This window comes from Loxodonta africana, unplaced genomic scaffold (genome assembly GCF_030014295.1).
Source record: "Loxodonta africana isolate mLoxAfr1 unplaced genomic scaffold, mLoxAfr1.hap2 scaffold_106, whole genome shotgun sequence".
NCBI classification, from domain to species: Eukaryota; Metazoa; Chordata; class Mammalia; order Proboscidea; family Elephantidae; genus Loxodonta; species Loxodonta africana.
The window spans coordinates 168,216-456,573 of NW_026974871.1; the positions used below are offsets into that span (position 1 = coordinate 168,216).

The 288,358-nt window shown below is 39.1% G+C and overlaps 1 long non-coding RNA gene across 2 annotated transcripts; it reads left to right on the forward strand.

The window, feature by feature from the left end:
• Positions 1-31,426: 31,426 nt before the first annotated feature.
• On the forward strand, positions 31,427-180,180 carry LOC135229168 (uncharacterized). Of its 2 annotated transcripts, none has more exons than XR_010319933.1 (3): positions 31,427-31,481; positions 64,253-64,400; positions 178,921-180,180. It is a non-coding gene; the product is annotated as an uncharacterized LOC135229168 (long non-coding RNA). The 2 variants fall into 2 exon arrangements; XR_010319932.1 differs by lacking the exon at positions 31,427-31,481 and adding an exon at positions 46,958-47,240.
• Positions 180,181-288,358: the final 108,178 nt, after the last annotated feature.

Sequence of the window (288,358 nt, forward strand, 5' to 3'; positions counted from 1 at the left end):
TCTTTTCAATTTCTTCTTTTGTTATAGGTTTATTTAGTTGTTCTACATCTGTTTGTGTTAGATTAGGTAGGTAGTGTGTTTCTAGAAATTTATCCAATTCTTCTAGGTTTTCAAATTTGTTGGAGTACAATTTTTCGTAATACTCTGTTAGGATTCTTTTAATTTCAGTTGGGTCTGTTGTAATATTGTCGATCTCATTTCTTATTTGAGTTATTTGCTTTCTCTCCTATTTTTCTTTTGTCCATTTGGCCAATGGTTTATTGATTTTGTCTATCTTTTCATAGAACCAGCTGTTGGTCTTGTTAACTCTTTCAATTGTTTTTCTTTTCTCTATTTCATTTAATTCTGCTCTAATTTTTATTATTTTGTTTCTATTGGTACCCTAGGACTTCTTTTGCTGCTCTCTTTCTATTTCTTTGAGTTGTAAGGATAATTCTTTGATTTTGGCCTTTTCTTCTTTTGGATGTGTGCATTTACTGGTATAAGTTGACCTCCAAGCACTGCTTGTGCTGTGTCCCACAGGTCCTGGTAGGAAGTGTTTTCATTCTCATTTGATTCTATGAATTTCTTTACTCCATCCTTAATTTCTTCTATAACCCAGTAGTATTTCAGCAAGGTGTTGTTCAGTTTCTGTGTATTTGATTTTTTTTTTCACTTGCTTTATGTTATTGGCTTCTACTTTTATGGCTTTATGGTCAGAAAAGATGCTTTGAAATATTCCGATGTTTTGGATTCTGTTAAGACTTGCTTTATGACCTAATATGTGGTCTATTCTGGAGAACGTTCCATGTGGGTTGGAAAAGAAAATATGCTTGTCTGCCGTTGGGTGGGGTGTTCTGTATGTGCCTATGAGATCAAGTTGGTTGATTGCAGCATTTAGACTTTCACTGTCTTTATTTAGCTTCTTTCTGGATGTTCTGTCCTTCACCAAAAGTGGTGTGTTGGAGCCTCCTACTATTATTGTAGAGCTGCCCATCTCTGTTTTCAGTGCTTTTAGAGTTCATTTTATGTATTTTGGAGCCCTGTCATTGGGTGCACAAAAGGGTCCTTCCTTACCCTTTGTGGTAGATTTTACTTTAAAGTCTATTTTCTTAGAAATTAATATTGCCACTCTTCTTTTTTTGGTTGTTGTTTGTTTGGTATCTCTTTTCCATCCTTTGAGTTTTAGTTTGTTTGTATCTTTATGTCTAAGGTGTGTCTCTTGTAGGCAACATATAGGCAGATCTTGTTTTTTTAATCCATTCTGCCACTCTCTGTCTCTTTATTGGCGCATTTAGTATATTTACATTCAGCGGAATTATGTCTAGGTATGAGTTTAGTGCTGTCATTTTGATGCCTTTTTTTTGGTTGTTGACAGTTTCTTTTTTCCACTGAATTTTCTGTGCTGAGTAATTTTTCTTTATGTATTATCTTTTCCTCTTTTCCATTGTTGTTGCTTTTGTTTTTGCTCTCTTCATGTTTTTCTTTTTTTATTATTATTTTGATGTGCAGGATTGTTATTTTCCTTTGTGATTACCTTGATAAATTTACCCCTATTTTCATACTCCATATGAAAGATCTATGACTATATCTTTTAGTCCTTCTTTTTTGAGTTAATGTTGTCATCTTTTACTTCATGTTGTCTGTTTCCCTGTTCTGAGCATTTTAGCTTTGATTTAGTTTTGTGATTTCTCTGTCTTGGATGATACCTGGTTTCCCTGTCCTCTGTTCTTGTCTTGGATTGTTATCTGATGTTATTGAGTTTCTAACTGGAGGATTTCCTTTAGAATTTCTTGTAATTTTGGTTTGGTTTTGGCAATTTCCCTCAACTTCTGTTAATCTGGAAATGCCATAATTCACCTTCATATTTGAGACAGTTTTGCTGGATATATAATTCTCGGCTGGCAATTATTTTCCCTTTAAGTCTTTATATATGTCCTCCCATTGCCTTCTTGCCTGTACTGACTGTCCTTCGCAGGTGACTTTTTGTTTATCCCTAGCTGCTCTTAAAATTCTCTTTATCTTTGGTTTTGGCAAGATTGACTATAATATGTCTTGATATCTTTCTTTTGAGATCTACCTTCTGTGGGGTTAGATGAGCATCTTGGAAAGATATCTCATCTGTCATGATATCAGGGAGGTTTTCTGCCAACAATTTTTCAACAATTTTCTCTGTATTTTCTGTTTTTCCTCCCTGTTCTGGTACTCTGATTACTCGTAGGCTATTTCTCTTGATAGAGTCCCACATGATTCTTAGGGTTTCTTCATTTCTTAAAATTCTTTTATCTGATTTTTCTTTGAATATATTGGTGCCAAGTATTTTGTTTTCAGTCTCACTAATTCTGACTTCACTTTCCTGAATTCTGCTCCTTTGACTTTCTACTGAGTTGTCTAATTCTGAAATTTTATTGTTGATCTTCTGAGTTTCTGACTTCTGTCTCTCTAAGGATTCTTGAAGCCTATTAAATTTTTCGTTATTCTCTTGAATAACCTTCTTAATTCCCTGAACTGCTTTATCTGTGTGTTCCTTGGCTTGTTCTGCATTTTACCTGATCTCTTTTTTTATGTTTTTTTTTCTTTCCTGATATCTTGAAGAGTTCTGTATATTAATATTTTGTATTCTATCTCTGGTAATTCTAGGAATATATCTTCGTCTGGAAGATTCCTCAATTCTTTGCTTTGGAAGCTTGCTGACGTGATCATTTTCTGCTTCTTTATGTGATTTGATATTGACTGTTTTCTCTGTATGTTTGCATACTGTGTCCTAGCTTCTTGCTTTGTTTTGTTTTGAAATACTTAATAGGCAATAGGCTTCTCAAATTAGTTGGCTTGATTAATGGAGCCTTTGAAGCTCTAATGTCCTGTCACCAGATGGCTAGAGCTGTTATCAGATATATGAGCCTAGAAGTCCATTCAGTTTTCTTGTAAGGATTCAGCTCAGATTTCCAGGTAGTTGGTCACCAAGTGTGTCGTGTAGGCTCTCACCTACCGTCTTTGAGGAGCAGTGGTGATTGGTGTATGCACAGGTCTCTTGTTGCATCAGGTGGTCACACTCTGAGCAAGGCAGGGGGCTGACAACCTTTCCCTGAGTGTTTGTGAGGAAGACATGTCCCTGTTCTCTAGAGTGCACAAGTGGGTGGGCTCTGCAGCCATACCATTGACACCCGATACTTTTAACTGTAAGGACTGGGAGACACCACTTATCCTTGTACCCCTGACATGGGTGGCTAGGTGGTGCAGGTGGAGCCACCAGTCCTCAGGCCCCTGATTTGGGTAGGTGAGGACCCTGCTTATTAGAGCAGTGCCAAGCATCAAGAATCCACCTCGCCACTGCACAGCTGAAACCGTTAAAGTCAGACCTTAGGCCACACGCCCATGCACTGTAAGAAGAACCCAGCTCCTGAAATGGGCCACAGAGTTCTATGCAGGGGTGAAAGCCATTCAAAGTCTATGGACCACTTGTGCCTGGACAGGAGCTGCTTCTGCCCTGAGTTTCCAGCTTAGAGGAGCCATCAGATTATTTTTTCCCTGTTTGTTAATTTGTTCCTTCTCCAATGGCTCTGGTTTCATACCAGGACCTATCTCAGGCCCAGGGAAATTGAATGTCACTGAAGCCAGCTCGGGGGCCTGGGACAGAGGAGTGAGGGATCAGATAAATGGGGGAGAGTTCTTTTGAAAGGGGAGGTATTTGATCTGTGCAGTGAATTAAATGCTAGCACTTATGCCGAGAGCGCTGTTCTTCTCTGATTCTGGAGGCGTGAGTAGACTCTGTGCCACTGGCTCTCTGTGGCTAGGGAAACCGTGTACAGAAAGCTACTGCCAGCCCTTCTGCAGCCACACCAGCAGATCAGGGATGAGGGGCGCTGGTTCCCACTGAGTTAGGTCCGGCAACTTCTTGCTGCTTCTGAACCGTATCTCCCTCCCTCTGTTGCTAAGTCCAATTTCTTAACTTTGCCTTTGATGTTCAGGGCTCCTAGCTTGTCATATATATAATCAATTTACTTGTTTTTTCAGGTCTTTGTTGTAAGAGGGACTATCAGAAGCATCTGACTACTCCGCTATCTTGGCCCTGCCTGCATCTGATGCATTCTTGTCTAGCTATATTTGATAGATACTTTTCTAGGTTAGAACATAAGTTTTCCTCATGCTTTCAAAGTAGACATTATGTTCTCATGCCTGACTGATGGAAATTCACAGTCATGGGAATTCTTTCCTTTTTTTTTTTGATTCAAAAAATCCTCTTATAAAATGCAATGAAGAAAAGTATGTAAAATTGTTTATTTGCATTTTATGAATTCCTAACTTGGATTATTTCTAGCATAAATATAAATATTGAAAACAACTGCAAATATATCATCACAAAGTTTCACAATCCATATTTGCAATAATGGTTGAGGGCACCTTCTTTCCCTTGGACCATTTCTGTTACTATTTTTAAATCTTCCAATATCTGCTAAACCATTTGGAAAAATGATGAATTCCAACTGCCATTTTAATTTAAATTTATTTTTTAGTGAAATTAGATAACTTTCCATGAATATATTAGTGCCTTCTTATCTTCTACTGGACTCTCTTGACATATATTTTGCTCATTTTTATACTTTTATGTTGATTTGAGGAGTGCTATATAGGAAAACCTGGTGGCATAGTGGTTAAGAGCTATGACTGCCAGTCAAAAGGTCGGCAGTTTGAATCCACCAGGTGCTCCTTGGAAACCCTATGGGGCAGCTCTACTCTGTCAAAATTGACTCAATGACAATAGGTTTTGGTTATATGTATCATAAAGACAGGAAAGAAAGAAGAGACCAAAATGGATGTGAAAAGAGACTTTGAAACTTGCTCTAAAATATCCGGTAGCTAAAGGGAATAGAAGAAATTAAGAAGTAAAAGAGCTGAACAGAAGATTCAAAGGGCAGCTTGAGAAGACAAAATAAAATATTATAATGAGCTGTGCAAAGATCTGGAGTTAGAAAATCAAAAGGGAAGAAAACTCTCAGTATTTCTCAAGCCAAAAGAACTGAAGAAAAATCAAGCTGCAAGTTGCAATATTGAAGGATTCTATGGGCAAAATATTGAACAACTCAGGAAACATCAAGAGAAGGTGGAAGGAATACACAGAGTCATTATACCAAAACTAATTGGTCAATGTTCAACATTTCCGGATGTAGCATATGATCAAGATCCAATGGTACTGCAGGAAGAAGTCCATGCTATGCTGAAAGGAATGGCAAAAAACAAGGGTCCAGGAACTGACAGAGTACGAATTGAGATGTTTCAACAAACAAATGCAGCACTGGAAGTGCTCACTTGTCTATGCCAGGAAATTTGGAAGACAGCTACCTGGCAAACAAACTGGAAGAGAGCCAATATATATGCCTATTCCCAAGAAAGGAGGTCCAATCAAATGCAGAAATTCTTGAACAATATCATTAATATCACATACAAGCAAAATTTTGCTGAAGATCATTCAAAAGTGGCTGTAGCAGTGTATTGACAGGGAACTGCCAGAAGTTCAAGATGAATTCAGAAGAGGATATGGAATGAGGGATATCATTGCTGATGTCAGATGGATCCTGGCTGAAAGCAGAGAATACCAGAAAGATGTTTATCTGTGTTTTATAGACTATGCAGAGACATTCGACTGTGTGGATCATAACCAATTATGGATAACATAGCAAAAAATGAGAATTTAGAGCACTTAATTTTGCTCATGAGAAACTTGGACATAGATCAAGAGGCAATCGTTCCAACAGAACAAGGGGATACTTCATGGTTTAAAGCTAAGAAAGATGTGCATTGGTTTGTATCTTCTCACCATACTTACTCAATCTGTACGCTGACCAAGTAACCTGAGAAGCCAGACTGTATAGAAGAATTTGGCATCAGGATTAGAGGAAGACTCATTAACAACCTGTGATATGCAGATGACAAGACGATGCTTACTGAAAGTGAAGAGGACTTGAAACACTTAGTGATAAAGATCAAGAACCACAGCCTTCATTATAGATTACACCTCAACATAAAAAAAAAAAAACAGACCAGGAAGAAACGTCATGATAAAAGGAGAAAATATTGAACTTGTCAAGGATTTCATTTTACTTGGAGTGACAATCGAAGCAGCATTCAAGAAATCAAATGACATGTTACTTTAGGCAAATCTGCTGCAAAAGACTTCCTTAAAGTGTTAAAAAGCAAAGATGTCACTTTAAGGACTACGGAGTGCCTGATCCAAGCCACGGTGTTTTCAACTGCCTTATATGTGTGTGAAAGCTGGACAATGAGTAAGGAAGACCAAAGAAGAGTTGGTGCCTTTGAATAATGGTTTTAGTGAAGACATTTGTACCGTGGACTGCCAAAAGGAGAAAAAAAAACCTGTCTTGGAAGAAGTACAGCAAGAATGTCCTACTGAGCAGTTACATCTCTCTCATAGGGTTGCTGTAAGTTGGAATCAACTCAATAACAATGGGTTTCATTTGGTTTAAGCGGAGTTCAAGGAAAAAATGTTTTATATAAATATCACAAAATACATTTCTTAAATATAAATTGGTAATTTATATTTAGGAAATGTATACATTTTGTTGCATTTTTGATTTTATAAGAAAATAAAATTTATAACTCTTCAGGGTTATACTTTATCTATATTAATGGGGTGCCAATTATACTTTCTGAGCATTCTTTTTAGTTCATATGATTTTTCAGTTGATTCTAATAGTGTTTCAGGTTGATTATATCATATGTAAATACCATTCGTTTTTCTTGCTTTTCAAAGGTAAGATATTTTTGGTTCCAGTGTTGTTTGCCATGATATCCAGGTCTACGATTTCCAAGAAAAATGTTGAGTATTTGATCCTTTTGTCTGATTGTAACATTGATGGAAAACATTAACAGTGTTTTATTTTTCCATTTAAACTATGCATGCATTTTATCATATTACAGATTTTTTTCTGCCTCTTCTAGACTATTTAAAAAAATTAGTATGTTTGTATTTAGTGTTCTATGGGAATTTGTATTTTTTTTACCAAAAATGTTTATCCTCCACTGATGTGATGTCAGGGTTTTTCTCTAATTTGGAGTCATCATTGACTTCTCTCTTTCTCTAACGTCTTATATACAACACTTTCTGTTGGTTGTATCTTCAGAATAGATTCCGTATCTGCCCACTTCTAAATTACTCCCTTGCCAGCACCCTGGACATGGCTGCCATTACAGCTTGCTCAGACACTGTAAGGGCCTCCTAACTGCTCTCCCAACTTTCAGTTTTTCCCTCTAGAGTCTAATCAGACAACAACCAGGGGGAAGTTCTTAAAACATTACTCAGGTGACATGTCTCTCTGATCAAATCTTTTCAAAGATTTTATATAAATCCAAGTCCTTTAGGCTGCCATGATAATCTTTTGGACATATCTCTCGCCTTACTACAGAGCACCCTTCTCTCCCTTGATTTCTGCTGTGCATCCTCCTTGTTTTGTTTCATTGCCTCCAGGCCTTTGGACTGGGGTTGGTTCTCTCTCCTAGTATATATATATATATATATATTTTGCATATTTTTCTGTTGGTTGGCTCTCCCCTTTCATTCAGATCTCTGCTCAGATATCAGTCTTAAGAAAGAACTTTGCTGACTAACTAATTTAACCTATGAATTAACATTCTACTTCAATGCCTTGCTCATTTTGTAAGCATTAGCATTACTTTGATTTTTACTGTATCTCTATTGGTATATGCATTTTTTGTGTATTTCTACATTGGAATGTAAGTTTCTGATGAGCAGAGAATTTGTCTGATGGTTTACTTTTGTTTCTATGGGACCTGAAACAGCAGTTGACAAACAATATGCACTTACTTAATATTTTTTAATGAATGGATTATTGTACTGGTCCTATTTTAGGGCCATCTTAGGAATTTTGTAATTACAAATATATGTTTAAAATACAGTATTTTTTTATCTACTGATAGCATTCATTTTCTGGGATTTTATTTATGATATTAAATAATATGCATAAGTGAGACTTGTCCAACTTTATACTTTTGTTCTCTTTGTTATCAAATGTTTCAGTGATAATGCCATAAATATTCATGATATATTGATAACAACTTCTGATAACAATTAAGTAGCAACTACAATATACCAAGCAGTGTTCTACACATTTTGTTTACAATAAGTCACTTAACTTTCACAGGGAGTCCCTAGTTGCACAAATTATTCAGCTCTTTGCTGTTAAATATTTGTGGTTTCAATCTGCCCAGAGGCACCTCAGAAGAAAGACCTAGTGATCTACCTCCAAAAGGTCAGAGCAATTGAAAGCCCTACAGAGTATGGGTTTGCCATGAGATGAAATCAGTTGGATGGCAACTAGTTAATCCTCACAACATCAAAACTTATTTCTTCTATTGAATCTGTTACTGTTATTACTGCCATTGTACAGATGACAAAGTTGAGGCTCAGAGAGGTTAAGTAACTTGTTCTTGGTCATGCAACTAGAATTTGTATGATTATTATTAATCACATGGTTTTGTTCTATTTTATATTCTCCACTGTCTAAACAGAAGCATAGCAAAAGGGGGCAGAGGAGGGCACATGCCCCAGGGTCCAAGTCCAAGGGTGCAGCAGACAAGGTACAGAATGCTTTTAAAAAAGCCAGACAAGAGGGGGAGACATTTCTGCTGACTCATCAACATCTATTCATCTTGAAATTTGGGATAGGGAAAGGCTGAACTTAGAGATTGCCCCTGGAAACTCCTTACCCTCACTATGCCCTGTGTCTGAAATATATTACAAAGTATAAGAATTGCAAGTTTCTTGATATTTTGATGAAAGTAACATAAAAATTATATAACAGCGATTTGCTTTGGATTTTAATGGTTCAGTAGCTTTCTAGTTTAGGTATTTTCTATTCAGTGTTTTTTTGGTATTTTATTGATTATATTTTGTTAATGTATCTCTGTGAACAGACTTACACGCACGTAGATGAACGCACACATGCATGCACACACTCCTACACTCGTGAACACACATATCCACTCAAGGATTTCACGGATAAAATTATAATATTGACATGAAGGTAGATCTCAATAATTCTTGAGATATAGAAATTTAATGGTTAAGAAGACTAAATTCCACCAATACTGTTTATATATTCTATGCAAATCTAATAAAAATCACAACAAAATTTGTAAAGAAAATGACAAACTAATTCTAAAACTTATGTAGGTATGTAAAGGCCCAATAGTAGCTAGAGTAGTACTAAAAAATAAGTAACAGCCCCTACCAGATACCTGACATTTTGTAATAAATGAACAGTGCTGTGTCCTTACTTAAATAAACAGACTTCTCATTTGACTAAATCTAATTTATGTCATTGTTTAATTTCTATCTCTATGTTTACAACTACCAAATTTGTATCTCCAAATAGAATCTCTTCCCTGAAATCCATGGTTGAATATCAACTTCCAAATTAATATCTCCATGAGGATATATGCTAAGTATTCAAAGTTGACATATTTGAAGTTTAAAGGTTGATTACGCTCTCCAAGGTATTTTCCTGCTCAGTCTTCATCCTATTAATAAATGATGCCTTTATTCAACCAAAGCTTTAGCAGCATCCCTGACTCCACTGTTCTCTCAAAGAATGCATTATTCAGCATTTCCTCATTGTCTTCAGGACTTTGCTGCTTTTGCTATTTTCCATACTTGATGGTTCAAGTCATCATACTTACTCACCTGTACTTTTGTAATATCTATCTAAATGGTCTTACTGTGTCCATCTTTGTACCATAAAGCACATGGAATAATCCATTTAAAATATGGTAGATTTTATTAAGGTTCTATTCAATTTTACAAAAAACCTGAGTTGAATGGAAAGCTTTTAAAATTAAACTCAAGGCCCAACTCCACCTGGCCTCCATTATTGTGTGCTCCTCAATTCCTATTACATCACTGGGCTCTTTCATTGTATTACAGCTACATTTTGCTGAGGTTTCTTCTTTGGATACTAACTCATCTCTTATTTTAGGGCTTTAGCCGGTTCATTTGCTTTGAGCAGTCTGCTTCTAGAAATGATAGAGAGACTTCATCCCTGAACCAGTTACTATCTTGTCCTTTTACCCCACTCTTTAAATTTTTCTTCAGATAGCAAGGCACCATCTAACTGTATATGTAATTATGTGTATCTATTTCTGTCTACTACTAGAAAAAGAATTGATGCATGCAGACTCCAGTGTTGATGAAGAATATTGAATATACCATAGACTCCCAATAGAATGAATGTTTACTCATTCAGTCTTAGAAGAAATACAACCAAAATGTACCTTAGAAATTAGGATGCTGTCTTAGTCATTTAATGCTGCTATATCAGAAATACCACAGGAGAATGGCTTTAACAAAGAAAAATTTATTCTCTCACTGTCTAGTAGACTACAAGTCCAAATTCAGGTCGTCAGCTCCAGGGGAAAGCTTTCTCTCTCTGTCTGCTCTGGAGGAATGCCCTTGTCATCAATCTTCCCTTGGTCTGGGAGCATCTCAGTGCAGGAATCTCAGACCCAAAGGACATGCTCTGCTCCAGCACTCCTTTCTTGGTGGCATGAGGCTCCCATGTCTCTCTTCTCACTTTGCTTTTTTGTATCTCAAAAGAGATTCACTTAAGACACTACCTGATCTTATAGATTTCATCAACATAACTTCTGCTAATCCATCTTATTACATCATAGTGATAGGGTGTACAACACTTAGGGAAACCACATCAGATCATAAAATGATAGGCAATCATAGAATCATACAAGGTAATCATGACCTAGGCAAGTTGACAGATATTTTGGGGGGGGGACACAATTCAATCCATGACAGATGGTGAGACTTCAAATTGCTTACTTTGAACATGTCATCGGGAAAAACCAACTGCTAGAAAAAGGTACCATGTTTGGTAAAGTAGAGAGCCAACCAAAATGGGGGAAACCCTCAGTGAGACAGATTAACCCAATAGCTGCAACAATGGACTCAAAATACCAAAGATCATGAAGACGTTACAGGACATGGCAATCTTTCATTTTATTATGCATAAAGTCACCGTAACTCGGAACCAACTTGATGGCAGCTAACAACAACTAGAATGCATATACTTTGACATCCTGCTTTGGTATCTGAAAAAAATATTTGTATCCAGAAAGTATTTCTTGGATGAGTGAATGCAACTTGTGTAGATTAGATTATTAGTCACCAAATATTGACATTATTCCCCTGCTTGCCCCCCACACACATAGACCTACAGTGTCTCCATGGGAGGAGTATATTTCCTGACCCACTGACACTAGTCTTGGCCATGTTACTTGGTTAATGGAATGTGGATATGAGTGTGAGTGTGGTGTTTCCCAGCCTAGTGTGTAAGAGACTTCTCCTCTGAAAGCTTGAAGTTCTACCATGAGATGAACATGCCTCAAGTGTCTGCTGCCCCTTCAACTTGTCCAAGGAAATTAAGAGATGCATGGAAACAACCTGAACTCAAAACCTAGCTGATCTGTAGAGTTGCATGAAATACTTTTTATTACGTGTCACTAAGATTTTGTGGTTGTCTTTTATGCATCATTATTGTAGTAAAATTCTGTCTAATATCCCAACCCAGGGCCTTTGAGTCGATTCCATGACTAATATAGGAACATGATATGGAAGCCAAATACAGACCTAATGGTATATGAAATATATGATTAATTCACTATACCTAGAAACAAGGGAAAGGGTTATCCTTGGTGCATCCTGAGTAGCGGGGTATTTCTCATCTCTTTCACGTCAGGATTTGCCATATGACTTGCTGGGCAAATGGAATATGAGTGAAGTGAAAGATTCCACATTCAAACAGAAGAATTAAGTGCCATTTACCTGGTTCCATCCATATTCCTATGCATTTGCCATGATAGTGGCTAACATAAGAGCTGTTAACCAGAAATGAAATTAGAAAAGATGATAATACAGAGCAGATTTGCACTTGACTCACACCCAAGAGGTATTATAAATGAGAAATATCCCCACATTTTAAGTCAATGAAACTTGTGGATTGTCAATCAACTAGGATAGAGTTCAAGCCCAGTTCTAAGGGTATAACCTAACCATTTCACCAATAACAGTAATCCCATTTGTCATGATTATTTCTGGAGCATGAATTAAACCAGATGTTGTCTAATTAGGTCAATTGTTTATTTATTCTAGAAGGGGTTCATGCACCTGTAATTATTATATAAGTTTGAATTCAGGTTTTTTTTTTTTAACCCAGTTAACACAAATTTTAACTGATTTAGTGATAATGCAAAAAAAGTGCTGTTGCTGATGATAATGGTGATGATATACACTCATCCCAACCCATATATATTTTATATAATTAATACTGACAGAAGCTTGGGTGAAACTTTGACTTGCTCTACAAGCATGACTAGAAACCAGTGAGATATCACAGGTGTCACCTATGAAGAATAGGCATATTGGTTTTGACAGACCCTAAACCAAAGATGTCTCTATAATAGCTGACTTGAATACCATATTTCTAATACCATTAGGTGACCATTTGTATATTTTTATAACTGGTCCTTATTAATGGTAAGATAAATGGGACATTAATAGATTTGAATATCAGTATAACAACAGGGAACTGTAAGAAATTCAAGCAAAATTCAGAAGAGGGAGTGGAACCAGGGGTATCATTGCTGATGTCAGATGGATCCTGGCTGAAAGCAGAGAATACCAGAAGGATGTTTACTTGTGTTTTACTGGCTATGCAAAGGCATTTGACTGTGTGGATCATAACAAATTATGGATAACATTGTGAAGAATGGGAATTCCAGAACACATAATTGTGTTATCAGGAACCTGTACATGGATCAAGAGGCAATTGTTCAGACAGAACATGGGGAGACTGAGTGGTTTACAATCAAGAAAGGTGAATGCCAGGGTTGTGTCCTTTCACCATACCTATTCAATCTCTATGCTAAGCAAATAATCTGAGGAACTGGACTATATGAAGAAGAATGAGGTATCAGAATTGGTGGAAGACTCATTACAGCCTGCATTATGTAGATGACACAACCTTGCTTGCTGAAAGTGAAGAGGATTTGAAGCATTTACTGAGGAAAATCAAAGACTACAGCCTTCGTTATGGATTACACTTCAACATAAAAAAAAAAAAATCCTCACCACTGGACCAATAAGACAAACCATGATAAACAGAGAAAAGATTGAAGTTGTCAAGGATTTAATTTTATTTGGATACACAATCAATACCCGTAGCAGCAGCAATCGAGAAATCAAAAGATGCTATTTCCAGAGGCAGAGCCAAGTTGGCAGAATAGACAGGTGCTTCCAGCGAGCCCTCTTTACAACAAACACCCAAAAAAAACAAGTGAAACAAGTATATTTATGACAAGCTAGGAGCCCTGAGTATCAAAGGCAAGCTTAGAAAAAGAACTGAGGGGCAGGGGGAGGAAGAGATGGTTCAGAAGTGGAGAGGAGTTACCAGACCTGAATCATGGGGAGCCCTCAGGCACCATTCCCAGGAGCCACAGTGGCAGGTTGGTACTAGTGTTCGGCCACAGTTTCCTCAGGGAGAAGCAGCCAGCCGTACAGCCTACTCAGACCTCCAAAACCAGAGAAGAATGGCACTCTCAGCAAAAGCTAATTACCTGCATATATTTCACTGCACCCCCCACTCTGCCCCCCCACCCCCCTACTCCCAAGATGGCTTCAGTGGCTGACTTCCCTGGGCCTGAGATAGGTCCTGTTGAGAGCCTAGACCCATCCTCACGGGCTTTGAGAAGGAATAAATTTGCAGTTGGACAAGAACATAATTTACCAGCTCCATTAACCAGGGAAGCTCAGGACAGAAGTAGCTCCTGATCAGACATAAACGGTCCATGGACTTTGACAACCTTTTGCCTCTGCATGGACCTGTCTAGGCCTATTCCAGGAGAATAGGCCCCTGTTGGCAAACACCAACTATTTCAGCTGTGTGGTGGAGAGGTGGGTGTTTGATATTTGACATTGCTTTCCCTATTAAACAGGGTCCTCACCTACCCATATCAGGGGCCTAAGGACTGATGGCTCCACTCAGGTCACCCAGCCACCTGCAAAAGGGGTCCGAGGATAACTGGTACTTCTCAGTCCTTACAACTAAAAATACTGGGTGCCCATGGTCCATCTTAAGAACCCACCCACCTGTACACTCTAGGGAATAGGGGCACACTTTCCTCAGAGACACTTGGGGGATGATTCTCAGCCCCCTGCCTTGTTCAGAGTATGGCCACCTGCTACAACCAGATACAGGTACCTGCACTAATCTCCCCTGCCCCTCTAAGGGTGTAGGACACAGCCTGCACCACACACTTGATGATCAGCTACCTAGACACCTGAGCTGAATTCATACAAGAAAACTGAATGCACTCCTAGACTGATCTACCTGATAACAGCTCTAACCATCTGGTGAGAGGACATCAGAGCTCCAAAAGTGAAAATAATTAAGTTAGGTCACTCAAGCAACCCATCTGGGCATATCAAAACAAAACAAAGCAAGAAGCTATGACACAGTAAGCAAACATAAAATAAACTAATACAATCACTTATAGATGGCTCAGAGAAAACAGTCAATTTCAGGTCACATAAAGAAACAGACCATAATCACCTCAACAAACTCTCAAAACAAAGAATCAAGGGATCTTCTAGATGAAAGTGCATTCCTGGAATTACCAGAGGCAGAAAACAAAACATTAATATGCAGAACCTTTCAAGACATCAAGAAGGAAATAAGGCAATGTGCAGAACAAGCCAAGGAACATACAGATAAAGCAATTGAAGAAATTAAAAAGATTATTCAGGAGCATAATGAAAAATTTCATAAGCTGGAAAAATCCATAGACAGCAATCAGAAATTCTGAAAATTAACAATAAAATTAAAGAAATAGACAACTCCAGTAGAAAGCCAGAGAAGCAGATTTGAGCAAATGGAAGGCAGAATTTCTGAACTTGAAGATAAAGCACTTGGCACTCATATGTTTGAAGAAAAATCAGATAAAAGAATTTTTAAAAAATGAAGAAAGCTTAAGAATCATGGCAGACTGTATGAAGGGAAATAACCTACAAGTGATTGGAGTACCAGAACAGGGAGGGATAACCCAAAATACAGAGAAAATTGTTGAAGATTTTTTTAGCAGAAAACTTCCCTGATATGAAAGATGAGAAGATATCTATCCAAGATACTCATCTAACTGAACATGAGGCAGATGTCAAAAGAAAGTCTCCAAGACAGATTATACTTGAACTTGCCAAAACCAAAGATAAAGAAAGAATTTTAGGAGCAGGTAGGGATAAAGGAAAAGTCACCTAGAAAGGAGAGCCAATAAGAATAAGCTTGGACTACTAGGCAGAAACCACACAGGCAAGAAAGCAATGGGATGACATATAAAAAGTTGAAGGAAAAAATTGCCAGCCAAGAATCATATATCCAGCAAAAATGTCTCTCAAATATAAAGGTGAAATTAAGACATTTCCAGATAAACAGAAGTCTAGAGAATTCATAAAAACCAAAGCAAAACTACAAGAAATACTAAAGGGGTTCTTTGGCTAGAAAATCGATAATATCAGGTATCAACCAAAGACTAGAACACTGGGCAGAGCAACCAGAAGTCAACCCAGACGGGGAAATCCAAAAAAACAAAGCAAGATTATTAAACAAACAAACAAAAAAAAAACTCAAAACGTTAACAGCAATGTTATCACATAAAAGAAGACAACATTAGAATAATAAAGAGGGAGTAAGAAATGTTATCATACACCTTCCATACGGAGAGGAAAATATGGCGATACAAAGAAGTAAAAGTTACGTTTAAATTTAGAAAAATAGGGGTAAATAATAAGGTAACCACAAAGGAGATAAACTATCCTACTCATTAAAAAAAAAAAAATAGAGACTCAGCAGAAACAAAATCAACAACAAATATGAGGAAAGGACGATATATAAAGAAAATCTACTCAGCACATAAAATCAAGTGGGAAAAAGAAACTGTCAACACAAAAAAAAGACATCAAAATGATAGCACTAAATTCACACCTATCCATAATTACTCTGAATCTAAATGGACTAAATGCACCAATAAAGAGACAGAGAGTGGCAGAATGGATTAAAAAACAAGATCCGTCTTTATGCTGCCTATAAGAAACATACATTAGAATTAGAAACACAAACTAAAACTCAAAGGATGGAAAAAAATATATCAAGCAAACAACAATCAAAAAAGAGCTGGAGTAGCAAATTAATTTCTGACAAAATAGACTTTAAAGTTAAATCCATCATAAAGGATAAGGAAGGACACTATATAATGATTAAAGGGACAATATACCAAGAAGATATAACCATATTAAATATTTACACGCCCAATGACAGGGCTGCAAGATACATAAAACAAACTCTATCAGCATTGAAAAGTGAGATAGATAGCTCCACAATAATACTAGGAGACTTTAACACACCACTTTCGCTGAAGGATAGGATATCCAGAAAGAAGCTCAATAAAGACACGGAAGATCTAAATGCCACAATCAACTAACATGACCTCATAGACATATACAGAACACAACATGCAACAGCAACCAACTATACTTTCTTTTCTAGTGCACATGGAACATTCTCTAGAATAGACCACATTAAAAAAAAAAAAATTATTAGGTCATAAAGCAAGCCTCAGCAGAATCCAAAACATTGAAATATTACAAAGCATTTTCTCTGACCAGAAGGCCATAAAAGTGGAAATCAATAACAGGAAAAAGAAATCAAACACTTGGAAACTGAACAATACCCTGCTCAAAAAAGATTGGATCATAGAAGTCATTAAGGACAGAATAAAGAAATTCATAGAATCCAATAAGAATGAAAACACTTCCTATCAGAACCTTTGGGACACAGCAAAAGCGGTGCTCAGAGGCCAATTTATATCAATAAATACACACATACAAAAAGAAAAAATGGCCAAAATGAAAGAATTATCTCTACAACTTGAAGAAATAGAAAGAGAGCAACAAAAGAAACTCGCAGGTACTAGAAGAAAGCAAATAATAAAAATTAGAGCAGAACTAAATGAAATAGAAAACAGAAAAACAATTGAAAGAATTAACAAGACTAAAGGCTAGTTTTTTGAAAAAAATCAACAAAATTGATAAACCACTAGACAAAATGACAAAAGAAAAACAGGAGAGGAACCAAATTACCCAAATAAGAAATGAGATGGGCGATATTAAAACACACCCAACTGAAATTAAAAGAATCATATCAGATTACTCTGAAAAATTGTACTCTAACAATTTGAAAACCTGGAAGAAATGGATGAATTCCTAGAAACACATTACCTACTTAAACTAACACAAACAGAAGTAGAACAACTAAACAGACCTATAACAAAAGACGAGGTGAAAAAGGTAATCAAAAAACTCCCCCCCGCCAAAAAAAAAAGAGCTCTGGCCCGGACAGTTTCACTGAAGAGTTCTACCAAACTTTCAGAGAAGGGTTAACACCACTACTACTAAAGGTATTTCAGAGAACAGAAAAGGGCAGAATACTCCCAAACTCATTCTATGAAGCTACCTGATACCAAAACCACGTAAAGACATCAAACACACACAAAAAATTACAGACCTATATCCCTCATGAACTTAAATGCCAAAATCCTCAAAAAACTCTAGCCGATAGAGTTCAACAACATATCAAAAAAATAATTCACCATGACCAAGTGGGATTCATACCAGGTATATGGGAATGATTCAACATCAGAAAAACCATTAATGTAATCCATCATATAAATAAAACAAAAGACAAGAATCACATGATTTCATCAATTGATGCAGAAAAGGCATTTGACAAAGTTCGACACCATTCATGATAAAAACTCTCAGCAAAATAGGAATAGAAGGAAAATTTCTCAACATAATAAAGGGCATTGATACAAAACCGATAGCCAACATCATCCTAAATGGAGAGAGCCTGAAAGTATTCCCCTTGAGATAGGGAACCAGACAAGGATGCCCTTTATCACCACTCTTATTGAACACTGTGCTGGAGGTCCTACCCATAGCAATTAGGCTAGATAAAGACATAAAGGCATCCAGGTTGGCAAGGAAAAAGTAAAAGTATCTCTATTTGCAGATGACATGATCTTATACACAGCAAACCCTAAGGAATCCTCCAGGAAACTAGTGAAACTAATAGAAGAGTTCAGCAGAGTATCGGGATACAAGATAAACATACAAAAATCAGTTGGATTCCTCTACACCAACAAAAAGAACATCGAAGAGGAAATCACCAAATCAATACCATTTACAATAGCCCTGAAGAAGATAAAATACTTAGGAATACATCTTACCAGAGACGTAAAATACCTAAACATAGAAAACTAGAAGACGCTACTGCAAGAAACCAAAAGAGACCTACCTATGTGGAAAAACACACCTTGCTCATGGATTGGAAGACTTAATATTATAAAAATGTCTATTCTACTAAAAGCGATCTATAGATTTAATGCAATTCTGAGCCAAATTCCAACTTTTTAAAAATAATTTGTATTGTGCTTTAAGTGAAAGTTTACAAATCAAGTCAGTCTGTCAAATATAAACTTATATACACCTTACTACAAAATGAGACAGCCCGCTCCCTCCTTCCAGTCTCTCTTTTCGTGACTGTTTTGTAATCTTCTAACCCTCTCTATCCTCCCGTCTTCCTTCCAAACAGGAGATGCCAACATAGTCTCAAGTGTCCACCTGATACAAGTAGCTCACTCCTCATCATCTCTCTCTCCAATCCATTGTCCAGTCCAATCCATGTCTAATGAGTCCAATGATATTTTTTAATGAGATGGAGAAAAAATCATCATCTTCATATGGAAGGGAAAGAGGCCCCAGATAAGTAAAGCATTACTGGAAAAGAAGAATAAAGTGGGAGGCCTCACTCTACCTGATTTTAGAACATATTACACTGCCACAGTAGTCAAAACAGCCTGGTACTGCTACAACAACAGATACATAGACCAATGGAACAGATTTGAGAATCCAGACATAAATCCATCCACATATGAGCAGTTGATATTTGACTAAGGCCCCAAAACAGTTAAATGGGGAAAAAACAGTTTTTTTAACAAATGATGCTGGCATAACTGGATATCCATCTGCAAAAAAATGAAACAAGACCCATGCCTCACTCCGTGAACAAAAACAAACTCAAAATGGATCAAAGACCTAAATGTAAAATCTAAAAGGATAAAGATCATGGAAGAAAAAATAGGGACACTGTTTGGAGCCCTAATACATGGCATAAACAGTATACAAAACATTATTAACAATGCAGAAGAAAAACTAGATAGCTGGGAGCTCCTAAAAATCAAACACCTATGCTCATCCAAAGACTTCACCAAAAGAGTTAAAAGATTACCTAGACTGGGGAAAAGTTTTTAGGTATGACATTTCCAATCAGTGCCTGATCCCTAAAATCTACATGACACTGCAAAAATTCAGCTACAAAAAGACAAATAACCCAATTAAAAAATTGGCAAAAGATATGAACAGACACTTCACTAAAGAAGACATTCAGGTAGCTAACAGATACATGAGGAAATGTTCATGGTCATTAGCCATTAGAGAAATGCAGATCAAAACTTCAATGAGATTTCATCTCACTCCAACAAGGCTGGCATTAATCCAAAAAACACAAAACAAGAAATGTTGGGGAAGTTGTGGAGAGATTGGAACACTTATACATGGTTGGTGGGAATGTAAAATGGTACAACCACTTTTGAAATCAATTTGGCGCTTCCTTAAAAAGCTACAAATAGAACTACCATATGATCCAGCAATCCCACTCCTTGGAATATTCCTAGAGAAATAAGAACTTTTACAGGAACAGATATATGCACCCTTATGTTCATTGCAGCACTGTTTAGAATAGCAAAAAGATGGAAGCAACCAAGGTGCCCATCAATGAATGAATGAATAAATAAACTATGGTATATTCACACGACAGAATACTACGCATTGATAAAGAACAGTGATGAATCTGTGAAACATTTCATAACATGGAGGAACCTGGAAGGCATTATGCTGAGTGAAATTAGTTACAAAGGAATAAGTATTGTATAAGACCACTACTATAAGAACTGAGAAAATAGTTTAAACAGAGAAGAAAATATTCTTTGATGGTTAAGAGAGAGGGGAGGGAGGGACGGAAGGAGAGGGGTATTCACTAATTAGATAGTAGATAAGAACAACTTTAGGTGATGGGAAAGACAATACACAATACAGAGAAGGTCAGCACAACTGGACTGAACCAAAAGCAAAGAAGTTTCCTGAATAAACTGAACGCTTCGAAAGCCAGAGTAGCAGGGGCAGGGGTTTGGGGACCATGGTTTCAAGGGACATCTAAGTCAACTGGCATAATAAAATCTATTAAGAAAACATTCTGCATCCCACTTTGGAGACTGGCATCTGGGGTCTTCGGCCCTAGCAAGCGGCCATCTAAGATGCATCAATTGGTTTCAGTCCACCTGGATCAAAGGCGAGTGCAGAACACCAAGGACACAAGGCCATTATGAGCCCAAGAGACAGAAAGGGCCACATAAACCAGAGACTACCTCAGCCTGACACCAGAAGAACTAGACGGGGCCCAGCTACAACTGATGACTACCCTTACAGGGAGCACAGAGAACCCCTGAGGGAGCAGGAGAACAGTGGGATGCAGACTCCAAATTCTTGTAAAAAGACCAGACTTAATGGTCTGACTGAGACTAGAAGGACCCTGGTGGTCATGGCCTCCAGACCTTCTGTTGGCCCAGGACAGGAACCATTCCCAAACCCAACTCTTCAGACAGGGATTGGACTGGACAATAGGTTGGAGAGGGATGCTGGTGAGGAGTGAGCTTCTTGGATCAGGTGGACACTTGAGACTGTGTTGGCATCTCCTGTCTGGAGGGAAGAGGAGAGGGTAGAGAGGGTTAGAATCTGGAGGAATGGACATGAAAAGAGAGAGTGGAGGGAGGGAATAGGCTGTCTCATTAGGGGAAGAGCAATTGGGAGTATGTAACAAGGTGTATATAAGTTTTTGTGTGAGAGAATGACTTGATTTGTAAACTTTCACTTAAAGCACAATAAAAATTAAAAAAAAAAAAAGAAATCAAAAGACGCATTGCATTGGGCAAATCTGCCACAAAGGACTTCTTTAAAGTGTTGAAAAGCAAATTCGTCACCTTGAAGACTAAGGTGTGCCTGACCCAAGCCATTGTGTTTTCAATAGCCTAATATGCATGTGAAAGCTGGACAATGAATAAGGAAGACCAAAGAAGAATTGACGCCTTTGAATTGTGGCGTTGGCAAAGAATATTGAATGCACTGCCAAGAGAAGGAACAAATCTGTCTTGGAAGAAGTACAACCAGAATGTTCCTTGGAAGCAAGGATGGCGAGACTGTGTCTTACATACTTTCGACATGTTGTCAGGAAAGATCAGTTCCTGGAGAAGGACATCATGCTTGGTAAAGTACAGGATCAGCGGAAAAAAAGGAAGACCCTCAAAGAAATAGATTGACACAGTGGGTGCGACAATGGGCTCAAGCATAGTAACGATTGTAAGAATGGCACAGGAGCAGGCAGTGTTTTGTTCTGTGATACATAGGTTGGCTATGAGTCAGAACAGACTTGATGGCACCTAACAACAACAATCGATTTGAAAATGATACCTTCAGTTCTTTTCTACTCCAATTAACTGAATGCTCTATAATTCTGGTTGACTCATAGTGCCACAGTATTTCAAATTTATTTTCCTAACTTTTTTCAGATTCTTTGAAATGATCCTACTGAGTGATTTGGATAACTTTTATATGCAACTTCCATCAACCTAGTTGCATGGTACATTCAAATATTAACAACTACAAAAAAAATTAGTCAACCCATTTATTTAAGTCTGATTAGAGCCACTTTGTTTCTCACAAAATGATTTAATAAATATCTAATTATTTTACAAACAGTTGTGTTGACATTTGTAAACATATTCCATTTTCTCATGCTTTACTTGAGTCATATTAAGCCCTGATATCCTCCTTCCTTTTGGGAATGTGAGAGTGGAGAGGCAATTAAGAATAATCCACAGCTGGCTCCAGTCAGGCATTTCCTTTCCATGAACCCTTTCTTTATGATAAAAATCTCACATGAGATGATTCTAGATGATGTAATTATCAAGGGAGAGTAAAATTCCCATGTTTCCATATGAGGTTTCATTACACTGAGAATTAAATTACCTTGATTAGTGTTTATTTTCCTGGTACCACACACGAGCAGTTGCGCATAGCAGATATTATTTATTTAAGATATTTCTATTCATTTGTTTAACTTTAAGAGTCTTCGTTGAGACCCAGTCCAGAGAGCCAAATTGCATTTGGTTCTTTTTCTGGTCTTTAGGAGCCAATGACGTAATCACCAGGAAGGTGAGTAGCTATAAAAATGAATGTTTCTGCAAAAATGAGTTCAAATGCATGACTGCAGGACATCATGAATATTCTGGATGAAATATGATGAATATGTTGCTGCTTCTAAGATTTGGTGGAAACCCTGGTGGCATAGTGGTTAAGTGCTATGGCTGCTAATCAAAGGGTCGGCAGTTTGAATCTGCCAGGCACTCCTTGGAAACTCTATGGGGCAGTTCTACTCTGTCCTATAGGGTCGCCATGAGTAGGAATTGACTGGACGGCACTGGGTTTGGTTTGGTTTTTTGGTTCTAAGATTTTGCAGGTAAGGATAAATTTTCTTAATCTTCTTATTCCCATAAATGATTGTCTAATCAAATATACATTATTCTATTTTAAACACTGTTGTAGGAGCAACCTTTTGTATGTTCCTGCTATGAACATATTTTACGTTTTGTTTATTACTGTTCTAGTCCTACCCTTCTGAGAACCAATCCTTTTGAAATCCTCACCTGCTCTTCATATTAGGTTTCTAACTTACTGTTCTTACATTAATAACAAAATATTACATCTATATTTATAAATTTATCACTTCAACATGACAGTTAAATTATCTAGCTTGATGTATGGATTCAATAGATAATAAGTAACATATTTATATTTTCTTACTATTTTAAATAACTTTCGCATGCCATGTGAGGCAGGCAGTGCAGGAATTATCCATATTTCAGGAAGGTAAATTTGCTTACTTAGATGCATACCCCCAATAGCATATAAACACTGAAATTCAACCTAGCGTTTGTGAATTCACAATGAAACTGAAAGGGAAACAAAAAGAGGTAGCATAGAAAGAAAGAAGAAAGGAAGGAAGGAAACGTATCTGAGCAAACTGTCTAGAAGCTTGAAGTGAGTAAAGAAGGCAGGTAGAAAAAATAGCAATATTTGTTAGTATTGGCTTTGTTTCATCCATTGTCAGAAGTAAGTTTCATACGTGTATATATATATATGTATATTCTTTCCAGATGAGGGTTATCATCCCATTTTGTGGGTGAGTAAATCAAGGCTACGGAAAGTAAAGAAGCATACTTAAAGTCATCAGCCAATAAAGGGCAGAGTGGGATTACAAATACAAATCTGCCTAATTAAAAAGCCAACATTGTATCAATGATATTTCCCTTAAGGTTATAATGGCTCCCACTTTATACTTACAAGGTAAGCATTGCTGGACAGTATAAAATATTTGATTCCTGAGTTTCCTATACAAAAAAGTAATGATGAAAGTGGTGAGAAATTTAAAGTATTGAACACTACAAACACTCTGGGCTGTACCATACATAATACAACATGAACAATTGACTTCGTTCTCCAAAAGTAAAAGATAAGAAATATTAGACAGTAAAGATAATTTAAATCTATTAGCCAGCAAAACGTGAAAATAGTAGCCCAACCACTCCTGACTGTCTACTGTGTTAGTATCATAATCACTATTCAGAGACTGATGCTGAGTTTGTGCCGTTGAGAATGGGTGAAAACAGGAGAACCAACTGGTCTCAAAGGCATTTAAAACCCTACTGAGATCTGGAGCTGTCACTTTATCTTACTTATTTAGAATTTATTATAATTTTTGATCAATTTACATTTTAAAATTTTAAACATTACATAATTCTCTTTGACATATTTCATGCACTAAATACATAGCTGGAATATAAGCTTATCAATTTATCTGACTTATTACAAGAAAGGAGTCCTGGTGATGTAGCGGATTACAACCTGGCTGCTAACCAAAAGGCCGACGGTTCAAGTCCACCAGCCACTCCTTGGAAGCCCTTATGGGGCAGCTCTCCTCTGTCCTATAGAGTCGGTATGAGTTGGAATCAACTTGATGACAACAGGTTTGGTTTAGTTTTTTTATCACAAGAAAAATCTAAATGTTAACATCATTTTTGGTGAATTTATATTTTGAAATTTTTAAAAATGTATATATCTAAAAAAAGCATAGATAGATTGTAACCTGTTTTACAAATGTTGAAATTAAGTTTTATAGTCAGTAAGTATTGCCAATATACAGCTAGTCAATGAAGGAAGTAAAACCCAGGTAATTGAAAACCTGATTCTAAATCCCATTCTGTCTCCACAAAAATGTAATTACCCATATGTTTAATCATGCCTGAACTCTGAGTGGACAAGAAGAAATACAATAAAAGAAAACAACAACAGCAAATAAAATGAAGCACTGTTTTAAGTGTTAAGGTAGAGAAATAAGAAAGACATTTAAAAGTAAATAACAAGGCTTCAACAACAGGTAAAGAGCGCAATAAGGCAGTAAACATGTTGAGTCGACAATAGTGACCATAGTGCTATAGGATGTAAAAAAAAAAAAAAAGACTTCACAGGGACACAGAGTGATCAGTATCACATAAAATGGTGGTGGGACTAGAACTTGGGTTTACAGCACTGTGAAGATTTTCAAAGCTATTTAGGAAGTGGTAAAGGGAAAAATAATGGATTCAGAATGGGAAGAGTTGTGAGCAAAGCTATGTTTATGTAATGATTTAAGCATTTTTTCTACAGCATGAAACTTGTAAAATAATTTATTGCACTAAAATAATACTTGAATGACATGGACAACTAGTTTAATTCCAATAAATCAGAAATTGCAATACCTGCTAAAGGAAAAAGCTGCTGGATGCACATTTTGAAGCATCTAGCTATTTTATTTCAGTGTCAAGATGCTCCACTCTTTTACATAATGCTGGTAACCTCTGCTGCACTTATTTTTTATTCTTTGTTTTCTGTTTGTATCTGTCATGATAAGAGACATCTATTGACTTATTCTGCTGTTTAATGTGTTTTTATTTGTTTTTGTCTTTTTTAACCGTCCAAAGTATTACATTAAACATTTACCTACAAGTACACCTACAGTTATGGAACATATTTGTTGTTGAAACTTTCATGTCGAGATATTTTTTGATTCAGTATTCCCTAGCCACAATAGTCCCTCCAAATCTTTAAACCATTGGAACATCACTTTATAATTTGAAATGTAATGATACACACATTATTACACACCTGATTGTTGCCTTAAGCCACATAGTGGTGAAAAATTTATATAGAGATGATGATTTGATGAAATAGTGGTTTGCCTAATAATAAAACTTAACATTTTTATAAGATTTTTCACTGTACTTTTCAAGGAGAGATTTGGAGCCAATTCTTGAACAATGCTCTTGGCAGGCTGAAGAATTTTTACCTTAATAGAAGGTGAAGAGCAGTGGCAAATATTGAGACAAAGCTGTCTTTCTTCCTGTGCTGAGATGAAGGCCCGTGTTGCTGTGCGGAACTGCATCAGGTAGAGAATTTCTAGAGTGAGCCAAGACCCACTATGCAATTTCTTCATCCTTAGAGTTAAATAACCATAAGAATATTTCCTATACTTCAATTTATTCTTGAACATTGAGTGAATGGTCAAAAAAATGAATGATATTGGGTAATATTTGTGAGAAAACTACGTGTAGAATGTTCATTATATGTACACAGAACTCTGGGTATACGGAGCAAGAAAAATATCTACAAAAAATATGAATTAATTAAGAGAATTAGATTCTGGCAACCAACACAGAACCAATATGCACTTATGTCTTTAGTGATGTTCAATATCCAATGCCTTTATTTTTAATTGACTTGCTTACAGAGCTGTGTTTTGTTCTAGAGATCGGTGTTATGAAGGCAAGTGGGACTTGCTGAGGCACCGCAAATGCAGTCAGTGTGATTGTGTGTATCCAACTGGGGATCCGTCACCAACACTGTTGGGAAACAGCTGGTAAGTAAGCACTTTTATTCAACCTGTTTCTGACTAAAAGACCCAGTCCCCAAAATATACTAAAAGGTGGATGTCATGGATTGTATTATGTCCCCCCGAAAAATGTGTGTATCAAGTTGGTTAGGCCATGATTCCCAGTGTTCTGTAGCTGTCCTCCATTTTGTGATTGTAATTTTATGTTAAAGAGGATTAGGGTGGGATTGTAACAAAAACATTACTAACAATGTACAAGTACCCAAAGAGAAATTAGATAACTCCTAAAAATCAAACACTTATGCTCATCCAAAGTCTTCACCAGGAGAGTAAACTGATTACCTACAGACTGGGAAACAGTTTGTAGCTATAACATTTCTGATCAGCATCTGAACTCTAAAATCTACATGATATTGCAAAAACTCAATAACAAAAAGACAAATAATCCATTTAAAAAATGGGCAAAGGATAGGAATAGGCACTTCAACGAAGAAGACATTCAGGCAGGTAACAGATACATGAGGAAATGCTCACAATCATTAGCCATTAGAGAAATGTAAATCAAAACTACAATGAGATACCATCTCACTCCAACAAGGCTGCCATTAATCCCAAATCACAAAATAATAAATGTTGGAGAAGTTGTAGAGAGACTGGAACAGTTATTCACTGCTGGTGGGAATTTAAAATGGTGCAGCCACTTTGGAAATCAATCTGGCACTTCCTTAAAAAGGTAGAAATAGAACTACCATAGGATATGGCAATCCCACTCCTTGGAATATATCTTAGAGAAATAAGAGCCTTTATATGAACAGATACATGCACAACCATGTTCATTGCAGCACTGTTTACAATAGCAGAAAGATGGAAGTAACCAAGGTGCCCATCAACAGATGAATGGATAAATAAATTGTGGCACATTCACACGATGGAATACTTCACACAGATCAAGAACAATGATGAATCCATGAAATATTTCATAGCTTGGAGGAATCTGGAGGGCATTATGCTGAGTGAAATTAGTCAGTTGCAAAAGGACAAATATTGTATGAGACCACTATTATAAGAACTCAAGAAATAGTTTAAACAGAGAAGAAAATATTCTTTGATGGTTATGAGGGTGGGGAGAAAGGGAGGGAGAAGGATATTTGCAAATTAGATAGTAGACAAGAACTATTTTAGGTGAAGCGAAAGACAACATACAATAAAGGAGAGGTCAGCATAACTGGACTAAACCAAAAGCAGTTTCCTGAATAAACCAAATGCTCCAAAGGCCAGAGTAGCAGGGGCAGCAGTTGGGGGACCATGTTTTCAGGGGACATCTAGGTCAATTGGCATAATAAAATCTATTAAGAAAACATTCTGCATCCCACTTTGGTGAGTGGCATCTGCAGTCTTAAAAACACTATCAAGCGGCTGTCTAAGATGCATCAATTGGTCTCAACCTACCTGGAGCAAAGGAGAATGAAGAACACCAAAGATACAAGGTAATTATGAGTCCAAAAGACAGAAATGGCCACGTAAATCCAAGACTACATCAGCCTGAGACCAGAAGAACTAGATGGTGCCCATCTACAACCGAAGACTGCCCCGACAGGGAACGAAACAGAGCATCCCTGACGGAGCACGAGAGCAGTGAGATGCAGACCTCAAAGTCTCATAAAAAAATCAGACTTAATGATCTGACTGAGACTAGAGGAACCCTGGAGGTCACGGTCCCCAGACCTTCTGTTGGCCCAAGACTGGAACCATTCCCAAAGCCAACTCTTCAGACAGGGATTGGACTGGATTATAGGATAGAATATGATAGTGGTGAAGAGTGACCTTCTGGTCTCAAGTGGACACATAAGACTATGTGGGCAGCTCCCGTTTGGAGGGGAGATGAGAAGGAAGAGAGGGACAGAAAGTGGCTGAATGGACACGGGGAATACAGGGCTGAGAGAAAGAGTGTGCTGTCTCATTAGTGGGAGAGGAACTAGGAGCACATAGCAAGCTGTATACAAATTTTTGTATGAGAGATTGACTTGATTTGTAAAGTTTCACTTAAAGCACACACACACAAAAGATGCAAAGAATACACAGAGTCACAGTACCAAAAGAAATGGTCGACTCTCAGTTGCTTCATGAGGTGGCATATGATGAAGAACTGGTAGTAGTGAAGGAAGAAGTCCAAGCTACACTGAAGGCACTGGCGAAAAACAAGGCTCCAGGAGCTGAGAGAATACCCACTGAGTTGTTTCAACAAACAGATGCAGCACTGTACATGCCCACTCCACTATGCAAAGAAATTTGGAAGCTAGGTACCTGGCCAACAGACTGCAAGAGATGCATGTTTGTGTCCATTCCAAAGAAAAGCGATCCAACAGATTGTGGAAGTTATCAAATGTAAATCATAGTATTAGTAAATATGGTAAACAAACAGACAAACTATCTACTCCACAGTGAATATTACATTCTATCCCCAGGAGATCTAGTGAGTTTACGATGTTGTTGTTAGGTGCTGTTGGGTCAGTTCCAACTCATAGAGACCCTGTGTACAACAGAACGGAACAGTGCCCAGCCCTGGGCCTTTCTCATTGCTATGTCTGAGCCCACTGTTGCAGCCACTGTCTCAATCTGTCTCATTGAGGATCTTTGTCTTTTTCACTGACCCTCTACTTTACCAAGAACGATGTCTTTTTCCAGGGACTGATTCCTCCTGATAATATGTCCGGAGTACGTGAGACCAAGTCTTGCCACCCACCTTTCTAAGGAGCATTCTGGCTGTACTTCTTCCAAGACAGGTGTGTTCATTCTTCTAGCAGTCCATGGTATATTCATTATTCTTCACCAACAACATAATTCAAGTTTCAGTTCTTTTGTCTCCCTTATTCCTTGTCCAGCTTTAGCTGCACATGAGGCGACTGAAAATATCATGGCTTGGTTCAGGCACACCTTAGTCCTCAAAGTGACATCTTCGATTTTTAACACTTTAAAGAGGTCTTTTGTAGCAGATTTGCCCAATAAAATATGTCATTTGATTTCTCGAAGTCTGCTTCCATGGGTGTTGATTGTGGATCCAAGTAAAATGAAATCCTTGGCGACTTCAGTATTTTCTCTCTTTATTGTGATTTTTTTATTGTTCCAGTTGTGAGGATTTTTGTTTTCTTTATGTTGAAGTGTAATCCATACTGAAGGCTGAAGTCTTTGATCCTCATCAGTAAGTGCTTCAAGTCCTCTTCACTTTCAGTAAGCAAGGTTGTGTCATCTGCATGTCTAGGCTGTTAATGAGTCTTCCTCCAATCCTGGTGCCCCTCCTTCTTCATATAGTCCAGCTTCTTGGACTATATGGATTATACGTTTTTTTAAAGACACTGAGTTTTTGGTGATTTACTATGGCAGCCCTAGAAAATGAATACAGAGCCCTTCACCAAGGACAAGTCAAGTTAGCACCAAAAATGCTCCTGTAAGGGTAGCCACGTAACATGAGACATGGCAGTTTTTAAAAAGTATGAAGTAAAACTTTCAGCTTTGACAAAGAAAGGGCTCCTCTAAGTCCAAGTTCTAAGTCCATTGCTGTTGGGTCAATTCTATCTCATAGCGACCCTAAACGACAGAGTAGAATTGACCCATAGGGTTTCCAAGGAGTGGCTGGTAGATTCGAACTGCTTGAATAAGTATTGTGAAAAAATACAACCCTGACACACAACTTTTCTGAGCTTAGTATTAAAACAAAACAAAAAAAAAGTCGCTATTGAGTGGATTCTCACTCATAGGGACCCTATAGGACAGAGTAGAGCTTCCCCACAGGGTTTCCAAGGAGCGACTGGTAGACTCAAACTGCAGACCTTTTGGTAGCAGCCAAATGCATAACCACTGCACCACCAGTGGCTGATGATCTTCAAATTCTTAGAACCCAGAAAACTACTCTACCTCAGAGTGGTATCCACAGCTGGGAACTGTTCTCCACACTTGGATGACCTCAGACATCCAAATCTAACATGTACAGAAAAAAATCTTTTGGTCATTTTCTCAAGTTTGTTCCTCCATGGTTTTCCACATGGTAGAGAATGGCTCTGGTGACCATGCGCTCATGGTAGCCTGAATTCTAGAAGTCACCTTTGATTCTCCATTCCCCTCATCCCATTCATCTGATTGACCAGCAATTCTTGGCAGCTCAAGCTCCAAAGTACACCTCAAGCCTGCCCACTGTTCCCACCTGCACTACCACCATCACTGCTCACCCTGACCACTGCAGAAGCATCCTGACCGGTCCTTTGTATTTGCTGTCTTCAAGTTCTCCTGGGCTACAGTTAATTCCTGGGACACATTCTTTCTGAAGACCATTGAACAATAGAAGGAGAAGGGCATTTAGTTGTATGCTACCTCCTCCGCTTGAGCTGCATGCCCCTCAGAAATCACTTTTCAGTGTGCAGTCTATAATGTCTCTATCCCAATTTCCTGTCTTTGGCCGCACTGCTTTGATAGCGTGCATGCATATGTGCTTCAGGGGTCATGTAGGCAGATGCTTGGAGGAATTTTTCTTAGTACAATCATGGTTGTGTGCCATCAAGAGATTCTGACTCATATCAACCCTGTACGACAGCTTAGAACTGCCTCACAAGGTTTCCTAGGTTGCAGTCTTTATGGCGCAGCCCTGGTGGCACCGTGGTTAAGAGCTCGGCTGCTAACCAAAGGGTGGACAGTTCGAATCCGCCAGTTGGTTATTTGCAGAAAGACATGGCAGTCTGCTTCGGTAAAGACTTATAGTCTTAGAAACCCTATGGGGCAGTTCTACTCTGCCCTATAGGGTCACTATGAGTCGGAATTGATTCAATAGCAACTGGTTCGGATTTTGTTTGGTTAGAATCTTTATGGGAGCCCATCTCCAGATCTTTTCAACCCCCGAGCTGGTGGGTTCCAACCGCCCACCTTTCAGTTAGCCAAGCACTTAACCCTTGCACCTCCAATACTTAACTCTGCACGCGAGAGGGCCCTCTCCTGACGTCTCCCGTCTCCTCATCCCGCACACCTTGGCGTTGTCCTTGCTTCTAGACCCCACCGTCCCCTCTGGAGGCCCAACCCCCCCACGCCCGCCCCCTACCCAGGCCGCTGGGGGGGGCCAGCAGCCATGTTCCTCGCCGTCCAGCCAGTTACTCCCGGAAGCGCCCGGACGGGTGGTGAGGGGCCCGGGCCAGATGGCGCGCCTTACAGCGGACGGTGTTCGTGCTGCTTTCCGTGCCGTGTTTTCTGAAAGGTAGGAAACTCCGGCAGGTGGGTGGAGGGACCCGCTCCCAGACTGAACAAGCCCGGCCCCTCGAAGGTGTGGAGGGAAGGCACCGGGAGGGCGGTTCCCAGTGCCAGCATCCCGGGGGCTCCAGAGGTTGGGGAGTCCGGACGTTGGGTTAGCAGCTCGCATCGCCCCCTCCGGCGTACCCCGTCCGGAGTGATCCCCAGGGGCGGATGCGGCGCGGGGGCGGGCGGACGCAGCCACTCTAGGGGCTGCGAGAGGGAGCCTCTGGCCCGGGAGACGCAGCTGGTCTGCGAAATTTGCATCCCCATGGATTTGCGGGGGGCGGGGGTGGGGGTCCAGCCCCGGGATCCAGCTGCGGAGTGCCCTCGGGCCTGGGGGCTTGAAGGGCTTGGGGAGAAAGGCCGTGTCCAGGGCTGCGCCCAGGTCCCTCCTCTGCCCGGGGCGGGTTTGCGGGCCAAGCTGGGGGATGGGCTCCTGCCCCCCCGCCCCCCACCTGCTCCCTCTGCCAGGGGGGAAACCAAGGCCCAGAGTTCGCCAGGGGGGTAAGACTCCAGACTGAGGACGGGGCACTCGCCCCCGTTCGTCATCCCACCCCCACCAGACTCCGTAGGGTGCCAGGGACGGGGAGAGAGGGATCCCCCGCCCAAGGCCCCGCTGCCCCTTACTGTTTTGGGCGCTGTGCCTGGGAGGCTGAGGCATCCCGCGCCCGCGCCCGCGCCTGGCTGGTCTACTCTCGGGGCTGGGGCGTCGGCGCGGCCCCGGCCCCACCGGGAAAGGAAGGGGTCCTGGGAATCTGTGGAGCAGAGCAGGGACCCTACTCCTTGTGGAAGCAGCAGTGATTCAGTGTCTGTTAACAGTGTGGATGCCGGGTCCTGCTCCCCCTCTGGGTGGCGGGGGTGGGGGTAGCAGGAAGGGGTCCTGAGCGCCCTTGTTGTTTGTTAACTTAAACGTTTGTGCGGTGCTGTGTAGCGGTCGCTGTGGACGCGGTCTCTGGTGCTGAGGGGATTTGAGGGTTCCTCAGACTGGTGGGATTTGGAGGCTCTACCCTGGTGGCAGTGGGTTCAGTGGGTTACCCTGGTGGCTAGTGGTTAAGTGCTAAGGCTGCTAGCCAAAAGGTTGGCAGTTTGAATCCACCAGGCGCTCCTTGGAAACTCTGTGGGACAGTTCTACTCTGTCCTATAGGGTCGCTATGAGTCAGAATTGACTCGATGGCAACAGGTGTGGTTTTTTTTTTTAGGTTGGAGATTAGGTGTCTCTCGGGCTGACATTTGAAGGTCTGGAGCTGACGGTTTGTGAGGGTTTATAAGGGTTTTAAGCGCTCCGGCCATGGGCACCAACCCGATCTTCCAGCCCCTGCGGACGGACCGCCCCGCGCCCCGGGGGGATTGGCTGCTCTGGGACCCCAAGCCCAGAGGGCGGTGAGAAGCTGACAAATGTGAGTGATGCCCTGCAGGCTCCAGTCGGCGGGGCAGCCCTGCTCACACGGTCTCAATACGGGCAGTCGGCTTCGTGCCTGGGGAGTGGTTTCCGAATGTTTCCTCGTGGCCCCCCCCTCCTCCGTGCGGGGTGACAACTCTCCCCTGGGCGGGGACCTAGTAGAGGCCTGCAGGGCATCAGGGTGTGGAGGGGCAGAGCTTGGGCGGGGAGGGCGCGGTCCTGCAGGTTCCTGTACATGACCACGGCAGGGGGGTGCAGGTTGTGAAGGCTGGGCCTGGTAGAGGATCCACTAGGTCTCGCAGAAGGAGTGGGTTAGGATAACCATAGCATTAACGGGAGTATTGAGAGAGCGCCCTGGGGCGTTGGGTCCCTCGGGAAGAAAAGCTTCTGCTGTCGCCACTGCAGCGGTACCCAGGTCGTCCTGGCTTAGGTCCAGGAGGTTCCCATGCTCGGAGGGCCTGGTGGGCAGAACAGAACCGGCGGTGCGCACGCCCTCTCGCAGCCTTGCGCCGAATCGCTGAGGTTCAGTGTCAGGTGATTCTAAGCCATGGTTTTGGAACTCAATAGTGAAGCAGAGCAAATAAACGATGCAGTGCCTTGATGGGACCGGTGGAGACAACAAGAAGCAAAGCACAGCTGAAACTTCAAAATTCCACTGAGTGTTAGTAGGATTTGGAGGGAGAAAATAGACGGAGAGTCGAGAGGCCCAGAGATGCAGAAGGGTTAGAGGATTAGGGTTAGGGGTTAGGGTTTGGTGTTAGGGGTTCAGGTTGGGGGGTTAGAGGTTTGGGAGTTAGGTTTAGGGGTATAGGTTTTAGGTGGCTGGGGGTTGGGGTTAGGGCTGGGGTTACTAGGCTAGGGCACAAGTGGTTTAGGGTTATGGTTAGGGTTAGAGTGAGGCTGAGGTTGATTCCCAGTCTTGTGTACCGTCTCTTCCTTCACCAGAGTTACCACATATCTGTTGTTTGGTTGGAAACCCTGATGGCGTAGTGGTTAAGACCCACCAGTGCTAACCAAAGGTCTGCAGTTCGAATCCACCAGGCGCTCCTTGGAAACTCTATGGGGCAGTTCTAATCTGTCCTATAGCGTCTCTATGAGCCGGAATCGACTCGACGGCGGTGGGTTTGTTTTTTTTGGTTATTGTTTAGTTAGCTTTTCTCTACCCACTCTCCGTCTGCCTGATGAACATCAAGGATTGTTTCTGTGTGTAAATGTTTTCATGAGTTTTTATGATAGTGGTCTCTTAGTGTATATGTCGTTTTGTGATTGACTTAGTCAGCGTGATGCGCTCCAGATTCATCCATGGTGTGAGATGTTTCAGAGATTCATCATTGGTCTTCATTGTCGTGTAGTGTTCCACTGTGTGTATGTACCGTAGTTTGTTTATCCATTCCTCTGTGGACGAGGACTTAGGTTGTTTCCATCTTTTTGCTACTGTGAATAATGTCGCAGTGAACACGGGTGTGCATATGTCTATTCCTGTGACTGCTCATGGAAACCCTGGTGGCTAGTGGTTAAGTGCTACGGCTGCTAACAAAAAGGGTTAGGGTTTGAGGTTCGGGATGTTAGGGTTAGGGTTGTTAGAGTTCTGGTTGTTAGGGTTTGGGGTTAGGGGTTGGGGTTAGGGTTTTGGGGTTAGGGATGTTAGGGTTAGGGTTGTTAGGGTTTGGGTTAGGGTTTTTCGGTTGGGGTTAGGTGTTAGGGTTAGGTTTAGGGTTTGAGGTTAGAGTTTGGATTTACAGGTTAGGTGTTAGGGGTTGCAGTTTGGGGTTTACAGTTTTGGGGGTTTAGGGTTTTGGGGTTTAGTCGGTAGGGTTTGGGTTAGGTTTTAGGGGTCAGGATTTAGGTTTAGGGTTGGGGTTGGTGTTGGGTTTGTTTGGGATATGTGGTTTGGGGTAAGAGGGTGGGTGTTAGAGGTTTGGGGGTTAGAGATTGAGGGAGTTAGAGGGTGAGGGGTTAGAGGGTGAGGGGGTTAGAGGTTGAGAAGATTATAGAGTGAGGGAGTGAGAAGGCGAGGGTGTGAGGGGGTGAAGGTTAGGGTTTAGGGTTAGAGGGTTTAGGCTTAGGGTTCAGAGGCTTAGGGTTAGGGGTTTAGGGTTTCAGAGTTCAGAGGTTGGGGTTGGTGTTGTGGTTAGGGTTAGAGAGTTAGGGTTAGAGGGTTAGGGTTGGAGGTTTAGGGTTAGAAGATTAGGGGTATGGTTTAGAGGTTAGGGTTAGGGGTTAGGGCTAGGGTTTAGGGGTTCAGGTTTAGGGGTGTGGGATGGGTCTGGGGTAAGGTTTTAGGGTTTAGGGTTAGAAGGTTATGTTTAGGGCTTAAGGCTTAGAGTTTAGGGTTTTAGGACTTAGGGTTTAGGGCTTAGGGCTTAGAGCCTAGGGTTTAGGACTTAAGGTTTAGGGTTTAAGGCTTAGAGTGAGGGTTAGGGCTGGGGGCTGGGGTTAGGGTTTAGGGTTTAGTGTTAGGGTATTAGGGTTAGAGGGTTAGATGGTTTAGCGTTTAAGTTTAGGGTTTAGGGGTTGGGGTTAAGGGTGTTAGTGTTTAGGGTTTTGGCATTTAGGGTGTTAGGGTTGAATGTGTTAGGGCTAAGAGTGTTAGGGTTTTGTGTGTTAGGGTTTTAAGTGTTAGGGTTTACAGTTTAGGGGTAAGTGATAGGGTTAGGCTTAGACTCATTCTTAGGTTTAGGGCTAGGGATTTGAGGTTTAGGGTTTGGCGTTGGGTTTGGGGGTTGGGGTTAGGTTTAGGGCTAGGATTAGAGGGCTAGGGTTAGAGGGTTAGAGTTAGAGGGTTAGAGTTAGAGGGTTAGGGTTTCGGGTTAGGGTTTCAGGTTAGCGTTAGAGGGTTAGGGTTCGAGGGTTAGGGTTAGGGTCGTTAAGGTTAGGGTGGTTAGGGGTTAGGTGTTAGGGTTTAGGGTATAGGGGTTAGAGTTTGGGTTAGGGTTAGAGTTTAGGGCCTTGGGGGTTAGGACCTAAGGGCTTAGGGTCTTAGGGGCTTTGGGACTTAGGGCTTAGGGGCTAGAGTTAGAGGGCTAAGGCCAGAGGGCCAGGGTTATGGTTTGATTCCTGGTTGGCAATTTTTTTCCTTCAATATTTTGTATAAGTCATCCCATTGCCTTCTTGCCTCCATGATTTCTGCTGAGTAGTCCAAGTTTATTATTATTTACTCTCCTTTTTTGGTGACTTCCTTTATCCCTAGCCTCTCTTAAAATTCTCTTTATGTTTGATTTTGGCAAGTTTGATTATTATATGTCTCGGTCACTTTCTTTTGAGATATACCTTATATGGATTTTGATGAGCATCTTTCATGATATCAGGGAAGTTTTCTGCCAACAAATCTTCAACAGTTCCCTGTGTATTTTCTGTTAGCCCTCCCTGTTCTGGTACTGCAATCACTCATAGTTATTTCTCTTGATAAAGTCCCACATGATTCTTTGGATTTCTTCATTTAAAATTCTTTTATCTGGTTTCTTTTCAAATATATTGGTCCCAAGAGTTTTATCTTCTATCTCAGTAATTCTGCCTTCCAGTTCTTCAGTTGTGCTCTTCTTACTTTCTATCGAGTTTTCTAACTCTGTAATTTTATTGTTAATCTTCTGAATTTCTGATTGCAGTCTCTCTATGGTTTCTTGCAGCTTATTAAATTTTTAATTATGTGCTTGAGTAACCTTTTTAATTTCTTCAGCTGCTTTATCTTTGTGTTCCTTGGCTTGTTCTGTATTTTGCCTCATTTCCTTCCTGATATCTTTGAGAGTTCTGTATATTAATCTTTTGTATTCTGTATCCGGTAATTCCAGGATTGCACCTTCATCGAGAAGATTCCTTGAGTCTTCGTTCTGAGAGCTTGTTGAAGCAATCATGGGTCAGCTTCTTTTTTTTTATTTTAATAATTTTTATTGTGTTTTAAGTGAAAGTTTACAAATCAAGCCAGTCTCTCACATAAAAACTTATACACAACTTGTTACATATTCCCAATTACTTTCCCCCCAATGGGACAGCCCACTGCCTCCTTCCACTCTTTCTTTTTGTGACCATTTTGCCAGTTTCTAAGCCCCTCTACCCACCCATCTCCCTTCCAGGCAGGAGATGCCAACATAGTCTCAAGTGTCCACCCAAACCAAGTAGCTCACGCCTCACCAGCATCCCTCTCCAACGCATTGTCTAGTCCAACCCATGTCTGATGAACTGGCTTTGGGGATGGTTCCCGTAGTGGGTAAACGGAAGGTGTGGGGGCCATGATCACTGGGGTCCTTCCAGTCTCAGTCAGACCATTAAGTCTGGTCTTTTTATGAGAATCTGGGGTCTGCATCCCACTGTTCTGCTCCCTCAAGGGATCTCTGTTATGTTCCCCCGTCAGGGCAGTCATTGGTTGTGGCCCAGCACTGTCTAGTTCTTCTGATCTCAGGATGATGTAGTCTCTAGTTCATGTAGTCCTTTCTGTCTCTTGGGCTCGTTACTATCTTATGTTCTTGGTGTTCTCCATTCTCCCTTGATCCAGGTGGGTTGAGAATCATTGATGCATCTGAGATGGCTGCTTGCTAGCATTTAAGATCCCAGATGCCACTCTTCAAAGTGGGATGCAGAATGTTTTCTTAATAGATTTTATTATGCCAGTTGACTTAGATGTCCCCTAAAACCATGGTCCCCAAACCCCTGCCCCTGCTTTGCTGACCTTCGAAGCATTCAGTTTATTCAGGAAACTTCTTTGCTTTGGTTTAGTCCAGTTGTGCTGACCTCCACTGTGTTGAGTGTTGTTCTTCCATTCACCCAAAGTAGTTCTTGTCTATCTCTTTAGTAAATACCCCTCTCCTACCCTCCCTCCCTCCCCTCCTCATAACAACAAAGGAATATGTTCTTCTCAGTTTAAACTATTTCTCAAGATCTTATAATAGTGGTCTTATACAATATTTGACCTTTTGCTACTAATTTCACTCAGCATAATGCCTTCCAGGTTTCTCCATGTTATGAAGTGTTTCACAGATTCGTCACTGTTCTTTGTTGATGTGCAGTATTCCATTGTGTGAATATACCATAATTTATTTATCCATTCATCCATTGATGGGCACCTTGGTTGGTTCCATCTTTTTGCTATTGTAAACAGTGCTGCAATAAACGTAGAAGTGCATATATCTATTTGTGTAAAGGCTTTTATTTCTTTAGGATATATTCCGAGGAGTGGGATTGCTGGGTTGTATGGTAGTTCTATTTCTAGCTTTTTAAGGAAGCACCAAATTAATTTCCAACGTGGTTGTAAACCATTTTACATTCCCACCAGCAGAGTATAAGTGTTCCAGTCTCTCCACAGCCTCTCCAACATTTATTTTTTTGTGTGTTTTGGATTAATGCCAGCCTTGTTGGAGTGAGATGGAATCTCATTGTAGTTTTGATTTGTATTTCTCTAATGGCTAATGATCAAGAGCATTTCCTTATGTATCTGTTAGCTGCCTGAATGTCTTCTTTAGTGAAGTGTCTGTTCATATCCTTTGCCCATTTTTTAATTGGGGTGTTTGTCTTTTTGTGGTTGAGTTTTAGCAGAGTCATGTACGTTTTAGAGATCAGGCACCGGGTGGAGATGTCTTAGCTGAAAACTTTTTCCCAGTCTGTAGGTGGTCTTTTTACTCTTTTGGTGAAGTCTTTAGATGAGCATAGGTGTTTGATTTTTAGGAGCTCCCAGTTATCTGGTTTCTCTTCAGCATTTTTAGTAATGTTTTGTATTCTGTTTATGCCATGTATTAGGTCTCCTAATGTTGTCCCTATTTTTTCTCCCATGATTTTATCGTTTTAGATTTTATGTTTAGGTCTTTGATCCATGTGGAGTTAGTTTTTGTGCATGGTGTGTGGTAGGGGTCCTGTTTCATTTTTTGGAGGTGGCTATATAGTTATGCCAGCACCTTTTGTTAAAAAGACTATCTTTTCCCCAATTAACTGACACTGGGCCTTTGTCAAATATCAGCTGCTCATATGTGGATGGATTTATATCTGGATTCTCAGTTCTGTTCCATTGGTCTATGTGTCTGTTGCTGTACCAGTACCAGGCTGTTTTCACTACTGTGGCAGTATAATTGGTTCTAATATCAGGCAGAGTGGGTCCTCCCACTTTGTTCTTTTTTAGTAATGCTTTACTTATCCACGACTTCTTTTCCTTCCATATGAAGTTGGTGATTTGTTTCTCCGTCTTTTTAAAAAATGTCATTGGAATTTGGATCGAAAGTGCATTGTATCTATAGATGGCTTTTGATAGAATGGACAATTTTACAATGTTGTCTTCCTATCCACGAGCAAGATATGTTTTTCCAATTACGTAGGTGCCTTTTGGTTTTTTTGCAGTAGTACCTTGTAGTTTTCTTGGTATAGCTCTTTTACATTTTTGGTAAGGTTTATTCCTAAGTATTTTATCTTCTTGGGGGCTGCTGTGAATGGTATTCATTTGATGATTTCCTCTTCAATGTTCTTTTTGTTGATATAGAGGAATCCAACTGCTTTGTATGTTTATATTGTAATCTGAAACTTTGCTGAACCCTTCTATTAGTTTTAATAGTTTTCTTGAGGATTCCTCAGGCTTTTCTGTGTATAAGATGATGTTGTTGGAAAATAGACACAATTGAATTTCTTCCTTACCAATCTGGATGCCCTTTATTTCTTTGTCTAGCCCAGTTGCTCTGGCTAGGACCTCTAGCACAATGTTGAATAAGAGCGGTGATAAAGGGGATCCTTGTCTGTTTCCCGTTCTCAAGGGAAATGCTTTCAGGCTCTCTCCATTTAGGATGATGCTGGGTATTGGCTTTGTATCAATACCCTTTATTATGTTGAGGAATTTTCCTTCTATTCCTATTTTGCTGAGAGTTTTTATCATGAGTGGGTGTTGGACTTTGTCAAATGCCTTTTCTGTATCAATTGATAAAATTATGTGGTTCTTGTCCTTTTTTTATGTGGTGGATTACATTAATTGTTTTTCTAATATTGAACCAACCTTGCATACCTGGTATAAATCCTACTTGGTGATGGTGGATTATTTTTTTGATATGTTGTTGAATTCTATTGGCTAGAATTTTCTTGAGGATTTTTGCATCTATGTTCATGAGGGATATAGGTCTGTAATTTTCTTTTTTTGTGTGTGTTGTCTTTAGCTGGTTTTGGTATCAGGGTTATGCTGGCTTCATAGAAGGAGTTAGGTAGTATTCCGTCCTTTTCTATGCTTTGAAATACCTTCAGTAGTAGTGGTAAGTCTTTCCTGAAAGTTTGGTAGAACTTTGCAGTGAAGCCGTCAGGGCCAGGGCTTTTTTTTGTTGGAAGTGTTTTGATTACCTTTTCAATCTCTTTTTTTGTTATGGGTCTATTTAGTTGTTCTACTTCAGTTTGTGTTAGTTTAGGTAGGTAGTGTGTTTCTAGGAATTCATCCATTTTTTCTAGGTTTTCAAATTTGTTAGAATACAATTTTTTGTAGTAATCTGATATGATTGTTTTAATTTCATTTGGATCTGTTGTGATATGGCCCATCCCACTTCTTATTTGGATTATTGGTTTCTTTTCCTGTATTTCTTTAATCAGTCTTGCCAATGGTTTATCAATTTTGTTAATTTTTTCAAAGAAGCAGTTTTTGGCCTTGTTAACTCTTTCAATTGTTTTTCTATTCTCTAATTCATTTAATTTTGCTGTAGTTTTTATTTTTTACTTTCTTTTGGTGCCTGACAGTTCCTTTTGTTGCTCTCTTTCTGTTTGTTCAAGTTGTAGGGACAGTTCTTTCGTTTTGGCTGTTCTTTAATATGTGTGCCTTTATTGATATAAATTGACCTCTGAGCACTGCTTTCACCATGTCCCAAAGGTTTTCATAGGAAGTGTTTTCAGTCTTGTTGAATTCTGTGAATTTCTTTATTCCCTCCTTAAGGTCTTCCATAACCCAGTCTTTTTTGAGCAGGGTATTGTGCAGTTTCCAAGCATTTGATTTATTTTCCCTGGTTTTTCTGTTATTGATTTTTACTTTTATGGTCTTTTGTTCAGAGAAGATGTTTTGTAATATTTCAATGTTTTGGGTTCTGCAAAGGCTTGTTTTATGACCTAATATGTGATCTATTCTAGAGAATGTTTCATGTGCACTAGAAAAGAAATTATAGTTTGCAGCTGTTGGGTGGAGTGTTCTGTATAAGTCTATGAAGTGAAGTTGTTTAATTGTAGCACTTAGATCTTCCTTGTCTCTATTGAGCTTCCTACTGCATTTCCTATCCTTCACCGAGAGTGTTGTGTTGAAGTCTCCTGCTATAATTGTGGAGGTGTCTATCTCACTTTTTAATTCTGTTAACATTTGTTTTATGAATGTTGCGGCCCTATCATTGGGTGCATAAATATTTAATACGGTTATATGTACCTGGTAAATTGTCCCTTTAATCTTTATGTAGTGTCCTTCTTTATCCTTTGTGGTGGATTTAATTTTAAAGTCTATTTTGTTGGAAATTAATATTGCCTCTCCTGCTCTTTTTTGATTGTTGTTTGCTTGATATGTTTTTATCCATCCTTTCAGTTTTCGTTTATTTGTGTCTCTTAACTCTAAAGCGTGTCTCTTTTAGGAAGCATACAGACTGATCATGTTTTTTTATCCAGTCTGCAACTTTCTGTCTCTTTATTGGTGAATTTAGTCCATTTACATTAAGTGTAATTAGAGATAAGTATGAGTTTAGTGCTGTCATTTTGATGCCTGTTTTTGACAATTTCATTTTCCATTTACTTTTTTGTGCTGAGTTTTTCTTTGTAGAATGTGTGTTCCTCCTTTTTATAGTATTTGAATTTATGTTGGTGAGTCGTTATGTTTATCTTGGTTTTTATTTTGAAGTATGGAATTGTTAGACCTCGTTGTGGTTACCTTAATATTTACCCTGGTTTGAGTAAGTAAAAACCTAAGTTGTTTCTCCCTGTATCGCCTTGGTTTCCTCTCCATATGTAATTTCTAAGCCTCCTGTATTTAGTCCCTCTTTTTTGACTATTGTAATCTTTTACATAATCACATCAATGATTCCCTGTTTTGAGCAATTTTTTTAATTAATCTTATTTTGTTTTTGTGATTTCCCTATCTGAGTTGATATCAGGATGTTTTGTTCTGTGACCTTGTGTTGTGTTGGTATCTGATATTATTGATTTTCTGACCAAAGAATTTCCTTCAGTAATTCTTGCAGTTTTGGTTTGGTTTTTGCAAATTCTCTAAGCTTGTGTTTATCTGTAAATATCTTAATTTCACCTTCATGTTTTAGTGTTTTGCTGGATATATGATTGTTGGCTGACAGTTTTTCCTCTTTCAGTGCTCTGTATATGTTATCCCATTGTCTTCTTGCCTGCATGGTTTCTGCCGAGTAGTGCAAACTTATTGATTCTCCTTTGTAGGTAACTTTTCGTTTATCCTTGGGTGCTTTTGAAATTTCTCTTTATCTTTGGTTTTGGCAGGTTTGATGATATGTCTTGGTGATTTTCTTTTGGGATCTATTTTGTATGAGGTTCAATGAGCATCTTGGGTAGATATCTTTTCATCTTTCACGATGCCAGGGAATTTTTCTGCCATCAGATCTTCCACTATTCTCTCTGTATTTTCTGTTATCCCTCCCCGTTCTGGAACTCCAATCACACGCAAATTATTCTTGATAGAGTCCCCCATGATTCTTAGGGTTTCTTCATAGTTTTAAATTCTATTTGATTTTTCTTCAACTATATTTGTGTCAATTGCCTTATCCTCCAGCTCCCCCACTCTGCATTCCAGTTCCTCGAGTCTGCTCCTCTGACTTCCTATTGAGTTGTCTGATTCTGTGACTTTATTGTTAATCTTTTGGATTTCTGAATGCTGTCTCTCTATGGATTCTTGCAGCTTATTAATTTTTTCACTATGTTGTTGAATAATCTTTTGGATATCTTCAACTGCTTTATCTGCGTATTTCTTGGTGTTTTCTGTAGATTGCCTTATTTCATTTGTGAGGTCATTCCTGATGTCTTGAAGCATTCTGTATACAATTTTTTTATATTCTACATTTGGCAATTCTAGTAATGTATCTACATCTGGGAATGATTTTGATTCTTTGATTTGGGGGTTTGTAGAAGCAATCATGGTCTGCTTCTTCATGTGATTTGATGTCGACTGCTGTCTCTGAGCCATCTATAAGATATTGTAATATTTTCTTTTATATTTGCTCACTGAGTCTTATCTTCTTATTTTGTTTTGTTACAATACACCCAGAGGGGCTACTAGATTGTGGTATCGTGATTGATGTAGCTTTTGAATCACTTACATCCTGTTACCAGCTTGCCTGAGCTGTTACCAGGTATATAAGTGTATGAGTCCATTCACTATTCTTGAACAGAATCAGCTCAGGTGTCCTGATAGCTGGTCACCTAGTGTGTGGTGTAGGCTCTCACCTATTAGAGGAGTAGTGGTGATGGTTGTATGCACCAGTTTCTATTAGTGGCATTGGGTCACATTTCGAGGAGGGCAGGATGCTGACAGCCTTCCTTCAAGTGTCAGTGAGGTAGGTGTGGCTCTATTCTCTAGAGCACTCTGGTGGGTGGGCTTTGCAGCTGTATCTTAGGCACCCAATGCTTGGGTAGGCGTCACTATTCTCAGACCCCTCTAGCAGGTGGCTAGGTGATGTGGGTGGAGTCTCAGCCCTCAGTTCGCTGGTACGGATCAGCGAGGGCTCTGTTTAATAGGTAGAGAGGTATCTGACCTCCAGAACTTGCCTTTCCACTGCTGAACTAAAACAATTATGGTCAGTTCTCTATCAGAATTGCCTTTACATTGTAATAGCCACCTAGTTACCTGTAGGGTGAAAGCCAAAGACTATGGGGTCTGTTAATGCCTGGATGGAGCTGATTCTGTACTGTTATTTCAGTTTAGGGAAGTCAGGGAAGGATTTTTCCTTTGATTGTTAAATGCTGCTTTTCTCAGGCAAGGAGAATGGGTTAGAAAAGAAAGAAGAAAAAAAATCCAGCAGTGCACTTCACTCTCTGGCACAGAGAATTCCAATGTTAATGAAGCTGGCTGGGGCAATGAGGGGTGGAATCAGATGTATAGAAGAGAGTAGCCTGGCAAAATATACAAAGTTACTTATGTTGTTTGGTGAGGACTGTTTTTTCTGAGATTCCAGAGCATTGTGTCGCTCGTGTGTGCTGGCTGGATCCCTGCTGAGACTGTCCCAGAAGGTTAGGGCTGCATCCATGCTCACACCATCTCAGGAAGCCACAATCGGCTCCCCCACACTTAGTCCAAAGCCCAGCACCAGGGTTTCCTTTCTGGGACGCTGCACTCCAGGCTCCAAAACCAGTCGCTGCTTCCCTACAGTTTTTCGTTTCCCTGTCAGCCGCGTCTGTGTGGAGCCTGCGTGTGCTGCCTGGGTCCCCTCTGAGGTTGGTCCTGAGGGTTAGGCCTATATCTGTTCTTCCCTGTCTCAGTAAGCCACAATCAGCCCCACCACTCTGACACCAGGAAACCGCGAGGGCTCAAGGCTGCGGCGTGGGACACTGGCTCTGGAAGCGGTCCCTGCTGCAGCGTGGCTTTCGCTCCCCTGTCACTCAGGTCAACTCCTTAGTTCTGTGTTTGATGGTCAGGGTTTGTAGATTGTCCTTTATGTAATCAGTTCACTTGTTTTTTTCGAGTCTTTGTTTCAAGAGGGATAAGCGGAATCTTCTACCTAGTCAGCCATCTTGGTCCTGCCCCCGTGTCTGCCTCTTTATGTGATTTGATATTGACTGTTGTCTCTGAGCAATCTATAAGTTATTGTATTAGTTTATTTTATGCTTGCTTTTTGTATCCTAGCTTCTTGCTTTGTTTAGTTTTGGTATTCCCAAATAAGCTGCTTGAGTGCGGTAGGTTGATTATTTTCACCTTTGAAGCTCTAATGTACTATCACCAGATGGCTAGCACTGTTACCAGGTATATGAGCCTAGGAGTTCATTTACTTTTCTTGTATGGATTCAACTCAGGTGCCCAGGTAGTTGGTCATAAAGTGTAAGGTACAGGCTCTGTCCTACCGTCTTAAAGGGGCAGGGGTTATTGGTGTAGGCAGAAGTATCTGGCTGCAGTAGGGGGTCAGAGTCTGATCAAGGCAGGGGTCTGACAGCTGTCCTCTGAGTGTCTGTGAGGAAAGTGCATCCCTGTTCTGTAGAGCACACGGGTGGGTTCTGCAGAAGAGCGATGGGTACCCAATGCTTTTGGTTGTAAGTTCTGGGAGGTACTACTTATCCTTGGAGCCCTGTCACAGGTGGCCAGGTATTGTGGGTGGAGCCAGCAGTCCTTAGGCCCCTGATGTGGGTAGGTGAAGACCCTGTTTAATAGGCAAAGCGGTGTCAAACATCAAACACCCATCTTTCCACCGTCCAGCTGAAACAGTTGCAGTCTGGCAACAAGGGCCTATTCTCCTGAAATGGGCCCACACAGGTCCATGCTGGGGTGAAAGGTATTCAAAGCCCATGGACTGTTTGTACCTGAACAAGAGCTGCTTCTGTCCTGAGCTCCCCAGCTTAATTGAGATGGCAGATTATCTTTCCCCCAGTTGTGAACTTATACCTTCTTCAAGGACGGAAAAATGGCTCAGAGTGTTACCAGGGCCTATCTCAGGCCCAGGGAAGTTGACAGCCACTGAAGCCGGCTTGGGGGCTGGGGGCGTAGTAAAATAAACACAAGTAATTAGCTTTTGCTGAGAGTGCCGTTCTTCTCTTGCTCTGGAGGTGTGAGTAGTCTGTGCAACTTGCTGTCCTTCCCTGAGCTAAACGCCTGTGGAACACCACTGCCAGCCCCACTGCAGTCGCTCCAGGGAACGGTGCCTGAGGGTTCCTGGCTGTTCAGGTCCAGTAACTCCTCTCCACTTCTGAATAGTCTCTCCCTCCCCCTGCCGCTGAGTCCATTTTGTAACTTTACCTTTGATGTTCAGGGCTCCTAGCTTGTCATAAATATAATCGCTTTACTTGTTTTTTCTGGTCGTTTTTGTAAGAGGGATCACTGGCGGTGTCTCAATACTCAAAACTTCATCATTTCTTCCTTTCACTTTAGCTACTCGACATTCAAGAGCAACGTTCAGAGTCTCTTCCGACATCCGTTTTGGTCTTTTCTTTCTTTCCTGTCTTTTAAAGGATCTCTTGCTTTCTTCATGTGTGATGTCCTTGATGTCATTCCACAACTCGTCTGGTCTTCAGTCGTTAGTGTTCAACACGTAAAATGAATTCTTGAGGTGGTCTCTAAATACAGGTGAGATATACTCAAGGTCATACTTTGGCCCCTTTTGACTTATTCTAATTTTCTTCAGTTTCAACTTGAACTCCCATTTGAGCGATTGACAGTCTGTTTCACAATTGATCCCTGGCCTTGTTCTGACTGATGATGTGAGTTTTCCCATCTTCTCTTTCCACAGATGTAGTCAGTTTGATTCCTGTGTGTTCCATCTGGTAAAGTCCACGTGTATAGCTGCCGTTTATGTTGGTGAAAAAAAATATTTGCAGTGGATGAGTCACTGGTCTTACAAAATTCTTTCATGAGATTTCTGGCATCATTTATTTCAGCAATGCTGTATTTTCCAACTACTTTTCCTTCTTTGTTTCCAACTTTAACATTCTAATGACCAGTAATTATCAATGCATCTTGATTGCATGTTTGATCAATTTCAGGCTGCAGAAGTTGTTTAAAATCTTCAATTTCTTTATCTTTGGCATTAGTGGTTGGTACATAAATTTGAATAGTCATATAAACTGGTCTTCCTTGTAAGTGTATGGATTTTAGCCTATCAGTGACAACATTCTACTTCAGGCTAGATCTTGAAATGTTCTCTTTGATGATACGTAACGTCATTCTTTTGACTCTGGTGGAATATCCATGTTTGTAAGACTGCTCACAGACTGTTTGACCAGAGAGTTTTCTGGTACTGCAACATCTACCACTAATCTCTGTGATCCGTTTGAATTGGCATAATAAGAATAGTGCTATAGATTTCTTCCAAATACAGAAAACATAATTATGAAAATGTTCTTGCTATTGATTATATTGTTTACCAATCTGTTCGTATGGGATTTTTGGTACTTCACTTGAAAAATGAGTCCAAGGTACTGTGATGTGATTGTTTACTTTGTGTGGCCTTTCTAGCCATGGTCTTATAACATCCACCCTGGTGCTTGGGCAGGACTGTGTGATAGGGTAATTGTGGCTCACCAAGGGGATTGTTTAGTTTTCCCTTCAAAGAGAACCAGTTCCAGAGCAAAGAGGAGGATTCAACTCCCATCAAGGAAGAACAGCCAAGAGCCGAGTGTATATTATGGACCTGAGATCCCTGCACTGAGAAGCTCCTAGAAGCAGGAGACTGAGATAGAGAGAGGAAGCTGTAACCCTGAAGATGGTAAGATGCCATGGCAGGAGAGACCAAGCAACAGGGACCTGGCTATAGGAGATGATGGCCCATGGAGAAGGAAAGCTGAGTGCCTTTGGAGAGAGGCCGGCCCAAGGCCAGGCAGAGGCACGCCTATGAGCACAGGAGGGAAGAGGCTGTCCTGATAGAAGAACTGTATTCTGAGTGTCTTTGAGCCTGAGCTATAACTCTTACTTCCCTAATAAACCCCATAATCGTGAGTATGGACTGTGAGTTCTGTGTGGCCATTGCAATGAGTTATTGAACCCGGCAGAGAAGTAGGGAGTGCTGTGTGAGGGACAGTTGGTGTCAGAGTTAGTGAAGATGGTGGAGAGAGGATAGTTTTTCACCAATGCCTTCAATGCAGCTTCGATTTCTTCCTTTTATACCATCAGTTCTTGATCTTATGCTACCTCTTGAAATGGTTGAAAATTATCCAGTTCTACTGCAGTGGCTGTATTAATATCAGACAAATTATACTTCAGAAAAAGGAGTATTATTGGGAATAAGTAGGGACATAACATAATAAAGGTTCAATTCTCCAAAAAGATACAACAATCCTAAATGTGTACGTGTCTAACAACAGCGCTCCAAAATACAAAAACTAATAAATCTGAAAGGGGAAATGGACAAATACGCATTTATAACTGGTATCAGTACTTTTCTATCAATAATTAATAGAGCCCTGCTAGTTGAAGTCCAAAGCATCTGTATGAACCACTCATGGATGTCTATGTGTGTGTGTATGTATGTCTGTGTATGTGCGTATGTATGTATATAGTATAAAGAGAAGTAATACAGAAATAAACATAGATACATGTTGTAGTCCTTGGGAGGTACAAACGGTTAATGCATTCAGCTGCTAACCAAAATGTTGGAGGTTTGAGTCCACCCAGAGGCACTTCGGAAGAAAGGCTTGGTGATCTACTTTTGAAAAATTAGCCATTGAACTGACACACTTGTGTGTCAGTACTACTCTGACACACATGAGGGGAGGGGTCACCATGAGTCAGATCAGCTTGATAGCAATCGAATGATTTTTTTATGCATTCTGCCAATGTTTGTCTTTTAATTGGTATCTTAGGCTGGGTTCTTTAGAGAAGCAAAACCAGTGAGGTGTATATATATATATTTATATATAAATAGCTTTATATCAAGAAAATGGCTCACGAGGCTGTAGAGGCTGGTAAGTCTCAAGTCCATGGGTCAGGCTGGTGGCTTCTCCTGACTCACATAGATGCAGGGACTGCAGAACTCAAGATCTGCAGGTCATACAACAGGTCTGTGGCTCACAGGCTGCACAGGCTGACAGATCTCAAGATCGGCAGGTAAGCTGGCAGGCCGCAGCTCACAGACTGCGGAGGCTGATGAATCCCAAAATTGGAAGGTAAGCTGAGAGTTCAAGTCCCAAAAACTTGAGATCAGATGAAGAGGAGCCAGCTGCAGAACTCAGAGTGAGCAAAAGCTCAAGAGCCTTGCCAGAAAGTCCACCTATATTGGATGCAGTCCACACCCCTGAGGAAACTCCCTTAGATCTGATTGGCTACTCACAGCAGATCCCATCATGGACGTAATCACATTATATCACATCTCATCATGGAAATGATTGCATCGTTATACGACTGCTAAACTACATCATAACTGGCAAAGCACTGAGAATCATGGTCCAACAAAGTTGACACACAACTTTAATGATCCCAATTGTGAATTTAATCTATTTAAATTTAAAGCGATTAATGATAAGGAAGGACTTATGTCTTCTACTTTGTAGTAGGTCATATACGTATTTTGTTTCTCATTTTCTTCACTACTGTCCACTTTTGTGTTTGACTGATTTTTTTCAAGTGTACAATTTTGATCCTCTCCTTATTTCCTTTCCTTATATTTTTTAACTTCTTAGTGGTGACCATGAGGATTACAATTAATATCTTATGTTTATAACAATCTTCTTTTAATTAATACAAATTTAGCTTCAACAGTATAGAAAATACTGCTTTTATTCAGCTCAGTTACCTCCCCTACTTACGTTGCTGTTACAAAAATTGCATCTTTATACATTGTCCATTAAGAGAGATGTGTAAGTATTTTTATGCATTTGTGCTTTAAATCATATATGAGAAAAAGAGAGGCGTGATATAAAAATATTACTGACTTTGTTTTATCTAAGTAGTTACCTTTACGGAGTCTTCGTTTCTTTTTATGGCTTCAAGTTACTGTCTAGTGTCCTTCCGTGCCAGCCAGGATGATTCCCTGTAGCATTTCTCATAAGGCAGTTCTGCTACTAACACACTCCCTCAGGTTTTGTGTATCTGGGCATGTCTTAATTTCGCCTTCAATTTTGAAAGATAGTTTTGCTAGATATTGACATCTTGGTTCATAGTTTTGTTTCTGTATTTTTTTTCCAGTACCTTAAATACATCATCCCACTATTTTCTTGTCTCAATGGTTTCTGATGAAAAATCAACAGTTAAACTTGTTGAGACTCTCTTGTACCTTAGGAGTCACTTATCTCTTGCTGCTTTCAAGTTTCTGTCTTCGTCTTTTGACATTTTGATTATGTCTGTCTGTGGATATCTATGTATTTACTGTCCTTTGAGTTTATTGAGCTTCTTGGATATCTAGATGACATTTGGGAAACTTCCAGTCATTACGTTTTTAAATATTCTTTCTGTCCTTTCATCTTTCTTTCCTTTCTGGGACTCCCTTAATGAGTATATTGGTATGCTTGATGTTGTCCCGCAGGTCCCTTAGGCTCTGTTCATTTTCTTCATTCTTTTTCCTTTATGCTCCTCAGTTAGAACAATTTCAGTTGTGCTTTTTCAAGTTTACATTTTCCTGCTTTCTTGCTCAAATCTGCTGTTGAGCTCCTCTAATGAAATTTTTATTTCAGCTATTCTACTTTTCAGCTCTATAATTTCTATTTGGTTCTTTTGTATAATATTTCTTTATTAATATTTTCTACTTGTTCATAACATTCTTCTCTTGGTTTCCTTTTTTTGTGTGTGTGTCTATGGTTTGTTTAGCTCTTTGAGGAAATTTAAGACAATTGGTTTAAAATCTTTGTCTAGTAATCCCAATATCTGTGTTTCCTTAGGGATGCTTTCTGTTCATTTCTCTTCCTTCTTTCTTCTTAACAAATGAACCATCCTTTTCTTTTTTCTTTTTATGACTTAAAATAGTGTGTTGCAAACTGGATATCTTAAATATTATAATGTAACTCTGGAAATCAGATTCCCTCCTGTCATTAGGGTTTGCTTTTTTTTTTTTTTAATTGTTGAGGGCCAGTCATCCATTTGCTCAGTGATGTTTCCAAACTATTTCTGCAAAGATTGTATGTCTTCTCATGTGTGGACACTGAAGTTCTGTTCTGTTATCTCATCAGTCAGTTCATGACATGACAGTGCTTTCTTTAAATGCTTCTAGCCAAAAAGGAAAAGTAACATTATCCCAGTCTTTGCAGATTGGCTCCGAACTGGTGCGTTCTTTCAATGCTAAGCAAGAGTGCCTAAAACTCTGCCCTAGCCTTCACTTCCTGCCCCCATGGAGCCCAAAGATCAGCCAGAGGTGCAAGCCTAAAGCTTTGTCAGGATCTTTATGAGCATGTCTTCATCCTTAGGCAAGAACATTGCACTTCAGATTCCTCAGTATATGTGGTAGCCTTTCAAAGCCCTTAAACCACCAACCATTGTCCTCTCAGCCCCCTTTTTTCCAAGCTTTTGGATGTCTCTGCTGTTTTCTCTGTCCTTCATCCTTTGACCCTGGAGGTAGGACCAATTCTTTGAGCTTCGTACTCCTGAGTTTCCATCACATCATACATTTTTTCTTGTGTGCTGTTGAGTGAATTCTGACTCATAGTGGCTATAGGATGGAGTAGAACTTCTCCAAAGGGTTTCTAAGGCTGTAATCTTTATGGAAGGAAACGGTCATATCTTTCTCCTGTGGAGTAGTTGGTGGATCAAATCAAAAGGTTTAACAGCTGAGTGCTTAACCACTGCACTAGTGGGGCTCCTTTTGACATCATGCATCATAATAGATTTTTAACACACCCCTCAGAAACATAGAAGTCCATAAATTATCAAGGATACAGAAGATTTAACATGTATAAAAATACCAAATTGATATATGTGTATGTGTGTGTATTATCTAACCATGAAAGAATATACATTCATCTCATGCACATACATAGTGTTTATAAAAATTAACTGTATACTGTGTTATAAAGCAAGTCTCAACAAATTTCAAGAGTCTGCAATAATATAGAGGATACTATGTAAGTACACCATAATTAAAAAAAAAAAAAAACATCTTAGAAAAAGAAAATACAAAATCTCCATGTGCTTGGATATTTTAAAATACTATGAGTCAAAAAAGACATCATAATGAAAATTAGAATACATTTTGAAGTGAACAATTATGAACATAGTGCATATAAATATTGGTGCAGTACAGACAATATAATATAGGAAATCTATAGCCTTAAAAATATAATTGGAAAGAACAAATCTTGAAAAATAAGTGAGTTAAACATCCATTCAAAATGTTGGGAAAAAACCAGAAACAAACATTCATAGGAATTTTTGTTTCTGTTAATGATTGAATACATGCAACAGACGATCAACAAAGACTAAAGTTCATTCTTAGAAAATGCTAGTAAAATTGACAAACTTTAGGCAATATTGATCAAGTGAAAAAGAATGAAGATATAAAAAACGAATATCAGGAATTAGAAAGAAAATGACTACAGATCTTGCAGAACATAAAGATAACGTGAGAATGTTATGAACCGTATTAGCCAATAAATTTGCAAATTTAGGTAAAGTAGGCAAACGTATCATACCATGTAAGTTAATAACAACGATTCAAGAAGAAACAGGAAGCAAAAGTAATTCCACAACTGTTAATACAATTGAATTAGAGCTCAAACTATTCTCAAAAAGAAAACTTCATGTCAGATGGCTTTTCCTGCAAATTCTGCCAAATATTCAAGAAATATTTCACAAATTCTTCAATATAAAATGAAATATATACCCAAACTCATTTTATAAAGCTTGTAGAATGAATATTGATACCAAAACCTGACAAGAGCAGCAGAAGATGGGAAAATTACAGGGCAATGTCACTGATGAACATAGATGCAAAATATAAAAATAAATAGGCAAAACAAATCCAGCAATACTCTAAAGAAGAATATATTATGACCAAGTTGGGTCTATCCCAAGAATTCAAGGTTAGTTTAACAGTCGAAAATGAATCAGTATAATTTGCCATATGTACAGGAAAAATAAATGTGATTATATTAATAGGTGTAATAAAATAAGTATTTGATAACCTTCAGCATCCACTCATGTTTTTTAAAAGAACATCTAGCATGCCATGAGACCAGAAGAACCAGAAGGTTCCCAGCTGCTGTCTCTGAACATTTTGATCAAAGAGTCCATAGAAAAGCCCTGATGAAAAGGGGGAAAATGCAGAACAGAATTTCAAATTCTCATGAACCCTAGACTTTTTGGAGCCACTGAGGGTGAATGAACTCCTGAAACTATTGCCGTGAGATAATCTTTAAACATTACACCAAAAGCATTCCCTTGAATCATCTTAAAACCGAAGTATGAAAAAGAAAAAACCAAACTGTTGCTGTTGATTCCGACTCAGAGACTCTGTAAGACAGAATAACACTGCCCCATAGAGTTTCCAAGGTGCAGGTGGTGGATTCAAACTGCTCTTCTTTTGCTTGGCTACTGTATCACTTAACCACTGTGCCATGAGGGCTCCAGAACATAAGCTTACTTAACTAATAAAAATGGTCTACCTTGAGCATATGCTCTTTTAAGAACTGTCTACATGGCATCAGATTGACAACAGCTACTGAAAAGATTAGATAGAAACCTTAAGGAGCAGTGGGTTTATGTTAATGACAGAGGAACAACTCAGAAAAGGAGGGTAAGAATGGTTGCACAACTTCAAGAATGTAGCCAGCTTTATTAAATTGTACAGGTAGAAACTGTTGAGTTGGTGTATTTTTTGCTGCATATATTCTCAACCACAAAAAATACATTTACAGGTAACAATTAACAAAAAATATCAAGGAGAGCTAAATATTTTGAAAATAAGACAGAGTTGCATGTGAGGGAATGAGTGGGGTGAGCTGTTTTAGATTAATAGTCAGTAAAGGCTTATGGGAGGAGGATATTTGAGGAGATAACTGACCTATATCAAAGGAGAGAATAGCTGTATGAAGTTCTGAAGGGAGGGATATTGCCAATAAAGGAAAGAGTTGTTTCTGAGGCCCTTAAATAACCAAGTGTTTTGGCACGTTTGAGGAAGCTCAGGAAATAAGTCATGGCTAGTGTGGAGTGAACTGAGGGAAGACTGTTAGGAAATGAGGTTAGTATGGTGAGCAAGCCCCGCATCATGAAAGACCATGGGAAGGATTTGGGAATTTTTCCTAATTGCCATGAGAAGCCACTGAAATGATGCTGTTATGTAGATTGTAAGAGGGAAGATCAGTGCATGGAGTCCAGTTTTAACCAAGAGATGATGGTGGCTGTAAGGTGGAGGTAGTGAGAAGTGGATAGAGTCAGGATTTATGTTAAGGTAGTGCCAAGAGTCCAGAATATGTCAATGGATTGGATGCAAGATTTGAATAAAGGAGAGAAATCAAGGATGATTTCTAGGTTTTTGTCCTGAACAACCCAGAGGATAGTGAGAACATTTGCTGAGATAAGGAAGACTGGGGAGGTAGATAAGACACTTGGACGAAGAATTTTATTTGAACCACATTAAGTTTGAGATGCCTAGTAGACATTCAAGGGGAGATGTGAGGTCAGCCATTGGTGAAGGAACAGGGCAGAGTATGTATATGAGGGTATCCTAGGGCTCAGGTGGAATCGACTGCCATGAATTGGCTCAGATAACCTAGACAGTGAGAAGTGATGAATGATGTTACTTAAACAGGGCATGGAAATCAATGAAAAAGGTGTGGGAGTGGCAGGGAAGCTAAGGTAGAGAAGTTTCTCTCTCCCTAAACCTGATTAGCTGGATTTGAAGACATCATAAGTTCCTGCATGAGAAATATCCAGCAAATTACCAGTTGATTTAATAAATTGATAACAAAGTCCACCTTTCAGCCAAAGATTGAAAAACAAACAAACCAATTGCCGTCTAGTGAATTCTAACTCTTAGCAACCCTATAGGACTGAGTAGAACTACCCCATACGGTTTCTAAGGAGCAGCTGGTGAATTCAAACAGCAGACCTTTTGGTTAGCAGCTTAGCTCTTACCCACTGCACCACCAGGACTCAGACCAAGAATAACACACGTGAGGAACTTACTCCTTAGTTCAATCAAGTATGTAGAAATTGAAATTTGTAATTTTGGAGATTCCCCTCTTTTTTTTCAAAATGGGGGGGCATTGAGATGGAGGATTTTCCCATGCCCACCATCCTAAGGGATTTAATTAACCCATAGTTGAGACATTGTAAACATCTTAAGAAATTATTACCTTTGAGAAACTTGAGGGTGAGTAGGCATATCACCTGGCTCCTCTTAAACTCCTTTTAAAAACCTGACTTGAAGACTCACCTGCCTTTTTGAATAAGTGCCAGCTTGAATAGGCAGGGTTCAGGGAATTGCCAACCAAAGGTATGGTTTCTCCAGAGGCCTCCAAGGGGTGTAAAAGAAGAGCGGAGCCAGACCCCGTGCTTGGGACACACCCTTGGTAGGAAATATTTGAGTGTGTGTGTGGTGAGGGGAGCACTGGGTGTGGGAGAGTGGGGTGGGTGGGTAATAGGGAAATGCCTGTTTTTTTTTTTTAAGAAACAGTTTTTTACTTTTTTTTTTTTTTTAATTACAATGAACAGTTCAGTGGAGACACATTCCTTATCTGCAGGGGCTAGTGGAAGTGCTGATAGCTGAGAATGTAGCCTGCTCCCCAAGTGCGAGTTGGCATTTTGGAGAGAAAACTTGATGTTTGGAGCACTGACTGGCCCTGCCTTTTCTAAATAATTAAGGGTGGTGGGGTGGTGGTAAGAGAAAGAGGATGGTCTATGAACACTGACCCTGGAAAATTAACCCGAGTGTGTGGGTTGTGGATAGCAGGAAAAGAACATCACCCGCAAATGACAGCAGTGCCTTTATTTATTTATTTATGCTTCTTTTTAGTTCTGAGTTGTTTTTAAGCCAGAAATTAATGGGGCCACCATGAATTTTCAGAGAATGAGTTAAGTGTTTTAAATATTGCAAAGATTTACTTATATATGCTGTATATGAGAAAAGTCCTTCCAGTTATAGGGAGGAGAAAGAAAGTATATTCAGGAATTAAATTTTCACAGTTCTCTGAATTCTTATATTTCTCCTGTTGTCCATTTTTCTTTTTTTGTCCTTCATCCACCCCTTCCACCTTGACCCACTGTCTTCATCATCTAGTGCTGCCATAACAGAAATACCATGAGTGGATGGCTTTAACCGAGAGAAATTTAATACCTCACATTGAAGTAGGCTAATAGTCCACATTCAAGGCATCAGCTCTAAGGGAAAGCTTTCTCTCTCTTTCGGCTCTGGAAGAAGGTCCTTGTCCTTAGCCTTCCCATGGTCAAGGAGCTTCTCAGGTGCAGGGACCCTGGGTCCAGAGGACATGCTGTGCTCCTGGTGCTGCTTTCTTGATAGTCTGAGGCCCCCAACTCTCTGCTTGCTTCCCCTTTGTTTTATCTCTTGAGAGATAAAAGGTGGTGCAGGCCACACCCCAGGGAAAGGTGACCTGAGTGAGGGTGGTCTTACAATCCCACCCTAATCCTCTTAAAGTAAAATTACAATCACAAAATGGAGGACAACTACACAATAGTGGGAATCATGACCTAACCAAGTTGAGACACACATTTTTTAGGGTCATAATTCAATCCATGACACCCACCAAACCAATCTTGTCACCATCAAGTTGATTCCAACTCATAGAGACCCTAGTTGATTTGAACTCATAGAGACCCTATAGCATAGAGTAGAACTATTCCATAGAGTTTCCAAGGACTAGTTGTTGGATTCGAACTGCTGACCTTTTGGTTAGCAGCTGAGCTCTTAACCACTATGCCACCAGAGCTCCTCTTGATCCACAGTCCACCCTAATTCACCACTGTGTTAGAAACTAAGGTTTTGCTACTCTGAAATAAGAACCTTTTACTATGCTTTTGTGTTAGTGGTTGCTTTTGGTACGTCTTTAAGCACTGAACAGTTACCTCATACCCGTTAAAAACCCATTGCCACTGAGTCTATTCCAACTCATAGCGGCCCTATAGGGCAGAGCAGAACTGTGCCATAGACTTTCCAAGGAGCGCCTGGTGGATTTGAACTGATGACCTTTTGGTTAGCAGCCGTAGCTCTTAAACAGTACACCACCAGCGTGGGAGGGGTTTAACTGATGACACGATGTCTGGGCTCCAAGGGAGATGGAATGGATGTGCAGGAGAAGGGCATGCAGAGTCTGCCTGTATAGTCCCCAGAACTCTGTTCAAGATCATAACACACCTCAGTAATCACTTGAATCTAAACATACAACTTTAACAGTTGATGTAAATGACTTTACACATGAATTTTGGAACTCAACTCTTTCTCAATGGAAGTTCCTTCAACCTAGCCGTTTGTTTGTATTCCCTTAATAATTATGAAAGCTAACAATTATTGTGTTCATTCCGTGTGTAAGGCCTTTTTCTAAGTGCCTTGTGTGTTTTATTTAACCTGCGTAACAACCTTTTGAATAAGACCCATTTTAGAAATGGGAAACTGAGGCAGTGAGAGGTAAAGTAATGTGCCCAGATCACCCAGCTGATAAATTGAGTTAGGATTTAAACCCAGGCAGTTTGTTTCAGAATTTGCTTATGTAATCACTGTACATGACAGTAGTGAGCCCTAGTGGCTCTGTGGTTAAAGAACTTGGCTGCTAACTGAAAGGTCAGTGGTTCGAACCCACCAGCCTCTCTGTAGGAGACAGATGTGGCAGTCTGCTTCAGTGAAAACCCTATGGGGCAGTTTTACTCTGTCCTTTGGGGTCACTGTGAGTTAGAATCGACTTGATGACAGTGGGTTTTGGCACATAATACTAATGTGCAGTGTATTCTCTATGCCGTGTATATGTTCGGAAACTAATTTTCCTAACATTTATGCCATATATAGATTACCAATCCAGTTGCCGTTGAGTAGATTTTCACTCATGACGACCCCGTGAGTTTTCAGAGTAGGACTGCCCTCCATACGGTTTTCAATAGCTGTGACTATTTGGAGGTAGATTGCCAGGCCTTTCTTCCAAGGCAACTCTGAGTGTATTTAAACTGCCAACCTTTCAGTTAGTAGCTGAGCACTTAACTCTTTGTGCCACCTAATACATATATATACTAGGAGGTTTTCCTCCTTATTTGTACTTTAACGTTTTTTAGACTCTTACGAATACTTGTTCCTGGCAGTGAACTGGAGGCTAAAGAACAGAATAGGCACATGTAACCCTCTCTCACCTTCTCCCATCCCTCTTTCACAGAGATGAAATGAAAAGGAATTAATGAAGACAGATCACTGGATTAGGGCCCATACTCAGGACTATAACAGCATGGGGGGTTTCTCCTGTCACTTCAGTTCTTGTTCAGGAATTGGTACCTGCTTTTTGTGAATCACAAAGACCAGTGCTGTATATCAAGCCATTTAGATTTGGGGTATGGAGCAGTGATTTAAAAAAATTAAATTTTATTTTCAGAGATTTTTTCTAATAATTGTTTACATTTATTTATTTATTTTTAAAGTTAGACCCTGCTTTATTTTAGAGAGGAACAAACTTTCAAAGTTTTTAAGCAAACATTGGTCAGGGCTGGGCTTTTTTTTTATATTAACTTTTATTGAGGTTCAAGTGAACGTTTACAAGTGAAGTCAGTCTGTCACATATAAGTTTGTATACACCTTACTCCGTACTCCCACTTGCTCTCCCCCTAATGAGTCAGCCCTTCCAGTCTCTCCTTTCGTGACAATTTTGCCAGCTTCCAACTCTCTCTATCCTCCCATCCCCCCTCCAGGAATTGGCACCTCCTTTTTGTGAATCACAAAGACCAGTGCTTTATATCAAGCCATTTAGATCTGGGGTATGGAGCAGTGATTTAAAAAAATTAAATTTTATTTTCAGGGATTTTTTCTATTAATTGTTTACATTTATTTTAATTGTATATTCTAAAACCCCTACAAAAAGGCATGAAATAATTGTTTAAATTTTAATTCATATGGGTCAAAATGTATGTTAAACTACCTATCGTCACCTTCACAGTCGTTGTTATGTTTGAGCCAATTGTTGTGGCCACTTGTTACCAAGTATGACCTGCTTCTCCAGGGACTGACCTCTCCTGACAACATGTCCAAAATATGTGAGATGAAGCCTCGCCATTCTTGCTTCTAAGGAATATTCTGGCTGTACTTCTTTCAAGACAGATTTGTTCATTCTTTTGGCAGTCCATGGTATATTCAATATTCTTTGCAAACACCGTAATTCAACGGCTTCAATTTTTCTTTGGTCTTCCTTATTCATTGCCCACCTTTCGTGTGCGTATGAGGCGACTGAAAGCACCATGGCTTGAGTCAGGCGCACATTAGTTTTCAAGGTGACATCTGTACTTTTGAACACTTTAAAGAGGCCTCTGGCAGCAGATTTGCCCAATGCAATGTGTCGTTTGATTTTTTGACTGCTGCTTCCGTGGGTGTTTATTGTGGATCCAAGTAAAAATGAAGCCCTTAATGACGTGAACATTTTCTCCGTTTATCATGATGTTGCTTATTGGTCCAGTTGTTAGGCTGTTAGTCTGTAGTCTATGATCTTCATCAGTAAATGCTTTAAGGCCTCTTCGCTTTCAGCAAGCAAGATTGTATCATCTGCATATCTCAGGTTATTAATGAGTCTTCCTCCAATCCTGATGCCTTATTCTTCTTCAGACCAGCTTCTCAGATTATTTGCTCAGCATACAGGTTGAATACATATGGTGAAAGGATACAACGGTGATGCACACCTTTCTTGACTTTAAACCATGCTGTATTCCTTGTTCTGTTTAGATGACTGCCTCTTGTTCTATGTACAGGTTTCTCATAAAAACAGTTAAGTGTCCTGGAAATCTCATTCTTCCCCATGTTATCCATAATTTGTTATGAGCTGGAGTAGGTCTCAGAAATAATGTACCATTTCTTCCAGTTGGTTGTGCACGGCTGCCTACTTCCCTAGGTGGTAGCAGCTAAGGCCTGTCTCAGAAACACTCTCCTCCCCACTTAGCATGAGTTTTCACACTGTTCCATCTTCTTTCCCGTGTGTGTCTCCTGCCCTCCTCAGTGGCTGGGGAAAATGATAGTAGTCCACTGATGAGATTTATTCTTTTATTATACTTTATTTTATTATTTGTTTTTATAACATAGTTCTGTTAAAATCAAGGGTAATAAAAATGTTTGTATGATGGAAGTGGATAATCCCATCCACTGTGTCCATCTAAAGTTTCATGAGAAAACTGTACCCACAACAGAGGGCTCCCACTCCTCTGGCTCACTGTATTTTCTCCTTGTTTATTTGCTCTTCCCTCTTTCCTGATGGATGCATGGGACCACTGAGCTTCAGGACTCCACAATTCTGCTTTTCATACCAGTGTTACTGTAATCTTGGGTTCATGGGCTGCCTTGCCACAGATTTACTCATTCTGTTTCTGTTAATTATTTCATTACTTAAAAATCTCTCATGAATTTTTCCAGAAGTACATTCTATTCCTCAAAAACTTGGAAGCAATGGGAAAGTATGCAAAAAAAAAAAAAAAAAAAAACAAGAAAACATACGTAATGCATCGAATAAATTATTAACGTTCCGATATGTCTATTTTTTGGCTTATATTGGCATGTATGTGTATTAGAGTCTCTGGTTGATGCAAATGGTTAATATCTTGAGCTGCTGACAGAAAGTTGGAGTTCAGGTCCACCCAGAATTGCTATGAAAGAGAGGTCTGGCAGCCTACTTCCGAAAACTCAGCCATTGGAACCCCTATGGAGTACAGTTCTACTCTGGCACACTGGTGTCGTCATGAATCAGAACTGACTCAATGGCAACTGATTTTATGTGTGTATTAGCACACACAGTTATGTGTATTAACACAGATATTATATCCTGATATTTTCATTCAACATTAGTCTTTTCATGGTAATTTTTTTTTGTTTTTTTTTAATGAGGGCATTAAATTACTTTATAATATTCTGTGTGCATGTAGTATATGTTTTTTAGCGATTTGACTATAGTTGCAATAATGTGCATGTTTCTAGTAATCTTTAAGCTATACTTACATCTTTTTAACATACATCTCTGCCATTAAATCTCTGTTTAAGTGTTGTTTAACACTCATTACGCCTAAGGGATGGTCTCAGAAGTAGCCCTGATCAATTTTTCTCCCTCTTACTCATGAAGCCCCTTAATGTATTCCAAGGTATCAACTACGAAGGATTTTACGTACTTATCCTTTGTTTATTTTTCATTCACTCAGTATATTCCATGGGCCAGAAGTAGTCTATGTTATGCAGATACAGTGGTGAAAGGTACACACTGTCCCTGTCCTCATGAGGGGGACAACCCAGTGCAGGTGGGAGGAGCACTGGGGAAATGCAGCTGAGAGCAAGGACAGACAACCCTCCAGGAACCACACTGGACTTCAGAGAGGCTTGTTGGCTGCTGTTCACCTGGCAGGCTTCTAGATACCAGAGTACCCTTGGGCTTGGTGCCTGCTCCTCTCTCTGTTGACACCCTCTCTCTAGGATGCCTCAGTGAGTTTACTGCTGTCTATTTGTAGCTAAGGACCTGAGGTTTATACCTCCATCCATTCAAACTCCTCCTGGGTCCAGACTCATGTATTCAAATGTCAGCTTAACTCTCTGTATTGACCTCTTTATGCATTATAATGATACATTCCTCATATGGCCATCATGAAAAGCAAACATGAAAGAAAAAGCACAGGAGTGCCTGGCACCAGGGTAGGTACTCAATGAACATTAGCTGTTGGTATTATTCTTGACATCTCCATGTGGGGTGAAATTTTATTTTCTGACATCTCCATGTGGATATCTAACAGCTGCACCATGTTATCTAGGCTATGAAAAATTCTTGGTTCCAACCACCATTCCGTTCTTATCGATGAATTTCTCAAGGCTTCGGTGATGGGAGTGTGTGTTTTTCCACACAATGGACATGATTAGGAATGGTAGGCCAGGTCCTGCACAATAAATTGCTCCAACATTCCTATGGGTGACCACTGAGGCAAGTTTCAGCCACTGAATGTAGCAAAAAATTGGAACTACTCTCAGCTGTTCATGTGAGTACTCTCAATCCAGAAAATCTGGTAAATCAACTGTTAGGGATTGAATTGTGTCCCTCCAAAATGTATGTGGAAATCCTAACCCCTGTACCTGTAATTCTGACCTTGTTTGGAAATAAGGGGCCTGCTTTTATTATGTGAATGAAGTCATACCAATGTAGGGTGGGTCCTAAGCCTAACTCTTCTTAGTTATAAAAGGAGCAGAATACACACAGACACAAACAGGTGAAAAGGAATACAGACAAAGAAGACAGATGCTTCTAGAAGGCCAGGAACACAAATGATTGCTGGGATCTACTAGAAGCTGAGGTAGACAAGGAAGGACCTCCCACTACAGCCATGCCCTGAATTCGAACTACTACCTGCTAAACTGTGAGAAAATAAATTTCTGTCCTTTAAAAGCCATCCAGTTGTGTTATTTTTTGTTATGGAGGGACTAGGTAACTAAGACACATACCCGTTCTTATAAGTTCAGCCCAGTGCAGAATAATTTTCTTCCCTTCTTGGTCTAGCCCACCCGAACCTGCTCTTTCCCTATCAGTGTCCTTTGCTTTCACCTAAGAGCTATGACAGAGTCAGCTTGATGCTGATGCATTGAAATTTCAATTTATTTTTTATTTATGATTACTATTAATTCCAATATTTTCTACGGTTTTCAATGGAGACAGTCCTATAATCTATGAATAGCAGTTATACTTTTTTTGTACTAGCTTACACTTCCAGTGTTAAATGTTTAATAAAAATAATGATAGAAGCATCCTTATTTTATTGTTTATTAATTTTAAAGAGAATGTCCCACACGTCACCATGAACTATCATGCTAGTTGTAGTTTTCCACGTTCGGGAACTCCTTTTCTGTTCCATGTTTGCTCCTAGTCCTTATCTCTCCGTGTGATTGGATTTTATCAACCTGCTTTGCCCCCATCTCTTGAGGTGAGCATATGTCTTCTCTTCTTTCACCTATGCATGTGGTGAATGAAATTACTAAATCTTTAATGTTCACTCAAATTTGTATGCCTACAATAAACCGCCTTGATCATGGCATGTTACCTGGTTTACCCTTTGCTGGATTTCCTTTGCTGGCATCTTATGTAGGGTTTTGCATCTCAGTTACTGAGGGTGCTTGTCCTCTAACTCTTCTTCTACCTTCCTTCTCTAATTTGTTATCATTTTTAAACTAGCCATAAGGATCAAGTTAGGGAAGTGCCTCATGGTTTTCTAATCTCTGTTGACTATGTACAAGATTAAAATTACTGTTTCTTGCATGTTTGCTGGAACCTGACTGGAAACGATCTAGGTCTGCCATTTTCTTTGTAGGGAGATCTTGAACTACTGACCCATTTTATTTAGTGGTTAAAGGCCTCTTCTGGTGCTAATTTACTTGTAAAAAATTCTGATGCATGTTCTAGATTGCTCGAATCTCATCTTTAAATATGGATTATCAGGGCTTGTAGCCTCACGCAAGCCAATTAATCAATCCCAGATTTCCCCAAAGTCAGGCTCTGCAACTATTCCTGGTACCAAATTCCCTCATCTAAGACTTATTTGCAAAGAAAGAGACAACAGTATGCTATCTACGCAGTTGTGTATCCCGCAGCCTTCTTGAGTCCATAAGGTGAGTTTTCTAATACTTTTTTTGTAATTGTTCTTTTTCTTAATTTTTTTCCTTTTTTCACTGCCAACGCCCCCCCCCCGCCCCAGTCTAGTAGTTTTAAAGTTGTGCGTTTCAGGTTCAAGTCTGTAATCCAGCTGGGATTCTGTGTGTGCTGCATGTGTGCATCAAAAGAAGACGCTTCTAGAAGCAGAAAGCAGGCAGTGCGACTGTTGGGTGGTTGGCGGGGCGGGGGGAGGGGAGCTACTGCCCAGAGAGGGCGCCCGAGGGAGGCAGGAGATGCCGGGCTGCCCACCGCAAGCCTGCAGACTCCAAGGAGGCGGAACCTGCGTGCGCCATGAGCCTTTTGAGACAGGCCGAAGCCCGCCCAGCCGGGTGCTAACCTCGCACCCGCCAGGCTTGCGGGTTCCCCCAGGACTAGGGGAAGCCTAAGGCCAAGGAGGGCAAGACCTAGGGTCTGGACCTGGGAACTGGTTCTGCCACGTGTGATCGCAGCACTTATGCTGGGAAGGGGGGCAGGAAGCATATCGCAACGTGCGTCCGGACGATGACCCAGAAGGGCAGGAGTTGTGGTCATCCACGGACTCTGCGTCTGCATATGGACGCCCCCAGGGTGCAATTCCAGGAGCAGAAGGCAAAGCCACAGAGGCCACAGTGCACCTCGCCGATGCTCCCCAGGGGCATTGCCCCAAATTTGGGAATAGTCCTTTCTCTGGGCTAGGGACTTTGTTTCCTCCATTGTCATCACTGACTGTGAGCAGACTCTTGTCTAGGCAGACTAATGAGGAGTTATCAAAATGAGCTTCAAAGTCCGGATTTGAGTTAAGGATCATAAATTAACACAGAGAAATACAACTTTAGCAATAAGTGCCTGCTTGAATCCCAAGTTGCCTGAAAACACGGAATTTCAGTCTTTCAGCTCCTCTGCTAATCTAGGGACTAAGAACAGGATCTCACTGGAGCTCAAAGATGTGGGGCACTGGGAATACTCCTGGGTCTGTCTGCTCATGGCTGATTGCCTGATTCCCAGTTTTATTATACAGCTTAAATACAGACCAGAAGAGGAGTTTGGGGCTTGACACCTGACATCTTAACACCAGTTCCTGTTTCTTGAGGAAGGAAGAGGTAAAATAAATCAGCGTTTACTGTTTCCTTCTCCATCCCCGGAAGTCCTGATGAAGACCCTCTCAGGTAAGGATTGACAGGGAGTGGCTTGGTTTACTATTCAACTTTGTCCTTCAGTAACTTTGTTTATGTCCTGCATGTAAACTATTGTGCATTGAGAAGCATTCTTATTCTTGTGCAGAAGGACTAGACCTCCTGCAGAATGACTATATTGTGCCTCCCTCCGGCACCCCTGTCTGCGCAGCACCCCCCAACGCCAACTGCCCAACCGCCTCTCTCCTGGCATTCTGCTTCTAGAAGCATGTTCTTTTGATGCAGAGATGCAGCACACACAGAATCCCAGCTGGATTACAGACTTGAACCTGAAGACCTTATGCAGAATGACTATTTATGAACCACTAAGCTCAGTACTAAAGCAGGTACTTACCCCTCAGAGAAGGCCCTGGGGGAGGTTGACACCTGCATTCCCCAGTGCTCCTGCTGCTCTAGAAGTGCCTGAAATGCCTCTCTGGGAAAGGCCTTCAGAGTAGGCTCATGGCCCACGTGGGAATTCAGGCCTATTTTTCTGTTAGAACATCTCATTTCGCTCTGAAAATGTTATTATCCAGTTTATTCACCAGGCATGAGTACAGACATCTCATATTTTCAAAATTAATCCCATTCTCTAATACTAATTTGCCACCAAGAGTATATTCCAAAGTTTTTCCAATAGGCTAGAAAGTCTTTGCAAAGAGGAGAGTCCTGTGCCATGTTGTGCAGTGACAACAGGGTTGGCATAATATGTTTACCGAGATACCTACCACTTTTTTTTATTTTTTATTGTGCTTTATTTGAAACTTTACAGAGCAAATTACTTTCTTGTTCAACCATTTATACACAATTGTTTTGTGACATTGTTTGCAATATTCATGATGTGTCAATATTCTCCTCTGCTATTTTTTTTTTTTTTTTTATGCTCCAGTTCCCCGTTTCCATCCGCCATGATTCCTGTTCTGTCCTGCCCTCTTTTCTGTGCTTTTGGGCCGGTTTTGTACTTTTGGTCTCATACACATGATTGAACTAAGAAACACTTTCTTCACGTGTGTTATTGTTTGTTTTATAGACCTGTCTAATCTTTGGTGGAGGGCGAACTTCCGAAGATACTTTCGACTTTGTTGCTTTCCATAATTCCTGAAATTCCAAGCCTGCCACCTGAAGAACTTCCTTTAGTGTTTCATTTAGAGCAAGTCTGGTGGCGATGAATTCTCTTAAGCGTCTTTCACCTGAGAATGTCAATATTTTTCCTTTACTCATGAAGGAAATAACAGCCTATAGAACACTGGGTTAATGTTTCTTTTCTTTCAGTGTTGAAAAAATGTTGTTTTCACAGCCTTTTGGCCTCCATGGCTTCTGCTGATGAATACAGAGTCATTCCAATTGTTTCTCCTGTGTGAAATGAGTTGTTTTCTCTCTAGCTTCTTTGAAGATATTTTCTTGGTCCTTGTTATTCCACAATTCACAATGAGGCATTTGGGCATAAAATTATGTGAGTTTAACTTGTTGGAGTTTGCATAGCTTGTTGAATCTGTAAGTTTATGTCTTTCAACAAATTGGGAAAGTGTTGAGCCAGTATTTCTTCAGATACTTTTTTCTACACCACATATTTTCTCTACACCGTATGGAATTCCAATAAATAAATGTTAGATATTTTTGAATTTTTTTGAGGCTCTGTTCATTTTTTTTCAATATTTGTTCTCTGTTTTCAGATTGGATATTTTCAATTGAACTGTTTTCATCTCATTGATCCTTTTGTCTGTCAACAGCATTCTGCTGTAGAGCTGATCAAGTGAATTTTTTATCTCTATTTTTCTGTTTTTCCTGTCTAAAATTTTCATTTGTGAATGCTTTCTATGTATTTTTCTATTTTTCTAAGTTGTGGCTGTTACTTCTTTGGGCATGGTTAAAGTAGCTTTTTAAAGTTTTTGTCTGTGATTCCAAGACTGTGTCTTACTTCAATCTTACAGAAAATGTCGATGTTGTTAGTTTTAGGAATCACTTGACCCAGTTATGTTCAGGCTGCAGGTTCTTTCCCAACTTCTGTATGCTGTGGCTCAGATGTCAGTTCAGATTTTGAAGACTTTGCAGTGATATTTGGATGTAATCTATGGGAGTGTCACTCAGTCTGGGACCTTGTTGGTGTTCTAACCCATAATGCAGTTCTCAAAGGATTGATCTACTTCTTAGGGTCACAGCAAAGCATATGCAACTGTGGGAGTGGGGGGCGTATGAAAAACAACTTTATGGTATCCCTCTCTTGAGCCGCCTGGTCTTTGTCTCTCTGAGGCTCTCTGATGTCTGAGCAGCTACCTTCCTGGTCCACTGGCAAGAATGTTGGGGCTTTAATCTCTTCATTCTGCTGTGCAATTAAGTGACTGGGTCTGCCTATGAGGCCAAATAATGGTAAGATGGAGAAAATGTAACAGAGATTCCTGTACATTATTTGGTCCTTATATACTTAGGTCAGAGAGAAGGCACACTGTTTCTGGTGATACTTCGAAACAGGTATGGAGAAAAAGGCATTAACAGGTCGATAGCTGCATACTAGGTGTTACGGATTAAATTCTGTCTTCCCAAAATGTATATATCAGCTTGACTAGGCCATGCTTCTCAGTATTGTGCGATTATCCACCATTTTGTCAGCTGATGCGATTTTCCAATGTATTGTAAATCATACCTCTATGAAGTTAATGATTGAGGATTTGAAGCAGTTATGTTAAGGAGGCAGGGCTCAGTCTACAAGATTAAGTTGTGTTTTAAGTCAATCTCTTTTGAGATATAAAAGAGAAAAGAGCAGAGAGACAGGGGGACCTCAGTACCACCAAGAAAGAAGTGTCAGGAGCAGTGCATCCTTTGGACCTAGGATCCCTGTGCTGAGAACCTTCTTGTCCAGGGGAAGATTGGTGACAAAGACCTTCCCCTAGGAGTGACAGAGAGAAAAAGCCTTCCCCTGGAGTTGGCACCCCGAATTTGGACTTATAGCCTCCTAGACTGTGAGGGAATAATTTTCTTTGTTAAAGTCATCCGTTTGTGGTATTTCTGTTACAGGAGCACTAGATATCTAAGACACTAGGTACCAGGAGATGTACATTTCCCAGCTCTTTCACTCCCAGGGACACTATGACTAAGTAGCCAATGCCATAAATCCATGCGAGCAGACTGTTCTGATTACTGCTTTGACTCTACTGTCTGTTATGGTAACCACACCCACCTTGTCTTTGTTGATTGAGTGCCACCACTTGGCTGCTACCACCACGGGGTCCAGTCAACTGCATTGTAGTCAGGTGTCTTCATTCAGTTAGGGCAGTTCTCACTGTGGACTCTTACTTACATAAAAAAGCAACCACAGAAGTCTTCAATAATGCTGGGGCTTGCTTCCCAAATTTATACCTCACTGCTATGGTAAAAAGAGAGCCCTCTGGGCACTCCGTGTGTGGGTCTGTGGGTCCAGCCTAATAAATCCATTCTGACATGCCAATTTCCCTCAGCCTTTGGTTACCTTCTCCTACAGTATACCATGGCAGATCTGCCATTTCCACTTGATTTATTGTAGGCCACCACTTAATCCATGCTTCAGTAAACCAGCCAAATAAACTATGAGATCCTTTTCTAACCTCTCAAGCTGAAACACTGAATGAAGAATCTATGCTTCCTGGGTCTATATCAATAAACTCAGACTAATCCACCTTTATGTTGCTTGCACCATTATCCCACACCCATAATAGCCATTCCCACACCTATTCACCAGTTTTCTGTATATATATATTAGAAAAATCAAGCAGTTCTTTTGGAGTTTAGCATACCTTCTCCTGGGTCACACTTTATAGTTCACGTTTTGGGGCTTGTTGGAACTGAAGTCTAGGTATAGGTCTAGAAGCAAAAATGGGTGGTGGCAGTGGGATGTTCAGCCGTGTCTTATATGGCATCTGCCTAAGGTGATGCCCCAGGCAATGCCCCAGACACCACCCCAGGAGACAACTGAAACAAGACACTTCAGGCACAGCTGGGATAATCTCATCAGATGGAGGTGGAAGGGATAATTGTTTTACTGGGAAGGGTGGCTTAGCCGGCAAAGTTAGAGAATCTCTTCAGATGGGAGTAAGAGGTCTGGTTCTGTTAGGAAGAGCGATTCAACAGAAATTGGAGGTTCATTGTCCCCCGCTTCCTGACTATCTGCCCATATGTCCTCATCCCGAGTTTCAGGATCCCATTTCTTCCCAATCAGTGCCCTCACTCTAACTTCAGAAACCATTTGAGGTTGGATATTCAACCGGCGCTTTAATTCAGTCACTCTTATGATAAGAATCTGAGTTTATTTTTGGCAGCATTAGCCTTGTTACTATAAGAAATATGGTTTTCTTTCTGGGCACAAGTGGCAGCTTTCAGATCTTGTATGTGGTGCTTGAGCTTTGAGTCCATTTCTTTCATTCACCAGTGTGGCTAGCAAAAGGAGGACCAACCAAGCAGCTTCCTTATTATTCTTATTCTGACAAAATTATAGAAAAGTATCAAATATGTAATCAGGCAGAGCCTTGTCTCTCACAAATATTTGATCCAGTTGTAGTAGTATTTTGCGTATTTCTATTGTCACCTCCCACCATGGATTAGCAATAGCCTATTTACTACTGGAGACAGTCATCAGTGCCTTTAAGACTAGCCAGACTTGAGAATCAATTCGGAAAACTCGTCCTTAAGATTTGGTTCCTCTGGAACCACTGTAGGTACCAAATGTCTTAGCCTGGGATCTCTAGAGATGCAAAACTGGTGAACAGAATATATATATACACACATATATATGAAAAAAAAAAGAGTGTGTGTATATATATGTGTGTGTATGTGTGTATATATATATATATATATAAATTTTTTTTTAATATGGAAACCCTAGTTGCATAATGGTTAATAGCCAAAGCTGCTAACCAAAAGGTTAGCATTTCGAATCCACCAGGTGCTCCTTGGGAACTCTGTGGGGCAGTTCTGCTCTGTCCTGTAGGGTCACTATGAGTTGGAACCGACTCGACGGCAATGGGTATATACACACACACACACATATGCATACATACATATGTTAGTTGTTGGTGTTAGATGCCATCGATCCTGTGTAAAACAGAATGAAACACTGCCTGATCCTGAACCATCCTCACAATCATTGCTCTGTTTGAGCCCATTCTTGCAGCCATTGTGTCAGTTCATGTTGTTGAGTGCCTTCCTCTTTTTTTCTGACCCTCAGCTTTTCCAAGCATGATGAGCCTCTCCTGGGACAGGTCCCTCCTGAAAATATGTCCAAGGCACGTGAGACAAAGTCTCGCCATCCTTGCTTCTATGGTGCAATCTTGGTGTACTTCTTCCCAGATGGATTTGTTTATTCTTCTGGCAATCCATGGTATATTCAGTATTCTTTGCCAACACCATACTTTGAATGAATCAGTTCTTTGGTTTTCCATATTCATTGTCTAACTTGCTCAAGCATGTGAGGTGATAGAAAATATCATGGCTTCGCTCAGGCACACCTTAGTCCTCAAAGTGACATCTTTCCTTCACAACACTTTAAGGAGGTCTTTTGCAATAGATTTGCCCAATGCAATACATTGTTTGAATTCTTGACTGCTGCTTCTGTGGGCATTGATTATGGATTCAAGTAAAATGAAATGCTTGATGACTTCAGTATTTTCTCTATTTATCATGGTGTTGCTTACTGGTCCAGTTGTGAGAATTTTTGTTTTCTTTATGTTGAGGTGTAATCCATACTGAAGGCTGTAGTGGTTGCTCTTCATCAGTAACTGCTTCAAGTCCTCTTTACTTTCAGCAAGCAAGGTCGTATCAGCTGCATATCATAGGTTGTTAGTGAATCTTTCTCCAAAACTAATGCCATGTTCTTCTTCTTACAGACCAGCTTCTCAGATTATTTGCTCAGCATACAGATTGAGTAAGTATGGTGAAAGGATACCACCATGACACGTAACTTTCTGATTTTAAGCCACACGGTATCCCCTTGCCCTACTCAAATGACTGCCTCTTGGTCTATGTAGATATTCCGCATGACTACAGTTAAGTGTTCTGGAATTCCCATTCTTTGGTAAGCTATCCATAATTTGTCATGAGCCACACAGTTGAGTGTGCTTGTATAGTAAACAAAAATAGGTAAACATCTTAGTGATAGTCTCTTCTTTCAGCCAAGATCCATCAGACATCAGAAATGATATCCCACGTTCCATGTCTTCCTCTGTAACCAGCTTGAATTTTTGGTAGTTCCCTGTCTGTGTACTGCTGCAACTGTTTTTAAATTATATTCAGCAAAATTTTTCTTGCATGTGATGTTAATGACGTTGCTCGATAATTTCCGCATTGCGTTGGACCACCTCTCTTTGGAATGGGCACACATATAGATCTCTTTCAGTCATTTGGTCAGGTAGCTGTCTTCCAAATATATTGGAATAGACAAGTAAGCACCTCCAGCACTGCGTCCCTGTGTTGAAACATCTCATTTGGTATGCCATCAATTCCTGGAGCCATGTTTTTTGCCAATGCCTTCAGTGCAGCTTGGAGTTCTTCCTTCAGTACCATCAGCTCTTGATCCTATGCTACCTCCTGATATGGTTGAACGTCGACCAATTGTTTTTGGTGTATTGAGTCTTTGTATTCCTTCCATCTACTTTTGATGTTTCCTCTGTTGTTCGATATTTTGCCCATAGAATCCTTCAGTATTGCACCTAGAGGCTTGAATATTTCCTTCAGTTCTTTTAGCTTGAGAAATGCCAGGTGTTTTCTTCCCTTTTGGTTTTCTAACTCCAGATCTGTTCACATTATATTATCATACTTTGTCTTCTCCAGCTTCCCTTTCAGGTATTCTATTGAGCTCTTTTACTTTATTTTTCTTTCCATTCTCTTTAGCTACTGTACATTCAAGAGCAAGATTCAGAGTCTCTTGTGACATCCTCTTTGGTGTTTGCTTTCTTTCCTGTCTTTCTAATGACTTTTTGTTTTTTTCATATATGATGTCCTTGCTATCATCCCACAACTAATCTGGTCTTCGATCATTAGTGTGGAGTGCATCAAATCTATTCTTGAGATGGTCTCTAAATTCAGGTTTGATATACTCAAGGGCATACTTTGACTCATGGACTTGTTTTAATTTTCTTCAGCTTCTACTTGAACGTGAATATGAGCAACTGATCATCTGTTCTGCAGTCAGCCCCGGCCTGATTCTGACTCGTGATATTGACCTTCTCCATCATCACCTTCCACAAATTTGATTCCTGTCTATTCTGCCTGGAGTGGTTCACGAGTATAGTCACCGTTTATGTTCCTGATGAAAGGTATGTGCAATGAATAAGTCATTGGTCTTGCCAAATTCTATCATGTGAGCTTCAGTGTCATTTCTGTCATCAATACCTTATTTTCCAACTGCTGATTTGTCTGCTTTGTTTTCAACTTCGCATTCTAATTACGTAATTATCAGTACATCTTGATTGATCTATGCATCACGTTTGATCAGTTTCAAACTGTGGAACTTGGTAAAAACCTTCAACTTCTTCATCTTTCACATTCATGATTTATGTGTGAATTTGAATAATAGTCTTATTAACTGGTCTTCCTGGTAGGCCTGTGGATATTATCCTATTGCTCGTAGTGTACTTCAGAACAGATCTTGAAATGTTCTTTTTATCGATGAATATGGTGCCGTTCTCTGCAGTATCTCAATCCTGGCATAGTAGAACATACCATTGTCTAGTTTAAAATGTCCAAAACCAAGCTATTTCAGCTTGGATTACTGACCTTTATGCATTCCATTTCATTTTTGATGACTTCCAATTTCCCTAGATTCATACTTCCTTCATTCCACATTCTGATTATTAAGGGATATTTGCATCAGTTTCTTCTCATTATGAGTTGTGCCCCATCAGCAAATGTCATTAAAGTGGGATCTACTTTGAGGAGGTAGCTCTTCCCTACTCATATTTTGAGTGCTTTCCAACCTAAGGGGTTATCCTCTGTCATTGAATCAGACAGTGTTCCAGTACTATTTGTAAGATTTCACTGGCCAGTTTTTTTTAGAAATAGATCACTAGGTCCTTTTTCCTAGTCTGTCTAAATCGAGAACTCCACTCAAACCTGTCTACCATGGGGGACCCTGGTGGTATTTGAAATACCGGTGGCATAGCTTCCAACATCACAGCAACATGCAAGCCACCACAGTACAACAAACTGACAGAAGAGTGGTGGGAGTTAAAAATGAGAAGAACCAAAAAGAGTGCTTCTTCCATGTCTGCTGATTTAGAGGAACCATGAGAAATTGTCAAGTGAAGAGTGATTCAGAGAAAAACATGGGTAGAGTGTGACGTAATTTCCATAAAAACAAACAAATGAATGTGCTTACATGTGTCCCGGCAAAAAGAAGTGTGTAAAAGGGTACATATGTATCTTTGGACACTGGACACTTCAGGGGAGCAGGTACAATATAGTTATGTGGGGATGGCTCTTATTATAACTTCTATATACAAATCTCTATTGTTAAATGTATTATAAGAATGTAAAACCTTTTAAAGTTTAATAACATCATACGTGTATGTGTGTGTATTTGAAACTTTTTTTTTTTTGACTATTTTATATATGTGTTTTTTAGTTATCTAGTGTGGCTATTTTTTTTTTAGTGTGGCTATAGCAGAGATACCACAAGTGGATGGCTTTAACAAACAGAAACTTATTCTCTCACAGTTTAAGAAGCAGCAAGTTTGAAGTCAGGGCACCAGGTCTAGGAGAAAGCTTTCTCTCTTTGTGGCTCTGGGGGAAGGTCCTTGTCATCTATCTTCCCCTGGCCTAGGAAATTCTCAGCGCGTGGACACTGGGTCAAAAAGACGTGCTCCACTCCAGGCACTTCTTCCTTGGTGGTATGAGGTCCCTCTCATTTCTGCTCACTTTTCTCTTTGTATCTCAAAAGAGACTGACTCAAGACTCACCCTAATCCTGTAGATTGTGTCCTCCCTCATTAACCTAACTGCCTCTAATCCTGCCTCATTAACATCACAGAGGTTAGAATTTACAACACAGAAGTAATCACATCAGATCACAAAATGCAGGACAACCACACAATACTGGGAATCATGGTCTGGCCAGGTTGACACACATCTTGGGGGACACTATTCAATCCATAACAATAGAGAAAACACTGTCTTCAATGCCAAATTCAGAGACTTTTATGAATCTATGAAGGGCAAACACAGAAATTGAACAAAATTCAGAGCAGCGAATTATTGCTTGCTCTTGTAACTAATGACTTCTTCTGGTCTCTATGCCTGGAAATGGCCAAAAAGAATTCTGTGAGGATTAATTCAGTTATTGCTAAAACATCTACTGCATTTACATGTCTACAGATAAGGAAGAATGCTGGACACCATGTGTGATTCATTAAGTGACACAGGGACCATTAGACTATTGTTCTCCTTCTCTGATATGCCACTATCACCTTCTCCCCTTGTTGCTCTCCTGAAAAACCCACACTTGTATGTTCTAGGCTTTTTTCCAGGATTGAATTTGCAGGAAGTTGAAGATATATCTTTGAAAGATAAAAAAGACTTTGGCCACATTGTCTTTAGACAGTTGAACTTCCCAGCCAGCCTCTGTGCAGGATGGGAATTCACAATCCCTCCTACTCAGTACCTCTGAGCAGGACGGGATTTCTGTTTCATTATCAGGAGACTGTGGAATTCACCCCTCTTCAGAAAACTTACTTTGCTTTGCCTCAAACTCTCCCTCTCAGGATCTGTCACGGTCAGTCTGAGAAATTCACATGGGCAGCCTGTATGGAAGTTCCCATCCTAGAGGCCCTGCCCTCCTTTCCTTGCTCCATAGGGCTTCCTCTGACACTTGGGGTCGTATCTCCCAGGGAGTACACACCTCTGGCACTTCCAGGGATTCCCAGGCCCTGGGATACTGTGGATGGGACTTGGAACTCAATCTGTTTCTTCCCATCCTCACCTTTGGTTATCTGTGTTCTGTCTTCACCAGATTTAGGAGGCCTTGTCTTCTCTTTGCTCGTTTCATCTCAGTCAGGCTTTTCTATTCCAACTCTCTGATCTCAGGACAGATCAGGTTAGACCACAGAAAAGAGAAAAGACCAAGCAAACATCACTGATCTGTGCAGAAGCTGCTGGGAAGAGATTCGATTCTCATTGGTTTAAGGTTTTATGCCCACTGCTCACCGGCAGGCAGGTTCCCCCCAGAGTCTGGCTTCTGTCTGGTACCTTGTACTACAAAGAACTCAGTGACCAGCCCACCTTCACAATCACACCTCCCTTAGAGCTATCTTTGCAGAGGCTCTTTCTCAGACTTCCATGTCCCACTGAAATCCCATTTCTCTTTCCTTACAAACATTGTGCTCATTCTCAGGGCCCTGAGACCTCATCTGCAGGTGAGTCTTGTCCTCTTCTCTCCTTGGCGGGGGGAGCTTTGGAGTGGACCTCATGTCTTTGGACAGCTATCCTGGGGCTTCTTCCACCCTGGTGCTCTAGGGCTGGATCTCTCCATGTACTAGAGGGGGTGTGGAAGGGGCACAAAGCTAAAAGAGTGGATCTTCCAGGTGAGGTGGGTTTAAGAAGCCTGAATGAAGTTCTTCCCTGAAGGGTGCATATTTTGCAGTCCAGACATCCTGCTTCTGTCAGTCTAAGAGTCCTAGCACGTCTTCAGGCGCTTTCTCCTTTGACCTTGAGGCCATGCCTGCACCCTCTGCAGCCAGGTCTCCGACATGTGTAGCAGCACCAGTAGGTGTGGTAGCCTCTTCAGCCCCTGTCTCCTCCACCAGATGCTCCTGGAGGTGCCTGGCTCTTCTTGACAGGACTCCAGGATGCTGACCAGGGACTCAGTGTTGGTTAGACTGAGGGCAGACCTGATGGCACTCACTTTCTTCAAAAACTCAGCCTCAAGATCAGGGGCCTTTTCCCGACAGGGGTGTGAGATGTTTTGGTCTGGTCTGCCAGACCATGGCTAACCCCTTGACCTTACACACTTGGGTAGAATACTCATACTTGACCTATGGATCTCTGGAGTAATTTCATGAGTGAGAATTCTGCCTAGTGAAAGCTGATGCAAAAGGCCTCGCTGATACTTGGGGAATCCTCCTGGGCTTGGAATTTGGGCTTTTTGTTCTCATGTTCTACCCTGAGTGACACTTTCCTCTTGGGTTGAGACTTGCAATAATGGAGAGTTAATTTACATGAGCCCTCTGGGCTCTGGTGTCTCAACTGTGACCTAAGTCTCTGGTCTAGGGATCCCTGGAGGCCTCTCCATCACCACCATCCTCCACTTCCACAGTCCCCATGGTTTCTTTCTTCTTCCCCAGGCACAGACCATACTTTAGGGAATTTACTCTGGGCAATAAAGTCTCCTCCAGAAAATTTCAGTGATGGTACTACCTTATAGCAAAAGTCTATCGTTTTTCAAAAAATTATAATACATTGATTTAAAAATAAAACTCCCAGTTTTCTTTTAGTAGATTCCAATTCATAGCAACCCTATAGGACAGAGTAGAACTCCCCTTAGGCTTTCCAAGGAGCAGCTGGTGGATTCCAACTACCAAACCTTTTAGTTAGCAGCCGAAGGTTTATCCTGTGATAGTTTATAATATAAACAGAGGATCACCACATTAAAATTTTTTTTTTTTTTTTTTTTTTTTTTGCGTTTGTTGGATGGAAGTGAATTTGCTCCTGTGGAATATGGAAGTTACCTCATGCTCTGCACCTTCATGATAATACATGGTTTCTCTAAAAACTGTTTTCTATGAAAGTTATTTTTTTTAGTAAATTTAGAGTGTAAACATTGAAACAGGAGAATCGGTCTCCTCTTTGTAACTTGTTTTCATCCTCCTTTTAAGGGAAGGATTTTCATAGAAGGAATTATACAAGAGACAGCGTAATTTGTACTTTTCTGTGTGATTTAAAACTTCTCTTCGTACCCTTATCTAGCCTACACCAGGAGATTAAAATTGCCTTTCTCTGAACAGAAGCCCATTACCATGTCCTTCAGCGTGAGGTAGAAACAGATGTCCATATTTGAGAGTCTGATGGCACAAACCTTAGTAGCTGAATCACAACCATGCCTCCTGTGTGGGCGAGCGGGGCTTGTATATGTCAGCTTAAGGGTCAGTTTTTTTCTGAGTTTGAGGGAAGGATTGGCGAGTTAAGGAAGAAAGAGAAGGAGTTTGGGAGGGGAGTGTAAGCTCCAGTGACAGACAGAAGATGGGGTGGGGGATCTCTCAAAGGGTATTAGAGGCCAGTCAGAAAACCAGGAAGCAGGGCCAGTGGAGGGCAGCACTGGGTGGAGGAGGACAGCAGAGGTAATAGTAGTGGGGAGGGCAACAAAACTGGCCTGAAAAGAGTGATACATGACGGATCCTAGATGAAGCTCAGGTTAAGAAAAGTAGGAAAATAAAAAATTCTATCCTGTAGCCATCTTTGTGGTTAGGGGTTGTTAGGCTCTTGAGGGAGGTGGGCAGGAGACACAGGAGGGGAAGAGGAGTTCCTGGATCTAGGGAGGAGTCTACAACCCTTCTGCCCTCAATGATGTGCGTTCTGGGCTCTTCAACCTACTACTCCCAGAACCTCCTGAGTAATTTCCTTAGTTCTTCACATGGTATATTAATTCCATCTCATTAGAAAATATAATAATTAAGTACACTTCTTCCTACCCACCCTTTCCACCATCCTATACTCTCTGCCCCAGTTACCCACTGGTTTCCTTCCTTTCCATCACGTTCAGATCCAAAACAATAGAGTGCCTTGTCTGCAGCTATTCTGGAAAGCTCTGAAACTTACAATTGGATTCTTTTGTTTCATCCCTCATTTATTCCTACATTTCTTATTGACAAAATAAACTTTGGTTAATTATCTACTAAATGACAGAAAGTGCTTTCTCAGGAGAATCTTCCTTATGACCTTATCCATTCAACCCAAATCCTTCATTTTGTTCTACCGTGGCTCTCTTTTCTGGTGGAAGTCAGACCTTTTGTTCTGTAGCGCTCATCGATCTGGGACAATTTTTCCTCATCTTTATCTAGAGTCTTAGAGAAAGGCCTTTTCCTCCTGTATCACTGTTTCATCCTGCCTGGGTGAAGATGTCCAAACATAATGGTCTTCTGAAGGACTTTTATCCCTTCTCCCAGCAGGAAACTTTGATAACCTGGGGACCCTGGCTTGCTCCTGAATTTCCTTGATTCAGTAGCTACGGTTTCTCTCCCACAAGACCTGAGGTTGGCACCCTTTTCAAAAAGCAGCTGAGATCTGAGTTAGCACCAAGGCTTCCGTAATCCTGTGTGACATCATTGCTGACAGTGCTGAGTTCCATGGGCCCAGTTTGAAGGTAAACACGGCAACCAGAAAAACATGAAACCGTCAGGTAGGCGCTTGAGAAGTGCTAGTGCCAATGTGGGAAGAAGGAGACTAGATACTAAAAATGAATTGAAACTTTTCCGTGCCGTGTAAGGGGTTACTATCCCTTGGTGGGTAAAGAGAGCACAGGGAATGATAACAGTATCATGGGCAGCTGCTTTCTCCCAATCCTCTATTTGACTCTGTTGGAATCATGTCTCTCCAGCTCTTGTTATAAAATGTCCATTCTGAGCCCCTCTTAGGTCTCCTTAGCCTCTGAGTCTTCACACAGGCTCTGCTCTCTGACTAGGAGACGTTCTCTCCCTTCCCGTCTGCTGGCCTACTCTCCCTGGTGAAGCGTGGAGGTGAAGAAAACTGACCCCACTGGAACAGATGAGGTTTATGACTTACCAAAAAGCCCTAAGACTCAGGAATTTTGTGGTCAGCCAGAATGGGAAGTTTGGGAGTTGACTTGGGGAAATCCCATGACAGACTCTGTTTTTGTTTAGGATGCCATTTAGAAGAGAAACCAGCAAATGGGGAGACCATTTGAGGAAGAAATTAAGAAGGTTGGGGTGGTGATGAGGAAGGAGGAGACTTCTCCAAGGAAAATAAAAGTTCCAACATGGGGATGGTAGGGGCTTGTTTTGTGTGACCCCAAAGGACAGAAGAGGCAGGAATGGTAGGGAAACAATACAACAAAAGATAATCTGTGCCTGTTCACAAATGTAACAAATGCCCCAGTGTTTTCACCCTGTTTCCTCAGACTTTTCTCATCAAGCCATCCTTCCCCTTTTACTGAAGCCTGTGGAAAATACCTGGGGCTTCCTGGATGCTCGGCCTTTTTTCCTCCCTTAACTATTCAGTCATATTCCCAACTTGGTTCAGGCATGACTTCCTGGTTGTAGTCTTCCCTGAATCTTCTCCTGGTAGATGAGTCCACTTCTTGCTCTGTACTCCATTGTACCCAGGAAACCCTTTACCACAGCATAAAACACAATTGCATTAACTATACATTCTTCCTCTCTCTGTGCCCATGCCTTCTATGAGACTCCAGAGCACCTTTCATTAGCAGTAGGAGTCTTCTTCTACCTGTTGAAGGCCGACCTTACGGTTGCTTCAGCCATTGAAATAGTAGCAGAGATGATAGAAGGAGAGAATTGAAAAGATTTTACATTGAGTCTTGCCCATTTGTTGCTCTTAAACCCTGAGAACCTGTGGGAATGACCCCAGGCCAGCCTGCTGAATGATGAGGTACCATTGGAAAGAGGATCCAGCGGTTTCACTGAGTTGATTTGAGGCAAACTGGCTCGCAGGTGACCTGGAATCAAATTGTAGACACATGAGTAAGCCCTGCTGCGAGCCACTGAGGCTGGCCCAGATCAGAAGAACCCCAAATTGACAACCTGAAAAATTGTGAGCTTAGTAAATTGTTGTTTTTTTAAGACACTATATTTTGGAGTCATTTCTTACACAGCAATACGTGACTGATACACCTGTTAACTTGGCCGTTTCTCTTACCAGGCAGTGAGGCAACTTCTCTGAGTCATTTCATCACCAAGAGCATCTGGCCTAGGGTCTGACATGTAGCTGTTTATACAGGAAATCTTTGTTGACTTAATGCATGAATGGGTAATACGAATTGTATGTGTGAGTCTGTACAAAATCATGTATGAAAAAAAGCATGATTTTTTAAAAAATAAAATGAATTGAGGCTCAGAACTACGTGCTTACAAAATTGAGGGGAGTTTTTAACTTCACTTACTTTTAGGGTACTCTCTCATCCAGATATGCGATAATTCCCAGGGTCTAATGAAGGACCAGTGCTTGGAGAAGACCTTCAGCACACCCGTTGCCTCAGCCTATGTGGGTGATCTCTCTAGAAGCATTCGTTCTGCTGTTTCCATTCTCAGCTGGAGCATGAGAACCTTGGTGGGGCTGTCAACAGCATAACAGGTTTTGTCTACTTATGTGCCTGCATCAGCCTTTGAGGTGCTGTAACCTACTCCAGGGCACTATCAAGAAGGAGGTCCTACCCCTTCCCAATGTCTAGGACCCTACTATCTGACTGTCACTCTTCCCCTGGGCTCCAGTTCACTCAGTGTGATCACCTCAGTGAGCTGAGGCTTTTACCACAGACTCTTCAGAGTCTTGAAGTTTCAGGGCTTCAACACTGTGAGTCCAGCTATCTCCTTGAAATGAGGTAAGGAAGGAGGAAAAATGTAGGAAGATTTTATTTTCCATTTAACGTTGCAATAAAATTTCTTGCCCTGCATTTTCGAAGGGTCCCGCCTAACAATTCCCTCTGTTCTCTTACAAGATGTAGGTCAATGAAGAGTGAATGTTTGTTGTGTCATAATCTGCAGAAGGATGCAAAGTGCACATGGGGTCCATTCCCTCGATGCTCACACTACAGCGCCCCACCCACGTGGAAATCTCTGCAAGTGTTACTGAGTCCCTCCCACATCCACAGTGAACAGCTTTCAGATTCTTATAAGAGGGAATTGTGTCCTAGCACCAGCTGCTCCCTGGAAACCGTATGGGGCAGTTCTACTCTGTCCTGTAGGGTCTCTGAGTCAGAATTGACTCGATGGCTACGGGTCTGGTTTTTTCTTTCAGGCGGGTGGTGGGAGTTTGATGTCAGCTCCATAATCATGTTATTAAAAAATAATGACAGAGTAGCAGGTGAAAGCAACAAAACAAAACTGAAATGAAATGGCTTTTTCACATTTATTGGCCCCACAGAGTTCCTTCGAGGTGTTTACTTTTCACTAGATTCGGAGAAATCTTTGTGAGAGAGACACAGCTTGAGATAGCTCCAAAATTACATGTTTCCCTCCTTAATGTTAGGTTACATTAAGAGCTGGTTGGCTGGTTTATCATCTGCCTGCTTCACAAAAATAGAAGACCCATGCAGGCAGGAACTTCTCTGTTGTGTTTGTCCGAGTATCCTGGTACCTGGCACCTAAGAAGTGCTAAAAAAATGATCTGAGTGAATGTGGGTGGGTTTTTATAAAAAACACTGTGTTGCTGTCTTTATTTAGTTAAATAGTGAAAACAGGGATAAGGAAAATGGAGACAATTATTTGTATAATTTAGAGTTACATAAGATGAGAATAGAACTTGAATAATGAAGAGATAAAAAAATAAGCTGTATGGATGGAATGTACCCCCTTCCCTTTGCTCTGGAGGGAGACATTTTAAAATTGGATTGTTTTTTCCCTACTGATTTATAGGTTCTATATGTTAATTGAAAAGTTAGTCTTTTAGGAATCACAAATATTTCTATTGAGATACAACTCACCTGCTGTAACACTGCCTTTGAATATATGCACAATACCGTGGCTTTTAGTATATGGGCAGACTTGGCACAACAGTCACCACTGTCTAGCTTCAGAATATTTTCAGTGCCCTGTAAATAAAGGCGTATTAACAGTCATCCTCATTACTCCTTTCCTCCACGCCGTAGCAACCACTAATCTACTTCTGTCTGTGTTGGTTTGTTCTGGACATTTCATGTAAATGGAATCATACACGATGCGGTCATTTGTGTTTGGCTTCTTTCATTTAGCGTAATGTTCTCAAGGTTCATCCATGTTGTGGCATGTATCAGTACTTGGTGCCTTTTTGTGGCTGAGTAATATTCCAGTCTATGAATATACCACATCCTGTCTATCAGGTCATGACATTTGGGTTCTCTCCACATTTTGGCTGTTATGAATAACACTACTAGGAATCCTCTGTGTGAGTTTGTATGTGAACATGCTTTTGATTCTCCGGGTGCAGACCTAGGAGTGCAATTGCAGTGTTGTATGGTAATTCTGTGTTTAACTGTCTGCAGAATTGCCAAACCATTTTCCAAAACAATTGGATCATTTTACATTTCCACCAGCGGTATTCCAGCTTCTCCACATCGTCGCCGACACTTGTTGTCCATCCTGTTGAGTTTAACGGTCTTACTGGTTTTGAAATAATAGTGCACTTTAGTTTAGATTTGCATTTTCCTGATGACTAATGAGGTTACGCTTCTTTTCCTGTGCTTGTTGAGAGTTTCTACATCTGATTTCGAGAAATCTCTATTCAAATCCTTAGCCTGCAAACTTTTTTTCAGCTTTTTGCCTGTATTTTTACTCTCTTCATGTACTTTTTGATATGCCAAAGATCTATATAGATCTTAACAGTTTTAGCCTTCATATTTTGGGATTTTTAAAAAGTCTTTCTCTTTTATCAATAAAAAGAAAATAAAAACTTCTAAAATTTTTATGGTTGCGTATTTTAATTTTAAGTATTTGATCCATCTGGAATTTTGTTTTGTGTAAGGTATGGGAAAAAGGATGAAAACATTTTTACAGGTGGTCTGAGTGATTACCAAATTGCTACAAACGCTCCTTTTCCCATGACCCATATCTTAACTGCATTTTCCCGTAGTCTGTACAGAGACGCCTTTTTACAAAGGGAGGCCCACCATTCCCAGCCATTTCATTTTAAGGTTTGTTTTCTGCAATTAAATCCCTTATGTATCTTATCTACACACCTTTTCTTTTAAGCTAATACAAATTTTGTGTGAGTAGGACCTTGGCGAGTGTAAGATGGGCTTGAATTTCATAACTGGTTCCATGTGGTGCAGCCCAGCAGACGGACAGACAGAAGCAGGGGCTGCAGAGGCGACAGAAGCTATGAGAACATGAGCCTCTAGAGATGTGCTGTGGAATTTCAGATAAAGATTCCATGTGCCAGGAATAGTCTACATCATGTGGACGCAGTGGTGAAAGTACACATTGTCCCTGCCATTGTGAAGGGGACACCCAGTGCGGGTGGGAAGGGGACTGGTAAAATGCAGTCCAGAGAAAGGACGGACCATGCTCCAGGAACCACACTGGACTTCAGAGAGCTTTGTTGGCTGCCGTTCATCTGTCCGGCTTCTAGATGTCAGAGTGCCCTCAGGCTCAGTGCTTAGTCCTCTCTCTCTACTGACACCCTCTCTCTAGGATGCCTCAGTGAGTCGGTTGCTGTCTGTCTGTAGCTGAGGATGTGATGTTTACACCTCCATCCATTTCAACTCCTCCTGGTTCATGACTTCTATTCAAAGGTCAGCGTAACTCTCTGTACCGAGTTCTTCATCTGTAAAATGTGCCTTATAATGATACATTCCTCACATGGGTATCATGCAGAGCAAGTATCTTAAGAAAGGAGAAGCCCTCACAGGAGTCCTGGCACCAGTAAGTGTTAGCTGTCAGTATTATTACCTGCCATCTCCACGTAGATGTCTAACAGCTGTGCCATGTTATCAACGCCATGAAACAATTCTTGGTCCCAACCCCATTCCACCCTTATGGATGAATTTCTCAGGGCTTCAGTGATGGGAATGTGTGCGTTTTTCCACATAATGGACATGGCTAATAAAGGTTGGCCTGGTCCTTCATAATAAGTTGCTCCAAAGTTTATATGGGTGGACTCAGACAAGTGATAGCCAACTAATATAGACAAAAAATAGAACTCTCAGCTGCTCATATTTGTACTCTCAGCCTAGAATATCTGGTGAGGGTACTATATGGACTGAATTGTGTAACCCCAAAGGTACGTTGAAATCCTAACTACTGTACCTATAAATGTGACCTGATTTGCAAATAGGGGATTTTTAAAATTACTTTAATGAGGCCATACCAGTGTAGGGTGGGTCCTAAACCTAATCCCTTCTGAGTTACAAAAAGAACAGAATAGACATAGACACAAACAGGGGAAGAAGGAGACAGACAAAGGGGAAGATAATCTACAAGGCCAGGATCGCAAAGGGTGGCTGGAAGCTGCTAGAAGCTGAAGTAGACATGAGCCATGCCCTGAATTCCTACTTCTAGCCTCCCGAACTGTGAGAAAATAAATATCTGTTCTTTAAAGCCACCCAATTGTGTTATTTTTTTCTTATGGCAGCACTAGATGACTAACACATACCCATGGTTATACATGAAGCCTGGTGTAAAATAGTGTTCTCCCCTCCTTGTCTAGCCCACCCGAATCCTGCTATTTCCTTATCGGTGTCCTCTGCCTTCACTAAGAGCTACAACAGAGTTGGCTTGATGCTGATGCATAGAAATGCAGTTTATTTTTTAGTTTATATTTATGATTGACTAGCATTAATTTCAATGGTTTGTTAATTTTTCTGTGGAGGCATTTCTGTAATCTATGAGTAATAGCAGTTGCAGCTTTTCCTTCTTTTTGTTGTCATTTTGTTCTAGCTTGGGCCTCCAGTGTTAAATATTTAATATAAATAATGATAGAAAGCATCCTTATTTTTTTAATATTTTTTTGTGTGCTTTAAGTGAAAGTTTTCAAATCAAGTCAGTCTCTCACACAAAAACGCGTATACACCTTGCTACACACTCCCAATTACTCTCCCCCTAATGAGGCAGCCTGCTCTCTCCCTCCACTCTCTCTTTTCGTGTCCTTTTCACAGCTTCTAAACCCCCTCCACCCTCTCATCTCCCTTCCAGGCAGGAGATGCCAACATAGTCTCAAGTGTCCACCTGATCCAAGAAGCTCACTCCTCACCAGCATCCCTCTCCAACCCATTGTCCAGTCCAATCCATGTCTGAAGAGTTGGCTTCGGGAATGTTTCCTGTCCTGGGGCAACGGAAGGTCTGGGGGCCATGACCACTGGGATCCTTCCAGTCTCAGTAAGACCATTAAGTATGAATTTATGAGAATTTGGGGTCTGCATCCCAGTGTTCTCCTGCTCCCTCAGGGTTTCTCTGTTGTGTTCCCTGTCAGGGCAGTCATTGGTAGTAGTCGGGCACCATCTAGTTCTTCTGGTCTCAGGATGATGTAGTAGCTGATTCATGCGGCCCTTTCTGCCTCTTGGGCTCGTGATCACCTCATGTCCTTGGTGTTCTTCATTCTCCTTTGATCCAGGTGGGTTGACACCAATGGATGCACCTTAGATGGCTGCTTTCTAATGTTTAAGACGCCAGAGGCCAGTCTTCAAATTGGGAAAGCATCCTTATTTTAATGCTAATTAATTTTAAAGAGAATGTCCCGCATTTCACCATGAACTATCATGCCAGTTGTATTTTTCCAACTTAAGGAACTCCTTTTCTGCTCCATGATTGCTCAGAGTCCTTATCTCTCAGTGTGATTGGATTTTATCAACTGCTTTGTCCCCATCTCTTGAGATGAGCATGTCTTTTCTTCTTCCATCTATGCTTATGGTGAATTAAATTATTAAATCTTTAATGTTCACTCAAGCTTGCATGCTGACGATAAACCCCCTTGATGATGGCATATTACATGGTTTATACTTTGCTGGATTTCCTTTGCCAGTATTTTATGTAGATTTTTGCATTTCAGTTACTTAGTGTGCTTGCCCTGTAACTCTTCTTCTACCATCCTTGTCTAATATGGTGTCAATATTAAACTAGCCTTAGGGATGAAGTAGAGGAGCATCTCATCTTTTTCTCTTCTTTTCTGACTTTGCACAAGATTAAAATGCTCTGTTTCTTGCTTGTTTGCTGCAACCTGAATGAAAGTGGTCTCGGCCTCCTATTTTCTTAGGGAGATCTTGAACTACTGACCCATTTTGTGTAGTGATTAAAGGTCTTTTCTGGTGCTACTTAGAAAAATTTCCACTGCATGTTCTAGGCTGCTAGGGTTTCATCTTTAAATGTTATGTTGTTATCACTATTTTCAGTCTCATCCACGTCAATTAATCAATCCCAGATTTTCCCTCATTTTTCCAAAGTCAGACTCTACATCTATTCCTGGCACCAATTCCCTTATCTAAGACTTGTTTGCAAACAAAAATACAACCCAGCATCTTTGAGTCCATGATGTGAGAATACAGTCCCATATAACTTTTTTTGTAACTGTTGTTAAGTGTTTCTCCTCTTTTTTTTTTTTTTTTTGTTCATTTCCCAGGTATCTAGCAGTTTCAAAGTTGTGCCCTTCAGGTTGAGGTCATTAGCTTGATTGACTCTGTGCAGGGCCATGCGGTGCCAGTTGCAAATACGCATCAAAAGAGCACTCCTCTAGAACTAGGAGGCAGGAGGAGGTGGTTGGGCGGTTGCGGGGGCGGGGGGGAGGGAACTGGGCAGGGCTGTGTGGAGAGGCGCGCCCAGGGGAGGTGCCAGCTCGGAGGCTGCCCCACCACAATCTCATGTGCATTAGGAAGCAGCTGGCTGCAGGAGCCTTTCGCGAGAGTCCCAGCCCACCCAGCCTTGCCCTGAACTCAGACCCGCTAGGCTCACAGGTCCCACCAGAACTAGGGGAAGCCTGAGGCTACAGAGGTCAAGTCCCAGGGTACACCCCTGAGCCCAGTCACAGTGCTTATGCTGGAATAGGAGGGCAGAGGAGGCGTATGGGGACTTGGGTCCAGAGGGTGAACCAGAAAGGGTGGGAGAGTTGTGGTCACCCTCGGACTCTGGCTCCACACGTGAAGGGCCCCAGGTTGCACTTCCAGGAGGAGAAGGTGAAGCCACAGAGGCCACACTGCTCACACAAACAATCCCCCACCCCCCTCTGCCCTTTCTCCAGGCGGGACGCCCCTCCTGTGCTGTCCTCAGAAGGGCTCTTCAGGGACCGCACCCCTAGTTTGTGGAACAGCAGAGCCTGCCCCAGTCTGGACTAGGGACTTTATTTCTTCCACTTTCACCACTGGCTGAAGGCAGACTCCTGTCTCCACAGACTAAAGAGGAATTATCAAAATGAGCTCGAAACTCTAGATTTGAGTTAAGGATCATAAATTAACACAGAGAAATACAACTTTAACAACAAAGACCTGTTTGGAGCCCCAGTTGGAATTAAAAAAAAAAAAAAACTTGAACAGAGGGAGTGATAAAGTCTTCCTTCTTTTGCCACCCTCTCTCGTTGGTCCCAAGCTTTCTCATCTCCCACCTCACAAGACTGTATCAACTGCTTTGAGACTTTTAGAATAAAGATCCCCAGGCATATCACTGCTGTTACCCTGTGAGGATTTCCCCAGTGCTGGGTTAGACTAAGACAGAATCCTTCCAAGGCTTCCAGGGCCTGTGTACTGGACGGTCAACACACAGAGCCTCAGAGCCCACTTCGTTTTTCCTGCAGTTGGGCATGACCCCAGGGACATGACCCTTGAGAGTGCTGACACTTCCTGAAGCCAGTGACCCTCCCCCTGGGCTTCTCCCTCCCTGGGTCTCAGAATCTTTGAGGCCAACTTGTACCCTCAGAAGTGTTTCTGCTGAAGGACACGTAAACAGCACTGTGGATTTGTGTCCCGCAGTCTGCAAAACTGCCTCCCCTGAGTGGGGTGAGGAGCTACTGAAATACTGAAATCATTGAAACTAACAGAAGCCACAGCTCATGGTGCTGGGAGAAAACTGGGAAGGACGGAGAGGTGAAGAGGCTATAAGGGCCCAGTCGTGAAGGCGACCATGAGCCAGGATGTCCTGAAGTCGCAAAGCTGACCAATGCTGAGTGCCCTAAAACCTGCCACTCCTGTGCCCGTCTTTTCTTTCAATGGACAAAGTCTTCCCCTGCTCTTATGTGCCTGGGCTGGAAGGGCCTTTGACTTATAACATGAAGCAGCCTCCAGAGCCTCTTGGGGCAAGTGATGGTCAAGGAGGCTCTGCCTAACCCCACCCTGCCCTTCCCAGTTGTCAGAGGACCAGGAATTTCAGTCTTCCAGCTCCTGGGCTGATCTAGTGACTTGTAACAGGATTTCGCTGGAACTGGAAGGTGTTGAAGACAGGAAATACTCCTGGGTTTCCTCACCCAGCTGAATGCCTAGTTCCTGGTCTTATTACACGGCTTACATTCAGGATAAGAAGAGGCGTTTGGGGCTTGACACATGACCTCTTAGCAGCGGTTTCTGTTCAGGAGCGAAGAGGTGAAAAGAAGCAGTGTCTACTAAGTCCTTTTCCAAGAGTCTCAGGAAATTCTCACGAAGACCCTCTCAGGTAAGGACTGACGGGAAATGCCTTGGTTTAATATTAAACTTTGCCCTTGACACATTTTGTTTATGGAGGGCATATACAATATTCTCCGCTCAAGGAAGCACTGTAATTCTTATCTAGACTTTATGTAGAATGACTGTATATAAAACCTAAACTTGGTCCTTAAGCAAGGGGTTACCTCTCAGAGAAGGCCTATGGGAAGGTTTCTACCAAATTCTGTGGTGCTGCCATTGCTCCAAGGAGCCCAGGTGGTGCCAAGTTTGAGCACTAGGCTGTTAACCGAACGTTAGTTTTTTGAACCCACCAAAAGGCTCTAAGGAGTAAAGACCTGGCAACTGCTTCCATTAAGATTACAAACCAGGAAACCCTATCGGGGCAGTTCTCCTTTTACACTGGGCCACAATGACTCAGAAACCCACTTGATGGCACCTAGCAATAACAACAGGAAGCCATTGCTCCCAATGTGCTTGAAATGCCTCTCTGGGGAAGGCTGGCCTTCAGAGCCAGCTCATGGCCACGTGGGAACTGAGGCTCATGTTTTGTTACCACACCTTAGTTTCAGTCAGAAAATTTATTTTCCAGTTTATTGACGAGACTTGACTACAGACATCCCTCAGGTGTTGTCAAAATTAATTCCATTCTCTGATAATGATTTGCCAGGATGTATTTCCAAGCGTTTCCAAGAGACTGGAAAAACTTTCCGAAGAGGCTTGTCCAGCGCCATGTTGTGCAATAACTACAGTGTTGACGTAGTATATTAACCACATAGTTTCCACGTTTTCTGCTTTCCTTAAATAACAACTGAAATTCCAAGTCTACCACCTGAAGTACTTCCCTTAGTGTTTCACTTAGAAGTCTGGTGGTGATGAATTCTCTCAGTTTTCCTTCCCCTAAGAATGGCATTATTTGTGCTTTACTCCTGAAGGTAATGATACATAGATACATGATACATAGAATTCTGGGTTAATATTTCCATCTTTCAGGGTTGAAAAAATGTTGTTTCACAATCTATTTTTTTGGCTTCCTTGGCTTCTGATAGTGAATACAGAGTCATTCAAATTGTTTTTCTCAGGTGAAATGTGTTGTTTTCTCTCTACCTCCTTCCTGAGTATTTTCTTCACCTTTGTTATTCTGCAGTTGATTATGATGTATAGTATTCTTATGCAAATAACACATGTTCTATATATATATGTATGTCAACTGTTTTCCCCTCCCGGGTATGTCTGTAAGTACAGTACACTGTTTTTTTCTTTTTACATGCTGCTGTTAAAAAAAAAAAAAAAGAGTAGTGTACTTACAGATATACTTGGGATGTGGGGTAAGGCCCACTGAGTTGGCAAAAAAAACCATAACCCGCAGAATATTTTTGTGCAAATTCGGCATTGGGGCATAGAATTCTTTAACTTGCTGTGGTTTGCTGAACTTCTTGAATCTGTAAGTTTATGTCTTTCACCACATTTGGAAACTGTTCAGCCAGTATTTCTTCAAACACTATTTTCTACACCACACATTTTCTGCTCTTCTTCTGGAGTTCCAATAAATAGACTTTTTGTCTAGTTCTTGAGGCACTGTCCATTTTTTTCCATATTTTCCTCTCTGTTTGCAGAATGGATATTTTCTACTGATCTATTTCAAGTATTTAGTTTTTTCTCTGTCATCACCATTCTGCTATTGTGAAAATATCAACTGAATTTTTGATTTCTACCATTGTACTTTTAACATGTAAAATTTTCATTTGCAAATAGCACCTATTATCTTTCCATTTATTTAAAAAGTGTCCGTGTTATTTCTTGGAGAATGATTAGAATAGCGTTTTAAAATCTGTGTCTTATGATTTCGAGACTACAAGTCCTACAAAAATTTTATGGAGAATTTTTTTTTTTTTTAGCAGTCAATTGACCCAGTTATGTTCAGGCTCCAAGTTCTGTCCCATCTTCTGTATTCTGTGGTTCAAATGTTAGTTCAATTTTTGAAGGCTTTGCAGCTGTATTAAAGTCTAATCTATGTGAGCGCCAATCAGTATGGAACCTTGATGGCGTTCTAACCCTTAGTGCGGGTCTTAAAGGATTTGATAATGCTTCTTAGGGTCAGGGCAATGCATATGCATCTGGGGGGTGAACCAGGAGTTCATAGGAAGTCTGCAGAATCTCTTTCTTGCACAGCCTCCTCTCTCTCTTTCTCTTCTGCTTTCTGAGTTCTGAAGGAGTGCTTTCCTGGCCCACTGGTGGAAATGCTGGGGCTTTAATCTCCTCATTCTGTTGTGCACATAAGTGATTGGTTCTACCTATGGGGCCAAAGCCCTGGACAACCAGCCAAAAGGCTGGCAGTTTGAACCTGTCAAGAAGCGCCTCAGAAGACAAGCCTGGCGATCTGCTTTTGAAAAGTCTCACCCTTTGAGGTAGAATTGACTAGGTGCCAGTTAACAGCAGAGAGAGAGAAAATGTAATGGAGCTTTCTCTACAATATTTGGTTCTTCCATACTCTGGTCAGAGAGAAGGATTCTCCTCTGCCAGAGTTTCAGGTGTCTGCCCACCTGCCCACCTGCCTGTCTCTCTCCTTTACGGACCTTCTATCCCATTTATATGAGAGAAGGCTTCTCTCGGAGCTATTTCTGTTCACAACGGGTGTGCAGCTCTGAGATTTGGGCTCATTTAATTTCAGCCTCTGGAATGTTCATGCTTTATGTTCTGGTTCCGCCCCGCCCCCATCCACCTTCAACACTTTCCTTTGCAGAGTCCTGAGATAGTGTCCCATGCATTTGTCCAGATACTTAGTTGTCAGATACCAGCACAGCCACCGGGGGCAGTGCTGTTGTGGTTGGTGGGGAGGGACTGTACACTGAAGGAGCTGCAAGACCTGGTTGCCTTGTGTGAGCAGGACAGGGGTGTGCTGAGGAGTGGGTGCTGAAGGTGCTGAGTCAAGGGGCGTTTAACATAAAGTTGGGTCAAGGAGTGTTTGTTGACAAGGATTTATTGCCGTAGCAAGGGTTCTGGAAATGGGTTTAATATGCTGTGGGATTGCTTTTGGAAGCTTAGAAAAGGCAATGGCCCACATTCTCTGAAATTGAAATGCCAGACCTGCTGTGTCAGATGTTGGAAGAGGGATTAAAAGCCTCCAATATGTGGGCATGTCTGAGTTAGTCTTCTCTAAGACCATTTCTTGGAGGTCCTGAAGGATACCCATTTCATCAGAAGAATAAGGAATGTGGAGATGAGGGGAGCACCAGCAACATAGAGCTTACCAATATGTATACTTTGTAGGGAGTCCCTGGGCGCCACAAACATTTAAGTGCTTGACTATTATCTGAAAGTTTGGCAGTTTGAACTTACTCAGAGGATCGTTGGAAGACATTCCTGGCCATCTGCTACTAAAGGATGAAAGCCTTCAAAACACTGTTGAACAGTTTGTTCTACTATGCCCACATGGGGTGGTCATGAGTCAGAAATGACTTGATGACAACTAACAGCAACAATCGTCTATAGGCTCAGGTTGTTAGTGGGAGCTGGGCTGCCTAGTAGCAATGCAAATCATGGGATCCCAGCTCAACAGAGGCCAGGTGGAAGTACTTAACTGTCAGAAACAAGTTGTGTGTGATTACAATAATGGTCAGCAGGTCACAGTAGTAGTTATCTATTGGGGCATAATAGATTGTCCCCAAACTTAGCAGGTGTGAGATAAATGGAAAATTAATATTCAACTCATTCTGATAAATTTGGAACTAGACAAAAATTTTGGTATCACTCAACATAGTTTTAAGGTGAAGGAATAAACAAGAAAATTTAAATAACTAGTATAATAAGAGATTTTTCAAAGAATGATGATATAATTGCATACCTGAATAAAAGACAAATATATCAAAATCAATGATTTCTCTCCAGTATAGACATGAGGGTCTCAAATTGGCAAGGGTGAGAAGGGCAGACCGTTCTCTTTCCCCTACTACTTGACTGGATCAAACTGTGTTCAAAACTGTAAAATATTTAGGAAAACATTGTTTTGACCAGAGCAGCAAAGGAGTTCTGTGACGAAAACTAATGTACTAAAGTACATAAAATGAAACCTGAATATATGCAAAAAATATGCCATATTTTCAAATGAGAAGTCTGGTCAATCAAATGGAGGTCCCTAAAACTAATATATAAGTGGAATGTATTTCCAGTCGGAATATTAAGATAGTTGTTTTTGAATTGTATACAGTAATCGTATGCTACAAATAGTACAGTAGATAGCAGAGGATGTTGCTGGTGTTAGGAGACTTGGAGTCCATTTCTGACTCATAGTGATCCCATTTCACTGCCCCATAGGGTTTTCTAGACTGTGATCATTATGGGAGCAGAACAACAGGTCTTTCTCCTCAGTGCCCCCTGGTGGGTTCGACCTGCCAAACCTTCTTTGGATTAGCAGATGAGCACTTAATCACTGCAACACTGCGGCTGCTTTAAAAGGTATAGAGAAGAAAAACATGAAAAAGCAGGATACTAACAGGTGTCTACCTCTTCAGGTAACAGAACAAATTGATATTACATAGCATAGAAACTGACAAGTCGACCAATGAAACAAAATCTGCTAAGAACTCACAATAACCATTGATACAAAGGCGGTATTTTGAGAAAATTATATTTATTTAATAAATGGTGCTGACTCAAGTGATCATTCTGGGGGACAAAGCTTGCAAAAATGTGATACACAAATGATAGATTTGGAAAATCATGTGAAATGGAGATGACAAGACTTAATAACAATTTCCATTTTACACAGAAGGATAAAAGTTAAGCACTTGAGAAATGAACAGGGAATTCAAACAGATCGTTCACAGCAAATCCACATGCCCAATAAACATAGTCCAAGTTGCTCAAAAACACTGGTAGTTTAGAAAATATCAAAGTCCCAGTGAAACTGGCACAATTCAAAAATCAACACCATCTATAGCTGGCTGGGCTGTGGGGAGAAGGATACCCTGAGACATGGCTGGAAAGGTGCTTTAGGACAGCCTGTAGGGGAAAGACACGGCCATGGCTCTGTACTTTTGAAACATACTTTGAACTGGAAATCTCACTCTATGGAGTCTATTCCACAGAAACAGATCCTGTAGTACACAAAGGATAGTTATTATTAGTGTTGACCAAACATTGACTGTACATTGATAGTTGAATGATAGATAACTTATGGTAAAGCTACGTCATCAATAAATGAGTTGTAGTAGTTGAGTGGGAAAAATCTCTGTGAAGTATTATTGAAGTATTACTGAAAAAATCAAGGTGCATGCAGAGAAGTGTACATAAAATGAGCACATCTGGGTTAAACAATATCAATTGTTTGAATATGCTTGGATACCTGTTTATGTTTATGAGTGTGTATAAGTCTGTGTGCTTGTTTAAGCAAGGATAAGAGAGACTACTTACCACATTCTTAAGCTGAATTATCTTGGATTCACTTGCAGGAAAGAACAGGGGGAGGAGAGCTAGAACACGCAAGAAGAGTGGACTTAAAAAGCATGGATGATAATGTTTCCATCTTAGTAGTGTTATGTATGGACGAACAAATCTGTCTTAAAGGGAGAAAGCCAGAATATTCCTTAGAAGCAAGGATGGCTTTGGCCATGTTATCAAGAGGGAGGGACCAGTCCCTGGAAAGGGACATCATGCTTGGTAAAGCAGAGGTCCAGTGAAAAAGAGGAAGACCCTCAGTGAGATTGATACGGTGGCTGCAACAGTGTGCTCAAATATAGCAAAGATTATTACAATTGCACGTGACCGGGTGGTGTTTTGTTCTGTGGTGCAAAGGGCCACTGTGAGTCAGAACTGACTTGATAGCTTCTGACAACAACATGTAGAAGTCCAGATAAAGTGTACTGAATTGATATCATCTATTTAAATTATTCATGTAAGTTAAAAGATCAAAAAATATAGTGTCAGTGCCATATCTAATGACTTAAAGAGAATCAAGGTAGAATATCAAGTGAAATAAGGGGCGAGAGCAATGTGGGTAGAGTGTGACCAGGCTTCCATAAAAGTAAACACCCCAGCAGATGTACTTGTGTACCTGTGACTGTGTATATGTGTCCCTGCAGAGAGGTGTAGGGAAGGATACACGTGTGTCTATTAACATTGGATACCTTGGGGGAGCAGGACCAAATTACATATGAGGGTGGGACCCTGACATAAATTTTTTTGTCATACAAATCTGTAATCTTGCAAATGTAATAAAAAACAATTTCAGAGCTTTGGAAATTCATAAACATCATAGATATATGTATATTTTAACGTGTTTTGTTAGATATTTAAAATAGGTGAAAATTCTCTAGAATGACAGACAAAAGATTTGAATCACTGGCAGGAGAGCACACCGCAGAAAGTAATAATCAGATCCAGTGGATTTCTTGTTGTTCTTGGAGCCAGTGAGTTCTTCTGGTCTCTATAACTGGAAATGACCAAAAATAATTTTGGGAAGTCAGTAGAGTTACCCCTCAAAGACGTCTTGAAAGCACACGTCTACAGCTAAATTCAGAAGGCTGGACGCCATGTGCAATTCACTAGGTAACTCATGCGCCTCTAGAAGATTCTCCTTCCCGGATATGCTGCTTCCACCTCCTCCCTGCCTAGCCCCACTGGATAACCCGCCTTTGTGCATTCTAGGCCCCATTCAGGTCTGAGCCTAGATCATAGAGGACATCAACTGGGAAGGTAGCTTTTAAGAAGAAAGATGTTGATGAAAAGATTTCAGAAAGCAGCACCTCCCCAGCCAGCCTCTCCCAACCTGGGAATGCCAACCGCTCCCACCCTGATACCTCTGAGAATCTCTGATTTTTCGTTTTGGATCCTTAGGAGACTGCAGAATTTACCTGGTCTGAACACCTTGGTTCTTTTCTGCCTCTGACCCTCTGCCTCGCAGGAGCTGTCTCTGTCACTCTGAGGAATACACACAGGACAGACTGTATATGGAGGTGCCCATCCTAGAGGCCCTGCCCTCCATTCCTCTGCCCCTGGGGGGTTCCCTGTGATACTTTTGGTCTCATCTCCCAGGGAGATGGATACACCCCTGTCATGTCCAGGGCTTCCCCAGACTTGGGATTTGATGTCGCGACTGAGACTGGGGCTTTGTTGTCCACTGTTGAGTCTGGGCCTGAATCTGCCCCTTCCCACCATTACCTCTGATCACCTGTGTTCTCGCTGCTCTCCCTGGGTTTGAAGCTTGTCCTCTCTTTTGGTTCTTTCACCTCAGAGGGCCTTTTTCTTCCAGTTCTTGGCCTCAGGACAGGTCAGATTTGACCACAGGAAAACAAAAAGAAAATTAGCAAGTTTCTTTGACATGTCAAGAACCAGAATGTACAGCTTGATTTTAAGGAGAAGAAAAAGTTCCAAAGCTCTACCCCTTCCCCTAGGACATGCTCTACAGGAAATATCCTGCAAGTCCTGGATCATCTTTTATCCAGAAATGGTTAACACCCAGGGGGATTTTTCTACACCGCCTCCCACTTACATTCCCCCAATGTGGCAAAAAGGACGCATCCCAATCATAAACCCAAATTCACCCTAGGAGACCAGAAGACATGGCTGGGGTGAGTTCATTTTCCTTCAACCTGCCCTCCTCTCCTCCTACCAAGCCCTGCTTCTTTCTCTGCCTCTATACTGCTGGGAAGGGACCCAGAGTTGTTTGTTTAGGGCTTTATGTCCACTGCTCACCTGCAGGCGTGTTTCCCAACAGCCTGCTATCTCTCTGATTCCTTCTCCTCCAAAGAACTCAGTGACACCCCCTTCACCATCACACCTCAGCAGGGCCCCTCCCATCCTCCCAAGTGCCACTGAAATCCCATTTCCCTCTCCCAACTTACACTGCACTCATCCTTAGGGTCCCAAGATCTCACCATCCAGATGAGGCCTGTCCTGTCCTCTCCTGGGCCAGGGGAGCCTCTGAGGGGACCTGGTGTCTGCAGTCAGCTATCTGGGGCTTCTTCTATCCAGATCCCCCTAGGGCTGGAGTTCTCTATGCACTTGGGTTGGGAGGGTTGGGGTCACAGTGGAAGGAGGGTATGATCTTCCACGGGGGCTGGGTTAAACGAACCTGAATGGAGGTCTCTCCTGAAGGGCCCACGTTTCCAGCCCAAAGGCCCTGCTCCTCCTAATCCCGAGGTTCTAGCACGTCTTCAGGCGCTTTCCCCTGTGGCCTCGGTGGTGCGCCTGCGCATTCTGCAGCCTGGCCTCCTGCCTCTGCAGCCTGTCCAGCTGGTGCCTCAGCCTCTTCAGTTCTTCTCTCTGCTTCTCCAGCTGCTCCTCCAGGCACCTGCAGACCGCTCTCTTCTCCCTCACCTCCCTCCTCTTGGCGGCCAACAGGCAACGCCTGGCCAGCTGGTGGCAGCGTCTGGGCCTTCGATGGACTGAGCCTGGCAGCCGCCTCTCCAGCAGCTCTTCAAAGAAGACCTGGCAGCTGAAGCCCTGGCTCACACCATGCTCCGCGTGCGCAACCAGGGCCTCCCGGGACTTGAACACGTGGCAGCAGGCCACGCAGCGGAGGCCATGCTCACGGGTCACCAGCGACTCCGGGGTGGTTGCGCGGGGTCTCTCAGCATGCTCCTCCCCTTGGTCAGTGGGCTCCTGGGTACAGGCCTGGGGCCCCTCCTGCCAGGGCTCCAGGTTGCTGACCAGGGACTCAGTGTTGGCCAGACTGGGGGCAGAGCCGATGGTGCTCTCCTCAGAGAGCTCGGCCTCAAAGACCTGGGGCATCTTGCCCACGGGAACAAAGGAGGTTTTGGTCTGCCAGGCGACCACCACCCCCTTGACCGTGCGCACCTTGGTGAAATATGCGCACCTGACCCATCGCTTTCCTGGGGCAGCCCCGTAGCTGGAGGAATGAGAGGTCTGCTCGGTGGAAGATGACAGAAAAGAGTTTTTGGATTGTTTTGGAATCTTCCTTGGCCTGGAGCTTCGACTTTTTTCTTGGGATGTTGTTGACTCTTGCGCATTTTCCTCTTGGATAGATACCTCTGAGAATAGAGAGTAATTTACTTGAGCTTTCAGGGTCCTCATCCTCACATGTGAGCCCAAAGCTTTGGTCATAGGGACCCCTGGAGGCCTTTCCATCACCACATCCTCCACCTCTGCAGACCCCATGGTTTCTTCTTCCCCAGAGACCCACCACCCTTTGGGGGCACTGCTGTGGAAGACAAAGTCTCAATTGTAAAGTGGCACTGTTTATGGTAGTTCATTTTTTAAGAAGTCATTTTTCTTTAATTCCACATTTATTGAATTCCAATGAATTTGTTCCTTTGGAACTTAGAAATGACCTCATTCCCCTGAAGCTTCATAATAAATGTGTTTCTTGACGTTTTGTATGCGGGTGATATTCTTAGTAAATTTGGAGGGTAAACACTCCAGAGCAATGGTCACCTCTTTTCATCCTCTTTTTTTTTTTTTTTAATTTTTATTAAGCTTCAAGTGAACATTTACCATTCCAATCAGTCTGTCACATGTAGGTTTACATACATCTTACTCCCTTCTCCCACTTGCTCTCCCCCTATTGAGTCCTTACAGTCTCTCGTTTCGTGCCAATTTTACCTTCTTCCCTCTCTCTCTATCTTCCCATCCCCTCTCCAGTCAAGAGTTGCCAACACACTCTCCTGTGTCCACCTGATTTAATTAGCTCACTCTTCATCAGTATCTCTCTCCCCCCCACTGACCAGTCCTTTTCATGCCTGATGATTTGTCTTCGGGGATGGTTCCTGTCCTGTGCCATCAGAAGTTCTGGGGAGCATTGTCTCTGGGATTCCTCTAGTTGCAATCATACCATTAGGTGTGGTCTTTTAATGAGAATTTGGGGTCTGCATCCCATTGGTCTCCTGCTCCCTCAGGAGTTGTCTGTTGTGTTCCCTGACAGGGCAGACATCGATTGTGGCCGGGCACCAACTAGTTCTTCTGGTCTCAGGATATTGTAGGTCTCTGGTTCAAGTGGCCCTTTCTGTCTCTTGGGTTCTTAGTTGTCATGTGACCTTGGTGTTCTTCCTTTGCCTTTGCTCCCGGTGGGTTGAGACCAATTAATGTATTTTAGATGGCTGCTTGTTGGCATTTAGGACCCCAGGTGCCACAATTCAAAGTGGGATGCAGAGTGTTTTCATAATAGAATTGTTTTGCCCATTGATTTAGAAGTCCTCTCAAACCAAGTTCCCCAGACCCCAGCCCCTGCTTCGCTATCCTTTGAAGCTTTCATTTTATCTCGGAAACCTCTTTACTTTTAATCGTGTCCAATTAGGCTGACCTTCCATGTTTTGAGTGTTGTCTTTCCCTTCACCCAAAGCAGTTCCCATCTACAGATTGATCAATAAAAAGCCCTCTCCCTCCCTCCCTCCCTCCCTCCCCCCTTTGTAACCACAAAAGTATGTGTTCTTTTCCGTTTTTTCTATTTCTCAAGATCTTATAATAGTGGTCTTATACAATATTTGTCCTTTTGCAACTGACTCATTTCGCTCAGCATAATGCCTTCCAGATTCCTCCATGTTATGAAGTGTTTCAGAGATTCGTCACTGTTCTTTATCGATGCGTAGTATTCCATTGTGTGAATATACCACAATTTATTTACCCATTCGTCCGTTGATGGACATCTTGGTTGCTTCCAGCTTTTTGCTATTGTAAACAGAGCTGCAATAAACATGGGTGTGCATATATCTGTTTGTGTGAAGGGTCTTGTATTTTTAGGGTATATTCCGAGGAGTGGGATTTCTGGGTTGTATGGTAGTTCTATTTCTAACTGTTTAAGATAACGCCGGATGGATTTCCAAAGTGGTTGTACCATTTTACAACCCCACCAGCAGTGTATGAGAGTTCCAGTCTCTCCGCAGCCTCTCCAACATTTATTATTTTGTGTTTTTTGAATTAATGCCAGTCTAGTTGGTGTGAGATGGAATCTCATCGTAGTTTTAATTTGCATTTCTCTAATGACTAATGATCGAGAGCATTTTCTCATGTATCTGTTGGCTGCCTGAATATCTTCCTTAGTGAAATGTGTGTTCATATCCTTTGCCCACTTCTTGATTGGGTTGTTTGTCTTTTTGTGGTTGAGTTTTGACAGAATCATGTAGATTTTAGAGATCAGGCGCTGGTCTGAGATGTCATAGCTGAATATTCTTTCCCAGTCTGTAGGTGGTCTTTTTACTCTTTTGGTGAAGTCTTTAGATGAGCATAGGTGTTTGATTTTTAGGAGCTCCCAGTTATCGGGTTTCTCTTCATCATTTTTGGTAATGTTTTGTATTCTGTTTATGCCCTGTATTAGGGCTCCTAGGGTAGATCCTATTTTTTCTTCCATGATTTTTATCGTTTTAGTCTTTATGTTTAGGTCTTTGATCCACTTGGAGTTAGTTTTTGTGCATGGTGTGAGGTATGGGTCCTGTTTCATTCTTTTGCAAATGGATATCCAGGTATGCCAGCACCATATGTTAAAAAGACTATTATTTCCCCAATTGACTGACACTGGTCCTTTGTCAAATATCAGCTGCTCATAAATGGATGGATTTATATCTGGATTCTCAATTCTGTTCCATTGGTCTATGTGCCTGTTGTTGTACCAGTACCAGGCTGTTTTGACTACTGTAGCTATATAATAGGTTCTGAAATCAGGTAGGGTGAGGCCTCCCACTTTCTTCTTCTTTTTCAGTAATGTTTTGCTTATCCGGGGGTTCTTTCCTTTCCATATGAAATTAGTGATTTGTTTCTCTATTCCCTTAAAGTATGACATTGGTATTTGGATTGGAAGTGCGTTGTATGTATAAATGGCTTTTGGTAGAATAGACATTTTTACTATGTTAAGTCTTCCTATCCATGAGCAGGGTATGTTTTTCCATTTAAGTGTGTCCTTTTGAATTTCTTGTAGCAGAGTTTTATAGTTTTCTTTGTATAGGTCTTTTACATCCTTGGTAAGATTTATTCCTAAGTATTTTATCTTCTTGGGGGCTACTGTGAATGGTATTGATTTGGTTATTTCCTCTTCGGTGTTCTTTTTGTTGATGTAGAGGAATCCAAGTGATTTTTGTATGTTTATTTTATATCCTGAGACTCTTCCAAACTCTTCTATTAGTTTCAGTAGTTTTCTGGAGGATTTCTTAGGGTTTTCCATGTATACGATCATGTCATCTGCAAATAGTGATAGCTTTACTTCCTCCTTACCAATCTGGATACCCTTTATTTCTTTGTCTAGCCTAATTGCTCTGGCTAGGACTTCAAGTACGATGTTGAATAAGAGTGGTGATAAAGGGCATCCTTGTCTGGTTCCCGTTCTCAAGGGAAATGCTTTCAGGTTCTCTCCATTTAGAGTGATATTGGCTGTCGGCTTTGCATATATGCCCTTTATTATGTTGAGGAATTTTCCTTCAATTCCTATTTTGGTGAGAGTTTTTATCATAAATGGGTGCTGGACTTTGTCAAATGCCTTTTCTGCATCAATTGATAAGATCATGTGGTTTTTGTCTTTTGTTTTATTTATGTGATGGATTACATTAATGGTGTTTCTGATATTAAACCAGCCTTGCATACCTGGTATAAATCCCACTTGATCAGGGTGAATTATTTTTTTGATGTGTTGTTGGATTCTATTGGCTAGAATTTTATTAAGGATTTTTGCATCTATGTTCATGAGGGATATAGGTCTAAAATTTTCTTTTTTTGTAATGTCTTTACCTGGTTTTGGTATCAGGGAGATGGTAGCTTCATAGAATGAGTTGGGTAGTATTCCGTCTTTTTCTATACTTTGAAATACCTTCAATAGTAATGGTGTTAAGTCTTCCCTGAAGGTTTGGTAGAACTCTGCAGTGAAGCCATCTGGGCCAGGACTTTTTTTTGTTGGGAGTTTTTTGATTACCGTTTCAATCTCTTTTTTTGTTATGGGTCTATTTAGTTGTTCTACTTCTGAATGCGTTAGTTTAGGTAAGTAGTATTGTTCCAAGAATTTATCCATTTCTTCTAGGTTTTCAAATTTGTTAGAGTACAATTTTATGTAGTAATCTGATATGATTCTTTTGATTTCATTTGGTTCTGTTGTGATGTGGTCCTTCTCGTTTCTTATTCGGGTTATTTGTTTCCTTTCCTGTTTTTCTTTAGTCAGTCTAGCCAATGGTTTATCAATTTTGTTAATTTTTTCAAAGAACCAGCTTTTGGCTTTGTTAATTCTTTCAATTGTTTTTCTGTTCTCTAATTCATTTAGTTCAGCTCTAATTTTTATTATTTGTTTTCTTCGGGTGCCTGATGGATTCTTTTGTTGCTCACTTTCTATTTGCTCAAGTTGTCGGGACAGTTCTCTGATTTTGTCTCTTTCTTCTTTTTGTATGTGTGCATTTATTGATATAAATTGGCCTCTGAGCACTGCTTTTGCTGTGTCCCAGAGGTTTTGATAGGAAGTATTTTCATTCTCGTTGCTTTCTAAGAATTTCCTTATTCCCTCCTTGATGTCTTCTATAACCCAGTCTTTTTTCAGGAGGGTATTGTTCATTTTCCAAGTATTTGATTTCTTTTCCCTAGTTTTTCTGTTATTGATTTCTAGCTTCATTGCCTTGTGGTCTGAGAAGATGCTTTGTAATATTTTGATGTTTTGGATTCTGGAAAGATTTGTTTTATGCCCTAATATGTGGTCTATTCTAGAGAATGTTCCATGTGCGCTAGAAAAAAAAGTATATTTGGCAGCAGTTGGGTGGAGAGTTCTGTATAAGTCAATGAGGTCAAGTTGGTTGATTGTTGTAAGTAGGTCTTCCGTGTCTCTATTGAGCTTCTTACTGGATGTCCTGTCCTTCTCCGAAAGTGGTGTGTTGAAGTCTCCTACTATATATGTGGAGGTGTCTATCTCACTTTTCAATTCTGTTAAAATTTGATTTATGTATCTTGCAGCCCTGTCATTAGGTGCGTAAATATTTAATATGGTTATGTCTTCCTGATCAATTGTCCCTTTTATCATTATATAGTGTCCTTCTTTATCCTTTGTGGCGGATTTAAGTCTAAAGTCTATTTTGTCAGAAATTAATATTGCTACTCCTCTTCTTTTTTGCTTATTGTTTGCTTGATATATTTTTTTCCATCCTTTGAGTTTTAGTTTGTTTGTGTCTCTAAGTCTAAGGTGTGTCTCTTGTAGGCAGCATATAGATGGATCGTGTTTTTTTATCCAGTCCGTGACTCTCTGTCTCTTTATTGGTGCATTTAGTCCATTTACATTCAGCGTAATTATAGATAAGTAAGTTTTTAGTGCTGTCATTTTGATGCCTTTTCATGTGTGTTGTTGGCCATTTCATTTTTCCACATGCTTTTTTGTGCTGAGACGTTTTTCTTAGTAGCTTGTGAGATCCTCATTTTCATAATGTTTAACTTTGTGTTTATTGAGTCGTTACGTTTTTCTTGGCTTTTTTCTTGAGTTATGGGATTGATATTCCTTTTTGTGGTTACCTTTTTATTTATCCCTATTTTTCTAAGTAAAAACCTAACTTGTATCCTTCTATTTCGCCTTGTATCACTCTCCATCTGGCAGTTCAATGCCTCCTATATTTAGTCCCTCTTTTTGATTATTTTGATCGTTTATCTATTGATTTCCATGATTTCCTGTGTGTGTATTATTTTGTTTATTTATTTATTTTTTAGAATTAGTTTTAATTTGTTTGTTTTTGTGCTTTCCCTGTTTGAGTTGCGTTGATATCAGGACGTTCTGTTTTGTGACCTTGTATTCTGCTGGTACCTGATATTATTGGTCATCCGGCCAAACAATCTCCTTTAGCATTTCTTGCAGTCTTGGTTTAGTTTTTGCAAATTCTCTAAACTTGTGTTTATCTGTAAATATCTTAATTTCTCCTTCATATTTCAGAGAGAGTTTTGCTGGATATATGATCCTTGGTTGACAGTTTTTCTCGTTTAGTGCTCTGTATATGTCGTCCCATTCCCTTCTTGCCTGCATGGTTTCTGATGAGTAGTCTGAACTTATTCTTATTGATTCTCCCTTGAAGGAAACCTTTCTTTTCTCCCCGGCTGCTTTTAAAATTTTCTGTTTGTCTTTGGTTTTGGCAAGTTTGATGATGATGTGTCTTGGTGTTTTTCTTTTTGGATCAATCTTAAATGGGGTTCGATGAGCATCTTGGATAGATATCCTTTCTTCTTTCATGATGTCAGGGAAGTTTTGTGTCAGGAGTTCTTCAACTATTTTCTCTGTGTTTTCTGTCCCCCCTCCCTGTTCTGGGACTCCAATTACTCGCAAGTTATCCTTCTTGATAGAGTCCCACATGATTCTTAGGGTTTCTTCATTTTTTTTTAATTCTTTTATCTGATTTTTTTTCAGCTATGTTGGTGTTGTTTCCCTGGTCCTCCAGAAGTCCCAGTCTACATTCTAATTGCTCGAGTCTGCTCCTCTGACTTTCTATTGCGTTGTCAAATTCTGTAATTTTATTGTTAATCTTTTGGATTTCTACATGCTGTCTCTATGGATTCTTGCAACTTGTTAATTTTTCCACTATGTTCTTCAATAATCTTTTTGAGTTCTTCAACAGTTTTATCAGTGTGTTCCTTGGCTTTTTCTGCATTTATCCTAATTTCATTTGTGATATCTTTAAGCATTCTGTAAATTAGTTTTTTATATTCTGTATCTGATAATTCCAGGATTGTATCTTCATTTGGGAAAGATTTTGATTCTTTTGTTTGGGGGGTTGGAGAAGCTGTCATGGTCTGTTTCTTTATGTGGTTTGATATGGACTGCTGTCTCCGAGCCATCACTGGGAAACTAGATTTTCCAAGTAGTCAGCTAAAAAAAATGCAGTCAGATCCCTATCTGAATTCTCTCTCTGGCTCCGGGTATTCGGATGTTAATGGGGTCGCCTGGGGAGGGTGGGGGAGGGATCTGAGAGCTAGGAGTGTAGCACCACAGAATATAGAGCTGAACAACACGTTCACGCTCCGCCCCCGTTCGCCAAAATCCGGGCTGGACGGGTCCCTGGCTAGGACACTGCTTTCCTTGTTCGGAAACCAGTCAATTCCTCCTGGGGACTTCCTCCGGTGCGCGGCACCGCTCGTGGGCACTGGGTGGGCGTTTCCCGCACGAACGGGTGGGCCCGCCCCCAGGGTCTATTCAGGCGATTATAATTAGGTCCCGCGGTCACGCCCCGCCTGTGCGCGCGCCCAAATCCCAGCGGGATGACTTCCGGGTTAAGACGCTGCTTTCCCTGTTCGGGAACCAGTCACTTCCTCCCCGGGACTTCTCCTTCCAGAGCGCCACACCTCTCGCGCGAACTGGTTTGGGGTCACCTGCATGGCCAGGTGGGCCCGCCCCCTGGGTCAATTCAGGGCAATAAAAATGGACTCCGTGCTCACGCCCAGCTCGTGCGCGCGCCCAAGCCCCGGCAGGACGGCACCGCGTCTGGGACGCTACTTTCTGCGCTTCGGGACCAATCAGTTCCTCCGCACGGCCAGGCGGGCCCGCCCCCTGGGTCAATTCAGGGCAATAAAAATGGACTCCGCGCTCACGCCCCGCTCGTGCGCGCGCCCAAGCCCCGGCAAGACGGCACCCTGTCTGGGACGCTACTTTCTGCGCTTCGGGACCAATCAGTTCCTCCCGGGGACTTCTCCTTCCGGTGTGCCACACCTCTCGCGCAAACTGGGAGGGCGTCACTCGCACGACCAGGTGGTCCCGCCCCCTGGGTCAATTCAGGGTAATAAAAATGGACCCCCGCGCTCATGCCCCGCCCGCGCGCGCTCATGCCCCGCCCGCGCGTGCGCACGCGTGCCCAGATCCCAGCGGAATGGCTGCCCGTCTGGGATGCTGCTTTCCCTGTTTTGAGACCAGACACTTCCGGGGATTTCTCCCTCTGGTGTGCCGTGCCACACGCGCGGACTGGGTGTGCGTCCTCCCGCACGAACGTGTGGGCCCCGCCCTGGGGTCACTTTAGGGAAATATAGTTGACCCCCCACCCGCTCGCGCCCCGTCGGCTTCTCGCCTAACTCCCGGCGGGACGGCACCCCAGCTGGGACGCTGTTCTCCCCCCTCCCAGATCAGTCACTGCCTCCCGGGTGCTTCTCCCTCCGGCTGCGCCCCTACGCCGCCCGCGCCAACCTGCTAGGCTTCCTCCCGGGATGGTTTCGGGGGGGAAGGGGTGGGCCCCCTTTCTGTGCCGTCTGCCCCCCTGGGCTCTGCCTCCGATTGAGCTCCAAAGGTCACCTGCCTGGTGCGCTGGCTCCTAGTTCTGAAAACAGTCGCTGTCTGCCCGTATTTGTTCGTTTTCCGTCTCTAAGTCTGTGCTTGTTGTTCAGAGTTCGTAGATTGTTATGTATGTGATCGATTCCCTTGTTTTTCCGAGTCTTTGTTGCAAGAGGGATCCGCGGTAGCGTCCACCTAGTCCGCCATCTTGGCCCCCCCTCCTTCATCCTCTTTTTACTGAAAGGCTTTTTATAGAGGAGTTATACGTAAAGAGAAGAATGTGTATATGTGGTTATCATTCTTACATGTGTACCTCTTCCTTGCACCCCTATTAACCCAGCCACAGTAGAAGATGAAAATTGTTTTTCTCGGAATAGAAGCCCAGTCCTTAGTAGATGAAGTGAGGCAGAAAGAGATGGCCATATCTGAGAACCTTGATGCGAGAACTTCAGATGGACAACACACAACCACCTCTCCTGTGTATGTCTCAGTGGGTTGTCTATGTCAACCTAAAGGTCTGTGTATGTTTCTGAATCTGTGGGAAGGACTGCAGAGTTCAGGATGCAGAAAGAGATGGAGCTAGGTCAGGTGCGTTGGATGGAGGGAAAGCTCGAGAGAGAGACAAGATTCAGAGATGGAACATGCCAGCAGTTGGTTAGAAGGATACAGAGATCAAGGAGGGAGCAGAAGGCAGGGCTCAGCCACTGAAGGGCGGAATGGGGCAGCAACCATGAAGACAAAGGGGGGCACACTAGTCGGAGAAAGAATGGATAACTAAGAATGATAGCAGAAACTGAGGTTAGCTATAGTTGGAATTTTAAAATTCTTTCCTGCTAGACTTGGAAAACATCATGCTAAATGGAATAAGTTAGTATTTGCCCTAAGTATAGGGCAAATGCTGTACGATCTGACTTATATGAAATAAGCAAATATATAGAAAGCAAAGATTATTGATCTTTGCCAGTTGTGGGCAGGGGGAAGGGGAAGTTTTTCCACTGGGGCATTGAGGTTATGTTAATGGTTGTAGAAAAGTTTGGAAAAGGATATTGAGAATGGTTACATGACTTGAAGAATGTAATGAGTATCACTGACTCATACATTAGAAATTATTCAGTTATGTTTTATGTATATTTTCAACACAATTAAACAAATTAAACTTTGCAATTACAAGAGGAAAAAAAAAAGATCTAGACTATAGCTGTCTTTACCTAGAAGAACTGTTAAACCCTTAGGAAAAGATGGTCAGGAGACCTTGGAGGAGAAGGGAAATCCCCAGAGCTAGAGGGGCAGGGCCTTCCTGGACCTTCTGCCTGAGTCCAGGCTGAGGACTGTGGCAGCTTACATTGACTGGGAACTCTGAATGAATGTGTGGTACTGTGCTCCATCACACCACCCACTCCCAAAACCTCCTGATAAATTTGATATTTGTTTTTTAATTCAAATGATATATTAATTCAGTCTCATGAAAAAATTAAGTACAAGTCTCTGTAACCACACTTCTCCCTGGTCCTATACCCACTGCCCCAGTTGCCCACCTGCGTTCTTTCCACTAACAAAGCAGGAGAGTTCACAGATTCGACTTGTCTGCTACTGTTCTGGAAAGCCCCTCAGATGACAGCAGAATTCTATACTTCACTCACATATTTATGCCTTCATTTATTTATTCACAGTATAATTTCTTACTGTTTACTAATTGACTGGAAGTTTTTTCAGGTGAGAGCCTCGGTGATCCCTTGTGGTCCTTGTTTCCAGGGAGAATCAGACCTCTTGCTGCCCAGCACCCATCGCACAGACTGAATTTTTCTCCCACCCTTACCTCGGGCCTTAGAGAAAGGCCTCTTCCTCACGTATTGCCGCTCCATCCTGGCCGGGTGAAGATGAACCAGGAAGGATGGTCACCGGCAAGATGTTTCTCCTCCTCCCACGTAGAGATGATGTCCCAAACTCTCACAAGTTGGGGACCTTGATTTAGGCAGAACCGTTTGTAATTTGGTATCCAAAGTCGCTCTCCCACAGGAGACCTCATACCAACAACCTCTCCAAAGAGCCTTTGGGATCTGAGTGAGCACCAAGGCTTCCAGTAACCCTTGTGTGACATCATCGCTGACATCGCTCAGTTCCAAGGGCCGAGTTTGAATCTAAACACCACACTACGAAAAAATATGGCAACTGTTGTGGGAGAGGCTAGGAGGCTGGGAGGAGGGAAATTATATCTTAAAAATGAATTGAAATGTTCACTTAAAGAAGTCAACATCCAAGAGGAAGGAAACTGTGAGTTGAGGGAATAGAAGAGTATAATGAGTCGCTGTTTCTCCCAAACCTCTTCTCTGGCCCTGAATCAAATCTCTCCAGCCCTAGAAACACAATGTCCACTCTGAACACCTCTCAGGCCTCCTTTGCCACTTTGGCTTCACACAGGCTGTTCCCTCTGACTAGTAGACGTTCTCTCCCTTCCTGTTGACTGGTTCCTCCTCCAAGGTACCCAGTGTGTGCTCCTGCTTTATGTATTCAGAGGATCTAGTAATCCTCCATCGTAGCACTGAGTCATAGGAGATGCTCATTTTCCAATTTGTGTCTTCCAAATGGGTTGTAAATAACTTGGGGACAAAGATGGGGTCTGCCTTGTTTTTGGCAGTCGCAGAAAGTGAGACAGAGCCTCACCCATAGGAGATACTCAATATATATCTATTGATGAAATAAAAGAAGACTCTTCCAAAAGACTCACCCTTCGTAGCCATCCGTGCAGAATGGAGTTTTCGGTCTGTTGCCTGGAGGTACCATCACTCAGTGGTGGTGTCTAGGCCACTCTCTCTTGACCTCCTGACTCTAAACCCTGTGAAGCCTCTTGGCCTGTCCACATGCTTCTCCCTTGGAGCCACTAAAAAGGTAGGATTACATCATCACAGAGGAGCACAGAGACTCCAGACGTCTATGGTCGACCTGCCTGGGAGGCTTAGGAGAGCCCTCGGGGAAAGGTCCACTGTCCTCTGCTTGATCTCCTTTTTTGTCCGGGGGCAATTAGAAAAGGAACAAACAAATTATTGAAACATTTTAAGGCAGGGTTTGGGAAGTTGTGCTTGGTAGGTAGAGGAGAGCCTGAGGATTTGAAGGAAAATGAAAGATGTCAACATGGGAGCAGAGGGCTCGTTTTGTGTGACTACAGATGGTAGAATGTGGACAAGTGGTTGAAAGTATATATAAAAAAGAAAATCTCCTAACCATCCACTCGTATTTCAAAATTTAGGTCAAGCATCACTTCCTGGTGGAAGCCTTTCCAACCCTACACCTGGTAGAATTTCCCACCCTGCTCCATACTCTATTGTATTTAAGAAACGCTTCTGCCAGAACTAGGGACAAACTTGATTGCATTTACATGTTGTGATGGATAGCAAAAATGGCCACATGTTCTAATATGTATGTATCCATACATATTATATGACTTAAAGCTCCCTTTCTCAAGAGCAAGATTCTTCCTCCACTCCTTGAATTTGGACTGATCTATGATTGCTTTGGTCTTTGGGAGAGTACAAAGACTAATAGAAGCAGAGACCAGATATAATTAGACACATCGTGGCTTGCTGTCTTACCAAAAACCAAACCCATCACTCTCAAGTATATTCTAACTCATAGTGACCCTGAAAGACAGAGTAGAACTGCCCCATAGGATTTCCAAGGCTGTCATCTTTACAGAAGGAGAGTGCCATGTCTTTCTTCCACAGAGCAGCTGGTGGGTACAAACTGATTACCTTTCCTTTAGCAACTGAGCCCTTAACCACTGCACCACCAGGGCTCCTCCTTGCCCTCTTGCTGCTCTTCAAACACTGAGAACCCATGGGAACAGCCCAGGCCACCCTAATAAATGACAAGAGATCATTAGAGAGAGAATCCAGCTGAGAAGAATTCAGACCCTCTGCCCTCCCGCTGACATCGTGGCTGATTCCAGATACATGAGGGAGCCCAGCCAAGAGCGGCTGAGTCTGCCCCAGACCAGAAGAACCGCAAACTGCCAACCTGCAAAGCTGTGAGCGAAGTAACTGCTAGTTCTCTTAAGGCACTTCATTTTTGGGTCATTTGTTATACAGCAATTGATAACTGGTTTGTTAACTGGGCTGTTTCTCTCTCGAGACTGCAAGGAATCTTTTCTTAGTCATTTCTGTATCAACAGTATCTGGCAGAGGGTTGTTCCTGTAGTCATTAGACAGTAGAAATTTCTTCATTTACATAATTTAAAAGTTTCTGTCATTATGTTTTAATTTTGTTTTATAAATAAGATATGGCTGGATTTGCAAGTCTAAGCTGAGTGTACATGTTTTTTCCTAAGGTATTAATCCCTTTTTCTTGCTATTACTCATACATTTAGACATAATTCCCATATTATACTTCATATTCACTGTTCTTTTTTTTATTATTATTCTGCCTTTCCTGTTTCTTTTTTTATTGGAATGATAAATTTTCTTTTTCCTTCTAGCTGTCTGAAAGTTGTATTTTTAATTCCTGTTCTTTTTTAGTAAACATGAGATCTTTGAACATTTTAATATTTGGTATATTGTATCAAGTTCATGTCTCAGTTCTCCTCTCAAACAGTAATTTTTTGCTAGCTGCCATTGAGGTGACTCCGACTAATGGTGAACTTAGGTAACACAGAACTAAAGGTTGCCAGGTCCTGTGTCATCCTCACAACTGCCAGCAGTTTAGATTCCGTCATTATGGCTAATGTGCCAGTCCATCTCACCAAGGGTCTCCTACAGCCTTGTTGGCCTTCTTCTTCACCAACCATGATATCCTCCTCTAGGACTGATTAATCTCTCCTGATGACATGTCCAAAGCAAGTGAATTGGACAGTATTCTCTTGTGATCTGTAAGGGTTTAATTGTCTAATTTTCAGAAGTAAATCTCCAGGTCTTTCTTCCTAGTCTGTCTTAGTCTTGAAGCTCCATTGAAACCTGTCCACCGTGGATAACCATCTTGGTATTTAAAATACTGGTGGCCTAGCTTCCAGCATCGTAGCAACGTCCAAACCACCACAGTACAGCAAACTAAGAGACAGGCAGTGAGCTGAACAGCATATTGTTGTTGTTAGGTGTCATCAGATCAGTTCTAATTTATAGTGACCCTATATACAGCAGAACAAAACACTGGCCAGTCTTGTGCCATCCTCACACTTGTTATTATGCTAGAGCCCATTGTTGCAGCCACTGTGTCAATCCATCTCACTGAGGTTCTTCCTCTTTTTCACTGTCTGCTTTACCAAGCATAATGTCCTTCTCCAGGGCCTGGTCTCCCCTGATAACATGTCCAAAATATGTGAGACAAACACTCACCATCTGTGTTGTAAGGAATATTCTGGCTGTACTTCTTCCAAGACAGACTTGTTTGTTCTTCTGGCAGTCTGTGGTATATTCAATATTGTTCACCAACACCATAATTCAAAGGTAGCATTTCTTCTTCGGTTTCCCTTATTCATTGTCCAGCTTTCACATGCGTATGAAGCGTTTGAAAATGTCATGGCTTGTGTCAGGCACACCTTAGCCTTCAGAGTGACATCTGTGCTTGTCACCACCTTAAAGAGTTCTTTTGCAACAGATTTGCAATACATCATTTGATTCCTTGATTGCTGCTTCCATGAGCGTGGACTGGGGAACCAAATAAAATGAGATCCTTGATAACTTCAATCTTTTCTCTGTTTATCATGATGTTGCTTATTGGTCCAGTTGTGAAGATTTCTGTTTTCTTTATGTTGAGGTGCAACCCATACTGAAGTTTGTAGTCTTTGATATTCACTGCTAAGTGCTTCAGGTCCTCTTCACTTTCACCAAGTTTGTGTTATCTGCATATCTTAGGTTGTTAATGAATCTTCCTCTAAACCTAATGCCACGTTCTTCTTCATAGAGTGCAGCTTTTTGGATTATTTGCTCAGCATACAGATTGAATAAATGTGATGAAAGGATAGAACCCTGACACAAACTATTCCTGATTTTAAACCACATAGTACCCCTTGTTCTCTCTGAAAAACTGCCTCGTGGTCTATGTACAGGTTTCACATGAGCAAACTTAAGTGTTCCAGAATTTCCGTTCTTTGAAGTGTTACCCATAATTTGTTATGATTCACACAGTATAATGCCATTTCATAGTCAATAAAATGCATGGAAACATCTTTCTGGTATTCTGGTATTCTCTGCTTTCAGCCCAGATCCATCAGACATCAGTAATGATATTCCTCATTCCATATCCTCTTCTGAATCTGACTTGAATTTCTGTTGCAACTTCTTTTTAATGATCTTCAGCAAAATTTTACAGGGTTTTGATATTAATGATATTGTTTGATAGTTTCTGAATTTTGTTGAATCACTTTCTTTGGAATGTGCACAAACATGGATCTCTTCCAATCGGTTGGCTAAATTATTCAGCATAGACGATTGAGCACCTCCAGTGCTGCATCTATTTGTTGAAACATCTCAATTGGTACCTGTCAATTCTTGGAGTCTTGTTTTTTGCCAATGCCTTCAGTGAAGCGTGGACTTCTTCCTTCAATTCCATCAGTTCTTGATGACATGCTGCCTCCTGAAATGGTTGAACATCGACCCATGCTTTTGTGTGTGTGTGTGTGTGTGTGCAGTGACCCTGTGTATCCTTTCCATCTTATTTTGATGCTTCCTGTGTTGTTCAATATTTTGCCCATACAATCCTTCACTATTGCATCTCGAGGCTTGGATTTTTTCCTCAGTTCCTTTAGCTTGAGAGATGCCAAGCATGTTCTTCCCTTTTGTTTTTCTAACGCCAAGTCTTTGCACATGTCATTATCATACTTTGTCTTCTCGAGCCGCCCTTTGAAATCTTCTCTTCAGCTCTTCTACTTCATCATTTCTTTCATTTGCTTTAGCTACTTTACGTTCAAGAGCAAGTTTCAGAGTATCTCTGACATTCATATTGGTCTTTTCTTTCAGTATAAGGGCTGTATTTGAGGGTACCATCATTTTTATAACTTGCAAGTATCTTCTGTCAGGGCAGTTATTGACTGTAGCTGCACACCACCTAGTTCTTCTGGTTTCAGGCTGATGGAGTCCCTGGTTTATGTGGCCATTAAGGGAAGACCTGTTATTCAAGGAATTATACTTAGAGCAAATTTGTATATTTATGTATTATTTAAAACTTCTCCTTTAAAATTGCCTTTCCCTGAACAGAAAGCTCTCACCATGTCATTATGAGAAATACTCTTTCAGTGTGAGGCAGAAAGAGATGTCCATATTTGAGAGTCCGATGGTACAAATCTCAGTAGCCAAGACACAACCACATCAACTGTGTGTGTGGGTGGGTTGTATATGTCAGCATAAGGGTCTGTATTTTTCTGAGTATGAAGGTAGGATTGGCGAGTTAAGGAAGAAAGAGATGGAAGCAGCTTGGGAGTGGAGTGCAAACTCCATGAGTGCAAACAAGGGTCTACTCTTGTATGACTCCAAACTATAAATAGGGATGAGTGGTTGGAAAACAGTAGAACAAAAGATGATCTGCATCTGGTCAGAAATGTTTCAGATGCCTCAGTGGCTTCAGCCTGTCTCCTCAGACTTCTCTCTGGAGAAGACATGGGGCTTCCTGGACCCGGGCCTTTTGTCACCCCTTAACTATCCAATCATATTCCCAACTGGGTTCAGGCATCAGTTCCTGGTTGTGCTCTTCCCTAAATATCCTCCTGGTAGATTTGTTCACTTCTTGCTCCCTACTCCATTGTACCTGCAAAACCCTTTACCGCAGCATAAAATACAATTGCATTTACTTGTTGTGCTTGAGGTAAGAAATGTCTACGCATTCATCCTCTCTCTGTGCCCATGACTTCTATGAGACTCTGGAGCGCCTTTAATTAGCAGTAGGAGTCTTTCTCCATCCCTTAGTTGGGGCTGACTTTATTGTTTTGGACATTGGGATGGTAGAAAACCTGACAAAATGAGAGAGTTGAAAGGCTTTACATTGAGACTTCCCTTTTGTTGCTCTTAAACCCTGAGAACTCATGGGAACATCCTCATGCCAGCCTGCTAGATGATGGAAGACCAATGGAGGGAGGATCTAGCGGTTTCACTGACTTGATGTTATGAACTGGCTCCCAGCTACCTGGAAGCAAATTGTAGACACATGAGGAAGCCGTGCTGTGAGCCACTGTGGCTGGCCCAGATCAGAAGAGCTCCAGACTGACAACTTGAAAAATTGTGAGCTGGTAAATTGTCGCTCTTTTAAGACACGACAATTTGCGGTCATTTGTTACACAGCAATACATGACTGATACAACTGTTAACTTGGCTGTTTCTCTCACCGGGCATTGAGGGAAATTCTCTGAGTCATTTCATCATCAAGAGCAACTGCCATAGGGTCTCACATATAGCTGTTATAGTGTAAATGTTTGCTGACTTCATGGATGAATGAGTAATATGAATTGTAAGTGTGAATCAGCACAAATTCCTGTGTGCAAGAAAACTTGATATTTCTTTAAATAAACTGAATTCCAACTCAGAGCTCTCGGCTTACAAAATTGGGTAAAATTTTAACCTTACTTCTTTGTAGGGGTATATTTGGTGTTGGTTTATTTTCTGGGTACCCCGGGGTCTAAATAAGGACCAAGGTTTGGAGATCTTTCACACACCCATCGCCTCAGCCTATGTGGGTGATCTCTCTAGAAGCATTGTCTCTGCTGCTTCCATTCCCAGATGGAGCATGAGAACCTTGGCAGGGCTGGGAACACCATAACGTGGTTTGTCTACTTGTGTGCCTGCATTACCCTTTGAGGTGCTTCCACCTACCCCAGGGCATTATCAAGAAGCAGGCCTCACCCCTTCCCAATGTGTAGGTCTCTGCTGTCTGACTCCCACTTTTCCCCTGGGTTCCAGTTCACTCAGTGTGATTACTCCAATGAGCTGAGACTCTTACAACAGACTCTTCAGAGTCTCGAAGTTTCAGGGCTTTAACTCTGTGAGTCCAACTACCTTTTTGAAATGAGGTAGGGAAGGTTGAAAAACATAGGAAGATTTTATTTTGAATTTAATGTTTCAATAAAATTTCTTGCCATGCATTTTCAAATGGTTCTGCCTAACAATTGCCTCTGTCCTCTTACAAGATGCAGGACGATGAAGAGGGAATGTTTGTTGTGTCATAATCTGCAGAAGGCTGCAAAGTGCACATGGGGTCCATTCCCCCCGATGCTCACACTTGAGCACCACACCCACATGGAAATCTTTGCAAGTGTTACTGAGTCCCTCACACATCCACAGTGAACAACTTTCAGATTCTCATAAACAAGAATTATTTGTGTCCATTATTTGTGTCCTAAGACGAGGAACTCCTTGGAGACCCTACTCTGTCCTACAGGGTCACTGTGAGTCGGAATCGACTCCATGGCATCGGGTTTTGTTTTTGCTTTTTGAGGGGGTGGTTGATATCAGCTGCAGGGTAGTGTTTAAAAAAATATTGGCAGTGTAGCAGGTAAAACCAACAAAATGAAACTGAGATGAAATGTCTTTTTTCACACTTACTGACCTCACAGTTCCTTCAAAGTGTTTACTTTCCACTGGGTTCAGAGGCAAGAGGGAACTCTTCATGAGAGAGACACAGCTTGGGACACCTCCAAAATTATACGTCTCCTTCCTGATGTTAGGTAACATTACATACTGTTTGGCTGGTTTATCATCTGACTGCTCCACAAAAATAGAAGGCCCATGCAGGCAGGACCTTGTCTGCTGTGTTGGTCAGAGTGTCCTAGTTCCTGGCACCTAAGAAGCTTCCAAAAATGATATGTCTGATTGAATGAGTGGGTGGGTTTTTATAAAAACCATGGAAGTGCTCTGTTTATGCAGTTACAATAGTGAAAACAGGCATAAGGAAATGGAGACTAGTTATGTATGATTAGAAATGGAGACTAGTTATATATAATGAGAACAGAACTTTTTAATGAAGAGATAAAAAAATAAGATGTATTAATAGAATGTACCCCCTTCACTTTGGCTGGAGAGAGATATGGTAAAATTGGGTTGTTTTCGCCTACTGATTTATAGGTTCTGTATATTTAATTGAAATGTTAGTCTTTCGGGAGTCACAAATATTTCTATTGAGATATAATTCACCTGCCATAACATTGCCTTTTATAATGTGCACAATTCTGTGGTTGCTAGTATATGGACAGAGTTGTGCAACAATCACCACTGTCTAGCTTCAGGATATTTTCAGTATCCTGTAAATAAACGCCCTACATATTAGTAGTCATCCTCATTACTCCTTTCCTCCAAGACATAGCAACTGCTAATCTACTTTCTGTCTGTGTTGGTTTGTCTGTTCTGGATATTTCATGTAAATGGAATCATGCACCATGCGGTCATTTCTGTTTGGCTTCTTTCACTTAGCATAATGTTCTCAAGGTTTGTCCATGTTGTGCCATGTATTAGTACCTGATGCCTTTTAATGGCTGAGTAATATTCCATTTTACGAGTATACCACAGTTTATCTGTCAGTTCATGACTTTGGGATTCTCTCCACATTTTGGCTATTTATAAATAATTCTGCTATGAAAATGCTTTTGTAAGTTATTATGTGAACATGCTTCAGTTGTCCTGGATGCATACCTAGGAGTGGAATTGCTATGTTGCATGTTAACTCTATGTTTACCTTTCTGAGCAAGGACCTAACTGTTTTCCAAAGCGATTGGATCATGTTACATGTCCACCAGCAATGTATGAGGCTTCCAGTTTCTGCACATCCTCACCACTTCTGTTGTCCATCCTATTGATTTGAGCCATCTTAGTGGTTTTGAAATCATAGTGCGTTTTGGTTTTGATTCACATTTCCCTAATGACTAATGAGGTTGAGCTTCTTTTCATGTGATTATTGACCATTTCTATATCTTCTTTGGAGAAATGTCTATTCAAATCCTTAGCCTACGAATTTTTCTTCAGATTTTTGCCTGTATTTTTGCATTCTTCATATAGTTTTTCATATGCCAAATATCTATATCTGTATCTTACCAGTTTTAGCCTTCACAGCTTTGGGATTTTTAGATAATCTTTCTCCTTTACCAACAAAAAGCAAAACAAAATCTCTCATAGTTTCTTCTGAAATTTGTATGGTGGCATATTTTACTTTTAAATATGTGATCCTTTTGGAATTTCGTTTCCTGTAAGCTATGAGAAAAAGGATGAAAATATTTTTACAGGTGATCTAAATGATTACCAAATTGCTGCAAGCACTCCTTTTTGCCTTTTTGCATAAGCCATATCTTAACTGCATTTTCCCATATCCCATTAGAAAAGCATTTTTACAGAAGGAGGCCCGCCATTCCCAGCCATTTCATTTTAAGGTTTTGCTTTGCTGCAATAGAAATCCCTTCTATACCTAATCTACACACCTGTTCTCATAGCCAATAAAAATTTTGTGTGAGTAGGACTCCTGTGAATTTATAAGATGAGGCTGAATTTTATAACTGGTTCCATGTGGTGCAGCCCAGCAGAAGGACAGACAGAAGCAGAAGCTCCAGAGGGAACAGAAGCTATAAGAACATGAGCCTCTAGAGATTTGCTGCTGCATTTCACAGAAAGCTCTAGACTTTTCCTTATAAGCTTATCATTATATATGGCCATCACCTTAGAACAGACGAGAATAGTGCTTTTTAAGTGAGGCACTCAGGACAGAACTGGAGAAAAATGTAGAACAAAATCCTAATTCCAAAAAAAAAAAAAAAACCCAGAATTCTAGCTTGACAGAGACTGGAGAAACCCTGAGAATCTGACCCCCAGACATCCTTTTAGCTCAGTAATGAAGTCACTCCTGAGGTTCACCCTTAACCAAAGATTAGACAGGCCCATAAATCAAAATGAGACTCCTGGGGCATACCAGCCCAGGAACAAGGACTAGAAGGCAGGAGAGGACAGGAAAGCTGGTAATAGGGGACCCAAGGTCAAGAAGAGAGAGTGTTGACATGTCTTAGAGTTGGTAACCAATGTCATAAAACAATATATGTCCTAACTGTTTAATGAGAAGCTAGTTTGCTCTGTAAACCTTCATCTAAAGAACAATTAAAAACAAAAGTTAGGCATTCAGAAGGAGGGTATTCATTCCTTAGCAGATGCTTAGACTTATGTGTTTTGGTGAACATATGTACCCATTTCTATTGGGTATGTATCTAGAAGTAGAATTGCTGGGTCATAGAATATATGGATGTTCACAGCTTTAGTAGATATGGCCAAAGCATTTTTCAAGTGGTTGTACCAAATTACACTTTCACTAGCAGTAGATTAGAATCCCAGTTGCTCCATGTTCTACCAAATAGTTGGTATTTCCATTTTTTTTTTTTATTTTAGCCATTCTGGTGTGCAGGGTTAGGATCACATTGTGAGTTTTTATTAGAATTCCTCTGATAACTGATGTAGTCCCTTTCCATATGTATGTTGGCCATACAGAAATCTTTTATAGAGCATTCAAGTGTTGTCTTCCTATTGAATTCTCTTTTTTTTCTTTATGAATCATCCTTTTTATATTCTAGATCCAAGTTTGTAGTAGGATGTATGTATTGCAAATAACTTCTGCTTCCACATGAGTTCTCCCTTGTAGCTTGTCATGAACTTTCAAATTAAAAAGCATGCCTTTTACAAAAACAGGCAAATGTACAGAGACGAAAGTTTATAGGGGTTCCCAGGGGCAGGAGGGAGGGAATAAAGAGGTGCTATTGCATATTTTTTTTTTTTATTGCATATGGAAACTGAGTTTCTGTTTACAGTGATGGAAAAATCACACAGATTAAGGGTAGGGTTGCACAGCCGATTAATGTAATTCCTGTCAATAGTGTGTACACCTGTACAACTCGTTCATTTGGCAAAGGTTGTGTGTTATATTTACATCAACAACAAAAATGTGTAGCTGCTGAGGCAAAATGATAGTACTGAATTGACGAGATGTATTCTTTTATTATTCTCTTCTCTATTTTCTCATTTGTTTTTATAAGAAGTTACTGTTAAAATCAAAGGAAATAAAACGTTTGCATGATGAAAGTGGATAGCAATGTCTATTCCACCCATTGTGTCCCTCTGAAGTTTAAATGAGGAACTACATGCCACTAGCAGACGCCCAGCCTTATTTAGCACTCAGGAAATATTCATTTCTCCTACCCCTCTGGCTCACAGTCTTCTCCCCTTCTTTATTTGCTCTTTTCTGTTTCCAACTGGTTGCATGTGACCACCAGGCTTCCTGACTCCATCATTCTGCTTTCCATACCAATGTTATTGTAACCTTGGGATCTTGGGCAGTGGTGAAAGTTACACACTGTCCCTGCCATTAGGAAGGGGACAAGCCAGTGCGGGTGGGAGGGGCAGTGGGGAAATTCGGCCTAGAGAAAGGACAGACCACCTTCCAGGAACCACACTGACCTTCAGAGAGCTTTGTTGGCTGTGGTTCACCTGGCCAGCTTGTAGGCGTCAGGGTGCCCTAGGGCTTGGTGTTTAGTCCTCTCTCTCTATTGACACTCTCTGTCTGGAATGCCTCAGTGTGTCCACAGCCATCGGTCTGTAGCTGAGGTCGTGAGATTTACACCTCCAGCCATTTCAACTCCTCCTGGGTCCAGACTTATACTCAAATACAAAACATCAGCTTAAATCTCTGTATCGGCCTCTTCATGTATAAAATGTGCGTTATAATGGTACATTCCTCATAGGGCTATCATGCAGAACAAATATCTTAGGAAAGGAGAAGCCCTTACAAGAATCCTGGCACCAGTGCATGTACTCAGTAAGTGTTAGCTGTTAGTATTATTACCTGACATCTCCATGTGGATATCTTAACAGCTATTCCATGTTATCAAGGCCACGAAACAATTCTGGTCCCAACTCCATTCCACACTTATAAATGAATTTCCCAGGGCTTCAGTGATGGGAGTCTGTGTGTTTTTCCACACAATGGACATGGTTATGAAAGGTTGGCCAGGGTCTTCATAATAAGCTGCTCGAAAGTTCATATGAGTGGCCACTGAGACAAGCTACAACCAACTAATGCGAAAAAAAAATAGAACCACTTTCAGCTGCTCATGCTAATATTCTCAGTCCAGAGTATCTGGTGAGGGCACTATTATGGACTGAATTGTATAACCCCAAAAGGTATGTTGAAATCCTAACCACCCTACCTGTAAATGTGACCTGATTTGGATATAGGGGATTTTAAAATTATATTAATGAGGCCATACCAGTGTAGGGTGGGTCCTAAACCTAGTCCCTTCTGAGTTATAAAAACAGCAGAATAGACACAGACACACTCAGTGGGAAAGGAAGACAGACAACGGAGCAGATGTATCTACAAGACCAGGAACACAAAGGGTGGCTAGAAGCTGCTAGAAGCTGGAGTAGACATGAGCCATACCCTGAATTCAGGCAGGTAGCCTCCTGAACTGTGAGAATAAATTTCTATTCTCTAAAGCCACCCAACTGTGTTATTTTTTTTTTTTCCTACGGCAGCACTAGGTAACTAACACACATACCTGTGCTTATAAATCCAGCCCAGTGTAAAATAGTGCTCTCCCCTCCGTGGTCTAGCCCACCTGAATCCCGCTGTTTCCCTGTCAGTGTCCTCTGCTTTCACTGAGAGCTGTGACAGAGTTGCCTTGATGCCGCTGCATAGACATCCACTTTATTTTTTACTTTGTATTTATGATTAACTAATATTAATTCTAATATTTTCTATGGTTTTTAAATTTTTCTGTGGAGACATTCCTATAATCTATGAATAATAAGAGTTATACGTTTTCTTTTTGTACTCCAGTGTTAAATATTTAATAGAAATAATGAGAGAAAGCATCCTTATTTTATTGCTAATGAATATTAAAGAGAATGTCCCATATTTCACCAGGAACTATCATGCTAGTTGTAGTTTTCCACATTCGGGAACTCCTTTTCTGTTCCATGTTTGCTTAGAGTTCTTATGTCTCAGTGTGGTTGGATTTTATACCGTCTCTTGAGGTGAACCTATGTCTTTTCTTCCTTAACCTACACATGTGGTGAATTAAATTATTAAACCTTTAATGTTCACTCAAGCTTGCATCCTTTAAATAAACCCCTTTGATCATGGCGTATTACATGCTTTATACCTTGCTGGATTTCTTTGCCAGCATTTTCTGTAGGTTTTTGCATCTCAATTGCTTAGTGTGCTTGTCCTGTAACTCCTCTTACACCTTCCTTTTCTAATTTGGTATCAATATTAAAGTAGCCTTAGGGAACAAGTTGGGAAGCATCTCATAGTTTTCTCTTCTTTATTGACTGTGTACAAGATTGAAATGATCTGTTTTTTGCGTGTTTGCTGGAACCTGCCTGAAAGTGATCTACCAAACCCAAAACCAGTTGGCCATTGAGTTGATTCCATCTTTGTAGGGAGATCTTGAACTACTGACCCATCTTGTGTAGTGATTAAAGGCCTCTTCTGATGCTACTTTACTTAGAGAAATTTCCACTGCATGTTTTAGGCTTTTAGGATTTCATCTTTAAATATCATGTGGTTATCACTGTTTTCCACCTTATCCAGGTCAATTAATCCCAGATTTTCCATTTTCCTGAAGTGAGAGTGTGTATCTACTCCTGGTACCAATTCCCTTATCTAAGACTTATTTGCAAAGAAAGATACAACCCAGCCTCCTCGAGTCCATAATGTGAGGTTACAGTCTCATATTACGTGATTTTTTTTGTAGTTGTTTTTTTGTTTCATTATTTTTTTTCTTTTACATATTATGTAATTGTTCTTTTTCTTAAAATTTTTTTATTTACTTTTTTTTTTTTCTTCATTTCACACCTATCTAGCAGTTTTAGGAAACCTTGTGGAGTAGTGGTTAAACGCTATAGCTGGTAACTAAAAGGTTGGCAGTTCAAGTCTACCGGCTGCTCCTTGGAAACCCTATAGGGCAGTTCTACTCTGTCCTTTACGGTCCCTATGAGTCGGAATGGATTAGACAACAACGACTTATTAGTTCTAGTGGTTTTAAGGTTGTGCATTTCAGGTTCAGGTCTTCAATCTAGCTGAGAACCGACTCCAGGTTCAGTGCGGTGAGGTGCCCAGTTGCATCTGTGCGTCAAGAGAAGGCGCCTCAAGAACTAGGGGAGGGGGCGGCAGGGATGCTCAGAGAGGGGCACCCAGGGGAGGCGTGAGGTCCCAGGCAGCCCTACCACAAGCTGGTGGGGAGCAGGAAAGAGCTGGCTTCAGGAGCCTTTTGTGACAGTCCCAGCCCACCCAGCCCCACCTGGACCTCAGACCCACCAGGCTGGCAGGTCCCAACAGAACTAGGGGAAGCATAAGGCCATAGAGGGCAAGACCCAGGGTACACACATGAGCCTGATCACAGCGCATATGATGGGATAGGAGGGCAGAGGAGGCATATGGGGACTTGGGTGCAGACAATGGACACAGAAGGATAGGAACTTGTGGTTAGCGTCAGGATCCGAATGTGGAGGCCTTCGAGATGCACTTCCAGGAGGAGAAGGCAAAGCCACAGAGGCCACACTGCCTGGCACCCACCCCATCCCCCTCCCAGGGCCCCAGACTGGACTCACCACCTGCGCTGCCCTAGGAGAGCTCCCCAAGTGTGGTACTCTTAGTTTGAGGAGCCAGAGAGCCAGCCCTGGTCTAGGCTAGGGAATTTATTTCCTCTGCTCTCACCATGGGTGTGAGCGGTCTCTTGTTTGCACAGACTAAAGACGAATTATCAAAATGAGCTCAAGACTCCAGATTTGACTTAGATATCATAAATTAAAACAGAGAAATACAGCTTTAGCAATAAGTGCCTGCCAGGAGCCCAAGATGCATTATAAAACAAAAACCTGAACAAGATCCCAGAGGGAGTGAGTGATAGGAGCCTCCTTTTGCCACCCTCCTGTGGTCCCAGGCTTTCTCTTTTCCCACTTCACAAGACTGTATCAACTGCTCTGAGATTTTTAGAATAAAGATGCCCAAGAATATCACTGCTCCCACCCTGTGAGGATTTCCCCAGTGCTCGGTTAGACTAAGACTGAGAATCCTCCAGAGGCTTCTGGGTCCTGTGTACTAGACGGTCAACACACTGAGGTTCAGAGCCACTTCATTTTTCCTGCAATTGGGCATGACCCCAGGACATGTCTCTGAGAGTGCTGACACTTCCAGAAGCCAATGACCCTCTCACTGAGTTTCTCTCTGTCTTGGTCTCAAGATCAGTCAGGACAGCTTGTCACCTCAGAACTGTTTCTGTTGAAGGAAACCTAAGCAACACTATGGGTTTGTCCCTCACACCCTGCAAACCTGCCTCCTCTGAGTGGGCCAGGAGCTACTGAAACACTGAAATCATTAAAACTAGCAGAAGCCACAGCCCATGGTACTGGGAGAAAACTGGGAGGGAGAGAGAGGTGGAGAGGTATAAAGACCCAGTTGTGAAGGCGACCAGCGGCCAAGATGTCCGAAGCCGCAAAGCTGACAGAAGCTGAATGGCCGCAAAGCTGACAGAAGCTGAATGGCCTCAAACCTGCTGCTCCTGAGCCCATTTCTTCTTTCAATGGAAAAAGCCTTTCGCTGCTCTTATGCGACTGGGCTGGAAGGGCCTTTGACTTATAACATGAAGCAGCCTCCAGAGCCTCTTGGGGCAAGTGATGGTCAAGGAGGCTCCGCCCAATCCCACCCTGCCCTTCCCACTTGTCAGAGGACCAGGAATTTCAGTCTTCCAGCTCCTGGGCTGATCTAGTGACTTGTAACAGGATTTCACTGGACCTCGAAACTTTGAAAGATGGGAAATATTGCCTGGGTCCTGGTCTCATCACAGAACTTACATACAGGATAAGAAGAGTAGTTTGGGGCTTGACACCTGACATCTCAGCAAAGATTTCTGTTTGTTTAGGAGGGAAGAGGTAAAAGAAGGCAGTGTCTACTATGTTCTTTTCCATGTGTTTAGGAAATCCTCACGAAGACGCTCTCAGGTAAGGAGTTATGGGAAATGCCTTGGTTTACTCTTAAACTTTGCCCTTGAGGCATTTTCTTCATGGAGGGCATGTAAAATGTTGTCCATTCAAGGAAGCACTCTAATTCTTATGGAGACTTTGTACAGAATGACTATGTATGAAAACTAAACTTGGTCCTTCAGCAAAGAGGTTACTTCTCGGGCAAGGCCCATGGGGAAGTTTGTACCAAATTCTGTGGTGCTGCCATTATTCCAAGGAGCACTGGTGGTACAAAGTTTAAGTGCTTGGCTGCTAACCAAAAGGTCAGTGGTTTGAACCCACCCAAAGGCTCAAAGGTGTAAAGATGTGGCTACCTGCTTCCATTAGGTTTACAACTCAGGAAACCCTGTTGGGACAGTATTGCCTTCACTCTGGGCCGCAATGACTCAGAAATCCGCTCGATCTCACCTAGCAACAAGAACAACAAGCCATTGCTCCCAATGTGCCTGAAACGCCTCTCTGGGGAAGGCCGGCCTTCAGAGCCAGCTCATGGCCACATTGGAATTGAGACTCATTTTTTGTTACCACACCTGATTTTGGGTCCCGAAATTTAGTTCCCATTTTATTCACCAGACTTGCCTACAGACATCTCTCAGATATTGTCAAAATTAATTCTATTCTCTAACAATGATTTTCCATCAAGAGTATATTCCCAAGCGTTTCCAAGAGACTGGAAAAACTTTCCAAAGAATCATGTCCAGCGCCATGTTGTGCAGTGACTACAGTATTAACACAGTATATTTGCCCACATAGTTCCCATGTTTTCTGCTTTCCTGAAATATGGGTGAAATTCCAAGTCTACCTCCTGAAGCACTTCCATTAGCGTCTCATTTGGAAGAAGTCTGGTGGCGATGAATTCTCTCAGTTTTCCTTCCCTAAGAATGGCACTGTTTTTTCTTTACTCCTGAAGGTAATGATTGGATATAGAAATCTGGGGTAATGTTTCTGATCTTCAGTGTTGAAAAAATGTTTTTTCACAACCTTTCGGCCTCTGTGGTTTTCTGATAATGAAGAAAGAGTCAGTGAAATTATTTTTCCCATGTGAAATGTATTGTTTTCTCTCTAGCTTCTTCCTGGGTATTTTCTTGATCTTTGTTATTCTGCAGTTGATTATGATGTACTGTATTTTTGTGCAAATAATGCACACATTATAGATATTTTTTGCCAACTGAGCCTTCCTCTTCCCGGGTACTCTTATGAGAATGGTGCCTAATTTTATTTATTTTTTTTATATGTTGGTGTAAAAAACTAGCATAGCATGCTTGCAAATATGCTGGTTTGCGGGGAGGGGAGCTTGTGATTTGGAAAAAACACATAACACAATATTTGCATAAAAATATGATATTTTCACATAGAATTCTTTAGGATTAACCTGTTGGGGTTTGGTGACCTTCTGAATCTGTAAGTTCACGTCTTTCATCAAATTTGGAAATTGTTCACCCAGTATTTCATCAAATATGTTTTCCTACTGCACACATTTTCTCCACTTCTTCTGGAGTTCTAATAAATAAACAGGCTTTTTCTCTAATTCTTGAGGCTCTGTTCATTTTTTTCCATATTTTTTCTCTCTTTTCAGGGTAAATATTTAAACTCATCTATTTTTTTCTGTCATCACCATTCTGCTGTTGAAACTATCAAATGAATTTTATTTCTACCATATAAAATTTTCCTTTGCAAATAGTACCTATTATCTTTCCATTTATTTAAAAAGTGTCCCTGTTATTTCTTGGAGAATGATTAGAATAGCATTTTAAAATCTGTATCTTATGATTTCGAGACTACAAGTCCGGCTTAATTTTATGAGAATTTTTTTCTTTTCTTTTTTTTTTTTTTTAGCAGTCTATTGACCCAGTTATGTTCAGGCTCCAAGTTCTGTCCCATCTTCTGTATTCTATGGTTCAAATGTAAGTTCAATTTTTGAAGGCTTTGCAGCTGTATTCAGATCTAATCTATGTGAGCCCCACTCAGTCTGGAACCTTGATGGCGTTCTAACCCATAGGGCGCCTCTTAAAGGATTTGATAATGCTTCTTAGAGTCAGGGCAATGCAGATGCATCTGGCGGGTGAACCAGGAGTTCCTGGCAAGTCTGCAGAATCTCTTTCTTGCACAGTCTCCTCTCTTTATTTCTCTGCTGCTGTCTGAGTTCTGAAGGAGTGCTTTCCTGGTCCACTGGCAGGAATGCTGGGGCTTTAATCTCTTCATTCTGTCGTGCATATACGTGACTGGTTCTACCTATGGGGCCAAAGCACTGGATGGACAACCAGCCAAAAGGCTGGCAGTTTGAACCTGTCAAGAAGCACCTCAGAAGACAAGCCTGGCTATCTGGTTTTGAAAAGTCTCAGCCTTTGAGGTAGAATTGACTAGGTTCCAGTTAACAGCAGAGAGAGAGAAAAAATATATTGGAGATTCCTCTACACTCATTGGCCCTTCCATACTCTGGTCAGAGAGAAGGATTCTCCTCTGCCAGAGTTTCAGGTGTCTGCCCACCTGCCCGTCTCTCTCCTTTACGGACCCTCTATCCCATTTATATGAGAGAGGGCTTCTTTTGGAGCTGTTTCTGTCCACAACGGATGTGCAGCTCTGGGATTTGGGCTCATTTAATTTCAACCTCTGGAATGTTCATACTCTGTGTTCTGGTTTCCCGCCCCCCCCAATCCACCTTCAACAGTTTCCCTTGCAGAATCCTCAGATAGTGTCCCATGCATTTGTCCAGATACTTAGCTGTCAGATACCAGCATAGCCACCGGCGGAAGGGCTGGTTGTGGTTGAGGGGGAAGGGACTGTACACTGAAGGAGCTGCAAGACCTGGCTGCCTTGTGTGAGCAAGACGGGGCTGTGCTGAGGGACGAGTGCTGAAGGTGCTGAGTCAAGGGGAGTTTAATATAAAGTTGGGTCAAGGAAAGTTTGTTGACAAGGATTTATTGCCGTAGCAAGGTTCTGGAAATGGGTTTAATATGCTGTGGGATTGCTTTTGGAAGGTTGAAAAAGGCAACGGCCCAAATTCCATGAAATCGAAATGCCAGACCTACTGTGTCAGGTGGTGGAAGAGGGAATAAAAGCCTCCAATATGTGGGCATGTCTGAGTTAGTCTTCTATAAGACCATTTCTTGGAGGTCCTGAAGGACACCCATTTCATCAAAAGAATAAGGAATGTGGAGATGAGGGGAGCACCAGCAACATGAAGCTTACCAATTTGTATCCTTTGCAGGGGGTCCCTGGGTGCCACAAACAGTTAAGTGTTCTATACTAGCTGAAAGTTTGGTGGTTTGAACCTACCCAAAGGCACCTCAGAAGACAGTCCTGACGATCTGCTTTTAAAGGATCACAGCCTTGAAAACCCTATTGAACACTTGTACTATGCCCACATGGGGTTGTCATGAGTCAGAAATGACCTGATGACAGCTAACAAGAACAATTCTCTATAGGCTCAGGTTTTAGTGGAGGCTGGGCTGCCTAGTAGCAATGTAAATCATGGTATCCCAGCTGAACAGAGGCCAGGTGGAAGTACTTAACTGTCAGAAACAAGTTGTGTGTAGATTACCATAAAGGTCAGTAGGTCAGAGTATTAGTTATCTATTGGTGCATAACAAATTATCCCCAAACTTATCAGGTGTGAGATAAATGGAAAAATATTAAACCCATTCCGTTAAATTTGGAACTAGACAAAAATTTTGCTATCACTCAACATAGTTTTTAGGTGAAGGAATAAACTAGAAAATTTAAATAACTAGTACAAGTATTAAAAGAGATATTTAAAATAATGATGATATAATTACATACCTGCATAAAAGACAAATGCATCAAAATCAATGGTTTCTCTCCAGTATAGAATAAGGGTCTAAAATTGGCAAGGGTGGGAAGGGCAGACCGTTTTCTTTCCCCTAGTACTTGACTGTACCACACTGTGTCCAAAAGTGTAAAATATTTAGCAAAACATTGTTTTAACCAGAGCAGCAAAGGACCTCTATGAGGGAAAACAATGTATTAAAGTACATAAAATGAAACCTGAATATATGCAAAAATATGCCATATTTTCAAATGGAACGTCTTGTCAATTAAATGGAGGTCCTTAAAGCTAATATATAAGTGGAATGCATTTTTAGCCGGAATATTAAGATAGTTGTTTTTGAACTGTATACAGTAATCATATGCTACAAATAGTACAGTAGATAACAAAGAATAGATAACAAAGAATATTCCTGTTGTTACGAGACTTGGAGGCAATTTTTGACTCAAAGCCATCCCATTTGACTGCCCCATAGGGTTTTCTAGGTTGTAATCATTATGGGAGCAAAACACCAGGTCTTTCTCCCTTGGAGCCACCTGGTGGGCTCGACCTGCCAAAGTGTCTTTGGATTAGCAGTTGAGCACTTAATCGCTGCAAAACCAGGGCGGTTTTACCAAAGTAAAACATGAAAAAGCAGGGTAGTGACAGGTGTCTACCTCTTCGGGTAACAGAAGAAATTGATATTACATAGCATAGAAACTGAGAAGTCGACCAATGAAACAGAAAATCTGTTAAGAAGTCACAATAACTTACGAAGGTCGTATTTCAAGAAAATTATATTTATTTAATAAATGGTGCTGACTCAAGTGATCGTTCTGGGGGACAAAGCTTGCAAAAATGTGATACACAAATGATAGATTTGGAAAATCATGTGAAATGGAGATGACAAGGCTTAATAACAATTTCCATTTTACACAGAAGGATAAAAGTTAAGCACTTGAACAATGAGCAGTGAATTCAAACAGATCGTTCAGAGTAAATCCACATGCCCAATAAACATAGTCCAAGTTAAGAAAATATCAAACTGCCAGTGAAACTGGCACATTTAAAAATCAGCACCACCTATAGCTTGCTGGGCTGTGGGGAGAAGGATACCCCGAGACATGGCTGGAAATGTGCATTATGGCAGCCTCTAGGGGAACGACATGGCCATGGCTCTGTACTTTTAACATTCTTTGAATTGGAAATCTCACTCTGTGGAGTCTATTCCACAGAAACAAATCCTATAGTATAGAAAGGATAGTTATTATTAATATGACCAAACTTTGTCCATTGATGGTGGAATGATAGATAACTTATGGTAAAGCTACATCATCAGTAAAACAGGGAGTCATTAGAATGAAAAAGAGTTGTAGTAATTGAGTGGGAGAAATCTCTATGAAGTATTATGGAAGTATTACTGAAACAATCAAGGTACAGAGAAGTGTATATAAAATGAGCACATCTGGGTTAAACAATATCAATTGTTTGAATATGCTTGAATACCTGTTGATGTTTATGTGTGTGTATAAATGAGAAGATGAGGATACATGTAAGTCTGTATGTGCTTGTTTAAGCAAGGATAAGAGAGACTACTTACCACATTGTTAACCTGAATTACCTTGGATTCACTTGTGGGAAAGAACAGGGGGAGGAGAGTTAGAACATGCAGGAAGAGTGGACTTAAAAAGCATGAATGATAATGTTTCCATTTTAGTGGTGTTGTGTACGGACGAATAAATCTGTCTTGAGCAGAGAAAGCCAGGATATTCCTTAGAAGTAAGGATGGCTTTGGACGTGTTATCAAGAGGGACCAGTCCCTGGAAAAAGACATCATGCTTAGTAAAGCAGAGGTCTAGGGAAAAAGAGGAAGACCCTTAATGAGATTGATACAGTGGCTGCAACAGTGTGCTCAAATACAGCAACTATTATTAGGATTGCAATGATGGGGCCGAGTTTTGTTCTGTGGTACCTAGGGTCACCGTGGGTCAGAACTGAATTGATAGCTTTTAACAACAACGTGTATAAGTCCAGATAAAGTGTACTGAGTTGATATCATCTATTTAAATTATTCATGTAAGTTAAAGACCCAAAAATATAGTGTTAGTGCCATATCTAATGACTTACAGAGAATCAAGGTAGAATGTCAAGTGAAAGAAGGGGCAAGAGCAATGTGGGTAGAGTGAAACCAAGTTTCCATAAAAGCAAACACCCCAGCAGATGTCCTTGTGTACCTGTGACTGTGTATATGTGTCCCTGCAGAGAAACGTAGGGAAGGATGCACATGTGTCTATTAACATTGGATACCTTGTGGGAGCGGGAGCAAATTACATAGGAGGGTGGGACCCTGATGGAACTTTTTTGTCATACAAATCTGTAATCTTGAAAATGTAATAAAAAACAATTTCAGAACTTGGAAATTGATAAACATCATAGATACATGTATATTTTAACATGTTTTGTTAGATATTTTAAATAGGTGAAAATTCTCTACAATGACAGACAAAAGATTTTAATCACTGGAAGGAGAGCACACAACAGACAGTAGTAATGAGATCCAGTGCATTTCTTCTTGTTCTTGGAACCAGTGAGCTCTTCTGGTCTCTATAACTGGAAATGACCAAAAATAATTAGGGGAAGTCAGTAGAGTTACCCCTCAAACACGTTTGCAAGCACATGTCTACAGCTAAATGTAGAAGGCTGGACACCATGTGCGATTCACTAGGTAACTCATGATGCTCCAGAAAATTCTCTTTCCTGGATGTGCTGGTACCACCTCCTCCCTGCCTTGACCCACTGTATAACCCGCCTTTGTGCATTCGAGGCCCTTTTCAGGTCTGAGCCTAGAGCATAAAAGAGGACATCAACTGGGAAGGTAGCTTTTAAGAATTAAGACATTGATCAAAAGACTTCAGAAAGCAGCACCTCCCCAGCCAGCCTCTCCCCAGTCTGGGAATGCCAACCCCTCCCACCCTGATACCTCTGAGAATCTCTGATTTTTTGTTTTGGATCCTTAGGAGACAGCAGAATTTACCTGGCCTGAACACCATGGCTCTTCTCTGCCTGTGACCCTCTCCCTCACAGGAGCTGTCTCTGTCACTCTGAGGCATACACACAGGACAGACTGTGGATGGAGGTGCCCATCCTAGAGGCCCTGCCCTCCTTTCCTCTGCCCTCTGCGGTCTCATCGCCCAGAGAGATGGATACATCCCTGTCATGTCCAAGGCTTCCCCACACCTGGGATTTGATGTTGTGACTGAGACTTGGTCTTTTTTGTCCACTGTTGAGTCTCGGCCTGAATTTGCCTCTTCCATCCATACCTCTGGTCAAATGTGTTCTCGCTGTTCTCCCCAGGTTAAGAAGCCTCTCCTCTCTTTTGCTTCTTTCATCTCAGACGGCCTTTTTCTTCCAGTTCTTTGACCTCGGGACAGGTCAGATTTGACCACAGGGGGAAAAAAAAAATAACAAGATTTATTGACGTGTCAAGAACTGGAATGTACAGCTTTATTTAAAGGAGAAGAAAAAGTTCCAAAGCTCTACCCCTTACGCGAGGACATGCTCTACAAGAAATACCCTGCAAACACTGGATCAACTCTTATCCAGAAATGGTTAACTCTCAGGGGGATTTTTCTACACCACCTCCCACTTACATTCCCCTAATGAGGCAACAACAATGCATCCTAATCAGAACCCCAAATTCACCCTAGGAGACCAGAAGACATGGCTGGGGTGAATTCATTTTCCTTCACTGGGCCCTCCTCTCCTTCTGCCAAGCCCTACCTCTTTCTCTGCCTGTATGCTGCTGGGAAGGGACCCAGAGTCCTTGGTTTAGGGCTTTATGCCCACTGCTCACCTGCAGGCAGGTTTCCTGACACCCTGCCATCTCTCTGATTCCTTCTCCTCCAAAGAACTCACTGATACCCCCTTCACCATCACACCTCACCAGGGTCACCCTTACCCTCCCAAGTCCCACTGAAATCCCATTTCCCTTTGCCTACTTACGCTGTGCTCATCCTTAGGGTCCCAAGACCTCACCATCAAGATGAGGCCTGTCCTGTCCTCTCCTGGGCCAGGGGAGGCTCTGAGGGGACCTGGCATCTGTGGTCAGCTATCTGGGGCTTCTTCAATCCAGATCCCCCTTAGGGGTGGAGCTCTTTGTGCCCTTGAGGAGGAAGGGTGGTGGTCACAGGGGAAGGAGAGTATGATCTTCCAGGGGAGCTGGATTAAACGAACCTGAATGGAGGTCTCTCCTGAAGGGCCCACGTTTCCAGCCCAAAGGCCCTGCTCCTCCTAGTCCCAGGGTGCTAGCAGGTCTTTAGGCGCATCCTCCTCTGGCCTTGGTGCTGCACCTTCTGCAGCCTGGCCTGCCTCTGCAGCCTGTCCAGCTGGTGCCTCAGCCTCTTCAGTTCTTCTCTCTGCTTCTCCAGCTGCTCCTCCAGGCGCCTGCAGACCGCTCCCTTCCCTCTCAACTCCCTCTTCTTGGAGGCCATCAGGTAACGCCTGGCCAGCTGGTGGCAGCGTTGGGGCCTGCGCTGGACTGAGCCTGGCAGCTGCCTCTCCAGCAGCTCTTTAAAGAAGACCCGGCAGCTGAAGCCCTGGCTCACACCATGCACCGAGTGGGCCACGAGGGCCTCCCAGGACTCGAACACGCAGCAGCAGGCCACGCAGCGGAAGCTGTGCTCACGGGTCACCAGCCACTCCGGGGTGGCTGCGCGGGGGCTCTCCCCATGCTCCTCCCCTTGGTCAGTGGGCTCCTGGGTATAGGCCTGGGGCCCCTCCTGCCAGGGCTCCAGGTTGCTGATCAGGGAGTCAGTGTTGGCCAGACTGGGGGCAAAGCCGATGGTGCTCTCCTCAGAGAGCTCGGCCTCAAAGACCTGGGGCATCTTGCCCACGGGAACAAAGGAGGTTTTGGTCTGCCAGGCGACCGCCACCCCCTTCACCGTGCGCACCTTGGTGAAATATGCGCACCTGACCCATCGCTTCTCTGAAGTTGCCCCATAGCTGGAGGAATGAGAGGTCTGCTCAGTGGAAGATGAAGGAAAAGAGCTCTCGGATGGTTTTGGAATCTTCCTAGGCCTGGAACTTGGGCTTTTTGCTTGGGATGTTGTTGACTCTTGCGCATTTTCCTCTTGAATAGAGACCTCTGAGAATAGAGAGTAGATTTAGTTGAGCTTTCAGGGTCCTTATCCTCACCTGTGAGCCCAAAGCTTTGGTCATAGGGACCCCTGGAGGCCTTTCCATCACCACATCCTCCACCTCTGCAGACCCCATGGTTTCTTCTTCCCCAGAGACCCACCACCCTTTGGGGGCACTGCTGTGGAAGACAAAGTCTCCATTGTAAAGTGGCACTGTTTACGGTAGTTCATTTTTTAAGAAGTTATTTTTCTTTAATTCCACATTTATTGAATTCCAATGAATTTGTTCCTTTGGAACTTAGAAATGACCTCATTCCCCTATAACTTCATAATAAATGTGTGATGTCATTGAAAGAAGTTTTCTATGAGGGTGATTTTCTTAGTCAATTTGGGGTGTAAGCACTCAAACGAGAGCAATGCTCACCTCTTTTCAACCTCTTTTACTGAAAGGCTGTTTTACGGAGAAGTTATACTTAAAGAGAAGAATGCGTATATTTAGTTAAGACTCTTACATGTATACCTCTTTCTTGTACCCTTCTTAACCAAGCTACAGTAGAGGATTAAAATTGCTTTTCTCGGAATAGAAGCCCTTGTCCTTATTAGAGGAACTCCTTCAGCGTGAGGCAGAATGAGATGTCCGTATCTGAGAACCTGATGCCAGAAACCTCAGACAGACAGCACACAACCACCTTAACTGGGTGTGTCTGGGTGGGTTGCCTATGTCAACCTAAAGGTCTGTGTATGTTTGTGAATATGTGGGAAGGACCGTAGACTTCAGGATCCAGAAAGAGATAGAGCTAGGTCGTGTGTGTTGGATGGAGGGAAAGCTTCAGGGACAAGATCCAGAGACGGAACCTGCCAGCAGTGTGTTAGAGGGATACAGAGACTAAGGAGGGAGCAGAAAGCAGGGCTCAGCCACTGAAAGGCAGAATGGGGCAGCAACAGAAAAGACAAAGGGGGTACACTAGTTGGAGAAAGGATTGAGAACTGGGCATGATAGCAGAAACTGAGGTTAGCTATAGTTGGAATTTGAAAATTCTTGCTAGGCTTTGAAAACATCATGCTGATTGAAGAAAGTTAGTCAGAAAAGAACAACTACTGTATGATCTTACTTATATGAAATAAGCAAATATATAGAAACCAAAGATTATTGGGCGTTGCCAGCTGTGACAGGGAGGTGGGAAGGGCCTGAAATCTTTCACTGTCTCATCTCATGCTCTCTTTCTTAATCTCTTTATACTCTCTATACTGTTTCTTTTTAAATTTATAACATTTCTATTACTTAATCATCATATAACTTGAATTTTAAATACAAGAAAAAAACATTCAAAAAAAGAAATGAGTAAGAGAAGGTGCCACTGTGCAATACTTTGTGTCAGCCAGGCATCAGGGAACCAGAGTGACAGAATGCACTTCTTCTTTGCGGAAAGCTTGAGCAGAGTCACTGCAGCTACAATGACCATGTCATATAGATGCTCCAGTAAAAGGTCTGGTTAACTAGAACTTTGGAAATTGCGTGAATGGGTAGAAAGGAATGCATAGTAGAGAAACTGAAGAGATATATATATATATATATATATATATATATATATATATATATATATATATGTATATATGTGAATTAAAATAGCTTTGTGTAGCTAGTAATTGGCAATGATAATTCATCGTGGATTTCTGAGCAGAAGATCCAGGTAATGATACCTGACTTCGAGAAAGCTTGCTTTGGCATTATTGTGCACAGAACACCCAAGGAAGAAATATAGCTCCTCAACGGGAGCAGATGCACTGCTTCAGCAAATCTTAGGATATAAATTTAGAAGAAAAGCATCATCTCCCGAAGGTCATAAAAGTTGTTTATGAGTCTATACTAGATTTTCTTTTCTTTTTTTTATTGTGCTTTAAGTGAAAAGTTACAATCCAAGTCAGTTTCTCATACAAAAACTTATGTACACATTATTATGTGACCTTAGCTGCTCTCACTACAATGTGACAGCACACTCCTTCTCTCCACCTGTGTTCCCTGTGTCCATTCAACCAGCTCCTGTTCTCCTCTCCCTCCTCACCTTGACTCCAGATAGGAGCTGTCCATATAGTTTCATGTGTCTACTTAAGCTACGAATCACACTCCTCACCAGTATCATTTTATGTCCTATAGTCTAATCTTTGTCTGAAGAGTTGGTTTCAAGAATGGTTTTAGTTTTGACAGACAGTCTGGGGGTCATGACCTCTGGGGTACCTCCATCTCAGTCAGACCATTATGTCTGGTCTTTTTACTGGAATTTGAGGTCTGCATCCCACTTTTCTCCTGCTTCATCGGGGATTCTCTGCTATGTTCCCTTTCAGTGCAGTTATTGGTGGTAGCCAGGCACCATCTGGTTCTTCTGGTCTCAGGCTGATGGAGTCTCTGCTTTATGTAGCCCTTTCTGTCTCTTGGGCTAATATTTTCCTTGCGTCTTTGGTGTTTTTCATTCTCCTTTGCTCCAGATGGGTTGAGAGCAATTGATGCACCTTAGATGGCAGTTTGCTAGCTTTGAAGACCCCAGACGCCACTCAACAAAGTGAGATGCACAACGTTTTCTTAATATGCTTTGTTATGCCAATTGACCTAAACGTCCCCTGAAACCATGGTCCCCAGACCCCCGCCCCTGCTACTCTATCCCTCAAAATGTTTGGTCTTATCCTGGAAACTTCTTAGCCTTTGGATAAGTCCTGTTGTGCTGACTTCCCCTGCATTGTGTGTTGTCCTTCCCTTCACCTAAAATAATTCCATCTACTATCTAATTAGTGAAAACCCTTCTCCATCCCTCCCCACACTGGCAACCATCAAAGAATGTTTTCTACTGTATTTAAATCTTTTCTTGAGTTCTTATAAAAATGGTCTCGTACAATATTCATCCTCCTGTGACTAATTTCCCTCAGCATAAATCCTTCCAGATTCCTCCATGTTATGAGATGTTTCATGGATTCATCATTGTTCTTTATCACTGTTTAATATTCCATTATGTGAATATACCATAATCTGTTTATCCACTCATCTGTTGATGGGCATCTTGGTTGTTTCCATCTTTTTGCTTGTAAACAGTGCTGCAATGAATATGGCTGTGCACTAATCACTTAAAAGAGCATTTCAAGATCTATCCAGAAGTACAACACTGCCAGTGATAGCATAATATTCATACGCCTACAAGGAATACCAGTTAATACAATCTATTCAAATTTACACACCAACCACTAAGGACAAAGATGAAGAAATTGAAGATTTTTACCAACTTCTACAGTCTGAAATTTATGGAATGTGCAATCAGGATGCATTGATAACTACTGGTGATTGGAATGAGAAATTGGAAACAAAGAAAGATCGGTAGTTGAAAATATGGCCTTGGTGACAGAAATGTTACCAGAGATCACATGATAGAATTTTGCAAGACAAACGACTTTTTCATTGCAAATAACTTTTTTCCACAACATGAACAGCAAGTATAAGCGTGGGCCTCACCGGATGGAATACACAGGAATCAAATTGACTACATCTGTGGAAAGAGATGATGGAAAAGCTCAATACCATCAGTAAGAACATGGCTGGGGCCAACTACAGAACAGTCAACTGCTCATATGCAAGTTCCAGTTGAAGTTGAAGAAAATTAGAACAAGTGTATGAGAGCCAAACTATGACCATGAGTATATCCCACCTGAATTTAGAGACTGTCTCAAGAATACATTTGACACGTTGAACACTAATGACTGAGGGCCAGATGAGCAGTGGAGTGACATCAAGGACATCAGACATACAAAGAAAACAAGAGGTCATTAAAAGGGCAAGAAAGAAAGAAAAGATCAAAATGGATGTCATAAGAGACTCTGAAATGTGCTCTTGAACATCTAGTAGCTAAAAAGAACAGAAGAAAAGATGAAGTAAAAGAGTTAAACAGAAGATTTCAAAGAGTAGCTACGGAAGACTAAGCAAAGTATTATAATGACATATACAAAGATCTGGAGTTAGAAATCAAAAGGGAAGAACACCCTCAGCATTTCTCAAGCTGAAAGAGCTGAAGGAAAAATTCAAGCCTCAAGTTGCAATAGTGAAGGATTCTACAGAGAAAATATTGAACGACTCGGAATGTACCAAAAGAAGATGGAAGGAATACACTGAGTCACTACACCAAAAAGAATTGGTAGATGTTCAACCATTTCAGGAGGCAGTATATGATCAGGAAGCAATGGTACCGAAGGAAGAGGTCCAAGCAGTACTGAAGGCATTGGAGAAAAACAAGGCTACAGGAATTGATGGAATATTAATTGAGATGTTTCAACAAACATATGCAATACTGGGAGTGCTCATTTGTCTATGCCAAGAAATTTGGAATACAGCTACCTGGCCAACTGACTGGAAGAGATCCATATTTATGCCTATTCCAAAGAAAGGTGTTTCAACCAAATGCAGAAATTATCGTCAATATCACATGCAAGTGAATTTTTGCTGAAGATCATTCAACAGTGGCTGCAGCAGTGCATTGACAGAAACTGTCAGAAATTTAAGCCAGATTCAAAAGAGGACGTGGGAACAGGTAAGTCATTGTTGATGTCAGATGGATCCTGGCTGAAAGCAGAGAATATCAGAAAGATGTTTACCTGTGTTCTATTGACTATGCAAAGGAATTTGACTCTGTGAATCATAACAAATTATGGATAACATCACAAAAAATGGGAATTCCAGAACACTTAATTGTGCTCATGGGGAACCTCTGCATAGATCAAGAGGCAGTCATTCAAACAGAACAATGGGCTACTAGTGCATGGTTTAAAGTCAGGAAAGGTGTGCATCAGGGTTGAATCCTTTCACTATAATTATTCAATCTGTATGCAGTGCACATAGTCCAACAAACTGAACTGTGTGAAGAACAGAGCATCATGATTGGAAGAAGACTCATTAACATCCTGTGATATGCGGATTGCACAACCTTGCTTGCTGAACCTGAACAGGACTTGAAGCACTTACTGATAAAGACCAAAGACTGTAAAGACTTAGGTATGAATTACACCTCAACATAAAGAAAACAAAAATCCTCATCAGTGGAGCAATAAGCAACATCATGATAAATGGAGAAAAGATTGAAATTGTCAAGGATTTTATTTTACTTGGATCCACAATCAACACCCATGGAAACATCAGTCAAGAAATCAAATGATGCATTGCATTGGGAAAATCTGCTGCAAAAGAAATTTTTAAAGTGTTAAAAAGCAAAGATGTCACCTTGAAGACTAAAGTGTCCCTGATCGAAGCCACGGTGTTTTCAATTGCCTCATATGCACGTGAAAGCTGGACAATGAATAAGGAAGACCCAAAAAAAAAAAAAAAATTTTTTTTTTTTTTTTAAGAAGACACAGGACCTGGCAGTATTTCATTCTGTTGTACATAGTGCCACTATGATTTGGAACTGACTTGAGGGAACTAACAACAATGCAAGGCAATACACGTCATGATGATATGTAATTTATTTCAAACTTGGAAGCCATTGGAGGATATTCCTTTACATAATATGTACACCCTGACTTACTAAGGAGACAACATGGGTGTTTCTTTGTAAGCAAAATCTCCTAAGAACAGATACTTTTGAATTGGGAGCAATACTTTAATTGGAGTTCGTTAGGAGGCTCTGAGAAGCCATTTTTCTGTGATAGTGTATATGTCTTCTATCATTCATTAGATTTGGGTTGTTTTAGAATAACTCGCTGTTGAATGAGAATATGTTAGAGCCAGGACATATGACGAAATATAAACACAAGAATTTGTTTAAATGAATAAATTTTTAACACTAAAACAATTTCATCTGGGAATAAAAATTCTTTTATATATATTGTTGATCCTCTACTATACAGAGAATTTCTATTTTAATAACTTTCGTTTCTTTCTTCCAACCTTCCTTCCTTCCTCCGTCTCTCTTTCTCTTCCTCTCTCCCTCCCTTCCTTTACTTCTTTCCTTTCTCTCTCTCTTTCTGTTCTATGTCATTAAAAATTGTACCATCCTTTAGATTCACCAGTTCCAAATAGTTGAGAGATAATATAGGGTAGCCGTGAGTTGGAATCAACTCTATGGCAATGGGTTTGGTTTCCAGGGTATGTATTTTAAAAGGTTTTATATATATATAATTTAGCTGGACATTTAGGGAAAACTACTTAAAATCTCCTCATATCAATTTTATCATCTATAAAATGTCAGTGGTGATATCAACCTTAAGAGGTTGTGTGAAGTATAAACTACAATTAATCCTGACAGAAATCCTGAAATATTTTAGGTGTCACCCAGTAAAGGTGGTGAATAAAAGTTTTACCTCCCATGTATGGTCATGGTCCAGATTTAAGTCTTGTTTCTCCCACTTTTGTTTCTTCTCTGAAACTATCATCAGAATTTTTTCTCCTTGTCCTTTCTTTTTGTGTATAATGTAATAAATGCTAATACCCATATCACAAAATTATGGGGGAAAATTAAAAATAAAGACAGGTGGAAAAGTTTTGTAAATAGACTACAAATAAATATTTATTTCTCTTTCAATGGATGAAATAAAAATAAAAGGGACAAAAAAAAACCTATTTGGATTTATTTTTACAGAAGAAAAAACATCCTCTTCTATTTAGACCTGGGGAAAATGCTGAAAGCTGCTTCCGGGTCAGGCACACAGCCCTTGAAATGAGTTCAGAGGACAGGATACTAGCACATAAACAGGGAGACATGGATAAAAAAACAATATGTTCCATTGGCAGTCATAAGACATGGCATCAAATAATTGATGTGATGTGGCATTCATTATTTCTGTATTGTGCTGTTTTCCCCACTTCTTTAATTTAGGAAAATATTAGCTACCTCGTAGGCAAAATCATTTTAAAAACGTGATTGTAAATATGACGTACATATAGTCACAAAACGTGGAGAAATTCTGTCCCTTCAAAAATATAGGAAAAAACATTAGGGGAACTAGTGACTAAAAACAATGAAACATATCAATCCTTAGATTAGGGAAGGCAAAGATATTCCAAGAGGGCAAAGTAAAAATAAATCTGAATCAAGATATAATGTAGTGAAACTTCAGTACATGAATACAATAAAAAATCTTAAAAAGAACCAGAGAGTAAAGAGAGACATATATAGTTATATATATATAATAAATAAACAAAATAAGACTAATAGTTTATTTCTTAAAAAAAAAAGATGCAGTTTTTTAGATGAAACAGATCAACAGTTTTAAGTTCAAACCTTTATTTAACAGAAGAAATGAGAAAATAATATCTGCTATTAACACTTCTATTCATAATTATATTTCAGATTTAAACACCCCCCCAAAAAAGAAAAAGGAATTATAATGGTTGTGAATTGATATAAAAATTATTATTGAAGGTTATACAATAGTCTAAACAGAAAACCTAATAGAAATTAAATGCAATTGAAGAATTGTAACAGAAAGCTTAGCAATGATTTTAGATGAATTTTTAAAACCATTTAATTAAACAAAAGCTTTATAAGATTTATTTTAAAAGATACAAGTTACAGAAGAACAAAACCACACACACTCCTCAAAGTAGAGTTGACCTCAATGACATGCATGGAATCAAGCTTTCGAGACCTTCGTTTGCTGATATGGCATGACACAAAATGAGAAGAAGCGGCTGCAAACATCCATTAATAATAGAAACATAGAATGTATGAAGTATGAATCTAGGAAAATTAGAAATCATTAAAAAATGAAATGGAACACATAAACATCAATATCTTTGGCATTAGTGAGCTGAAATGGACTGATATTCACCATTTTGAATTGGACAATCATATGGACTTTTTTTTTTATGGACTACTGTGCCAAATCAAAGAGAGTTCATCATCAAAAAGAACATTTCAAGATCTATCCTGAAGTACAGTGCTGTCAGTGATAGGATAATATCCATATGCCTACAAGGAAGACCAGTGTCTTAGTCATATAGTGATGCTATAACAGAAATACCACAGGTGGGTGGCTTTAACAAAGAGAAATTTATTTTCTCACAGTCTAGTAGGCTAGAATTCAAAATTCAGGGTGTCAGCTCCAGGGGAAACTTTCTCTGTCAGCACTGTGGGAAGGTCTCCATCATCAATCTTCTCCTGGTCAAGGGGCTTCTCAGGTGCAGGGACCGTGGGTCCAAAGGACATGCTCTGCTACTGGGGATGCTTTCTTGGTGTTATGAGGTCCCCATATCTCTCTGCTTGCTTATCTCTTTTATACCTCAAAAGGTATTAGCTTAAGACACTATCTAATCTTATAGATCTCATCAACATAACTGCGACTAATCCATCTCATCACATCATTGTGATAGGATTTACACCACATAGGGAAATCACATTAGATGACTAAATGGTAGACAGTCATACAATACTGGGAATCATGGCCTAGCCAAGTTGACAGATATTTTTTAGGGACACATTTCAATCCATGACAAGCAGTTAACATGACTATTATTCAAATTTATGCACCAACTGCTAATGCCAAAGATGAAGAAACTGAAGATTTTTACCAACTTCTGCAGTCTGAAATTGATCAGACATGCAATCAAGATGCATTGATAATTACTGATGATTGCAATGTGAAAGTTGGAAACAAAGAAGAAGGAACAGTAGTTGGAAAATCTGGCCTTGGAGACAGCATGATAGAATTTTGCAAGACAAATGACTTCTTCATTGCGAATACCTTTTTTCAACAACTTAAATGGTGAGTATACACATGGGCTTCACCAGATGGAATATACAGGAATCAAATGCCTACATCTGTGGAAAGAGACAATGGAAAAGCTCAATATCATCAGTCAGAACAAGACCAGGGGCTGACTATGGAACAGACCACCAATTTCTCATATACAAGTCTACGAGAGCCAAAGTACAACCTTGATTATATCTCACCTGAATTTAGAGACTATCTCAAGAATAGATTTGATGAATTGAAGGCTAATGATTGAAGGCCAGATGAGTTGTGGAATGACATCAAGGACATCATACTTGAAGAAAGTAAGAGGTCATTGCTCTGACAGGGATCACAGTAGAGGGTCTGAGAGCTGGAGAAAAATGTAGAACAAAATTCTAACTCACAAAAAAGGCCAGATTACTCGCCTGACAGAGACTGGAGAAATGCTGAGTATGTCCCCCAGACACACTTTTAGCTCAGTAATGAAGTCACCCCTGAGGTTCACCCTTCAGACGAAGATTAGACAGACCCATAAAGCAAAACTAAAGGGGCACACCAGCCCAGGGGCAAGGGCTAGAAGGCAGGAGGGGACAGAAAAGCTGGTCATATGGAACCCAGGATCAAGAAGGGGAGAGTGTTGACATATTGTGGGGTTGGTAATTAGTGTCACAAAACAATATGTGTACTAATTATTTAATGGGAACCTAGTTTGTTCCGTAAACCTCCATCTAAAGTATGACAATAAAGATGTAAAATAAAATATATATGTATATCTGTCAGAAAAAAAAAGAAAGCAAGAGGTCATTAAAAAGCCAGGAAAGAAAAAAAGAAGACCAAAATGGATGTCAGAAAAGACTCTGAAATTTGCTCTTGAATGTAGAGTAGCTAAAGCAAAAAGAAAATGATGAAGCAAAAGAGATGAACAGAAGGTTTCAAAGGGCACCTCAAGAAGACAAAGTAAAATATTATCATGAAATGTGCAAAGATCTGGAGTTAGAAAACCAAAAGGGAAGCACATGCTCAGCATTTCTCAAACTGAAAGAACTGAAGAAAAAATTCAAGCCTTGTATTGCAATATTGAAGGATTCTACAGGGAAAATATTAAATGACGCAGAAAGCATCAGAAGAAGATAGAGAGAGGTGGAGATAAGACTGCGGAGTAGTCAGACACTTCCAGTGATCCCTCTTACAACAAAAACCAAAAAAAGACCTGAAAAAACAAGTGGAACAATTTTATACATGACAAGATAAGGGCCCTGAACATCAAAGGCAAAGTTAGGAAATCAGACTGAGTGGCTGGGGGAGGGAGACACGGTTCAGAAGTGGCGAGCAGTTGCCGGACCTGACTTGGTGAGAAATGGCACCCCTTGGACACAGTCCCCTGGAGGGACAGTGGTAGGGCTGGCAGTAGCATTCAGGATGTAGTTTCCTGAGAGGGAGACAGCAAGTCTCACAGTCTACTCACAACTCTGGAACCAGAGAAGAACAGTGCTGTTGGCAAAAGCTAAGTACTTGCATTCGTTTTACTGTGCGCTCAGCCCCCAAGACAGCTTCGGTAGCTGTAGATTTCCCTGCACGTGAGATAGGTGTTGCTGTGCAGCCTGAGCCATTCTCCTGGCCTTGGAGAAGGAATAAATTAACAATTGGAGGAAAAGATAATCTGCCAGCTTCACTAAGCTGGGAGGCTCAGGACAGAAGAAGCTCCTTTCCAGGCACAAATGGTCCACAGACTTTGAATACCTTTCACCCCTGCATGGACCTGTGTAGGCCCATTTCAGGAGATTAGGCCCTTGTTACTGCAATGGTGTATGTGCTGGGTATCCAACTCCAACTGTTTCACCTTGTGGTGGAGAGGTGTGTTTTTGATGTTTGACACTGCTCTGCCTATTAAACAGGGTCCTCACCTACCTACATTGGGGGCCTGAGAACTGGTGGCTCCACCCACATCATCTAGACACCCACAACAGGGGTCCAGGATAACAGGTGCCTCCCAGTCCTTACGACCAAAAGCATAGGGTGCCTGTGGTCTGACTGCAGAACCCACCTACCTGTGCAGTATAGAAAACAGAGGTGCACTTTCCTCACAGACCCTTGGGAGATGGTTGTCAGCCCCCTGCCTTTGTTCAGAGTGTGACCCCCTGCTGCAACCAGATACCTGTGTCTACAACAATCACCCCTCCCCATCTAAGACTATAGGACTTGATGACCTACAATTGATGACCAACTACCTAGACACCTGAGCTGAATCTATACAAGAAAAGTGAATGGACTCCTAGGCTCATATACCTGGTAATAGCTCTACCCATCTGGTGACAGGACGTTAAATCTTGAAAGTTGTAAATGATCAAGCTCACTCACTCAAGCAGCCTATTTGGGCATATCAAAACAAAACAAAGCAAAAAGCTAGGATACAGTAGGCAAAAGTAAAAAAATAAAATAACTTATAGATGGCTCAGAGACAGCAGTCAATATCAAATCACATAAAGAAGCAGACCATGATCACTTCAACAATCTCTCAAAACAAAGAATCAAGGAATCGTTCAGATGAAGGTGTTTTCCTGGAATTACCAGATGTAGAATACAAAAGGTTAATACACAGAACTTTCAAGAGATCAGGGAGATCAGGCAAAATGCAGAACAAACCAAAGAACACACAGATAAAGTAGCTGAAGAAATTAAAAAGGTTACTCAAGAACATAAAGAAAAATTTAATAGGCTTCAACAATCCATAGAAAGAAAGCAATCAGGAATTCAGAAGATTGACAATAAAATTACAGAATTAGACAACTCAGTAGACAGAGAAACAGTATTGACGAAATGGAAAGCAGAATTGGTGAGATTGAAGATAAATAATGTGGCGCCAATATATTTGAAGAAAAATCAGATAAAATTATTTTTAAAAATCATGAAGAAACCCTAAGAATTATGCGGGGCTCTATCAAGAGAAATAATCTATGAGTGATTGAAGTATCAGATTAGGGAGGGATAACAGAAAAAACAGAATTGTTGAAGATTTGTTGGCAGAAAACTTCCTTGATACCATGAAAGATGAGCAGCAGATATCTATCCAAAATGCTCATTGAACCCCACATAAGGTAGATCTCAAAAGAAAGTCACCCAGACATATTATAAACAAACTTGCCAAAACCAAAGACAAAGAGAGAATTTTAAGAGCAGCTAGGAATAAATGAAAAGTCACCTACAAAGGAGACTCAATAAGAATAAGCTCAGACTACTCGAGAGAAACCATGCAGGGAAGAAGGCAATGGGATGACTTATATAAAGTGATGAAGGAAAAATATTGCCAGCCAAGAATCATATATCCAGCAAAACCGTCTCTCAAATATGAAGGTGAAATTAGGACATTTCCAGATAAACAGAAGATTAGGGAATTTGTAAAAAAAAAAAAAAAAAAAAAAAACCTACAAGAAATACTAAAGAGGGTTTTCTGGTTAGAAAATCAACAATATCAGATATCAGCCCAAGACTAGAATGCAGGACAGAGCAACCAGATATCAACCCAGGTAGGGAAATTACAAAAATAAATCAAGATAAAAAAATGCTCAGAACAGGGAAACAGTGATGTTATTATGTAAAGGATGACAATACTAAAATGATAAAGAGGGAGTGAAAAATGTAGTCATAGGTCTTTCACACAGAGAGATAGTCAAAGGGATAGAAAGAAATAAAAGTTAGGTTTAAACTTAGAAAAATAATGGCAAATATTAAGGTAACCAAAAAGGAGACTAACAATTCTACACATCGAAATAAAATACAAGAAAAACATAACAACTCAGAAAAAAAAAATCAACAATGAATAAGAGGAAAAGGCAATATACAAAGAAAAACTACGCAGTACAAAAAATTAAGCAGAAAAAAGAAACTCGACAACATACAAAAAAAGATATCAAAATGATGGCACAAAACTCATAACTACCATAATTACGCTGAATGTAAATGGACTAAATGTACCAATAGAGACAGAGAGTGAAAGAATGGATCAAAAAACACGATCCATCTATATGCTGCCTACAAGAGACACTCCTTAAAGACACAAACAAACTAAAACTCAAAGGATGGCAAAAATATATATCAAGCAAAAACAATAAAAAAAGAGCAAGAGTGGCAATAGTTTCTGACAAAATAGACTTTAAAGTTAAATTCACCAAAAAGGATAAGGAAGGACACTATATAATGATTAAACAGACAATATACCAGGAGGATATCACCATATTAAATATTCACACACCCCATGACAGGGATTCAAGATACATAAAACAAACTCTAACAGCATTGTAAAGTGAGATAGACAGCTCCACAACAATATTAGGTGACTTCAACATACCACTTTGGTGAAGAACAGAACATTCAGAAAGACTCAGTAAAGACATGGAAGATCTAAATGCCACAATCAACCAACTTGACTTCACATACATATACAGAACACTCCACCCAACAGCAGCCAAGTATACTTTCTTTTCCAATGCATATGGAACATTCTCTGGGAGAGACCACATATTAGGCCATAAAGCACACCTTAACAGAATCCAAAACATCAAAATATTGCAAAGCATCTTCTCTGACCATGACGCTATAAAAGTAGAAATCAAAAACAACAACAAAAAAAAAAAGCAGGGAAAAGAAATCAAACACTCACAAACTGATCAATACCTTGCTCAAAAACGACTGGGTTATAGAAGAAATTAAGGATGGAATAAAGAAATTCACAGTATCCAATGAGAATGAAAACACTTCCTACCAGAACCTTTGAGACACAGGTAAAGCAGTGCTCAGAGGTCAATTTATAGCAATACATGCACACATCCAAAAAGAAGGGCCAAAATCAAAGAATTATCCCTACAACTTGAACAAATAGAAAGAGAGGAACAAAAGAAACCCTCAGGCATCAGAAGAAATTAAATAATAAAAAGTAGAGCAGAATTAAATGAAGTAGAGAACAGAAAAAAAATGGAAAGAGTTAACAAGACCAAAAGCTGGTTCTTTGAAAAAATCAAGAAAATTGCTAAAACATTGGCCAAACTGACAAAAGAAAAACAGGAGAAGAAGCAAATTACCCAACATCACAACAGACCCAACTGAAATTAAAATAATCATATCAGATTAGTATGAAAAATCATACTCTAACAGCTTTGAAAACCTAGAAGAAATGGATAAATTTCTAGAAACACATTGCCTACCTAAACTAACAGAAACAGAGGTAGAACAATTAAATAAACCCATAACAGAAGGAGAAGCTGAAAAAGGTAATTAAAAAAATTAAAAATCTCCCAACAACAACAACAAAAAAGCCCTGGCCCTGACAGATTCCCTGGTGAGTTCTACCAAACTTTCAGGGAAGAGTTAACACTACTACTAGTAAAGGTATTTTAGAGCATTGAAAAAGATGGAATACTCCCAAACTCATTCTATGAAGCCAGCATATCCCTGATACCAAAACCAGGTAAAGACACCACACACACACACAAAAAAATTACAGACCTATATTCCTCATGAACTTAGATGCAAAAATCCTCAACAAAATTCTACCCAATAGAATTCAATAACATATCAAAAAAATAATTCACCATGACCACGTGGGATTCATACTAGGTATGCAGGGATGGTTCAACATTAGAACAATCAAAGTAATCCATATAGGTAAAACAAAGGACAAGAACCACATGATCTTATCAATTGATGCAGAAAAGGCATTTGACAAAGTCCAACACCCATTCATGATAAAAACTCTCAGAAAATAGGAATAGAAGGAAAATTCCTCAACACAATAAAGGGCATTTATATAAAGCCAACAGCCAACATCACCCTAAATGGAGAGAGTCTGAAAGCATTCCCTTGAGATCGGGAACCAGACAAGGATGCCGTTTATCACGACTCTTATTCAACAGTGTGCTGGAGGTCCTAGCCAGCGCAATTAGGCCAGATAAAGAAATAAAGGGCATCCAGATTGGTAAAGAAGAAATAAAAGTATCTCTGTTTGCAGATGACATGATCTTATACAGAGAAAACTCTAAAGAATCCTCAAGAAAACTACTGAAACTAATAGAAGAGTTCAGCAGAATATCAGGATACAAGATAAACATACAAAAATCAGTTGGATTCCTCTACACCAACAAAAAGATCATCAAAGAGGAAATCACCAAATCAATACCATTTACTGTAGCCCCCAAGAAAATAAAATACTAGGAATAATTGTAACCAGAGACATAAAAGACCTATACAAACTAAAGTACAAGACACTACTACAAGAAATCAAAAGACACTTAAATAAGTGGACAAACATACCTTGGTCATAGATAGGAACACTGAACATTGTAAAAATGTCTCTTCTACTGAAAGCGATCTATAGATATGCTGCAATTCCAATCCCAATTTCAAGGACATTTTTTAATGTGATGGAGAAACAAATCACCAACTTCATATGGAAGGGAAAGAGGCCCCAGATAAATAAAGCATTACTGAAAAAGAAGAACAAAGTGGGAGGCATCACGTTACCTGATTTTAGAACTTATACCGCCATAGTAGTGAAAACAGCCTGGTACCGGTACAGCAGCAGACATATAGACCAATGGAACAGAATTGAGAATCCAGACATAAATCCATTCACTTATTAGCTGATATTTGATAAGGCTCAAAGTCAGTTAAATGGGGGAAAGATAGCCTCTTTAACAAATGGTGCTGGCATAACTGGATATCCCTCCACGAAAGAATGAAACAAGATCCATACCTCACACCATGCACAAAAACTAACTGAAAATGGATCAAAGACCTAAATATGAAATCTAAAATGATAAAAATCATGGAAGAAAAAACAGGGACAACACTAGGAGCCCTAATACATAGCATAAACATTACAAAAAACATTACTAACAATGTACAGGGCACCCAAAGAAAAATTAGATAACTCCTAAAAATCAAACACGCTCATCCAAAGTCTTCACCAGAAGAGTAAACTGATTGCCTACAGACTGGGAAACAGTTTTTAGCTATAACATTTCCGATCAGCCTCTGATCTCTAAAATCTACATGATATTGGAAAAACTGAACAACAAAAAGACAAATTACCCATTTTAAAGATGGGCAAAGGATAGGAACAGGCACTTCAATGAAGAAGACATTCAGGCAGGTAACAGATACATGAGGAAATGCTCACAATCATTAGCCATTAGAGAAATGTAAATCAAAACTACAATGAGATACCATCTCACTCCAGCAAGGCTTCCATTAATCCCAAATCACAAAATAATAAATGTTGGAGAGGTTGTAGAGAGCCTGGAACACTTATTCACCGCTGGTGGGAGTTTAAAATGGTGCAGCCACTTTGGAAATCAATCTGGCACTTCCTTAAAAAGCTAGAAATACAACTACAATAGGGTATGGCAATCCCACTCCCTGGAATATATCTTAGAGAAATAAGAGCCTTTATATGAACAGATACATGCACAACCATGTTCACTGCAGCACTGTTTACAATAGCAGAAAGATGGAAGTAACCAAGGTGCCCATCAACAGATGAATGGATAAATAAATTGTGGTACATTCACAAGATGGAATACTTCACACAGATCAAGAACAATGATGAATCCGTGAAATATTTCATAGCTTGGAGGAATCTGGAGGGCATTATGCTGAGTGAAATTAGTCAGTTGCAAAAGGACAAATATTGTATGAGACCACTATTTTAAGAACTCAAGAAATAGTCTAAACAGAGAAGAAAATATTCTTTGATGGTTATGAGGGTGGGGAGAAAGGGAGGGAGAAGGATATTTGCAAATTTAGATAGTAGACAAGAACTATTTTAGGTGAAGGGAAAGACAACATACAATAAAGGAGAGGTCAGCATAACTGGACTAAATCAAAAGCAGTTTCCTGAATAAACCAAATGCTCCAAAGGCCAGAGTAGCAGGGGCAGCAGTTGAGGGACCATGTTTTCAGGGGACATCTAGGTCAATTGGCATAATAAAATTTATTAAGAAAACATTCTGCATCCCACTTTGGTGAGTGGCGTCTGCAGTCTTAAAAACACTATCTAGCGGCCATCTAAGTTGCATCAATTGGTCTCAACCCACCTGGAGCAAGGAGAATAAAGAACACCAAAGACAAGGTAATTATGAGTCCAAAAGACAGAAATGGCCACATAAATCCAAGACTACATCAGCCTGAGACCAGAAGAACTAGATGGTGCCCGTCTACAACCAAAGACTGCCCCGACAGGGAACGAAACAGAGCATCCCCGACAGAGCACGAGAGCAGTGAGATGCAGACCTCAAAGTCCCATAAAAAAGTCAGACTTAATGATCTGACTGAGACTAGAGGAACCCTGGAGGTCATGGTCCCCAGACCTTCTGTTGGCCCAAGACTGGAACCATTCCCAAAGCCAACTCTTCAGACAGGGATTGGACTGGATTATAGGATAGAAAATGATAGTGGTGAGGAATGACCTTCTGGTCTCAAGTGGACACATGAGACTATGTGGGCAGCTCCCGTTTGGAGGGGAGATGAGAAGGCAGAGGGGGACAGAAAGTGGCTGAATGGACACGGGGAATACAGGGCTGAGAGAAGGAGTGTGTTGTCTCATTAGTGGGAGAGGAACTAGGAGTACATAGCAAGCTGTATACAAATTTTTGTATGAGAGACTGACTTGATTTGTAAAGTTTCACTTAAAGCACACACACAAAAGATGGAAAGAATACACAGAGTCACAGTACCAAAAGAAATGGTCAACTTTCAGTCATTTCATGAGGTGGCATATGATGAAGAACTGGTAGTAGTGAAGCAAGAAGTCCAAGCTACACTGAAGGCACTGGCGAAAAACAAGGCTCCAGGAGCTGACAGAATACCCACTGAGTTGGTTCAACAAACAGATGCAGCCCTGTACATGCTCACTCCACTATGCAAAGAAATTTGGAAGCTAGCTACCTGGCCAACAGGCTGCAAGAGACGCACGTTTGTGTCCATTCCAAAGAAAAGCGATCCAACAGATTGTGGAAGTTATCAAATGTAAATCATAGTATTAGTAAATATGGTAAACAAACAAACAAAAAGACTCTATCTATTCTACAGTGAATATGACATTCTATCCCCAGGAGATCTAGTGAGTTTATGATGTTGTTGTTAGGTGCTGTTCAGTCAGTTCCAACTCATAGCGACCCTATGTACAACAGAACGGAACAGTGCCCAGCCCTGGGCCTTTCTCATTGCTATGTCTGAGCCCACTGTTCCAGCCACCATCTCAATCGGTCTCATTGAGGATCTTTGTCTTTTTCACTGACCCTCTACTTTACCAAGAACGATGTCTTTTTCCAGGGACTGATCCCTCCTGATAATATGTCCAGAGTACGTGAGACCAAGTCTTGCCACCCACCTTTCTAAGGAGCTTTCTGGCTGTTCTTCTTCCAAGACAGGTGTGTTCATTCTTCTAGCAGTCCATGGTATATTCATTATTCTTCACCAACAACATAATTCAAGTTTCAGTTCTTTTGTCTTCCTTACTCATTGTCCAGCTTTAGCATGCATATGAGGCAATTGAAAATACATGCCTTGGTTCAGGCACACCTTAGTCCTGAAAGTGACATCTTCGATTTTTAACACTTTAAAGAGGTCTTTTGTAGCAGATTTGCCCAATAAAATATGTCATTTGATTTCTCGAAGTCTGCTTCCATGGGTGTTGATTGTGGATCCAAGTAAAATGAAATCCTTGACGACTTCAGTATTTTCTGTTTATTGTGATTTTTTTGATTGTTCCAGTTGTGAGGATTTTTGTTTTCTTTATGTTGAAGTGTAATCCATACTGAAGGCTGAAGTCTTTGATCCTCATCAGTAAGTGCTTCAAGTCCTCTTCACTTTCAGTAAGCAAGGTTGTGTCATCTGCATGTCTAGGCTGTTAATGAGTCTTCCTCCAATCCTGGTGCCCCTCCTTCTTCATATAGTCCAGCTTCTTGGACTGTATGGATTATATGTTTTTTTACAGACACGCAGTTTTTGGTAATTTACTATGGCAGCCCTAGAAAATGAATACAGAGCCCTTCACCAAGAACAAGTCAAGTTAGCACCAAAAATGCTCCTGTAAGGGTAGCTGTGTAGCATGAGACATGGCGGTTTTTAAAAAGTATGAAGTAAAACTTTCAGCTTTGACAAAGAAGGGCTCCTCTAAGTCCAAGTTCTAAGTCCATTGCTGTTGGGTCAATTCTATCTCATAGCGACCCTAAAGGACAGAGTAGAATTGACCCATAGGGTTTCCAAGGAGTGGCTGGTTGATTCGAACTGCTTGAATAAGTATTGTGAAAAAATACAACCCTGACACACAACTTTTCTGAGCTTAGTATTAAAACAAAACAAAACAAAAAAGTCGCTATCGAGTGGTTTCTCACTCGTAGGGACCCTATAAGACAGAGTAGGACTTCCCCACAGGGTTTCCAAGGAGCGACTGGTAGATTCAAACTGCAGACCTTTTGGTAGCAGCCAAATACATAACCACTGCACCACCAGTGGCTTTCAAATCAGCTATAGGCTGATGATCTTCAAATTCTTAGAACCTGGAAAACTACTCTACCTCAGAGTGGTATCCACAGCTGGGAACTGTTCTCCACACTTGGATGACCTCAGACATCCAAATCTAACATGTCCAGAAAAAAATCTTTTGGTCATTTTCTCAAGTTTGTTCCTCCATGGTTTTCCACATGGTAGAGAATGGCTCTGGTGACCATGCTCTCATGGTAGCCTGAATTCTAGAAGTCACCTTTGATTCTCCATTCCCCTCATCCCATACATCTGATCCACCAGCAATTCTTGGCAGCTCAAGCTCCAAAGTTCACCTCAAGCCTGCCCACTGTTCCCACCTGCACTACCACCATCACTCCTCACCCTGACCACTGCAGAATCATCCTGACTGGTCCTCTGTATTTGCTGTCTTCAAGTTCTCCTGGACTACAGTTAATTCCTGGGACACATTCTTTCTGAAGACCATTGAACAATAGAAGGAGAAGGGCATTTAGTTGTATGCTACCTCCTCCGCTTGAGCTGCACGCCCCTCAGAAATCACTTTTCACTGTCCACTCTATAATGTCTCTATTCCAATATCCTGTCTTTGGCCGCACTGCTTTGATAGCGTGCATGCATGTGTGCTTCAGGGGTCATGTAGACAGATGCTTGCAGGAATTTTTCTTAGTACAATCATGGTTGTGTGCCATCAAGAGATTCTGACTCATATCAACCCTGTATGACAACTTAGAACTGCCTCACAAGGTTTCCTAGGTTGCAGCCTTCATGGTGCAGCCCTGGTGGCCCCGTGGTTAAGAGCTCAGCTGCTAACCAAAGGGTGGACAGTTCGAATCCACCAGTTGGTTCCTGGCAGAAAGACATGGCAGTCTGCTTCTGTAAAGACTTATAGTCTTAGAAGCCCTATGGGGCAGTTCTACTCTGAGTCAGAATTGATTCCACAGCAACTGGTTTGGATTTTGTTTGGTTAGAATCTTTATGGGAGCCCATCTCCAGATCTTTTCAACCCCTGAGCTGGTGGGTTCCAATGGCCCACCTTTCAGTTAGCAAAGCACCTAACCGTTGCACCTCCAATACTTAACTCTGTACGCGAGAGGGCCCTCTCCTGACGTCTCTGGTCTCCTCAACCCCTACACCTTGGCGTTGTCCTTGCTTCTAGACCCCACCGTCCCCTCTGGAGGCCCAACCCCCCCACGCCCGCCCCCTACCCGGGCCGCTGGGGGGGGCCAGCAGCCATGTTCCTCGCCCTCCAGCCAGTTACTCCCGGAAGCGCTGGGACGAGTGGTGAGGGGCCCGGGCCTGATGGCGCACCTTAGAGAGGATGGTGTTCGTGCTGCTTTCCGTGCCGTGTTTTCTGAAAGGTATGAAACTCCGGCAGCTGGGTGGAGGGACCCGCTCCCTGACTGAACAAGCCCAGCCCCTCGAAGGTGTGGAGGGAAGGCTCCAGGAGGGCGGTTTCCAGTGGCAGCATCCCGTGGGCTCCAGAGGTTGGAGAGTCCGGACGTTGGGTTAGCAGCTCGCATCGCCCCCTCCACCGTACCCCGTCCCGAGTGATCCCCAGGGGCGGGTGCGGCGCGGGGTCGGGCGGACGCAGCCACTCTAAGGGCTGCGAGAGGGAGCCTCTGGCCCGGGAGACGCAGCTGGTCTGCGAAATTTCATCCCCATGGATTTGTGGCGGGGGGGGGGTCCAGCCGCGGGATCCAGCTGCGGAGTGCCCTCGGGCCTGGGGGCTTGAAGGGCTTGGGGAGAAAGGCCGTGTCCAGTGCTGTGCCAAGGTCCCTACTCTGCCCGGGGCGGGTTTGCGGGCCAAGCTGGGGGATGGGCGCCTGCCCCCCACCCACCACCTGCTCCCTGTGCCAGGGGGGAAACAAAGGCCCAGAGTTCGCCCGGGGGGGGTGAGACTCCAGACTGAGGGCGGGGCACTCGCCCCCGTTCATCGTCCCACCCCCACCAGACTCCGTAGGGTGCCAGGGGCGGGGAGAGAGGGATCCCCCGCCCAAGGCCCCGCTGCCCCTTACTGTTTTGGGCGCTGTGCCTGGGAGGCTGAGGCACCCCGCGCCCGCGCCCAGCTGGTCTACTCTTGGGGCTGGGGCGTCGGCGCGGCCGGGGCCCCACCTGGAAAGGAAGGGGTCCTGGGAATCTGTTGAGCAGCGCGGGAATCCTATTCCTTATGTAAGCAGCGATTCAGTGTGTGTTAACAGTGTGGATGCCGGGTCCTGCTCCCCCTCTGGGTGGCGGGGGTGGGGGTAGCAGGAAGGGGTCCTGAGCAACCAGGTCGTTTGTTACCTTAAACATTTGTGCGGCGCTGTGTACCGGTCGCTGTGGACTGTCTCTGGTGCTGAGGGGATTTGAGGGGTCCTCAAACTGGCGGGATTTGGAGCCTCTACCCTGGTGGCAGTGGGTTTAGTGGGTTACCCTGGTGGCGTAGTGGTTAAGTGCTAAGGCTGCTAGCCAAAAGGTTGGCCGTTTGAATCCACCAGGCGCTCCTTGGAAACTCTGTGGGGCAGTTCTACTCTGTCCTATAGGGTCGCTATGAGTCAGAATTGACTGGATGGCAACAGGTGTGGTTTTTTTTTTTTAGGTTGGAGGAGATTAGGTGTGTCTCGGGCTGACATTTGAAGGTCTGGAGCTGACGGTTTGTGAGGGTTTATAAGGGTTTTAAGCGCTCCGGCCATGGGCACCAACCCGATCTTCCAGCCCCTGCGGACGGACCGCCCCGCGCCCCGGGGGGATTGGCTGCTCTGGGACCCCAAGCCCAGAGGGCGGTGAGAAGCTGACAAATGTGAGTGATGCCCTGCAGGCTCCAGTCGGCGGGGCAGCCCTGCTCACGTGGTCTCAATACGGGTAGTGGGCTTCGTGCCTGGGGGGTGGTTTCCGAATGTTCCCTCGTGTCCCACCACCCCGTGCGGGGCGACAACTCTCCCCTGGGCGGGGACCTAGTAGAGGCCTGCAGGGCATCAGGGTATGGAGGGGCAGAGCTTGGGCGGGGAGGGCGCGGTCCTGCAGGTTCCTCTATGTGACCACAGCGGGCGGGGGGGTGCGGGTCGTGAAGGCTGGGCCTGGTCGAGGACCCACTAGGTCTCGCAGAAGGAGTGGGTTAGGATAATAACAGCATTAAAGGGAGTACTGAGAGAGCGCCCTGGGGCGTTGGGTCTCTCGGGAAGAAAAGCTGCTATTGCCACTGGAGCGGTACCCAGGTCATCCCGGCTTAGGTCCAGGAGGTTCCCGTGCTTGGAGGGCCTGGGGGGCAGAACAGAACCGGCGGTGCGCGCGTCCTCTCGCTGGCCTTGCGCCGAATCGCTGAAGTTCAGTGTCAGGCGATTCTAAGCCATGGTTTTGGAACTCAATAGTGAAGCAGAGCAAATGATGCAGTGCCTTGATGGGACCGGTGGAGACAACAAGAAGCAAAGCACAGCTCAAACTTCAAAATTCCACTGAGTGTTAGTAGGATTTGGAGGGAGGAAATAGAGAGTCGAGAGGCCCAGGGATGCAGAAGGATTAGAGGATTAGGGTTAGGGGTTAGGGTTTGGTGTTAGGGGTCCTGGTTTGGGGGTTAGAGGTTTGGGAGTTAGGTTTAGGGGTATAGATTTTAGGTGGTTGGGGGTTGGGGTTAGGGCTGGGGTTACTAGGCTAGGGCACAAGTGGTTTAGGGTTATGGTTAGGGTTAGAGTGAGGCTGAGGTTGATTCCCCAGTCTTGTGTGCTGTCTCTTCCTTCACCGGAGTTACCACATATCTGTCGTTTGGTAGGAAACCCAGATGGCGTAGTGGTTAAGAGCCACCGGTGCTAACCAGACGTCTGCAGTTCGAATCCACCAGGCACTCCTTGGAAACTCTATGGGGCAGTTCTCATCTGTCCTATAGGGTCGCTATGAGCTGGAATCGACTCGACGGCGGTGGGTTTGGTTTTTTTGGTTATTGTTTAGTTGGCTTTTCTCTACCCTCTTTGTCTCCCTGGTGAACATCAAGGATTGTTTCTGTGTGTAAATTTTTCATGAGTTTTTATGATAGTGGTCTCTTACTGTATATGTCGTTCTGTGATTGACTTAGTCAGTATGATGCGCTCCAGATTCATCCATGGCGTGAGATGTTTCGGAGATTCATCATTGGTCTTTATTGTCGTGTAGTGTTCCACTGTGTGTATGTACCGTAGTTTGTTTATCCATTCCTCTGTGGATGAGCACTGAGGTTGTTTCCATCTTTTTGCTACTGTGAATAATCTTGCAATGAACACGGGTTTGCATATGTCTATTCTTGTGACTGCTCATGGAAACCCTGGTGGCTAGTGGTTAAGTGCTACGGCTGCTAACAAAAAGGGTTAGGGTTTGAGGTTCGGGACATTAGGGTTAGGGTTGTTAGAGTTAGGGTTCTTAGGGTTTGGGGTTAGGGTTTTTTGGTTAGGGTTTTTGGGTTGGGGTTAGGTGTTAGGGTTAGGTTTAGGGTTTGAGGTTAGACTTTGGAGTTACAGGTTAGGTGTTAGGGGTTGCAGTTTGGGGTGTAGGGTTTTGGGGTTTAGTCATTAGGGTTTGGGTTAGGTTTTAGGGGTTAGGGTTTAGGTTTATGGTTGGGGTTGGTGTTGGGTTTGTTTGGGATATGTGGTTTGGGGTTAGAGGGTGGGTGTTAGAGGGTTGAGGTTTAGAGGGTTGAGGGTTAGAGATTGAGGGAGTTAGAGGGTGAGGGGTTAGAGGGTGAGGGGGTTAGAAGTTGAGAAGATTATAGAGTGAGGGAGTGAGAAGGTGAGGGTGTGAGGGGGTGAAGGTTAGGGTTTAGGGTTAGAGGTTTTAGGCTTAGGGTTCAGAGGCTTAGGGTTAGCGGGTTGGGGGTTATGGTTTCAGGGTTCAGAGGTTGGGGTTGGTGTTGTGGTTAGGGTTACAGAGTTAGGGTTAGAGGGTTAGGGTTAGAGGTTTAGGGTTAGAGGATTAGGGGTATGGTTTAGAGGTTTAGGGTTAGGGGTTAGGGCTAGGGTTTAGAGGTTCAGGTTTAGGGGTTTGGGGTAAGGTTTTAGGATTTAGGGTTAGAGGGTTAGGTTTAGGGCTTAGGGCTTAGAGCTTAGGGTTTTAGGACTTAGGGTTTAGGGCTTAGGGCTTAGAGCCTAGGGTTTAGGGCTTAAGGTTTAGGGTTTAAGGCTTAGAGTGAGGGTTAGGGCTAGGGGCTGGGGTTAGGGTTTAGGGTTAGGGTATTAGGGTTAGAGGGTTAGATGGTTTAGCGTTTAAGTTTAGGGTTTAGGGGTTGGGGTTAAGGGTGTTAGTGTTCAGGGTTTTGGCATTTAGGGTGTTAGGGTTAAATGTGTTAGGGCTAAGGGTGTTAGGGTTTTAAGTGTTATGGTTTAGGGTTTAGGGTTAAGTGATAAGGTTAGGCTTAGGCTCATTCTTAGGTTTAGGGCTAGAGAGTTGAGGTTTAGAGTTTGGGGTTGGGGTTGGGGGTTGGGGTTAGGTTTAGGGCTAGGGTTAGAGGGTTAGGGTTCGAGGGTTAGAGTTAGAGGGTTAGGGTTTCGGGTTAGGGTTTCAGGTTAGCGTTAGAGGGTTATGGTTCGAGGGTTAGGATTAGGGTCGTTAGGGTGGTTAGGGGTTAGGGTTAGGTGTTAGGGTTTAGGGTTTATAGTTAGGTTTAGGGTTTGGGCTTTGGGTTTTGAGGTTTGGGTTTAGGGTTTGGGGCTTAGAGTATAGGGTTTAGAGTGTAGGGTTTTGGTGTGTAGTGTTTTGGGGTATAGGTGTTTAGGTTGTAGGGTTTAGGGTATAGGGGTTAGGGTTTGGGTTAGGGTTAGAGTTTAGGGCCTTGGGGGTTAGGATCTAAGGGCTTAGGGTCTTAGGGGCTTTGGGGCTCAGGGCTTAGGGGCTAGAGTTAGAGGGCTAAGGCCAGAGGGCCAGAAGGCCAGAGGGCCGGGGTTATGGTTTGATTCATAGCTGGCAATTTTTTTCCTGCAATATTTTGTGTAAGTCATCCCATTGCCTTCTTGCCTCCATGATTTCTGCTGAGTAGTCCAAGTTTATTGTTATTTACTCTCCTTTGTTGGTGACTTCCTTTATCCCTAGCCTCTCTTAAAATTCTCTTTATATTTGATTTTGGCAAGTTTGATTATTATATGTCTCGGTCACTTTCTTTTGAGATCTACCTTATGTGGAATTCGATGAGCATCTTTCATGATATCAGGGAAGTTTTCTGCCAACAAATCTTCAACAGTTCCCTCTGTATTTTCTGTTAGCCCTCCCTGTTCTGGTACTGCAATCACTCATAGTTATTTCTCTTGATAAAGTCCCACATGATTCTTTGGATTTCTTCATTTAAAATTCTTTTATCTGCTTTCTCTTCAAATATATTAGTCCCAAGAGTTTTATCTTCAATCTCAGTAATTCTGCCTTCCAGTTCTTCAGTTGTGCTCTTCTTACTTTCTATTGAGTTTTCTAACTCTGTAATTTTATTGTTAATCTTCTGAATTTCTGATTGCAGTCTCTCTATGGTTTCTTGCAGCTTATTAAATTTTTAATTATGTGCTTGAGTAACCTTTTTAATTTCTTCAGCTGCTTTATCTGTGTGTTCCATGGCTTGTTCTGCATTTTGCCTCATTTCCTTCCTGATGTCTTTAAGAGTTCTGTATATTAATCTTTTGTATTCTGCATCTGGTAATTCCAGGATTGCACCTTCATCCAGAAGATTGCTTGAGTCTTTGTTCTGAGAGCTTGTTGAAGCAATCATGGGTCAGCTTCTTTTTTTTTTTAATTTAATAATTTTTATTGTGTTTTAAGTGAAAGTTTACAAATCAAGCCAGTCTCTCACATAAAAACTTATACACAACTTGTTACATATTCCCAATTACTTTCCCCCCAATGGGACAGCCCACTCCCTCCTTCCACTCTTTCTTTTCGTGAGCATTTTGCCAGTTCCTAAGCCCCTCTGCCCACCCATCTCCCTTCCAGGCAGGAGATGCCAACATAGTCTCAAGTGTCCACCCAAACCAAGTAGCTCATGCCTCACCAGCATCCCTCTCCAACCCATTGTCTAGTCCAATCCATGTCTGATGAACTGGCTTTGGGGATGGTTCCCATAGTGGGTGAAAGGAAGGTGTGGGGACCATGATCACTGGGGTCCTTCCAGTCTCAGTCAGACCATTAAGTCTGGTCTTTTTATGAGAATTTGGGGTCTGCATCCCACTGTTCTCCTGCTCCCTCAAGGGATCTCTGTTATGTTCCCTGTCACGTCAGTCATTGGTTGTGGCCCGGCACTATCTAGTTCTTCTGGTCTCAGGATGATGTAGTCTCTAGTTCATGTAGTCCTTTCTGTCTCTTGGGCTTGTTATTATCTTATGTTCTTGGTGTTCTCCATTCTCCCTTGATCCAGGTGGGTTGAGAATCATTGATGCATCTGAGATGGCTGCTTGCTAGCATTTAAGATCCCAGATGCCACTCTTCAAAGTGGGATGCAGAATGTTTTCTTAATAGATTTTATTATTCCAGTTGACTTAGATGTCCCCTGAAACCATGGTCCCCAAACCCCTGCCCCTGCTTTGCTGACCTTCGAAGCATTCAGTTTATTCAGGAAACTTCTTTGCTTTGGTTTAGTCCAGTTGTGCTGACCTCCACTGTGTTGAGTGTTGTCCTTCCATTCACCCAAAGTAGTTCTTGTCTATCTCTTTAGTAAATACCCCTCTCCTACCATCTCTCCCTCCCCCCTCTCGTAACAACAAAGGAATATGTTCTTCTCAGTTTAAACTATTTCTCAAGATCTTATAATAGTGGTCTTATACAATATTTGACCTTTTGCAACTAATTTCACTCAGTATAATGCCTTCCAGGTTTCTCCATGTTATGAAGTGTTTCACAGATTCATCACTGTTCTTTATTGATGTGTAGTATTGCATTGTGTGAATATACCATAACTTATCTATCCATTCATCCATTGATGGGCACCTTGGTTGCTTCCATCTTTTTGCTATTGTAAACAGTGCTGCAATAAACATAGATGTGCATATATCTGTTTGTGTAAAGGCTTTTATTTCTCTAGGATATATTCCGAGGAGTGGGATTGCTGGGTTGTATGGTAGTTCTATTTCGAGCTTTTCAAGGAAGCGCCAAATTGATTTCCAAAGTGGTTGTATACCATTTTACATTCCCACCAGCACTGTATAAGTGTTCCAGTCTCTCCACGGCCTCTCCAACATTTATTATTTTGTGTGTTTTGGATTAATGCCAGCCTTGTTGGAGTGAGATGGAATCTCATTGTAGTTTTGATTTGCATTTCTCTAATGGCTAATGATCGAGAGCATTTCCTCATGTATCTGTTAGCTGCCTGAATGTCTTCTTTAGTGAAGTGTCTGTTCATATCCTTTGCCCATTTTTTAATTGGGGTGTTTGTCTTTTTGTGGTTGAGTTTTAGCAGAGTCATGTAGGTTTTAGAGATCAGGCACCGGGTGGAGATGTCTTAGCTGAAAACTTTTTCCCAGTCTGTAGGTGGTCTTTTTACTCTTTTGGTGAAGTCTTTAGATGAGCATAGGTGTTTGATTTTTAGGAGCTCCCAGTTATCTGGTTTCTCTTCGTCATTTTTAGTAATGTTTTGTATTCTGTTTATGCCCTGTATTAGGTCTCCTAATGTTGTCCCTATTTTTTCTTCCATGATCTTTATCTTTTTAGATTTTATGTTTAGGTCTTTGATCCATGTGGAGTTAGTTTTTGTGCATGGTGTGTGGTATAGGTCCTGTTTCATTTTTTGCAGATGGATATACAGTTACGCCAGCACCTTTTGTTAAAAAGACTGTCTTCTCCCCAATTAACTGACACTGGGCCTTTGTCAAATATCAGCTGCTCAAATGTGGATGGATTTATATCTGGATTCTCAGTTCTGTTCCATTGGTCTATGTGTCTGTTGTTGTACCAGTACCAGGCTGTTTTGACTAATGTGGCAGTATAATTGGTTCTAATATCAGGCAGAGTGAGTCCTCCTACTTTGTTCTTTTTTAGTAATGCTTTACTTATCCGCGACTTCTTTCCCTTCCATATGATGTTGGTGATTTGTTTCTCCATCGTTTTAAAAAAATGTCATTGGAATTTGGATCGGAAGTGCATTGTATCTATAGATGGCTTTTAGTAGAATGGACAATTTTATAATGTTGTCTTCCTATCCATGAGCAAGGTATGTTTTTCCAATTACGTAGGTCCCTTTTGGTTTTTTGCAGTAATGCCTTGTAGTTTTCTTGGTATAGCTCTTTTACATTTTTGGTAAGGTTTATTCCTAAGTATTTTATCTTCTTGGGGGCTGCTGTGAATGATATTCATTTGGTGATTTCTTCTTCAATGTTCTTTTTGTTGATATAGAGGAATCCAACTGCTTTGTATGTTTATATTGTAATCTGAAACTTTGCTGAACCCTTCTATTAGTTTTAATAGTTTTCTTGAGGATTCCTCAGGCTTTTCTGTGTATAAGATGATGTTGTTGGAAAATAGACACAATTGAATTTCTTCCTTACCAATCTGGATGCCCTTTATTTCTTTGTCTAGCCCAGTTGCTCTGGCTAGGACCTCTAGCACAATGTTGAATAAGAGCGGTGATAAAGGGGATCCTGGTCTGTTTCCCGTTCTCAAGGGAAATGCTTTCAGGCTCTCTCCATTTAGGATGATGCTGGGTATTGGCTTTGTATCAATACCCTTTATTATGTTGAGGAATTTTCCTTCTATTCCTATTTTGCTGAGAGTTTTTATCATGAGTGGGTGTTGGACTTTGTCAAATGCCTTTTCTGCATCAATTGATAAAATTATGTGGTTCTTGTCTTTTTTTTTATGTGGTGGATTACATTAATTGTTTTTCTAATATTAAACCAATCTTGCATACCTGGTATAAATCCTACTTGGTTATGGTGGATTATTTTTTTGATATGTTGTTGAATTCTATTGGCTAGAATTTTCTTGAGGATTTTTACATCTATGTTCATGAGGGATATAGGTCTGTAATTTTCTTTTTTTGTGTGTGCTGTCTTTAGCTGGTTTTGGTATCAGGGTTATGCTGGCTTCATAGAAGGAGTTAGGTAGTACTCCGTCCTTTTCTATGCTTTGAAATACCTTCAGTAGTAGTGATAAGTCTTCCCTGAAAGTTTGGTAGAACTTTGCAGTGAAGCCGTCAGGGCCAGGGCTTTTTTTTGTTGGGAGTGTTTTGATTCCCTTTTCAATCTCTTTTTTTGTTATGGGTCTATTTAGTTGTTCTACTTCAGTTTGTGTTAGTTTAGGTAGGTAGTGTGTTTCTAGGAATTCATCCATTTTTTTCTAGGTTTTCAAATTTGTTAGAGTACAATTTTTTGTAGTAATCTGATATGATTGTTTTAATTTCAGTTGGATCTGTTGTGATATGGCCCATCCCATTTCTTATTTGGATTCTTGGTTTCTTTTCCTGTATTTTTTTAGTCAGTCTGGCCAATGGTTTATCAATTTTGTTAATTTTTTCGAAGAAGCAGTTTTTGGCCTTCTTAACTCTTTCAATTGTTTTTCTATTCTCTAATTCATTTAATTTTGCTGTAGTTTTTATTTTTTGCTTTCTTCTGGTGCCTGACAGTTTCTTTTGTTGCTCTCTTTCTGTTTGTTCAAGTTGTAGGGACAGTTCTTTCATTTTGGCTGTTCTTTAATATGTGTGCCTTTATTGATATAAATTGACCTCTGAGCACTGCTTTCACCATGTCCCAAAGGTTTTCATAGGAAGTGTTTTCAGTCTCGTTGAATTCTGTGAATTTCTTTATTCCCTCCTTAAGGTTTTCAGTCTCGTTGAATTCTGTGAATTTCTTTATTCCCTCCTTAAGGTCTTCCATAACCCAGTCTTTTTTGAGCAGGGTATTGTGCAGTTTCCAAGCATTTGATTTCTTTTCCCTGGTTTTTCTGTTATTGATTTTTACTTTTATGGTCTTTTGTTCAGAGAAGATGTTTTGTAATATTTCAATGTTTTGGGTTCTGCAAAGGCTTGTTTTATGACCTAATATGTGATCTATTCTAGAGAATGTTTCATGTGCACTAGAAAAGAAATTATAGTTTGCAGCTGTTGGGTGGAGTGTTCTGTATAAGTCTATGAAGTGAAGTTGTTTAATTGTAGCACTTAGATCTTCCGTGTCTCTGTTGAGCTTCTTACTGCATTTCCTATCCTTCACCGAGAGTGTTGTGTTGAAGTCTCCTGCTATAATTGTGGAGGTGTCTATCTCACTTTTTAATTCTGTTAACATTTGTTTTATGAATGTTGCGGCCCTATCATTGGGTGCATAAATATTTAATATGGTTATATCTTCCTGGTAAATTGTCCCTTTAATCATTATGTAGTGTCCTTCTTTATCCTTTGTGGTGGATATAACTTTAAATCCTATTTTGTTGGAAATTAATATTGCCTCTCCTGCTCTTTCTTGATTGTTGTTTGCTTAATATATTTTTATCCATCCTTTCAGTTTTAGTTTATTTGTGTCTCTAAGTCTAAAGCGTGTCTCTTTTAGGCAGCATACAGACTGATCGTGTTTTTTTATCCAGTCTGCAACTTTCTATCTGTTTATTGGTGAATTTAGCCCATTTACATTAAGTGTAATTAGAGATAAGTATGAGTTTAGTGCTGTCATTTTGATGCCTGTTTTTGACAATTTCATTTTTCCATTTACTTTTTTGTGCTGAGTTTTTCTTTGTAGAATGTGTGTTCCTCCTTTTTATAGTATTTGAATTTATGTTGGTGAGTCGTTATGTTTATCTTGGTTTTTATTTTGAAGTATGGAATTGTTAGACCTCGTTGTGGTTACCTTAATATTTACCCCGGTTTGACTAAGTAAAAACCTAAGTTGTTTAACCCTGTATCGCCTTGGTTTCCTCTCCATATGTAAGATCTATGCCTCCTGTATTTAGTCCCTCTTTTTTAACTATTGTAATCTTTTACATAATCACATCAATGATTCCATGTTTTGAGCAATTTTTTTTAATTAATCTTATTTTGTTTTTGTGATTTCCCTATCTGAGTTGATATCAGGATGTTTTGTTCTGTGATGTTGTGTTGTGTTGGTATCTGATATTGATTTTCTGACCAAAGAATTTCCTTTAGTAATTCTTGCAGTTTTGGTTTGGTTTTTGCAAATTCTCTAAGCTTGTGTTTGTCTGTAACTATCTTAATTTCACCTTCATGTTTTAGAGTTTTGCTGGATATATGATTCTTGGCTGACAGTTTTACCTCTTTGAGTGCTCAATGTTATCCCATTGCCTTCTTGCCTGCATGGTTTCTGCCGAGTAGTGCAAACTTATTGATTCTCCTTTGTAGGTAGCTTTTCGTTTATCCTTGGGTGCTTTTGAAATTTCTCTTTATCTTTGGTTTTGGCAGGTTTGATGATATGTCTTGGTGATTTTCTTTTGGGATCTATCTTGTATGAGGTTCATTGAGCATCTTGGGTAGATATCTTTTCATCTTTCACAATGCCAGGGAATTTTTCTGCCATCAGATCTTCCACTATTCTCTCTGTATTTTCTGTTATCCCTCCCTGTTCTGGAACTCCAATCACACGCAAATTATTCTTGATAGAGTCCCCCATGATTCTTAGGGTTTCTTCATAGTTTTAAATTCTATTTGATTTTTCTTCAACTATATTTGTGTCAATTGCCTTATCCTCCAGCTCCCCCACTCTGTATTCCGGTTCCTCGAGTCTGCTCCTCTGACTTCCTATTGAGTTTTCTGATTCTGTGACTTTATTGTTAATCTTTTGGATTTCTGAATGCTGTCTCTCTATGAATTCTTACAGCTTATTAATATTTTCACTATGTTCTTGAATAATCTTTTGGATTTCTTCAACTGCTTTATCCGTGTATTCCTTGGCTTTTTCTGTAGATTTCCTTATTTCATTTCTGAGCTCATTCCTGATGTCTTGAAGCATTCTGTATACAATTGTTTTATATTCTACATTTGGCAATTCTAGGAATGTATCTACATCCGGGAATGATTTTGATTCTTTGATTTGGGGCAATCATGGTCTGCTTCTTCATGTGATTTGATGTCGACTGCTGTCTCAAAGCCATCTATAAGGTATTGTAGTGTTTTTTCTTGTATTTGCTCACTGAGTCTTATCTTTTTGTTTTGTTTTGTTACAATACACCCAGACGGGATAGTAGATTGTGGTATCGTGATTGCTGTAGCTTTTGAACCACTTACATCCTGTTACCAGCTTTCCTGAGCTGTTACCAGGTATATAAGTGTATGAGTCCATTCTCTATTCTTGAATAGAATCGGCTCAGGTGTCCTGATAGCTGGTCACATAGTGTGTGGTGTAGGCTCTCACCTATTATCTTAGAGGAGTAGTGGTGATGGTTGTATGCACCAGTTTCTATTAGTGGCGGGGGGTCACATTTCGAGGAGGGCAGGATGCTGACAGCCTTCCTTCAAGTGTCAGTGAGGTAGGTGTGGTTGTATTCTCTAGAGCGCTCTGGTGGGTGGGCTCTGCAGCTGTATCTTAGGCACCCAATGCTTGGGTAGACGTCACTATTGTCAGACCCCTCTAGCAGGTGGCTAGGTGGTGTGGGTGGAGTCTCAGCACTCAGTTCGCTGGTGTGGATCAGCGAGGGCTCTGTTTAGTAGGTAGAGAGGTATCTGACCTCCAAAACTTGCCTTTCCAGTGCTGAGCTAAAATAATTATGGTGAGATCTCTATCAGAATCGCCTTTGCATTATAATAGCCACCTAGTTGCCTGTAGGGTGAAAGCTAGAGACTATGGGTCTCTTAATGCCTGGATGGAGTTGATTCTGTATTGTTATTCCAGTTTAGGGAAGTCAGGGAAGGATTTTTTCTTTGATTGTTAAATGCTGCTTTTCTCAGGCCAGGGGAATGGGTTAGAAAAGAAAGAAGAAAAAAAATCCAGCAGTGCACTTCACTCTCTAGCACAGAGAATTCCAATATTAATGAAGCTGGCTGGGGCAATGAGGGGTGGAATCAGATATATAGAAGAGAGTAGCCTGGCAAAATATACAAAGTTTACTCATGTTGTTTGGTGAGGACTGTTTTTTCTGAGATTCCAGAGCATTGTGTAGCTTGTGTGTGCTGGCTGGATCCCTGCTGAGACTGTCCCAGAGGATTAGGGCTGCGTCCATGCTCACACCGTCTCAGGAAGCCACAATCAGCTCCCCCACACTTAGTCCCAAGCCCAGCACCAAGGTTTCCTTTCTGGGACGCTGCACTCCAGGCTCCAAAACCAGTCGCTGCTTCCCCGTGGTTTTTCATTTCCCTGTCAGCTGCGTCTGTGTGGAGCCTGCGTGTGCTGCCTGGGTCTCCTCCGAGGTTCTTCCTGAGGTTAGGCCTACATCCGTGCTTCCCTGTCTCAGTAAGCCACAATCAGCCCCACCATTCTGGGACCAGGGAACCGTGAGGGCTCAAGGCTGTGGCGTGGGACACTGGCTCCGGAAGCGGTCCCTGCTGCAGTGTGGCTTTTTGCTCCCCTGTCACTCAGGTCAACTCCTTAGTTCTGTGTTTGATGGTCAGGGTTTGTAGATTGTCCTTTATGTAATTGATTCACTTGTTTTTTCAAGTCTTTGTTTCAAGAGAGATAAGCGGAAGCTTCTACCTAGTCAGCCATCTTGGTCCTGCTCCTGTGTCTGCCTCTTTATGTGATTTGATATTGACTGTTGTCTCTGAGCAATCTGTAAGTTATTGCATTAGTTTATTTTATGCTTGCTTTTTGTATCCTAGCTTCTTGCTTTGTTTAGTTTTGGTATACCCAAATAAGCTGCTTGAGTGCGCTAGGTTGATTACTTTCACCTTTGAAGCTCTAATGTACTATCACCAGATGGCTAGCACTGTTACCAGGTGTATGAGCCTAGGAGTTCATTTACTTTTCTTGTATGGATTCAACTCAGGTGCCCAGGTAGTTGGTCATAAAGTGTAAGGTACAGGCTCTGTCCTACAGTCTTAGAGGGGCAGGGGTTATTGGTGTAGGCAGAATCATCTGGCTGCAGTAGGGGGTCAGAGTCTGATCAAGGCATGGGGCTGACAGCTGTCCTCTGAGTGTCTGTAAGGAAAGTGCATCCCTGTTCTGTAGAGCACACGGGTGGGTTCTGCAGAAGGGCGACGGGTACCCAATGCTTTTGGTTGTAAGTTCTGGGAGGTACTACTTATCCTTGGAGCCCTGTCACAGGTGGCTAGGTATTATGGGTGGAGCCACCAGTCCTTAGGCCCCTGATGTGGGTAGGTGAAGACCCTGTTTAATAGGAATAGCGGTGTCAAACATCAAACACCCATCTTTCCACCGTCCAGCTGAAACAGTTGCAGTCTGGCAACAAGGGCCTATTCTCCTGAAATGGGCCCACACAGGTCCATGCTGGGGTGAAAGGTATTCAAAGCCCATGGACCATTTGTGCCTGAACAAGAGCTGCTTCTGTCCTGAGCTCCCCAGCTTAATTGAGCTGGCAGATTATCTTTCCCCCAGTTGTGAACTTATACCTTCTTCAAGGATGGAAAAATGGCTCAGAGTGGTACCAGGGCCTATCTCAGGCCCAGGGAAGTTGACAGCCACTGAAGCCGGCTTGGGGGCTGGGGGCGTGGTAAAATAAACACAAGTAACTAGCTTTCGCTGAGAGTGCTGTTCTTCTCTTATTCTGGAGGTGTGAGTAGTCTGTGCAACTTGCTGTCTTTCCCTGAGCTAAACACCTCTGGAACGCTACTGCCAGCCCTGCTGCAGTCGCTCCAGGGAACGGTGCCTGAGAGTTCCTGGCTATTCAGGTCCAGTAACTCCTCTCCACTTCTGAATAGTCTCTCCCTCCCCCTGCCATTGAGTCCGTTTTCTAACTTTGCCTTTTATGTTCGGGGCTCCTAGCTTGTCATAAATATAATTGCTTCACTTGTTTTTTCGTGTCTTTTTTGTAAGAGGGATCACTGGCAGCGTCTCACTACTCTGCCATCTGGGCCTCGCCTCTCTAATATAATCAACAATTTTTTTAAAAAAGAAAAAAAAGAGTGAAACCTGTAGAAACAACAAATAACAGAATGAGATCCACAGAAAAACTAGATATTGGAGCTATCAGACAAAGACACTGAAATAACTCTATTATGTTCATAGAAATAAAGGCAAGACTTAGAAATTTGGCAAAAAAACTAGAAACTACGAAAAAGATCAACTTAGAAAGTCATCTGAAAACTATAGCTGAAGTTAAAATCTTAATGTATGTATATAACAGCAGATTAAAAATGCTGAAGAGAGATTTAGTGAACTGGAAGATATGTTGGAAGAAAATAGAGGCACAGACAAAAGAAAAAATGGATATAATATAAAAAGGAATAAGATACAGAGAATATAAAGAGAATATCTAGCATAAGATACTTTAAGAAGGAAGAAAAAGAATGAGGCAGAAAAACTGAGATTATGGCTGAGAATTTTCTTCAAATGATTAAAGATATCAAGTCACAGATCCTAGAAGACTTACAAAACCCAAACCAAAAAAAAAAAAAAAAAAAACCCACGGCCGTCGAGTCGATTCTGGCTCAAAGCGACCCTACAGGGTAGAGTAGAACTGCTCCACAGAGTTTCCAAGGAGCGCCTGGTGGATTCGAACTGCTGACGTTTTGCTTAGCAGCCATAACACTTAACCGCTACGCCACCAGGGTTTCCTTATAAGACCCATGTAGGGTAAATACAAAGAAATTCATAGTAGGACTGCTGAAGCTAAAGACAAAAAAACCCACAAAAAACAAATAATTTAACACTACAAAAGAATGGAAGAGATTATCTTTAAAGGACAAAAAAACTGACTGATGACTTCTCTACAGAAATAGTGAAAACCCTAAGACAATAAGATGATATATTTAAATTATAGAGAGAAAATACATGGCAACCCAGAACTCTATGCTGAGGAAAACATCATGAATGAGCAAAGACCTTTTGTTTTCAGACAAACAAAACCTAGATAAGTTAACATCAGCATGCCCACATTAAAGAAAATTCCAAAGGTATTCTTCAAGCAGAAAGAAAATAAGGTGAAAGGCTTAAGATGCAAGAAGGAATGGAAGTTAATGAAATGGGTAAAAATAGAGGATTGCTGACTGCATAACATAATAAGAATAGACTTTATTGGGTTTAAAATATGTAAGAAATTAAAATGTATGATAACTACAGCCTTTTGACTTTTATGGCTTTATGGTCAGGAAACATGCTGTGTAATATTTTGATGTTTTGGATTCTGTTAATGCTTGCTCTGTGGCCTAATACGTGGTCTATTCTCAAGAATGCTCCATGAGCGTTAGAAAAGAAAGTTTACTTGACTATCATTGGGTGAAGTGTTGTGTTTAAGTCTATGAGATCAAGTTGGCCGATTGTGGTATTTAGATCTTCCGTGTCTTTATTGAGCTTCTTTATGGATATCCTGTCTGTCATCAGAAGTGGTATGTTGAAGTCTTCTACTATTATTGTGGAGCTATTTCTCTTTTCAATGCTGTTTGAGTTTGTTTTATGTCTTTTGGAGCCCTGTCTTTGGGTATATAAGCATTCATTATGATTTTGTCCTCCTGGTATAAAAAAAAAAATTTTTTTTATTGACCCTTTAATCATTATATAGTGTATTTCCTTTTCCTTTTTGGCAGATTTTACTTTAAAGCCTGTTTTATCAGAGATTAATATGCCACTCTTATTTTTTATTGTTGTCTGCTTGATATATATATATATATATATATTTCCATTCTTTGAGATTTAGTTTTTTTATGTCTTTGAGTCTATGGTGTGTCTCTTGCAGTCTGCATACAGACGGATCATGTTTTTTAATCCATTGTGCTACTCTCTGTCTCCTTATTGGTGCAATTAAACCATTTACATTTATTGTAATTATTCATAGTTTTGAGTTTAGTGCTGTCATTTTCGTCTTTTTTGTGTATGTCTTGTTGACATTTTCCTTATTCCACTTAATTTTCTCTGTTGTCGTTGTTCTTTGTGCATTTTCTTTCCATCCTCTTCATTTTTGTTGCCTTTGTATTTACTGCTAATTTATTTTTTTCTGTGCTGAATCGTTTTTCTTTTTAGTCTGTCATCTTTTTCCTTGTTGTTGCTTTTGTATTTGCCGAAAATTTTGTTGTCCTTGTTTTTTTTTTTATTTTAATGTGTAGGATTGTTAGTTTCCTTTGGGTTACATTAACATTTACCTCTGTTTTTCTAAATTTAAACCAATCTTTTATTTCTTTATATCGTCTTGACTTCCTCTCCATATGAAAGATCTATGACTACATTATTTAGTCCCTCTTTTTTGTCTTAATGTTGTCATCTTTTACAGATCAATGTCTCGGTTTCTATATTTTCAGTGTTTTAGCTTTGATTTATTTGTGATGTCCCTATGTGGCTTGATATCTGGTAGTTCTGTCCCGTGTTCTAGTCTTGGGTTGTTAGCTGATGTTATTGATTTTCTAACTGAAGAATTCCCTTTATTATTTCTTGTCATATTGGTTAGGTTTTTAAAAATTCCCTAAACTTCTACTTATCTGGAAATGTCCTAATTTCACCATCATATTTGAGAGACAGTTTTGCTGGATATATCATTCTTGGCAGGGAATTTTTTTTTTTTTTTCCTTCAGGGCTTTGTATATTCCTTCTTGCCTGCATGGTTTCTGCTGAGTAGTCAGAGCTTAGTCTTACTGACCCTTCTTTATAGGTGACTTTTTGTTTATCCCTAGCTACTCTTAGTTACTCTTAAAATTCTCTCTTTATATTTGGTTTTGGCAAGCAAGATTATAATATGTCCTGGTGACTTTATCTTGGCATCTACCTTGCGTGGGGTTCAGTAAGCATCTTGGATAGATATCTTCTTATCTTTCACAAGATTGGTGAAGTTTTTAGCCAAGAAGTCTTCAACAATTCTCACTGTGTTTTCTGTTATCCCTCCACCACCCGCCCCGATTCTGGTGTTCCAATCACTCTTGATAGAGTCCCGCATAATTCTTAGAGTTTCTTCAATTAAAAAAAAATTACTTTATGTGATTTTTCCTCAAATAAGTTGGCGTCAAGTGCTTTATCTTCAGTCTCACTAATTCTGACTTCCAGTGCCTCAATTCTGCTCCTCTCATTTTCTATTGAGTTGTCTAATTCTGAAATTTTATTGTTACTCTTTTGGATTTGCTTGCTATCTTTCTATGGACTCTTGCAGCCTGTTACATTTGTCATTATACTCTTGTATAACCTTCTCAAGTTCCTCTATTGTCTTATCTGTGTGTTCCTTGGCTTGTTCTTCGTTTTGCCTGATCTCCTCCTGGATCTCTTGAAGAGCTCGGTCTCTTAATCTTTTAAATTCTACCTCCGGTAATTCCTGGAATTTCTCTTCATTTGGAAGATTTCTTGATTTGTTGTTTTGGGAGCTTCCTGAATCCGTCATGGTCTGCCTCTTTATGTTATTTGATATTTACACTTGTCTCTGAGCCATCAATAAGTTATTATATTCGTTTATTTTATGTTTGCTTACTGAGTCGGAATCTACTTGATGGCACTGGGTTTGGTTTTTTTTTGTTGTTGTTGTTTCTTTTTTGGTGTACTGCGTCCTAGCTTCTTGTTTCATTGTGATATGCCCAAATAGGCTGCTTGGGTGAGCTAGTTTGATTACTGGCACCTTTGAAGCTCTTACATCCTGTCACCAGGTGATCAGAGCTGTTACTAGGTATGTGAGCCTAGGCGCCCTTTTAGTTTTCTTGTATGGATTCAGCTCAGGTGTCCAGGTAGTCGGTCACGAAGTGTGTGGTGTAGGCTCTCACCTACAGTCCTACATAGACAGGGTTGATTGGTGTAGGTACAGGTGTCTGGCTACTGTGGGGGGAATGACTGCCCCTGAGTGTCTGGGAGGAAAGCTTGTCCCTGTTCCCTAGAGCACATAGGTGGGTGGGTTTTGCAGCCAGACCATGGTCACCCAGTGCTGTTGGTTGTAAGGACTGGGATTCACCACTTATTCTCAGACTCCTGAATTGGGTGGCTAGGTGGCATGGGTGGAGCCACCAACTCTCAGGTCACTGATGTGGGTAGGTGAGGACCCTGCTTCATTGGCAGAACGTTGTCAAATATCACGAATCTGCCACTCCACTTTATAACTGATACAGTTGAAAATAGGCTTCAGGTATATACCCTGTTGTAGTGTGCTAATGAGGGCCTACGCTGTTGAAATGGGCCCACACAGGTCTATGCAAGGGTGAAAGGCATTCAGAGTCCTTGGACCCCTTATGTCTGTGCCTTCCCTGAGTTCCTGGCTTCGGGAAGCTGGCAGATTATTTTTTGTTGTTTGTTCCTGCTCCAGGGCATGTGATAGTTCCTACTTCGGGCCCAGAGGACCCAGAAATAGCCGAAGCTGGTCCAAGACTAAAAACAGAGAGGGAGGAAGCAGGTAAATGGGAGAGATGTTCTTCCCAAAGGGGATGATTTTTGATTTGTGTGGCATTTTAGATGCATGTACTTATCTTTTGCCAACTTAGCACTGCTTTTCACTGGTTCTGGAGGCTTGTGTAGACTTTCCACCACTCGGTCTCTTCTGATGTGGAAAACATGTCCCGAGCGTCACTGCTTGTGTCACCGCACATGCCATCCGATCCAGCCTGCAGGGTGCTGGTTTCTGCCAGGTCGGTCTGTCAAACTCTCACTGCTTCTGAACCATATTCCCCTCCCCCGCCACTAAGTCCAATTCTGTAACTTCACCTTTGATGTTCAGGGCTCCTAGATTGTCATATATAATCGATTTACTTCTCTGGGTCTTTGTTATAAGAGGGGCTACATAAAGCATCTGACTACTCTGCCATCTTGGCCCCACCCTCTACAAGAGACATTTTTCATCACATTCCTGAATCTGACACTATCACAGAAACTTATCTCTGAGAAAATGAAATAGGGATGAGGCAGTAGGCAGAACAAACCCGTTGGGTTGGAGTCGATTCTGATGCATAATGACCCTATAGTTCAGAGTAGAACTGCCTCATAGGGTTTTCAAGGAGCAGCTGTTGCATTTGAACTACTGGGCCAGAGTATATTTGGAGCACTGGTGGTGCGGTGGTTAAGAACTCAGCTGCTAACGAAAAGCTTGGCAGTTCGAATACATTAGCTGCTCCATGGAAACCCTGTGGGAGCAATTCTACTCTGTCCTACAGCATTGCTATGTGTTGAAATCAATTCACTAGCAATGGGTTTGGTTTTTTGGTTTACATACCTACATGAGTAAAATTTGTCTTGAATCTCTAAACTTAATTCTAATGTAAGAATGAAATTGTAGCACTTCTCCATAAAGGTTTATCTTAAGTCATCAGGATGAAAACCAAACCCACTGCCGTCGAGTCGATTCTGACTCATGCTGACCCTACAGGACAGAGTAGAACTACCCGATAGAGTTTCCAAGGAGCGCCTGGTGGATTTGAACTGCCGTCCTCTTGGTTAGCAGTCGTAGCACTTACCCTCTGTGCCACCAGGGTTTCCTCATCAGGATAAGGCTGTGCTAATTTATTGGGTACCTTCAGGAATTATTCATCAGTTATATTCACGTTAAGAAGGAAAAAAATATCAGAAGGAACTTCATACATCTTCACCCTTCATTTCATGCAAGATTCAAGTGTGTCAGTGATGATGGTTATGTGAAATTGATCCCTGGCACTCAATACTTCTGGAGCATTTCTGTCATTTACTTGTTTTTTTTAATGCTTCTGCAACAATAAACTGCTTGATAATCAGTATTTGGCAGTGTTTGTTTTATTGTGTTTTCAAAATATTCTCTTATGTAAATATCTTGTTAATAGCTGGTAGAGATCCATGCATGTCTGTAAATTTACTACTGAATCTTGGAGAATTGACTCGTCAAATGAAAATGATGCAATATATTATTATACATAACAAACGTAAATATATGGTCTGTGTTCACATTTTGTTGACGACGTTTTAACCTTCTGTTCTGGTGTCTCCTTTTTGTGACTGGTCTTCAGCAATATTCTCTATGGCACCTAGAATCTGAGTGTGTGATTCCAGGATTGCACTCGTTGCTATAGCACGTGCTTCCCAGTGGGTATTAGAAAGACATTTTAATGGTGATCATTGCCTATGAACAGCTCATCGGTGAATAGAGATGGCAAAAAATTTGTAAAATATCTGAATAGAAGAAAAAAATCATTTTTTTGACAAAAATCCATTGTGATACATCCTACAAAATTAAGTGAATATGCAGCACCTTGGTATGAACATGGCGTATTCGTTACATTCCAGAATTTTCTGTTGCATGCCTTTATAATGCAGTGACATTTCCCAGCATTGTCATAGGATTGGTCTCTGCACTTAGAAAAATCAATTTTGCAAACTTCGCCTAATTAGTGAAACACTTGGTTTGCGATGTCTTTGAGGGCTAATGCGATGTGTTCTCCTGACTCGCTTGGTGCATGTTATGCCTTCTTTCCCTCAAGTTTCTTTGATTTGTAATGGAAGTGTCTAGCTTGTTCCTTTTATGCCATTGTACCTTTGGAAGCAGATAACTTGTGTCCTAGATTTCACAGATGAAGAGAGATTTTTGAATTTTGGACTTGGACTTGATTTAAGACTTTTTCTATGCTATGACGGGATGAGGAAACCCTGGTGGCATAGTGGTTAAGTGCTACGGCTGGTAACCGAAAGGTTGGTAGTTCGAATCTGCCAGGCGCTCCTTGGAAACTCTATGGGGCAGTTCTACTCCGTCCTATAGGGTCGCTATGAGTCAGAATCGACTGGACGGCAGTGGGTTTGGTTTTGGTTTGTGATGGGATGAATATGTTTTCCATTTGCAAGAATGTGATTTTGGGGGAGTCAAAGGGTAGAATGTCATGGATTGAATTATGTCCCCCCAAAATGTGTGTATCAACTTGGATAGACCATGTGAGGTTGTCCTCCATTTTGTGATGGTAATTTTATGTTGAGAGGATTAGGGTGGGATTTTAACACCTCCCTGATCGGAGATACAGGGAGTTTCCCTAGGGTGTGGCCTGCACCACCTTTTATCTCTCAGGAGATGAAGGATAGAGAGTTGGGGACCTCATACTACCAAGAGCAGAGCATGTCCTTTGTACCCGGGGTCCCTGCGCCCGAGAAGCTCCTTGACCATGGGAAGATGGAGGACAAGGACCTTCTTCCAGAATCAACAGAGAGAGAAAGCCTTCCCCTGGAGCTGACGTCCTGAATTTGGACTTGTAACCTACTAGACTGTGAGAAAATAAATTTCTCTTTGTTAAAGCCATCCACTTACGGTATCTGTTGTGGCAGCACTAGATGACTAAGGCAGCGATGATTTTAGCTTCTGTTTTGGTGTTTCCTTTTTGTATCTGGTCTTCAGCAATATTCTGTGTGGCGCCTAGAATTGTACTTGTTGCTATAGCATGTGCTTCCCAATGTGTATTAGACATTTTAATGCTCAATCATTGCCTGAATGTGTTTTAAGAACAGCTCATCAGTGAGTAGAGGTGGCAAAAAGTTTGTAAAGTAACTGAATATTAGAAAAAACATCAATTGCTTTTAGACAAAAAAAATCTATTGTGATAAAAAAACATCCTACAAAATTAAGTGAATGTGCAGCACCTTGGTATGAAAAGGGCATATTAATTTCATTCCAGAATTTTCTGTTGTATGCCTTTATAATGCAGTGACGTAATGGCAGCATTGTCATAGGATTGGTCTCTGCACTTAGAAAAATCAATTTTGCAAACTTCACATAATTAGTGAAACACTTGCTTTGCAATGTCTTTACCAGTATGATTTTTTAAGCTAGTAAATGTGATAAATCACCACACAGGTTTTCTATTTGTTGGAGATACGGATCTTTAAACAATACTTAGCTGGCCTGTATGAGAAGGCTCAGAAGTGGAATCCACAGACAAAATAAAATATCGAGCTATACTTATTTCACTGACAGTAGTTGATTGAACTTCATCACTTATCAAGATTATAAATTTTTACACATTATTTTAGAATTATAGGATGGATTGCCCTTTCCTGTGTTACCGTATTTTGAGATGTGACTTGCTAAAAATAGATCAAATGAGCAACAAGTTGAAGCCAACTTTAAAATTTTCCATTTCGTGGGGACCCAAAGACTTCATTTCTTTTTCACGAAGATAGTCCCCATTCAGTGATTGTTATGACAACAACGACACATTACAAAATGGCTTTTCAATACTGATGTTCATTAATTTGTGATTCCAGTTCATAAATTAAGCCAGAACAATGTGTTTGGTTTAAATATGACAACATGATCTCTGTGAATTGAACTATTTTCATGTTTACTGATCCTATTCAATTTGCACCAATTGCTAAATTCATCTGTAACAATTCAAGAATTAAATGAGGATGACAGGTTTGTTTGGTTGGTAGGTTTGCAAACAAAACAATACAGGGAGCTGACTGATGGAGATTTCAGCAGCCACTCCCTCTTATAATTTTCATCATTAACTTTGCACTCTAGAAAAAATTCTGGCTACAGAACTTTGTTTACCATCCAGGAATTTTCAACACAAATTTACAAGAGGACAACTGTGATGTTGACAATCACTTGGGCCTCTTTTGATCCAGTAATTTACTTCATTGGAAGAAAATTATTCCACAAGGCAGGATCTGCATTCCTGTTATTTATGGGGTCTGCAGATGTGACAATTTAATATTCTTAGTTTCACTTTCTAGATCATTACTAATTTTTTTTTTTTTTACTACAGCAAGAAATAGTTTCAGAATTTGGAACAAATTCTGTTATATTTGTATTGCCATCGTTAATTTCAGCACTAGTGGTACTAGTAGGATGATTCCCACCCATTAAGCACGTACCTTTAATGGAAAAAGTCTCTTCTGATTTATTACATTCTAAAAACGAATTTTGGAATAGTGTTCAGGGATTCACAAATCATTTTCTTTTTATCTTCTGCAGGCTTCCATTTTTGCACTGCACTTAGTTATTGCCGTTTCATTTTGCCTGGATTGAAAATTATGTCACTTTTTAAATTTGATTCTGCCATAACAATAAATTTGAATAATAAAAAATAAATTTATAAAACCGGAAGTTTATAAAATAAAATTTACTTTAGAATTTAGACATTAACACAAAAAAATTTATATTTGAAAATTAAATAACTCATTGCTGTGGATTAAATTTTAACTAACAGTGACCCTATTGGACAGAATAGAACTGCACAGTTGGGTTTCTAAGGAGAGGCTGGTTGAGACCTTTTAGTTTCAGCCAGGCTCTTAACCACTGTTCCACCAGGGCTACATTTGAAAATTAGTAAGTAAAAACGTTAATTTGGACCATGAGATTTTATTCTTGACGTCTTAGATAGTCCAAAGAAATAGTACATGATATCCTTCTCCATGGACTAATTCCTTCTGAAAACAGGTCCAAAGTATGTAGGATGTAGTCTAGCCATCTTTGCTTCTAGGCTAGGGTACATTCTGGTTATACTTCTTTCAGGATAGATTTTTTCGTTCTTTTGGCAGTTCATGGTATATTCAGAATTCTTCACCAACACAATTAAAAGGCATCAGTTCTTCTACGGTCTTCCTTATTCATCAGCCAGCTTTCCCACACATACGAGGCCACTGAAAACACTGTGGCTTGGATCAGTTGCATCTTAGTTTTCAAGGTGATGTCTTTGCTTTTCAACACTCTGGAGGTCTTTTGCGCCGATTTGCCTGATGGCAATGCATCTTTTGATTTCTTAACTGCTGTTTCCATGGGTGTTGATTGTGGATCCAAATAAAATGAAATCCTTGACAACTTCAATCTTTTCTTCGTTGATCATGATGTTGCTCATTGGTCCAGTTGTGAGGATTTTTGTTTTCTTTATGTTGAGGTGCAATCTCTACTGAAGGCCGCGGTCTTTGATCTTAATCAGTAAGTGCTTCAAGTCCTCTTATCTTTTAGCAAGCAGGGTTGTGTCATCTGCAAAATGCGGGTTGTTAATGAGTCTTCCTCCAATCCTGATGTCGTGTTCTTTGTATAGTCCAGCTTCTCAGATTATTTGCAGATTAAATAAGTATTGTAAAAGGATACAACCCTGACACACACCTTTCCTGACTTTAAACCACGCAGTATCACCTTTTTCTGTTTGAACGTCTACCTCTTGATCAGGTTCCTCATCAGCACAATTCAGTGTTCTGGAATTCCCACTCTTCGCAATGTTATCCATAATTTGTTATGATCCAAGCAGTCAAATGCCTTTGCATAGTCAATAAAACACAGGTTTAAACATCTTTCTGGTATTCTCTGCTTTCGGCCAGAATCAATATGACATCAGCTGTGATATTCCTCCTTCCATGTCCTCTTCTGAATCCTGCTTAAATTTCTGGCAGTTCCCTGTCAGTGTACTGCTGCAGCTACTTTTGCATGATTTTTAGCAGAATATTACTTGCATGTGATATTAATGATATTGTTTGACAATTTCCACATTTGGTTGGATCACCTTTCTTAGGAATAGGCGTAAATATGGATCCTTGCCAGTTCACAGGCCAGGTAGCTGTATTCCAAATTTCTTGAGATCAGACAAGTGAGCGATTCCAGTGCTGCATCCATTTGGTGAAACATCTCAGTTGGTATTCCATCAATTCTTGGAGGCTTTTTTTTCTCACCAATTCCTTCAGTGCAGCACGGACTTCTTCCTTCAGTATCATCGGTTTCTGATCATATGCTACTTCCTGAAATGGTTGAAGGTCGACGAATTTTTTTTGGCTTAGTGACTGTGGGTATTACTTTCATCTTCTTTTGATGCTTCCTGTGTCATTTAATATTAATGGCAACTCAAGGGTTGAATTTTTTCTTCAGTTCTTTCAGCTTGAGAAATGCTGAGTGTGTTCTTCACTTTTGGTTATCCATCTCCAGATCTTTACACATGTCATTATAATACTTTTTCTTCTCAAGCCACCCTTTGAAATCATCTGTTCAGCTCTATTACTTCATCATTTCTTCCTTTCACTTTAGCTACTCGACATTCAAGAGCAACGTTCAGAGTCTCTTCCGACATCCATTATGGTCTTTTCTTTCTTTCCTGTCTTTTAAAGGACCTCTTGCTTTCTTCATGTGTGATGTCCTTGATGTCATTCCACAACTCACCTGGTCTTCAGTCATTAGTGTTTACCACATAAAATGTATTCTTGAGGTGGTCTCTAAATACAGGTGAGATATACTCAAGGTCATACTTTGGCCCTTTTGACTTATTCTACTTTTCTTCAGTTTCAACTTGAACTCCCATATGAGCAATTGACAGTCTGTTTCACAATCAATCCCTGGCCTTGTTCTGACTGATGATATGAGTTTTCCCATCTTCTCTTTCCACAGATGTAGTCAGTTTGATTCCCGTGTATTCCATCTGGTAAAGTCCACGTGTATAGCTGCCGTTTATGTTGGTGAAAAAAAAATATTTGCAGTGAATGAGTCACTGGTCTTGCAAAATTCTTTCATGAGATTTCTGGCATCATTTCTATCAGCAATGCTGTATTTTCCAACTACTTTTCCTTCTTTGTTTCCAACTTTAACATTCTAATGACCAGTAATTATCAATGCATCTTGATTGCATGTTTGATCAATCTCAGGCTGCAGAAGTTGTTTAAAATCTTCAATTTCTTTGTCTTTGGCATTGGTGGTTGGTGCATAAATTTGAAGAGTCATATAAACTGGTCTTCCTTGTAAGTGTATGGATATTAGCCTATCAGTGACAACATTGTACTTCAGGCTAGATCTTGAAATATTCTCTTTGATGATTAATGTAACGTCACTCTTTTGACTCTGGTGGAATATCCATGTTTGTAAGACTGCTCACAGACTGTTTCACCAGAGAGTTTTCTGGTACTGCAATATCTACCACTAATCTCTGTGATCCCTGTGAATTGGCAAAATAAGAATAGTGGTATAGATTTCTTCCAAATACAGAAAACATAATTATGAAAATGTTCTTGCTATTGATTATGTTCTTTACCAATCCGTTCCGATGGGTTTTTGATAGTTCACTTGAAAAATGAGTCGAAGGTACTGTGATGTGATTGTTTACTTTGTGTGGCCTTTCTAGCCATGGTCTTATAACATCTACCCTGGTACTTGGGCAGGACTGTGTGATAGGGTAATTGTGGCTCACCAAGGAGATTGTTTAGTTTTCACTTCAAAGAGAACCAGTTCCAGAGCAAAGAGGAGGATTCAACTCCCATCAAGGAAGAACAGCCAGGAGCTGAGCATATATTATGGACCTGAGATCCCTGCACTGAGAAGCTCCTAGAAGCAGGAGACTGAGATAGAGAGAGGAAGCTGGAATCCTGAAGACGGTAAGATGCCATGGCAGGAGAGACCAAGCAACAGGGACCCAGCTATAGGAGATGATGGCCCAGGGAGAAGGAAAGCTGAGTGCCTTTGGAGAGAGGCCCAAGGCCAGGCAGAGGCACACCTATGAGCACAGGAGGGAAGAGGCTGTCCTGATAGAAGAACTGTATTCTGAGTGTCTTTGAGCCTGAGTTGTAACTGTTACTTCCCTAATAAACCCCATAATCATGAATATGGACTGTGAGCTCTGTGTGGCCATTGCAAAGAATTATTGAACCCAGCAGAGAAGTAGGGAGTGCTGTGTGAGGAACAGTTGGTGTCAAACTTAGTGAAGATGGTGGAGAGAGGATAGTTTTTTCACCAATGCCTTCAATGCAGCTTCAATTTCTTCCTTTTATACCATCAGTTCTTGATCTTATGCTACCTCTTGAAATGGTTGAAAATTATCCAGTTCTACTGCAGTACTATATTAATATCAGACAAATTATACTTCAGAAAAAGGAGTATTATTGGGAATAAGTAGGGACATAACATAATAAAGGTTCAATTCTCCAAAAAGATACAACAATCCTAAATGTGTACATATTTAACAACAGGGCTCCAAAATACAAAAACTAATAAATCTGAAAGGGGAAATGGACAAATATGCATTTGTAATTGGTATCAGTACTTTTCTATGAATAATTACTAGAGCCCTGCTAGTTGAAGTCCAAGGCGTCTGTATGAACCACTCATGGATGTCTATGTGTCTGTGTATGTATGTATGTGTGTATGTGTGTATGTATGTATATAGTATAAAGACAAGTAATAAAGAAATAAACATAGAGTCCTTGGGAGGTGCAAACGGTTAATGCATTCAGCTGCGAACCAAAATGTTGGAGGTTTAAGTCCACCCAGAGACACTTCGGAAGAAAGGTTTGGCGATCTACTTTTGAAAAATTAGCCATTGAACTGACACACTTGTGTGTCAGTACTACTCTGACACACATGGAGGGAGGGGTCACCATGAGTCAGATCAGCTTGATAGCAATTGAATGATTTTTTTATTCATTCTGCCAGTGTTTGTCTTTTAATTGGTATCTTAGGCTGGGTTCTTTAGAGAAGCAAAACCAGTGAGAGATATATATATATGTATTCATATATAAATAGATTTATATCAAGGAAATGGCTCACGAGATTGTAGAGGCTGGTATGTCTCAAGTCCATGGGTCAGGCTGGTGGCTTCTCCTGACTCACATAGATGCAGGGACTGCAGAACTCAAGATCTGCAGGTCATACAACAGGTCTGTGGCTCACAGGCTGCAAAGGCTGACAAATCTCAAGATCGGCAGGTAAGCTGGCAGGCCGCGGCTCACAGACTGTGGAGGCTGATGAATCCCAAAATTGGAAGGTAAGCTGAGAGTTCAAGTCCCAAAAACTTGAGATCAGATGAAGAGGAGCCAGCTGCAGGATTCAGAGTGAGCAAAAGCTCAAGAGCCTTGCCAGAAAGTCCACCTATATTGGATGCAGTCCACACCCCCGAGGAAACTCCCTTACATCTGATTGGCTACTCACAGCAGATCCCATCATGGAGGTAATCACATTATATCACATCTCATCATGGAAGTGATTGCATAGTTATACGACTACTAAACTACATCATAACTGCCAAAGCACTGAGAATCATGGTCCAACAAAGTTCCCAATTGTGAATTTAATGATCCCAATTGTGAATTTAATCTATTTATATTTAAAGCAATTAATGGTAAGGAAGGACTTATATCTTCTACTTTGTAGTAGGGCATATATGTATTTTGTTTCTCATTTTCTTCACTACTGTCCACTTTTGTGTTTGACTGATTTTTTTCATGTGTACAATTTTGATCCTCTCCTTATTTCCTTTCCTTATTTTGTTTTAACTTCTTAGTGGTGACCATGAGGATTACAGTTAATATCTTATATTTATAACAATCTTCTTTTAATTAATACAAATTTAGCTTCAACAGTATACAACATTCTGCTTTTATTCAGCTCAGTTACCTGCGCTACTTACGTTGCTGTTACAAAAATTGCATCTTTATACATTGTGTGTCCATTAAGAGAGATGTGTAAGTATTTTTATGCATTCGTGCTTTAAATCATATATGAAAAAAAGAGAGGCGTGATATAAAAATATTACTGACTTTGTTTTATCTAAGTAGTTACCTTTACGGAGTCTTTGTTTCTTTTTATGGCTTCCAGTTACTGTCTAGTGTCCTTCCATGCCAGCCAGAATGATTCTTTGTAGCATTTCTCATAAGGCAGTTCTGCTGCTAACACACTCCCTCAGGTTTTGTGTATCTGGGCATGTCTTAATTTCCCCTTCATTTTTGAAAGATAGTTTTGCTAGATATTGACATCTTGGTTCATAGTTTTGTTTCTGTATTTTTTTTCCAGTATCTCAAATATATCATCCCGCTATTTTCTTGTCTCAATGGTTTCTGATGAAAAATCAACACTTAAACTTGTTGAGACTCTCTTGTACATTAGCAGCCGTTTATTTCTTGCTGCTTTCAAGTTTCTGTCTCCATCTTTTGACATTTTGATTACGTCTGTCTGTGGATATCTATGTATTTATTGTCCTTTGAGTTCATTGAGCTTCTTGGATATCTAGATGACATTTGGGAAACTTCCAGTCATTACATTTTCAAATATTCTTTCTGTCCTTTCATCTTTCTTTCCTTTCTGGGACTCCCTTAATGAGTATATTGGTATGCTTGATGTTGTCCCGCAGGTCCCTTAGGCTCTGTTCATTTTCTTCATTCTTTTCCCTTATGCTCCTCAGTTAGAACAATTTCAGTTGTGCTTTTTCAAGTTTACATTTTCCTGCTTTCTCGCACAAATCTGCTGTTGAGCTCCTCTAATGAAATTTTTATTTCAGGTATTCTACTTTTCAGCTCTATAATTTCTATTTGGTTCTTTTGTATAATATTTCTTTATTAATATTTTCTACTTGTTCATACATTCTTCTCTTGGTTTCCTTTTTTTTTTTGTCTATGGTTTCTTTAGGTCTTTGAGGAAATTTAAGACAATTGGTTTAAAATCTTTGTCTAGTAATCCCAATATCTGTGTTTCCTTAGGGATGCTTTCTGTTCATTCTCTTCTTTCTTTCTTCTTAGCAAATGAACCATCCTTTTCTTTTTCTTTTTATGACTTAAAATAGTGTGTTGAAAACTGGATATCTTAAATATTATAATGTAACTCTGGAAATCAGATTCCCTCCAGTCATTAGGGTTTGCTTTTTTTTTTTTTTAGTTCTTGAGGGCCAGTCATCCATTTGCTTAGTGATGTGTCCAAACTATTTCTGCAAAGATTGTATGTCTTCTCATGTGTGGACACCGAGGTTCTGTTCTGTTATCTCAGCAGTCAGTTCATGACTTGACAGTGCTTTCTTTAAATGCTTGTAGCCAAAAAGAAAAAGTAACATTATCCCAGTCTTTGCAGATTGGCTCTGAACTGGCGTGTCCTTTCAATGCTAAGCAAGAGTGCCTAAAACTCTGCCTTAGCCTTCACTTCCTGCCCCCATGGAGCCCAAAGATCAGCCAGAGGTGCAAGCCTAAAGCTTTGTCAGGGTCTTTATGAGCATGTCTTCATCCTTAGGCAAGAACATTGCACTCCAGATTCCTCAGTATATGTGGTAGCCCTTCAAAGCCCTTAAACCACTAACCATCGTCCTCTCAGCCTCCTTTTTTCCAAGCTTTTGGATGTCTCTGCTGTTTTCTCTGTCCTTCATCCTTTGACCCTGGAGGTAGGACCAATTCTTTGAGCTTCGTACTCCTCAGTTTCCATCACAGCGTACATTTTTTCTTGTGTGCTGTTGAGTCAATTCTGAGTCATAGCGACTATAGGATGGAGTAGAACTTCTCCAAAGGGTTTCTAAGGCTGTAATCTTTATGGAAGGAAAGTGTCATATCTTTCTCCTGTGGAGTAGTTGGTGGAACAAATCAAAAGGTTTAACAGCTGAGGGCTTAACCACTGCACTACTGGGGCTCCTTTTGACATCATGCATCATAATAGATTTTTAACACACCCCTCAGAAACATAGAAGTCCATAAATTATCAAGGATACAGAAGATTTAACATCTATAAAAATACCAAATTTATATATGTGTATGTGTGTGCATTATCTAACCACTAAAGAATATACATTCATCTCATGCACATACATAGTGTTTATAAAAATTGACTGTATACTGTGTTATAAAGCAAGTCTCAACAAATTTCAAGAGTCTGCAATAATATAGAGGATACTATGTAAGTACACCATAATTAAAAAAAAAAAAAAATCTTAGAAAAAGAAAATACAAAATCTCCATGTGCTTGGATATTTTAAAATACTATGTGTTAAAAAAGACATCATAATGAAAATTAGAATATATTTTGAAGTGAACAATTATGAACATAGTGCATATAAAAATTGGTGCAGTACAGACAATATAATATAGGAAACTTATAGCCTTAAAAATATAATTGGAAAGAACAAATCTTGAAAAATAAGTGAGTTAAACATCCATTCAAAATGTTGGGAAAAAAACCAGAAACAAACATTCATAGGAATTTTTGTTTCTATTAATGATTGCATATATGCAACAGACGATCAACGAAGACTAAAGTTGATTCTTAGAAAATGCTGGTAAAATTGACAAACTTTAGGCAAGATTGATCAAGTGAAAAAGAATGAAGGTATAAATACCGAATATCAGGAATTAGAAAGAAAATGACTACAGATCTTGCAGAACTTAAAGATAATGTGAGAATGTTATGAACCGTATTAGCCAATAAATTTGCAAATTTAGGTAAAGTAGGCAAACGTATCATACCGTGTAAGTTAATAACAACGATTCAAGAAGAAACAGGAAGCAAAAGTAATTCCACAACTGTTCATAGAATTGAATTAGAGCTCAAACTATTCGCAAAAAGAAAACTTCATGTCAGATGGCTTTTCCTGCAAATTCTGCCAAATATTCAAGAAATATTTCACAAATTCTTCAATATAAATGAAATATATACCCAAACTCATTTTATAAAGCTTGTAGAATGAATATTGATACCGAAACCTGACAAGAGCAGCACAAGATGGGAAAATTACAGGCCAATGTCACTGATGAACATAGATGCAAAATATAAAAAGAAATAGGCAAAACAAATCCAGCAATACTCTAAAGAAGAATATATTATGACCAAGTTGGGTCTATCCCAAGAATTCAAGGTTAGTTTAACAGTCAAAAATGAATCAGTATAATTTGCCATATGTACAGGAAAAATAAATGTGGTTATATTAATAGGTGTAATAAAATAAGTATTTGATAATCTCCAGCGTCCACTCATGTTTTTTAAAAGAACATCTAGCATGCCATGAGACCAGAAGAACCAGAAGGTTCCCGGCTGCTGTCGCTGAACATTTTGATCAAAGAGTCCATAGAAAAGCCCTGATGAAAAGGGGGAAAATGCAGAACAGAATTTCAAATTCTCATGAACCCTAGACTTTTTGGAGCCATTGAGGGTGGATGAACTCCTGAAACTATTGCCGTGAGATAATCTTTAAACATTACACCAAAAGTATTCCCTTGAATCATCTTAAAACTGAAGTATAAAAAAGAAAACACCATAATGTTGCTGTTGAGTTGATTCCGACTCAGAGACCCTGTAGGACAGAATAGCACTGCCCCATAGAGTTTCCAAGGTGCAGGTGGGGGATTCAAACTGCTCTTCTTTTGCTTGGCTACCGTATCACTTAACCACTGTGCCACGAGGGCTCCAGAACATTAGCTACTTAACTAATAAAAATGGTCTACCTTGAGCATATGCTCTTTTAAGGACTGTCTATATGGCATCAGATTGACAACAGCTACCGAAAAGATTAGATAGGAACCTTAAGGAGCAGTGGGTTTATGCTAATGACAGAGGAACTACTCAGAAAAGGAGGGTAAGAATGGTTGCACAACTTGAATGTAACCGATGTCATTAAATTGTACAGGTAGAAACTGTTGAGTTGGTGTACATTTTGCTGCATATATTCTCAACCACAAAAAATACATTTACAGGTAATAATTAACAAAAAACGTCAAGGAGAGCTAAATATTTTGAAAATAAGACAGAGTTGCATGTGAGGGAATGAGTGGGGTGAGCTGTTTTAGATTAATAGTAAGGGCTTATGGGAGCAGGATATTTGAGGAGATAACTGACCTATATCAAAGGAGAGAATAGTTGTATGAAGTTCTGGAGGGAGGGTATTGCCAATAAAGGAAAGAGTTGTTTCTGAGGCCCTTAAATAACCAAGTGTTCTGGCATGTTTTGAGGAAGCTCAGGAAATAAGTCATGGCTAGTGTGGAGTGAACCGAGGGAAGACTGTTAGGAAATGAGGTTAGTTTGGTGGGCAAGCCCCGCATCATGAAAGACCATGGGAAGAGTTTGGGAATTTTTCCTAATTGCCATGAGAAGCCACTGAGATGATGCTGTTATGTAGACTGTAAGAGGGAAGATCAGTGGCACGGAGTCCAGTTTTAACCAAGAGATGATGGTGGCTGTAAGGTGGAGGTAGTGAGAAGTGGATAGAGTCAGGATTTATGTTAAGGTAGAGCCAAGAGTCCAGAATATGTGTCAATGGACTGGATGCAAGATTTGAATAAAGGAGAGAAATCAAGGATGATTTCTAGGTTTTTGTCCTGAACAACCAGAGGATAGTGAACATTTGCTGAGATAAGGAAGACTGGGAGATAGATAAGACACTTGGACCAAGAATTTTATTTGAACCACATTAAGTTTGAGATGCCTAGTAGACAGTCAAGGGGAGATGTGAAGACAGCCATTGGTGAAAGAACAACAGGGCAGAGTATGTAAATGAGGGTATCCTAGGGCTCAGGTGGAATTGACTGCCATGAATTGGCTCAGATAACCTAGACAGTGAGAAGTGATGAATGATGTTACTTAAACAGGGCATGGAAATCAATGAAAAAGGTGTGGGAGTGGCAGGGAGGCTAAGGTAGAGAAGTTTCTCTCTTCCTAAACCTGATTGGCTGGATTTGAAGACATCATAAGTTCCTGTATGAGAAATATCCAGCAAATTACCAGTTGATTTAATAAATTGATAACAAAGTCCACCTTTCAGCCAAAGATTGAAAAACAAACAAACCAATTGCCATCCAGTGAATTCTGACTCTTAGCAACCCTATAGGACGGAGTAGAACTACCCCATACGGTTTCTAAGGAGCAGCTGTTGGATTCAAACAGCAGACCTTTTGGTTAGCAGCTGAGCTCTTAACCACTGCACCACCAGGGCTCAGACCAAGAATAACACACGTGAGGAACTTACTCCTTAGTTCAATCAAGTATGTAGAAATTCAAATTCGTAATTTTGGAGATTCCCCCTCTTTTTTTTCAAAATGGGGGGCATTGAGATGGAGGATTTTCCTATGCCCACCATCCTAAGGGATTTAATTAACCCATAGTTGAGACATTGTAAACATCTCAGGAAATTATTACCTTTGAGAAACTTGAGGGTGAGTAGGCATATCACCTGATTCCTCTTAAACTCCTTTTAAAAACCTGACTTGAAGACTCACCTGCCTTTTTGAATAAGTGCCAGCTTGAATAGGCAGGGTTCAGGGAATTGCCAACCAAAGGTATGGTTTCTCCAGAGGCCTCCAAGGGGTGTAAAAGAAGAGGGGAGCCAGACCCCGTGCTTGGGACACACCCTTGGTATGAAATATTTGAGTGTGTGTGTGGTGAGGGGAGCACTGGGTGTGGGAGAGTGGGGTGGGTGGGTAATAGGGAAATGCCTGGTTTTTTTTTTTGTTTGTTTTAAGAAACAGTTTTTTACTTTTTTTTTTTTTTTTAATTACAATGAACAGTTCAGTGGAGACACATTCCTTATCTGCAGGGGCTAGTGGAAGTGCTGATAGCTGAGAATGTAGCCTGCTCCCCAAGTGTGAGCTGGCATTTTGGAGAGAAAACTTGATATTTGGAGCACTGACTGGCCCTGCCTTTTCTAAATAATTAAGGGTGGTGGGGTGGTGGTAAGAGAAAGAGGATGGTCTATGAACACTGACCCTGGAAAATTAACTCCCAAGTGTGTGGGTTGTGGATAGCAAGAAAAGAACATCTCCTGCAAATGACAGCAGTGCCTTTATTTATTTATTTATGCTTCTTTTTAGCTCTGAGTTGTTTTTAAGCCAGAAATTAATGGGGCCACCATGAGTTTTCAGAGAATGAGTTTTCAAAAATCTAAGTGTTTTAAATATTGCGAGGATTTACTTATATATGCTGTATATGAGAAAAGTCCTTCCAGTTATAGGGAGGAGAAAGAAAGTATATTCAGGAATTAAATTTTCACAGTTCTCTGAATTCTTATATTTCTCTTGTTGTCCATTTTTTTTTTTTTGTTCTTCATCTACCCCTTCCACCTTGACCCACTGTCTTCATCATCTAGTGCTGCCATAACAGAAATACCATGAGTGGATGGCTTTAACCAAGAGAAATTTAATACCTCACATTAAAGTAGGCTAATAGTCCACATTCAAGGCATCAGCTCTAGGGGAAAGCTTTCTCTCTCTTTCGGCTCTGGAAGAAGGTCCTTGTCCTTAGCCTTCCCATGGTCAAGGAGCTTCTCAGGTGCAGGGACCCTGGGTCCAGACGACGTGCTCTGCTCCTGGTGCTGCTTTCTTGATAGTCTGAGGCCCCCAACTCTCTGCTTGCTTCCCTTTCGTTTTATCTCTGGAGAGATAAAAGGTGGTGCAGGCCACACCCTAGGGAAAGGTGACCTGAGTGAGGGTGGTGTTACAATCCCACCCTAATCCTCTTAGAGTAAAATTACAATCACAAAATGAAGGACAACTAAACAATAGTGGGAATCATGGCCTAGCCAAGTTGAGACACAGGTTTTTTAGGGTCATAATTCAATCCAAACCAAACCAAACTTGTCACCATCAAGTTGATTCCAACCCATAGAGACCCTAGTTGATTTGAACTTATAGAGACCCTATAGCATAGAGTAGAACTACCCCATAGAGTTTCCAAGGACTAGTTGGTGGATTCGAACTGCTGACCTTTTGGTTAGCAGCTGAGCTCTTAACCACTATGCCACCAGGCCTCCTCTTGATCCACAGTCCACCCTAATTCACCACTGTGTTAGAAAAAGGTTTTGCTATTCTGAAATAAGAACTTTTTACTATACTTTTGTGTTCGTGGTTGCTTTTGGTATGTCTTTAAGCACTGAAGAGTTGACTCATACCCATTAAAAACCCATTGCCACTGAGTCTGTTCCAACTCATAGCAGCCCAGTAGGGCAGAGCAGAACTGTGCCATAGACTTTCCAAGGAGCGCATGGTGGATTTGAACTGATGACCTTTTGGTTAGCAGCCATAGCTCTTAAACAGTACACCACCAGTGTGGGAGAGGTTTAATTGATAACATGATGTCTGGGCTCCAAGGGAGATGGAATGGATGTGCAGGAGAAGGGCATGCAGAGTCAGCCTGTATAGTCCCCAGAACTCTGTTCAAGATCATAACATACCTCAGTAATCACTTGAATCTAAACATACAACTTTAACAGTTGATGTAAATGACTTTACACATGAATTTTGGAACGCAACTCTTTCTCAATGGAAGTTTCTTCAACTAAGCTGTTTGTATTCCCTTAATAATTATGAAAGCTAACATTTATTGTGTTCATTCTGTGTGTAAGGCCTTTTTCTAAGTGCCCTGTGTGTTTTATTTAACCTGCGTGACAACCTTTTGAATAAGACCCGTTTTAGAAATGGGAAACTGAGGCAGTGAGAGGTAAAGTAATGTGCCCAGATCACCCAGCTGATAAATTGAGTTAGGATTTAAACCCAGGCAGTTTGTTTCAGAATTTGCTTATGTAATCACTGTACATGATAGCAGTGAGCCCTAGTGGCTCTGTGGTTAAAGACCTTGGCTGCTAACTGAAAGGTCAGTGGTTCGAACCCACCAGCCTCTCTGTAGGAGACAGATGTGGCAGTCTGCTTCAGTGAAGACTTACAGCCTTGGAAACCCTATGGGGCAGTTTTACTCTGTCCTTTGGGGTCACTATGAGTTAGAATCGACTTGATGACAGTGGGTTTTGGCACATAATACTAATGTGCAGTGTATTCTATATGCCGTGTATATGTTCAGAAACTAATTTTCCTAACATTTATGCCATATATAGATTACCAATCCAGTTGCCGTTGAGTAGATTTTCACTCATGACGATCCGGTGAGTTTTCAGAGTAGGACTGCCCTCCATACGGTTTTCAATAGCTGTGACCATTTGGAGGTAGATTGCCAGGCCTTTCTTCCAAGGCAGCTGAGTGGATTTAAACTGCCAACCTTTCAGTTAGTAGCTGAGCACTTAACTCTTCGTGCCACCTAATACATATACATACTAAGACGTTTTCCTCCTTATTTGTACTTTAATGTTTTGTAGACTCTTATGAATACTTGTTCCTGGCAGTGATCTAGATGCTAAAGAACAGAATAGGCACATGTAACCCTCTCTCACCTTCTCCCTCCCCTTTCACAGAGATGAAATGAAAAGCAATTAATGAGGACAGATTATTGGATTAGGGCCCATACTCAGGGCTCTAACAGCATGGGGAGTTTCTCCTGTCACTTCGGTTCTTGTTCAGGAATTGGCACCTGCTTTTTGTGAATCACAAAGACCAGTGCTTTATATCAAGCCATTTAGATTTGGGCTATGGAGCAGTGACTTAAAAAAATTAAATTTTATTTTCAGAGATTTTTTCTATTAATTGTTTACATTTATTTTAATTGTAAATTCTGAAACCGCTACAAAAAGGCATGAAATAATTGTTTAAATTTTAATTCGTATGGGTCAAAATGTATGTTAAACTACCTATTGTCGCCTTCACAGTCGACGTTATGTTTGAGCCGATTGTTGTGGCCACTTGCTACCAAGTATGACTCTCTTCTCCAGGGACTGATCTCTCCTGACAACGTGTCCAAAATATGTGAGATGAAGCCTCGCCATTCTTGCTTCTAAGGAATATTCTGGCTGTACTTCTTTCAAGACAGATTTGTTCGTCCTTTTGGCAGTCCGTGGTATATTCAATATTCTTTGCAAACACCGTAATCCAGTGCCTTCAATTTTTCTTTGGTCTTCCTTATTCGTTGCCCACCTTTCATGTGCGTATGAGGCGACTGAAAACACCATGGCTTGAGTCAGGCGCACATTAGTTTTCAAGGTGACATCTGTGCGTTTGAACACTTTAAAGAGGTCCCTGGCAGCAGATTTGTCCAATGCAATGTGTCGTTTGATTTCTTGACTGCTGCTTCAGTGGGTGTTTATTGTGGATCCAAGTAAAATGAAGCCCTTAATGATGTCAACATTTTCTCCGTTTATCATGATGTTGCTTATTGGTCCAGTTGTTAGGCTGTTAGTCTGTAGTCTTTGATCTTCATCAGTAAATGCTTTAAGGCCTCTTCACTTTCAGCAAGCAAGATTGTATCATCTGCATATCTCAGGTTATTAATGAGTCTTCCTCCAATCCTGACGCCTTATTCTTCTTCAGACAGTCCAGCTTCTCGGATTATTTGCTCAGCATACAGGTTGAATAGGTATGGTGAAAGGATACAACAGTGATGCACACCTTTCTTGACTTTAAACCATGCAGTATTCCTTGTTCTGTTTAGATGACTGCCTCTTTTTCTATGTACAGGTTTCTCATGAGAACAATTAAGTGTCCTGGAAATCTCATTCTTCCCCATGTTATCCATAATTGCTTATGAGCTGGAGTAGGTCTCAGAAATAATGTGCCATTTCTTCCAGTTGGTTGTGCACGGCTGCCTACTTCCCTAGGTGGTAGCAGCTAAGGCCTGTCTCGGAAACACTCTCCTCCCCACATAGCATGATTCTTCACACTGCTCTATCTTCATTCCCGTGTGTGTCTCCTGCCCTCCTCAGTGGCTGGGGAAAATGATAGTAGTCCACTGATGAGATTTATTCTTTTATTATACTTTATTGTATCATTTGTTTTTATAACATAGTTCCGTTAAAATCAAGGGTAATAAAAATGTTTGTATGATGGAAGTGGATAATCCCACCCATTGTGTCCATCTAAAGTTTCATGAGAAAACTGTGCCCACAACAGAGGGCTCCCACTCCTCTGGCTCACTGTATTTTCTCCTTGTTTATTTGCTCTTCCCTCTTTCCTGATGCATGCATGGGACCACTGAGCTTCAGGACTCCACAATTCTGCTTTTCATACCAGTGTTACAGTAATCTTGGGTTCATGGGCTGCCTTGCCACAGATTTACTCATTCTGTTTCTGTTGATTATTTCATTACTTAAAAATCTCTCATGAATTTTTCCAGAAGTACATTCTATTCCTCAAAAACTTGGAAGCAATGGGAAAGTATGCAATAAATAACAAGAAAACATACGTAATGCATAGAATAAATTATTAACGTTCCGATATGTCTATTATCTTACTTACATTGGCATGTATGTGTATTAGAGTCTCTGGTTGATGCAAATGGTTAATATCTTGAGCTGCTGAGAGAAAGTTGGAGTTCAGGGCCACCCAGAATTGCTATGAAAGAGAGGTCTGGCAGTCTACTTCCGAAAACTCAGCCACTGAAACCCCTATGGAGTACAGTTCTACCCTGGCACACTTGGTGTCATCATGAATCAGAACTGACTCAATGGCAACTGGTTTTATGTGTGTATTAGCACACACAGTTATGTGCATTAACACAGATATTATATCGTAATACTTTCATTCTTCATTAGTCTTTTCTCATGATAAATTTTTTTTTGTTTTTTTTTAGTGAGGGCGTTAAATTACTTTATAATATTCTGTGTGGATGTAGTATATGTTTTTTAACGATTTAACTATAGTTGCAATAATAAATGTGCATGTTTCTAGTAATCTTTAACCTATACTTACATTTTTTTTAACATACATCTCTGCCATTAAATCTCTTTGTTTAATTATTGTTTAACACTCTTTACACCTAAGAGATGGTCTCAGAAGCAGCCCTGATCAGTTTTTCTCCCTCTTACTCATGAAGCCCCTTAATGTATTCCAAGGTATCAACTACGAAGGATTTTATGTCCTTATCGTTTGTTTATTTTTCATTCAGTCAGTATATTCCATGGGCCAGAAATAGTCTATGTTATGCAGATACAGTGGTGAAAGGTACACACTGTCCCTGTCCTCATGAAGGGGACAACCCAGTGCAGGTGGGAGGAGCACTGGGGAAATGCAGCTGAGAGCAAGGACAGACAACCCTCCAGGAACCACACTGGACTTCAGAGAGGCTTGTTGGCTGCTGTTCACCTGGCAGGCTTCTAGATACCAGAGTACCCTTGGGCTTGGTGCCTGCTCCTCTCTCTACTGACACCCTCTCTCTAGGATGCCTCAGTGAGTTTACTGCTGTCTATTTGTAGCTAAGGACGTGAGGTTTATACCTCCATCCATTCAAACTCCTCCTGGGTCCAGACTCATATATTTAAATGTCACCGTAACTCTCTGTATTGACCTCTTTATGCATTATAATGGTACATTCCTCATATGGCCATCATGAAAAGCAAACATGAAAGAAAAAGCACAGGAGTGCCTGGCACCAGTGTAGGTACTCAATGAACATTAGCTGTTGGTATTATTCTTGACATCTCCATGTGGGGTGAAGTTTTATTACCTGACATCTCCATGTGGATATCTAACAGCTACATCTTGTTATCTAGGCTATGAAACAATTCTTGGTTCCAACCACCATTCCGTTTCTATCGATGAATTTCTCAAGGCTTCGGTGATGGGAGTGTGTGTTTTCCACACAATGGACATGATTAGGAATGGTTGGCCAGGTCCTACACAATAAATTGCTCCAGCATTCCTATGGGTGACCATTGAGACAAGTTTCAGCCAACGAATGTAGCAAAGAATTGGAACCACTCTCAGCTGTTCATGCGAGTACTCTCAATCCAGAATATCTGGTAAGTCGACTGTTAGGGATTGAATTGTGTCCCTCCAAAATGTATGTGGAAATCCTAACCCCTGTACCCATAAATCTTACCTTGTTTGGAAATAGGGGACCTGCTTTTATTATGTGAATGAGGTCATACCAATGTAGGGTGGGTCCTAAGCCTAACTCTTCTTAGTTATAAAAGGAGCAGAATACACACAGACACAAACAGGTGAAAAGGAATACAGACAAAGAAAACAGATGCTTCCAGAAGGCCAGGAACACAAATGATTGCTGGCATCTACTAGAAGCTGAGGTAGACAAGGAAGGACTTCCCACTACAGCCATGCCCTGAATTCGAACTACTGCCTGCTAAACTGTGAGAAAATAAATTTCTGTTCTTTAAAGCCATCCAGTTGTGATATTTTTTGTTATGGAGGGACTAGGTAACTAACACACACACCCGTGCTTATAAGTTCAGCCCAGTGCAGAATAATTTTCTTCCCTTCTTGGTCTAGCCCACCCGAACCTGCTCTTTCCCTACCAGTGTCCTTTGCTTTCACCTAAGAGCTATGACAGAGTCCGCTTGATGCTGATGCATTGAAATTTCAATTTATTTTTTATTTATGATTCCTATTAATTCCAGTATTTTCTACGGTTTTCAAAGGAGACAGTCTTATAATCTATGAATAGCAGTTATACTTTTTCTCTTTTTGTACTAGCTTACACTTCCAGTGTTAAATGTTTAATACAAATAATGACAGAAAGCATCCATATTTTATTGTTTGTTAATTTTAAAGAGAATGTCCCACACATCACCATGAACTACCATGCTAGTTGTACTTTTCCACCTTCGGGAACTCCTTTTCTGTTCCATGTTTGCTCCTAGTCCTTATCTCTCCGTGTGATTGGATTTTATCAGCCTGCTTTGTCCCCATCTCTTGAGGTGAGCATATGTCTTCTCTTCTTTCACCTGTGCATGTGGTGAATGAAATTACTAAATCTTTAATGTTCACTTAAATTTGTATGCCTACAATAAACCACCTTGATCATGGCATGTTACGTGGTTTATCCTTTGCTGGATTTCCTTTGCTGGCATCTTACGTAGGGTTTTGCATCTCAGTTACTGAGTGTGCTTGTCCTCTAACTCTTCTTCTACCTTCCTTCTCTAATTTGTTATCATTTTTAAACTAGCCTTAAGGATCAAGTTAGGGGAGTATCTCATGGTTTTCTAATCTCTGTTGACTATGTACAAGATTAAAATTACTGTTTCTTGCATGTTTGCTGGAACCTGACTGGAAACGATCTAGGTCTGCCATATTCTTTGTAGGGAGATCTTGAACTACTGACCCATTTTATTTAGTGGTTAAAGGCGTCTTCTGGTGCTAATTTACTTAGAAAAAATTCTGATGCATGTTCTAGGTTGCTCGAATCTCATCTTTAAATATTGATTATCAGGGCTTGTAGCCTCATGCAAGGCAATTCATCAATCCCAGATTTCCCCAAAGTCAGGCTCTGCAACTATTCCCGCTACCAAATTCCCTCATTTAAGACTTATTTGCAAAGAAAGAGACAACAGTATGCTATCTACACAGTTGTGTATCCACAGCCTTCTTGAGTCCATAATGTGAGGATACAGTCTTCTAATACTTTTTTTGTAATTGCTCTTTTTCTTATTTTTTTTTCCTTTTTTCACTGCCAATACCCGCCCCCCCCCCCATCTAGTAGTTTTAAAGTTGTGCGTTTCAGGTTCAAGTCTGTAATCCCACTGGGATTCTGTGTGTGCTGCATGTGTGCGTCAAAAGAATAGGCTTCTAGAAGCAGAAAGCAGGCAGTGTGACTGTTGGGCGGTTGGCGGGGTGGGGGGAGGGGAGCTGCTGCTCAGAGAGGGCGCCCGAGGGAGGCAGGAGATGCCGGGCTGCCCACCGCAAGCCCGCAGGCTCCAAGGAGGCGGAAACTGCGTGCGCCATGAGCCTTTTGAGACAGGCCCAAGCCCACCCAGCCAGGTCCCGCCAGGTTTCGGGTTCCCCCAGGACTAGGGGAAGCCTAAGGCCATGTAGGGCAAGGCCTAGTGTCTGGACCTGGGAACTGGTTCTGCCACGCCTGATCACAGCGCTTATGCTGGAAAGGAGGGCAGGAAGCATATCGCAACGTGCGTCTGGACGATGACCCCGAAGGGCGGGAGTTGTGGCCACCCACGGACTCTGGGTCCATATATGGAGGCCCCCAGTGTGCAATTCCAGGAGCAGAAGGCAAAGCCACAGAGGCCACAGTGCACCTCGCCGATGCTCCCCAGGGGCATTGCCCCAAATATGGGGAGCAGTCCCTCCTCTGGGCTAGGGACTTTGTTTCATCCATTGTCATCACTGACTGTGAGCAGACTCTAGTCTATGCAGACTAATGAGGAGTTATCAAAATGAGCTCCAAACTCCAGATTTGAGTTAAGGATCATAAAGTAACACAGAGAAATACGACTTTAGCAGTAAGTGCCTGCTTTTTTTTTTTTTTTTTTGAAGCCCAAGTTGCCTTAAAACACGGAATTTCAGTCTTTCAGCTTCTCTGCTGATGTGGTGACTAAGAACAGGATCTCACTAGAGCTCAAAGATGTGGGGCACTGGGAATACTCCTGGGTCTGTCTGCTCACGGCTGATTGCCTGGTTCCCAGTTTTATTATACACTTTAGATACAGACCAGCAGAGGAGTTTGGGGTTTGACACCTGACATCTTAACACCAGTTCCTGTTTCTTGAGGAAAAAAACTAAATTTTTTTTTTTTTTAGGAAGAGGTAAAATAAATCAGCGTTTACTGTGTCCTTCTCCATCCCCGGAAGTCCTCATGAAGACCCTCTCAGGTAAGGATTGACAGGGCGTGGCTGGGTTTACTATTCAAGTTTGTCCTTCAGTCACTTTGTTTATGTCCGGCATGTAAACTATTGTGCATTGACAGAAGCATCCTAATTCTTATGCAGAATGACTAGACCTCCTGCAGAATGACTATATTGTGCCTCCCTCCGGCACCCCTGTCTGCGCAGCACCCCCCACCTCCAACTGCCCAACCGCCTCTCTCCTGGCATTCTGCTTCTAGAAGCATGTTCTTTTGATGCAGAGATGCAACACACACTGAATCCCAGCTGGATTACAGACTTGAACCTGAAGACCTTATGCAGAATGACTATTTATGAACCACTAAGCTTTTTTAAGCTTAGTACTAAAGCAGGTACTTACCCCTCAGAGAAGGCCCTGGGGGAGGTTGATACATGCATTCCCCAGCGCTCCTGCTGCTCTAGAAGTGCCTGAAATGCCTCTCTGGGAAAGGCCTTCAGATTAGGCTCATGGCCCACGTGGGAATTCAGGCCAATTTTTCTTTAGAACATCTCATTTCGCTCTGAAAATGTTATTATCCAGTTTATTCACCAGACATGAGTACAGACATCTCATATTTTCAAAATTAATCCCATCCTCTAATACTAATTTACCACCAAGAGTATATTACAAAGTGTTTCCAATAGGCTAGAAAGTCTTTCCAAAGAGGGGAGTCCTGCGCCATGTTGTGCAGTGACAGCAGGGTTGGCATAATATGTTTACCCAGATACCTACCACTTTTTTTAAATTTTTTATTGTACTTTATTTGAAACTTTACAGAGCAAATTACTTTCTTGTTCAACCATTTATACACAATTGTTTTGTGACATTGGTTGCAATATTCATGATGTGTCAATATTCTCTTCTTCTATGCTCCAGTTCCCCGTTTCCATCCGCCATGATTCCTGTTCCATCCTGCCCTCTTTTATGTGCTTTTGGGCCGTTTTTGCACTTTTGGTCTCATACACGTGATTGAACTAAGAAACACTTTCTTCACATGTGTTATTGTTTGTTGTATAGAACTGTCTAATCTTTGGCTGAAGGTCGAACTTCAGAAGGTACTTTCCACTTTGTTGCTTTCCATAATTCCTGAAATTCCAAGTCTACCACCTGAAGAACTTCCTTTAGTGTTTCATTTACAACAAGTCTGGTGGCGATGAATTCTCTTAAGCGTCCTTCACCTGAGAATGTCAGTATTTTTCCTTTACTCATGAAGGAAATAACGGCCTATAGAACACTGGGTTAATGTTTCTTTTCTTTCAGTGTTGAAAAAATATTGTTTTCACAGCCTTTTGGCCTCCATAGCTTCTGATGATGAATACAGAGTCATTCCAATTGTTTTTCCTGTGTGAAATGAGTTGTTTTCTCTCTAGCTTCTTTGAAGATATTTTCTTGGTCCTTGTTATTCCACAATTCACAGTGAGGCATTTGGGCATAAAATTATGTGAGTTTAACTTGTTGGAGTTTGCATAGCTTCTTGAATCTGTAAGTTTATGTCTTTCAACAAATTGGGAAAGTGTTGAGCCAGTATTTCTTCAGATACTTTTTTCTACACCACATATTTTCTCTATACCTTATGGAATTCCAATAAATAAATGTTAGATATTTTTGGATTATTTTGAGGCTCTGTTCATTTTTTTTTTCAATATTTGTTCTCTGTTTTCAGATTGGATATTTTCAATTTAACTATTTTCATCTCATTGATCCTTTTGTCTGTGAGCAGCATTCCGCTGTAGAGCTGATCAAGTGAATTTTTTATCTCTATTTTTCTATTTTTCCTGTCTAAAATTTTCATTTGTGAATGGTTTCTATGTATTTTTCTATTTTTCTAAGGTGTGCCTGTTACTTCTTTGAGCATGGTTAAAGTGGCTTTTTAAAGTTTTTGCTATGATTCCAAGCCTGTGTCTTACTTCAATCTTACAGAAGATGTTGATGTTGTTTATTTTAGCAATCACTTGACCCAGTTATGTTCAGGCTGCAGGTTCTTTCCCAACTTCTGTATGCTGTGGCTCAGATGTCAGTTCAGATTTTGAAGACTTTGCAGTGATATTTGGATGTAATCTATGGGAGTGTCACTCAGTCTGGGACCTTGTTGGTGTTCTAACCCATAATGCAGTTCTCAAAGGATTGATCTACTTCTTAGGGTCACAGCAAAGCATATGCAACTGTGGGAGTGGGAGGGGGGTATGAAAAACAACTTTATGGTATCCCTCTCTTGAGCCGCCTGGTCTCTGTCTCTCTGAGGCTCTCTGATGTCTGAGCAGCTACCTTCCTGGTCCACTGGCAAGAATGTTGGGGCTTTAATCTCTTCCTTCTGCCGTGCAATTAAGTGACTGGGTCTGCCTATGAGGCCAAATAACGGTAAGATGGAGAAAATGTAACAGATTCCTCTACATTATTTGGTCCTTATATACTTAGGTCAGAGAGAAGGCACACTGTTTCTGGTGATACTTCGAAACAGGTATGGAGAAAAAGGCATTAACAGGTCGATAGCTGCATACTAGGTGTTACGGATTAAATTCTGTCTTCCCAAAATGTATATATCAGCTTGACTAGGCCATGCTTCCCAGTATTGTGCGATTATCCACCATTTTGTCAGCTGATGCGATTTTCCAATGTATTGTAAATCCTACCTCTATGATGTTAATGAGCGAAGATTTGAAGCAGTTATGTTAAGGAGGCAGGGCTCAATCTACAAGATTAAGTTGTGTTTTAAGTCAATCTCTTTTGAGATATAAAAGAGAAAAGAGCAGAGAGAGAGGGGGATCTCAGTACCACCAAGAAAGAAGTGTCAGGAGCAGTGCATCCTTTGGACCTAGGATCCCTGTGCTGAGAACCTTCTTGTCCAGGGGAAGATTGGTGACAAAGACCTTCCCCTAGGAGTGACAGAGAGAAAAAGCCTTCCCCTGGAATTGGCACCCTGAATTTGGACTTATAGCCTCCTAGACTGTGAGGGAATAATTTTCTTTGTCAAAGTCATTCATTTGTGGTATTTCTGTTACAGGAGCACTAGATATCTAAGACACTAGGTACCAGGAGATGTACATTTCCCAGCTCTTCCACTCCCAGGGACACTATGACTAAGTAGCCAATGCCATAAATCCATGTGAGCAGACTATTCTGAGTACTGCTTTGACTCTACTGTCTGTTATGGTAACCACACCCACCTTGTCTTTGTTGATTGAGTGCCACCACTTGGCTGCTACCACCATGGGTTCCAGTCAACTGCATTGTAGTTAGGTGTCTTAATTCAGTTAGGGCAGTTCTCACTGTGGACTCTTACTTACATAAAAAAGCAACCACAGAAGTCTTCAATAAACCTGGGGCTTGCTGCACAAAGTTTTACCTCACCACTATGGTAAAAAGAGAGCCCTCTGGGCACTCCGTGTGTGGGTCTGAGGGTCCAGCCTAATAAATCCATTCTAACATGCCAATTTCCCTCATCCTTTGGATACCTTCTCCTACATTATACAATGGTAGATCTGCCATTTCTACTTGATTTATTGTAGGCCACCACTTAATCCATGCTTCAGTAAACCAGCCAAATAAACTGAGATTGTTTTCTAACCTCTCAAGCTGAAACACTGAATGAAGAATCTATGCTTCCTGGGTCTATATCAATAAACTCAGACTAATCCACCTTTATGTTGCTTGCACCATTATCCCACACCCATAATAGCCATTCCCACACATATTCACCAGGTTTCTGTATGTATGTATTAGAAAAATCAAGCAGTTCTTTTGGAGTTTAGCATACCTTCTCCTGGGTCACACTTTATAGTTCACCTTTTGGGGCTTATTGGGACTGAAGTCTAGGTATAGGTCTAGAAGCAAAAATGGGTGGTGGCAGTGGGATGTTCAGCCGTGTCTTATAAGGCATCTGCCCAAGGTAATGCCCCAGGCAATGCCCCAGACACCACCCCAGGAGACAACTCAAACAAGACACTTTAGGCACAGCTGGGAGAATCTCATCAGATGGAGGTGGAAGGGATAATTGTTTTACTGGGAAGGGTGCCTTAACAGGCAAAAGTTAGAGAATCTCTTCAGATGGGAGTAAGAGGTCTGGTTCTGTTAGGAAGAGCGATTCAACAGAAATTGGAGGTTCATCGTCCCCCGCTTCGTGACTGTCTGCCCATATGTCCTCATCCCAAGTTTAAGGATCCCATTTCTTCCCAATCAGTGCCCTCACTCTAACTTCAGACACCATTTGAGGTTGGATATTCCACTGGCGCTTTAATTCAGTCACTCTTATGATAAGAAGCTGAGTTTATTTTTGGCAGCATTAGCCTTGTTACTATAAGAAATACGGTTTTCTTTCTGGGCACAAGTGGCAGCTTTCAGATCTTGTATGTGGTGCTTGAGCTTTGAGTCCATTTCTTTCATTCACCAGTGTGGCTAGCAAAAGCAGGACCAACCAAGCAGCTTCCTTATTCTTATTCTGACAAAATTATAGAAAATTATCAAATATGTAATCAGGCAGAGCCTTGTCTCTCACAAATATTTGATCCAGTGGTAGTAGTATTTTGCATATTTCTATTGTCACCTCCCACCACGGATTAGCAATAGCCTGTTTACTCCTGGAGACAGTCATCAGTGTCTTTAAGACTAGCCAGACTTGAGAATCAATTCAGAAAACTCATCCTTAAGATTCGGTTCCTCTAGAACCACTGTAGGTACCAAATGTCTTCGCCTGGGATCTCTAGAGGTGCAAAACTAGTGAAGAGAATATATATATATACACACATATATATGAGTGTGCGTATGTGTGTGTGTATATATATATATATATATATGGAAACTCTAGTCACATAATGGTTAATAGCTATAGCTGCTAACCAAAAGGTTAGCAGTTCGAATCCACCAGGCGCTCCTTGGGAACTCTGTGGGGCAGTTCTACTCTGTCCTGTAGGGTCACTCTGAGTTGGAACCGACTCGACAGCAATGGGTATACACACACACACACACACACATGCATATATATATGCATACATATGTTAGTTGTGGCTGTTAGATGCCATCGATCCTGTGTAAAAGAGAATGAAACACCGCCTGATCCTGAACCATCCTCACAATCATTGCTATGTTTGAGCCCATTCTTGCAGCCATTGCGTCAGTTCATGTTGTTGAGCGCCTTCCTCTTTTTTTCTGACTTTCAGCTTTTCCAAGCATGATGAGCCTCTCCTGGGACAGGTCCCTCCTGAAAATATGTCCAAGGCACGTGAGACGAAGTCTCGCCATTCTTGCTTCTAAGGTGTCTTCTGGGTGTACTTCTTCCAAGATGGATTTGTTTATTCTTCTGGCAGTCCATGGTATATTCAGTATTCTTTGCCAACACCATATTTTAAATGAATCACTTCTTTGTTTTTCCGTATTCATTGTCTAACTTGCTCAAGCATGTGAGGTGATAGAAAATATCATGGCTTTGCTCAGGCACACCTTAGTCCTCAAAGTGACTTCTTTCTTTCTCAACACTTTAAGGAGGTCTTTTGCAATAGATTTGCCCGGTGCAATACATTGTTTGAATTCTTGACTGCTGCTTCTGTGGGCATTGATTATGGATTCAAGTTAAATGAAATGCTTGATGACTTCAGTATTTTCTCTATTTATCATGGTGTTGCTTACTGTTCCAGTTGTGAGAATTTTTGTTTTCTTTACGTTGAGGTGTAATCCATACTGAAGGCTGTAGTGGTTGCTCTTCATCAGTAACTGCTTCAAGTCCTCTTTACTTTCAGCAAGCAAGGTCGTATCAGCTGCATATCATAGGTTGTTAGTGAATCTTTCTCCAAAACTAATGCCATGTTCTTCTTACAGACGAGCTTCTCAGATTACTTGCTCAGCATACAGATTGAGTAAGTATGGTGAAAGGATACCACCATGACACATAACTTTCTGATTTTAAACCACACAGTATCCCCTTGTTCTACTCAAATGACTGCCTCTTGGTCTATGCAGATATTCTGCATGAATACAGTTAAGTGTTCTGGAATTCCCATTCTTTGCTAAGCTATCCATAATTTGTCATGAGCCACACAGCTGAGTGTGCTTGTATAGTAAACAAAAATAGGTAAACATCTTACTGATATTGTCTACTTTCAGCCAATTTCCATCAGACATCAGAAATGATATCCCACGTTCTATGTCTTCCTCTGAATCCAACTTGAATTTTTGGTAGTTCCGTGTCTGTGTACTGCTGCAACTGTTTTTAAATTATATTCAGCAAAAGTTTTCTTGCGTGTGATGTTAATGACATTGCTCGATAATTTCCGCATTGCGTTGGACCACCTCTCTTTGGAATGGGCACACATATAGATCTCTTTCAGTCATTTGGTCAGGTAGCTGTCTTCCACATATATTGGAATAGTGAAGTGAGCGCCTCCACCACTGCGTCCCTGTGTTGAAACATCTCATTTGGTACGCCATCAATTCCTGGAGCCATGTTTTTTGCCAATGCCTTCAGTGCAGCTTGGAGTTCTACCTTCAGTACCATCAGCTCTTGATCCTATGCTACCTCCTGGTATGGTTGAACGTCGACCAATTCTTTTTCGTGTACTGAGTCTGTGTATTCCTTCCATCTTCTTTTGATGTTTCCTCTGTTGTTCGATATTTTGCCCATAGAATCCTTCAGTATTGCACCTAGAGGCTTGAATATTTCCTTCAGTTCTTTCAGCTTGAGATAAATGCCAGGTGTTTTCTTCCCTTTTGGTTTTCTAACTCCAGATCTGTTCACATTATATTATCATACTTTGTCTTCTCCAGCTTCCCTTTCAGGTATTCTATGGAGCTCTTTTACTTTATTTTTCCTTCCATTCTCTTTAGCTACTGTACATTCAAGAGCAAGATTCAGAGTCTCTTGTGACATCCTCTTTGGTGTTTGCTTTCTTTCCTGTCTTTCTAATGACTTTTTGTTTTTTTCATATATGATGTCCTTGCTATCATCCCACAACTAATCTGTCTTCGATCATTAGTGTGCAGTGCATCAAATCTATTCTTGAGATGGTCTCTAAATTCAGGTTTGATATACTCAAGGGCATACTTTGACTCATGGACTTGTTTTAATTTTCTTCAGCTTCAACTTGAACGTGAATATGAGCAACTGATCATCTGTTCTGCAGTCAGCCCCTGGCCTGATTCTGACTCATGATATTAACCTTCTCCATCATCACCTTCCACAAATTTGATTCCTGTCTATTCTGTCTGGAATGGTTCACGAGTATAGTCACTGTTTATATTCCTGATGAAAGGTATGTGCAATGAATAAGTCATTGGTCTTGCCAAATTCTATCATGTAAGCTTCATTGTCATTTCTATCATCAATACCTTATTTTCCAACTGCTGATTTGTCTGCTTTGTTTTCAACTTCGCATTCCAGTTACGTAATTATCAGTACATCTTGATTGATCAATGCATCACGTTTGATCAGTTTCAAACTGCGGAACTTGGTAAAAACCTTCAACTTCTTCATCTTTCACATTCATGATTTGTGTGTGAATTTGAATAATAGTCTTATTAACTGGTCTTCCTGGTAGGCCTGTGGATATTATCCTATTGCTTGTAGTGTTGTACTTCAGAACAGATCTTGAAATGTTCTTTTTATCGATGAATATGATGCCGTTCTCTTCAGTATCTCAATCCTGGCATAGTAGAACATATCATTGTCTAGTTTAAAATGTCCAAAACCAAGCTCTTTCAGCTCACTAATGCCTTGGATCACTGACCTTTATGCATTCCATTTCATTTTTGATGACTTCCAATTTCTCTAGATTCATACTTCCTTCATTCCACATTCTGATTATTAAAGGATATTTGCGTCAGTTTCTTCTCATTATGAGTTGTGCCCCATCAGCAAATATCATTAAAGTGGGATCTACTTTGAGGAGGTAGCTCTTCCCTACTCATATTTTGAGTGCTTTCCAACCTAAGGGGTTATCCTCTGTCATTCAATCAGTGTTCCAGTACTATTTGTAAGATTTCACTGGCCAGTTTTTTTTTTAGAAATAGATCACTAGGTCCTTTTTCCTAGTCTGTCTAAATCCAGAGCTCCACTCAAAGCTGTCTACCATGGGTGACCCTGGTGGTATTTGAAATACCGGTGGCATAGCTTCCAACATCACAGCAACATGCAAGCCACCACAGTACAACAAACTGACAGAAGAGTGGTGGGAGTTAAAAATGAGAAGAACCAAAAAGAGTGCTTCTTCCATGTCTGCTGATTTAGAGGAACCATGAAAAATTGTCAAGTGAAGAGTGATTCAGAGAAAAACATGGGTAGAGTGTGACCTAATTTCCATAAAAAGACACAAATGAATGTACTTAGATGTGTCCCGACAAAAAGAAGTGTGTAAAAGGGTACATATGTATCTTTGGACACTGGACACTTTGGGGGAGCAGGTACAATATACTTATGTGGGGATGGCTCTTATTACAACTTCTGTATACAAATCTCTATTGTTAAATGTGTTATAAGAATGTAAAACCTTTTAAAGTTTAGTAACATCATACATGTATGTGTGTGTATTTGAAACTTTTTTTTTTTACTATTTTATATATATGTTTTTTAGTTATCTAGTGTGGCTATAGCAGAGATACCAGAAGTGGATGGCTTTAACAAACAGAAACTCGTTCTCTCAGTTTAAGAAGCAAGAAGTTTGAAGTCAGGGCACCAGCTCTAGGAGAAAGCTTTCTCTCTTTGTGGCTCTGGGGGAAGGTCCTTGTCATCTATCTTCCCCTGGCCTAGGAAATGCTCAGCGCGTGGACGCTGGGTCAAAAAGACGTGCTCCACTCCAGGCACTTCTTCCTTGGTGGTATGAGGTCCCTCTCATTTCTGCTCACTTTTCTCTTTGTATCTCAAAAGAGACTGACTCAAGACTCACCCTAATCCTGTAGATTGTGTCCTCCCTCATTAACCTAACTGCCTGTAATCCCGCCTCGTTAACATCACAGAGGTTAGAATTTACAACACATAAGTAATCACATCAGATCACAAAATACAGGACAACCACACAATACTGGGAATCATGGTCTGGCCAGGTTGACACACATTTTGGGGGACACTATTCAATCCATAACAATAGAGAAAACACTGTCTTCAATGCCAGATTCAGAGACTTTTATGAATCTATGAAGGGCAAACACAGAAATTGAACAAAATTCAGACCAGCGAATTATTGCTTGCTCTTGTAACTAATGACTTCTTCTGGTCTCTATACCTCGAAATGGCCAAAAAGAATTCTGTGAGGATTAATTCAGTTATTGCTAAAACATCTACTGCATTTACATGTCTACAGATAAGGAAGAATGCTGGACACCATGTGTGGTTCATTAAGTGACACAGGGACCATTAGACTATTGTTCTCCTTCTCTGATATGCCACTATCACCTTCTCCCCTTGTTGCTCTCCTGAAAAACCCACGCTTGTATATTCTAGGCTTTTTTCCAGGATTGAATTTGCAGGAAGTTAAAGATATATCTTTGAAAGATAAAGAAGACTTTGGCCACATTGTCTTTAAACAGTTGAACTTCCCAGCCAACCTCTGTGCAGGATGGGAATTCACAATCCCTCCTACTCAGTACCTCTGAGCAGGACAGGATTTCTCTTTCATTATTAGGAGACTGTGGAATTCACCCCTCTTCAGAAAACTTACTTTCCTTTGCCTCAAACTGTCCCTCTCAGGATCTGTCACGGTCACTCTGAGAAATTCACATGGGCAGCCTGTATGGAAGTGCCCATCCTAGAGGCCCTGCCCTCCCTTCCTTGCTCCATAGGGCTTTCTCTGACACTTGGGGTCGCATCTCCCAGGGAGTACACACCTCTGGCACTTCCAGGGATTCCCAGGCCCTGGGATACTGTGGATGGGACTTGGAACTCAATCTGTTTCTTTCCATCCTCACCTTTGGTTATCTGTGTTCTGTCTTCAGCAGATTTAGGAAGCCTTGTCTTCTCTTTGCTCGTTTCATCTCAGTCAGGCTTTTCTATTCCAACTGTCTGATCTCAGGACAGATCAGGTTAGACCACAGAAAAGAGAAAGACCAAGTAAACATCACTGATCTGTGCAGAAGCTGCTGGGAAGGGATTCGATTCTCATTGGTTTAGGGTTTTATGCTCACTGCTCACCGGCAGGCAGGTTCCCCCCAGAGTCTGGCTTCTGTCTGGTACCTTCTACTACAAAGAACTCAGTGCCCAGCCCACCTTGACAATCACACCTCCCTTAGAGTTATCTTTGCAGAGGCTCTTTCTCAGACTTCCATGTCTCCCTGAAATCCCATTTCTCTTTCCTTACAAACATTGTGCTCATTCCCAGGGCCCTGAGACCTCATCTGCAGATGAATCTTGTCCTCTTCTCTCCTTGGCGGGGGGAGATTTGGAGTGGACCTCATGTCTTCGGACAGCTATCCTGGGGCTTGTTCCACCCTGGTGCTCTAGGGCTGGATCTGTCCATGTACTAGATGGGGTATGGAAGGGGCACAAGGCTAAAAGGATGGATCTTCCAGGTGAGGTGGGTTTAAGAAGCCTGAATGAAGTTCTTCCCTGAAGGGTGCATATTTTGCAGTCCAGACACCCTGCTTCTCTCAGTCTAAGAGTCCTAGCACGTCTTCAGGTGCTTTCTCCTTTGACCTTGAGGCCATGCCTGCACCCTCTGCAGCCAGGTCTCCCACATGTGTAGCAGCACCAGTAGGTGTGGTAGCCTCTTCAGCCCCTGTCTCCTCCTCCAGATGCTCCTGGAGGTACCTGGCTCTTCTTGCCAGGACTCCAGGATGCTGACCAGGGACTCAGTGCTGGTTAAAGGATGTCGGCCAGTGACCACATGTCCTCATTTCCTTTGAAGGCCCGGCCACATACGCAGCCTGGCACCGGAGGCGGGGACATGTAGACAGCAAAAATTTGGAAAATGGCGGTGTCTCCTCGATTTCCCTGGCATCGGCCTTTTTTAGCTGCATGCTTTGTTTCCTAGTAGGATAAGGCCCTGACGGAGAAGGGCAGGATTTTATGTGTGCAGGAAAGGTGTGTGCTGAGAGGGTGACGACGTTGAGACCAGGTTGGGATCTTTAGTCCCAGGAAAGGCCCCTGGCAGGTGTGGGTCAATGTTCTCTGCCCATCTGAGTTGGCGGAGTGGGGGGGGGGAGGTTTTCACCAAACAAAGCAGCAGTGGAAGTAATCGTCGCCGGAGAGGTTGCATCTGCCCACAAGCTCCAGCTAGCCAGGGTCCACCCCTACTGTATTGTGCATGTCAATCAACACAAGCTCACACCTTCCGGAGAGACTACCTGCTATTATCTACCCACGGGGAAGCGGTCCAGCCGGAAGCCTCCCCCGTTTCATCTCCAGGCTCTCTCTCTGGCCCCTCATACTTGTGATGTGTCTCAGGGGTAGAACGAAGAGATTTCTCTGAACGAACACATACAGAGAGGGGCCATAGATGCTGAGGAAGGGTGCCTTGCCTACTGATATCCTAGAGTAAGTGGAAAAGAGGTACCTGCCTGCTGTCCCAGTGTGTGGAACATGTCCACATCAGGGGTTGCCTACTGTGAAGTTATTCCCTGGGTGCCCTCGATTTTGTGGCCAAAGACACAAGGGGCCGTTGTGTGTCCATGGGTACAATGGAGGGCTGTGCGGAACTGGCCGGTTAGGCTGGACTTCTCCTATTGGCTCAGTGTTTGTGACCCGTCCGCGTCAGAAGTTCCGGCCAGCCTTCTGGTGGCTGTCTCCATGGTGATTGGGAAAGAATCCTTAGGCCCCGCACTCAGCCTTCACCTGGCCTACCTGGCCTCTTTCCCCTCATCTAGACCGCTGTGTGGATGAAAGAAAGGATGTCGGCCAGTGACCACGTGTCCTCATTTCCTTTGAAGGATTAGGCTCCTTGCCTGGACAGAAGACAGCCAAGGTCAGCCTGAGCCTAGACACCTAGTGACCTGTGACACTGCAGCCAGTGATAGATGTTGATTTCCACGCTCAGGTATCCGCAGGTGGCAGATCGAGAGTGGTCGGAGGAGAAGTGTAACTAGAGATCACACTCTCATGAGGGCACGGGCCAAAGGTCAGGGAAAATAGCTGAGGTCGTGGAGCTCTAGCGGAGCCAGTCTAGGGCCCAGGCCTCCCTCCTGTACGTGGCAAAGAGGTGCCACCATCCGCAGAGTATGCTGCCATCCGCAGACTCTGGACTGCCGGGGTCCTGGATGCCTGCATGTCGGCCTTCTCTTTGGAGAAGTGACGCGCATGCAGTGTGCCACCGGGGGCTGTGGCCCAGCAGAAGCAAGATCTTGACAATGGGGGCTTCATTTGACTTTGCCTGTGCTCTCCTTTGGCTGAGTACCATCCTGTGTTTCCTAGCAGGAGAAGGCATTCGTGGAGAGAGGCGGATTCCATGTGTGCAGGCAAAGTGTGTGCTGAGATGATGAGTTGCTGGAGACCAGGGTGGACTCTTCACACCCAGGACAGGCCTCTGGCAGGTATGTGTCAATGTTTTCTGCCCATGGCACTCAGCCGGGTATTTGAATACAATGTTATCAGCGGAATTAGTAGTCTCCGGAGAGGCTGCCACAGGTCACCAAGGTTCACCCGGCCACAGTCCAACCGTGATGTAAGCTCCCCAGTCAATCACTACTCTCTAGACCTTCCAGATAGACTACCAGATCTTCTCTGCCCATGGGCAACCAGTAGAGCCAGAGGCCTTCCCCCTTTCCTCCTTCGTCTCTAGGCACTCTGTCAGGCACTCCAAGCTGTGAGATGACTGGGGGGGAGAAGGAACAGATTTTGTAGAATGAACACATACAGAGACAGACACAGAGAGAGAGGCAAGAGATGCTGAGTGGGGATGTCTTGCGTACTGATATCCTGAGGAAAGTGGGAAAATTGGACCCTGGCCTGCTCTGCCAATGCCCTGAAGCAGTCCGCACCAGGGGCTCCCTTGTGCCTGCGTAGCCTTTCCTAGGGTGTGCTCAAATCCTGTGGCCACTAGGTGTCATAGGTCACAATGGAGGGCCCTGTGTCATCTACCTGGCGGGCTGGATCTCTGCCATTGGCTGAGTCTTGTCACCAGGCCCATCATAAGCTGCGCCCACTCTTGCGGTGGGGGGACTATCTCCATGGTGATGGCAAAGAAGCCTTAGTCCCACCCACCTGGCCTTCATTTCACCTACCTGGCCTGCTGACCCTCACTCAGACCTCTGTGTTGATCAAAATGAATGTCTGCCAGTGCCCAGGGGTCAGCATCTGGGATATAGGATTCGGGACCTTGCCTGAGGCAGAAGGCAGCCTAGGTCTGCGGGTACCTGGAAGTCTAGTGACTTGTGACGCTGCTGCCAGTGACAAATGGTGACTCCCACACTCACATATCCCCTGGTGGCAGAATGATAGTGATGGGTGGAGAAACATCGCTCCGGATCACACGTTCAATGGGGCACCGGCCAAAGGCCAGGGCCAGTAGTGGACGTCGTGGAGCTGAATGGCGAGCCAGTGAAGGGCCCAAGGATTTCTCCTGTATGTGGCAAACAGGTCATCCGTGTCCCCACGTCCATAAACCATTGGACTGCTGGGGCCCAGGCTGCCAGGATTTCAGCCTTGCCTTCGGAGCCCGGCCGCATATGCAGCCTTGCACTGGAGGCGGGGACATGTAGACAGCAAACATTTGCAAAATGGCAGTGTCTCCTCGATTACCCTGGCATCGGCCTTTTTTTTTTTTTTAATAACTTTTATTAAGCTTCAAGTGAACGTTTACAAATCCAATCAGTCTGTCACATATAAGTTTACATACATCTCACTCCCTACTCCCACTTGCTCTCCCCCTCTTGAGTCAGCCCTTTCAGTCTCTCCTTTCTTGACAATTTTGCCGGCTTCCCTCTCTCTCTATCCTCCCATCCCCCCTCCAGACAAGAGTTGCCAACACAATCTCAAGTGTCCACCTGATATAATTAGCTCACTCTTCATCAGCGTCTCTCTCCCACCCGCTGACCAGTCCCTTTCATTTCTGATGAGTTGTCTTCGGGGATGGTTCCTGTCCTGTGTCAACTGAAGGTCTGGGGAGCATGGCCGCCGGGGTTCCTCCAGTCTCAGTCAGACCATTAAGTTTGGTCTTTTTATGAGAATTTGGGGTCTGCATCCCACTGATCTCCTGCTCCCTCAGGGGTCCTCTGTTGTGCTCCCTGTCAGGGCAGTCATCGATTGTGGCTGGACACCAACTAGTTCTTCTGGTCTCAGGATGATGTAGGTCGCTGGTTCATGTAGCCCTTTCTGTCTCTTGGGCTCTTAGTTGTCGTGTGGCCTTGGTGTTCTTCATTTTCCTTTGCTCCAGGTGGGTTGAGACCAATTGCTGCATCTTAGATGGCTGCTTGTTAGCATTTAAGACCCCAGAAGCCACATTTCAAAGTGGGATGCAGAATGATTTCATAATAGAATTATTTTGCCAATTGACTTAGAAGTCTCCGCAGACCATGTTCCCCAGACCCCCGCACTTGCTCCGCTGACCTTTGACGCATTCATTTTATCCCGGAAACTTCTTTGCTTTTGGTCCAGTCCAATTGAGCTGACCTTCCATGTATTGAGTGTTGTCTTTCCCTTCACCTAAAGCAGTTCGTATCTACTGATTAATCAATAAAAAACCCTCTCCCACCCTCCCTCCCTCCCCCCCCTCGTAACCACAAAAGTATGTGTTCTTCTCAGGTTTACTATTTCTCAAGATCTTATAATAGTGGTCTTATACAATATTTGTCCTTTTGCCTCTGACTCATTTCGCTCAGCATAATGCCTTCCAGGTTCCTCCATGTTATGAAATGTTTCAGAGATTCGTCACTGTTCTTTATCGATGCGTAGTATTCCATTGTGTGAATATACCACAATTTATTTACCCATTCATCCGTTGATGGACACCTTGGTTGCTTCCAGCTTTTTGCTATTGTAAACAGAGCTGCAATAAACATGGGTGTGCATATATCTGTTTGTATGAAGGCTCTTGTATCTCTAGGGTATATTCCTAGGAGTGGGATTTCTGGGTTGTATGGTAGTTCTATTTCTAACTGTTTAAGATAACGCCAGATAGATTTCCAAAGTGGTTGTACCATTTTACATTCCCACCAGCAGTGTATGAGAGTTCCAATCTCTCCGCAGCCTCTCCAACATTTATTATTTTGTGTTTTTTGGATTAATGCCAGCCTTGCTGGTGTGAGATGGAATCTCATCGTAGTTTTAATTTGCATTTCTCTAATGGCTAATGATCGAGAGCATTTTCTCATGTATCTGTTGGCTGCCTGAATATCTTCTTTAGTGAAATGTGTGTTCATATCCTTTGCCCACTTCTTGATTGGGTTGTTTGTCTTTTTGTGGTTGAGTTTTGACAGAATCATGTAGATTTTAGAGATCAGGCGCTGGTCGGAGATGTCATAGCTGAAAATTCTTTCCCAATCTGTAGGTGGTCTTTTTACTCTTTTGGAGAAGTCTTTAGATGAGCATAGGTGTTTGATTTTTAGGAGCTCCCAGTTATCTGGTTTCTCTTCATCATTTTTGGTAATGTTTTGTATTCTGTTTATACCTTGTATTAGGGCTCCTAGGGTTGTCCCAATTTTTTCTTCCATGATCTTTATCGTTTTAGTCTTTATGTTTAGGTCTTTGATCCACTTGGAGTTAGTTTTTGTGCATGGTGTGAGGTATGGGTTCTGTTTCATTTTTTTGCAAAGGGATATCCAGTTATGCCAGCACCATTTGTTAAAAAGGCTATCTTTTCCCCAGTTAATTGACCCTGGTCCTTTGTCAAATATCAGCTGCTCATACGTGGATGGATCTATGTCTGGGTTCTCAATTCTGTTCCATTGGTCTATGTGTCTGTTGTTGTACCAATACCAGGCTGTTTTGACTACTGTGGCTGTATAATAGGTTCTGAAGTCAGGTAAGGTGAGGCCTCCCACTTTCTTCTTCTTTTTCAGTAGTGCTTTGCTTATCCGGGGCTTCTTTCCCTTCCATATGAAATTGGTGATTTGTTTCTCTATCCCCTTAAAATATGACATTGGAATTTGGATCGTAAGTGCGTTAAATGTATAGATGACTTTTGGTAGAATAGACATTTTTACTATGTTAAGTCTTCCTATCCATGAGCAGGGTATGTTTTTCCACTTAAGTATGTCCTTTTGAATTTCTTGTAGTAGAGCTTTGTAGTTTTCTTTGTATAGGTCTTTTACATTCTTGGTAAGATTTATTCCTAAGTATCTTATCTTCTTGGGGGCTACTGTGAATGGTATTGATTTGGTTATTTCCTCTTCGGTGTTCTTTTTGTTGATGTAGAGGAATCCAAGTGATTTTTGTATGTTTATTTTATAACCTGAGACTCTGCCAAACTCTTCTATTAGTTTCAGTAGTTTTCTGGAGGATTCCTTAGGGTTTTCTGTGTATATAATCATGTCATCTGCAAATAGTGATAACTTTACTTCTTCCTTGCCAATCCGGATACCTTTTATTTCTTTGTCTAGCCTGATTGCCCTGGCTAGGACTTCCAACACGATGTTGAATAAGAGCGGTGATAAAGGGCATCCTTGTCTGGTTCCCGTTCTCAAGGGAAATGCTTTCAGGTTCTCTCCATTTAGAGTGATATTGGCTGTTGGCTTTGCATAGATGCCCTTTATTATGTTGAGGAATTTTCCTTCAATTCCTATTTTGGTAAGAGTTTTTATCATAAATGGGTGTTGGACTTTGTCAAATGCCTTTTCTGCATCAATTGATAAGATCATGTGGTTTTTGTCTTTTGTTTTATTTATGTGATGGATTACATTAATGGTGTTTCTGATATTAAACCAGCCTTGCATACCTGGTATAAATCCCACTTGATCAGGGTGAATTATTTTTTTGATGTGTTGTTGGATTCTATTGGCTAGAATTTTGTTGAGGATTTTTGCATCAATGTTCATGAGAGATATAGGTCTATAATTTTCTTTCTTTGTAATGTCTTTACCTGGTTTTGGTATCAGGGAGATGGTGGCTTCATAGAATGAGTTGGGTAGTATTCCGTCATTTTCTATGCTTTGGAATACCTTTAGTAGTAGTGGTGTTAACTCTTCTCTGAAAGTATGGTAGAACTCTGCAGTGAAGCCGTCCGGGCCAGGGCTTTTTTTTGTTGGGAGTTTTTTGATTACCGTTTCAATCTCTTTTTTTGTTATGGGTCTATTTAGTTGTTCTACTTGTGAATGTGTTAGTTTAGGTAGGTAGTGTTTTTCCAGGAATTCATCCATTTCTTCTAGGTTTTCAAATTTGTTAGAGTACAATTTTTCATAATAATCTGAAATGATTCTTTTAATTTCATTTGGTTCTGTTGTGATGTGGTCCTTCTCATTTCTTATTCGGGTTATTTGTTTCCTTTCCTGTATTTCTTTAGTCAGTCTAGCCAATGGTTTATCAATTTTGTTAATTTTTTCAAAGAACCAGCTTTTGGCTTTGTTAATTCTTTCAATTGTTTTTCTGTTCTCTAATTCATTTAGTTCAGCTCTAATTTTTATTATTTGTTTCCTTCTGGTGCCTGATGGATTCTTTTGTTGCTCAGTTTCTATTTGTTCAAGTTGTAGGGACAGTTCTCTGATTTTGGCTCTTTCTTCTTTTTGTATGTGTGCATTTATCGATATAAATTGGCCTCTGAGCACTGCTTTTGCTGTGTCCCAGAGGTTTTGATAGGAAGTATTTTCATTCTCGTTGCTTTCTATGAATTTCCTTATTCCCTCCTTAATGTCTTCTATAACCCAGTCTTTTTTCAGAAGGGTGTTGTTCATTTTCCAAGTATTTGATTTCTTTTCCCTAGTTTTTCTGTTATTGATCTCTAGTTTTATTGCCTTGTGGTCTGAGAAGATGCTTTGTAATATTTCGATGTTTTGGACTCTGCAAAGGTTTGTTTTATGACCTAATATGTGGTCTATTCTAGAGAATGTTCCATGTGCGCTAGAAAAAAAAGTATATTTGGCAGCAGTTGGGTGGAGGGTTCTGTATAAGTCAATGAGGTCAAGTTGGTTGATTGTTGTAATTAGATCTTCCGTGTCTCTGTTGAGCTTCTTACTGGATGTCCTGTCCTTCTCCGAAAGTGGTGTGTTGAAGTCTCCTACTATAATTGTGGAGGTATCTATCTCGCTTTTCAATTCTGTTAAAATTTGATTTATGTATCTTGCAGCCCTGTCATTTGGTGCATAAATATTTAATATGGTTATGTCTTCCTGATCAATTGTCCCTTTTCTTATTATATAGTGTCCTTCTTTATCCTTTGTGGTGGATTTAAGTCTAAAGTCTATTTTGTCAGAAATTAATATTGCTACTCCTCTTCTTTTTTGCTTATTGTTTGCTTGATATACTTTTTTCCATCCTTTTAGTTTTAGTTTGTTTGTGTCTCTAAGTCTAAGGTGCGTCTCTTGTAGGCAGCATATAGATGGATCGTGTTTCTTTATCCAGTCTGTGACTCTCTGTCTCTTTATTGGTGCATTTAGTCCATTTACATTCAGGGTAATTATAGATAAATAAGTTTTTAGTGCTGTCATTTTGATGCCTTTTTATGTGTGTTGTTGGCCATTTCATTTTTCCACATACTTTTTTGTGCTGAGGCGTTTTTCTTAGTAAATTGTGAGATCCTCATTTTCATAGCGCTTGACTTTATGTTAGTTGAGTCGTTACGTTTTTCTTGGTTTTTATCTTGAGTTATAGAGTTGTTATACCTTTTTGTGGTTACCTTATTATTTACCCCTATTTTTCTAAGTAAAAACCTAACTTGTATTGTTCTATATCGCCTTGTATCACTCTCCATATGGCAGTTCAATGCCTCCTATATTTAGTCCCTCTTTTTGATTATTGTGATCTTTTACCTATTGACTTCCATGATTCCCTGTTATGTGTATTTTTTTTTTAATTAATCTTAATTTGTTTTTGTGATTTCCCTATTTGAGTTGATATCAGGACGTTCTGTTTTGTGACCTTGTGTTGTGATGATATCTGATATTATTGGTTCTCTGACCAAACAATATCCTTTAGTATTTCTTGTAGCTTTGGTTTGGTTTTTGCAAATTCTCTAAACTTGTGTTTGTCTGTAAATACCTTAATTTCACCTTCATATTTCAGAGAGAGTTTTGCTGGATATATGATCCTTGGCTGGCAGTTTTTCTCCTTCAGTGTTCTGTATATGTCGTCCCATTCCCTTCTTGCCTGCATGGTTTCTCCTGAGTAGTCAGAACATATTCTTACTGATTCTCCCTTGAAGGAAACCTTTCTTTTCTCTCTGGCTGCTTTTAAAATTTTCTGTTTATCTTTGGTTTTGGTGAGTTTGATGATAATATGTCTTGGTGTTTTTCTTTTTGGATCAATCTTAAATGGGGTTCGATGAGCATCTTGGATAGATATCCTTTTGTCTTTCATAATGTCAGGGAAGTTTTCTGTCAGGAGTTCAACTATTTTCTCTGTGTTTTCTGTCCCCCCTCCCTGTTCTGGGACTCCAATCACCCGCAGGTTATCCTTCTTGATAGAGTCCCACATAATTCTTAGGGTTTCTTCATTTTTTTTAATTCTTTTATCTGATTTTTTGTCAGCTATGTTGGTGTTGATTCCCTGGTCCTCCAGATGTCCCAGTCTGCATTCTAATTGCTCGAGTCTGCTCCTCTGACTTCCTAGTGCGTTGTCTAATTCTGTTATTTTATTGTTAATCTTTTGGATTTCTACATGTTGTCTCTCTATGGATTCTTGCAACTTATTAATTTTTCCACTATGTTCTTGAATAATCTTTTTGAGTTCTTCAACAGTTTTATCAGTGTGTTCCTTGGCTTTTTCTGCAGTTATCCTAATTTCATTTGTGATATCGTTAAGCATTCTGTAAATTAGTTTTTTATATTCTGTATCTGATAATTCCAAGATTGTATCTTCATTTGGGAAAGATTTTGATTCTTTTGTTTGGAGGGTTGGAGAAGCTGTCATGGTCTGCTTCTTTAAGTGGTTTGATATGGATTGTTGTCTCCGAGCCATCACTGGGAAACTAGTTTTTCCAGAAAATTCGCTAAAAAAAAATGCAGTCAGATCCCTATCAGAGTTCTCCCTCTGGCTCAGGCTATTCAGATGTTAATGAAGCCGCCTGGGGAGGGTGGGGGAGGGAACAGAGAGATAGGAGAGTAGCACCTCAGAATATAGCCGGAGTTGCTTGTCTTGCTTGGAATGACTATTATATCTGCGACTCCCGTGGGGCGCGTCGCCTATGTGTGCTGGCTGTGTGGAGATTGCCCCCGGGGGGTCTGGCCCGCTGGAGTCACGGTCAGATCCTCCGCTTCCAGCCCCACGCCCAGCGTCAAGGCTCCCCTACTGGGACGGTGCACCCTCGACTCCAAAATCAGTCGCTGCCTCCCGGGGACTTCTCGTCCCTCCAGCCGCGTGGCTGTGCCGCCCCCGAGAACCAGTTGGGCCTCCTCCCGGGGTTAGTTCAGATGGGTGGAGCAGGTCCCCGTGCTTGTGCCGTGACCCAGTGTTCCGGCTGGGACGCTGTTCTCCCCGCTCCAATACCAGTCGCTGCCTCCCAGGGACTTCTCCTACCAGCTGCGTCCCACGCCGCCTGCGTGACCCGGCTGGTCCCCTTCCCGTGGTTAGTTCAGGGGGGTGGAGCAACTCTCCGTGTTTATGCCGTACCTGCGTCCAGTCCAAATCCCTGCGGGACGGTTCCCTGGCTCGGACGCTGCTCTTTCTGCTCCAAGACCAGTCACTGCCTCCCGGGGACTTCTCCTACCGGCTGCGTCCCACGCTGCCTGTGGAACCGGCTGGTCCCCCTCCCAGGGTTAGTTCAGGGGGGTGGAGCCGCTCTCTGTGCTTGTGCCGTACCTGACTGGTACGCTGGCTCCAGGCTCTGGAAACAATCGCTGCTTCCCCGTATTAGTTCGTTCTCCGTCTCTAAATCTGTGTTTGTTGTTCAGGGTTCGTAGCTTGTTATGTATGTGATCGATTCACTTGTTTTTCCGTGTCTTTGTTGTAAGAGGGATCCGAGGTAGCGTCTGCCTAGTCCGCCATCTTGGCTCCACCCCCCGGCACCGGCCTTTTTGAGCGGCATTCTTTGTTTCCTAGTAGGATAAGGCACTGACGGAGAAAGGCAGGATTATGTGTGCAGGAAAGGTGTGTGCTGAGAGGGTGACGACATCGAGACCAGTTTGGGATCTTTAGTCCCAGGAAAGGCCCCTGGCAGGTGTGAGTCAATGTTCTCTGCCCTTCCGAGGTGGCGGGGGGAGGTTTTCACCAAACAAAGCTGCAGCAGAATTATTCGTCGCCGGAGAGGTTAAATCTGCCCACAAGCTCCACCTGGCCAGGGTCCGCCCCTACTGTATTGCCCATGTCAATCAACAGAAGCTGAGAGCTTCCAGAGAGACTACCTGCTATTGTCTACCCACGGGGAAGCGGTCCAGCCAGAAGCCTCCCCCGTTTCATCTCCAGGCTCTCTCTCTGGCCCCTCATACTTGTGATGTGTCTCAGGGGTAGAACGAAGAGATTTCTCTGAATGATAACATACAGAGAGGGGCCATAGATGCTGAGGAAGGGCACCTTGCCTACTGATATCCTAGTGTAAGTCGAAAAGAGGTACCTGCCTGCTGTCTCAGTGGGTTGAACATGTCCACATCAGTGGTTGCCTACTGTGAATGATTCCCTGGGTGCCCTCGATTTTGTGGCCAAAAACAGAAGGGGCCGTTGTGCGTCCATGGGTAAAATGGAGGGCTCTGGGAAACTGGCCTGCTAGGCTGGACCTCTCCTTTGGCTCAGTGTTTGTGACACGTCCCTGTCAGAAGTTCCGCCCAGCCTTGCGGTGGCTGTCTCCATGGTGATTGGGAAAGAAGCCTTAGGCCCCGCACTCAGCCTTCACCTGGCCTACCTGGCCACTTTACCCTCATGTGGACCAGTGTTCAGATGAAAGACAGGATATCGCCCAGTGACCACGTGTCCTCATTGCCTTTGAAGGATTAGGCTCCTTGCTTGGGCAGAAGACAGCCAAGGTCATCCTGAACCTAGACACCTAGTGACCTGTGACACTCCAGGCAGTGATAGATGTTAATGCCCACGCTCAGGTATCCGCGGGTAGCGGATTCAGAGTGGTTGAAGGAGAAGTGTATCTAGGGATCACACACTCACGAAGGCACGGGCCAAAGGTCAGGGAAACTAGCTGAGGTCATGGAGCTCTAGCAGAGCCAGTGTACGGCCCAGGCCTCCCTCCTGTACGTGGCAAAGAGGTGATCCCTATGCTGCCATCTGCAGACTCTGGACTGCTTGGGCTCTGGATGTCCTGATTTCGGCCTTGTCTTCGGAGAAGTGACGTACATGCAGTGTGCCACCGGAGGATGCCTAGTATTGCCTGCAGGAATCTCTGTTCGGGCCTGTTCTTGCTTGCATGTCTCTCCATTCGGGCCTATTCTTGAATGTGGGACTCTCCGTTCAGGACTATTCTTCCCTGCCGAACTCTCCGTTCGGACCTAATCTTGCTTCCGGGAGTCTCCTTTCAGGTCTCCTCTTCCATGCGGGGCTCCTCTATTAGACCCTTTTGTGCTTACGGAGCTTCTTTATTTGGTTCTGTTCTAGCCTGCAGAGCTCTGCTATTCGGGCCTGTTCATGCGTGCATGCCCTCTCTACTCGGGCCAGAGCGTACGTGCAGGGCTGCGCTACACGGTCTGTTCATGCGTGCCCGGTTCTGCTACTCGGGCCTGTTCATTAGTGCGGAGCTCCTCTATTCGGGCCTGGTCTTGCCTGTGAGACTCTGTTCAGGCCTATTCTTGCCTGTGGGGCTCCTTTATTCGGGCCTATTGTGGCCTACGGGATTCTCCATTCTTTGCTGTTCTGGCCTGCGGGACTATCCATTCGGACCTATTCTCGCCTGCGAGAGTCTCCGTTTGGACCATTCTGAACTGCGGGACTCTCCGTTCGGGCCTATTCTTGATAGCGGGACTCTACTCTGGCCTATTCTTGCTTGCGGGACTCTGTTAGAGCTTATGCTTGCCAGCAGAAATCTCCGTTCAGGCCTATTCTGGCCTGCGGGACTCTCCGTTCAGGCCTATTCTCGCCTGCGGGACTCGCCAGTTCGGGTCTTTCCTCGCCTGAGGAACTCTCTGTTCAGGCCTTTCTCGCCATCAGGACTGTCTGATCAGGTCTATTCTTGCCTGCAGGACTCTCCGTTCCGGCCTATGCTGGCCTGTGGGATTCTCAGTTTGGGCGTGTTCTCGCCTGTGGGACTTCCCTTTGGGCCTATTCTCGCCTGCGGGATTCTCCTTTCTGGTCTATTCTGACCTGCAGGACTCTCCGTTTGGGCCTATTCTCACTGGCGGGACTCTCCGTTTGGGTCTTTCTGGCCTGCGGGACTCTCTGGACGTTTTCTTGCCAGTGGGACTTTACTCGGGCCTATTCTTGCCTAAGGGGCTCCTCTATTCAGGCCTATTCTTGCCTGAAGGAATCTCCATTCGGGCCTATTCTTGCCTACGGGACTCTGTTTGATCCTCTTCTTGCTTGCATGGCTCCTCTACTCGGGCCTATTCTTGCCTGCTGGACTCTGTTCATGCTTGTTCTTGCCTGCAGGAATCTCCGTACGGGCCTATTCTTGCCTGCGGGACTCTCCGTTCGAGCCTATTCTTGCCTGCGATACTCTCCATTTGGGTCTATTCTTGCCTGCGGGACTCTGTTCGGGCCTCTTCTTTCCTGCACGGCTCCTCTACTTGGGCCTATTCTTGCCTGCGGGACTCTGTTCAATCCTATCCTTGCCTGCGGGAATCTCCGTTCAGGCCTAGGCTGGCCTGCGGGATTCTCAGTTTGGGCGTATTTTTGCCTGCGAGACTTCCCTTCGGGCCTATTCGTGCCTGCGGGTCTCTCCGTTCGGGCCTGTTCTGGCCTGCGGGACTCTGGGCCTATTCTTGCCTGCAGCAATCTCTATTCAGGCCTATTTTTGCCTGCGGGACTCTCCATTCGAGTCTATTCTTGCTTGCGGGACTCTGTTTGGGCCTATTCTAACCTGTAGAAATTTCCGTTCGGACCTATTCTTGCCTGCGGGAATCTCCGTTCGAGCCTATTCTTGCCTGCGAGACTCTCCGATCGAACCTATTCTTGCCTGCAGGACTCTCCGTTCAGGCCTATTCTTGCCTGGGGACTCTGTTCGGGCCTCTTCTTGCCTACATGGCTCCTTTTCTCAGGCCTATTTTTTTCCAGCGGGACTCTATTCGGGCCTATTCTTTCCTTCGGGGCTCCTCTATTTGGGCTTATTCTTGCCTGCAGGAATCTCCATTTGGGCCTATTCTTGCCTGCGGGACTCTCCATTCGGGCCTATTCTTGACGGCCGGACTCTGTTCGGGCCTCTTCTTTCCTGCAGGATTCTGTTCGGGCCTATTGTTGCCTAGAGGTTTCTCCTTTCGTGCCTATTCTTGCTTTTGCAACTTTCTGTTCGGACCTATACTTACATGCGGGACTCTCCATTTGGGCCTATTCTTGCCTGTGGGACTCTTCGGTCGGGCCTACTCTCGCCTGTGAGACTCTGTTCGGGCCTCTTCTTGCCTGCACGGGTCCTCTACTCGGGCCTAATCTTGCTTGCGGGACTCTGTTCGGGCCTATTTTTGCCTGCAGGAATCTCCGTTCGGGCCTATTCTGGCCTGCGGGACTCTCCGTTCGGGCCTGTTCTCGCCTGCGGGACTCGCCGTTCAGGTCTTTCCTCGCCTGCGGGACTCTCTGTTCTGGCCTTTCTGGCCATCGGGACTGTCCGATCAGGTCTATTCTTGCCTGCAGGACTCTCCGTTCGGGCCTATGCTGGCCTGCGGGTTTCTCAGGTTGTGCGTATTCTCGCCTGCAGGACTCTGTTTGGGCCTCTTCTTGCCTGCACGGCTCCTCTACTCGGGCCTATTCTTGCCTGCCGGACTGTGTTCGTGCCTATTTTTGCCTGCAGGAATCTCCGTACGGGTCCATTCTTGCCTGCGGGACTCTCCGTTCAAGCCTATTCTTGCCTGCGGGATTCTCTGTTTGGGTCTATTCTCGCCTGCGGGACTTGCCTTCGGGCCTATTCTCGCCTGCGGGACTCACCGTTCTGGACTATTCTTGACTGCGGTACTCTCCGTTCGGACCTAATCTTGCCTGTGGGAGTCTCCTTTCGGGTCTCCTCTTGCATCCGGGGCTCCTCTATCTGGGCCTCTTGAGCTTATGCAGCTCCTTTATTTGGTCCTGTTCTAGCCTGTGGAGCTCTGCTATTCGGGCCTGTTCGTGCATGCGGGACTCTATTAAGGACTATTCTTGCCTGCGGGACTCTGCATTCAGGCCTATTCTTGCCTGTGGGACTCTGTTAGGGCCCATTCTTGCCTGCGGGGCTCCTTTATTCGGGCCTATTCTTGCCTCCAGGAATCTCCGTGCGGGCCTATTCTTGCCTGCGGGAATCTCCGTTCGAGCCTATTCTTGCCTGGGGGACTCTCCATTCGGGCCTATTCGACTCTGTTCAGGCCTCTTCTTTCCTGCACGGCTCCTCTATTCCGGCCTATTCTTGCCTACGGGGCTCCTCTATTCGGGCCTATTCTTGCCTGCAGGAATCCCCATTCAGGCATATTCTTGCCTGCGGGACTCTGTTTGGGCCTCTTCTTGCCTGCACGGCTCCTCTACTCGGGCCTATTCTTGCCTGCCGGACTGTGTTCGTGCCTATTCTTGCCTGCAGGAATCTCCGTACAGCCTATTCTTGCCTGCGGGACTCTCTGTTCGAGCCTGTTCTTGCCTGCGGGTTCTCTGTTCAGGTCTATTCTCGCCTGCGGGTCTCTCCGTTCGGGCCTATTCTGTCCTGCGGGACTCTGTTTGGGCCTATTCTTGCCTGCAGCAATCCCTATATAGGCCTATTTTTGCCTGCGGGACTCTCCGTTCGAGTCTATTCTTGCCTGCAGGTCTCTCCGTTCGGGCCAATGCTGGCCTGCGGGACTCTGTTTGGGCCTATTCTTGCCTGCAGCAATCTCTATTCGGGCCTAATCTTGCCTGCGGGAATTTCCATTCGAGCCTATTCTTACCTGTAAGACTCTCCGTTCGAGCCTGTTCTTGCCTGCGGGACTCTCCGTTCGGGCCTATTCTTGCCTGGGGACTCTGTTCGGGCCTCTTCTGCCTGCATGGCTCCTCTACTCGGGCCTATTTTTGCCAGCGGGACTCTATTCGGGCCTATTCTTTCCTATGGGGCTCCTCCATTCAGGCTTATTCTTGCCTGCAGGAATCTGTTCGGGCCTCTTCTGCCTGCATGGCTCCTCCACTTGGGCCTGTTCTTGCCTCCGGGACTGTTTTTCAGCCGTATTCTTGCCTCCGGGAATCTCCGTTCGGGCCTATCCTAGCCTGCAGGACTCTGTTTGGGCCTGTGCTTGCCTGCGGGAATCTCTATTCTGGCCTATTCTGGCCTTCGGGACTCTCCGTTCAGGTCTATTCTTGCCTGCAGGACTCTTTTCGGGCCTATGCTGGCCTGCGGGATTCTCAGTTTGGGCGTATTCTCACCTGCGGGACTTCCTTCGGGCCTATTCTCCCCTGCGGGACTCTCCGTTTGGGACTATTCTGGCCTGTGGGACTCTCCGTTCGGGCTTATTCTCGCCTGCAGGACTCGCTCTTCAGGCCTTTCTGGCCTATGGGACTCTCCGTTCAGGTCTATTCTTGCCTGCAGGAAGGACTCTCTGTTCAGGTATATGCTGGCCTGCGGGATTCTCAGTTTGGGAGTATTCTCGCCTGCCGGACTTCCCTTCCGGCCTATTCTCACCTGCGGGACTCTCGGGCCTATTCTGACCTGCAGGACTCTCCGTTCGGGCCTATTCTCACTTGCGAGACTCTTCGGGCCTCTCTGGCCTGCGGGACTCTCCGTTTGGACCTTTTCTTGCCGGTGGAACTCTACTCGGGCCTATTCTTGCCTACGGGGCTCCTCTGTTCGGGCCTATTCTTGCCTGAAGGAATCTCTATTTGGGCCTATTCTTGCCTGCGGGACTCTCTGTTGGAGCCTATTCTTCCCTGCAGGACTCTCCGTTCGGGCCTATTCTTGCCTGGGGGACTCTGTTCGGGCCTCTTCTTGCTCCAGAATCTCTGTTCGGGCCTATTTTGGTCTTCCTGACGCTGTTCGGGCCGAGGTTTGCCTGAGGGAATCTCCGTTAGGGCCTATTTTGGCCTGCGGGACTCTCCATTAGGGCCTGTTCTCGTCTGCGGGAGTCTCCGTTAGGATTTCCTTGCCTGCGGGACACTCCGTTCGGGCTTATTCTTGCCAACGGGACTCTATTCAGGACTCTTCTTGCCTGCATGGCTCCTCTACTCAGGTCTGTTTTTGCCCGCGGGACTCTGTTCGTGCCTATTCTTGCCTGCAGGAATCTCCGTTCGGGCCTATTCTTGACTGCGGGACTCTCCGTTCGAGCCTATTCTTGCCTGGGGGACTCTCCGTTCGGGCCTATTCTTGTCAGCGGGACTCTGTTTGGGCCTATTCTTGTCTACGGGGCTCCTCTATTTGGGCCTATTCTTGCCTGCGGGACTCTGTTCGGGCCTATTCTTGCCTGCAGAAATCTATATTTGGGCCTATTTTTGCCTACGGGACTCTCCGAGTCTATTCTTGCCTGTGGGAATCTCCGTTCGGGCCTATTCTGGCTTGGAGGACTCTCCGTTCGGGCTTATTCTCGCCTGCACGACTCTCCGTTCAAGCGTACTCTTGCCTGTGGGACTCTTTTTGGGCCTCTTCTAGCCTGCACGGCTCCTCTACTTGGGCCTATTCTTGTCTGCGGGACTCTGGGCGTATTCTTGCCTCTGGGAATCTCCGTTCGGGCCTATTCTGGCCTGCAGGACTCTGTGCAGGCCTATGCTTGCCTGCGGACTCTCCGTTCGGGCCTATTCTCGCCTGCGGGACTCTTCGTTCGGGCCTTTCTGGGCTTCGGCACTCTCCGTTCGGGCCTATTCTTGCCTGCAGGCCTCTCCGTTTGGGGCTATTCTGGCCTGCGGGACTCTGTTATGGCTTCTTTTTGCCTGCACGGCTCCTCTACTCGGGCCTATTCTTGCCTGCGGGACTCTCCGTTCGGGTCTATTCTCGCCTGCGGGACTCTCCATTTGGATTTTCTTGCCTGCGGGACACTCCGTTTGGGCCTATTCTTGCCAGCGGGACTCTATTCATGTCCATTCTTGTCTACGGGGCTCCTCTATTCTGGCCTATTCTTGGCTGCGGGACTCTGTTCGGGTCGATTCTTGCCTGCAGGAATCTCCATTTGGGCCTATTTTTGCCTACGGGACTCTCCGTTCGAGTCAATTCTTGCCTGCGGGACTCTGTTCAGGTCTCTTCTTGCATGCACGTCTCCTCTACTCGGGCGTATTCTTGCCTATGGGACTCCGTACATGCCTATTCTTACCTGCAGGAATCTCCGTTCGGGCCTATTCTTGCCTGCGGGACTCTCCATTTGGGCCTATTCTTGCCTGTGGACTCTGTTCGGTCCTCTTCTTACCTGCACGGCTCCTCTACTCGGGCCTATTCTTCACTGCGGGACTCTGTTCAGGCCTATTCTTGCTCTGGGAATCTCCGTTTGGGCCTATTTGGGCCTGCGGGACTCTGTTCGGACCTATGCTTGCCTGCGGGAATCTCCATTTGGGCCTATTCTGGCCTGTGGGTTTCTCCATTTGGGACTATTCTGGCCTGCAGGTTTCTCAGTTTGGGAGTATTCTCGCCTGTGTGACTTCTCTTCGGCCCTATTCTGGCCTGCGGGACTCTCCGTTCGGGCCTTTCTAGTCTGCGGGACTCTCCATTGAGGTCTATTCTTGCCTGCAGGACTCTCTGTTCGGTCCTATGCTGGCCTGCGGGATTCTCAGTTTGGGAGTATTCTCGCCTATGTGACTTCTCTTCAGCCCTATTCTGGCCTGCAGGACTCTCCATTCAGGCCTATTCTCACCTACCGGATTCTGTTCGGGCCTCTTCTTGCCTGCACGGCTCCCCTACTCGTGCCTATTCTTGCCTGCAGGAATCTCCGTTCCGGCCTATTCTTGATTGCGGGACTCTCCGTTCGAGCCTATTCTTGCCTGTGGAACTCTGTTCAGGCCTGTTCTTGCCTGCGGGGCTCCCCTTTTTGGGCCTATGCTTGCCTGCGGGAATCTCAGTTTGGGCCTATTCTGACCTGCAGGACTCTCCTTTTGGGCAATTCTGGCCTGCGGGACTCTCCATTCAGGTCTATTCTTGCCTGCGGGACTCTTTGGGCCTATGCTGGCCTGTGGAATTCTCAGTTTGGGAGTATTCTCGCCGGCGTGACTTCTCTTTGGGTCTATTCTGGACGGGGGACTCTCCATTCGTTCCTATTCTGGCCTGCGGGACTCTCCGTTCGGGCCTATTCTCGCCTGCGAGACTCTCCGTTCGGGCCTTTCTGGCCTGCGGGACTCTCTGTTCAGGCCTATTCTTGCGAGCAGAACTCTACTCGGCCCTCATCTTGCCTACAGGGTTCCTCTATTTGGGCCTATTCTTGCCTGCAGGACTCTCCGTTCGGGCCTATTATGGCCTGCCAGACTCTGTTTGGGCATACGCTTGCCTGCACGGCTTCTCTACTCAGGACTATTCTTGCCTCCGGGACTCTTTTTCGGGCCTATTCTTCCCTCCGGAAATCTCCGTTCGGGCCTATTCTGGCGTGCGGGACACTCCATTCGTACCTATTCTTGCCTGCTGGACTCTCTTTCGGACCTAATCTTGCCTGAGGAGTGCCCCTTTTCAGGCCTATTCTTGCCTGCGGGGCTCCTCTATTCAGGCCTATTCTTGCTGCGGGACTCTCCGTTCGGGCCTTTTCTTACTTACGGGACTCTCTGGGCCTATTCTTGCCTTCGGGACTCTCCGTTCGGGCCTATTCTCACCTATGGAACTCTCTGTTCTTTATTATTCTCGGCTGCAGGAGTCTCCTTTCGGGCCTCCTCTTTCCTGTGGGAGTCCTCTATTCGGTAGTGTTAGTGCCTATGGAGCTCCGTTTTTCAGGCCTTATCGAGCCTGCGGAGCTCCGCTATTTGGGCCTGTTCGTGCATACGTGGCTCCTCTATTCCGGCCTGTTCATGCATACGGGTCTTCGGTATTCGGTCCTGTTCGTGCTTGCGGGGCTCCGCTATTTGGGCCTATTCCCTGTGCGACTCTGGTCTGGCCTATTCTTGCCTGTGTGGCTCCTGTACTCGGGCCTATTCTTGCCTTCGGGTCTCTCTGTTTGGGCCTAATCTTGCCTGCGGAGCTCCTCTTTTTGGGCCTATTATTGCCTATGGGACTGTGTTTGGGCCTATTCTTGCCTGCAGGGCTCCTCTGTTTGGTCCTATACTTCCTGCTGGACTCTGGGCCTATTCTCGCCTGCAGGAATCTCCGTTCGGGCCTATTCTTGCATGCAGCACACTCCAGGCCTATTCTTGCCTGCAGGACTCTCCGTTTGTGCCTCTTCTTGCCTGCGGGACTCTATTCGGGCCTATTCTTGCCTGCGGGGCTTCTCTATTAGGGCCTATTTTTGCCTGCGGGACTCTGGTCGGGCCTGTTCTTGCCTTCGGGACTCTCCGTTCAGGCGTATTCTTGCCTGCTGGACTCTCTTCGGGCCTAATCTTGCCTGCAGGGCTCCTCTATTCAGGCCTATTTTTGCCTGCTGGACTCTGTTCGGGCCTATCAGGCCTGGGGGACTCTTCGTTCTGGCCTATTCTCGCCTGCGGGACTCTCCGTTTGGACCTATTCTTCCCTGCGGGACTCTCTGTTGGAGCCTATTCTTGCCTGCGATACTCTTCGATCAGGCCTATTCTTCCCTGCGGAACTCTGTTCAGGCCTATTGTTGCCTGCGGGGCTCCTCTATTCTGGCCTATTCTTGCCTGCAGGAATCTCCATTCAGGCCTATTCTAGCCTGCGGGACCCTCCATCCGGGACTATTCTTACCTGCGGAATTCTCCGTTCAGACCTAATCTTGACTGCGGCAGTGTCCTTTTGGGCCTCCTCTTGCCTGTGGGGGCCCTCTATTCGGGCCTGTTCGTGCCTACGGAGCTCCGTTATTCGGGTTTGTTCGAGCCTGAGGAGCTCTGCTATTTGGGCCTGTCCATGCGTGCGGGGCTCCACTATTCGGGCCTGTTCATGAATACAGAATGTAGAATATAGCATATAGAATATAGAACATAGATTATACAATACAGAAAAATATACCCTATAGAAAAATAAAGAATATATAGAGCAGAAATTTGAACGTACGATATAGAATACAGAGAATGGAATATAGAACCTAGAATATGGAAAAATATAGAAATAGAATATAAACGAATATAGAACATAGAGGAATATACAATTTAGAATGTAGAATATAGAACATAAAATACAGAATATAGAATATAGAAGAATTTAGGACATAGAATATAGAATATTGACTATAGAATAAAGAGGACTATAGTATATAGAACACAGAACATAGAAGATACAATAGAGAATTTAAAAGAAAAAAATAATATAGAGTATAGAAGAATATGGAATATGGAAAATAGGAGAATGGAGAATATAATTATAGAAGAATATAAAATATTGAAAAGCAGAATACAGAATATAGGAAAACAGCATAAATTTAGAATATAGAAGATATAGGATATAGAATGCAAAATATAGAAGAATAAAGAACATAGATGACAGACTACAGAATATAGAAGAGAAGAAGTAGAAGAAAACAGAATATTGACAAATAGGGAATATACGGTATAGGACATACACTATTGAAGAATAGAGAATAAAGTAGAAGAATATAGATTACAAAATATAGAAGAATATAGAATGTAGAATAGAGAATAGAATATTAGATTACAGAAGAGTGTAGACTATAGAGATTAGAAGGTAGAATATACAGTAAAAAATATAGAATATAGAAGAAAAAGGAATGGAGAATGGAGAAGGGACAACATAGAATATGGAATAGAGAATAGAGAAGAATAAACAATTTTGAAAAATTGAGAATATAGAATGTAGACTGTAGAATATTGAATATAGAATTTAGAATGTACAATATAGAACATAGCAGAAAGAAGAATATAGATTATAACAGAAGAATATAGAATGTAGCATAAGAATGTAGAAGAGTATAGAATACAGAACATAGAAAAATATAGAATATGGAATATAGAATCTAGAATACAGAAGAATATAGGATATAAAAAATATAGAATATAGAACATTGAATATGGAATAGAGAATACAGAGTATGGAATAGAGAATATAGAAAAATATAGAATAGAGATAAATACAGAATATAGACGAGTATGTACAAAGTAGAATGCAGAATTTTGAATACAAAATATAGAATATAGAATATGGAAGAATATAGAATATTCTGGAATATAGAATGTAGAATTAAATATAGGATATAGAAGATGGAATATAAGAGAATATAGAATGTAGAATATAGTTTACAGAATATGCAATATGGAATATAGAATATGGAAAATTATTAAAAATATAGAATAGAGGCATTGAATATAGAATACAGAGAATGGGATATAGAAAAATATAGAATTTAGAATATAGAATATAAAATATAGCATAAAAATACATAATATAGAGAATATACATTACAGAATATAGATTATGGAATATAGAATGTAGAATGTAAAAAAGAGAATATACAATATAGAAGAATATATGATACAGACCATAGAAGAATATAGAGTATAGAATGTAGAATATAGAATACAGAAAATTGTATGGGAAAATATAGAATATAGAAAAGAGAAAAAAACATTGAACATAGAACACAGAGTATGGAAAACGGAATATAGGAAATATAGAGTATAGAAAAATATAGAATATACAATGTAGATTACAAAATATAGAACATAAAATGAAGTATAAAGAACACAGAATACAGAAGAATATAGATTATAGAATATAGAAGATAATGGAATATAGAATGTAAAATATAGAATATACAATATAGAAGAATATACAATAGAGAATATAGAAGAATATTGAATATAGAAGGAAGAATGTAGAATATGGAATATAGAATAGAGAAAAATATAGTATATAGAAAATATAGAGTATGGAAGAACAGAACATAAAATTTTGAATGTAGAATATAAAATACAGAACATAGAATGTAGAAGAATTTAAAATATAAAATATTTAATATAGAAGAATATTGTATGTAGAAGAATATAGAACATCGAATATAGAATACAGAATATGGATTATAGAATATACAAAAATATAGAATATAGATTATAGAATAAAGAGAATTTAAAATATAGAATATAAAATATGGAACATAGAACACTGAAGATAGAATACAGAATATAAAAGAACTTTGAAAATAGAAGAATATAGTGTATAGAGGATTTGGAATAAAGAAGATAGAATATAAATTACAGAAGAATATAGCATAAATAATACAGAATATAGAAGAATATAAAATATAAATTTAGAATATAGAATACAGAAGAATATAAAAGGTACAACGTAGAATACAGAATATAGAATGCAAAATATAGAATGAAGAATTTAGGAGAATAGAACATAGAATTTAGAATGTGGAATATCAAATATAGAATATAGAAGGATATTCTATATAGAAGAATATTGAACCTGGAACAGAAGATAGAAAACAGACTGTAAAAGAATACAGAAAATAGTAGAATATGTTATATACGAGAATATGTAACAGAGAAGAATATAAACAAGAATATAGATTATAGAATATATATTACAGAAGAATATCGAATATAAATTTAGAATATAGAAGAATATAGAATATACAAGGCTATAGATAATACAAGAAAAAGAATATAGTAGAAGGTAGAATACAGAATATGAAAGAACAGAGAATATAGAAGAATTAGAATATAGAATATACATTATAGAAGAATATACACAATAGAAGACTATACAGTACAGAATATAGATTATAGAAGAACATAGAATACAGAATTTAGAATATAGACAGTAGAATACAGAATAGAATAAAGACTATAGAATACAGAGTATAGAATATAGAAAAGTATGGAATGTAGAATAAAATATAGAAGAATACAGAATATAGAATGTAGAATATAGCATATAGAATATAGAATAGGGGACATAGAATATACCATACAGAAAAATATAGTATACAGAAAAATAAAGAATATAGAACATAGAACTTTGAATGTACAATATAGAATACAGAGTTTGGAATATAGAACCTAGAATATGGAAAAATATAGAAAGAGAATATAAAAGAATATAGAACATAGAAGAATATAAAATTTAGAATGTAGAATATAGGAGAATTTAGAACGTAGAGTATACAATATGAACTATAGAATATAGAGGAATATAGTATATAGAAGAACATAGAACATAAAATAACAAAAGAAAATAGATTATAGAAGAATATAGAATATGGAAAATAGGTGAATGTAGAATATAATTATAGAAGAATATAAAATATTGAAAAATATAGAATACAGATTATAGGAAAACATAGAGCATAAATTTAGAATATAGAAGATATAGGGTATAGAATGCAGAATATAGAAGAATAAAGAATATAGATGACAGACTACAGAATATAGAAGACAGAAAGTAGCAGAAAACAGAATACTGACAAATAGGGAATATAGGGTATAGGACATACACTATTGAAGAATAGAGAATAAAGTAGAAGAATATAGATTACAAAATATAGAAGAATATAGAATGTAGAATAGAATATAAGAAAATATTAGATTACAGAAGAATATAGAATATAGAGATAAGAAGGTAGAATATATGCTAAAAATATAGAATATAGAAGAATATAGAATTCAAGAAAATTTAGAATATAAAATGTAGAATATAGAACATAGAAGAAAATGGAATGTAGAATGGAGAACATAGAATATGGAATAGAGAATAGAGAAGAATAAAGAATATTGAAAAGTTTAAAATATAGAATGTAGACTGTAGAATATTGAATATAGAATTACAATAGACAATATAGCAGAAAGAAGAATATAGATTATAACAGAATATAGAATGTAGAATAAAAATGTAGAAGAGTATAGAATACAGAACATAGAAGAATATAGAATGCAAAATGTAGAATATAGAATGTAGAATACAGAAGAATATAGGATATAAAAATTATAGAATATACAACATAGAATATAGAATACAGAGTATGGAATATAGAATACAGAAAAATATAGAATAGAGATAAATATAGAATAGAGTATGTACAAAGTAGAATATAGAATATAAAATATAGAATAAAGAACATAGAATATAGATCATAGAATATAGAATATTCTGGAATAAAGTAGAATTAAATACAGGAAATAAAAGATGGAATATAAGAGAATATAGAATGTAGAATATAGTTTACAGAATATGCAAAATGGAAGAGATGACAAAATTATAAAAATATACAATATAGAAAACATTAAATATAGAATACAGACAATAGAATATAGAACAATATAGAATTTAAAATATACAATGTAGAATACCGAATATAGACTACAAAATATAGAATAAAAATACATAATATAGAGAATATACATTATAGAATACAGAATATTATGGAATATAGAACGTAGAAAGTAAAAAATAATACAATATATAAGAACATATACTACAGAAGAATATAGAGTATAGGATGTAGAATAAAGAATACAGAAAATCGTATAAAAATATAGAATATAGAAAAAGAATATAGTAATGAAGAACATAATAATGAAAAATATAACGAAGAATGTAATAATGAACAATATAATAAAGATGTATATAATAATGAAGAATATAATAATGAAGAATAAAATAATGAAGAATATAAAAATGAAGAATATAATAAAAATAATGTGGAATATAATGAAGAATACATTAATGAAAGAGAATATAATAATGAAGAATACAATAATGAAGACTAAAATACTGAAGAATATAATCATGAAGAATATGATAAGAATGTAATGAAGAAGAATATAATAATGAAGAATACAATAGTGAAGAATGTAATAATGATGAATATAGTAATGAAGAATATAATAATGAAGAATATAATGAACATAATGAAGGATATAACAATGAAGACAATAATAATGAAGAAAATAATGTAGAATATAATGAAGAATACATTAATGAAGAAGAATATAATAATGAAGAAGATAACAATGAATAATATAATAATGAAGAACATAATAATAAAGAATAATATAATGAATATAATGAACATAATAACGTAGAATATAATAATGAAGAATACATTAATGAAGAATATAATAATGAAGAATATGATGAAGGATATAGCAGTGAAGAATATAATTTAGAAGAATAGTAAATGAAGTATATGATAATGAAGAATATAATGAAGAAAAATATAATATTGAGGAAGAATATAATAATGAACATAATAATGAAGGATATAATAAAGAATATAATAATGAAGTATATAATAATCAAGAATATATTAATGAAGAATGTAATAATGATGAAAAATACAATAATGAAGAATATAATGAGGAATGTAATAATGAAGGATACAATAATGAAGAATAAAATAATGAAGAATATAATAATGAAGTATATAATAGTGAAGAATATAATAATGAATATAATAATGAGGAAGAATATAATGAAGGTAATGAAGAATATAATAATGAAGAATATAATAAAGATAATAATGAAGAATATACTAACGAAGATGAATATAAAAATGAAGAATATAAACATAATGAAGAATACAATAATGAAGAATATTATAAGAAAGAATAGAATGAAGTATATAACTAGGAAGAACATAAAAATAAAGAATATAATAATGCAGAAGAATGTAATGAAGCAGAATATAATAATATAATGAAGAATACAATGAATACTATAATAATAAAGAATATAATAATGAAAAACAATTATGAAGAATATAAGGAAGAATATAACAATGAACAATATAATGAAGAAAAAAATAATGATGAATAATGTAGAATATAATAATGAAGAATGTAAGAATGAAGAACGTAATAATGAAGAATGTAATAATGAAGAACAATATAATAATGAATAAGAATATAACAATGAAGAAGAATATACTAATGAAGAATATACTAACGAAGAATATAACAAAGAAAATAATGAAGAAGAAAATGAAGAAAATAATGAAGAATATAATAATGAAGACTATAATAATGAAGCACAATATAATAATGAACAAGAATATAATAATGAAGAATAGTGAAGAATATAATATTGAAGTATGTAATGAAGAATATAATAATGAAAAAATAATAGTCAAGAAGGTAATAATGAAGAATTTAATAATGAGGAATATAGTAATGAATAATATAATAATGTAGAATAAAATAATGAAGAATATAATAGTGTAGAATAAAATAATGAAGAATATAATGATGAGGAATATAATAATGAAGAATATAAAGATGAAGAATATAATATTCAAGAAAATAATGAAAAGAATATAAAAGGAAGAATGTAATGATGAATATAGTAATGAAGTATTCAAAAATGAAGAATAATATAATGAAGAAATATATAATGAAAAATATTATGAAGAATATAATAATGAAGAATATAAGAAAGACTAAAAATGAAGAATACTGAAGTATATAATAAGGAATAAAAAATATAATAATGAGGAAGAATATAATAATGAACATAATAAGGAAGAATAATAAAGAGGAATATAATAATGAAGAATATAATAATGAGGAAGTATATAATAAAGAAGAATATAATAATGAGGAATATAATACTGAAGAATATACTAAGAAGAATAAAATAATGAAGAATATAACAATGAAGAATATAATAATATAATGAATACAATAATGAAGAATATAATAATGAAGAACAACAGAATGAAGGAGTATATAATAATGAACATAATAATGAAGAATATCAAATGCAGAATACGATAATGAAGAATATAATAAAGAATATAATTATGAAGAATATAATAATGAAGAACAATGTAAGGAAGAATATAATAATGAAGAATATAACAATGAAGAATATAATGAATATACTAATGACGAATAATGTAGAATATAATAATGAAGAATGTAAAAATGAAGAATATAATAATGAAGAAGATAATCAACGAGAATATAACAATGAAGAAGAATATAATAATGAAGGGTATAATAATGAAGAATGCTATAATGGAGAATATAATAATGAAGAATATAACAATGAAGAATACAATAATGAAGATAAAAATGAAGAATATAATAATGAAGAATATAATGTACAATATAATAACGAAGAATATAAAAATGAATATAATGAAGACTATAAATTAAAGAATATAATAATGAAGAACAATTATGAAGAACATAATGAAGAATACAATAAAGAATACAATAATGAGGTATATAATAATGAAGAATATAATGTTGAAGTATATAATAATGAAAACCATAATAATGAAGAACATAATGAAGGATACAATAATGAAGAATACAATAATAAAGAATACAAAAATGAAGATTATAATAATGAAGAATTATATAATAATGAATATAACTATGTAGAATATAATATCAAAGAATATAACAATGAAGAATGTAAAAATGAAGAATATAATAATGAAGAACATAATTATGAAGACTATAATAATGAAGAATATAATAGTGAAGAACATAAAAATGAAGAATATAATAATGAAGGATACAGTAATGAAGAATTAAATAATGAAGAATATAATAAAGAAGTATATAATAATGAAGAATAATAATGAATATAATGAAGAATTTAGTAATGAAGTATTTAATAATGAAGAATAAAATAATGAAGAATATAATACGTAGAATATTATAATAAAGAATAGTGAAGAATATAATGAAGACAATAAAAATGAAGAACATAATGAAGAACACATTAAAGAATATAATAATGAAGAATACAATAATGAAGAATATAATAAAGAATATACTAATGAAGAACATAATAATGAAGAATATAATAATGAAGAATATATAAATGAATATAATAATGAAGAATATAAGAATACAATAATGCAGAATTTAATAATGAAGAATATAATGACGAATATAGTAATGAAGACTGTAATAATGACGAATATAACGAAGAATATAATAATGCAGAATACAATAATGAAGAATATAATTAAGAACATAATTATGAAGAATGTAATAATGAAGAATACAATAAAGAAGAATATGATAATGAGGATGTACATAATAATGAAGAATATAATAATGAAAAACAATAATGAAGGATACAATAATGAAGAATATAATAACAAAGAAGTATATAATAATGTAGAATGTAATAATGAAGAAGAAAATAAATATAATAATGAAGAATACAATAATGAAGAACACAATAGTGAAGAATATAATGAAGAATATAATAATGAAGGATAAAATAATGAAGAATAGAATAATGAAGAACAAAATAATTAAAAAGTAGATAATGAAGAATATTACAATATAGAAGAAATAATAATGAGGAATATAATTATGAAGAATATAATAATGAACAATATAGTTATGAAGAATATAATAATGAAGAAGAATATAATGAAGACTAATGAATATAGTAATGAAGAATATAATAATGGAGAATATAATAGTGAAGAATGTAATGATGAAGACTAGTAATGAAGACTGTAATAATGAAGAATGTAATAATGAATATATTAATGAAGAATGTAATAATGAAGAATATATTAATGAAGAATAGAATAATGAGGATTAAAATAATGAAGAATAGAATAATGAAGAATATAATAATGAAGAGCATAGTAATGAACAAGAATATAATAATGAAGAAAATAGTGAAGAATATAATCAAGAATATAATAGTGAAGAATGTAAAAGTGAAGAACGTAACAGTGAAGAACGTAATAATGAGTATAATAATGAAAAAATAATGAAGAATATAAAAATAAAGAATATAATAATGAGGAAGAATATAATGAAGATTATAACAATGAAGAAGTATATAATTAAGAAAATAATGAAGAATATAATAAACAATATAATAATGAAGAATGTAATAATGAGCAATATAATAATGAAGAAAATAGTAATGAAGACTATAATAATGAAGAATGTAACAATGAAGAATCTAATAACGAAGGATGTAATTGCGAAGGATGTAATCGTGAAGGATGTAAGAATGAAGGATGTAAGAATGAAGAATATAAAAGAATATCATAATGAAGAATATGATAGTGAAAAATATAATAATAAAGTATATTAATGAAGAATATAATGAACAGTATAGGCTTAGGGTTGGTTAGGGTTATGGTGTTAGGGTTAGGGTTGGTTACGGTTAGGGTTAGGGGGTTAGGGTTAGGGTTAGGGTGTTAGGAATAGGGTTAGGGTGTTAGGTTTGGGTTAGGGTGTTAGGGTTAGCGGTTAGGGGTTAGGGTTAGTGTTAGGTTTTAGGGTTAGGGTTAGGGGTTACAGTTAGGGCTAGGGGTTACTGTTAGGGTCAGGGTTAGGGGTTAGGTTCAGGGTCAGGGATTAGGGTCAGTGTTAGGGGTTAGGGTTGGGGTTAGGGTCAGGGTTAGGGGTTTGGGTCAGGGTTAGGGGTTTCAGTCAAGGTTAGGGGTTAGGGTCCAGGTTAGGGTCAGGGTTAGGAGTTAGAGTCATTGTTAGGGGTTAGGGTCAGGTTTAGGGGTTCGGGTCAGAGTTAGTGGTTAGGGTTTAGGGTCCGGGTTAGGGGTTCGGTCAGGGTTAGGGGTTAGGTACAGTGTTAGGCGTTAGGGTCAGTTTTAGGGGTCAGGGTTAGGGGTCAGAGTCAGGGGTCAGGGTCAGGTCAGGGTCGGGGTTTTAGGGTCAGTGTCGGGGTTTTAGGGTCAGAGTTTTAGGGTCAGGGTCAGGGTCATGGTCAGGGTTTTGGGGTCAGGGTCGGGGTCAGGTTCAGGGTCAGGGTTTTAGGATCAGGTTTAGGGTTAAGGTTGGGGTTAGGGTTAGGGTTGTTAGGGTCAGGGTTAGGGTCAGGGTTAACAGAACACTGAAGATAGAATACAGAATATAAAAGAACTTTGAAAATAGAAGAGTATAGTTTATAGAGGATTTGGAATAAAAAAATTATAGAATATACATTATAAAAGAATATAGCATAAAGAATACAGAATATCGAAGAAAATAGAATATAAATTTTGAAATAGAATACATAAGAATATAAAACGTACAATGTAGAATATAGAGTGCAAAATACAGAATGAAGAATTTAGGAGAATATAGATAATAGAATATAGAAGATTATAAATTACACAATATAGAAGATTATGGAATATAGAATATAGAAGAATATAGAGTGTTGAATACAGTTAAAGAATATGGAATACAGAATACACAAAAATGTAGTATATGTAAAAACATAGGAAATAGAAGAATTAATATAGAACATAGTATATAGACAAATATAGAAGAATATAGAACGTAGCATCTAGAATAGAGAATGTAGAATATAGAAGATTTTAGAATATAGAATGTACAGTATGGAATATAGAATACAGAAGAATATAGTATAAAGTATAGAATATAGAACGTGGAACATCGAATATAGAATAGAAAGTATGGAATATAGGATATAGGAAAATATAGAATATAGAAGAACATAGAATTTAAAATGTAGAATATGGAATATAGAATTTAGATTATGGAATATAGTATATAGAAAGATATAAAACAGAAGAATATTAAACATGGAACACAGAACACAGAAGATAGAAAATAGTAGAATATAGAATATACTAAGAATATGGAATATAGAAGAATACAAACAAGAATATAGATTGTAGAATATACATTGCAGAATATAGAATACAAAATACAGAAGAATATCGAATATAAATTTAGAAAATAGAAGAATATAGAAGGCCATAGAAAATGCAAGAAAAAGAATATAGTAGAGTGCAGAACACGGAATATTGAAGAATACAGAATAAGGAAGAATAGAGAATGTAGAAGAATTAGAATATAGAATACAGAAGAATAGAGAATATACATTATAGAAGAATATACACAATAGAAGAGTATACAATACAGAATATAGATTATAGAAGAACTTAGAATATAGAATGTAGAATACAGAATATAAAATATAGAATAAAGACTATAGCATACAGATTATAGAATATAGAAAATTGTAGAATGTAAAATATAGAAGAATACAGAATATAGAAGAACATAGAACACAGAATGTAGAATATAGAATATGGAGCATAGACTATAAAAAAATACAGAAAAATATATAAAGAATATAGAACATAGAAATTTGAATATACAATATAGAATACAGAGTACGGAATATAGAACCTAGAATATGGAAAAATAATAGACATAGAATATAAAAGAATATAGAACATAGAAGAATAAAAATTTAGAATGTAGAATGTAAAATACACAATGTAGAAGAATGTAGAACATAGAATATGGACTATAGAATATAGAGGAATATAGTATATAGAAGAACACAGAACATAGAAGGTACAATAGAGAATATAAAAGAAAATAGAAGAATATAGAGTATAGAAGAATATGGAAAATAGAATGTAGAATATAATTATAGAAGAATATAGAATATTGCAAAATATAGAACACAGAATATAGGAAAACAGTATATATTTAGAATATAGAAGATACAGGATATAAAATACAGAATATAGAAGAGTAAAGCAAAGAGATGACAGACTACAGAATATAGAAGATAGAATGGAGAAGAAAATAGAATATTGACAAATAGGGAATATAGGGTATAGGATATACACTATTGAATAGAGAATAAAGTAGAAGAATATAGATTACAAAATATAGAAGAATGTAGAATAGAGAATATGGAATAGAGAATATTGGATTACAGAAGAATATAGAATATAGAGATTAGAAGGTAGAATATACAATAAAAAATATAGAATATAGAATTCAGAGAAATGTAGAATATATAATATACAAGGAAATGGAATGTAGAATGGAGAATAGAGAAGAATAAAGAATATTGAAAAATTTAGAATATAGAATGTGGACTGTAGAATATTGAGTATAGAATTTAGAACATAGAATATAGCAGATAAAAGAATATAGATTATAACAGAAGAATAGAGAATGTAGAAGAGTATAGAACAATATGGAATATAGAATGCAGAATGTAGAATATAGAATATGGACTATAGAATATAGAATACAGAAGAATATTGGATATAAAAACTACAGAATATAGGATATAGAACATCGAATATGGAGTATAGAATACAGAGTATGGAATAAAGAATAAAGGAACATATAGAACAGATAAATATAGAATATCGAATAGAGTACGTACAACGTAGAATACAGACTATAGAATAAAAAGTAAAGAATAGAGAACAAAGAATATAGAAGAATATAGATTATAGAATAAAGAAGATTCTGGAATATAGAATGTAGAATTAAATATAGAATATAGAAGATGGAATATAAGCATATAGTTTACAGAATATGCAATATGAAATATAGAATACAGAAAATTATAAAAATAGAAAACTTTCAATATAGAATACAGACAATGGAAGATAGAAAAATATAGAATAAAAAGTACATCATGTAGAGAGTATACATTATAGAATATGGAAGATTATGGAATATAGAATGTAGAATGTGAAATACAGAATATACAATATAGAAGAATATATGATACAGACTATGAAGACTATAGTGTATAGAATGTAGAATATAGAATACAGAAAATTATATAGAAAAATATAGAATATAGCAAAGAACATTGAATATAGAACACAGTATGGAATGTAGAATATAGAAAATGTAGAGTATAGAAAAATATAGAACACAGAATGTAGAATACAAAATATAGAATATAAAATAAAGTTTAAAGAACACAGAATATAGAAGAATATAGATTATAGCATATAGAAGATAATGGAATATAGAATATAGGGTGTAAAAGAAAGAATATACAATATAGAAGGAAGAATGTAGAATATGAAATATAGAATACAGAAAAATATATAGAAAAATATAGAATATAGAATAAGGAAGAATATAGAATTTAGAATGGAGAATATAGAATATAGAAGAATTTAAAATATAGATTGCAGAATGTAGAATATAGAATATGGTATATGAAAAATACAATATAGTATATAGGAGAATTGTATGTAGAAGAATATAGAATACAAAGTATGGATTACAGAATATACAAAAATATACAATATAGAAGAACATAGATTATAGAATCTAGAGAATTTAAAACAATATAGAATATGGAACATAGAACACTGAGGATAGAATACACAATATAAAGGAACTTTGAAAATAGAAGAATATAGTGTATAGAGTATTTGGAATAAAGAAGAATATAGAATATACATTATAGAAGAATATAGCATACAGAATACAGGCTATAGAAGAAAACAATACAAATTAGAATATAGAACACAAGAATATAAAATGTACATTGTAGAATACAGAATATAGAATGCAAAATATAGAGTGAAGAATTAAGAGAAATATAGATTATAGAATATAGAAGATTATACATTAGACAATATGGAAGATTATGGAATATAGGATGTAGAATGTAAAATATAGAATACAGGAAAATATAGAATATGGAATATAGAAGAATATAGAATGTTGAATACAGTATAAAAAATATGGAATATAGGATACCCAAAAATATATGTAAAAATATAGAAAATAGAAGATTGAATATAGAACATAGAAAAATATAGAATGTAGAATATAGATTTTAGAATATAGAATATGGAATAGAGAATAGAGAAGAATATAGTATAGAGAATAATATAGAACATCAAATATAGAATAGAGAGTATGGAATATAGGATATAGGAAAATATAGAATATAGAAGAACATAGAATTTAGAATATGGAATATAGAAGGATATAGTATACAGAAGAATATTGAACAGAGAACACAGAACACAGAAGGTACTATACAGAATATAAAAGAATATAGAAAACAGTAGAATATACAATGTACAAGAATATGGAATATGGAAGAATATATACATTACAGAAGAATATAGAATATGGAATATAGAAGAATATCAAATATAAATTTAGAATATAGACGGCTATAGAAAATACAAGAAAAAATATAGTAGAATGTAGAACACAGAATATGGAAGAATAGAGAATGTAGAAGAATTAGAATATAGAATACATAAGAATATAGACTATACATTCTAGAATATACTCAGTAGAAGACTATACAATACAGAATATAGATTAGAGAAGAACATAGAATACAGAATTTAGAATACAGAAAGTAGAATACAGAATATAAAATATAGTATAAAGACTATAGGATACAGATTATAGAATATGGAAAATTATGGAATGTAGAATGTAAAATATAGAATATAGAATAGAATATAGATTATGGAACATAGAATATAACATACTGAAAAATATGGAATATAGAACCTAGAATATGGAAAAATGTAGAAATAGAATATAAAAGAATATAGAACATAGAATATAGAATTTAGAAAATACAAGATAAAATACAGAATATAGAAGAATTTAGAACATAGACTAGAGAATATGGACTATAGAATATAGAGGAATATAGTAGGTAGAAGAACACAACATAGAAGATACAGTACAGAATATAAAAGAAAAAAATATAGAAGAATACAGACTATAGAAGATTATGGAATATGGAAAACGAGATTGTAGAATATAATTATAGAAGAATAGAATATTGAAAAATATAGAATACAGGATATAGGAAAACAGCATAAATTTAGAATATAGATGATATAGGATATAGAATAAAGAATATAGAAGAATAAAGAATATACATGACAGACTACAGAAGATAGAACGTAGAATAGAATCTTGACACTACTGAAGAGTATAGAGAAAGTAGAAGAATATAGATTACGAACTATAGAAGAATATAGAATGTAGAATAGAGAATACAAGAGAATATTAGATTACTGAAGAATATAGAATATAGAGATTAGAAGGCAGAATATACAATAAAAAATATACAAGAATATACAATTCAGAAAAATTTAGAATATAAAATGTAGAATATAGAAAAAAATGGAATATGGAATGTAGAATGGAGAACATAGAATATGGAATAGAGAATAGAGAAGAAAAAAGAATATTGAAAAATTTAGAATATAGAATGAAGACTGGAATATTGAATACAGAATTTGGAATGTACAATATAGAATATAAGAGATAGAAGAATATAGATTATAACAGAAGAATATAGAATGTAGAAGAGTATAGAATGCAGAATATAGAATATGGAATGTAGGATACAGAAGAATATTGTATATAAAAATATAGACTATAAAACAATATGGAATATAGAATACAGTATGGAATAGAGAACGTAGAAAAATATAAAATAGAGATAAATATAGAATAGAGTATGTACAAAGTAGAATACAGAATATAAAATATAGAATAAAGAACATAGAATATAGAAGAATATAGATTACAGAATATAGAAGATTCTCTAATATAGAATGTAGAATTAAATACAGAATATAGAAGATGGAATATAAGAGAATGTAGAATATAGTATACAGAATACACAATATGGAATATAGAACACAGGAAATTATAAAACTATAAAACAGAAAAAAACATTGAATATAGAATACAGACAATGGTATATAGAAAAATACAGAATTTAGAATATAGAATACAGAATATACAATATAAAATATAGAATAAAAATACATAATATATAGAATATACATTATAGCATATAGAAGGTTATGGAATATACAATATAGAAAAATATATGATACAGACTATGGAAGAATATAGTGTATAGAATGTAGAATACAGAATACAGAAAATTATATACAAAAATATAGAATATAGAAAAAGAACATTGAATATAGAACACAGTATGGAATATAGTATATAGAAAATATAGAATACACAAGAATAGAATACAAAATATAGAATATAAAATAAAGTATAAAAACACAATATAGAAAATAGAAGTCAATATAGAATGTAAAATACAGAATATACAGTATAAAAGAATAGAGAATACAGATTATAGAAAAACGTAGAATATAGAAGGAAGAATGAAGAATATAGAATACAGAGAATATAGTTAGAATATAGAAGAACATAGATTATAGAATATAGAGAATTTCAAATATAGAATATGGAACATAGAACACTGAAGATAGAATACAGAATATAAAAGAATTTTGAAAATTGAAGAATATAGTGTATTCTATATTTTACATTCTACCTTCCATAATTTTCTATATTCTGTAATATGTATTCTATAGTCTTTATCCTATATTTTATATTCTGTATTCTACATTCTATATTCCAAATTCCGTATTATATGTTCTTGTATAATCCATATTCTGTATTATATAGTCTTCTATTGTATATATTCTATGGAATGTAGAATATACAAAAATATAGAATACACAAGAACATAGATTATAGAATATAGAGAATTCAAAATACAGAATATGGAACATAGAACACTGAAGATAGACTGCAGAATATAAAAGAAATTTGAAAATAGAAGAATATAGTATATAAGGGATTTGGAATAAGGAAGAATATAGAATACACATTATAGAAGAATATAGCATAAAGAACACAGAACAGAAGAAAATAGAATATAAATTTAGAATATAGAATACAGAAGAATATAAAATGTATAATATAGAATACAGAATATAAAATGAAGAATATAGATTATAGAATATAAAAGATTATAAATTATACAATATAGAAGATTATGGAATACAGAATGTAGAATGTAAAATATAAAATATAGGAGAATATGGAATATGGAAGAATATAGAATGTTGAATATGGTATATAGAATATGAAATATAAAATACACAAAAACATAGTATATGTAAAAATATCAAAAATAGAAGATTGAATATAGAATACAGGAAATTATAGAATATAGAATGCAGAATATAGTATAGGGAATATGAAAAATGGAATACAGAATATAGAATACAGAAATACAGTATATAGAAAAATATAGAACATCGAGTATAGAATACAGAGTATGGAGTATAGAATATAGGAAAATATAGAATATAGAAGAACATAGAATATAGACTGTAGAATGTAGAATATAGAAGAATTTAGAATATAGAATATTAAATATAGAATATAGAAGAATATAGTATTTATAGGATAAATTATAGAATAAATTTATATTACAGAACATAGAACACAGAATATGGAAGATAGAATACAAAACATAAAAGAATATAGAATATAGAAGAATACAGATTATAGAATATACATTACAGAAGAATATAGAATAATATAGAATACAGAATATAAAAGTATAGAATAATATAGAATATAGACTATAAATTTAGAATACAGAACATAGAAGAACATAGAATATAGATGACAGACAATAGAATGTAGACTATAGACAGAAGATAGAATATAGAATATTGACAAATATATATAGGATATACAATATGGAAGAATATAGAATGTAGAAGAATATAGATTATAGAATATAAAAATATAGACTAGAATATGGAATATAAAACAGAATATAGAATGTAGATTATAGAACAATATAAAATATCGAGTTTAGAATGTAGAATAAAGAATACAGAACATAGAATATAGCAAAATTTGGAGTATAGAATATAGAAGAAAATGAAATATAGAATGTAGAATATAGATTACAGAATAGAGAAGAATAAAGAATATAAAGAATTTAGATTATCAAATGTAGACTGTAGAATATAGAATATAGAACAATGTAGATTATAGAACATAGAAGAATGTAGAATACAGAATGTAGAGTGTAAAATATAAAATATAGAGGAATATAGAATACTGAACATGGAAGAATATAGAATGTAGAATACAGAATATGGAAGATAGAATATAGAACACAAAAGAATAGAGTATATGGAAGAATATAGAACATAGAACAGAGAATATAAAAGAATATAGAATATAGATGAATATAGAATAATATAGAATGCAGACTATTTCAGAATATGGAAGGATATAGAATATAGAAGAAAATAGAATATAGAATACAGAATATTGAATATAGAATGATATAGAATATAGAAGAATTAGAATGTATTATATAGAAGTATAAAGAAAAAAGAATATACATTATAGAATATAGATGATAGAAGACTATACAATACAGAATATAGAATGTAGAAGAATATGAATGTAAAATGCAAAAAATTGAATATAGAATATAGAATGTTGAAAAATATGGTTTATAGAATACAGGAAATAGGATATAGAATATATGGTATAGAAGAATACAAAACAGAATGTAGAAAAATATAGATTATAGAATGTAGAATATACAAAAATATACAATATAGCAAAATATAGACTGTAGAGTTTAGACAGAAAATAGAATAAAGAATATAGAATTCAGAGTATAGAATATAGAAAATAATGTAGAATATAGGCAAATTTAGAAGATAGAATGTAGATTATAAAATATAGAATAAAGAATAGAGAACAAAAAATATACAAGAATTTAGAATGTAGACTAGAATATAAAGAATAGAATATAGAATAAAAAATACAGAATATAAAATATAGACTAAAGAATATAGAAAAATATAGATTATATAAGATTATAGAATACAGAATGTAAAATATAGAATAAGGAATGTAGAAGAAAAGAGAATAGAATGGACAATATAGAATATGAAATATGAAATAAAAAACAATATAGCATATAGAAAAATACAGAGCATAGAACATCAAATATGGAATATAGAATACAGAGTATGGAATATAGAATATAGAAAAATATAGAATAAAAATGTATAAGAGTATAGAATATATAGTGTAAAATGTAGACTACAGAATATATAATAATAAATATAGAATATAGATTATAGAATTTAGAAGATTATGGAATATAGAATGTAAAATATAAAATATAGAAAAGTATAGAATACAGAATATACGATATTGACCAATATGGAACATAAAATATAGAATATAATATGTAAAATGTACAATATAGTAGAATACAGAATATAGTGTACAGAATATAGAGTGTGGAAGTATATACAATTTGGAATACAGAAAATATAGAATTTAGAATATAGAAAATAGAATAGAGGATACAGAATACAGAAGAATATAGATTATATAATATAGAAGAATATAGACAATACAAAGTAGAATATATAATATGGAATACAGGACAATGTAGAATATAGATTGTAGAGTGTAGAATATAGAATATAGAACAGAATATACAAGAGAGAAGAATAAAGAATATTAAATAATTTAGAATATAGAATGTAGACTGTAGAATATAGAATGTAGAATTTATTATACAAAATATAGAATATAGAAGAATATAGATTATAGAATATAGAAAAATATAGAATATACAATGTGGAATATAGAATATAGAATACACAAGAATATAGTACATAGAAGAATACAGAATATAGAACATAGAACACAGAATAAAAAAGAATATAGAATATAGAGGAATAGATAATATAGAATATAAAAAAATAGAAGAATATAAAATACAGGAAACTGAAGAATACAGAAAATAGAATTAGAATATTGAATACAGAAGAATATAGAATATACGTTATAGAAGAATATAGATGATAGAAGACTACAATACAGAATATAGAATTTAGAACATAGAATATAAAATATAGAGTAAAGATATAGAATATAGAAGAATACAGATTATAGAATATAGAAGATGAGGGAATATAGAATGTAGAACATAAAATATAGAATACAGAATATAGAGGAATATAGAATACAGAGTATTGAATATGGAACATAGAATATAGCATACAGAAAAATATAGTATATAGAAAAATTTAGAAGGTAGAACACTGATTATACAATATAGAATACAGGGCATGAAATATAGTACATAGAATAGAAAAATATAGAAGAAGAATATAGAATTAAAATGCAGAATATAGAATACTAAACATAGAATATGGAATACAGAATATAGAAAAATACAGAATAGAATTTAGACTATAGAATATAGTATAGAAGATTATGGAATATGGAAGAATATAGAATATGGAATATAGAAGAATATAGAATGTAGAGTGTAGAATATGGAATATAGAATACAGAAAATATAGTACATAGAGAAATAGGATATTCAACATAGAATATGGAACATCAAATATAGACTTCAGAGGATGGAACATAGAATATAGAAAAATATAGAATATAAAAGAATATAGAAGAACATAGAATATACAATTTAGAATGTAGAATATAGAATACAGAATATAGAAGAATGTAGAATATAGAGTATGGAATATAGAAGAATGTAGAATATAGAGAACTATAGAATATAGAACTTAGAAGATAGAATACAGAATATAAAAGAATATAGATTATAGAAGAATATGGAATATACGAGAATATAGAAAATACATTATAGAAGAATACAGAATATAGAAGAATGTAGAATATAGAATATACAAGAACACAGAAAATAGATTACAGAAGAATATAGAGTTTAGAAGGTAGGATATAGAATAAGGAATATAGAACTCAGAATATAGAATACAGAAGTATATAAACCCAGTGCCGTCGAGTCAATTCCGACTCATAGCAACCCTATAGAACAGAGTAGAACTGCCCCATAGAGTTTCCAAGGAGCGCCTGGCATAGAATTTAGAAAAATTTAGAATATAGAAGAAAATGGTATATGGAATGTAGAACATAGAATATGGAATACAGAATAGAGAAGAATAAAGAATATAGAAGAATTTAGAATATAGAATGCAGAGTGTAGAATGTAGAATAAAGAATATAGAATATGGACTATGGAATATAGAATACAGAAGTATAGAGTATATAGAAAAAGATAGAATACAGAATATAGAACATAGAACACCAAATATGGAATATAGAATACAGAGTATGGAATATAGAAAAATACAGAATAGAGAAGAATACAGAACATAGAATAATATAGAAAACAGAATACGGAATGTAGAATATAGACTATAGAAGAATATAGTAGATAGTAAAAAGAAGAATGTAGAATATACAATAACATGGAATATAGAAGAATATAGAATATGGAATATAGAGTATAGAAGAATATATAATATAGAAAAATATACAACATAGGACATAGAATATAGAATATAAAAGAATATATATTGAATATAGAAGAACATAGATGAAAGAAGGATATAGAATATAGAAGGTTATAGAATACAGAAGATTGAATATAGAATATACATTATTGGAAAATATACAATACAGAACAGAATAAAGAATGTAGAGAAATATAGAGTATAGGAGAATTTCAAATATAGAATACAGGAGAATATAGAAGAATATAGAATGTAGACTATTGATGAATATGGTATATAGAATATAGAACATATGATATACAATATACAATGTAGAAGAAAGTAGAATATAGATAATACATTGTTGAAGAATATAGAAGATAAAACACAGAATATAGAATATTGATGAATATGGTATAAAGAATATAGAATAAGGGATATAGAATATACAATATAGAAGAATATAGATTGTAGAAGAATACAGATTATAGAATATTGAAGAATACAGAATATTGAATACAGAATGTAGAATATAGAAAATAGAACATACATTATTGAAGAATATAGAAGAACATAGACACAGAATGTAGGAGAATATAGAATATAGAAGAATAGAGAATATAGGGGAATATAGAAGATAGAATATAGAAGAAAATAGAATATTGATGAATATGGTATATAGAATATAGGATATAGAATACACAATATAGAAGGATATAGAATATAGAATGTAGGAGAATATAGATTATAGAATAAAGAATTTAGAATGTAGAATATACAATATAGAAGAATATGGAATATAAAATTTAGAATGTAGAATATAGTATATAGAAGGATAGAGAATATAGATTATAGAAGAATATAGGATATACAGTTTAGAAAGTAGAACATGGAATACAGAATAGAGAAGAATAAAGAATATACAAGAATTTAAAATATAGAATGTAGACCGCAGAATATAGAATATACAAGAATATAGATTATAGAATATAGAAAAATATAGAATACACAGAGCAGAATGTAATACATAGAATGTAGAAAACAGAACATAGAATATAGAAGAATATAGAATACAGAATATAGGATATTGATGAAAATGCAATATAGAATGTAGAACATTGATGAATATGGCATATAGGATATAATCTATAAAATGGACACTATAGAAGAATATAGAATGTAAAATATAGAATATGGAATGTAGAATATAGAAGAATATAGAACATAGAAGAAAGATGAAAATGGAATATAGAATATGATACAAAATATAGAATATAGCAAATAAAAGTACATCGATTATAGAATATAGAAGAATACAGAATGTAGAATATAGTATATAGAACAAAGAACATAGAATATAGAAGAATATAGACTATAGAATACACTACATAAAATATTGATGAATATAAAACATAAGATATAAAATATGGAAAATAAAAAACAGAATAAAGAATATAGAATGTAGAAGTATATTGATTATAGAATATACAAGAATATAAATTATTGAATACAGAAGAATATAGAATGTAGAATATAAAAAAAAAATAGGAAATAGAATATAAGAGAATACAGAATATAGAGGAACATAGTATATAGAACATAGAACAAAGAGAATGTAGAATACAGAATATAGAAGATAGAATATAGAATGTTGAATGTAGACTATAGAATATGAAATATAGAATATAGAAAAATATAGAGTAGAGAATGTAGAGGAATATAGAATATAAAAAATCAAATATAGAATATAGAAGAACATACAATGTAGAGTATAGAGTATAGAAGAATATAGACTACAGATTATAGAAAATAGATTATAGAATATTGAAGAATATGGTATATAGAATATAGAAGAAAATAGAATGTAGACTATAGAATATGGAATATAGACTATAGAATACAGTATATAGTAGAATATAAAATATAGAACATAGAATATCAAATATAGAATATAGAAGAATACAGAATAGAGATGAATATAGAATTTAGAATGTAGAATATAGAAGAATTTAGACTATGGAATATGGAATAAATAATGTAGAATATAGAAGAATATGATATATAGAAGAATATACAACATAGAAGATAGAATACAGAATGTAAAAGAATATAGATTATAGGAGAATGTAGAACACAGAATACAGAAGAATATAGAACATCGAAGAATATAGAATGTAGAACATAGAATATATGCCAGAATATAGAATATACAAGACAGAAGATAGAACATAGAAGAATATAGAATATTGATGAATACAGTATATTGAATATAGAATACAGGATATAGGACATACAACATAGAAGAATATAGGATATAGAATGTAGAGGAATATAGATTAAAGAATATAGAATGTATAATGTAGAGCATAGAACATGGAATATAGAATATAGAACATAGAATATACAAGAATACAGAATATGAGTTTAGAATGTATAGTACAGAATATAGAATATACAATTCAGAATATAGAATAGAGAAAAATATAGATATAGAAAAATTTAGAATATAGAAAGTAGAATATAGAATAATATAGAATGTAGAATATAGAATATAGAACACAGAATATAAATGAGAGAAGAATAAAGAATATAGAAGAATTTAGAATATAGAATGTAGACTATAGACTGCAATACAGAATACAGAAAGTAGTGTATGGAATAAAGAATATAAAATAAAGAAGAATATAGTACATAGAAAATATAGAATATTGAAAAATATGGAATATAGAATATAATGTGTAAAATGTGAAACAGAAGAACATAGAATATAGAATACAGAATATGGAATGTAGAGGTATATAGACTATACAATACAGAAGCATAGAGAATACAGAACATACAAGAGAGTATAGAATTCAGAAGAATATAGATTATAGAATATAGAAGTATATAGAACATAGAAAATTTAGAATTTAGAATGTAGAGTGAGAATATAGAAAACATTAGAATATACAATGTAGAATATAGCATATAGAAGAATAAAGATTATAGAATATAGAATGCACAAAGCAGAATATAGAGTACAGAATATAGAAAATAGAAGAATATAGAATGTAGAATATGGAATATAGAATTAGAATATAGAATTTAGAACAAAGAATATAGAATATAGAAGAATATAAAATGCACAAGAATTTAGAATATAGAATGCAGACTGTAGAATACAGAATATAGAAGAATGTAGATTATAGAATGTAGAATATAAAATATAGAAGAATATGCAATATAGAATATAGAAGAATATAGAATGTAGAATATAGAATTTGGAAGATAAAATATAGATTATAGAAGAATAAAGTATAGAGAAGGATATAGAATATGGAAGAATATAAAATATAGAACAATATAGAATAGAGAATGTACATTATAAAAGAATATAGAATACAGAATATAGAAGATAATAGAATGTAGAATATAGAAGATGACAGAACATAGAGGACAGATTATAGAAGAATATAGAATAGTGATGAATATGGTGTATAGAATATAAGATATGGAATATAGAATGTAGAATACAGATTATAGAATACAGAGGAATATAGAAAATAGAATGTAGTATGGAGAATGTAGAATATGTAATATAGAATATAGAAGAAAACAGAATATAGAGTTTAGAATGTAGAATATAAAATAAAGAATATAGAATTCCGAATATAGACTATAGAGGGATATAGAATACAGAAAAATGTAGAATACAGAATGTAGAATATGAACACAATATAGAAGAATACAGAATATAATATGTCGAACATAGAAAATAGAATACAGTATTTAGAATATGGAATATTGAATATAGAAGGATATAGATTATAGAACATAGAAGAATATAGAATGTAGAAAGTAGAATATAGAAGAATATAGAATATGGTATATAGAAGAATATAGAATACAAAATATGGACCAAGGAATATAGAATATTGAATAGAGTACATAGAAGGATATAGAATACAGAATATTGACGAATATTGAATATAGAAAAATATAGATTTAGAACACAGAAGAATATACAGTGTAGAGAACAGAATATAGAATGTAAAATTTAGAACATAGAAGATGGGATATAGAAGAATACAGAATATAGGATATCGACAAAAATGGAATACAGAATATGGAATACAGATTACAGAAGAATGTCTTACATACAAAAATATAGAATATCGATAAAAACCGAATATAGAATATAATATATAAAATACACAACATAGAAGAATGTAGAATACACAACACAGAACATAGACTGTAGAAGTACATAGATTATAGCACATAGAAGTATATAGAAAATAGAATTTAGAATGTAGAATATAGAACATAGAATAGAGAATATAGAATACAGAAGAATATAGATTTTAGAATATAGAAGAATGTAGAATGTAAAATATAGGATATAGAATATAGATTATAGAAGAATATAGAATATAGAAAAATTTAGAATATAGAATGTACAGTGGAGAATATAGAATGTAGAATATAAACAGAATTTAGAATGTAAAATGTAGTATATAGAATATACAATATAGAATAAAGAATACAGAACAGAATGTGGATTATAGAATATAGAGTACAGAACTTAGAACATAGATCATAGAAGAAAGAAAACAGAAAATATAGATTATAGAACATTGATGAAAATGGAATATAGAATATAAAATATACAAGAATATAGAGTTTAGAAGTATATAGATTATAGAATATCAAGGAACATAGAATATTGAATGCACAATGAAGAACATAGAATATAGAATATGGAAAAATATAGATTATAGAATACAGGGTGATATAGAATGTAGAATATACAGTACAGAAGAATACAGAATACAGAATGAAGAATGTACAATATAGGATATAGAATACAGAGTATGGAACACACAACATAGAATATGGAATATAAGATATAAAATATCCAAAATAAAAGAATACAGAATATAGAATGTAGTAGTATATTGATTATAGAATATAGATTCTAGAATGTAGAATGTAGAGTATACAATATAGAACACAGAATATAGAAAAATACACAACGTAGAAGAATATAGTATATAGAATATACAGTTAGAACATAGAAAATAGAACATAGAAGATAGAATACAGAAGAACGTAGAATATAGGTTGTGGAATATAGAACATAGAATATAAAATATAGAATATAGAAGAGTATAGATTACAGAAGAATATAGAGTATAAACAATTGTATAGAAGAATAGAGAATGTAGAATAAGTATATAGAATAGAGAAGAATAAAGAACATAGAAGAATATAGAATGTAGTGTTGAATATAAAATATAGTATATAGAATATTTAATATACAATACAGAATAATACAGATTATACAATATAGAATCATGGAATATAGAGAACAGAACATAGAATATAGATTATAGAATATAGAACACAAAAGATAGAATATAGAAGAGCATAGAATATTGGATATTCACAAAAATGGAATATACAATATAAGATAAAATAATATAGAAGACTATAGAATATAAAATACAAAATGTAGAAGTAGATTATAAAATATAGAATGTAGAATATACAACATAGAATATAGAAGAATATAGATTGAGGAATATAGAATATAGACTACAGAATATAGAATGTAGAGTATAGAATACGGAATACAGTTTAAGAAATATAGAATGTAGAAGAATATAGTATATAGAAGAATATAGAATTATGACATATATGGAATACAGAATAAAATATATAAAATATAGAATGTGCTACAGAATACAGAATGCAGAAGTACATAGATTATAGAATATAGAAGAATTTGGAATGTAGAAGAGAATACAGAAGAACATAGATTATAGAATATAAGAGAATACAGAATATAGAGTGTAGAATGTAGAACACAGAATATAGCATACAGAAGAATATAGAATATAGAAAATTTTTGAATATATAATGTTGAGTGTAGAATATATAGTATAGAATACAGAATATAGAATGTAGAATACAGAATATCAAAGAATATAGAATGTAGCATAGAGAATATACAAGAATATAGATTAAATAATATAAAAAATATAGAATGTAGAATATAGAAGAATATAGAATACAGAATATGGGATATAGAATATTGAAGAATATAGAATATAGAACAGAACACAGAAGATAGAATATAAAAGAAAATAGAATGTAGAATAATGTAGAAAATAAAATCTAGAATATAGAAGGATATAGAGTAGAGAAATATAGAGTACAGAAGAACATAGTGTATAGAATATAGAAGAATACAAAATATAGAATAGAGAAAATAGAAGAATATAGAATATAAAATATAGTAGAATATGGGATATAGAATATACAGTATAGAAGATTATAGTATACAGAATATACAAGAATATAGAATGTAGACTGTGGAATATAGAATACAGAAAACAGAATATAGAATGTAGGATCAAGAATCTAGAAACTGGAATATAGCGTATAGTAGAATATAGAACATAGAATATAGAAGAGTATAGAATATAGAATTTACAAAGTAGAATGTGGAATATAGAATACAAAATATAGAATATATAGAAGAAATTAGGATATAGAATGTAGAATATACAAATTAGAGAAATACAGATTATAGAATATGGAAGAATATAAAATATAGAACATAGATTATAGAAAATATAGAATACAGAATGTAGAATATAGAATGCAGAATATATTATATAGAAGAAAATAGAACATACAATATAAAAGAATATAGATATTGAATACAGAATTGTATAGAATATGGCATATAGAGTATAGAATGTAGGTGTGTATAGAATGTAGAAGAATATAGAATACTGAATATACAGGAATATACAATATAGAAAATTATAGAATATAAAAGAATATGGAATATACATTATAGAAGAATTTAGAATGCAGAAGAATAATAGAGAATGTAGAAGAACATAGCATATAAAATATAGGATATAGAATGTGGAATATAGCATATAGAGGAATATAGACTACAGAATGTAGAAGAGAGAATATAGAAGAATGTGGTGTATAGAATATACAATATAGAAGAATATAGATTATAAGATTATTCAAGAATATAGAATATAAAAGCATATAGATTATAGAACACAGAATATGGAGTTTACCATGTGGAATATAGAATAAAAGTATAGAATACAGAATGTAGAATATGGAATATAGAAGAACATAGAATGTAGAATGTGGAACACAGAACATATAATACAGAATAGAGAAGAATAAAGAATATAGAAGAATTTAGAATATATAATACAGACTGTAGAATATAGATTATAGAATATAAAAGAGCATAGAATATAGAGCACAGAACATACAATATAGAATACAGAACATAGAAGTTAGAAAATAGAATATAGAAGAATATAGAATATAGGATATTCACGAAAATGGAATATAGAGCATGGCATATAAGTCATGAAATATACAAAATATAGAGGAATATAAAGAATACAGAATGTAGAATATACATTATAGAACACAGAACATAGAATTTAAAAGTATATAGATTATAGAATACAGAAGAATGTAGAATATAGAACATAGAATATAGAAGAATATAGATTATAGAAAAGAGAATATAGAATATTAAATATAGTAGAATATGGAATATACAATATAGTATATAGAAGAATAGGGAATATTGACAAATATAGAATTTAAGATATAAAATATACAATTTAGAAGAATAAAAAATAGAATACAGAATACAGACTGTAGAAGTATGTAGAATAAGGAATATAGAACAAAGAACAGAGAATTTAGAATGTAGAAGAATATGGAATATAGATTATGGAATACAGAATATACAAGAATATAGTATATAAAAGAATATAGAACACAGGGCATAAAACATAGAATATTGATTATAAAGTATAGAATGTAGAATATAGAAGAATAAAAAATACAGAAGAATATAGAGTATAGAAGAAAATAGAATACAGAAGGATATAGAAAATAGATGTAGAATATGGAATACAGAATATAGAAGTACATAGACTATAGCAGAATATGGAATATAGTAGAACATAGAGTAGAGAATATAGAATATAGAAGGCAATAGAATACAGGACACAAAAGAATATAGAAAACGGAAGAAAATATAATATCAAATATAGAAGACAATAGAAGATAGTAGATAGAAGACAAGATGATAGGAGATAGAAGATTGAACATAGAATACAGCACAAAGAATATCAAATATAGACTAGAAGAATATAGACTATACAGCACAGAATATTTAATATAGAAGAATGTTAAATGCAGAATTTAGAATGTAGAATATAGAGTACAGAATATAGAATATTGAAGAACATGGAATATAGAATGTAGGATACAGAATATATAATAATATAGAATATAGAGTGTAGAATATAGAAGAATGAAAAATATAGAATGTAGAATATGAATAAAGAATACAGTATAGAATAATACAGAATAAAGGCGAATATAGAACATAAAATATAGACTATAGAAGAATATAGATTATAGCATACAGAAGAATATAGAATGTAGAATGTGGAATACGGAATATACATACAGAATATAGAAAATAGAAGAATATAGAGTATATAACACAGAATGCAGAATATAAAATATAGAACATAGAATATAGATTTTAGTATATAGAAGAATACAGAATAAAGAATGTAGAATATAGAATGTAGAGTATAGAATATAGAATACAGAAGAATACAGAATATGGAATAAAGAATATGGAATATAGATATAGAAGAATATAATACATAGAAGAATATAGAACATACAACATAGAATATGGAATGTGGGATATAGAATATAGAAGAATATGTAGAGGTATATAGAATATAGAAGAATATAGGGTATAGAATATAGAAGAGTACAGAAATTAGGAGGATATAGATTATACAAGAATATGGAATATAGAATAATATAGGATATACGATATAGAATAAAGCAGAATATAGAATATAAAAGAATGTAGAATATTGAAGAATATAGAATTTAGAATGTAGAATATAGACTATAGTATTTAGAATGTAGAATACAGAATATAGAAGAATACAGAATGTGAAATGAAGAATATAGATTATAGCATATAGAGGAATACAGAATATGGCATGTAGAGTGTGGAATATAGTATATATAATGTGGTAGAATATAAAATATAAAAAATAGAAGTGTATAGAATATAGAATGTACAATATTGAGTATAGAATATGGAATATAGAATATATAAAAGAGAGCAGTATAGTTTATAAAATATGGAATATAGAGTACAGAATACAGAATAAAGAACATAGAGAATAGAAGATAGAACACAGAAGAGTATAGAATATAGAATATTGATGAATATAGAATATAACACATAAAATGTACAATATAGAAGAATATAGAATACAAAATATAAAATATAGAAGTATAAAGATTATAGAATATAGATAAATATAGAATGTAGCTTATAGAATATAAAATATAGAATGTAGAAAATCGAATATGGAGTATAGAATACGGAACATAGAAGAACACAGTATTTAGAAGACTATAGAATATTGATGAATATGGCAAAAAGAATATAAGAAATAAAATATAGAATATAGAATACAGACTGTACAAGTATATAGATTATAGAAAATAGAATATAGAATACAGTACATAGAATAGAGAATGTAGCAGAATATAGATTATAGAATATAGAAAGTAAGTGTAGAATATAGAAGACCATAGACTATAGAATGCAGAATATAGAATAGAGAAGAATATGGTATACAGAATATAGAACAGCAAACATAGAATATTGAATATAGAATGTAGAATATAGAAGAATTAAGAATAGAGAAGAATATAGAATAAAGAATATAGCATGTTGAATGTAGGATATAGAATGTAGAATACAGAGTATAGAATATAAAATTTAGTATATACAAATATAGAAATAGAAGAATATAGAATGTAAAACATAGAATATAGAATATGGAAAAATGTAGAAAAAAGAAGAATATTGAATATAGAAAGTAGAATGTAGAATACAGAATATTGAATATGGAATACAGAACATAGAACATAGAAGCACACAGTATTTGGAAGAATATAGAATATAGGACATAGAATATAGAGTACAAAATATAGAATATAGAAGATAAAATATAGAATATAGCATATAGAAGAACATAGAATACAGAATATAGAATGTAGAATATAGAAGAATATAGAGTAGAGAGTATAGACTATAGAAGACAAAATATAGAAGATAGAATATAGAATAAGGAATATTGAAGAATATTGAACATAGAATATAGGATTTGGAATATAGAATTAGAGTATAGGATATAGAAGAATATAGAATCTAGAGTAGAGAATATAGAAGGTAGAATACAGAAGAATAAAGAATATTGACAATTATGGTATATACAATATAGAATAAAGGATATAGAATATGCAATATAGAAGAATATTGATTATAGATTATTGAGGAATGTAGAATATAGAATATAGAGTTTACAGTGTAGAATATAGAACAAAGAATATAGAATATAGAATAAAGAAAAATTTAGATTATAGAATGTAGAATATAGAGCCATATACAATATAGAATGTAGAATATACAGAATATACAATAGAGAAGAATATAGAAGTATTTAGAATACAGAATGTAGACAGTAGAATATAGAATACAGAATATGAAAGAGTATAGAATGTAGAATATAGATTATAGAATATAGAGAACAGAATATAGCATATAAAATAAAGAATATAGAAGATAGACTAGAAGGATATAGAATACAGAATACAGGATATTGACAAAAATGGAATGTAGAATATAAGATGTAAAATATACAATATAGAAAATTATAGAATATAGAATGTAGAAGTATATAGATTATTGAATATAGAAGATGTAGAATGTGGAATATAATATATAGAAGAATATAAAATACAGAATAAGAAGAATATAGAATGTAGAATATAGCATATGGAATATAGAATATAGAAGAATATAGAATATTGATGAATATGTAATATAGAAGAATATAGAATATACAGAACAGAATATAGAACATAGAAGATAGAATGTAGAAGAATATAGGATAGAAAATATGGAATATAGAATATAGAAGAATATAGAATATTGATGAATATGGAATGTAGACTATGATATATAAAATGTACAATATAGAATATACAAAACAGAATATAGAATGTAGAAGAATATAGAATATAGAAGAATATTGAATATAGAATTTAAAATGCAGAATATAGAATATGGAACATAGGATAGAGAATATAGATTATAGAATGTAGAATATAGAATATAGAAGAATATGGACTATAGGAAAATTTAGAATATAGAATGTGGAATGGAGAACATAGGATATAGAATACAGAACATACAAGAAAATAGAATATAGAATGTAGAATATAGAGTACAGAATATAAAAGAGAGAAGTTGAAGAATATAGAAATATTTAGAATACATAATGTAGACTGTAGAATATAGAAGAATATAGAATGTAGAGAAGAGAATGTAGAATATAGAACATAGAGGATAGAACACAGAATATAGAAGAATATAGAATAGAGGATATTCAGGAAAATGGAATACAGACTATAAGACATAAAATATACAATATAGAAGAATATAGAATAAAGAACGTAGAATGTAGAATATAGATAATACAATACAGAACATAGAAGAGAGAATATAGAATGTAAAAGTATATAGATTACAGAATATAGAAGAATATAGAATGTAGAATATAGAATACAGAAGAATATAGATTATAGAATATAGAAAGTAGAATACAGAAGTATATAGAATATAGTAGAATATAGAATGTTGAATATGGAATATAGAATATAGAAGAATATAGTTTATAAAAGAATATAGAAAATAGAATATTGATGAATATAGACTATAAGACAAAATATACAATGTAGAAGAATATAGAAAACAATGTAGAAGTATATAGATTATAGAATACAGAAGAATATGGAATATATACTGTAGAATGTAGAAGATACAATATAAAACACAGAATACAGAATATAGAATATTGAAGAATGTAGATTATAGAATATAGAAGAATATAGAATGTAGAAAAATATAGACTGTAGAATATAGATTACAGCATGTAATATAGAATACAGCATGTAGAAGAATATAGAACATAGAAGATAGAATATTGAATATAGAAAATAGAATGTAGATTATAAAATATAGAAAAAATACAGAAGATTATAGGATATAGAGCATAGAATGTAGAAGAATATAGAAGAGTATAGAATATGGAAAATAGAATATAGAATGTAGAATACGGAATATAGAAGAATATAGAATATAGAAGATAATAGAATATAGGACACAAAAGAATGTAGAAAATAGAAGAAAATATAATATAGAACATAGAATATACAATATAGAAGAAAATTGACGATAGAAGATAGATTGAAGATGGTAGATAGAAGATTGAACATAGAACATAGAACACAGGACATAGAATATCAAACATAGAATATAGAGTACAGAATATAGAATTTAAAATGTAGAATATAGAAGATAGAAAACAGAATATAGAACTTAAAATATTCAAGAATAAGGAATATAGGATATAGAACAGAGAATACAGAAGAATATAGAATACAGAAGAATATAGAGTGTAGAATATAGAGTACAGAATATAGAACATAGGATATAGAATACAGAAGAATAGAGTGTAGAATGTAGAATATAGAATATAAGAATATGAAATATAGAAAATAGAATTTAGAATATACAATATAGATAAATATAGAATAATACAGAATAAAAATAAAATAGAATATTGTTGTTGTTAGGTGCTGTCGAGTCGATTCCGACTCATAGAGACCCTATGCACAACAGAACAAAACACAGCCCGGCCCTGTGCCATCCTTATAACCGGTGTTGTGCTTGAGCACATTGTTGCAGCCACTGTGTCAATCCACCTCGCTGAGGGTCTTCCTCTTTTCCGCTGACCCTGTACTCTGCCAAGCATGACGTCCTTCTCCAGGGACTCATCCGTCCTGACAACATGTCCAAAGTATGTAAGACGCAGTATCACCATCCTTGCCTCTAAGGAGCATTCTGGCCGCACTTCTTCCAAGATAGCTGTGTTTGTTCTTTTGACAATCCATGGTATATTCAATATTCTTCGCCAACACCACAATTCAAAGGTGTCAACTCTTCTTCGGTCTTCCTTATTCATTGTCCAGCTTTCACATGCATATGATGTGATTGAAAATACCATGGCTTGGGTCAGGTGCACCTTAGTCTTCAGGGTGACATCTTTGCTCTTCAACACTTTGGAGAGGTCCTTTGCAGCAGATTTGCCCAGTGCAATGCATCTTTTAATTTCTTGACTGCTGCTTCCATGGCTGTTGATTGTGGATCCAAGTAAAATGAAATCCTTGACAACTTCAATCTTTTCTCCGTTTATCATGATGTTGCTCATTGGTCCGGTTCTGAGGATTTTTCTTTTCTTTATGTTGACGTGCAGTCCATACTGAAGGCTGTGCTCTTTGATCTTCAAGTATAGATTATAGCATACAGAAGAATATAGAATGTAGAATGTGGAATATAGAATATAGCATATAGAACATAGGATATAGAAAACAGAATACAGAAGCTATAGAATATAGAAGAATGTAGAATATAAAATACATAATAAAGACTAGAGAATATCGATTACAGACTATAGAAGAATGCAGAATGTAGAATATGAAATATAGAGTATAGAATAAAGATGAATATAGAATACAGAAAAATATTGATTGTAGAATATAGAATATGGAATATAGAATATGGAAGATAGGAAATAGAATATAACATATAGAATATAGAACATAGAATATTGAACATAGAATGTAGAATATAGAGGAATATAGAACATAGAATAGAGAACAGTATAGAATATAGAAGAATATAGAATACAGAAGAACATAGAAAATAGAATGTGGTATGTATAATGTAGAATATGGAATAGAGAATATAGAATATAGAGTACAAAATATAGAATACTGGAGAATATGAAATACAGGATAGAGAATATAGAAGAATACAGAAGGATATAGAATACAGAAGAATATAGAATATAGAAAAAAAAAGGATATAAAATATAGAAGAATATAGGGAGAATGAAGGGAGAAGCAGAGAGATTTCATAAAGACACAAGCAGAGATGACAATGTGACCACAGAGGCAGAGATCGGATGATGCAGCCACAGCCATGGAATAGAGACAGCCACCAGAAGCTGGAAGAGGCAATGAACAGATTCTCCCCTGCAGCCTCTGAAGAGTGTGTGGTGTGGTTCTGCCGTGACAGCTTGATTAAGGCTCGGGTATTTTGGCTCTGACTTTGGATTTCTGGCCTCCTGAGCTGTGGAAGAATAAATTTCTGTTGTTTTAAGTCACTCAGTTTGTAGCAATTTGTTATAACAGACACAGAAAATGAATTAACTGACCAATAAAAGATGTGGTAATCTATGCATCGTTATAGTATTGTAACCTGATGAGGGTGGGTCCTGCCCAGTGTGAACCCTTGAGTCAATTGAGAGACACCAGGCCTTTGAAAAAGAGAAAACAGACTCTATTGCAAGCCGGTCAAACAAGGAGCTCAGAGATTAAGTCTCAAATCAAGCTCCCTGAAGTTGGGGATTCTAGTGCAGTTGCAGGGCTTGTGATAGGGAACTTATGCAAAATTCATAAAGTTTCTAAGAACTGGCAGACAATTTCAGGAAATTAACACATACGGGGGTGCAATATGATGGCTGGGGGTATGTGGTTTTTAGGGGGGTATAAAAAAAATTTTTTTTTTTTTTTTATGAAACATGAAGTTTATCCAAGGACAGCTTTGTGGCTTATTGCTCATGTCCAAATGGAGTGAGGGGAAGGTTGGTGGGTAGCAAAGCAAACTTGAGCAGAGAAGCAGTAAGATGGCCTTGAGCTGCTACACAGAATTTCTTATCAAAAGCGTGTGATGTGGCTCAGGTGTGATGGGAGGAAGGGGAACCGTTTAACCCTGTTGTTTACAGTATCAATAATATATATTTTTAAAATAATTTTTATTGTGCTTCAAGTGAAAGTTTACAAATCAAGTCAGTCTCTCACATATAAACTTATATACACCTTACTACACACTCCCATTTACTCTCCGCCTAATGAGCCAGCCAGCTCCCTCCTTCCAGTCTCTCCTTTTGTGACCGTTTTGCCAGTTTCTAGCCCTCTCTACCCTCCCATCTCCCCTCTAGACAGGAGATGCCAACACAGTCTCAAGTGTCCACCTGATACAAGTAGCTCACTCCTCATCAGCATCTCTCTCCAACCCATTGCCAGTCCAATCCATGTCTGAGGAGTTGGTTCCTGTCCTGGGCCAACAGAAGGTTTGGGGACCCCAACTGCCGGGATTCTTCTAGTCTCAGTCAGACCATTAAGCCTGGTCTTTTTATGAGAATTTGGGGTCTGCATCCCACTGTTCTCCTGCTCCCTCAGGGGTTCTCTGTTGTGCTCCCTGTCAGGGCAGTCATCGGTTGTGGCCGGACACCATCTAGTTAATAATATTTTTAAATAAAATATCCAGACTTAAAAACTTAAGGAAGAAGGGTCTTTCAATTCTTAAAATAAGGCAGATGTTATGGGCTGAATTGTGTCCACCAAAAATGTGTGTCAACTTGACTAGACCATGATTCCCAGTTTTGTGTGATGGTCCACCATTTTGTTGAGTGATGTGATTTTCCTACACACTGTAAACCCTACCACTATGATGTTAGTGAGGTAGGATTAGTGGCAGTTATGTTAATGAGGAAGGACTCAATCTACAAGACTGGGTTGTGTTTTAAGTCAATCTCTTTTGAGATATAAAAGCGAGAAGCAAGCAGAGAGACGGGGACATCATACCACCAAGAAACAAGAGCCAGGAGAATAGAGTATCCTTTTGATTGGGGGTCCCTGTGCTTAGGATCTCTTGACTGGGGAATATTGATGACAAGGACTTTCTCCCACAGCCAACAGAGGGAGAAGGCCTTCTCCCGGAGCTAGCACCCTGAATTTGGACTTCTAGCCTGTTATGCTGTGAGAGAAAAAATTTCTCTATGTTAAAGCCATCCATCCACTTGTGGTGCTTCTGTTATAGCAGCCCTAGCTAGCTGAGACAGCAGGTATATTGAAAAATATATCTCTGGCACAAAAAGCCTCAAATTGCTGAAAGAAATTAAAAATAGACTTGTATTTTTGTATATTTGTGTGCGTATATATATGTGTGTGTGTGTATATATGTATATATGAGCTCTGGTGGGTTTATATATATATATATATATGTATATACACACCTATATATGAGTTCTGGTGGCACAGCGGTTAAGTGCTCTGATGCTAATCAAAAGGTAAGCAATTTGAACTCACCAGCCTATTCCACAGGAGAAAGGTGTGGCAGTCTGCTTCCATAAAGATTTAGAGCCTTAGAAACCCTATGGGGCAATTCAACTCTGTTCTATAGGGTCACTATGAGTTGGAATTGACTCGGGGCAACTGGTTTGATCTGGTTTTATATGTATATATATGGTGTAAGATGAATGATTGAGCTACTGGAAAAGTAAGAGAAATCTGCACTGTCTAGAAAGATATTGTCAATGAGTCCTGAAAAAGGTCAATACAGGTAACAGACATGAAAAAGGCGTTGATATAGGTATTGGACTTGACTAGGACTCATACAATGGGGAGAAGAAGCCAAATTAAGTCCCATGCACAGTGGTTAGTTATTGCACGTGCAGAGATATCAAGCTGGGACCAGGAAAATTATTTTCTTAAAAAACCCAGTAAGAAAAAGCTACATCAAAGATAAATGAGGACCAAGACTTCCCTTAACCATAGATGTCTGTGGAAGGGAATAAAAAAGCTTTTCTTAAAATTTCTATTCTCATCCCCACACTTAGATATATTTGGAAGTAAATTGCACACCACCATGTAACTTAAATATCACCATCTCAAAATTGAGTTAACATAGAGTCCGAGCGATGAGCAGCCAGTTACTGAGCAACTGTGAAGGACAATTCTCTTATTAGGATTCAAATATAGACATAGATAAATTTCTAAACAATATGATCTCAGAATGAAATATCTCATATTATACGTTTAACAGTATTGCTCTGGGCAAATCTGCTACAAAAGACCTCCTTAAAGTGTTAAGAAGCAAGGATGTCACTTTGAAGACCAAGGTGTGCCTGACCGAAGCTATGGTATTTTCAATGACCTCATATGAGTGTGAAAGCTGGACAATGAATTAGGTGTTGGTGAAGAATATTGAATATGCCAGTGACTGCCAGAAGAATGAACAAATCTATCTTGGAAGAAGTACAGCCAGAATACTTTTTTGAAGCAAGGGTGCTGAGACTTTCTTTCACGTGCTTTGGATATGTTATCAGGAGGGATCAGTCCCTGGTGAAGGACATTATGCTTGATAAAGTAAAGGGTCAGTGAAAAAGAGGAAGACGCTCAAAGACATGCATTGACACAGCGACCACAACAATGAGCTCAAACATGGCAATGATTGTGAGGATGGCACAGGACCGGGCAGCTTCTCTCCCTGTTGTACATGGTGTCACTATTAAAAAAAAAAAAAAAACATTGCCATTGAGTCAATTCTGACTCATAGTGACGATGGCAACTAACAACGACAACATATTTTTTTCTCAAGTATTGGGATGGGAAACAACCAAGGTAACAGAATCTTAATATATTGCCTAATGGAGACAAAAGTTCCTTTTCGAGTTAAACATCTGACCAGTAAAATTACTCAACAGCTCCATGGGAGTTGAGAGTAGATTGCATACCACCACGTAACTTAAATATCACCATGTCAAAATGTATTTAACATAGGGTCCGAGTGATGAGCAGCCAGTTACTGAACAACTGTGAAGGACAATTCTCTTATTACAACAATTCAGATATAGACATAGATAAATTTCTAAACAATTTATGACCCCATAGGAGTGGAATAGCAGACATCTTATATAGAGTTTAAATCATTTCTGGTTATCTTTTGGGAGAATGTCCCCTCAGTTTTGTACTTAAAGGAATTAACAATTCTCTCTCTTTTTTTTTTTTTTTTTGTACGTAATTGGTAGACAGGAACACCAGCCTCCACAGGAGATTTCTTTTTCTTTTTTCCTTTTATTTCATTTAATTCCCTCGAGTCTTTTATGAGCAAAATTTTGCTGTTGTGAAAAATGCTGCAATGAACATGGGTATGCATTTGTCTATTCATGTGACAGCTCTTATTTCTCTAAGATGTATTCCTAGGAGTGGGATTGCTGGATCTTATGGTATTCTCTTTCTAGCTTTCTAAAGAAGTGCCATATCGTTTTCCAAAATGGTCGTACCATTTTGCATTCCCTCCAGTAGTGCATAAGAGTTCCAGTCTCCCCACAAATTCTTCAACATTGTTATTTTTTGTTTTTTTTGATTTATGCCAGTAATGTTGGGGTAAGATGGTATCTCATTGTAGTATCAATTTCCAATTCTCTATTGGCTGGTGATCATGGTCATTTCCTCGTGTGTCTGTTAGTCACTTGAGCGCCTTCTTTGGTGAAGTGTCTGTTAATTTCCTTTGCCCATTTTTTAATTGGATTATTTGTCTTTTTGTTGTAGAGGTATTGGATTTTCCTGTAGGTTTTAGAGATTAGACTTCTGTTGAATTTGTCATAGTCAGAGATTTTTCCAAATCTAAGTTCTTTTTTTAATCTTTTGGTGAAGTCTTTCGATGAGCATGAGTGTTTAATTTTTAGAAGATTCCGGTAATCTAACTTATATTCTAGAGTTTGTGTCTTGTTAGTTATGGTTTGTATCCTGTTAATGACATGTATTAGGGCCTCTAGCATTGATCCTATTTTTTCTCCTATGACCTTTGTGGTTTTTGATTTTATATTTAGGTGTTTGATCCAGTTTTAATTAGTTTTTGTGTATGGTGTGAGGTATGGGTCCTGTTTCATCTTTTGCAGAGGGACATCCAGTTTTGCCAGCAGAATTTGTTAAAAAGACTGTCTTTTCCACATTTGATGGACTTTGGGCCCTTTTCCAAGATCAGGAGATTGTAGGTGGATGGATTTACAGCTGAGTTCTCAATTCTGTTCCACCGGTCAATGTAGCTGTCATTGTACCAGTACCAGGCTGTTTTGACTACCGTAGCCGTACAGTAGATTCTGAGGCCAGGTAGTGTGAGTCTTCCTAGTGAATTCTTCTTCTTCAATAGTACTTTACTTATGTGGGGCCTCTTTCATTTCTGTATAAAGTTAATGATTAGTTTTTCCATCTCTTTAAAGAATGCTGTTGGTATTTGGATGAGAATTGCTTTGTATTTGTGGATTGCTTTGGGTAGAATTGATATTTTCACAATGTTGAGTCCACCTATCGATGAGCATGTCCCTCACTTTTGTCATTTTGAGATACTCGTTATTTGTTGTTTGTTTCTTTAACAATCTGACACTTTCTCTTCTCCTTCAAGACATTCACATGTGTTCTTCTGTCTGCTAGAGGTGGTTTCTCTGGTACCTCAATTCATTTGTACTTTAATTGTACTCTCTTGGAGAAGTCTTCTCTGATTCTCTCAAACTCTTACATGTTTCCAGAATGTCCTGTGCTTCATCTTTAAAGCAGTAATATTATTTGAATTTGAACTAATAACCAAGTATCAGCCTTGCTCAGGAGTAAGTTACTTTTGCGGTTATTTAAATCTAAATATGAATGAAATAATATAGCAGTTCAGTTCCTTAGTCACACTAGCCATATCTAAAATGATCAGTAGCCACATGTGTCTAGTGGCTAATGTATCAGGCAGCACAGATTATAGAACATTGCCATTATTGTAGAAAATTATTTTGGACAAGTGCTGGGAGATCAGTTACTTCTCCTTTTTGTTGTTCTTAAATTAACCCTGTGCAACCCAGAACGGAGGCCCTGTGCAACATTTGCACTAACATCATCAAATCTTTCATTTATTCCTGTAAACACTAGGTATTTTCAGACATGCACACATACACACAAATACACACACATGTACACCCATACTTTTCCTTGAGGTTTGGTCTAAATTTAATAAAATCCTTGAAATCTTCCCTTTGTGTAAAGCCAAGATTAGGTGCTGTCTCCTCTTTGCTCTCCCAAAACTTTGTCCTCTTAGCTTAATCTACTGAAATTATTTGTACATAAACCTGTTTCTATTAAATTACTACCTAACCTGGAAGAAACAGAAGTTGGTTGTTTTATATTTATATTTCTAGTGCCTGGTAAAGGTGACATAATTTATACTAAATAAATATATTTTAATCAAAGATTTGAAACTCTTGTACTGTCCTCTCATTAGTGAACGTTTTGGTTTCACAAAAAATATATATATAGTTATTAAGTCAAATATTTATATATATATATCTACATCAATATTAACACCTACATCTATATTTATACATGCAACAATGGATCTACAATTAGTTTTCATTTACCAGAATTTCATGTGAATAAAATCATATAATATGTACTCTCTTTTTTTGTTTCTTTTGTGCCATTTTACTCTTCTTTTTCTTGTTTCCGAAGGTAAAACATTTGTTTATTGATTTGAGATCCGACTTCCTTTTTAACATAGGCACTTGGAGCTATTAATTTCTCTATAAACGATTCTAAAGCTGCAATCCATATGTTTTAGCATGCTGTTTTTCACTTCCTTTTATCTAAAAATATTATTTTTAAACTCTCCTTGTGATTTATTCTTTGGCTCATTTGTTATTTAGGAGCGTACTGTTTAATTTACATATATTTGTGATTTTCTTATATTTTCTTCTATTGTTGATTTCTAATTTAATTGTATTTTGGTCAAAGAACATATTTTGTATTATTTCAATTATTTTGTATTTATTTAGGTTTTTGTTTTGTTTTGTTTTATAGTCTGGTATATGGTCACTCTGGAGAATGTCCCATGTATACTCCCTAGTTTTATATCCATTATTGAAAATGAGTTATTGAAGTCTCTAACTATTATTGTGAAATGTTAGATGAATATATGTTTATAATTGTTTATTCTGCCCAACAGATTGATAATTTATATTTATAAAATATTATTTGTATCCTGTAACTTTTTTGTCTTAAAGTCTAATACGTCAAATATTATTATAGGCAACCCAGCTCTTTTTTTTTGGCTACTGCTCGCATGGTATGCTAGATTCCTAGTGCTGCCATAACAAAATACTACAAAGTAAATGGCTTTGAAGAACAGAATTTATTGTCTGAGTTCTGTAGACCAGAAGCCCAAATTCATTAAGGGTCTATGAGCTCTCTCTCTGTTTGTTCTACGGAAAGGTCCTTCCTGTCTCGGCTTCTTGCAGCAAAAAAAAAAAAAAAACCTGTTGCCGTTGAGTCAATTCCAACTCATAGCAACCCTATGGGATAGAGCGGAACTTTCTCATGGGGTTTTCAAAGAGTGGCTGGTGGATTCCAACTGCTGACATTTCGATTAGGAGCTGAGCTATTAGCTACTGCACCGTCAGGGCTCCTTGTAGCTTCTCGTAGCCCTTTGCAATTCTTGACATGCTTATGGATGCTTATAGATGTGTCTGCCTCCACTATCACCTGGCATCTGTCTTACTCTGTGTGTTTCTTTCCAGCTCCCTCTCTGTTATCTCCTTTTAAGATACCACTCAGAATGGAATAGGGCTTATCCTACTCTGGTATGGCTTAAGTGACAATATCATCAGCTGCTCTTTGGAAACCCTATGGGGTGGTTCTACTCTGTCCTATATGGTCACTATGAGTTATAATCAACAGGATGGCGAAGGTTTTTCTTTTGTCTTCCAAGAATAGCGCTATTTTCCCAAACAAGGTCACAACTTCCAGGTACAAATTTTAGCACTTCAACATATATATTTCGGAGACACTTTCAATCCGAAATACCTGGCCTATCTTTTAAATCCTATTTTCAATCTATTTGTGTCTTTTAATCCAAAGAGTGCCTATAAGAGACAGACATATATTTGGGTTACGTTTTCTTTTTAGACTATGTTTCCAATCTCTGCCTTTCAATTGGGTTGTTTCACTATTTAAATTTAATTACTGATAAAGTAGGACTTATGTCTTCCTTTTTTTTTAATATGCTTATGTCTTTTTTATTAGTCTGTTCCTGGATTGCTGGCTTCTTTTGTGTTAAACTGGTACATCCTAGTGTACCTTTAAATTTATTTATTATGTCTTTTACAACATACGTTTCAAGTTATTTTCTTAATGATTTCTTGTGGATTACAGTTAGCATCTTAATGTAAAACCAACTAATTCAGATGAATAATGTCTTAATTTCAGTAATGTTCAGTGTATCTTGATCCTGCTCATTCTTTGTAAAAAAATTATCATACAAATTACTTATTTGTACATTAAAAGCAAGTATTCTTTTCTCCATTTCATGAAAAGTTTTGTGCATTAAATGACACTACCAAGAAAATGAAAACATAATCGATAGAACAGAAAAAATATTTGAGCATCATTTATCTGATAAAGCTCGAGTAATTTTTAAAAAGTGTATTGAAAAAACAAACTGTGTGAGTGAAAGTTCTCAGGCCCATGAATATAATCACATGAACTAACACTCTTCTTTCTGCCAAGGAAAAGTAGATGACTAAAAATTGTTGCTTTGAAAGATTGTAAAACAAATTTGAACACAAATAAAAACTACATGATTTCTATTCAAGGCCACATAAATAATAGATATGCCATCGTCTTAGTTATCTAGCACTGCTATAACAGAAATACCACATGTGGATGGCTTTAATGAAGAGAAATTTATTCCCTCACAGTCTAGGGGTCTAGAAGTCCTAATTCAGGATACCAGCTTCAGGGGAAGCTTTTGTTCTCTGTTGGCCCTGCAGGAAGGTCTTTGTCATCAATTTTCCCCTGGTTGAGGAGCTTCTCAGTTTAGGGACCCTAGGTCCAAAGATGTGCTATGTTCTTGGTGGTTTTTCTTGGTGGTATGAGGTCCCCCTGTCTCTCTGCTTGCTTCTCTTTTTTATATTTCCAAAGAGATTGACTCAACATACTATCTAATCCTGTAGATTGAGCCTACCTCATTTATGTAACTGCCTCTAATCCCAACTCATTAACTTCATGGTGGCAGGATTTACTACACATGGAAAATCACATCAGATGACAAAATGGTGGACAATCATACGCTACTGGCAATCATGGCCTAGCCAAGTGGACACACATTTTGGGTAGGGGGGTGCAATTTAATCTGTAACAGCCATCAATCACCCCAGTAAATTCTTCACTTATATGTCTCTGATGAAAAATTATATCCAATATAGAACCCCATATGTTTTATAGGTGATTTTTTTTTATCTGACAGATATTAAGAAAACTTCTTTTTTAAAAAAGACATTAGACATTTCTGTGCTTGTGCACAGAGTGGACAGAAGGGAGAGCCCAAGAAGAGTCTTTTCTTTTTCTTTTTTTTAAATAGCTTTCTTTCACTTATCCCGGACATGAAAATGTTCAACAGTTTAACCTCAGTTCATTCCCCTAAACATCTCTGGAGTCTGCTCCCTGAGCTTGCAAGCCACTGTCACTATTGTGTTTTTAACCTTTAGAATATCTCATTTAGCTTAAAGTGTTGATCCTCTCCTCTAACTCCTTACTCCAAACATCTAAAAAACCATTCTCAGCACATTTAACAGATCAATCTTTATAAAATAAAAATCTGATCACGTTGTGAAAAATCAGCCTCAGGATCATCTATGGTCCATGTTTGTAGACTATTCCGTGTGATTTAAAAAGTTATTTTAGGTACAGACACATGGAATTTTTATCTCAGTAAAGTATTCACACTAAATTTTCAGGTCTATAGACCAATCAGATTAAGTCTTAATACATTTTAGGTCATAAAAGTTTTTTATGATTTGAAGCTGCCTCTTTTTCTTCCCTTGTTACATACTACCATGAGTGAGGCAAGCTTTCCCTCCAAGGTGAGCTAACCCTTGTTGATAACTCACTGTGGGCCAGGTTCTGATCTAAAAATGCTTTATACATACTGCCTCATTGCATTCTCAAAATAAACAACAAGTAAGGACTATTATTGTATCTATTTCATAAATGGAGAAACTTAGCAACAGAGTTTTAAAATTTGACCAGGCTCACATGTTATCCTGGGTTTATATCTGGCTGACTGCCTTAAAAGCCTACATTCCCATTATCAAGCTAGTGACACTTGAACTAGGAAGTAGTGCCTCAAACATTGTGCATGTTGTTATACACATGCCTATAACACCATTTTACTCTTTTTTTCCTATGTATCACAACTGTCATAAAAATTACGCTTTTTCGAGCTGCATTTCTGATACACTGAAATAATTAAACCTTCATTACTATAAGAACACAATTTTGTGTAGAGCTTTACCGTAAGAGAAATCATACTGTTTGAGAACTGTTTGTTTCTTTGTCTCTCCATAGCAAGCTGTATCATTCTAAAGAAGACAAAAATTATAACTAGCGTAGTATATAAGACAAGGTATACCTATAATAAATGCATGTAAACTACACTTATCCAGGCAAATTTGTACAGAAAAAATTAATATATAACTAATTTTGTTTTCACGACCCTGAAGTTGCATATCTTTGGGATTAAAATAAAGTTAAAATTTGTGAAAATTTGAAGATGGAACTCTTAATATTAACACTGCAAGAACTATTAAAGAAAAAGTAGGGAAATGTATTGTGCTGAAAGACTTGTTTAAATGCTGTAAGAAATTTAACTTACTGAAAGGATAAATTAAGTAAACATGAAAAAAGGAACAAAAAATATATTCATTGTTTCTGTCAAGATTTTAGTTTTTTTCCTTATTTTTTGAAAAAAAATGAAAACTTTTTTGAGTGTATCCTTGAAAGCTTGTTTCACTTGCTTGTTCCTAAGACTGTAAATGAAGGGATTGAGTAAAGGGGCAACTGAGGTATAGATAACAGCTACATCTTTGGATAAAATCACCCTTTCTTTTGCTGATGGCTTCATGTAAATGGAGACACAGCTACCATAAGTAAGGGAAACTGCAGTCATGTGGGAAGAACAAGTGGAAAAAGCTTTTGTTCTTTTCCGAGCAGAGGGAATTTTTAGAATAGTCTTGATTATATATGTATAGGAAAAAATTACTAAGAGTAGTGTGACCACTAGTGTTATAACTGCTGAAACAAATGAAATCATTTCTAGGAAGTGAGTGTCTGTGCAAGAAATCTGCAGGATAGGAGAAGTGTCACACATGAAATGATCAATTACTTTGGAAGTGCAGAATTCCAGCTTTAGTCCCAAGACCAACGGTGGAAAGGTAATCAGAAAGCCAGCTGTCCATGAACTGAGTGAAAAGTTGGTAGCACACTTTGCTTCTCATAATGATTGAGTAATGCAGGGGTTTGCAGATGGCTGCATAGCGGTCATGGGACATGGCAGCCAGAAGGTAGAACTCTGTAACTCCTGACAAAAGTAAAAGAATAATTGAGATGCATAACCATTGTAGGAAATGATTTTGTTTTTAGTCACAATGGTTGTCAAGAATCTAGACAACAGTCTAGAGTTGCTGTCAATAAAATTTCTAAGAAGGAGAAATTTTGTAGGAAGAAATACATTGGAGTCTTGAGGTGAGGATGCAGTAGGGTGAGGAGGATGATGGATAAGCTCCCATCACACTCAAAATGTAGTTGAGAAAGAGAAATATAAAAATCACAATTTGTAACTGTGGGTCATCTGTGAGTCCCAAGAGAATGAATTCTATCTCCCTTGACTGTTTCTTCATTTCAGTTTTGAGACCTATTAAACTGACATTAGGAAACAACTCCAAAAGCAGAAAAAAAAAAATTTAAAGCTATATCAGGAAAAAAAATCTGATATCCAGAAATGTAAACAAGTGTAAATATTTGCTGCAGTTTAACAAGGCAGATGATACCTAAAATTATAGTGCAGGTCAACCAAAGCATTCTCTATGTATCTTCTGTGTGTGTTTAATAAATTACTGCAAAAAACAAAAGCCTTATAAAATCTAAGCAGCTTTTCCAATGTCAGTTTACAATGTATGTTCAACAATTTTTATTTTATGAATTTTTTAAAAATTGATGAAACATACAGAAATATTTCCTTAACTACAATTGAATTTCTCCAATATATGCCATTCAATCTTTAGTTCCAATGCAGTACTGCTCCATTGTTCCTTTGACTTATTTTCTTCAATTACCATTTTTCTAGTTCCAAATCATTAGTCTTCTAATAATCATTTAAACTTATCATTTTGAAATATCTTCAAGATACAGTTAGTAATTTCAAAATTCTAAACAAATTGGGAGAAAAACCGTAGCTACAGGGAAAATAAATCAAAATCAATTATTTTCTGACTTGATCTTTGCCTTGGATTCAGGTAATTTGTAAATTCTTAAATAATATTTTTTCCCTGTTTGAGCCGACCACGATAAATAATTTTGTCTTTTTAGTATAAATATAAGGATGATTTTAATAACTAGGTGTTTTAATAACTAGAAGTAATTTAATAAAATCATTTTGTTATTCAAAGACTAGTATAGAAGTGGTAGTCAATAGTCACTTATGATGCTAACTATATTGTTTTTGGCACTCAATGTCATTGTTCTTAAATCCATAAATAAGACTTTTCTCTACAGACGAATAGGCCTAAATTGCTGACTGGATACATTATGTTCAGTAGATGATGGCCTTTTATAGATGTCTAGGACAGAAAAGAGAGCTTTTCTCTTTATTTGAAGGAAGATATTGAGGTGCTATCCAAGCATTCATCTATGTTTAATGTCAAAGTTAATTTACAGGTTTCATATGGCATTTAAATAAATACATTTGCAAAACACTTTCCTTATTCATTTTAAAATCATTCCATGGGTTATTAATGTATGCTTTCCACATGAATAAAAATAATTTCCATGTGAATAAAAATAATTTAATCTATTCCTGCATATAAGAATTTTATTAGTTTTCCCTGAATTTCATTTTTCTCACTCTCTACTCAATGCAATAAACACATCTATTTTCTTATAAGAATTTTGTTTTGTGTTTTAAATGATAACTATTGGAAAAAAAAGTACAGTGCTCCTATTTCTAAGTGGCTTTTTTTCCCAAAATTTTATAGGTAGTAGTCCCTTCTATCTTCATTTTGCTCTGGAAAAGAGAGTGACAGCAAGAGAGATATTGATGAAAAATTCCTAAGTATTGATTTGTGTAAATCTCAAAACCAGAACACAAGAATAGTAGCAATTTTTCTTCTACTCCTTGACTACTGAAAGGATGAGAAGCTGAGTGATCATGAGTGTTTATTTATCAAGTATGTATATCTGCACTGCCATTTCTTTAATCTCAGTTTTGCTCTAACTCAGTGGGAAAGGAAACTCTCTGAGTCAGTCAAACAATTTTTGTAACATCATGTGTCTAGGTGACAAGTCTATATGCTGCTTTCTTAAAAACCTGCAAAACAGAAGCTATTTTTACTCTTCTAAATCTGCTGAATGATCATAGTTACATATAGTAAAAAGCCTATAATGCTACAGTTTATATCAGTCCCTATATAATCAGGCAGCTTTGAATACTGCATCTACACACAGTGTGTATGATGATCCAGATGCCAATGTTTATAACTATTGTACTTGTAGAACTGCCTTCACTTATGAGCTAGGTGACTTACCGTATGCAGGATTTATTGCTTTCCCTTCTCCTTTAAGGACATATGCTATACACAAAAGTCAAATAATAGATGTTGAATATTATTGCATTTACAATATTAGAAAACATTCCATTATTTGCATAAGAAATTTAATTCCAATGCTTTACGTGGGAAGGATTCAAAGCAGAGGGGAGATTTGGAAAGTATATGTATCTGTTAATATCTCCCAATATTACATACACTACAAAAATCACAGAACCTAGATATTGTAGAAAATTCAATTAGAATGCCCTTTCTGGTTACCAAATAGAGGTTTTCTGATTTTTTTCCTTAAATATTTAAACTTAAATGAAAATGATGCTCTAAGAGAAGGGCAATTTAGAAACGGTCTCAGGTTAAACAACCCACCCTTCGTAGCAAAGAATGACTGTGTTTACAATTGTGCACTAACAAAAGCCACACTTTTATCAATTTGCTCATAAAAGACTCAGGGGAATTAATCGAAATAAAGGGAAGAAAGAAAAAGAAATCTCCTGTGGAAACTGGTGCTCAGGACCTACCACTTACATCAAGAAAAAAAAAAAGCCACAAAGCTGTATATTGATTTAAATACAAAGCTGGGGGAACACTCTCCCAAAAGATAACTGGAAACGATTGAAACTCTATATGGGATGCCAAAAAGATTTCGATATTCCACTCCCCCAGAGCTATATGGGAGCCCTGGTGGCGCAGTGGTTAAGAGCTTGGCTGCTAGCCAAAAGGTCGGTGGTTCAAATCCACCAGCCGCTCCTGGAAACACTATGGGGCAGTTGTCCTCTGCCCTATAGGGTCACTGTGAGTCAGAATCTACTCAACAGCGACCAGTTTCGTTTTTTGGGTTTTGGGGCTGTATGAGTCGTTCTACTGGTCAGAGACCTTATCTCAAACAGGAACTTTTCTCTTGCCTTCATCAGGCAATATATTAAGATTCCACTAACTTGGTTGTGGCCCACCCTAAGGCTTGAGAAGGAGTATTTAAATGGCTCCTATTAATTCTTATTTCTATTCTGAAACCGTCTTAAACTTAAACTTAAAAGTTACCAATACAGAGCAAGAATTTTTTTTGTTTTTTCCTGAATCATTTGATGCCCTATCTCCTGCTGAACACTACAGTGTGTATTCCTTACAAAAAAGAAAATATCTACTATATAATAACATGAATCCGTTCTTAATAAATATTAGAACAGTAGCACACTAACATTGATATATTAATAACATCCAATATCCCAATCCCATTCAACTTTTACAAGTTTATAGAGGTATAAATAGCTCAGAGTTATGTGTTCATTTGATTAGCTTGACTCTTTAATTTTATTTAATACAGAATGGTTTTTCAGTCTTTCCTTAACTTCCTTGCATGTTGGAGATTACTTTCTGGTAAGCCTATATAATGTCCCTTGATTTGTGTTTTTCTGAGGTTTTTACCTGATTAGATTCCATTAATTTACTTTTTGGCACCAGAATCACGGAAGTGATCCTATTTTTTTGTTGAGTCTTATCTCTTGCATAACGTGGTGATTGACAGACTTCTCCACCATAAAAGTAATGTTTTATATTTGTAATTAATAAGCATTTTGTGGGAAGGTACTTTGAATACTCTGGATATATCAATCTTCATAACACTTTCAACTTATTAATTACTTAATATCATAATGTACTCCTAGTTTCTGATTTTATTTATTAACAAATATGTCAATCATCTATGTAGCTTATATATTTAATTTTTACCTCAATTTTTACTTTAATTTCAATTAGTCCCATTTTTTAAAAAAATTCCTGCTGTTCAATAGTCTTATATCTGTACTTAAATATACTGGGAAAAGTTAATTTCATCAAACTATTAAACATTCTTCAGTATAGTTTATGTGAATTCTTTCAAATTCTTTAGTTTTTATGAGTTTATTCAGCAGTTATTGTTTCTTTTTGCTATTACTTTGTGACCTCTTAAACACAATATAAGGTATTTTATTGTGAAGTCACATTATTTAGAATTTATCTGTGTCTATATTTCAGTAGGATTGTCATTAGAAGTTTGTGAGGCAGTGGGATTAAGTTAATGAGAGTGAAACAACTAGAATGGAAATAATGACAATGTTGACACAATGTGAAGAATGTAACAATGTCACTGAACATTGTCTATAGAAAATTTTTAAATGGAAGTGTGTTTTGCTATGTATATTTTTACCAAAAATGTGATAAAATATTTTTAAAAGCTGGTTCAGCTATATTAATATAAATCAGTATAGATATTTTTCATAATGACAAAAAAGTTATATTCATCTTGAAGATAGAACAATTCCAAATTCGTATGCACAATGTCAAAGTACTGGAAATCAGAAATTCACAGCACTACAAAGAGAATAAAAAAAAATCCATAGGAATTTTGGAGATTTAAATAGCTCCGAAATTATATACAAAGCAAAAATAAAATAAAGGTATAGAATATTTAAATTGTGATTAATGAACTCAATCAAGTTGAACTAACTAGAACACTGTACTTAACTACACAACACTTATAATTTTCAAATGTTCATGAAATGTTTATTAAAAATTTGAGTATATGCTAGGCCATAAAATAAGACTCAAATAATTTCAGATAATTTAAGATAAATAAAGCATATTCTCTGATATCATACAATTTTTAAAAATTATACCAGTAGAGTTGTAAATATAAACGAAATGGGCTGTTTTTAATAATATTCAAAGATAACTAGAAATCCAAATATGCATGAACATTTAGGCAATATACTTAAAAATAATGAATAGGTTGAAAATAAAATCACAATGGGAATTAGAATACTTACAATTGAATGAAATGAAAATAATAAAATTACGTATCAAAATATGTAAACGCAGGTCAAGTTAACATTCTAAGAAATTGTATGGCCTTAAATAAACACATGAGAACAGAGGAATAGGCTGAAAGTTCATCCATCTTGATGGATGATCTAAGTTTCCATCCCAAACATTTTTAAAAAATGGCAAATTACACTTTAATTTGAAAGAAGATAGAGAGCAGAAGAAACAAACAAAATTAAAACACATACATTAAAAAAAAGAGTATTAATGGAGCTAAAATGTAGTTAATTATAAGAATAATAGAATACATATATGCACTTACGATAAAGAAAATGAAAATACATGTATCTGATATAAAAAACAGTGAGGTGATTTTACTTCTTAGTTTATAGATCTTATCACGTAAGAGGACAGTTTGAAAACTTTATGACACTGGAATTTAAAATATTGATGAAATGGACTATTTATGAGGGAAGGACTTGGGGAAGTAACTTTCCATAGCTCTCACAATATGAAATAGGCAGTCTGAATTGTTCCATAAGTATAAAAGTTGTTACATGATTAACTATCTTCTCACTAAGAAATGTCATGTAGTTTTCCTATAAAGTGCCTGGTTGTTTGCTTTTATTGTCATTGTTTGTTTGTTTTATTGTTTTGTTTTGAAAAATTCTTGGAGCCCTGGTGGCACAGTTGTTAAGAGGTACAGCTGCTGGTAGGGAAGCCAACATGGTGCTATGGACAGAAGCACCATGCCGTCGCTCTGCAGCAAAGACCCCCAAAACTAAGTAAAACAGGCACAAATGTCAATCCTGGAACCCTAAGCATCAAATGAAGGGAAAGAATTTGATCAAGCACTGAATGGGATAAGAAACTGACAGAGAACAGAGAATGAGGAGAACTGTGGAGTGGAGGCTCCCTACCAGCTAACGTGGCACAGATTCGCCATCTTGGACTATAACCACCAAGGAGTGCAGACAGAGAGTACAGGAAGGCAACTTCATAGGGCTCCCAACAGGAGTTAGAGCACTCAGCAAGCAGGGATACACGCTTTCCCACCCCTCGCCCTTCTTCCTTCTACAAGGCCTCCTCCATTTTCCAGTGGGCTACAGTCACTCTGATGGAGAGACACCAGTTCACTGCTGCCCAGGTCCTCCCCGACCCCACCAGCTGGCTCCTTCAGTGCCGATTATTTTTGTTATTAATATTGCCTTTCTTTGTTTCTTCTCTCTGTCTCCTTTCCTTCCTTTTATTTCTTCCACCCTGCCAGCCCCTTTGCTGTCCCCATCCTTTATTGACAAGCTATGCCACACTGCTGGGCCGGAGAGCCACTGGCACATCCTCCTCAGTTTTGTGCCTACACCCACTGGCCAGGTCTCTTAGCAACATTTTTTTTCCTGCTTCTCTCTCTGTCTCCCTACCTTCCTTTGCTTTCTCCCACCCAGATAGCCCCATGTGCCGTCCCCATCCCTTCTTGGTGGGCCGTATAACACTGTTCAGCTAGAGAGCTGCCAACATGGCCTCCCCAGTTCTGTGTTGCCCACACTGACTGGGTCTTTCAGTCCGTTTTTTTTTTTTTTCAGATTTTTCTCTATCTCTTCCTTCTTTCCCTATCTTCCACCCACTTAGACCCATGTGCTGCCCCCATCCCATCTTAACAGGTAGTGTTGCACCGCTGGGCTAGAGTGCCCTGGATCCATGCTGCTGCCACTGGCCGGCTCAGCACCATATTTTTTTGTTTTTGTTTCTACTCTCTCTCTTCCTCCTTTCCTGTTTCCCACCCATCTAGTCTTGTATAGTGTCCCTGCTCCTTCTCGAATGGCCTTACTGCACCACTCTGCTAGGGAGCCACCAGCACACAGCCTGCCTGGGCCTACATTATCCCCACCAGCCAGCTCCCTAATCACAATATTGTTTTAGTTTGTTTCCTTTGTTCTTTTCTTTTTTTCCAGTTTCTTCTCTCTCACCCCCTACCTCCTCTTCCTTTCTCCCACACACCTAGCCTTGTGTGCCACCCCCACCCTCTCTCAAAGAGTTGTGATGCACCCCTAGGCTAGAAGCAACACTGGCACGCCGCTTCCCCAGTTCTGCATCATCATCACCAACTGGCTTCCTCAGCACAATTTTTATTTGTTTTTTGCTTTTTTTCCTTTTTGTAGTTGTTTCTTTTGTCTCTCTTCGTTCCTTCTTTTTCTTTCTCCTGCCCACCTGGCCCTGTGAGCTGCCCCCTCCTTATTGACAGGCTTGCTGCACCACTTGGTTAGAGAGCCTTTGGCACACAGCCTCTCTGGGTCTGCACTACTCCCACAGACTGGCTCCCTGAGCACCATATTTTTTCTTTTTCTTTCTTCTTCTCCCCTTTCCTTCTTCCTTCCACCTAGGCCCTGCACTGCCTCCACTCTTTCCTGACAGGCCATGCCACACCAGCCGGTGAGAAAGACATCAGCTTGTCATCACGCTGCTTCCACCCTGCCCCAACAGCAGGCTCCTTAGGCACCATATTTATTTTTGTTATTGTTTTGTTTCCTCTCTCTGTTTACCTTCTTTCCTTTCCTTTCTCCAGTCCACCTAGCTCCATGCACTGCCCATGCACCTTCTCAACAGGCTGAGCTAGGCTCTCTCAACTAGAAAGTCACCAGCACATGGCCTCCCTGGGTATGCCCTGCCCCACCTGCTGAATTCCGCCGCACTGCCATTGTATTTACTTCTTTTTCTTTTGCCTCTCCATTTTTTACTTTGTTTTGATTCAGTTTCTCTGTCTCTTATTTCTCTTCTTTCTGTCACCTGCTTAGTTCCACACATTGCATTCTCTCCCTTGCCTCCTGCCTATCTACACCACACACAAAGTGCCGTACCCATGAGAGGCATCAGTGCAAACCCCTGGACCTCTGAACCACATCAGCACTTCCCTATCAGCCCAAGTTCATGTTGCAAATGATCCATCCCTCTCTCCCCTCCCTACTGGACCTTCCCAGCTGCATCATAGCTGAGCAACCAGCCTTGCCCACCTGGGCAAGGTGGTGAGAAGTATGCCCACAGACAAGCAAAAAAGCACACCCAGCCTGCCTGCTCAGATATAACCAAATAAAACAAAAAGCAGGATGAAACAAACAAATCTACAATCAATAAATGAAGAAAATAATTCCTGACTGTCCTGGAAACAATAGACAATATCAAAACATATTAAAAACAATAGGATGGGATGAGTCCAAAAAGCAACCAAAATAAAACACCACGTGACCTCTGGTAGAAGTAAAGGCACTGGAATTACCTCATAGGGAATTCAAAAGTCTCATATTCAGGACTCTCCAAGAGATTAAGAAAGAGATGAAGGAAAAGGCAGACAAGACTAAGGAAAAAATAGACAAAATTATGGAAAATACAGACAAAAATCAGGAAAAACACAAAGCAAAGGGAGAATTTGGGGAAACAATACAAGAGCAAAATGTCAAAATAAATAAACAATTAGAAATCATACAAAAACAGCAATTAGAAATCCAGAAGACAAAATAATTTTAGAAATGGGCAGTGCAATAGAAGGTTTTAGGAGCAAATTTGAAACAAGGGAACACAAGATGAGTGAAATCGAAGACAAATCCTTGGGTACCACTTTGTTTGAAGAAAAATCTGAAAAAAGAATAAAGAAAACCTGAGAACCATGTGGGATACAAACAGAAGCAAGAATTTGTGAGTGACAGGAATTCCAGAACAGGGGGAGAAGATGGAAAACACAGAGAGAATCACTGAAGACTTGCTGACAGAAAGCTTCCCTAATATAATGAAAAATGAAAAACTGACCATCCAAGAAGCTCAAAAAAAGCACATATAGAATAGACTTCAAAAGAAAGTCACCAAAACATATTGTAATTATACTTGCCAAAACAAAAAACAAAAAAAGAATCCTGAGAGTAGTTGAGAAAAATGAAAAGTCACATACAAAGGGGACACTATAAGACTAATCTCTGATTACTAGGCAGAAACCATGCAGGCAAGAAGGCAATGGGATGACATATAAAAACTTGAAAGAAAATTTGTCAACTAAGAATAATACATCTTGCAAAATTCTCACTCAAATATGATGGTGAAATTAGGAAATTTCCAGATAAACAGAAATTAAGGGAATATGTCAAAACCAAACCAAACTTACAAGCATTATGAAAAGGAGTCCTTCAGTTAGCGAACCAATGACATCAGACAACAACCTGAATCTAGGACACAGGAGAGTATCAGCCAGGTGCCAACCTAGCTAATGAGCACTAAAGGACAAAAGAAAACTAAAAGATGTACAACAGGGAACAAGGGAAGTCAATCTGCAAATGACAGCAACATTAGAACAATAAAAGTGAGAATAAACAGTGTAGGTACACGATTTTCAAAAGGAAAGGAAGTCAAGGTGATATCATGTAATAAAAGACTGGTTTAAACTTAGGAAGATGGTGTAAATTTTAAGATAACCACAAAGAAAGTTAATAAACCTACTCATTAAAATAAAGAAGAAAAAGATGAAGTCTCAGTGTCATGGATTGTATTGTGTCCTCCCAAAATATGTCAACTTGGCTATGTCATGATTCCCAGTATTGTGTGATTGTCCACCACTTTGTCATCTGATGTGATTGGCCTATGTGTTGTTAATGAGATGAGATTAGTATCAGTTAATGAGATGCTATTAGTAGCAGTTATGTTAATGAGGCAGGACTCAATCTATTGGAAGAGTTTGTGTCTTAAGCCAATCTTTTTTGAGATATAAAAGAGAGAGAGAGATGGCAACCTCATACCACTGTGAAAGCAGCACCGGGAGCAGAGAGTGTCCTTTGGACCCAGGGTCCCTGTGCTGAGAAGCTCCACGACCAGGGAAGATAGACAACAAGAACTTCCCTCCAGAGCCAACAGAAAGAGAGAAAGCCTTCCTCTGGAGCTGATGCCCTGAATTTGGACTTCTAGCCTACCAGGCTGTGAGAGAATAAACTTCTGTTTGTTAAAGCCATCCATTTGTGGTATTTCTGTTAGCAGCAGTAGATAACATAGACACTCAATAAGCATAAAATCTATGAAAGTGAAAGACATGAAAAAAAATCCACAAACAAAAGGAATTCAGTACAGGAGAGAAAGAGGTATGAAGAAAACATCTGCATCACACACACACACACAAAGCACTACAAAATGATAGCAATAAACTCATACCTATCAATAATCATACTGAATGTAAATGGCTTACATGTACATGTAAAGATACAGAGAGTGACAGAATGGGTTAAAAAAACAAAATTATCAACATGCTGTCTACAAGAGGCACACCTTAGAAATGAAGACATAAATATATTAAAAATGAAAGGGTGGAAAATAATACAGTAGGCAAATGACAAACAAAAAAGCAGCAGGAGAGGCAACACTTATCTCAGATAACATAGACTGTAAAACAAAAATCATAAAAGATAAGGAAGGACAGTATATAATGATTAAAGGGACAATCCACCCTAAGGAGATAACAATAATAAATATCTACACAAGCAATGACATGGGTCCAAAAATATAAAACAAACTCCAACAACACTGAAAAGAAATTTACACCTTCACAATAATAGTAGGAGTCTTGAACACACCAGTTTTGGTAAAGGACAAAACATCTAGAAAGAAACTCAACAAAGATACAGAAGACTTAAAGGCCACCATCAACCAACTTAACCTCATAGACATATACGGAGCAATCCACCCAACAGCAGCAAAGTACATGTTATTTTCCAATGCACATGGAACGTTCTCCTGAATAGACCTCATCTTAGGGCACAAAGCAACCTTAAACAAAACCCAAAACACTGAGATAATACAAATCACCTTCTCTGATCACAAAGCAACCAAAGTAGAAATTAATAAAAAGAAGAGCAAGGAAAAAATCAAATATATGGAACTAAATAACAACCTGCTTAAAAACCAGTGGGTAATACAAGATATCAAAGAGAGAATTAAAAAAAAATTCAAAGTCTCAAATGAGAATGGAAACCCATACCAAAACCTTTGGGACACAGCAAAGGCAGTGCTCAGAGATCAATAGGGATAGATGCGCACATCAAAAATGAAGAAATGGACAAAATCAAAACACTAGCTATACAACTTCGACAAATGGAAAGAGAAGAGCAGAAGAAGTCCACAGCCATGAAAAGAAAGGAAATAATAAAAATCAGAGAGAAGTGAATGAAATAGAAAATAGAAAGGAGCAACAAAACCAAAAGTTGGTTCTATCAAAGGATCAACAAAATCAACAAACCATTGGTCAAATTGACAAAAGAAAAACATGTGAAGACAAAAATAACCCAAATAAGAAATAAAACGGGGGACATTACAACAGACTTAACTGAAATAAAATGGTTCATAACAGAATACTATGAAATCTATACTCCAACAAATTTGAAAACCTAGAGGAAATGGACAAATTTCTAGAAACACACTATCTTCCTAAACTAACATAAACTGAGGTCTAAAATCTGGACAGACCCATAATGACAAGAGATTGAAAAGGTAATAAAAAAAAACTTCCAATAAAAAACATCCTTGGCTCAGATGGCTTCACTGGAGAATTCTACCAAACATTCAAAGAAGAATTCACAGTAGTACTACTAAAACTATTTCAGAACATACAAAAGGAAGGGATACTTCCTAACTGATTCTATGAAGACAGCATAACCCTGATACCAAAATCAGGCAAAGACGCCACAAAAAAAGGGAAATTACAAGCCAATATCTCTCATGAATATAGATGCAAAAACTCTCCACAAAATTTTAGCCCATAGAATTCAGCATCATATTAAAAACAACAACAAAAAAAAAACACCATGACCAAGTGGAATTCATACCAGCTATGCAACAATGATTCAACATTGGAGAAACAGTCAATGTGATCCACCACATAAATAAAACAAAAGAATCACATGGTCATCTCAATAGACTCAGAAAAGTCATTTGATAAAGTATAACACCCATACCTGATAAAAACTCAATAAAATAGGTATAAAAAGGAAATTTCTCGACATAATAAAGGACATCTAAACAAAACCAACAGCCAACATCATTCTCAACAGAGAGTGGCTGAAAACATTCCCCCTGAGAACAGGAACAAAACAAGGATGCCCTTTATCACTACTGCTATTAAACATTGTGCTAGAAGACCTACCTACAGCAATAAAAAAAGGAAATAAAGGACATTCAAATAGACAAGGAAGAAGTAAAACTATCCCTATTTGAGGATGATATTATACTGTACATAAACATCCTCAAAGATATCACAAGAAAACTACTGGAACTAATCGAAAGATTCTGCAGTATAGGGGGATAGAAGATAAACATACAAAAAACTGTTGGATTCCTATACACCAATAAAAAGAACATGGAAAAGGAAACGAGTAAAGCAATACAATTTAAGATAAGTCCTAAAAAAATAAAATACTTAGGCACAAATCTAACCAGGATGTAAAGGACATATACAAAGAAAACTACAAAATCCTACTGCAAGAAACCAAAAGAGACCTATGTAAATGGAAAAACATACCATACACATGGATAGGTAGACTCAACATTGTGAAAATGTCAATTCTACCCAAAGCAATCAACAAGTACAATGCAATGCCGGTCCAACAGCATTCTATAAGAAGATGGAAAAACTAATCATTAAATATATTTGGAAAGGTAAGAGGCCACAGATAAGTAAATCACTATTGAAGAAGAAGAGTAAAGCAGGAGGCCTCATATTATTTGACCCCAGAAACTGCTCTACAGCTACAATAGTCAAAACAGCCTAGTATTGGTACAACGACAGACACAGTAATCAATGGAATTGAATCAAGTATGCAGATGTAAATCCATCCACCGACGGTCAACTGATCTTCAACAAAGGCCCGAAGTCCACTAAATGGGGAAAAGACAGTCTTTCTAACAATTGGTGCTGGCAAAACTAGATGTCCATCTGTAAAAAATGAAACAGAACCCATACTTCACACCATACACAAAAACTAATTCAAAATAGGTCAAAGACCTAAATATGAAATCAAAAACTATAAAGATCATAGAAGAAAAAACAAGGTCAACACAAGAGTCCCTAATACATGGCATAAATGGCGTACAAACCATAACCAACAATACACAAACACCAGAAGATAAGCTAGTAACTGGAATCTTCTAAAAACTAAACACTTACGCTCACCAAAAGATTTCACCAACCCAGCAAAATGAGAACCTACAGACTGGGAAAAAAATTTGGCTATGACAAGTCCAACAAAGTTGCAATCTTTAAAATCTGTAGGAAAATCAGCACCTCTACAACAAAAAGACAAACCAATTAAAATCTGGACAAAGTATATGAACAGATACTTCTCCAAAGAAGACATTCACATGGCTAATAGTCACATGAGAAAATATTTCCGATCGCTAGCCATTAGAGAAACATAAACGAAAACTACAATGAGACAACATCTCACCCCAATATTACTGGCACTAATCAAAAAAAAAAAAAAAAAACAGAAATTAACAAATATTGGAGAGGTTGCAGGGAGATTGGAACTCTTATGCACTGCTGGTGGGAATGCAAAATGGTACAATCATTTAGGAAAAAGATATGGTGGCTTCTTTAAAAAGCTAGAAATAGAAATACTATATGATCCAGCTATCCCACTTCTAGGAATATATCCTAGAGAAATAAGAGCCATCATACAAACAGACATATGTGCACCCATGTTCATTGCGACATTATTAACAATAGGAAAAAGATGGACACAACCTAAGTGCCCATCAACAGAAGAATGGATAAACAAACCATGGTACATACACAACATGAAATACTATGCAATAATAAAGAACAATGATGAATCTGTGAAACATCTTACAACATGGATGAATCTGGAGGACATTATGCTGAGTGAAGTTCAATCATGAAAGGACAAATACTGTATGAGATCACTGTTAGAAAAACTCATGGAAAGGTTTACACACAGAAGGAAACTATGATGGTTATGGGGGAGAAGAGTGGGGAGGGAAAATCACTAAACAATAGGTAAGTGGTAAATTTGGTGAAGGGTCAGATAGTACACAATGCTAGGAAAGTCAGCACGACTTGACCAAGGCAAGGTCATGGAAGCTTCATAGACACATTCAAACTCCCAGAGGGACAGAATTACTGGGCTAGGGGCTGGGGACCATAGTCTCAGGGGACATCTAGCTCAATTGGAATAACATGATTTATAAAGAAAATGTTCTACATTCTACTTTGGTGAGTAACCTCTTGGGTCTTAGAAACTCATGAGCGGCTATCTAAGACACTTCTCTGGTTCCACCCCATCTGGAGCAAGAGAGAATGAAGAGAACGAAAGACACAAGGGAAAGATTAGTCCAAAGGACTAATGGACCACAAGTACCACGACCTCCACCAGACTGAGTCCAACACAACTAGATGGTGCTCAGCTACCTCGACCAACTGCTCTGATAGGGATCACAATAGAGGGTCCTGGACAGAGCTGGAGAAAAATGTAGAACAAAATTCTAACTCACAAAGAAAGAGCAGACTTACTGGTCTGACAGAGAGGATGGAAATAGAGAACTCAAGATTGAGAAGTGGACAGTGTTGACATGTCGTGGGGTTGGCAATCAATGTCACAAAACAATATGTGTATTAATTGTTTAATGAGAAGCTAATTTGCTCTGTAAACCTATAGCACAATAAAAAAAGAACTATCTATAATAACAACAGCAACTCAAAAGATTAGATAGGAATCTTAGGGAACAGTGAGTTTACGTTGATGGGGGAGGAAGAACCCAGAAAATGAGGGTGAGAATGGTTGCACAACTTGAAGAATGTAATCAATGTCACTGAATTGTACATGTAGAAACTGTTGAATTGGTGTATGTTTTGCTATGCATATTCCCAATGACAATAACGAAATAATTAAAACAAAAAAGAAGGAAAAAAAAAAAAGAGCTGGGCTGCTAATGAAAAAATTGGCAGTTCAAATCCAAAGCAGTTCCTTGGAAACCCTATGGGGCAGTTCTACTCTGT